Source organism: Rhinatrema bivittatum, chromosome 13 (assembly GCF_901001135.1).
Source record: "Rhinatrema bivittatum chromosome 13, aRhiBiv1.1, whole genome shotgun sequence".
NCBI lineage: Eukaryota > Metazoa > Chordata > Amphibia > Gymnophiona > Rhinatrematidae > Rhinatrema > Rhinatrema bivittatum.
The window spans coordinates 26,318,458-26,606,815 of NC_042627.1; the positions used below are offsets into that span (position 1 = coordinate 26,318,458).

General features: G+C 42.5%; 2 protein-coding genes across 14 annotated transcripts in view; both read left to right on the forward strand.

Annotated features, from left to right (window-relative positions):
* The first annotated feature begins 17,926 nt into the window (after positions 1 to 17,926).
* DAPK2 (death associated protein kinase 2) lies at positions 17,927 to 175,073 on the forward strand. 7 transcript variants are annotated; one of them, XM_029575121.1, is made up of 13 exons: positions 17,927 to 18,066; positions 48,919 to 49,013; positions 114,865 to 115,086; positions 125,068 to 125,206; positions 131,522 to 131,651; positions 133,882 to 133,930; positions 135,378 to 135,404; positions 144,805 to 144,957; positions 145,798 to 145,843; positions 162,871 to 162,960; positions 163,061 to 163,144; positions 167,807 to 167,817; positions 173,950 to 175,073. In XM_029575121.1, exons 2-13 carry the CDS (start codon positions 48,937 to 48,939, stop codon positions 174,053 to 174,055), a joined length of 1,134 nt encoding a protein of 377 aa, XP_029430981.1. In that variant the 5' UTR covers positions 17,927 to 18,066; positions 48,919 to 48,936; the 3' UTR covers positions 174,056 to 175,073. The 7 variants fall into 7 exon arrangements, with proteins under 7 accessions (XP_029430981.1, XP_029430982.1, XP_029430983.1 ...); XM_029575122.1 differs by having other exon boundaries at positions 167,810 to 167,817; XM_029575123.1 differs by lacking the exon at positions 167,807 to 167,817.
* A 51,291-nt stretch (positions 175,074 to 226,364) lies between these two features.
* The window catches only part of HERC1 (HECT and RLD domain containing E3 ubiquitin protein ligase family member 1), a 410,083-nt gene continuing 348,089 nt past the window's right edge, over positions 226,365 to 288,358 (forward strand). For all 7 annotated transcript variants that reach the window (XM_029575639.1, XM_029575640.1, XM_029575646.1 and 4 more), the window contains exons 1-8: positions 226,365 to 226,493; positions 250,977 to 251,929; positions 253,587 to 253,682; positions 261,215 to 261,409; positions 262,253 to 262,564; positions 270,112 to 270,208; positions 279,565 to 279,708; positions 281,303 to 281,430. In XM_029575639.1, the coding sequence (XP_029431499.1) occupies positions 251,003 to 251,929; positions 253,587 to 253,682; positions 261,215 to 261,409; positions 262,253 to 262,564; positions 270,112 to 270,208; positions 279,565 to 279,708; positions 281,303 to 281,430 (1,899 nt within the window). In that variant the 5' untranslated portion in view covers positions 226,365 to 226,493; positions 250,977 to 251,002. The remainder of the gene's footprint in view (positions 226,494 to 250,976; positions 251,930 to 253,586; positions 253,683 to 261,214; positions 261,410 to 262,252; positions 262,565 to 270,111; positions 270,209 to 279,564; positions 279,709 to 281,302; positions 281,431 to 288,358) is intronic.

Genomic DNA, 288,358 nt, shown 5'->3' on the forward strand with positions numbered 1-288,358 from the left:
GCCGCCACTCTTGTCAAAAAAGAGGCGCTAGGGACGCGCTAGTGTCCCTAGCGCCTCTTTTTACCGCGGGCCCTCATTTAAATACTGAAGCCTGCTCTCCTGCGACTTTTACTGAATCGGCCTGATAGGAAATTGCTGGGCAGACTGGATGGATGATTTGATTTTTTTCTGCCATCGTTACTATGTAGGTTTTTCTTATCCATGAAGTGTTTCATATACTTCATAATTGATTTTTTACTTCCACTGTGCAGTTTTCTACAGAAGCAGCTCTCTCTATAGCAGTTTACTATGTGCTCTGAACCTTTCACCCACAATACCAAAGCAGTGGTCACACACCATCCTTCATTCTTTTCACTTCAGCCCTTTCCCCCATTTCATTTTCTTAAGGAAACTGTCAAAGAACAGATAAAGAAGTCCTTGGTTTAAAAAATGATCAGCAACCTTTTGACGTAAGGCATCAGATTTCTTGGCACAAACCTGCTATTGTACGCGGTGGAATGCATTCAGACTGCTGCTTCCATGTTTGCCAGAAACTGAATAAACCGACTGCACTTTGCATAATCCCAGCTGGCAAACAGTCTCCTCTGTCTCTGCTTTGTCAAAGTAAGTGCAAAGCCCTGGGACTTTGCCAGTGTGCAAGACTGCGGAATTCTTTGGCTGTCAGTATTGCATTTCGTCTGCAAAATAAACACAAATGCGCTTTTCGGGCAGCAGGGTATTTATTAGCTTAGGCAACGCAACAGTGCACACGCTGTGAGAGGGCATGGCTTGAAGCTGCTCTGTACAGTAGTTTTCATGAGTAGCTGTGACACAGGAGACTTCTCAGCATACACGTCAGTGCTGCTTGCTGTAGGGTCAGACTGCCCCATCCTAGCTGGCTCTTCTCAGAAAGTGCACTGCTCTGTATGTGAGGGGTGAAACCAATAAGAGCACCTGGGAAGAAAACAAAAGATCCATGAATTATGCAGAAAGCCTAAAGTTTAGAGCTGCTCCTCATGAAGTAAACATTCAGTCTTATAGCAATGAGCCTAAAGGTCAATCTGTTTTCAAATCAGGACTTTCATTTGCTTTCAGGTAACGATGCATAGTAAAAGAACTTTTATGTACTTATTTATTTTAGATATTCAATTTCTGTATCACAATCCCAGCCCACATAGGGTTGCCCAACGTAGTTTACAATTATAACCATATATCATGGCAATAAAATAATGAACAATAAAATTAAAACAATTACTTAAAAGAAACAAAAAAAAAACAAAACCTGACGAGTTGGTCATATAACCCTGCCACCACAGAGCTCAGTTAACGCATCTGACCACATAAAACCTATTGGACCCAATATTCAATGTTGCCTGGATAAGCAACTTAGCCAGATATACCTTATATGGCTAAGTTACAAGTGATATTCCGCGGCACAGCTATGCCGGTGGGTATCTGCGTATATCTCACTGCTTAGCGGGATAAGTTTTAGCTGGCTAACGCCTGGATTTTCTTATGGCACAGAGCTCATTGAATCCCGCGGTAACGGGGGGTGGAGGGGCAAGCCTGCGAAAGCCGGCAGCGATCGCACCACCTCGGTGTTATCGCTGCCGGCTTTCGCCCTAGGACTTTGCTACTGGCGGCGATAACGGGTCTCACCTTATCGCCACCAGCGATGTTACTGCTGCTTCTGCCCCGACGCCGCCCCGACTCCTCCTCTTCCGGTCCCGACTCCACCCCTATCAAGCTATCGCACGCGAAAAGGGACTTTTCTCATGCAATACCGATAGAAAAGGACTCCCTAAGTTAGACCAGCTCTATGGCTGGTCTAACTTACCTGATTAGCTTAATTGGATAGGAGTGAATATCACTACTTTTCCAGTTATGTTGACCGCATAAATAGCACTGCCCTGATCCACCCACTGCCCTTCCACAAATTGACCGGCTAAAAGATAGCCACATAAGTGTCTTATCCAGCTATCTAGCAGCCTCTGAATATAACCAGTAATTCTGGGGCCCACTAGATAGCCGGATACATCCTACTTATCTGCCTATCAAGCATTGAATAAGAACCCAAGAATATAAGGCTTGCCTTACTGGGTCAGATCAAGGGTCCATCAAGCCCAGTATACTGTTTCTATCAGTGGCCAATTCAGGTCACAAGTACCTGGAAGGATCCCAAGGGGTAGATAGATTCCAAGCTGCTTATCCCTAAAATAAGCAGTGGATTTATCCAACTCTCCCTTAATAATTGTTAATGGATTTTTCCTCCAGGAACTTGTCTAAACCTTTTTTTAAACGCAGCTATACTAATAGCTTTCACCACATCCTCTGACAACGAATTCCCAAAGCTTAATTATGCGTTGAGTAAAAAAAACTATTTTCTCTTATTAGTTTTAAATGTATTACCAGTAACTTCATTGTGAGGTCCCCTGGTCTTTGTACTTTTCAAACGAGTAAACAATTGATTAACGTTTACTCATTCCATTCCACTCATTATTTTATAGACCTCTATCATATTCCCCCTCTGCCATCTCTTCTCCAAGCTGAAGAGTCCTAACCGCTGTAGCTTTTCTTCATAGGGGAATTGTTCCATCCCCTTTATCATCTTGGTCACCCTTCTCTGTACCTTTTCTAATTCTGCTATATCTTTTTGATTTGTGGTGACCAGAACTGAACACAAAATCTGCAAACAATTACTCCTACCAAACACAATTACCATGTAAAATCAAAACATATAAAACCAAATAAAAACAGATAAGGTCTAGTAAACAGATAAGGTATAGCAAGGTAAATGGATAGAGTATAGTAAGGAAGTTATGGTGTGCGCCTCCGGTGCTTTGAATATTGGGCCCTATCTATCTTGGCTACAGGATTAAATTCAAAACTTTTGGCTTCGTTTCCAAGTGCATGAACAAACTGGCCCCAGCATTTCTCTCACAACTCCTTCTCCCCTATGCCCCAAGAGAGAACGTGGATCCTCCCGACTGGCTCTCCCTTCCACCCCACCTCTGGCCTGTGCTAGACTGTCCTGCACCGCGCCTGCAGCTGCTGTACACCAGAGATCTGGAACACGCTTTCATTATCCCTACGCTCGGAGCCCAGCTACTTAACCTTCAGGAAAAAAATGAAAGCATGGCTTTTTAGCCAACAGAGACTTCTTGTCCAGCAACCTCGTTACCTCCGAAGTATTCCTAGCTATGAATCTTTCTTTAAATATATAGATATTCAACCAATATTGTCCATTGATCTAATACTATTGTAATCTATTTTAAATTTATTGTAATCTGGTTTGAGATCATTCACGGTAAAAAAAAAAAAAAAAGAATATCAAATGTCAGTAAATAAAATAATAAATAAATCCAGACATCAGCCCCTTACCAATATTAAAAACTCTTTGGCCCTTTCAAATGCAGCTGCTTCTAGATGCTTCCCAAGTTAATATCCATGTTTTACCCTTCTTCCTGAAAGCGAGCTAGTTCTGTTTCAGCCTAAGTGACAGTGGAAGCCTGTTCCACAAGGAAGGAGTCACCACTGAAAAAGCCCTAGTCCTAGAAAGATTTATTTTCATTGGGAATAAAATCCGCATCTGCAGTGCCGACCTTTTATTAATCTTTAAGGAACAGTGGTTGTGCGGGTTATTTATTCGTCCTTGTGCCTTTTTGTTCTTCACAGGCCTTTTTCTTTGCAGTCTCTGGTGCTGACTTTGGCAGCTTTGCTTTTGTTATCTCTGAATACTCTTTGTGTGGTCAACACCCTTTAAGAATAGAATTTATAAATTCCAAGAAATCAGGAGGAGCCGGGATCTAATTTAAAGGATCAAAAGTTGGCACTGTTGTAAAAATCCTGGCAATAAGAAGACGACAAACTGAAAATATGCAGGCTACTAAGCAGTGATGACTTTCCATTTTTTAACCCATTATCGAAAGCCCATAGACATCTGAGGTCATGCAGTTGGCTCCAAAGCTGGTATTTCTGACTGCAGTACCACTGTGAGAAATGCAAACAGAAGGGCTGAGTTACACAATATGCAGGACTGCAATGTTCATCAGAAACAGTTTGACCAGCTAACTAAACAGGACAGCTACGCTACTGGTCTAACTCAGCACAAATCAGACCTAAAATCACTTCTTAAAGGTGCAGTCTGTTATTTTGTTTATATATGTAGACCCACTTCTATGGAAGGGGTCATGTAAATCACTCCACCTCTCAGTTGCCGTGACTTAGAATAGGCATGTATAGCATGCCCACACAACTAAAGGTTCTCCCAGGAAGTGGGGAGGAGAGGCTGGAGCAGAAACTAAAAAAGAACCCTGAAATAAACACACTGGGGTATGTTTTCAAAGGGTTATGCGCGTAACCCCCGAAAACCTACCCCAAACCCCCCCTGCGCTCAAGCCCCGGGACGCGTGTAAGTCCCGGGGCTTTCCTGGAGGGGGGGGGTGTCGGGGGGGTGTCGCGGTGGCACGTCATCCAGTGGGGCTGTGGGCGTGGTTCCGGCCCGGGGGCGTTCCGGGGAGGGGGGGGGGTTGGCTGGGGCCTCCAGACTAGCCCCTGGATCGGAACATGGCGCGCCGGCAGCCGGCCTGCGCGTGCGGGTTACGCCTGCCTCGAGCAGGCGTAACTTCTGGAATAAAGATGGGGGGGTTTAGATAGGGCTCGGGGGGTGAGGAAGGGAGGGGAAGGTGGGGGGAGGCGGAAGGAAAGTTCTTTCCAAGGCCGCTTCGATTTCGGAGCAGCCTCAGAGGGAATGGAAGCCAGCTGCGCAGCTCGGCGCGCGCAGGCTGCCGATTTTGCTCAGCCTTGCGCGCGCCGATCCCGGATTTTAACAGATACGCGCGTATCTATTAAAATCCCGCATACTCTTGTTTGCGCCTGATGTGTGAACAAAAGTACGCATGTGCGTAATTTTGTAAAATCTACCCCACAATGTATTGCAATTGCATGTAATGCAAACAAAATCAGAGCATGCACATTTACATAACACATTTGGATTCATTATAGTAAAAGAAACATTGATTAGCATTGGAGAGAGTGAGCAAAGCTGCATGTTCTGGAATGGCTCCTTCATTCCATCTCTTCATTAACTAGAAAACGTACAAAAAAACCCCCCAGATCCTTTCACATCTGTTTAATGTCACATGGCATTTGTGTACAGTCCTGCCGGTGTCACTGCAGTGGGGGAAATGCAGAATGTCAGTGTTTCCAAGCCCTCTCCTGGAGACGCACCTAGCCAATCAGGTTTTCAGGATTTCCACAATGACTATGCATGTGTTAGATTTGCATACACTGGTGTCTCCAATGTATGCAAATCTATCTCATGCATATTCATTATGGATATCCTGAAAACCCAACCGGTTAGGTGCGCCTCAAGGGAGAGGGTTGGGAAACCCTGCAGTATATGCCCTTCACTGCAGTTGTTCAGCTGGTAACAGAGTATCGGCCTGTGAGCTAAAGCAGTGTTTCCCAAACCTCTCCTGGGGCATACCTAGTCAATCAGGTTTTCAGGATTGCCATAATGAATATGCATAAGATTGTAAAGGAAAATATATCAAGACCCCCTTAAAAGACCAGGTCCAGACATTTAGCCTGGTACACTGTAAGGCACAGCCCAGAAAGGAATCCTGGTCCCAGGGTGTTTCCCTGAGCAGGGGATTATGAAATCAGACTCAGGGGGTGGGGAATCCTGGTAGTTGGGGGCAGTAGATGAAGTATTCTATGTGTCTATGTGTTCTGAGGATACACAGGATGTTTGTATTTCTCTGTTTAGTATGGAAAACTTTTAACAAAAATGTAATTGAAGAAAAAAAAAAAAGAGCGTGTAGGCCCTGGGGTTGGAGGAAGACAGATAAGTGCATGTTTGATTTCAGCTGCTGAGGTAAGCAGGCTGTTTCTGTTATTGTTTGTTTCACTGTGAATAAAGCATTTTCTGTGGAGAAAGGCTGGAGTCCAGACTATTCTATCCTCCAGCCCCCTTATAAAGCCCAACACCACTCACATATCATTACATAGATTTGCATACCGTGGGTCTCCAATATATGTAAATCTATCTCATACATATTCATTATGGATATCCTGAAAACCCAACTAGTTAGGTGTGCCTCCAGGAGAGGGTTGGGAAACACTGAGTTAAAGGTTGACTGCTTTCACAGTTATGCCCCACATTCAGAAGCACAGAACAGCTAAATGTTTTTTCATGCCATGTTTGTTGTGGCGTTCATCTTGCAAATTCAGACTAGAATGGAGAATCAGCTGTAAAGTCTCAAAGATCAGCCTTATTTTGGGGATCTACTTTTAGCACTGTAACATGACCCTGTGGGGAGGTCTGGGGAGAGGAGGGAGAGATTCTGGCATTTGGGGATGCTCTGTATTCTTGCACAAGTTTTTGCAATATTTATCTTTCCCTGGATTACATGGAAAGCTCATCTGCAGTCCTTCACAAAGAAGGATTCCAAACAAGCAGATGTCATCCAGGTTTAACACTGGATTTGTTGGATTGTATTGCATCTGGTGCTCTCCGTTTCTTTTTGTCTTTTGAATAAATTCTTATTTGAAATTATAACCATGACCTCTAGATGATAACAATGCCATAAACAAACTTCATATTGGCAAACAAATCATGAGATTGTACTATAACCCCAAAATAAACTAAACTCCAGTTCTTCAACTACATTGTTAAATTATGGGGAGAATGAGAATACTGATTCTCACATGCAGTCATCGCTATCCCATCTCTTAACTTTTGTTTTTCCTCACAAGCATCTGTCTCCAAGCACCCAACCATACACACGCCACACGTTGTTGATATCTCAGTGTACAATGTTGATGGACACAGACAAACACCATTACAGAATAAACTTCTCAGGCTTAAATTAGATCGTTCTGAAATGCCTTAGCGCCCCTTGATGTTGCCAACCAAATCTTTCCTGCAAATCCAATAGTATTTCTTGCTGCTCCCCAGGTAAGTGTTTAATAAAAGGGCTCCAGTACTTCAAAAGTTTCTTGAAACTGTTCAGTGTTCCACAGGTTTATTTTTTTCTGTCCTTAACCCACTTTGTCCCAGTATCCTATTTAGAGCACAGCTTCCTAAAACATTTGGGACATAATGGGATAAAATATCAAACATTTGTTTAAACCAGATTACCTTGTGGGTGCAGCCTCTGCTATCCAGTGGAGTATAATCCATTTCCTTGCTACAAATAGCACTAAATTAAACATATATTGATTTGGGCCTAAATCATAGTCTCCAGTTTTCTTCAAACCAAACAGAGCTCTTGTACCATCCAGATGCACTGTGATTTGAAAAATTATATATAATGTATTAAAGATCTCTTTCCAAAAGTTCAAGATATGTTTACATGCATGCATCCCTTTCTGTTCCTTACATTTTGAGCAAATATCTGAATCAAGCACCTTCATTTTGTATAGTCCTACTTTTATCAATATCTGCTGTGTTCCAGATTTGTAATTGCATTTCCCGAAAATGAATATTAGAACCTTATTTATTTGTTCAAAATAATGTTCTACATCCTCTGTCTCCAGTGAAATGTGTACATTTTCCTGCCAGTACTTACTGTAGTGTTCATGTAATCACACCTTGCATATTCCTATCTGTAAAATTATACCACGTTCGTATCTTATTTAACTTAGAGCTCTACAGAATCCTAGTTCAAAACTTCTCTCTGTGGAGATATGGCTTTTCTTGCTGTGTTCAACATTATAAAGTATCTAGCCTGTAAATAAGCAAATAACTGTGAATTCTCAATATTAAATATGTCCTTAACTTGTTGAAAGGACATTATTTGATGTCTCATATCCAGCAGACTGGAAATTTCAGTGACACCTTTCTCTTTCCAACCAATGAACATTTTACTTTCCATACCAAGCTGAAACATCGGATTACCAAAGAAGGACTTTGAGGGTATGTATTTAGCTGTCAGTTTCCATAATCTATAGAAGAAGAACCATGCCATTCTAACCGGTTTGACTAAAATATGTTTGGTTATTCTTTCAGGTAAAGACTCCCTCTGTGCATGAACCACATTGATGGTAAGTATAATTTCATAATCCCATGTTCTAACTGAATATTTGTACATTTGTCTTTCTTCATCCAATCCGCCATTACCCTCAAATTACATGCTATACTGAAAATCCGGAATAGACATTCCTGCCATTCTCTTGGCCTACTGAACTTAGATAAAGAAATATGGGGCCTTTTTTCTCTCCATAAAAAACTGTTCAAACATTTATTGAACTTTTAAAATCAGATTCCTTAATCCAGCATGGTAACAGCTGTATAACATAAAGGGAATGGAACAGCTCCCCTATGAGGAAAGACTAAAGAGGTTAGGACCCTTCAGCTTGAAGAAGAGACGACTGAGGGAGGATATGATAGAGGTCTATAAAATCGTGAGTGGAGTGGAACAAGTAAATGTGAATCGATTATTTACTCTTTCAAAAAGTACAAAGACTGGGGGGCACACACAATGAAGTTACTAAATTGCACATTTAAAACTAATCAGAGAAAATATTTTTTTTTACTCCATGCATAATTAAGCTCTGGAATTTGTTGCCACTGGATGTGGTGAAAGCTGTTAGTGTAGCTGCTTTAAAAAAAAAAGGTTTGGAGAGTTTGTGGAGGAAAAGTCCATAAACTATTATTAAGGTGGAGTTGCAGAAATTCCCTGATTATCCCTGGGGTAAATAGCTTGGAATCTATCTGCCCCTTTGGGGATCCTGTCAGGTATTTGTGACCTGGACTGGCCACTCTTGGAAACAGAATACTGGGCTTGATGGACCTTTGGTCTGACCCAGTATGTTCTTATGATGTTAATATTTTTGGAAATAATATTTTAAAGAGATAGATGTTTTTTTTGATGTTTTAAATAGATGATTAGGAATTTGTAGCCCCAAATATTTTAAGCTATTTTGTACCCATCAGAATGGAATTGAATAACCCACCTACCTCAGGGTTTCTGCTCAAACAGGCTGATGCAATATAGTGCGCTTGGCCGAGCGCAGGGCTTTACATGTGTTTGGACGCACGTCCAAAACCTCTCATGCAATAAGGGGATTATTTAATTTAGGTGCTATAAATATAGCAGAATGGTGAGCCATGGCCAGAAAAGGGGTGGGGTGGGCGACAGTGTGCAGTTGGCCACATCATGGCGGTGCCGCACACTATCGCCCCAATAGCGCCACGGGAAAATGTGGCGGTATTTCCCGCAGTGCTGCCGGCGATAATGTGTAAAATTTTATCGCCTGCAGCGCTACCGGACCCTAACCCCGCCCAAACCCCGCCCACACTCCTCCCCTTCCCCTAATTAGCATTTTACCTCCCGCGATGCAGCCGGTATCACGTGAGGTGGGGAGTTATCGGCCTAACGCACGCGATAACGGCCCATCACACAATAAAGAATGACCCTGTAAGGTAGAAACCTTTCCAATCTATCCGCTAAGGTGCTAGCCATTTCATAGGCAGCTTTGTGCCAGCAGGTTCTGGTTAATACAGGTCTTCATTCTCCAGCTCCAATCTTCTGGGAAGTTTGAAGTCTGGCAGTGTGTGCTGCACAAACAAGAACATTTCTCCCTACCAAATCAATAGACTGTAGGTTCCTGCATATAGGCCCGGTGGATTCAGTATCGGGTTTACAAAGAAGCTGTTCCAACAGCAGTCTTAGCTGCCATGTCTGCTGCTGATGCACCTTGCTTTATAGCTGCTCCAGGAGACCGTCATATCCTAGAAGCCCAGCCATAGCAAATCCTTTCAGCTGCAGACTGCCTCAGGTTCTTCCAGGCCTCCTTCAGGAAGTCACTCTGTCCCAGACCCTAGCTTTACCCTTTTCATTGGGACCAGTCTAGTATTGTTTCACATTCCTCCCCCAGACCTCACCTAGCCTGATCCCTTGGGCAGGGGCAGTTGCAGTTAGCTTTCTTCTTGCCCGCAGCTTTATAGGACAAGTCCACGAGGAGTTGTGATGCTTTTCTTTTCACATGCTTTGCTAAGTTTTGGACAAAGTATGTCAATTTATTTCTGCAGTGTTCAATCAAAGCATCCAAGGTTTGAAATGTTTTCCTTTTCTGCTCAAAACAGGCCACGTTCCTCCCCACTCTGCTTCATTGCTGGCCCATCAAATATAAAAACTGAACTTTTTAGTGACCGCCTTGGCTTGCGATCTCATGGACCAGGAATATGCCTGCCAGTTGTAGGGGGTAAGCCCATATAATGTCTCTGCTATTGCTTTGCCTCAGCTTCATCACTTTCTAAAAACCTTAACACAGAGAAGAATTTAAAAACCCTGTCTGAATTGCTTGAGAGAACCCCCAAATCTCTAGAAACCATGCAAGTCATTTTTTAAGAGCGTTGCCATTAAGAAAGATTGTTTTCAGTCAATGCACAATTAAGGTGTGCAATTTGTTGCTGGGGATGTGGTCATGGTGAATAATGTGGCTGGGTTCAAAAAAGGTTTGAACAAGTTTCTGGAGGACAGGGCCATTAACAATTTATTATCCAGGCAGGGGGGGGGGGGGCGGTCACGTACATCTGGGAATGAGACCAGGGAAGGGGGGTCATCCCATTTACATCTGTTGGCTACTTCCAAGTGACCTGGATTGGCTACTGTCATAGACAGGATGTTGGACTCCATGGAGCACTGGTCTGGCCCAGCATAGCACTTCTTAAGTTTGATAATTGCCAATAAACACACTTCTCTGGCTTCCTAATGAGCCTTCTTGTATTTCAAATCCAGAAACTATGGAATGTCTTATTTTGAAATTATAAAAAAGATTATGCTAGAATTGCACGCTTGCCAACCTCCGAAAGCTCTTGGATGGCCCTTGGGTACAGTAAGGCAAAGACAGGGATATCTTATTGCACTGAGATGCATGGGAGTAAGGGAAATTTTAAGGAGGGGAAATGACATTTTTGACATTAAAAAAAGAGGGAAACTTCCTCCTAGACAGGGAGAGATGGCACCTTTGGAACCATAAAACTCTCCTTCCTCATAGTTGCCTCCAGAAAGCATTTCTGATTATAAAGAAAACCTTGTGTCGTGCAGCATATTTTACTACTGATTTGGTCTTTGAGCAATAATCATAACAGCTTATATTTAAATGTGGTTGTGATAGCAGATCAATAGTATCTGTGTTAAACAAAGGGCCTCTTACACTAACAAGAATGTTCTATGACATTCAGAAAGACTTAGGGACATAGTCTGAAAATCAAGAGTAGAAGGGCTGGAAAGTGTTAACAGTGTTTGGGTGTGTTTATGATCAGTCCTTCTGCAGGTGTTGTGGAGACAGTAGGAGTCATGAAGAAGTTGCTGAGGGTCTCTTCCACCTCCTGGCCTCATCACTACTCCTTTCAACCACCTGCAAAGTGTCCGGGTTTCCAGATCTTAAACTGTAATCCTAGCTAAGCATGTGTAGGTGGGGCAGGGATGGATGGTGGGAGAACTCTGAGTGGCAAGGCTTATTAAGAGAACAATTGAATGCTAATTGTAGCAGCAACTATACATTCCATGAAATTAGTAAATAGCACACTTAAAACAAATCATAGAAAATTATTTTTCACTCAACACACAATTAAGTTCTGCAATTCATTGCCAGAGGATGTGGTAAATGCAGCTAGTTTGGACTAGATATTGGAGAAGTCCATAAACTGTTATTAACCAGATAGACTTGAGAAAAGCTATTAATTATCAATGGGCATTAGCAGCACAGGATCTATACCCTTGATCTGACCCGGTATGGCAATTCTTATCTTCTTATGATAGGAGGGGGAGCCCTTGGGAGGAACAGGTTTATATATATATATATATATATATATAGATATATATAACTGTTCCTCCCAAGGATATATATATATATATAGAAGATAGCAGCAATGTTCCCTTACCACATTTGTAGCAGCCATAGGTGTCAGTGCGGAATAGCAAGAAGTGGCAAGTGCCACCCCAGTTTCACACATCGGATCAAGCAGGGATGCCCCAAACACCCTCCCGATGTGATGCTGAGGTGCACTGCTATCAAACCCATGGCCACCAATCCCCCTACTAACCTCCTCCCCCCTTCTCTCCACCCCCACATGAGCCGGCAGCAGGATCGGTGAAAAAAGTGAATATCATTCTGCTGCTGCTGTGGGGCCAGTCTCACAGACACCCTACTATGAGACCAGCCCTGCTGCAGTAGGAAATGATCTTCCCGTTCACGTGGTTCCTGCTGCTGCCCACACCCCAGCCTTGGACCCAGCGAGAGGCATAGCGAGCTCTCATGCTGCTATCCCTGCTGCTGTTCTTGGCTTGTGCCAGCCGGGCGAGCATGTTTAAACTTGACAGTTGGCACGTCCTTTTCGCATTGAATGAGATCAGCCTCGAGGATGTGCTATCGGCAAGTTCTGAAAGTGCTTGCCCAGTGGGGGGGGGCACAGACAGACAGGAGTGGCAGGGACAGCAGCACAGCTGGCAGAGGAATGCAGCAGTAAGATGGGATGGGGTGGGGGAGAAAGAGAAAATAGAAATCTATAGGGACTGATGGAGGGGGGGGGGCAGAGAGAAAAAATGGGTGGGGGACTGATGGAGGAAAGAGAAGCTGGTGGGGGAGGAGGGAGCGGGAGAAACTGTGGGGCTGGCTGCAGTCAGCCCCAGTACAGAGAGTGGGAGGGGGAAGAGCCTCAGGAAGGAGAGGGTGAGAAGGGGAAAGGGCCTGGGAGGGATGAGGTGAGAAGCTGGGGAAGAGCATTTAGATAGAAGAAGGAAGAAAGGAAGAAGAAGCCTCTAGAGGGATTAAAGGGGGATAAGGGGCGTGAAAAGGAGGGAAGAGCCTCGGTGGGGAAGGAGTGAGAACAGTGTGCAGAGCCTATGGAAGGAGGAGTGAGAAGGAGAGAAGAACCTCTGGAAGGGAGAAGGGAAGAAGTGAGTGTGTCTGAGGGGGGAGGAGAGAAGAACATCTGGAGTAAGTTATTGTGTGAGTGAGTGAAAAGGGGGAAGACTGTCTGGAGGGAAGATGTGTGAAGGGGTGGGAAAGAATATCTGGAGGCAGGGATGGAGAGGTGGTGCGAAGGATCTTGAGGGACAAGGAAGGGTTGAGAGACAGTGTAAAGAAACAGGACTGCAGAGAGGAGAGAGAGACAGAGGAAAGGGACAGTTCTGCAAAGGAGGTGAGAATATGTGGACATGGGATTGGGGGGAGGAGGTGAAAGAAGCTGGATAGGGTATAAGAGAAAGAAGAAAGGGCCTGGATACCAGGAGGGTATGACTGACAGTAAAGGAGATGGGGCTGGTGAGGAAATGAAGAGAAGAGCTGGAGAGGAGGTGAGTAAAGAAGGTGGAAATGGGAGACCAGAGGGGGAATAGGAGGCTGGGGAAGGAGGGAAGGGGTGAGAGTGGCAGATAGAAAGCTGATAGGTAGATGAGGGGTAGAAAGTTGGAGACTATGGACTGGGTGGGGGGGGGGGGGTAAGAGAAGGGGAGAACAGGGGTAAAATCTATGAAGGGATAAGAAGGCAGAGAAGAGAGAACTGGAAAAGATGAAAGGGAAAGATCATTGTCAGAGACAGATGTTTAGAAGGAAGGGAAGAAGATGGGAGGAGAGAAAAGAAAAGAAAAACGAATAGGAAATCCTGAAAAAGAAATGAGAAGACTGAGAACATGAAAGTGGAAAAGACTAGGACAACAAAGGTAGACAAAATAATTTTAATGTTAATTTTTAGAGATTGGAATATGTTAGCTTTGTGAAATGCAAATAACAATCTAAAAAAAAAAAAAAAGACCTCATTCAATAAACAAATTTACATAAGAAAATGCCATACTGACTCAGACCAAGAGTCCATCAAGCTCAGCATTCTGTTTCCAACAGTGGCCAATCCAGGCCATAAGAACCTGGCAAGTACCCCAAAAGTAAGTCTATTCCATGCTACTGATGCCAGTAGTAGCAGTGGTTATTCCCTAAGTCAACTTCATTAATAGCAGGTAATGGACTTCTCCTCCAAGAACTTATCCAATCCTTTTTTAAACACAGCTATACTAACTGCACTAACCACATCCTCTGGCAACAAATTCCAGAGCTTAATTGTGCATTGAGGAAAAAGAGCTTTTATTTATTTATTTATTTATGTATTTAAAGTTTTTTGTATACCGACATTCGTTAAGAAAACATTACATCGGTTTCCATGGAACAAGAAAGTAGCCAACAGGGCTTTACAATGAAACTGATTTTAGAACAGGGGGAGGGGGGGAGGAGGAGGGGCGAGGGGAGGGGGGTAACCAGGGTCTTTGCTGTTCAATCAGTAAACGCGAAACATAATTAAGTACAAAAATATAGAATATATACAATAATAATACAAGGGGGGGTGAGTTAAGTGGACGAGTTATGGGTCATAGGTGTGGAGGGCGATGGGGGGGGGGTTGTGAGCGGAAAAGGGGGGGAGTAAAGGAGGGGAGAGGGGGGAGAGGGGAGGAGGCGGGACGGGCGTGGGAGTATAGGCATGGCAAGGAGGGGGCGCTCATGCGTAGGCGTGTGTGAACAGCCAAGTCTTGAGATTCTCCAAATAGTTTTAAATGTGCCCCATGCTAACTTCATGGAGTGCCCCCTAGTCTTTCTAATACCTGAAAGAGTAAATAACCGATTCACATCTACCCGTTCTAGACCTCTCATGATTTTAAACACCTCTATCATATCCCCCCTCAGCCATCTCTTCTCCAAGCTGAAAAGTCCTAACCTCTTTAGTCTTTCCTCATAGGGGAGCTGTTCCATTCCCCTTATCATTTTGGTCGCCCTTCTCTGTACAATGCTCCTATGGTATAACCGCTTAATATTTCTATTCAAATATTAAATATTTCTACATGAAAATGGTAGTTTCATACTCAAGTCATTTTTGGTACTGTCCAGATTACCTCGACTATAATACTATAATCATTAATTACCACCAATCAACCATAATTTAATAGCAATGCCAAAAGAGCATGAATATTTGCTTTATTATTCGCTTATTTTAGGGAAATTATTTTTATTGCATATAAAATTAGTTAAAATGTGTCAAAGCATTTTTAAAGTCTGTAAAAAAAAAAAAAAAAGTTCAATCCTGCTGAACATCACTCCATTTTGCCTTTCGAAGCAATGAGTTTACAATAGTTCTCTTTTCTTAATAATCCCAAAAATGTTGAAACTTAAAAAAACAACTTTGTGTTGGTAAATGTACTGCACAAACAATCATCCTGACGTGGCTGCGTTTTGAAGTGAGTTGTTAAACTTGCTCATAATTCATAGTCATTGAGTATGAAACTACCATTTTCCATGTTGAAATATTTATGATTTGAATAGAAACTTTAAGTAGTTACACACAGTGATTTGAATGAGGTGATTTTTTGAGATTGTTATTTTGAGTGGAGGTTTTGGTTTTTAGCTTTGTGAAATTGTGTATATTTTCTATTTTTCAAAGTACAGGAGGAAATGCATTTCTCTTTCTCTTTCTCCAGCGTTGCACTGCTTACAGATTCTGGCTTCTTGTGGTTTCCATTTCAGGATTTTGTCTGTGTATTTCTGATTCTAATTTGTGGTCCTTAATTCTGTATTCGAAGAGGGTCTGTTCATGTTCTCTCTGTGTGTGACCAAGGTGAGGGATTCTGTTAGCAGGTCCTGAATAGAAGTCCGTAGCAATCTGGTTTGTTTTCCCAATAGGAGATGTTTTGGTATTGTAGGGCTCAGTGAAATATTTGCAGTGATACTGTTTTATAGGTTAAGTTATTGCCAATTGAGTTCTGGGAGTTAGGACTGTTACAGTATGATAAATTTGCTATATAAGATCTGAGAGCCTTTTTTTTTTCCAGAGTTTACTTCACAAAGTGTCTGGCTGTGAAATGTGTTTGTGTTGCTGTTACAGAGGTGACACTAGAATTTGAATAATTTTTTTTTGACTTGTGAGTTGTAAGGATCAACATCCTAGGCCTGTCATTGGGGGAATTTCTGTGGATGCAGAGTGTGTTCAGAACCAGAGGTCAGGATTTATATTGAGATTCTGTCCCTTCCTGTATAGAATCCAGAATGTACTCTCATAGCCATATGGAAGAATTGGTTAAATGAGGTTATCAAATAATTTTAATGGTAGTTTGCACAGGTCCTTGGTGAGGCCTCAGCTGGAGTACTGTGTTCAGTTTTGGAGACGGTATCTCAAAGGAGACAGAGACAGGCTGGAGGTGTTTCAGAGAAGGGCAACCAAAATGGTGGGTGGTCTCCATCGAATGACTTATGAGGAGAGGTTGAATATGTATACCCTGGAGGAGAGGAGGAGCAGGGGTGATATGATACAGACCATCAGATACCTGAAAGGTTTTAATGATCCATGGTCATCAACAAACCTTTTCCATTGGAAACAATTTAGTAGAACTAAGGGTCACAATTTGAAACTCCAGGGATGAAGACATAGAACCAATGTCAGGAAATATTTCTTCACTGAGAGGGGGTGGATGCCTGGAATACCTTCTGGAGGATGTGGTGAAGACTAAAACTGTGAAGGATTTCAAAGGGGCATGGGATAAACACTGTGGATCCCTAAAGGCTACAGGATGGGAATAAATAAAAAAGCTAAACCTGCACGGAGCGGCAGTTACTACCCTTAAGAGAAACATGGGGGTAACCTGCACGGAGCGGCAGTTTCTACCCTTAAGAGAAACATGGGGGTAACCTGCACGGAGCGGCAGTTTCTACCCTTAAGAGAAACATGGGCGCAACTTGCACGGAGCAGCAGTTACTACCTTGGGAAGCTTGCTGGGCAGACTGGATGGACCATTTTGGTCTTTTTCTGCCGTCATTACTATGTTACTATGTTTACTGGACGACTTTGGAACTTTTTCGTATTATGCCTTTTATAGCCAATTCAAAGGCAGGGGGGGGGGGGAGGGGGGAGAGCTGTGCTGTGGTGTGAATGTATTGTGTGGAAATGTCACTTTGGCTTGCCCCCTTCCATATTTGGCTTGCCTCCTGTGCCCCCCCCCCCCAAAAAAAATACTTCTGGCTAGAGGTGCCACTGCACAGTAAGCCATAACACAATGTTCATTCCCACCCAGAGATGTCTGAGGCAAAATCAGAGATGTTCCTGGACATTAGAGGCAAATAATACTTATGCCCTACAGGCTATTCCAGTATCCCTCGACCTACAGGGTACATTTGGATTCAGTCCTGCTTTAAACCACTGATATTCAGTCTGTGGCTATTCAGGGCCTTCTGTGTGGTCCTTTTAAACTACTAGCACCAAGTAAAATGGAAATAGTATTCAAACAATAAGGTTACACAAAATGAAAATAGTTTAATGTAGCTCTTTAGGCTTCACTCAGAAAAGGACTTTTCCCTCATTCTGTTCCAGTGGAACAAATCTTTATTGCAAAAACATCGTTGAGTCTAGACTTGTCTCTCTAAAGTTGTCATTTCAAGAGACAGATTAAGTAGGAGAAACAGCTGTAAGAGCTCGAAAATAAAAGCTGCACCCAGCTCCAGCTGTCCAGTTTCATAATTCCAAGTCACTAACCTCGTCCTTCTTCCTTATCGTATGAACCAGTATTCTGCTTCTATGGTTTTAAAATAAAGGTTAAACACTGGATTCAATCATTTTCTGTAAAGAAATATAGCGGGGTGAGGAGTGGTGGGGGGTGGGGGAGGGGTTCAGTTACTGAAAGCTAATATAGAAACATTCAAAGTTAAAAGTGCGGGGGGATTCCTGACAGTCCGATTAAGAACCACGCAGCCCACTTTTGGACAAAACAATATGCTTGAGCTAACACAGAGAAAGCGACCTAGAAATCAAAAATTAAAAAAAAAAAGAAAGAAAGGACTGTAGTAGAATTGCATTTGGGAGAGCCATCCTCGGCCAGTCTTCTGGTCAGACGCGGCTGTCCGCTCGGCTCCCCGGGCCCGGCAGGGGGCGCCCCGCTTCCCACCCCAGCTCCCTCGCCGCGCGCTCTCCCAGGGCAGGGGTGGCCACGCCCCGACCTGGGCGTCGGGTGCGCGCTCTGGCTCGGAAGTTGCCTGAAAGTTAAGTCCCCCCGGCAGAGAAGCGAGCGAAGCGCGAGCATGAAGGCGCGGTACGCAGCGCTCCCGGTGAGTCCTCGGCGGCCGCTGCTGACACCGTCTGCTTGGGATCGTGGGGGACGGTGACTTTCAAAGTCATTGGGAAGAAGGACAGGACAGGACACGGAGAGAGAGCGGCTGTGTGGGTGCTGGGGGGGAGATAACTTTCCTGGTCCAGTGCGTGTCCGGGATTTCTTCCCAAGCTGAAGAGCTCCTAATTGTATTATGCTTAAAACTGGACGTGATGGCTCTCTGTTATATACATTGTGTTGCATATTATTGCGGTGACTGACAACGTCAGTCCGTGCGTGGGTTTGTGTACACACATAACATACACCCTGGCTAAGGTGATAATAATAATAATAATATGGCTTCGATTTTAAGTTTCTGGGAAAGTTTGACTAGCTGCTTCGGCAGGTGGCCGGTGTAATGTATGTTTGTGCCTTTTCATGTGCCGCGTCTCTCCTTTGCAATTCCTTGTCCTCAGGGAGCTCGGAGCGGTGAAAGTAATATTTAGGAGGGGGAAATGTTCAAACTGCCAGCACAAGTGCACGGAAGTTCCGCCAGCTTTCCGAGCGCATTTCTGCGCATAAATCCGCTTTGCTCATTACGCTACCAATTTTAACGGCACCCAATTACATTTTTTTCTGTTTGAGCGCATAGTGGCATAAATAAATAAATGCAGACGTGTGCGTGTAAGTGCAAGCCCCTCCCTCAGGAATACTACAGATCAGTCCTGGCAAACTTACATGTTAACATGACACGTGTGTGCATATTGGGCCACAGGCCATTTCTTGGGCCAAATACCACTGACCAGTACCTTCCCTAAGTTTAGACCAGTGATAAGAATGGGGCTGTTTAAAATGCCTTTGGCTGTAGTTTCTTAGAAGGTTCTTTTACGGATTTTAAAGCAAATTTTAAAAGCCCCGCGCGCCAAAGCCGGGAGGTATGTGAGTATCTCGGGCCGGTGCGCGCTGAGCGGATTTTAAGAAGCCCCCGAGTACATGTGTATCTCCTGGTATGCACACAAATGAGAAGGGCAAAAAAAAGGGATGAGGGCGGGGACTGGGCTGGACTCGTTCGGTCAAGGTATGTAACATGAAATGTGTGCACAAGTATTTACGCCCACAAGCGTGTGCCGGGGTCCCCTCCCATGTAACTTTACTTCTGCTGTGGATGACATGTAAGTAATGAAACAAAAAAAAAAATCGAGGCTAGTTTGCAGGCTTTTCAGGGTTAGGACTAAAAGGGTAAAAGAGTGGCATATTAACTGGGGGGGTGGTTAAGAAGTCCTATCCTTTACCTGGGAATGGACTGGGGAAACTGGTAATTGTGTAGGCGAACATATCTAATAAAATGGGGGGATATGTGTGCATATAAAAGTGCATGCACATGTGCACTCTTACAGCCGATTTTAGAATCATATGCATGTATGTTATAAAATGGCCACATCTCTGGGCATGAGCAGGCATATGTGTGTACATGTACACCCATGCAGCTGTTTGAAAGTTACCGTCTGGTGCTAAGGCTTATATTTGAAATTCCCACTGATTTTCTATATTTTACTTGTGATGTCATTTAGTGTTTTTCTGTATTTGTTATGGTTTTAAATCTTGGATTCTTTGGTGGTTGTTTAGGTTGCATTTTTTTATGTTTCAAGCTGCTTTGTTTATTTTTCAGGATTGTGATTTCATTGTATTTTCTTGCTTGTTTTCTGATGGACATTTGCCTTGAACTTTTGGAAAGCTGTTGTATGTTTAATTCTGTTTATTAAGAATTTGAACAATGAAACAAACAGTAGCCAGGGTGTGTGTACTCTGTGACACCCCAGCAACAAATGTACAACAATTTGTTGTTTTAAAATGGAACTAAATAAACGGTATGGTTATTGTGCCTTCTATGAGTGAGTTCTGGCAATATTTGTTTTCCACCTATATGTTGATGAATTAAAAAGGTTTCATTATTGAAGATTTCAGAAGTTAATGTTGAGGGGAGTTATTCACAAACTGTGCACAGTGGGGTAGATTTTAAAAAGCATTTACTCGAGCAAAACTGGTTTTTGCTCGAGTAAATACACTTTACTCAAGTAAGTGGGCTTTTCAAAATTGCTACAATATATGCCATTGAATTGTCCATAGGATTTACTCAAGTAAGTGCACTTTACTCGAGTAAATAGCTTTTGAAAATTGCTACGATAATATGTCACATTTACATGCGTAACTCCTTTGAAAATGACCCCCAGTGAGAATGAGAGCAGGGGAATGTGTGTGTGTGTGTGTGTGTGGTGTAGAAACAGTAGATGGTTCTTTTTTGCACTGTACCTGAACCATAACTAAAGGTCAAAGTTGGGCTACTGGATTTTCCTTGCCATTAACAAGAACTGGTATAAATATGTCAGTACATAAGAATCAAAAACACTGTCCTGGGCTCTAATATATAATATATAAGAATCCTAAATAATAATTTTGGAATAGATAGCTTCTTGTTGGTCTGTTGAAATGTTCACACAGGCACTTTAGCGGAGACTGGCATGACAGCATAATTCAAGGGCCATAACTGGCCCTTGAACTGCATGACCACTTCATACACAAATTATGGCAGTATGATATTCATTCTTCTCATGGTATCTGCAAAATAAAGTCATTTGGAGAGACCTGCTCCGAGAGCAGCATTATTACTCAGTTACAGCTGTGTAACCTGAGGCCTGGCATCATGAAATGACATCCAGTTTCACATAGAAATTCACTGGCAGTGAATTATAGCACATGTTCCAGAAGTCCTTGTGACTTGTAAAGCCTTCTGTTCTGTAGCACACCTGTAGTTAAACAGAACTGGCTTAAGAGCAACAAGCCCCATTTTGCATTACATTCATTAAAGAAAAGCAACTTTGAAAATGTATAAATTTAGCAGTTTCAAAACAGGAAGCTTTCAATATTCACTAAAAGGCATATTCAAGTTAACGTATTTGCCATCTTGTGTTCAGTGCCGTGAGAAGAAAGTTGGGATGGGGATCCAGGCCCTCTGGCATGAGCTGAATGCTATTTGCATGTCTGTTCCTGTCCCTTTTAGGATTAAATTGGTGCTGCATCTGGCTTGTTTTATAAATGGGTAAAAATCTGTAGAAAAAAAAATTGTTTTTCTGCACTGTGTTTTCTAGAACAAATTTTCTTCCAAAGTAGCTTTTTGCAGAAGTAATTCTTATTTCATATTAGCTTGAAGGTTTCTGTGTTTTGGCTTTGAAAGAAACAAAGGCTTTATGGTCGAGAGGCTTCTTTTGGTGTCTGATATCTTGACAGCTGGGTATATCCCTTAAAACTAAGAGCTGAGAATTTAGGAGTAATTTTCGACCCTCAAAGCATTTGCCAGACTCCATCTGTTGTGTCAGTTGTGGGCATATTTACAGCTGTCCGATTTTAGAACTATAGTGCATGCTTCTTGATCAGACTACTGCGTGCTCTATTCTTGGGACATCCCATACGAAATATCCGTAGGCTCCCGTTAGCCCAGAACACTACTGTGGGGATGGGTTAAGGAACTAAATTTATTTTAAAATTCTTACACTAGCTTTCAGGGCCTTGTATGACCTCAGGCTCTTATTTGGAAGAGCATCTCTTCAGCTATACACCTATTGTGTGCAATTCTGGTCGCTGCATCTCAAACAAAGATATAGTTGCACTGGGAGATCAAAATGATAAAGGGCATGGAACGGCTCTACTATGAGAAAAGGCTAAAAGAGTTAGAGCATTCAGCTTGGAGAACAGACGGCTGAGGTGGGATATGATAGAGGTCTGTAAAATCATGAAAGGACTTGAACGGGTAAATGTGAAATAGTTAGTTATTTACTCTTTTGGATAATACAAGGACTAGAGGGCACTCCATGAAGTTCATTAGTAGCACATTTAAAACAAATCAGAGAAAATTCTTTTTCACTCAATGCACAATTAAGCGCTGGAATTTGTTGCCAGAGGATGTGGTTAAGGCAGTTAGTATAGCTGGGTTTAAAAAAAGGTTTGGATAAGTTCCTGGAGAAGTTCATAAACTGCTGTTAATCAATAGGGAATAACCTCTGCTTGTTGCCGGCATTAGTAGCATGGGATCTGTTTAATGTTTGGGCACTTGCCAGGTAATTGTGACTTGGTTTGGCCACGAAGACAGGATACTGGGCTTGATCTGACCCAGTAACTTATGTTCTTATGTGCCCTCTCCCAACTACCTGATGCTGCCTGAACATATGAGCAGAGGGGCAAGTAAGGGCGGCGGGAGCCATAGGGCTGTTCCAGGTCACGGTCTGAGAAGGGATCAGGCTTAGGGGCCACTGTGCAAATGAGGCTGCAAATATGAGACCAGCCTTGGGAGGAGTTGTGCTAGCAGCAGCAGCAGCAGCGGTCGGCAAGAACTGGATCCACGGGATTGCCTGTGTGAGCGCAACCAAAGTGGGTGGTAGGCTGGGAAAGCAAAATATCACAATGAAGGTGGAGAAGGGAGAGACGTTTTATGCGCCTTACATCTTCTCAGAGATGTTCCGTTCCTCCTTCAGCTCTTACAGTAGGATTCTGCCACCTGCAAACTCTGCCACTTGCTTTGGCAGTGACAGAGCAGAAGAAGGATGGGGGCGCAAGCAAAAGGCGTGGAATGAGCACGCGTGCACAGATTGTTACGTACAGACACAAAACTCTGCTCTGTTATGCAGAAAATATATCACCCATGTCAGCTCTGTGCTGATATATTACATAAACATATACACGTTTTCAGTCTTTGCGGACATGATAAAAGTTTTAAAAAAAAAGAAAACGTAGGGCCCCGATGGGGTCCCAGCTAAGGAAAGAGGCTGGGTCACGCCATGCAGAGTAGAAGAATGCACCACCTTTGCCCCAACGCCCCCACTAGATACTGCAGCCGGCAGTGGTTTATTCCTGCTTGCATGCATGCAAGTGACCTCCAGCGTCTGTGTGGGATTTTTGTATTTTGGATCTGAGAGCGCCGGAGCTGTTCCTTTCCAGTTCCCTTAAGTTTGTGTAGTACAGGCCCCAAAGCACTAGCCAAGGAGTCTTAGAAAGTTAAGGGGGTCATTTCCTGAACTGCATGAATGTGAGCAGTAAACAGCATTGGCACAGGAAAATGGAAATAATGTGCGGAGCTTGCAAGTTCGGCGTTGTTATTCCCAGCCACCAAAATCCAGCACAGCCTGGGTATGGAAATGGGGCTGCTTTGCACTCGATGGGGCAAGGTTGCGCTTGGGATTGGCTTGGCGCCATTTTGAAAACAGAGCCGGTGGGGAAAGAGACCCTAAGGAACCCTCCTGCCGCCACAATGACACCAGGGATTTAAAATAAGTTTTGGAGGGGTCTGGGGGGTGGGATGGGGGGTATTGAGGTGGGCGAGGAATGGGGCTGGGGGAATACATTTTCTTTTAACCCTTGCTACTGGAGCGTGTGTGTGGGGTGTGTGGGGTGGGGTGGGTCGGGAGAGGGGATCCCACTAGACACACAGATTATTTTTTTTTTTAACTTGGGGCTGGGGATGGGGCAGCCTTGGTTGTGGGGCCTCCACAGCATATTACCATGGCCGAGAACATTTTGGGAAAACTACCATGGGGTTTGCTAACCTGCAGATTTGGTACAGCACTTTAGTAAATCCCATGGTAGTTTTCCCTGCAGTAAATGTATTGCGCAGTAGTAAATCAGCCCCTAAGAGATTTATTTCAACGCGTCGGTGGCTGATAATTCATCCGTCTTTTTGAGATGCTTACTCATTGTGTGTTACTGTTAGGAGGAAGTTTTATCCACTCTTCCCTTGCCAGCAATTGGTATAGGAGTGGATACCCAGCAGTACCGTGACAGGAGAGAAGAGGAAAATGAGCCACCATACCTGGCGCTCCCTAAAAACAAACAGCTAAAGAGGTGCTCACAAGGTACGATAGAGAGGGGAGGAGACGATTTGAGATTTCAAGATCAAGGAGTGGATCCCAGGTATTTGAAGGGAAGGAAGGACCCTGTAAGCACTTTCCTAACTGCCCTGCTGACCCTGGGGCCAGTTGGGCTTTCAGGCTACCCACAATGAATATTCATGAAGTTAATTTGCATACACTGTGGAGATCCTGAAATCAGTCCCCGGTGCAGTTTTGGGAAGCCCAAACGTAGGATGTTTCCCAGAGGCCTAATGGGGTTTTCTGGATCAGGGTAATTGTTTAAAAGGACTTTTGAGTGCCTTGCTTCTCGCTCTGTCGGTCGTTTTAAACCTAAAATTAATCGCGTTTGTCCTAAATTACACCGGCTTTCGCATCAAAACCATTTGAAATGTATCCTTTCCCAGCACTGAAAAGGATGTTGCACTCCATTTTCCTGGCCGGCACCGTATGGCATTCTCCGGGCATGAAGTTTGCAGGCTTCTTAATGGGGCCGGCGCCAGGAATTCGGGACCCTGTTCCTCTCTGCAGGCATGGGCCTCCTCGACTTTCTGGTCTCTCCTAAAAGACAGCCTTTGCCTGAAAAAAAAACCAATAGATGTTCCTTGGACAGGAGACTTGCGGGTATTTTTTTTTTCCGGGTCCTGTTTCCTAGAAAACAAGAAATTTCAGCCCCCATCCTCCCCCCAGAACTGTTGTTGCTGCTGCTTCCAAGTGGTCCTTCCACGTGGGCAAATTTCTAAGTCGGAGTCTGAAAGTACAAGAACCCAACAGAGAGAACCAAGCAGCTTGTTTCATTGCAAACTTTTCTTCAGACGTGAGCTCATGTTTTCTGGCTTCTTATTCTCATTTTACCATCAGCTGCTTAGTCCTCCCTTTTTTTCCCTCTGTAAAGAGAGTGGATCCATTCTCCCGCAGGGCAAAAGGTTTGTAACAAATGGCAGATCTTTGGCCTGCAGGTGTCAGAGCGGAAGAAAGAACACACATTGCCAGTCGGTGAACCTTGTTTGCCGTGTAACCTTCTGTAGCTCCCTCAGACTTTCGAGTTTTCGTCAGTAGGCCTGGCACCCAGATCACGTCAACCGTCCTGACTGCCGAAATGCCGCTAAGGTGATGTATTTGTACTCCTTCAAAAGGGAATGGATGCGTAAATTATCCTCTTGCCATCAATCCTGCTCACAAAGGAGCACCGTAATGACATTTTGCTTTTTTACAAGCGTCTCTAGAATTTGCAGAAAAAGCTCTGACGCCTAATCAAATATTTGCATTTGTTCTCATCCCTCCGGTGCCCTTTGTGCCTGGCATGCACTCACAAAGTCTGGCTGCATTTGCCTAATTGCAGTGCTTTGTAACATTGAAACCCTGCTCCAGCAATGTGCCGGAAGGGGCTCTCCTGATAGCCCCTTGTTCACTTGCTTTTCCGAACACAAAGGGCAGCTGAGCGAGTAGAACAGAGCCGGTGAAAGTCCCTTGGTAAGAAACTGGAATCACTGGCCCAGTCATCCTGCCTCTCCGGATGGCTGAAGTGAAAGCTGGATTTCCAGGATAGCCCAAGTTATGATTTTTTTTTAAATTTTTGAACTGTAAGCGGACATTTCCTTGGGCGTTGGAGATCAGATGGAATGAATTGGCTTTGCTGCTAGCTAATCCCAGTGCAATGGAAGCGTGGCAATGCTTGCAAACTGAATTAGTGTGATCCCGGGATGCCACTTCCACAGCCTGGTTCTGTGCAAGAAAAATGAGCCTGCTCAGAAATGTGCGGGATGCCTGGGGCAAGCCACCAGGCCATGTAAGTCTTAGACACGAAAGAGGGGAGCCCATAGAATCCTAAACCTACGTGCGGTGATTTGTGATTGATTTCTGTGTAAAAAGCAAGTTTTATGTGCAGAAAATCTACTTTTATTTATTTAAACTTGATTTACCACTTTTTGCTGTAGACAACAAAGCAGTTTACAAAAAGTAATATTCATAATATAGATAAAATCATACAATAACCACAGTACATAAAGATGAACCCAGCATTACCTGAGGGTCCCTGGAGATTAGCAGATTCAGTAGTATAACAATTCCCTTTTTCAAGCCACCTTAAAAAAAAAAAAAAAGTTAATAGAATGGACCCCCAACTAATAGTCCCTAAAGATCAAAAAAGTAATAATTGCTAGGTACTTACTTCCCCAAATAACTGGCTAAAGAGCCAATATTTGAATTCTTCCCTAAACTGTATCTAGTTTAACTCATTCCAAATTTCTCTGTGCCCCCTGTAAATCCAGAAAAGCCCCAAGGTGTAGCTAGATAAGTTTTTATCTGGCTGAAAAGTTATCAGGCTAACTCAGGGGTGGGGCCAGTTATCCAGGGGTGGGGCCAGTTATCCAGCTAAGTTAACTGGATAAATGCCAATTTTTTGTGTCATCTAGCTAACATATAGGGTCATCTATCAAATTGCGCTATGGTGTTTTTGCATGTACTATGGCGTTTTCGCATTCATAAAATGCCTTAACGCGTGCAATAAGCACCATAATGCATGGTGCGATGCAAAATTTTAAAAGGGCAGGGTTTGGGGAGGAGTCAGGGGTGGGATTTCAGAAAAAGTGGGCTAGCTTTGCGAAGCCATAACGCACGATATTGCACTGTTTTAATGCTGAAAATAACTACACCTTTTTCAACTGTGTTAATCTGTGCAATATCATGTGTTATGCCCATCGTCTTGGGCATTTTTAGGCTGGGGAAGGGCCTGAGATGTGGGAGGACAGTGGGAGAAGGGCCTGAGATGGGGGGGAGTGAGAGAGAGTGCCTTTGGGGGAGGCACCATAGTAAGCAGCTATTTATGCTACTATAGGAGGACCACCTAGTAACTCGAGGTGAGGTTTAGGTAGTAGTGTAGGGGTTAGGGGCCACTTTTACTTGCAGTGTGAGACTTACGAACAGAACAGTACACTCTTGTGAAGATTTGATGTCCTTCGGAGTGAGGAAACTCACACAACAATGAAATTTGTATAGTGTTCTCTCAACCTAGCTTGATGTTACCCAGGTAGAGAATTCTTCAAGCTAGGTTGAAAGAACATTGTACAGATCTCATCGTTGTGTGCTGAATTTGATTCCTGTACCATTATCCACTAGATCTAGCTAGATTCTGAAATGCCGATTACTTTTCCTGTTCTCCCGGAATCATTGCTACACGCCGAGTTTATCCTTCTCACTGCTAATTTTGACTTTATTGGTCTCTGAACTACCATTTATTATTAGACTTGCCATTAACTAGGGAATATGGTCACCATTGGTTTATTGTATTTGTTTTTTATGTTGTTATTTTGATATATATCATGTCCACTTTATTTCATTTTGTCTGTAAAGCCTGTTGCTGAATTATTGTTTATTGTAAACCAAGGTGATGTTTTTAACGTGCCGCGATATATAAAAAATCACTAAATAAATAAATAAATCTAGCATGGAGAGTTCAAGAGTTGCAGAGAACGGAATTTGGATGAATCTTTGGACTTGTTTTTTCCCCCATCATGCCTGGGAGAGGATTTTTGGCTTTTCCTCTGCTAGGGCGGGCAAAATCTAAGAGGATTCTGGTTCCCACTCCATAACACAGGGCAGGAACTAGGTTCTAACCATCTGGGAGACTTTGCCTAGTGAGAGTTGAGGAGGGTTTTTTGTTTGGAGAGTTCTTTTCTGCTACCGCTCTTAACACAAAGATATGCACCAATAGCTGAGTTTTTCCTCCCTCAAAACAGTTTAAATACTGAATGTAACATAGGTAATAAAAGGGAGGAAGCTTGATCATTAATTTACTGCATTGGGTGTTAACTCAATTTTTATCGCAGGAGTAAAGAAAATATGAGCTCAAATTTAGCTTACTTTTTTTTTCTTTACTTGTGTTTTATTATATTGGGCTGTCAGAGAGAGGAACTTGAGTATTGGGCTGAGTTTCTGTAGAATTACTTTCAAATAGCCTAACTTTAAACCAGTGTTTCACAGTCTTTTCATGAACCAAGCACACATCCGCTTATGAAAAATGTGGCACACCAACCTCCGTGGAGCAGGCAGTGTGGACATGGATCGGACTCGTTTTACCAAAAGAAGAGTTTGGAAAGATCTGAAAGCCTCACCAATCTCTCTTCCAAATTTATAAAAAAAAAAAAAAAAGGAGAGGGGATGAAGACATACATAAACCCGCCATGATGGACAGCTCCTTCTACATACAAGTGCAGGAGGATGGAGAAGTCTGTGTGATTATGGGTTGCCAGCTCAGTTGGTTACCTTGGCTGTCACATGTGGCAAAGATCCTTCACCACTATTGCTCCAAATACTCGGTGAGTCACAGCCAGTACATGGTGTGGGCTGTCCCTGTCTCACTCAGCCTGGGGATAAGATGGAGATGATGATGAGGTGCTAAGTGAAATGGGTGTAGTGCACATGATGGGGCCCAGCTATGTGAGTCCGGTTTGCTGCCCGTTCATTATCACATCCTGCGGCTCATGCTGAAGCTAGGAAGACGAGGCATGGTTGCATATGTTCTCAGAAAGGAGTTGCTACAAGTTTAAGAGCCACAGCTTGGTGATTCGTGTTGCTGTGAGCAAGAGCACAGATGCTATCCTGGATGTGAGCATCAGGCAGTGATGACCTGATCAGGTCTGAAAGAAAAAAAGAGAAAGAGGAACGGAAGAGAGAGGGAGGAGGAATGAGGGAAGGAGAAGCATCAAGGAAAGAGAAGAAAGGCTGAAAGAAGAAAAAGCAGTAAAAAATGTCTCCTCAAGGGAAGAGACAGAAGGAAAGAGGACACCAAAGAGAGGGAAAAGAATAAAAGGAAGAGAGAGAAGAAGACCTGAGAATGAGCAAAAGACTCAATCCGCCAGAAAACCAAGCTGGAAACTTTGATTGCCTGATAGAGAATATTAATATAAAATATACGGGGACACAGATGAAAGGCTCTGACCTGGACGTGTCTCTCACATGGAATGTATACGTCATGAGGAGTCAAATTTTGTTGGTTAATTTTGACTTTCTGGAATGCAATTAATTCTCTTGTATGCAGGATGTACCCAACAGCGCGGAGACTGTTGTAATGGGCTCAGAAATATTTTGTGGTCTCTAAAACTTAAAGATTGTGCTTTTAGGTTTATTTCGAGAGTTGATTGCTACAATTTTCCATGGAGAGAGTTCATCAAACTTTCCCCCAACCAGCAAAATGAACGGCTCACTCTCACTGCTCGCATTATAGGGACCAAGTCCCACATCTACCCACCAGAGCTCTGATAACCTTAGCTTGTCTCCCTCCTTCCTACCTGAAGCAGGAGAGCAGCACCATCTTAACTGTGTGCACCAACTCTGCCAGCTTCAGTCTGAGGTGGGGCCCTGTAATCTCACAGGATTGGCTGGTTCCGCCCGTTCAGATGTCAGACTGAAGCCCGCAGAATGAGGCAAACACAGGTAAAAACTGCTGCTCTCCTTGTAAGGTGTGCCACAAAATTTAAAAAAAAAAAAAAAGGTTGAGGAGCACTGCTGTAGTGTGTGAATGAAAGCCTCTTGTTTTCTTCCACGAACACTATAGTTGCTATCTCCTGCCTCATGCTACTGGTAGGCTGCAGCTCCCTTCCTAGCAGTCTGAAAGTATTTATTTGTGCATCAGGAGCAGTGTTAAAATACAGAGAACAGTTTGGCGTTCAAACAATACAGTGAGAGTTATCAATCCCTGCTACAAGTTAATTGCATTACAAATCAAAACAAAACCAGTGCTGGTGACCTTACACTGTGTGCGTGCGTCTTTTTATATTGTAAGAACGCCTCATGCGCCGAAACCTGTGCTGCCAGCAGAAAGGGGGGAGGGGAGACGGAGGAAGCAGAGGAAATACTCATGCTCTTGCCATGTAAATGCTGAAATAATGAATTGGCTCTTCAAGTGAACTTGCTCCTTTTTTTTTTTTTTTTTATGGAGCAGTATGGCTGTGCATTTTGAACATTGCATGCTTGTGTACTAAGCTTTTCCCCCATAGGCACAGAATGGGAGACGTCTTTACTGAAGCCACATTTCAGCTTTTTGGAGCCCTAGTGGCATAGGGTGGCAGCTCATGTCTCGCAGTGCCCAGTTGGTGGTGGCCGTGAGTGGAATGTCATGCGGTCTCAGCTGGGAGTGGAGCTTCTTGAGTTCAGTGGATCTGGCTATGAAGCTGTAGTGCCCCCTGTTATGGTTGAAGTCCCCTTCGCTTTGAATGCCACTTTTAAATGAGTGGCTATTTTTCTAATTATTCTTTGTCTGACTTTTTTTTTTTGCTGCCACATATTTGTCACAGTAAGATATTTTTGGGTAAATCTGTATGAAATGTGTTTCCCCAGAGAAATATAATGGGAGATATCCCTTGGTACATCTGATCCTTTATTTCATGAGGCTAAAACTGTGTTTCTTTGTAAAAAAAGAAATAAAAACAATAATTGCAGTAAACAATACATTTAAAAGGGCTATGATGGAATTAACTGGGCATTGCTCTCAATGTTGCTCTTTCAGCTCAGGGGTTTCTGTGAGTACCATAGTTGTGTTCTGAGCATCTGTTGGTTATGCAATAAATCAGATCCATTGCCTCAGGTTAGTTTTTCTTCCTTTTCACACACAGATTGATTTGTGATCTCAGCGCTGCTTGCCCAGTTCCACTGTCAAGTAGCAGCAGGTGAAAGCAGATATTTTGCAGCAAGCTCTCTAGGCCCTGCATACCACAGTCTGGGTGGGTTAAAGACTACCTTGCAAATTCCTGCATGGGAGCAAAAAGGCATTCTTACCTATATTTAAAGAAAAGAATTAGAGTTGGGGTTTTTTTTTCCAGCTGTCATTGGAAGTCAATCTAAGTTGGCCGTACGCGTGTTTGCAAGGAATCTATGGACAACAAACACATTGCAGTGTGCATGTGTGTGTAATGGTCGTTAAAGCATTATTTATGTGTAATGTCTGTTAACTTCTGTTAACATCTGCTTGGTGGTTGCTGGGGGGTTTTTTTCACTTAAAAGTATGTTTAAAAAAAAAACAAAAAACCTTGGAGAGGGTGGAAATCATTGCCTTCTGAAACTTGTTTATTTTTCTTAACTTTTTTTTTTTTTTAATTATTAGTTTGACTTCTAAAGCCAGAAGCTTAGAAACAAACTGGAGACATTGAATTTTTGGAATCCTTAAAATTAAAGTTTAGTTAACCCTCAGATCAAATCTGTCAAAAATCAAAATGTAGTGAACACTGTGCCAGCGTTATGTGAAGTTAAAGACTGTATAAATGATATGGTCTCTTGTGATCACCGTATGAAAAGGCAAAGCAAGCCTAGAGAATCTGTTGCAAGTTTTCTGTGTCTGTGCAATCGCCAGCTGCTGTAAGTGGAATTTATGTTTTAATCCTGGTGGTTTCCTCTTGCTCCTTCTGGACTTCCAGCTCAGTCAGAACGGTCCACTGCTGACCAGGGTGCCATGAGCTTCATTTGCAATTACCCAGGTATTTCCCCAGGTTTAACCCTCTCCAGTTCTGCTCTTGCAGTGATAGACCTTATCTAGGAGCCACAGAGTGCCACTCCCTCCAGAACCTGCCTCGAGCTATTGGGTGTTGCTCTTGTGTAAGGACTGAGACTCCCTGTGCTACCTCCCATCCTACGGACCTTTAAACCTTGCCTCCATAGCATCACCACAATTGGCATTTTTGCAGCAATTTTTTTTACATCTGAACTTTTCATAGAAGTGAATGTGCTCAACTACTGGTGTTTCTCTACTCTTCACTAATACTGGTGAAGGAAATATAAACCGGTCAAGCAGTAGAATAAGAGCAATATGGGATGTGGCAGCTCAGGAATTCAGGCTCTTGGTTTATTCCTGGGAAATCCTAGCATGCAAGGCACCAAACAAAGCATATTTATTTGTTTTGACCTCATTTAGCCTGTAGTCGGAGGGAATACCCAATCTGTTATGCTTTTTCACCTATCAAGAGAAAGTAAAAAGTCACTAATCGACATTAGATAGAAAAAAAACCTTTTTTTGGTTTTTCTGTATTAAGGGCATGGATCTCTCTTTTGCCTCATCTAGTTTGTTAATAACGGTGAATGTTAAGCGTTGTCTTAGCTCATTGCTCTGAATGCCAAAGTTGCTTAACCTTTGTTTTATGTTTGGCACACATCGGCATGAGATATTTTCGCCACTTTCATTGGTCTGTCATGACCATTTCTAAGTGCAAGATATATAAATATAGTTTTAATGTTTCTCTTTGTGAGCATGCTGGAGGTTTTGTGAGTATATCCTTGCTGGGTTTTGTTAGATTTCTGGTTATTCAATTCAGACTTTCTTTTCTCAGCTCAGAATATCACCAGACTGTAGACCTGTAATTATCTGATAAAATAAACAGGTAAAGCAGCCTGAACGCCACAATGCATGGTTTCTTTGTGGAGTGATTTTAACTAGAGCACTGACCTGAAAGTCCGAGTGCACAGATAATAAAAGGAACCCGAGTCCGAGTGCACAGATAATAAAAGGAACCTGAGCATCTCGTTTTCAATAAAACCTTTTATTTATTTTTTAACAGCAGGTTTAGTCCTCCTGCTTAGCTATAGCCACAGCATAAGTGTGTCTCAAAAAGGATTGGGTGGTAGGCCATTAGCCGCCATATTATTCCGGTTCTTAGTCTCAACCAAAAGCACAAGAAGGAACATCCTCAGTTTGTGGCTCAAATTTAACATTTAGATTTCAACCAAAAAGACTTAACTATATTCTCTTCACCCTCAGAACTTGGAAATCCAAATATTTGACTGCCTTTCTGGTTCAGTTCCCTCAGATTTGAAATTTAGAAACCTTTCCATTAGAACGATACTTATCAGCTTTGATAAATAAAAATGTCTGAAATCTGTGTTTAATAAAGCACAATTCTGAGATCCTGCAGAGCCCGGAAATAGCAAACTTTTGAAAATTATCCCGTTAAAACTACGCACACAATTACAGCTGCTATTTGGTGCGCATGGTTTTGCCAAAAGAATTTATGTGCATACTTTTTAAAATCCAAAAGTACATGCATGTAAGACTCCACCCGCTCAGATTCTACCCCCTGGAATGCCTCTCCCCTGTGCGTGTAAAAATCTGTGTATAGAGTGTGAGTGGGTGTAATTGTATTTATGTATCTGTCATGCAATTTTCTAAAAGGCCATTTCTGTGGATGATGCACTACTTTACCCTCAGGAGTCCCTTTGAAAATTACTCTCAATATGCAGAATCTTCACTATCCCTTTCCGTATATGCAGTGTTGCTCTCTCGATATCCCCAGGCTCTGGAATTGGGTGGAGGAAGTGCTATCAACTCGAACTAAGGGGGGAAAAATAAAAGGCTTCTTCACCCTTCTGTTACCTAAATATGTTACAAAGCACTTAGGTGTCCCAACACCACAGGAAGTAATGGGGGAACAAAGCTTAAAAAAAACAGAAATCCTTAATTTATAGTGTAAAAACACTTGTATGTGTATTAATGAAATAGGGAATATCATACAAGAGTTAGGTAAGAATCTGGTGTTGAAAGTCATAAAAAAATATTCACGCATCCAAAAACACCAGTAGTCTATTTTCTTGCTTTAAAAATAAATATTTAAATCAATATTGTTTCATTTTTATGTGTTTTAATTGAATAACAAAGGCTGAACATACTGCACAATACAAGATTACTCTCCTGCTTTTTTAATTTTTAATTTTTTTTGTGTAAATATGTGAATAGAAAGGGGAAAACCCCTCGGAATGCACTCCTAAGTTCACGTCTGTGTGATTTCGAAATTTATATGGTGTTTAGCATCAGGAATATGTTCGCATGCATCCGTCATAGGACAAAAACCCTTTTAATGTATAACTCTAATTGCCTTTTCAAACCAATGTTGTATAATAAAGTACAAGTACAGTATCTTCTATATTATACATATTATATAAATATATTCGATATTTTGATATCTCAAAACCATTTAATCCAAGTCATTCCATGCATTACTTATCTTTTCCAGACTACAAGTTTTTTTTCGCTGCCTATAAGCACAAAACTCTTAAATTAGACCCTGTCCATGCTAAGTCAGACCAAAGGTCGATTGAGTCCAGCATCCTGTCTCTGACAATTGCCAGTCCTGGGCCCATGTACCTGGTAGATCCCTAAAAGAATTCATCCATTTCTTGCTCACTCCCAGGGGTAAGTGGGAGCTGCCTGACTAATAATGGTTTATGGACTTCTCTAGGATGTTGTCCAAGCTTCTTTTAAACTCAAATACCTTGACCACATCTTCTGGCAACAAATTCCACAGCTAAATTGTGTTAAATGAAAAAAATGCTTTCAACAATTTATTTTATATCTGCCTCCTGTTAGTTTCATAGAGTGTCCCCTAGTCTTAGTACAATTGAAAGGATAAATGACCATCCCCTATTTATCCGTTCCACTCTACTCATCATAGTTACGTCTTCTCTAAGATGTAGAGCCCTAACCTTTTTAACCTCTCTTTATAAGGGAACTGTTCTATCCCCTTTATCATTTTTGTTGCCCTTCCTTGTATCTTTACTAGTTCTGCTTTATATTTTTTGAGACGAGGCAACTATAAAGGCATGCAATACTCGAGATATGGTTGCACCATGGATTGATACAGAGGCATTACGATAGTCTCCATTTTATTCTCCATTCCTTTCTGAATAATTCCTAACATCCTTTTTAAGTTTTTTTGACTGCTGAAGCTTTCAAGGTATTGTCCGCAGTGACTCCTTGTCTGGGGCTGTGACTCCTAACACGGAACCTAGCAACGCGTATCTATAGTTAGAATTTTTTTTACCCTATGTTTATCAGTTTACACCTGTCCACATTCAATTTCATCTGCCAATTAGAAGCCCAGACTCTCCCAGTCTGCAAGGACCTTACAATCTGCTCATGTTTGAACTATGCTAAGTAATTTGTATTAGCGACAGCTACAGATCTGATCCACTCACTTGTTGCTCCGTTTTCCAAGTCATTTATGAATGTTAAACAGCACTGGTCCCAGTACAGATCCCTAAGGCATTGTCTCCATTGGGAAAAATAACCATATAGTACTGCTGTTTCCCATCTTTTAACCAGTTTTTCATTCACAATAGAAACATAGAAATATGATTGGCAGAAAAAAACCATCCCGCTGATCTAGTCTGCCCATCAGCTGCTCAGCTCTGTTAATCCTTACCACTTCTTCAGAGATCCTTTATGCTTCACCCTTTCTTGAATTCAGATACTGTCCTGGTCTCCTTCACCTCCACTAGGAGACTGTTGTATGCATCCACCACCCTTTCTGTTAAAGAAATGTTTCTTAGGGGATAGATTCTGAAATAATCTATCACCCTCATCCCATGACCCTATGTTTCAGAGCCTCCTTTCTGTTGAAAGAAGTCCACCTCCTGGGCATTGATACCTTGGAGGTATTTAAATGTCTCTATCATATCTTCCCTATCCCCACCTTTCCTTTAGGGTATATATATGTTTAGATCTTTAAGTCTGTCCCCATATGCTTTACAACAAAAACCACTCTGTAGTAGCCACTCTCTCTGGGCCGAAACCATCTGGTTTATTTCCTTTTGAAGGTGTGGCCTCCAGAATTGGAGAGGTCTCATCAGCAACTTATACAGGGGCAGTTTTGCTTCCTTTTTTTCTGCTAACCATTCCTCTCCCTATGCACCCTAGCATCTTTTTGGCTTTTGCCATTGCTTTATCCACCTTGAGATCATTGGATATGATTACCCCCGGATCCTGCTCTTGTTAGTGCATAGAAGGATTTCACCCTCTATACTGTACTGCTCTATTGTATTTTTGCAGCCCAAATGTATGAATCTGCATTTTTTAGCATTAAATCTTAGTTGCCATGCTCTAGACCATTCCTCAAGTTTCTCTAGATCCCTTTTTTATGTTTCCCATACCTCTTGGGTGTGTATCCTGTTGCAGATTTTGGTATTATCCGCAAAATGATAAACCTTTATCAATAGTCCTTCAAAAATGTTGAAAAGATGCTCTGGTAATACCTCCCCCCTTGGAGGGAACTCTATTTACCACTACTTTTTGTCATCTTCAATCTTTAAAATATGGTTGGTTAAGCTTAAAGTTATCCAGTTTAGTGGTGATGGGGATTTAAAAATAAAATTGTTGTGCCTGGACCTCTCAGCCCAATTCCCATCACCACCCCCCTGAATTATAAAAAAAAAAAAAAAAAAGTCCCCTGCAGCCGAGGATATTCAGTAGGATGTTTATCCCACTGAATATCTGGGACAGGTGATCCGGCTGACTTTAGCTGGATAACTTGTCCAATCACTGGTAAATGGATAACTTACCCAGCTAAAGTTAGCGGGATAAGTTGTTTGAAATATTCAGCAGTATAAACGTCCTACTGAATGTATTCAAATAAAGTTATCTGGCTAACTTTTTCAAATTTAACTGGCTATGGGGGTCATTTACAAAAGGTTTTCTCCCATTTTGTGTCTATTGGAAAAATGCATAGTAAATAAGGCCCTATGTTTGAATATAACTGGTGAGGTTTAAAGTACATGTAGCTGGATAACTATGTTTAAACAGAATGAAAAATATCAAAAGCCTGAATACCCACCTATCTCAACTGAAAACTGAAAAAAACCAACATGGAGTATTGGCAATATGAAGACGGATAATAGTGCTTAACACTTGGAACCAGACCAAGTTCTTTAATGTGAAAGTTCACCAAATTCTAGCCCATATAATGTGCACTTATATTTAAAAAATATTGTTCTCTCTCCTTTTTGCAAAATTGTTTTTGTTGTCAATTAATCAGTATTAGCAAACATTGTAAAATATGAGGTTCATTGTAAAACAAACACCACTTAAGTTGATCAAACGTGGAGAATATAAACATCTCAGATGCACCCTCCCAGAATACCTGAGAGTGGAATACATCTGAATGCTGTAAACAAATGAGGTATGGTTACAGCCCCCAAAGCAGGTGTTTTATGGTATTTGTTTCACATTGTTCAATGGGTGCTAATATTGATCGTAACTGGCAAGAAAAATAATTTTGCAAAGGAGACCAAAAATGTGTGTTATCCAAGTGCAGTTTATACGGGCTATGATTATAAGTATTTGGTATTATCGCCTTTGTATATAAATGGTCATATGCTCGCTATTTTTCTGATTTCTTTCATTTTGTCAATATTCAGGAAACTGTTTTTATCTTAAAACAGAGCCAGTTGTGCAGCAGCAAAGTGAAAGTAAAAAACACGGTTTGCAGGCCTGCAAGTCTGATCCCCCATCCCCAATTTAATGTGGGCATAGCATGTGAACACCCCCTCCCCCTCCCGACAAGACCTCCAAAAGATGTCCGATGTTGTGGGCCTATTGGCCTTCAGAGCTTCCCTACCCACCACACCCCCTGAATTTATCAGTGGCCTCTGGTCCCCATCTTTAAGCCCTCCCTCCCTCCCAATCCAGCTTCCCCCAAACCCACGCACCACTGGGAGAGTGTAAGTCACCAGCATCGCTGTCAGACGCTGGATGGTGCTAGGAGGTTTTGAGTGGTCCGAGGGGGCTGGAAGGGGGTGTGGGCTTTAGGGAGGGGGTCTGGAGACTACTAATAAATTCAGAATTTGGAGGAGGTGGGGGTGCGGAAGCTCCTTGAGTTGATAGGCCTGCAACATTTTATACCTTTTGGGGGTGTGGGGGTAGTGGGCGGCGTTTTGGTGCAATGTTTGAGGCAAGTTGGAGTTTCTGAGTGCGGTGGGGTGAGTGATTGGACTTTTTTTTTTTTTTTTGCACTTTGTTTGCTGGCATTTAACTGGCCATATTTTAATGCAGTTGGTTAAGACTAAAGTTATCCGGCTACACCATGATTAGGTTTTTACTCTGCTAAATTCAGCAAGAGAGCACTCATTCAGTGCTGCCCGATGAAGTTTAAGCCCCACTCCTAGAACGCTTCTTTTGTTGTCCAAATAAGTTTTAGCTAGATTATGACTTATCTGGCTAAAAATTATCCGGATAGTGGGGGAGGGGGCTCAGGGGGGCTATATTTAAAGTACACATTTGGGTGACTAAGTCGCTATCTTGACCTTACATTTTCCTCAGCAAACCAATACTCACAAGTCCTACTTACCCATCAGCAGATGCTGCTTCTGCTATCAGGACAAAATCTCCCTCAGAAAAACTCTAAATTATACACAGACAAATCAAATTATGCCACATTAATTGATTATGTTTTTTCATACAATACATTAAATAGAACACTATTTGAACATTCTTAGAAATATGTGCAGCTACTTAGCATATTATAGCAAGGTAATAATGCTTATGTCATTCCAATGAACAAACAATGTGTCTGGGACCAGATACCTCAGGCCCCTTAATCTCTCAGATCCCCCTTCTCTCCATAGGCTTTTGGGGCCCTTTTGCCCTCAGGCCTCCTCCCTCTATTGTCCAGGTCTTCTCTTGGACCCCTCCCATTTCCTTCTCATACATCAGATCTCCTTCTCCATCAAATCTAGGCAGTGGAGTAAGGAAGGAGCGTATACATGGGGCCAGGGGACTGTCAGAAGAGGTCTCTGGATGGACCATGCTGCACTTGGCGAAGAGATATCTCCCCTCTCCCATGTCTAGGCCTAGACTTGTCTGACTGAGGCATTGTGCTCACAGGGCAGGCTGCTGGCTTTACCATGGCTCTTCCTGGAGCCCTGTGACCCTGCAGTCCACACATAACAGAGAGCTCTGCCCTCTGCTTTCCCACTGAAGATACTGTTGAGGCAATCACTACTGCTGTCCGACCTGCTGTGAGCCTACTCATGGGTGGAAGCAGGAAAAGATGGAAAGCTGGCAGTGTGGCTTTCACCTAGGGTTCGCAAGGATGGTTTGTGGGGAATAGAGGCTAGCAGAGCAATTGCCTCAGGCCCCAGCACCACAAGGGCCGAGTGATGCCACTGAAGCACAGCTTTAGCACGTTTAACACTGGCTGGGCTCACGCCTTAGTTTCTGCCCTGGGGCCTAATGTGACTAATGCTGGCTCTGCTCCCATGTTTTCCCTATTCCAGGCCCTGCACCGACTGCTCTTATGCTGTTCTTCCACAGGGTCTCTTCTCAATACATTCTCCTCCCCCACCCCTCATCCCCAGCCTGACAATATGAGCTCTCTGTTGCAAAACTTTACGCAGCATCAGGCTGAAAACATGGTGTCTGATACCTGAACATTACCTGAGGGCTTTTGCTTGCCACTCAAAAGAAGAGTTCAGTGAGTACAATACAGGAGAATTATGCAGTTTGGAAAGATTGTGCACTCTGTGATGAGCTATGCACAAAATTACATGGGTGCAAAATTCCCCAAAGTATAGGAAGTGTGCACTCAATAATTGTCCTCGTGAATTGATGGGAACTGTTCTGATCCAACAGATGAATGGAAACTAGAATTAACAGCCAGGACAAGAAGAGCTATTCATTATCACCGATAAATGAATAAGGGGGGCCCAAAGAACACTTAAAATATTCAGTTCTTTCCTCTAATTATTATGGGCTTTAGAGGAAGATAGGGATTTGATTTGTGATTAATTCTATTGTTCTTTGTCTCTGCACGTTTCATTTCCCTACCTTTCATGTTATCCTCTGAATGAGTATAATGTAAAATCACAATAAAAATGTAAAAGGGTATTCAGCTCGCACTTCTTTTCCAATGCTACACACGTGCGCGTTGTCCATATCTACCCAGCAGAACTCCTTCCTACACCTGTACTCACCAGGAGATCAGCCTTATAAATAGGCATCCTGACAGGACCCAATACATTTGACCACAACATTCATCACCCTGTGTTCTGCGTGTGTTATAAAAGAAGGCTGCGACATACATAGAAACATGGAAATGACGGCAGAAAAAGACCAATCGGCCCATCTAGTCTGCCCAGCAAGCTTTCACACTTATTTTCCCATACTTATCTGTTTCATCAGCATATATTAGCCTGTCTAATTGAGGAATTATTGTAGTGCTAGTTAGTGCTATTAGTAGTAAGAAAATGAGTCCTGCTTGCCAGTGTAGCAGTATAGTATGCCTAGTATTGTCTGTTGTTTTTTTTTTTTAATATCCCAGTAGTCCTAGGATTGCACAATCTAATATATTTGCTGTGTATTTGAGTAGATGAGAGATATATAAATAATAACATTGTGTAGCCTGCAAGTTTATGAAGGAGAAAATCTGAGAATGCAAGTAAACCTGGGCCCAGAATTAGATAAGAGAGCTTGGCATTGCCAGTCTCTTGCGATGAAGAACATTTATCTTCCATGACTGCCCTATCTGTGCGTTCAAAGTTAGCTGACGAGGCCGATTGTGAATCAACAGACTCTGCTGCAAATTGGAGATGTGTTTCTGATCACAGTGGGTGGCTTTGGGTTGTTAATTTAAGCCCATAAGATGCTTTCTGCTGCTCTCACCTTTTACAGCTCCTATTGCCAAAATAGGGTTTCAAGGTGCCAAGATCTTTATAACGGACTCTTCCTCCATCTGGGACAGTTTTGAGCACTTCTTGATGTTGACATTGAAAATTTCCTTGAAGCACCTTTTGTGCCTTCATTGAACGTGAAAATAAGTTGTTTGAACTTAGACATCTGGATGATGTAACCGGCCCAGCAAAGCTGAGGTTGGATAATCATCAGCTTGATACTCGTGGGTTTACTTGTGAGGGGACTCTCTTGGTGAACCTGAGTTTGGAGGATCTTTCTGAGGCAACATTGATGGCACTTCTTCGACTTCTTGAAGTGTCTCCTGAATATTGTCGATATCTCAGCTCCTACCATAAGGTGGGAATCATGACTGTAAGATAAACCATGAGCTTTGTTTTGGATACAAGAGATATCGTATGCATAAAAAATAAGGTAACGTAAGCCGAAAGTCTCATATAAGTTCTAAAAGATGAGCATCACTGTCCCCAGGCTGTGATAACTGTTTATTTTTGTCTGGTTTTACCTAATTACCTGTTGGGGAATTTTTAATATTTGCCTTGCAAAGGTCAAAAAGATTTTGGATTACTTTGAGTCCTAGTCAATAAGTTAGTGAACCGGTAAATTATCCAGACAACTTTTTCTGGATGTTCGGCGGAATTTGCCTGAATAAGTTTTCTGCTGAATATCCTGATAAAATGATCTGGACCACTTTAGGTCTGCTCACACATGTAGCCAGATACTGCTCAGTATGGCAAAACCTGGCTCCATATGTTGGTCTGCCCTCGCCATGTCGCCAGCCTCGTCTCCTTTTTGTTCAAGTAATTTCATCCACACAGATGTTTGGGAGGACACTACTACCCAGACAAAGGGGGGGATCATTTTAAAGGGCCAGATTTATTTGCATATAAGGTGAGTTTTCTTGCATAAATCTTTTGAATATGGATCGCTTACTGAGTAAATGGCTTATTTGAAGCTTTAATGTCACCAAAACATTTAATTTCAATCCATTCAGTTTGTGAGGTGATAGGCATATTAAATGACCTATTTTATTTAAAGAAGGCTTGATATTAACGGTGTACTGTCCCATTTATTCACATAGGCTTATTTATTCACTCCGCTATACTACTACACTAATTGGCTGAAATGTAAATATTGCATTGTTCAATCTCTCCCCTCTTCCAGCTCCAAGTTAATTTTCCCTGTTTTATTGTTTTATTGTAACTTTCTCACCCTTCAATTGATTCTCTGTATTTAAAGTTCACAGTTCTATTGGGAATATTGTTATCACGTTACCTTATGCTTTTCACACATTGTTAATTGTAAACCGGGTTGATGTGATGCCAGTCATGAAACTCGGTATAACAAAAACAATAAATAAATAAATAAATAAATATTAGAGATAGCTTTGAGTTTTTGAAAAACATGTTGTGATAGAACACTTGGCTTATTACAACCCTTTCTGTTAGGTATTTTTAAAATGTTAATATTTTTCCTGCACATGTTTTGTCGGAGTTCCTCTGCACTGGGTGTTATAACTAATCCTATCTGCAGCCTTGGAGTGGATGCCACTTGGCTTGTTTAGAGGCTGTTTTATGTGTGTACCCTTATCAGACTTGCATTAGAGTGAAACATTAGAATTGGCAGAGTTAAGATCTTCCTTACAAATGCCAAGTTAAATGGTATTTAAACTGAGCAATTAACTCCTCATTAGTGCAGCTCTTTAATTAATTTTCTGCTGTGTGCTTGATTAAGATGCCTTGCATTTTTGCAGTGGGTGGTTGTAACGTTTATGGAGCAGTGGAAAGATGAGCAATTTACACCTGTCCCAAGGCTTAAAGATTACACAGATCCCCGGGCACCACAAGGGAACCAGGCGGTCTGATGTTCTTGTCTTTGCCCTTTGCCATAACGAATTTTCAGCTAAGGGGTTGAGCCAAGGGTTCATTGAGTTTTATTTGGAAGGATCCAGATAAGATCCATAATTAGGATGGCACTGAGAGTTCCCTGCATTTCAGCTCCATGAACCACCACAGGCTTTATCAAGCCTTAGTAATGTTTTATGATACGTTTTGTTAGCTGTAAGAGAGAATTCTGAATGTTGTTTTGATCTGGCAACTTTTTCATACTGAAAGCAGGTTTCTGAGGGATTAGAGAAGGCAGTAGCTCCCAAACTAGTTTTGTGATAGAGATTGGCAGATTTGGTATTTAATGTTTCTTTAGGTGTTGTCTTAAAAGGATTATATTGCAAAAAAGGAAAACGTTTATTTTGTGATCTATGTTTTTCTTGCTCGATGTGTACCTCTGTGCAATTTTTTCTAAAGTGCCCAGCTTTTACTTGCTATATTAATACTGAAATAATAAATCTATTATTAACCTGCAGTGAACATGGTAAAGAAGAATATTCTGTATTAGAGCCTATGATATTATTACTTCATTATTGGTGGCGAATGCACAGCCACAAGAAAGGACTGTGCCTATCTTTGTTGATGTATTGCATTTCTAAGTATTACTATCGTGGAGTCATTCGGCTTTTTCCCCCCATAGAAAAGCCTTAGTGAATGGGGTCCCTGAAAATGACACTGCTGAACATCGTTTTTTGTGGAGGGCTTGAGAAACACTGTAAATGCAACGTATCACAAAAAAAAGCAGTTACATTTCTTCTTTCTGGCTGTTACAGACATCTACATTAAATATTGATTGATACCTTTAAAGATCTGCTCCATGAGAAGGTAAATAAAGATCAGGCATTCTTTGCTGGCTTACGTGCTCTTACCAGTCCCCCTATGTAGCCCAAGATGAGGAGAAACATGTGTCGGCTCTGTTGGTTGGATTTGTTTTTTCATAACCTGTTCTTCTGATGCGAGCCACTGACAGCTATTGTACAAAACACACGTTTGATTATTGCTGTGTGAATGAATTGTTTTTGCCTGAGGCCTATGATGAGGATGTGCAAATAACTTTAATGATATAAGTAATGCACAACAGGCAATCCTTTATCTGGGACACATCATCCGTGACCATAATATGGCAATCTTAATCTTCATATTGCTGAATCCTAAGAAGTTTTAATCTTCTATTTTTGCATGTTTTAAACATTTTTGGCCAAGATGTTGCATGCAGATTCTTGACAGTTAACCCGTTTATCATCCCTCAGGGTCTCATTCTGTGCTCCTGAATTCCTGAAGGAAAGCTGGCATGCTGAAGCTTGTATATTTTGAAGGAGTATTTTCTTTCCAGATGTTTGTTCTATATTATTTTGTGTTTTCCATCAGAACAATACTTCTTTCACGGCTATTATTTTTATTTTAAAACAGTGACATGTTAGTAGCTCTATTCTGAATAGATGAGTTACTAGTCTGAAGCTACTGAGTAGGTGGGTGGGGAAAAAAGACCAGTAAATCAACCAATCAGTCTTTCCTCATGCTTTTGGAATGTACCAGCTGCTCCCTGATCCCTGCTCTGCCAGTCGGGTGATTGGTCAAGCTGTGATGATCAGTCAGAGGCAGCCCTAGGAACTGTTAAATAAGTAGGGGAAGCATGCAGAGGTATAGATTTGTAGAAGGGGTGGGGAGGTTTGTGGCAGGGGGGTATTTGGAGAAATAGAGGGTGTGGGTATAGGTGGGTAGGGGCTATTTATGTGAGTGGTGGTAGTGAGAGTTTGGAGATGTGGGGTATAGGGCTGTGTGTAGTTTTGGTGGTGTTGGGGTATTTGGGAGGATGGATGCTTGGAGTGTGTGTGTGTTGGGATGTATCTGGGAGGATGGATAAGTGGGATGTGTGTGGTACTGCGGGTAAGAAGGGGTCTGTGGAGGTTTTGCATGAGTATGGGGCTGTGGGGAATATTTTTGGGGGTATAGCTGTGCATTTGTAGGTAGCAGATGTGATTGTGAGGGAGTGTGTGTGGGGATATTTGTGGATGGGGGTTGTGTGTGTATGTGGAGCATTATGAGTAAGTTGGATGTGTGTTAGGGGCTGTGGTTGCAGGGTTGAAGGGGAGTAGTTGGGATAAGTGTGTCTGTGGGATGAGTAGGAGGATATAAGTTGTCATTAATTTTCTCTGTCTCTCGGTGGGGTGTGCTGGGAATAGGTATTGGTGGGGTAGGGTGTAGTGATGTGGGTTGTAGGGCTGGATGGGTTTGTGTATATGTGTGGTGAGTGTGTGTTGGTTGCAGAGTTCCTTAGATTTTGTGCTATGATTAATATGAGATATAAGGAACTCCACATGATTCAAAAAACCTGAGGCCTCTGGACTCATCAGGCAGTCAGCAGAGGCTACAAACAGTTAAGCACCCCACTACTCCTTTCCAGGGTAGAAGGAGAACCTGGGATCAAGGGAAGCGTTAGGGGTAAGCCCGTGGGATTGGAGAGGAAGACCCAGGAGTTAGAGAGAGGTTAGACAGAAGAGGACCTATATGGGATGTTGGGGTGAGAGGGAGGATGAACTGAGATTGGGAGTGGGCGCGGGGACTGAGGAAGACAAAGATTCTGGGCATAGTGTGGGGGGGAAAGACGCAGAGAGGATGGGGGGGGGGGGCGGAAAAAGAGAGGAGCAAGGAGGGCCTGAGGGAAGGAGAGGATCAAAGAAGATCCAAGGTAGCTGGAGGAACTGAAGAGGGACCTGGGGGTCAAATAGAGGGGGAAGAGAGAGGAGATCAATCTGGGTGAGGTGAGAAAGCTGGGAGGAATGGGGTGAAAGAGAGGTGGACATAAATAGCAAGAGGGTGAGAAAGGTGGGACAAAGACAGAGATGGGCATGGGGAGAGAAAAGTGAGAGGAATGAAGGGAGAGATGTAAGAAAAGAGAGAGAAGAAGGGACAGAGGTGGAAGAGCTGAGAGGGGGTGGAAGAGGAAGACAGGTGCGGATGGAGAGAGGAATAGGAAGGGTGATAGTTTGGGTTGGGCAAGGGGCAAAAAGCAGAAATATGTGGATGAAAGAGAAGAGGGAAGGAAACAGCAAGAGGTGTGAGGTATGGGGACAGTTTGGAAGGAAGTGGAGAAACTGGGCTGAGTTAAGGAGATGAGGAGATGGACTGGGGGTGGGGGGGAGTAAAAGGGGAAGAGGCAGATGGAGGAAAAGGAGGTGAGAGAGGGTCAGGGCTGGGAAGGGCAGAAAGAAAGCGATGAAGGCTGAGAGACAGACAGGAGGTGGGAGGGCTGAGATTGGGGGGGGGGGGTGAGACTCCTGATTGAGGGTACAGCCTGTTCAGAAAGGACAGAGATGACAGAAATGGGGGAGGAGCAACTGAAATGCAGGGGCCGTGGGGAACGGAGGAAGCGCTGTGCGCCGGCTTAAAAAGAAAGATGGCGCCCATTTGCACCGCTGTGCTCTGCAGGCCTCCGAATCACTCAGAACAACTGCATGGAGATCTGGCTGAAGACATCCAAAAGGTGGGAAGGACTGCAGACGGCGCTGCCATTGGCGCTGCCCATTTTTATTCTGCTGGTTGTGGACTGCAGTATTCCTGCTGCAGAATCCGCAACAAGTGGCGAGACTGTGGAGGCACAATGGCTGCTTGCAAAGTTAGCCAGATACGTTCATCCCGCTATCTTTGGTGGGATATTCGGTGGTGCAGCCACACAATTGAATATACCCGTCTATCTGAAAGTTAGGTGGAACTTTAGCACCGCTCTATGGCACAACCAGCGTTAGCCGGATAACTTATTCAGGTAACTTAACTCTGCCCAGGAACTCCCTATGTTATCTGGCCACATTTTAGCTGGATAATAAGTCTGCATTTAACTGGATTACTCACAAGTTATCCGGTTTAAATGCTGCTGAATATGAACCCCCTTTATTGTTATTTACCAGGCATACTTTATTCTAGTAAAATTTGCATTAAATTCTTTTGTGTGACGAGGCTGGTGGATCTCACCTTGCTTTTTAATTTTCAAAAAAAGCAAACAATGTTAGGAATTATTAGGAAAGGAATGAAAAATGAAATGGAGAATGTCATAATGTGCTCTGTGGTGAGACCACACCTAGAGTGATGTGTACAATTCTGGTTTCCTTGCCACATCTCAGGGAAGAGATAGTTGCACTGGAAAGGTGTTGGAGAAGGGTAACCAAAATGATAAAAGGGATGGAATGGCACCCCTATGAAGAAATGCTAAAGAGGTTAGGGCTGTTCAGCCGGGAGAACAGATGGCTGAAGGGGGATATGATTAGAGCTCTAGAAAATCATATGTGGTTATTTACTCTTTCAAAATGTACAGAGATTAGGGGACACTCCATGAAGTTAGTAAGTAGCACATTTAAAACAAATCAATGAAAATTCTTTTTCACACACAATGAAGCTCTGGAATTCATTGCAGGAGGATGTGATTAAGGCAGTTAGTGTGGCTGGGTTTAAAAAAGGTTTGAACAAGTTCCTGGAGGAATAGTCCATACGCTGTTAACCAAGAAAACTTGGGTAGTAGCCACTACTTATCACTGGGTGTTGCAGCATGGGATCTATTTACTGTTTGAGATCTTGCCAAGTGCTTGAAACCTGAATTTGTCAGTGCTGGAAACAGAATACTGGGCTTGATAGACCCTTGGTCTGAACCAGATTTGCTGTACTTTTGTTCTTATGTACATAAGAAAATAAGAAATTGCCATGATGGGTCAGACCAAGGGTCCATCAAGCCCAGCATCCTGTTTCCAACAGAGGCCAAAACCAGGCCACAAGAACCTGGCAATTACCCAAACACTAAGAAGAACCCATGCTACTGATGCAATTAATAGCAGTGGCTATTCCCTAAGTATAATTGATTAATAGCCATTAATGGACTTCTCCTCCAAGAACTTATCCAAACCTTTTTTGAACCCAGCTACACTAACTGCACTAACCACATCCTCTGGCAACAAATTCCAGAGCTTTATTGTGCACACAGGCAAACTGGAAAACAATTTGAGAAAACATTGATGTTGGTGATTCTTTTCAACTTTTAAAGTACAAAAAATATAACAAGTAAAGGTATGCATGTGATTTTGCTGGAGTAGCAGAAAAGACCTGTTACAAATGATGGGTGGACACAGCTCTTGCACGTGTACACAGAGGCCCCAAATCTTGCTGTCTCCCCTTATGTATGAATTTTTCTGGCCAGCAGCTATGCGGCCTAACTTCCCCGCACTGTCGGTGAACTATCCCGTGCCGCTGTCTGCCCGGGCCCGGGACGTTCACAATGCTGCTGTGTCTCTCTATACTGATGTCCGGCCAGGCCTGGACACTCCCCTATGCTGCTGTTGGCCAGGACTGGGCTGTTAGGCTGTTGCCTGTTTGTGATTGACCACATGTGCTGCCCCTGTCTCTGCATAGACTGTGATGTCTGTGTCCACACTGACATTACTGGGCGCATACAGGCATTTATTTATTTATTTATTTATTTTATTTTATTTAATAGTTTTTTATATACCGGGGCACGTTAAAAACATCACCCCGGTTCACAATGTAACGTAACGTAGCAACAGCCACTGAGTGCTCTGCAGAGGCAGAGCACTCAGTGGCGCTGAGGCAGACAAACATCACCGAACATTAACTGCCTTTTGTATGTAGGGGAGGATAGTTCTTTTTGGGGTTGGCGGGGGAGGGACTGAATAATTTTAAACTTAGAGGGAGGTTTTACCCATGCAAATGTCTGTTTATCCGAGTAGAAGCCCACCCTGTATGCAGGTCGAAGTGCACACGCAATTCCCTAAAGTTGCCTATTTTTACCCACATTGTAGTGGAGGCATTCCTGTGATGGGGTTGGGTCAGGGGACAAAGCAGAGTGCTACAGGTTTGAGCTTTCAAAACTAACGCTTGTGGTTTTGAGCAGAAAAAGTATCCACAGAAAGTGCAGGGGGCAAATCCCAGCAGATACTTTTTTTCTTTGGGCAAGTTGGAAAGGGAAGTCAGCTTGATTGGTGCAGAATCCGCAGGTGGACTTTTCGCCTGCCCCCACACTCATTTGAAAATTGTCCCGAAGGGTATCCCTGGATGCGGTGTTTCTGCACGGCACCGAGTAGCGTCAGTCGCTGTATACAGCCGGAAGATCGCTGAACTCGTGGACACCAATATTTTCCCCTCCCATCCCGCTGACCCCCCCCCCCCCCCCCATTGCACACACCCTAAAAAAAACGGATGAGATTTTACAGGCAGGCACCTTCCAGTAGTGCTGATCGGGATTGGGGGTGGATATTGGGGATTTGCATTTGTTTGAAACGAAATAGGAAATGTCAACAATGAGAGAGGAGCCTGGGGAGGCCCTGTTTCATTTCGTTTTTGTTTTTGAGGGTTTTTTTGAAATGTTTGTTTCGTTTTTGCAAAGGACAGTAACAAAATAAACATTAAATGACATGATATCCAAGGGGGGAGGGAGAAACCCCAAAAACAAACAAACAAAAGAAATATCTTTTTTTTTTTCCCCTGCACATCCTAGGTAGATATCCGGGTTTTTGATTTGATTAGATATGATTGCTACTGACTAACCAGGTGATGCCATAGTCCTTGCACAGGTTTGCTTTTTTTACCTGTGGGTTAATAGAAATGCTGATATAAAAAGTGAGAGCTAACTTTTCACTCTGTTGCTCCAGCAGCATTTGTGAAGATCATCAATGAGGAGCCCGAGCATGGCTGTGTTCAAGCAACAGAAGGTGGAAGATTTCTATGAGATTGGAGAAGAGCTGGGGAGGTGAGCCATGCGCCTTGTGTGAAAGGACGCAGTCTGACGTCCGCGGTTCTCTGCTGGGGCGTTGAAACAATTTTCATAGCGGCGGGGGTGGAAAACGGTTTAGGAGGCATATGCTGTGCAATGGAAGGTGCAGTGGCACCCTTGTTCCCAACACAGAGGGTTGTGCCGAAAAATGACCGCATGGCAAGTGAGGCAGCGGTTGCTTGGCGCTCCAAACGGTGACGTTGAGCACGTCAGCTAAGCCTTACAAATACAGTGGGTTGCTCATTACCTGTTCTTGTAGAAAGTGTTATCCGTGTGCACAGCTCTGTACATATTCAGTATGTGGGGAATAGAGACGGACAGGGTTAAACAAAACAAGATTTACAATTTGAAGCATGAGGAAGCACAAAAAGACCTAACCCCAAAGAACAGTCTGTTTTAGCTTTATCTTACTTTAAAGAAAGAGAGAGAGAGAAAGTAACTTAGCCGGATTAGACTTATCTGGCTAATTTACAAGGGATAGTCAGCAGCATGGCTATGCTGCTGACTATCCCAGTAGAAATCGCCACTTAACCTGATAAACCGTATACAGCTAAGTTTAGACCTACTATAGCGGAAGTCTAACTTATCCAGTTAATATAACTGGATAAGTATCGCCTACCCATTATGCCCACTTCCCGCCCAGTAGATATCCCAGTAACTACTTATCCAGCTAAGTGGTGACCGCTGATTGCAGCCGAATATTCAGTGGCTGCCATTTATCCAGATAAGTCAATGATTATCTGGCTAAGTAGCACTGAATATCAGTCTCAAAGTTAATAGGTGATACATACAAAGTTTTTTTTAATATTAATAGGTTAAACTTGAATGTATCCGGTTAGTTATCAGATGTGCTGAAAATACTGAGAGGGGTGCTACAATCTAGCTATGAAATTTGCAGTACTTATTCTTTTGTCTGTTATTGAAAAGGGTGTTGGACTGGTACAGGGACTTCACTTCACTTCCATAGTGCTACTCAGCATACACAGTGCTGCACAAAAACACAAAAGAGCATTCCCTGCTCAGTAGAGCTTTCATCTCATTTGTGGGATAATGAGTGAATGGGATTTAATGACAGGAGGCATGTTTACAGGGGAGAAAAGGAAACATGCAGAAATATGTCGGGAATAAGTGAGATGATGGGGCTAGAAAATAGCAGAAGGGAAGAGGAGTAGGGAGGAGATCAGCTTCCTTGAGGTCTACTTCCAAAGTACACAGTTAGATCGCTCTTTTTACCCCACAGGGGAAGGGTATGCAGGGCGTGGGAAGAAAGGTTGACTCGGAGATTTCTCTTACAGGTCTTCCGAATGTAATTCCTGGTGCCAAAGGTTTGTTCTGGGGTAATTTCAGCACTCATAGTTTTGGCAGGATTCAGCTGAGGAAATCTGCAAAACGTTGCTGATACCAAAATGATGATTTTGGAATAAACTAGTAGACTCCCAGATGAGTCTGTGCTTTTGTTCAAATTATACACAATACAACTTCGTGACGCCAGTAAAATGAAATGAACAAAAAAAAGCTACAAAAGATGAGCTTAGCAGGGAAAGTGCACCAATTCTTCAGGTGCCAGCTGTAAGGCAAGTGAAGGCGAGAGCAGACTGCGCAGTTTGTGGTCACATCTGCTTGGATTTTCAGGCTCTCTGGTTCCTTTGAGTATTGTTTGAACTGTGACCCGCAATTAAACAAAATAAACAGTTGAATTTCATTTTAAACGAAGCTATTTTCCACTGTTGATTGTACAATAGTAAAACCAGATCGTTAGTTTGAACTTGGCCGGACATTGCTTCTTTCATTATCATTCTGTAGGCGCTTCTCATGGCAGGCGCCACATTGTAGGAAGCTCTTCTCCCATCAGTGGATTTCCTTACTACAGTATCTACCAACCTCCTATTAAAGCACTAGCACGGGGGGAAAACTTGAACCAATTTGTCAATTCAAGGAAACATTAAATACCCCCCTTTGTCCTGATATTGGCGTCATTCCCGTGAAGTTAGTTCTGCTTATAGTTTGCCGTCAGCGGTGCCTGCCATTTTGAAGTTAAGTAAATTGGGGAACTTCTGTTTTGATCCTTATCAAAGCCCAAGAAGTAATCACAACTCTTGTTCACAAACCAAGGAGTCCATATTCAAAGGCATTTAGCTAGATAACATGTGAGTGATCCCTCTAAACGCCTACTTTTGAATATCTCGGGGACTTATTTGGCTAAAACTTTGCCCGATATCATAGGGCGGACCTAACTTAGCCAATTTTCAGCTGTATCCAGCTAAGTTAGCTGGATAACCTTAGGACTGCTTTGAGACACATGTCAGGGTAACGTAAAACCTAACCGTTATTCTGAAAAGTGTGGAAGTCTAAGTAATAAAGTAGCCTGGTTGCTTGAGTGGATTGCTGCAGTTAGAGACTTTCACCTTTAGGTTGCTGGTAAGGATAATGTTGATTACAGGGATGTGCATTCATTTAAAAAGAAAGTGCAAGATGTGACAAATGATCCCGTTTTTGTTTCATTTCAAACAAACTAAAAAAAAAAAAAAAAGTTTCACTTTCAAGAAGTAGAATATGTCCTATTAGCAAATAGGGTAAACTATTTCCAGAAAACAAAAAAATAATCCGAAAGATGAAAAATATTGGTGTACATTCCATAGTCGGTAATGTCCGATATTGTAATCTCTGCTCAATCTTCGATCCCTCTGCCGACTTGGAGACTGAATTAATCTCTTTCTCCCTTAAAAGGATTGTGGGGAAGCTTGCACTGTCACTGCCTGTATTATAGCTTTTCTGAGGGATTTAGTTTCCAGTGCTGCCAATCCCTACCACCTTTCATGAAAACAAAGTTCACAAGAATAATTTATTTGAGCAACAACAACAAAAAAAGAAAATATAGTGGCGATACAAAACAAAATGAGATTGCTTCCTCTGTTGATGTTATTTCATCAAGCTAGCCAAGGAGCAAGGAAGCTGCTATTCAGAGCGTTTCCCCCTGGCACTGCTGCTTTAAGAGAGAAGGAGCGTGGCTGGCTTTTGCTAACACTTTTAGATCTTGTGAAGAGCTCCATCAGCAGTATTCCCCTGAAAAGCTCCTGCTGCAGTCTGGGCTGGATTGTCCTTCTCTTTGAAAGGGTGATCTATATTTATAGCACTTTAAAAGGAATCTCAACAAGTAAATTGATGGCTTTATTGAGGTGACAGGATGTTAGACATGCTCAGGCAGTTGTAAAGAAAGATCTTCTTTAAATCCTAAATAGTATCAATAAGTGTGCTAGAACTTTCCTTCAGCTCCTGTATCTGCTGCTGGCATGTATTGCGATAGATTTACCTGTGTAAATGATCAGAAGGCATACGTGAACATAAAAAATTGCCATGCTGGGTCAGACCAAGGGTCGATCAAGCCCAGCATCCTGTTTCCAACAGAGGCCAAACCAGGCCACAAGAATCTGGCAATTACTCAAACAACAAGAAGATCCCATGCTATTGATGCAATTAATAGCAGTGGCTATTCCCTAAGTAAACTTGATTAATAGCAATTAATGGACTTCTCCTCTAAGAACGTATCCAAACTTTTTTTGAACCCAGCTTCACTAACTGCACTAACCACATCCTCTGGCAACAAGTTCCAGAGCTTAATTGTGCGTTGAATGAAAGAATTTTCTCAGATTAGTCTTTAATGTGCTACTTGCTAACTTCATGGAATGTCCTCAGTCCTTCTATTATCTGAAAGTGTAAATAACCTGATCCATGACTGCTTCACCTGGAAGAGGATTAAAAAAGTTTTAGTTTTGACTTAAAACAAAATTGCAAGAGGTATGGCTAAGACCGGTTGGTTTCACTGTTAGTTTCTCAGGGTGGGGTGGGATGAGGAGTAGGACTCTAATAGAGACTGACTGACTGACAAACCAGCAGCTGTTCTGACTACAAAGTTATTAATACACAGAAAAGAAAGCCTACTGATTTATTATTTTTTGTTTTAATGGAGAAGCACGCACAGGCCCAATATATATTGTAAATGTGAACATTTGAACTCATAAGGAGGTGACAGAAGATGTCATGATGCCTGGTTTTCTTCTGTGGTAGAGAAATTTACACCTGGTTACGATAACATTTATTCTGTGCATTTCTGTACAACAAATATATCATTAAGATGGCAACTTTTAAACCGGTGCATGGGTGCATATATGTGCTTGTTCGTCAGCCGGCACCCAGGGACGCTGCCGTTTTAGAACATGCACGCATGTTATAAAATTGCCTGACCAAGTAAGTGTCTTTTGATTGCCAGTAGTTTCCGTTTATCTTGAAGTGTTTTCAATTCCCTTGCTGTACTACTTAGCTCTTCATTTTTGGTTCTTTTTCTCCTCACCACAGCTTCAGTTAATTTCTGCCTCATAGCTACTTTACTCGTTTGGAGAAATGTCTCCTGTGCCATTAGTGTACATAACAAAGAAAAGGTCTCATGTATTATTAAGTTCCTGGTAAATGTCTGGGTATTTTACAAGCATTATGTTCATCCTCCATATATTTTTTATTTACTTTATATTCCGCCTTCTGTCACTTCAAAGAGGATTACATTCAGGTACTGTAGATATTTCCCTGCACGTGGAAGGCTCACAATCTACGTTGTACCTGAGGCAAAGGAGAGTAAAGCAATTTCCCACGCTCACAAAGAGCAGCAGTAGAATTTGAACCCTCGTTTCCAGCCCACTGTTACTTCACTCCATGTTTTATTAATTGCCTTATCTGAAATCATTGAAAGCTTTAAAGCTGCCTGCAGTACAGCCTGATTAGAGACAGAGATTGGGTGTATTGTGGGATACTGCTCTTATCTTTTTTTTTTTGTTTTAATCAGAATCAAGTCCAATCTAGAATATGTCCATGTCTGCCCTATAGAAAATATACTTTTTCTCATTAGGGTCTTATATCTCCATATACACAGTACCTTCCAGAATAATCTCCCTCATATGAGTTATGAATGCATTACTTTCCTTCAGGGTTGTTTGCTTCTGTTTATCTGACCTATCTGTACACTATAGGATACAGTAGAAAGCATAGTTCATAGTCCTACCTATTATATGAAGACCTACTACCACTCCTTCAAATTGTGTGATGTGAGTTTTGCAAAAATTCCTTCTGTTGAGGGAACATTTTTATGTCATTTGGAAGATTATAACCTTGAATAAATAAAATAGTCCCGTGTGAATTATGTGAATGTAATATCTCCACATCTGCAAGTTTTCTTATCATAAGAATATAAGATATGCCATACTGGATCAGACCAAGAGTCCATCAAGTCCAGTATCCTGTGTCTAACAGTGGCCAACCGAGTCACAAGTACCTGGCAAGTACCCAAACATTAAATGAATAAATCCCAAGCTACTAATCCTTATTGATTAATAGCAGATTGTGGACTTCTGCTCTAGGAACTTATCCAAACCTTTTTTAAACCCAGCTACACTAACTGCCTTAACCTCATCCTCTGGCAATGAAGTCCAGAGCTTAACTATGTGCTGAGTGAAAAAGAATTTTCTATGATTTGTTTTAAATGAGTTACTTGCTAACTTCATGGAGTGCCCCCTAGTTCTTGTATTATCCAAAAGAGTAAATAACCTATTCACATTTACTAGGGATGTGCAGAGGGACCGCATACATTACATTTGGTATTCGTATTCATGGGGGGGGGGGGGCAGATATGTTGCATTTGGAAAGGGGGGGCTCCAATCCATTCATGCGTTCCATTCTTATTTGTTTCCAGGCTAAAATTGAATTAACTACGAACCCCCCCCCCCAAAGACTTACCAAAACTCCCTGGTGGTCCAGCGGGGGTCCAGGAGCCATCTACTGCACTCACACCGTCAGCTGCCGGTATTCAAAATGGCGCCGATAGCCTTCGACCTTACTATGTCACAGGGGCTACTGGTGCCATTGGTCGGCCCCTGTCACATGGTAGGAGCAATGGACGGCTGGTGCCATCTTGTGCTCCTACCAAGAGGGTCCCCCAAGACTTGCCAAAAGTCCCTGGTGGTCCAGCAGGTGTCCAGGAGCGATCTCCTGCAGTCGGGCTGTCGGCTGCCAGTAATCAAAATGGTGCCGATAGCCTTTGCCCTTAATATGTCACAGGGGCTATCGGCGCCATTTTGAATACCAGCAGCCAACGGCATGAGTGCAGTAGATGGCTCCCAGACCCCCGCTGGACCACCAGGGAGTTTTGGCAAGTCTTGGGGGAGTCAGGAGGGTGGGGGTTTTGTTTAAATTCGCTCCTTTAGACGGCCAAATAATTCAGTGAAGATTCTTTGTATTCGAGGGAATCGCGATACATTTCGCTTCCCCATGAATACAACGAATATGGGCCTATATGTTGTGGATTGCCAATAGTTGCAAACAAATGCACACCCCTAACACTTACCCGTTCAAGGCCTTTCATGATTTTGTAGACCTCTATCATATCTCCCCTCAGCCATCTCTTCTCCAAGCTGAACAACCCTAACTCTTTTAGTCTTTCCTCATAGGAGAGCTGTTTCATGCCCCTTTATCATTTTGGTTGCCCTTCTCTGTACTTTTACCAGTGCAACTATATCTTTTTTGAGATGTGGTGACCAGAACTGCACACAGTATTCAAAGTGTGGTCTCACCATGGAGCGATACAGAGGCATTATGACATCCACCATTTTATTCGCCATTCCCTTCCTAATAATTTCCCATTCTTCCATATCTATCCTGTTCAACTATGTGTGTTACAAAAGGTTATTTTTTTCTTGTTAGTACAGCCTGCTTTTTTTTTTTTAACTATAAGTTGAGAAAACACTTGTATACCCCCTTCCATTCCTCCTTCCTGAACATGCATCAGAAATGGATGCTGTTGGGAGGAGCAGCTAACCTTTTCCTTTTGGAATTTGTTGGACGACCGGACGAGCTCTGAGTAGAGCAGAAAGGGAGAGGATATCCTGCTCCTGGACTCCCGCGGTTAGGCGCGCTGACGTCATCATAAGGGGACCGGCGTTCAATATAAAATCTGGACACCCTCGGCGCTTCGCTGGAGGAGCAGCTAACCTTTTCCTTTTGGAATTTGTTGGACGACCGGACGAGCTCTTGAGTAGAGCAGAAAGGGAGAGGATATCCTGCTCCTGGACTCCCGCGGTTAGGCGCGCTGACGTCATCATAAGGGGACCGGCGTTCAATATAAAATCTGGACACCCTCGGCGCTTCGCTGGAGGAGCAGCTAACCTTTTCCTTTTGGAATTTGTTGGACGACCGGACGAGCTCTGAGTAGAGCAGAAAGGGAGAGGATATCCCGCTCCTGGACTCCCGCGGTTAGGCGCGCTGACATCATCATAAGGGGACCGGCGTTCAATATAAAATCTGGACACCCTCGGCGCTTCGCTGGAGGAGCAGCTAACCTTTTCCTTTTGGAATTTGTTGGACGACCGGACGAGCTCTGAGTAGAGCAGAAAGGGAGAGGATATCCCGCTCCTGGACTCCCGCGGTTAGGCGCGCTGACGTCATCATAAGGGGACCGGCGTTCAATATAAAATCTGGACACCCTCGGCGCTTGTCGCCGTCCCGGCGCGTGTCGCAAAAGAAAAATTTTTAAATGGACGAATCCATATTTGAAAGTTTCTTCTAATTGTGAGTAAACAATTTATTTAAAGTTAGCTGCTCCCAACCCCTCCAGGATAGGAGTAAATAGAGTAGACAACTGTAGGGAGAATACTCGATATCAATTAAATATTTACCTAAGTTAATAATGCCGCATACTAAAAGAAAGGCGAAGGTAAGAGAGGCAATTACATCCTCTCCTTTACCCAAACCAATTCAAACACAGATACCGACGTTTTTCCCAACAGCTCCTAGTCATCAACCGGGAGCAGAGGCCATTGGAGATACAGATACAGAGCAAATATCTGTTCTCCCGGCCGAAATATCTCTTAGCCCCGGTGCCCCGTCTACCCCTTCTCCTCCAAAATATCCTATGGAACAGTCGTTTGTACTAACTCCAGAAAAAGAGGAAAGTGGAGATAATCTTGTTAATAAGGGGATAGTAGAAATGGACAAGGAAGTTAAAATATTGCCAACTAAACCAAATGAGATCACTATGGAATCATTATGGTCTGCAATAACATCTCTCGAAACCGCCATAGTTAATTTAATGAAACAAACATCGGAATCTAACCTGCAATCAAAAAGTTTAGAATCATCAATATTAAAGATTGAAAAAACAGAAGGAGAAATGGAGAAGAGAATAATTACGTTGGAAACATGTCATCAGAGGTTTACAAAAACTGAAATTTTGCATAACAAACGACTGGAAATGATAGAAAATCATCAAAAATATCTAAACTTAAGAATATTGAACTTTCCTAAGTTAAATTTAACATCACCATTAGATATGTTCAAGGAGTATCTTTCTGGTATATTAAAGTGGCCTGATAATGTTATGCCTACTATTGCAAAAATTTACTATGTAGATACTAAGGGTAAGGCACTAGAAAGTAACAAAGCAGCAGAACAAATATTAAATCTATCTGAAATATTAGAGACCACCTTGGAAACTAAGATAGAGGTTAGAACAACATTGCATGTCAGTTTTGTATTTATAAGTGACAGAGATGCAGTCTTTAAATTATTTATGAGGCACAGGTTAGAAGAATTTCATGGCGGTAGGATTTGGGTATATCCTGACCTTTCCAGAATGACTCAAATAAGAAGGAAAAAGTTCTTAGAGCTTAGAGCTGAAGTGGAAAGTAAGGGAGGGAAAATGACTATAAAATACCCATGTAGATGCGAAATTTGGAAAAGTGGGCAAAAGTATGTGTATTTTGAGGTTAACCAATTACGTACTTTCCTTGATTCTTATTCTCATTCCCCTTGAGTATTAGCAAGGACGAGGCAGAAAGTAATGTAATACTAGGAATATTGTCTCTCTTTTCAATTGTATAAGTTTATTTTACTGTTTTCCTAAATCTTTGCTCAAAGTACTTTATCCTTACCTGGAGTATCCTTATTTCTTTAGTTTTTTTTTTTTCATAATGGATAATGGACAGTATAAACTTTCAATATGTAATGAGTATTGTTAAATTAATTAATTGTATACTGTCTAAATTATTTCCTCTTTGTAAAATCAAAAAGCAGCATAAATAAAAAATTAAAAAAAAAAAAAGAAATAGATGCTGTTACGTGTAACTAAGTAGATGGGGCTTCCTCAGCTCTTTGGTTTACCTCTTCAATCTCATGGTAGTCAGGGCTTCTTCTTGGCCATACTACTACTAGTACTGATCCTTTCTATAAGTGTGCAGATACACATAGGGCCTGATTTTTAAAAGCATTTGCCCAAGTAAAACTGGGTTTTACTTGATAAATGCACTCTACTCAAGTAAGTGGGCTTTTTAAAATTGCTGCAATGTCTACCATTGAATTGTCTATAGGATTTTCTCGTGTAAATGCACCTTACTCGAATAAATGGCTTTTGAAAATTGCTACGATAGTATGTTACATTTACGTTCATAACTCCTTTGAAAATTGCCCCCATAGAGCTTACAATCTAGTCAAGGCAGACAGACCTGGAAAAGAACTTGTCTATTTGTTTCTCTTTTTCCATTCTACTCTCTCTGAGCCTGGGTATTTTCTGTGTGGACTCCCTGAACAGTATTATTTCCAAGTGTTTTGCAGTTTCAGAAGGATCTTGGTTTCTGGCATGTTTACAATTCTTTTTCTTCCATCTTCAAAAACTGCTATTTTTGCTGGTCACCAGAGAGCCAGGCATACTCCCCCTTTCTTCTATGCACGTCTGTACTTCATCAGTTCTTTTCTTTTCTGTGCTTAGATCTGGGAAAATCTTCCAGACTTTCCTTGCTGATTGTAGTACTTTTTCTTTTCCTTGTAATCTGAGGAAGGCCTTTTTTTTTTTTTTTTTCCTGTGGGTGGCCTTAAAAGGCAGGAGAGCCCTTTTTAATTGCGAGGGTCTGAAGAGCTCCACCTTTATTTAGCCATATTAGGCCATGACATCACCAAACGTCTGGCAGGGCAGCTGTAAAAATCCTCGGTGACGTTACAGTGTTCTCTGACCTCCTTGAGATTTCAGCTGAATTAAACGTAACTGACCTGTTTCCATAAAAGAAAAAAAAAAGAATTCTTAGGGGCAATTTTCAAAGGGGTTAGGCTCCTAAATTTGCCCTATTGAAAATTTACTAGGGCTGAGTACCTAAATTTTGGATCCTAAAAAATAGGCAGTTACGGGGGTGGAGGGAAACAAAATTAAGAGCTTAGCACTGATTTTCAGAACTAGGCACCTAAATTAGAAGCTTAAATCTAGGCAAATAAATAGCAGGCCAAAATGTAGGCACCTATATTGATGTGAATTTTCAGCTGAAAACTTAGGTCCTTAAATTCGGCTGAAAATAGGAGCCTAAATTTAGGAGTTCAGCTTTTTTTGAATATCAGTCGCTAAATGTCGGGGGTATTGAGGGCACAAATTTGAATAAAATTGGATGAATGGTTATTAAGTTATTAGGGGAAACAGACATGGTGATCTTCTAAGTCCAGGTTCCCTGTAGGAAATGAGGTTAAAAAGAGAAGGGTGATGATTTCTTCCTTTTCAACAAAGTCCAAATGGCCCTCAGCAGTCGAAGGTTGCAAATCTGATGTCCTGTGCCGCAGTACTCCTCCAGATGTAGACTGAGTTTGATGAACCCGTAGAGGACGAGTGTTGCGATTCCCCCCTGCTGCTGCGCTACAGGAGGTCTCTTACCTTCCTCCAGAGGCCGCTCTGAAGCCTGGGCCTCGCCTGTGTTCCATCCGGGACTTGCTCCAGGGCCTGAGAGGCCTAGCTGTGCCTGTGGATTGCTTGCCAGCGTTTGGACTTCCTGTTTGGCGACGCCCTTCTCCTAGGGAGAAGGGCGTCGCCAAACAGGGAGTTGCCTTCTACCTCCAGTATTTAAGGACTTTCTGTTCACTTGCAAAGGGCCTTCGGATCAGGTCCTACAGTCGTCTGTAACCGTGCTGATCCAGGTCTTCCGTGATCATCATATGCTTTGATGGATCCCTGTCCAGTGTCTCTGCCTAGATGTTTGTTCCTGTGCCGTAAGGACTTCGGATGTGAGTATCCCAGCATCGGAGTTCCTGTTCGCCTGGAGTTTCCCTGCACCCTCCTTCTCAGCGTGGTCCGCGACCAGCCTTCCTGGGCTGTGTAGGGCGTGTCTGGGACAGGGTGGTCCGCGACTCAGTCCCACGGGTGGGCTGAGTAGGGCGCCCTGATGGACAGTGCCATGTTTCCGTCCAGCCTTGTCTACAGTGTCTGCTTCAGCCCTTGCCCGGATGTCTTCCTGTCTCTGCCTTGACCTACGTCCTCGTCTGGTTCCTGAGCCTTCTGTCCTGTTGGGCCCTGGAGTGGCCAACAGGAGGGATTCGTCCCACGGGCTCTTGAGCTTCTGCCAGCCGAGGGGGCTTCGGATGTGAGTATCCCAGCATCGGAGTTCCTGCTCGCCTGGATCCTGCCTGTGTCTCGCTTCAGCCCTTGTCCTGATGTCTCCGTCTTGCTTCAGCCTGCTTCTGCCCCGTCTGATGTCTTCTGTTTAAGGACTGTCTGCCCTCGCCTCTGTCCGGCCTGCTGCCCATTGCCGTTCCCTGCGGCAGGTCCGAAAGGGCCGGGAACAGTCGGAGGACCGTTCATTAGTCAACTTCCCCGTGTTGGCTACCATGGGCATGCAGGTCCGGCTGAGGGTCGGACTCCCTGCTTCTGTTCCTGCCTGCCTGGCTCACCATGCCTGCTCAGCTCACCTCCCACGGTGTGGCTTGGGGCCCCTCCTTGAGTCCTGCCGTGGCCCAAGGGCTCACCACCACCCGCTTACGACGACCGCGCCCGCGCGCGCTCGTAACAACGAGAGCTACAGCCACAAGGAGCTGCATCCTCTTTGCAGTGTTTCAGGCCTCCATTCTCCATCTTCATATGGTATCTAAAGAAGGTTATGTTCAGGAAGGTGTCCTGGTAGTCTCCATATAGCTCACCACCTTCTAGGTGATCTACCACAATGGCAGACCTACAACTGCTCCATCTTCTTTCCTTTCTGCTTTGGGGCAGGGATCCTTGACATTAGTTAGTCATTTATTTATTTATGTATGTATGTATGTATTTAATTAATTAATTAAATGAATTTATTATTTTCATTATCCCACAGTACTGGGAGGCAAGGTACAAAGACAGATAAAACAAACAGTAATAATACAATGCTGATGTGTAGATATAATAAGGAAAAATGTCAGCTCATATCTTGAGGGTTAAAGCCAATTAAATTCCATCAAAGGCTTCTTTAAACAATAAAGTTTTCAGCTGAAAGGAACATTGTCTCTATCTTTCCGTAAGTTGTTAGGGAGAGAATTCCACATTTTTGATGTGCTGTTCAGATAAGTCTGAAACTGAATTTTTATTTTAAGTTAGCCATAATATAAAGTGCTTTTACTGACATTTATTTTTCTGCATTCTTTGTCTTTGCATGGTTTGAAATTTACTGTTTGTTAAAGGAATAAAGGTCTGGTATCTTCGAGTTGTTTTTCTCTCCATCCCTGCCCCACTTTCACCCTCCCCTAAGATGTTTCTTCTTACATAGTTTTTCAAACTACTTAGGTTAAATAATTAATATAAAGCTTAATAACCAATCTCACTACTTGTATGTTAATCACTATTAGCTGAATCTTTTATTCAATGTAACATCTGTGACACTTATGTCCTAAGGTCTACCATTTGGAGAATTAAGGGTTGTCCAATTTGCTTTCAGCTGTCTGCAATGAAAAAGGAGCTGACTCATTTGAAAATGGAATTGTCCAGGTTTCACAAAACCTTTCCCTCCTTGCAGTATGATGGCAGAAAAAAGCCAGATGGCCCATCCAGTCTGCCCAGCAAGCTTCTTATGGTAGAATCTGCTGCTCCATGCAGGATACCCCCGTGGTTCTCTCAAGGGTAGTAACTGCGGCTCCATGCAGTTAGCCCCAAGCCTTATGTTAAGACTAGTAATATTTATAATCAATCAAAATCAAGCAACTGTCAAACCCATAAATTGCTGCTAGCAACATTTTTACTGGGTGAGGAGCCTTCTTGATAAATCAGACAATGCTGCTTGACGTTCTTTGCTTTGGGACTTGGCCGTAGAAGCCTTCCTGTGCTTTTTCCCTTATGTCTTCTTGACTCTGCTGAAGGAAAGGATAGTGAACGATTTACAATTTGGTGGGTTGCAGGACCTGAGGCAGCAGGGATTCACCAGGGGAAGGTCCTGCCAGACAAATCTGATTGACGTTTTTGATTGACGTTTTTTGACTAGAGAACTGGATCAAGGAAAAGTGCCTGCGATTTACTTGGATTTCAGCAAAGTTTTCAATGCAGTCCCGCATAAGAGACTCATTAATAAAATGAGAAGCTAGTTTGTGGGTGCCAAGGTGGTTGAGTGGATTACTAACTGGTTCACTGACAAAAAACAATGGGTAATGGTAAATGGAACGCACTCTGATGACAGAACGGTGTTAAGTGGCATGCCTCAAGGATCGATTTTGGGACCCGTTCTGTTTGTTATCTTCGTGAGTGACATTGCGGAGGGGTTAGAAGGAAAAGTTTGTCTTTATGCGGATGACACTAGGATCTGCAATAGAATGGACACACCTGAAGAAGTAGAGAATGAAAAATGATTTAAGAAAACTTGAAGATTTGGCAGCTTTGCTTTCCACCTGAATTGATGGGCTGCTCATACTGTTTATGATACCAGGAGGTCAAACAAAGTCATTGATTTGACCTCTTTTTGTTTCTGTATGCTGTATGACAGTTGAGTTTGGGTCAATAGATAATCAGTTTATACAGCTGTGATTCAATGCCAAGAAGTGCAGAGTCCTACAGTTGGGTTGCAGTAATCCAAAAGAGCTGTATGTGATACGGGGTAAACGTCTATCATGCATGGACCAGGAGAGGGACTTTGGGGTGATTGTGTCTGGCGATCTGAAGGCAGCGAAGCAATGTGACAAGGCAGTAGTTAAAACCAGAAAGATGCTATGCTGCATAGAGAGAGGTATAACCAGCAGGAAAAGGGAAGTGATAATGCCCTTGTACAGATCCTTGGTGAGGCCTCACCTGAAGTATTGTATTCAGTTCTAGAAACTGTATCTCAAAAAGGATAGATACTGGATGGAAACGGTCCAGAGGAAGGCGACCAAAATAGTGTGGGCTCTGTTTCAGAAAACCTATGAGGAGAGGCTAAAGGATCTTAATATGTATACTTTGGAGGAGAGGAGATGTAGGGGTAATATGATACAGATCTTCAGCTACCTGACAGGTGTTAACAATGCACAAACTTCAAATGTTTTCTGTTGGAAAAGAAAAAGTAGAACTAGGGGTCACGATAAGATGATCCAGGGTGGATGACTCAGAACCAATATCAGGAAATGTTTCTTCATGGAGAGGGTGGTAGATACCTGGAATGCCCTCCCAGAAGTTGTGGTGCAGACGAGAATGAATTCAAAAGGGCATGAGATCAATACTGTGGATCCATAAAGACTGAAAGAAAGGGATGGTGTATCATTTTTGCATGGGGTAACCTACACGGGACATCAGTTTACTACCCTTAACAGAACGCATGGGAGTAACCTGCACAGAGCGGCAGTTACTACGCTTAACAGAACGCATGGGGGTAACCTGCACAGAGTGGCAGTTACTACGCTTAACAGAATGCATGGGAGTAACTTTCATGGAATGGTAGTTACTACCATAATCAAATTGCTGGGCAGACTTGATGGACCATTTGATATTTATCTGCCATCATTACTATGTTACTATGGTTCCTAGAAAGCTACTGGAGATAATACTGAAAATCAAATATTTGAAAAATCAATTATCAAAAGTTGATTTCACTAGGATAATCTTTGAATGAAAAACTTTTTAGTAATACATTTTTGTGTGACCTACTAGTGATGTCATATAAATCCATTACTCATTCTAAGGGAAACATGCAACTGGTCTAACTGTGCTTATGGACTTCAGATGGTTTAAAAAAACAAAACTGTGAAGGATTTCAAAGGGGCGTGGGATAAATACTGTGGATCCATAAAGTCTAGAGGATGTGAATGACGAGAAGAAGCATGGGGGTGGCTTGCGGGAATGACTGCTACTACCTGGAGATGAATATCGTTATTCAATAAACATACACACGGTTAATGCGACTCCAACATTGCTCTATGCTTCAATGGCAAGAGGAAATGTGGGAAAAAGGCTTTGCATCCACATAAAAGCAGGGGAGTAGCTTGCTTGTTACGGCGGTTACTACCCCAAAACTAAAAATTCCTGATACTTCACTTTCAAAGCATATCCAGCATAGCGCTCTGCTTCAACGGCAGGGGGAATGAAGAAAAGATGATTTATATTCAAACAACCAACATGGACTGAATTGCACAGGCTGGGTAAACAAGCGTGGGAGTAGCTTGCTTATTATGGCGGTTACTACCCCAAACCAATTAGCTGGATACTTCACTCAGATGCAGCTCCAGCACTGCTATCTACGATGGCGGGGGTGGAAGGGAAATAGAACCAAAAAAATTATTTAAAGGGACAAGAGTAACAGAAAAGTATGGGAAAAAAAAGTGTAAAACCTTGCTGGGCAGACTGGATGGACCGTTTGGACTTCTTCTGCCATCATTTCTATGTTTCTATGTAATTAAAGTTCAGTAGTGTGATTTTCTGTCATATTAAATGTCCAAAACTCCCTTCACAATAGAAAGAACGGTGTAAAACTCCCTTCACAGTAAAACAAGTGTGATGTGCCAAAAAGTCATAACAAATCACAAAAATCTATAAACATAATAATCAGACACTTATCTGTGGTAGTTCAAAAGTGCTACAAACAATGCTTTGTCCAGGAGAAATCCTGATGCTAGTGTTTCAGCAGCACCAGCTTTCAACAGGGAAATGACCAGGAGAGGATGAAACCAGTATCCATTGTGAAGAATGAAATAAAAATAGCCTAATAAATGAAGATGTGTGCCAATTGCTGAAATCACTAACAGTAGTCACAATGTTCAAACAGACAAACAAGTCTCCTCACCATTTCATAAACAGGAAGTGAGCTCACAACCCTGATGATGTCTTCCTTTTTGAAAAAGAATGTTCCTATCCACCTGCAGAATGGAGAAAAATCAGAGGATTTAAAAAAATATATATTTTTTTTAAAAATTGAACAGTCAAATCTCTCTGTTGAACCCCAAAGGAGCAAAGTTTTAAAGAATAAATCCATCATTGTTCTTGTTGTGGATTAAGATTCTGTCAAAATCACCACCTTGACAACTGTGAAATGGCTTTTATTTTATTTTATTTAAAAATGTTTATATACCGCTTTTACAATATAAAATTAATCAAAACGGTTTTTAAGTGCAGCAAACTTGAAATCTTAAAATGAATGAAAGTGTTCAACCAATGGTGCCTCCAGCCGTTGGCATGAAATTTAACTCTGATGCTTTTGTATATGGACTTGTAATGTACGTATAGTTTTGTCACATTTATCAGAGGGGCAAGTACACCACATCACATATCACTGCTGAAGAACATGTGGTAGCATCATGTAGTCAGAGTTGAGTGAAAGGAGAAATTAATAGTGTACCATCAAAAGAATAAGGACAAACACTGCACCAGCCATTGGGATGATGACCCCTATCTCCTGAATCCTGTGAAAGGTGTACAGTACAATCAAAGAAGGACCTCCAACAGTTCTTATTCCTGATATTGTATCCTCTCCTTAATTTATTTATTTATTTATTTATTTAAGTTTTTTATATACCAACATTCAAGACAATAGTCCCATCATGCTGGTTCACATGAAACAGGAGTGCAAAATAAACTTAAAACTTGAACAATAGTGCGGAAATAGCAGTTACATGTAACAAGGAAAATTGAACTTGGAATGAGAAGGAAAAAGGAAAAAGGAAAACCAGCTAATGCAAACAAAGGGAGTTCAGAAAAATGCAGATATAATCCCAAGATTACCCAATGGCATTGTTTACGCCATTGTGCCTTGTAAATCATTGAATTATAAGGCAACATCCATACCGATCTTGAATTGGGTGAAATCCTCTGCTGTTGTAATAGCAGATCACGGTTAGCCCACTTAGTACAGGTATAGGCACTTTTCACAAATCTATGTAGGTATATTCCCTTTCCAAAAATTGATGTTTCATATCCAAAGCACAATTCTCAAAAATCTCAGGTGTGGAACACAGCCTATAAATTCTCAAGAACTGTCCCACTGGTAAATTCTGTTTGTTTTTGTGGCTAATGACTGGTGTATGGCAAAAGTGTGTTACTGTCAGGTTTACAGTAAACTGAAAACCTCCATTCCGCAGAGAAATTAGAGTATCCAAAAAAAGCCACTGACTGCTCACTGTAGTGATTCGTGAACTGCAAATGTGAATCATGGTCATTGAGCTACTGAAACAATTCCCCCCGGGGTTGTCACACTGCCTGACCACAGTAAAAAGATGTTGTCTATGAAACGTAATGGCCTTACTTTTTCGTGCACTGGAGGGTGAATTCTTTACCAGGCCCATCTACTGAAAGACACTTGAACAGATAAAGAAAGTTGGAGAAATGTGCCAAGAAGTGGTTTGTATAGTGCCTTAACGTGATTTGGAATAATTGCTACAGTAAAGTTTTCTTTGGATACACAACTTGACTGTTCAGAGCATTTTGCTGGCCCTTGCATCCCTCCCACTGAAAGTAAGCTAAACCTTCTCAGGAGAGAGAGAAACTCACCCCACACATCTTGGGCCTTGTAGGAGTATTCCTCCTCCCCCTGCCCCTTGTCGGAAAGTACCCAATACCATGAGGCCATGAGACAGACAGAGAGAGAGGAGTTGGCACAGGACACGGTGTGACCTCTGCCTTCCAGGCCCAACCCCTGGAAGAGGGGTTACATGTGTTTGTCTTGCACAGTGCTGCATATACTATCACCATTATACAACAAAAAAGCTTTAGCTTTAGCTCCCCGCCCCCCCTTTCTTCCCCAAACCTCCCTGAAAGGTTTGTGAAATAATCTCCTTTCTTACTATAATTATTTTACTATAGTCAGTTATTGGATTATTACAGTGTATTTGCTCTCTGCTTTACTATTGGTTGTCTGGTTCTCTTATTTGCAGTGCTATAATGACTGTAATAAGTTAAACAAAAATCTCCAGGGTTCGTTTTCTTTCTTTACTGAAACTTGAAGAGACATGTTTGCAACAGCTCTTTTTAACCACACAAGACCTCAGAGGTTCTGGCCGATGTGCTGTGACGTAGCAGGAAACCTATGCTTTTCTGCATGGCCCTGTTTAACCATTTATCTAACACTCGACATGCTGTGGTTTGAGATGAAAACTGCAAGAATCGTGAAGAATCTTGTATGATGTTTTATTTTTTTTCAAAATAGCATTTCACGGTAATCATCCTAAGAATTGGCACTAGTGAACAACTGTAGTGCAAAATTCCAACAGCCATATCAGTCCTGATGAAAACTGGAATCTACGTATCCTGTGATACATTTAACCAGATCAATGTAAGAATAACCTAAAGATAATGATGTATGTGAACTTTTGAAATCACACACGTCCCCCTCAGATGTTATGGTAACGATAGAGGCCTATAACTTCATGAGTAGAATAGAACAGTTAAATATAAATCAATTATTTACTATTTCAAAAAATCAAAGACTAGAGGACACTCAATGAAATTAGTGATTAGCACATTCAAAACATATTGGAGAAAATTCTTTTTCACTCAATGTATTCTTTGCTGGAGGATGTGGTTAAGGTAGTTAGCATAGCTGGGTTTAAAAAAAGGTTTGGGGGAAGGAGGGAAAGAGATAAAAACTGAAGTATGGAGGGGAATGACTGATCAATGGATGGGGTAAGAAAAATGAAACAGGAGAAAGTATTTTCTGAAGGGCTACTGACTTTATTGGAGAGTAACATAAATTGAATATTTCTCAAATGCTGAAATTAGAAATGCCAGTAAAATGCATTTTACTGGCATTCATACTATATTTGTTGTTGTATTTGTTGTTGTATTGTATTGTAAAATGCATTTTACTGGCATTCATACTATATTTGTTGTTGTATTGGGAAATGTTCTTTACTTTGTTACTCTCTGCCTTTACTCACATTGTTAATTGTAAACCGGGTTGATGTGATTCCTATCATGAAACTCGGTATAATAAAAATAAAAAATAAATAAATAAATTAAAAATGCAAAGAGGAAAGAAACGATGGGGAAAATCAGATAAATAGATGAAACTATCCATTTGCACACAACAAAGGTTGGCAAGCTGTTTTGTTTTAGAATTGAAAGATTTCTGAATAATATGTTAAGGGGACAGAAGCTAATGTTCCCTGAGCAGGAGAGAGGGTGATCGTCTGATGATCCTGAGGTAGGAAAATAGAGGAATAATTTGATGGCCAGAGGCAAGGAATGCTGGGGTACCCAGGAAAGGTATAACCAGTCTCTGAGCAGACCTCGCAGAGAATATTGCACTCAGTTCAGGACATAAACGGTTTTGCAGGCAGCCCAGAGAAGGACTACCAGAATTGTGCAGCATTTGCACCACCAGCTATATAAATATGTGTATCCTAGAGGAGAGGACTTGGGAGGGTATGAGAGAGTCAAATACATCAAAGGTATAAATCAGACAGAGAAGAAAACCTTTTCCAGAGGCCCTAGCGTGAAGCTCCAGGGGAGTAGACTCAGGAGCTAGATTTCTTCACAGAAGAAAGAGGTGGTGGATGCATGGAATGGACTTCCAGAGGAGCGGGCAGAAACAAAGTGACTAACAGAGTTTAAAAAAAAAAAAAGTGGCATAAGCACTGTGAAAAGCCCTGGCAAAGAAGCGCTGGCGTAACCTGCACAGAGTGGCGGTTACAGCCCTAATCAGCAGTGGTTTGACTGCAAATGGCTTCTGAGGTGGCTGGAATAACCCGCTGGGAGGGACCAGGGTTAAAACACGGTGAATATGGGAAGACTGGATGGGATTTTTTTTTTTTTATAGACAATATCACTAATTTGTTGGCTATGGCGATAATTCTAAAACTTGGTAATAAGACATGAAGAAAGCCTGGTGTTTATAGAAACAAAGTTGAAGATGACAAGGCCTGATATAGTCGACCAGCAGAGGTGGTAAAAGCCAGCAGTTTTGGCCATGCCCGAGACAGATGTGGAGGGCAGCGGTGGGTAAAGGATGGAGAGATGGAGTAAAAGACAAGATTGTGGGGGGGGGGTGAGAATTGGTGTTGGATTAAATATGGGAAATCTATGTGCTCATCTACTTAACGTGGATGAATTGCACCTGGGCAGACTGGATGGGCCAATTTGGTCGTTATCCTCTTTCATCCACTATGTAGTTTGAACATGCCAAATGCCAGAAAACTATGGGGCAGATCTTAAAACATATGCGGGGGTGTACATTTGTGCGCGCAACCCGGCGCACACAAATGTGTACGCCCGAATTTATAACATGCGTGCGCAGCCGTGCGCATGTTATAAAATCAGGGGTTGGCGCGCACAAGGGGGTGCACACTAGTGCAAATTGCGCACGCCGAGCCCTCGAGGAGCCCCGCTGGCTTTCCCCATTCCCTCTCCCCCACCTTCCCCTCCCTGTCCTGCCCCCAGACCTAAAGAAACCCCCCCCCCCCTATACCTTTGTTGTGGAAGTTACGCCTGCCAGAGGCAGGCGTAACTTGTGTGCGCTGGCCGAGTGGCAGAGGGCCACTGTGCCGGAGTCCTCGGCCACGCCTCCCGCCCCCTGCCCGCCCATTCAGAAAAGTCCTGGGACATATGCGTGTCCCGGGGGTTTACGCGCACTGCCGGGGCTTTTGAAAATAGGCCCGGTGCGCGTAACAGCCTTACGCGCGTAAATCCTTTGAAAATCTGCCCTTATATGTAAATTTGTGCAAATGTGCCACAGCGTGTGCCACTGAGTCTTCTTACCCTGCGCGGTCTATATTTCAGCTTGTCCCAGAAGACTGGGCAGGAGGGAATGAGCAGACTGATGTAATATTGAATTATATAGTGCAACCTGCTCTAACAAATCATGGCCTAGATTTATCATTTTGCTGGGGGGGGGGGGGGGGGAAGATTTTATAAGCTATGTGTGGTGACGCAATTGGGCCTCCCCCAATTCCCTCCCAGTCCGCTCCAAATAAAGAGCGGACTGGGAGGGAACTTTCCTATCCTTAACCCTGCCTTTCCACTCTCTTCCCCTCTCCTCCCCGCCCTCTTAAACCTAACATAACTAACCCCAAATTTTTATTTCACTATTTACTGCTCCTCTGGAGCAGAAGTAATTTCCGCATGCCGGCCAGCTGCCGGCGTGCGCTTCCCCGGGACAGCATCAAATGGCGCTGTCCCTGCCCGCCCCTCTCCTCCCTACCCAGACCATGCCCACGGCCTGCTCCTTTCCTTCAGCCTGGCACTTCGGCGTGTAATGGGGGTTATGCGCGTGGCCAGGTCCTTTGTAAAAAGGGCGCAGCGAGCACAAGGCCCAGCCACACGCGTAACCCCCGTTTTTTATGCACGGCAGGTTTTTAAAGTTTACTTGAATGTTGTCAGGATCTTTTTCAAAGCAGAATTAGGTGTGGAAGGTCCACTTTGAAAATTGGTATAACTTAGATGCGGTGTTATAAAATTACCCTCAGACAGGCTGATTCTGTAAAGTGCGCTCAGGGTAAACAGTGGAGTGCCTCAGGGATCTGTACTTGGACCAGTGCTTTTCAAAATATTTATAAATGATCTGGAAAGGAATACGACGAGTGACGTTATCAAATTTGCGGATGATACAAAATTATTCAGAGTAGTTAAATCACAGGTGGATTGTGATACATTACAGGAGGACCTTGCAAGACTAGAATATTGGGCATCCAAATGGCAGATGAAATTTAATGTGGACAAGTACAAGGTGTTGCACATAGGGAAAAATAACCCTTGCTGTAGTTACACGGTTAGATTCCATATTAAGAACTCCCACCCAGGAAAAAGATCTAGGAGTCATAGTGGATAAAACTTTAAAATCGTCGGCTCAGTCTGCTGCAGCAGTCAAAAAAGCAAACAGAATGTTAAGAATTATTAGGAAGGGAATGGTTAATAAAACAGAAAATGTCATAATGCCTCTGTATCACTCCATGGTGAGACCGCACCTTGAATACTGTGTACAATTCTGGTCGCCACATCTGAAAAAAGATATAGTTGCAATGGAGAAGGTACAGAGAAGGGCAAGCAAAATGATAAAGGGGATGAAACAGCTCCCCTATGAGGAAAGGCTGAAGATGTTAGGGCTGTTCAGCTTGGAGAAGAGACGGCTGAGGGGGGATAAGTTAAAGGTCTTTAAGATCATGAGAGGTCTTGAACGAGTAGATGTGACTCGGTTATTTACATTTTCGAATAATAGAAGGACTAGGGGGCATTCCATGAAGTTAGCAAGTAGCACATTTAAGACTAATCAGAGAAAATTATTTTTTCACTCAACGCACAATAAAGCTCTGGAATTTGTTGCCAGAGGATGTAGTTAGTGTAGTTAGTGTAGCTGGGTTCAAAAAAGGTTTGGATAAGTTATTGGAGGAGAAGTCCATTAATGGCTATTAATCAAGTTTAATTAGGGAATAGCCACTGCTATTAATTGCATCAGAAGCATGGGATCTTCTTGGTGTTTGGGTAATTGCCAGGTTCTTGTGACCTGGTTTGGCCTCTGTTGGAAACAGGATGCTGGGCTTGATGGACCCTTGGTCTGACCGAGCATGGCAATTTCTTATGTTCTTATGTACATAAAATTGCTTCTGGGCAGACTCCTTTTATATGCCATCATTTTTCTGCCATAAAGAGTCTACAAAACAACCAATTCATTATCAATAAGCCAGCGATCAAAGGAGACTCTGTGGTAATTATGGACACACAAAAATACACAGTTGGACATCGACAGCTCTCAAACAATACATACTACATGAAACTGACTGAAATAGTTATACAGGGATACACTAAACAAATGAAAGTCTAATTAACATTTCCAAAACAAATGCAATCTCAACTGAAAAACCTGATACTAACCCATCCGTCTGTTGGCACCTTCTACATGTTGCCCAAGATCCACAAAGTTGGGAATCCTGGCAGGCCAGTCATATTCAGAGGAAAATCCGGATTTATAGAGGGGATTCTCAAACCCTTGGTACACAATACAAATAGCTTCCAACAAGACATCACAGATTTTCTGACACTCTCCTAATGATAGTGAATATAGAATCACTATACAGCAACATTCCCCATGCAGATGACAGATACATGTGACAAATCTCAAGACATCTAGACCACCAATGCTCACCAGAAATTATTACAAGTTCATTCTAACACAAAATTACCTCAGCTTTAATAATGACATACAATATATCTGCAAATCTTAGTCACTGACATGGGCACCAAGATGGCACCACAATATGCCAAACTTTTTATGGCAGAACTGGATTAAGCATCAGACCAGATCCTTCAAATAATACTGGAATATACTACTGATCCATTTTTCATGAATTGGACAAAGAGAGAAGAGACTCAGTTTTACAATTCATTTAAAGCATTCAATCCTTCAGTCAGATTCAAAAAATGGACTACTCCACAAAATTAGTTAATCTTTTGGATACCACGGTTTGCAGCTAAAATATATTTTCTTAAAATATTCTGTCCCCAGGTGTGGTGCAAGGTATTGCCACTTTTTCTAAAATTTGAGATTGCAGTCACTTTGGCCTGATCTCTTGAATGCGTGAGCTGAAGTACTGCTCCAGAAGCCATAATTCAGCCAGGCGCTTTTGATGTCCATTTCACGAGGACACAGTCGCTGGCTCCATCATAGTCAGAAATTATTAGACTTAGGCTGCTGGTAGAACTGTGCATCACATTGCACTGAAATTGCCTGTGAAAAGATGAAACATCTCTTAGCTCTGTGGTTTTATTTTAAATGTATCCCGCACAGTATTTTTGACCCTCTTGGACCTACTTTGATTCAGACTTGCCCGTCTGGATTGTCTCTGCTGTACACCCTAGCCCTAATATTACTTGTCCTTTGTGAGACTCGGGGTGGTGTGGTATGATGCCTTACATCCCCAGAGGATGCCCTCCTCCCATAGCTCTGCACACACTACATCCCAAAATGAAATGCCCATCAAGCCTGCCTTTTCCTCCTAGCAAAACATCAGTTGTCTCCTCTAAATCAGTCTGCTTCACTCTCCAATCAGTTTCTCTGTTCTCCATTCATCCTTTTGTTCAGTCTCTTTTGCATGAAGACAGGGTTTAAGCAGCTCCGTCATCTACCAGTTACTTTCACGTTCTTAATCTCCCAGCATGTGCGACTATGGGAGGATCAGCTTATAAGGTTTAAAGTGCGATGACTGAAAATGCAAATGCAGATATACAGTGCTTATTTCTTCTTCCTCTGGGTTATCACATAGAGTTAGTCATAAAACAATCAGAAGAAGGTTGGACTTGACTGGACTTTCAACATAACCAAAGATGCAGCTATATCAGGAGTAAGCTGTTAAGTGCATGGGCTGGATCTGTTTCTCGGGCCATGCGGTGGCGAGCCTGCTGTCTGCCAGGCATACGTGGAGGCGACATGCTCAGTCCCGGGGAGGGCGGCTGGCTGCTGCTACTGTAGTAGCTTCTTCCAGCCATAAAGAACAGCACTGAGAGAATAAATAAATAAAATGGGAGGCATCCCTCCAGCCAGCAGCGCCTGCGGGGGTTCCTAGTGCTGCCTGCAGTGCCACTGGGGAAAGTGCAGGGATTAAATGGGGAAGATATTAGGAAAAGAAGATGTTAGGAGATACTCATGCGAAGGTGTCCCTCTTGTACTGAGGGATGCTGCTATGCACATCTGGACCGCTTGCAGCTGGTGCATTCATGATCTCTGCAAATCCCTGTTGTAGCAACATACTGAAACTACTAAATATTTACTTGGTGGCATGATAAAGGAAATCAGAATTGACTGAGATTGCAGGGAGGGGAGGAATTCCTGGAACCATGATAAGGAAAAGCGTAGCTAAACATAGGCGGTCCATGTGTTGCTGGCAACAGACACGTATAGTGAAGGGAGACGTGCGGGAGCGTGTGGCATATACTGTATTGGATGTAAAACCTTCATAGTCTACGAGTTCATGTTCTTTTTAAACGATACAATAGTAAAAACTCACAATTTAATTTTTTAAAATTTTCTTTCGTTTTTAATGCACAGTTTGCCAAAATAAAAAAAGAAAAAAAACCTGAAAAAGCCCCCCCCCCCCCCCCCCCCAGCTCCTCAATGAAACAAAACATTTTTTGGCCTGATATATATATATATACAGTAAGCACACCCACATATAAAGTTAGTCCAATAAAAAGGTATCATCTTATATTAATTATTTTTAACTTGTATTTCCATATTACAGTCACTGCATTCTTTGCACCTAAATTCTGTTCGTGCTAGCATTAAATCCCTCTAGACAAGTGTTTTATTTTCATTCTGTTCATTTACAGCCGTTAGAATAAGCCTACGCAGTGTGTCTTGAACTAATAAAAGGCTACAGCGATACGTAGAGCAAGAGTTAACAGAGATGGTTAGAAGAAAGAAAAAGGGGAATCTGGTCTTTTAATTTTTCTTTTGCATGTAAGCAGGGAAGGAGCCTCTTGAATATCAGGTGGGATGTTGTTGTTCCAGTTTGAATAGTGCAGACTAGAGCAGCAGGGTGACGTGAGAAGGAAGAGCTGCGGCATTTTAGAGACACTGGAGAAGGGGCGGGAGAGGAGGAGAGCAGAATGGCTGCCGCAGGAAAACTCCAAGATGAGAGACAAAAAGCCTAGAAGAGAGGAGCCTTTGCACCATGGTCACTGCTGACCGTGCTTAGGCCTCTCTTTCGCCTGGCAGTTTTCTCCTGCTCATTTCAGCTTCCATGTTAATTGGAACTGGCCTCTCTGCTGGGCCACAACATTGTGAGCCTTCATTCATAACTGCCCTGGCAGTTTTCCCCTGTTCTTATGTCCTCCTGCCACCTCCGCCCATTCACGGCAGTGACGGCCCTCGACCAGGGGCCACAATCCATGGCTTCTGCTGAATATCCAGCTACTGCAGACACTCAGTCTGGACATCAGGTGTCGCTGTTGAGCAGTGGCTGAGACTCCCTCCCCTTAGGGGCTGCGACCACCACCTCCATAGTATTGTTAGCCTCAGTTGACCCATTGAGTAGAACCCTGGCTCGGGAATCAAACCCAGATCCTCTGTACGGTACTGCACAGCATGTGTCACTGGGTCAGCCAAGATCTCATTTTTTAACATTTTGAAATGGCAAATTTTCTTGGCAGATTAATGCAAGAAAAAAATCTTTTTCCTACCCTTATCCCTCTATAACTCGGGTGCTACAACAGTGTTAGATGGAGGGCCACAGACCATGGCTCTCCTCAGAACCCAGTGCATGCCCACCTTGAATCCCACCTGCCAATTTTGTTTTGTGCAATGACAGGGATTCCCTTAAAGAAAAGGATTTCTGATCTGAGTCAATTTTACATAAACACAGCTGTAACGTTTACATTAAGAAATGTTCCTTTTCTGCATTATGATTAGGGATCTCTGTTTGTGGTTGGCTTAGCAATCTCACTGGCAATGAGATGCATAGCTGCTGAGTGACTAACAGCAGCACGTGGAGGGCCCTGATCAACCATTTGCTGTCTGCTTGTGTTTCCCACATATCTCCCCTCTGTGTGGGATATATGTGCCGTCCTTAGGTGTCTGAATTACTCCATACGTGCTGTAGTTCAGTGGTGAACAATAAGGTGAGAGTTCTCCTTGGCTGGCTCTTCAATGCAGTGTTGGATCACAGTCCTGTCTGACTCATCCCCTTTAAAGGTACAGGAGCTCACAGACTGGTGGAAGGACAGCGGCATTCAGAGCACTGTGAAATAGAATCAGGGCCCCATGAACCCATGTCTAGCAACGCCTCTGGTGGTCATGTAAACAGTGTCATAGAAACATAAATAAGAAAATACATTTCACTTGAGTCTATGGAGAAGTCTTCTGCTCTGCTCCCATTGGGTTTTGTACAGTTATCATTGGCCCTGGGTAGTGCTGTGGGACACTCTGCAAGAGGGGGATTGCTTTTCCTGATAAAGGGCACTGTACCTCATGATCTAGAAATAGAATCAGATTTGTTGATGTTCCTAAATAAGAATCTCGGCGGAGAGGCAAGTAACCTTAAAAGTTTTTCCTTTTAGAGCAGCCCTTCTTGCCCTATGCAAGGAAACAGCTTTGTGGTCAAAATGGGTAGTTTTCTTGAAGCTGTAATTTTCAGTGCCTGCAAATGTGTTGTGTACGTGGACCCTTAGACCAAGGTGGGATTGACACAACCTGCAGGGAGGAGCCCTGAAGGTCTCCACCATTGGCAGGTGGACCCAGATGAAGCAGAGGCCAAGTTGGAGCTTCTCCTTTAGCAGCTTACGTTGAGCCTTTGGGTGCTGGGGCCAGCAGGTCTTATGTGGGGGCCTCTGCTGATGGCGAAGAGATCCGCCAGGGAAGCTGGGTCAAAGTGGACAAAGGTTGGGCGTATTCGATGGCATGCTGGAGTCAAAGGCAGGTGACGGTCAAGAGTATCCAGAGGCAGACAGTGATTAATGGCAGACAGCGGTCAAGCATATCCAGAGGTAGGCAGCAGTCAAGCATGTTCAGAAGTCAGGCCAAGGTCAGTACTGGGTGTCTGTCTGACAGGAATGGTAGGATGGATAGGCAGGGCATGAAGGCAAGGGGAAGAACAGACAGGCAACAAGGAAGATGGAGAGGAACTGAAGACAGGAATACTGGAACAGGAGATAGGATGCTGGGGCAAGACGAACTACTACAAGAGCAGGGAGACCTGTTGTTGAGGCAAAGGTGGGAAGGTCTGGGAGGGCCTTTTATAGTCCTAATTGCATGAGGTCATCGAGCTGCGCCACAGGGCTTTTTACGCTGCGAGCTCTTTAAATTCAGTAGCGTCAGCCGCATGCATGCGCCTAAAGAGAAGTGTGGCAGCAGGGAGTCGATGGTGTCTGGCTGCAAGGCAAGCCGGCGGCACATTGCTGCGAAGAGGAGTGGGGCCTACAGTGAGGGCAAGCGGCGTCCCACAGTGAGGGTGCATCTCTGCGACTGAGTCCCGGCCTGAGAGGTGAGGGCAGTGGTTTGTGGGGTTAGCCCATGGACCACCAAATGCAACAAAATGCCAGTAATCCTAAGGTTCTGATGGACAAATTTGATCTTTAACTTTCATATCAGAATGAGAAAATTCTTGGATTTGAGTGGAGAATGCAGTCCCTGAAAGAAAACTCTCAGGGCACTGCACCTCTCACAGTTTGCTTACTTATAAACAGTTCAGATTTGAGGAGGAGAAAGAAATAACATATAGAAGACAATTGACACTTAGGAATGTAAAGTGTTTTTATTTTCTGAAAGTTAAAGGCATTTCTCCTAGTGAGTTATTTAAATATTTGTTGCAAATTTTATTGATTCCTAGAGTAGAGTTTCCTGTATTCTAGTGAGTGTATTTTTTTTGCCATCAAGGTTGAGAGATGACAATAAAGATTAGTCTTTAATGGCTAAAATAGTTGTTCAGCTTATTGAGGATTCAGATGCACATTAGCTTCTCACCCACCAACTCAAACACCTCAGTCAGATTTATGCACTTTTTTGCATTGAAGCTTAACTGCCAAGCATTTGACCACTCCTCATCTTTTCTTAGATCATTTCTCATTTTGGCTGCTTTCTTAGGTGTGTCCATTTTGTTACAGATCTTAGTGTCATCCACAAAAACATATTTTCCTCTAACCCTTCCACAAGATTGTTCTCAAGAATATTACACAGAACCAGGCCCAGGACTGAACCCTGATGCACTCTACTAATTACCGATCTCTCCTCAAGAGTTTTGCTACCACTCTCTATTGTCCGTTACTCAATCAGTTCTGACCAGGTCCTCAACCTTGAGACCCACCAACAGGCTGCTCAGTTTAATCATCCTGTCTAAAGCTTTTGCTGAAATTCAAGTAAACCACATCCATCGGATGTCCTTGATCTAATTCTCTATGCACGCAATCAAAGAAATCAATTGGTTTCATTTGACACATTCTACCTCTGGTAAAGTCCTTGCTGCCTTGAATCCTGCAACCCACTGGATTAGAGATAATTCACTATCCTTATCTTCAGGGGAGTCTCCATTAATATTCTGACCAACAAAGTAAGACTAACTGGCCTCTGTTCCCACTTTTGTAAACGGGGACTACATCACGTCTTCTCCAGTACCATGTGAGCTCTCCCGTCTCCAAAGATCTATTGATGTAGTCTCTCAATGGACATGCCTGAACCTTTCTGAGCTCCCTTAATATCCTAAGATGTATCCCATCCAACCCCGTGACATTGGCCACTTTCAGTTTTGCTAGTTGCACACATACCCCCTCTTCTGTAAATGGTGTCATATCGACCCCACTCCCGTGTGTACTCTTTCCAATGACCAACTTCTTCAGTGAATATTAAACCGAAGTATTTGTTCAGTATTTCTACTTTGGTTTTATCTCTTGTCACACATTGCTCCTTGTCGCTTTCCTGTAATAAAAGCAACCATAAACATAATGCCTTAATCTGTTTCCTAAAAGCTTTTATATTAATATCAGTGCTCACTTCAGCTTCCATAACTCGGGCGCTACAAAGGAGAAGGCCTTCTTCCACATAGATTGTAATTTACATTGAATATCCAGTAAATTAGAACCAAATGTTTGTAATTTACATCCCTGGAATGTGCCTGTTTACAAGCTTTACCAAATGAGCAAGGATGATCAGCACTTAATAATTTAAAAATAATACTATTAATTTTAAACTGTGCGCTCTGTGTTTAATAGGAAGCCAATGAAGACTGGCATTATATGTTCATTGCATTTTTCTCCTGTCGATATTCGTTGCAACAACTGCAAAGCCCTAGTATAAGTATTAGGAAGGCCAGTAGTTCTTTGAGTGCAACTATCTTGATAACCTTGTTTATTGATTGCACATATGCATTTCTGATCAGCTCGTTTTGAGCTTGTTCTGCATGTCCTTAAATGAAAGCATATTTTTTTCATTATTTTATCATTTAATTGTGATTATTAGCTCTCCCCTCATAATTGTGACTGCATTCCAGTATGATCATTCTTGGAAGAAAATTATGATCATTCTTGGAAGAAAATTAACTTATTAAAATAAAATTTTCAAAAAGAAAAAAATTGTAGGCCAGAAAAAAATCCAGTTTAATCCGTGCTGATGTGTTGCAAACACTGTTGTAGAAGGAGTGGATCATTTTACATGATTCAAAACACAGTTGATGGTGTCTGTACAGTACAGTTTAGTTAGTCTTTTCCCTTTCAGCTTGACTTTAGAACTTTATTTGTTTTTCTTGGTTCAGAATAGCTATCAGCAGGTGATTATATTATTTTCCTGTTTTAGCATATGAACCAAAGCCTAGGAATCTCACATAGTTGGGGATTCTCATGGGCACAGTGGGCCAGCTGTGACCTCTAGCCCTGCTTAAAATAAACGAAAGCTGCCAGAAAAGAAGGTGATGCCAAAGTAGTTTCCTGTGAATTCTTTTGTACTCCAGACCTTTCTAATTGATGGCATTCTAAAAAAAATAAATAAATTGCAAGGTGAGATGCTATATACACTATTTACATCCATTATATATATCGTGTGTGTGTATGTGTAAATATGTAACTATATCATCTATCTATCTATCCATATATATATATATTTATATACACACACTTATTAGCAGTGGTATGAGTGGACGCATGGTATAGGGCATGCTGAGCATGCTCAGAGTGCCTAGTCAAAGTTTCTAAAGAGGGACCCAGCATCCAGCTGGGTCTCTCTTCAGTCTCTGCTTTTCCGCGGAGCTATGAGCCTCACAGTTGATTGAGCTCTTCAAAATGTGTGGCTTTTTATCCTAGTGGAAAACATCTTTTTCACGTTTTCATGATTTTTTCCTCTCTCTCTCTGTCGCTGGGTCCCTCTCGGTGCCTTCCCATAGTGTCCCCAATCAGGGTTTTTGATGTCTTCTGGTAAGTTTACTTTTGCGGTCAATTCCCCCGTGATGGCGGTGCCTCTGTGCCAGCTGGTCATTGACATCCGCCGCCACTGTTCCATCCTTCAGCCCTTTTGTTTTGCTCTGTCTTGGCCACGTCCGGTTTTCGCTGATGCCCCAAGTGCCTGCAGACCATATTGATCACCGATCCACATGATGTCTGCATCCGCTACCTGGAGGCATCGCATGACATCCGGGGTTGCCACTTGTGCGACCAGATGACCCTAAAGGAACTTCGACTTGATAAGATGGAGTACCTCTTTGGGTTGAAGAAGTCTGACCCATCACTGTTGGCATTGGTGGCATCGGCACCTAAGGACCTTGGAGCCTCACTGATGGACACCTCACCATCAACATCAGCAGGACTGTTGGCTTAGTAAAAGTCGCTGGTGGACAGGGGCGCTGGAGACAGACCACTGTCGATCTCCTCCAGATAGAGGATGCCAGATTCATTGTTTTCAACCTTGGCACTGGGGAAAGACCAGGCCAAGCATCGTGGGAAGACCAAGAAGCATCGGCACCAGTCTCAGACAATGCATGGTACCAGGCATGGGGATGCACTGGCTTTTGCTGCGATGCCCTCGAAGCAACCCCTTGGCAAGGAGCACCATTCCTCCATTGATGCCCGGGGTATGAGTGTTGCGTTCCCCAGCCGAGGCAGACCCGTAGCCGGGTTCACTCACCCATGACACTAGGCCTCCAGAGCTGGCCCAACCTTCTTGGCGGCAGTGGGCAGTCGCCTCCATGCCCATGCTCCTCCTGTGCTCCCGGGATCCTCCTGAGCCATGACAAGTTCCTCCGGGACCGACCAAGCATCCCCACATGCAGCACGAGGAGATGCTGCCACCTCCTCCTCTTCGGCCTGTTGGCCCTAGATGCGCACGTATGCATCTCTCTGGGATTTAAAGGGGCCGTGGCAGGAAAGTCTCCCATGGCCCCAGGTGATGACATCAAGCGGCTCCACTATATAAGGTATGCATGTACCTTTTGCTTTGAAAATCAGTGGTAAGTCTGCAAGTGAAAAGTACCCACGGGCTTTCTTGCCTTTGAAAACTACCTTTACAATGAATCAGAAAACGTTAAATTACACAGCAATTAACAATGACCAGACTTCTAGCTCATAGTCCAGGTTATCATGTTATTTGCTAGCTGTTAAGGTGACCCTTTTGAATAGTCTGCTAAGGTGTAAGATACACACACATATGAAAGATGTGCGTAGTTTGCACCTGCTGCTTGTGTGGATGGCCGGGCGGGGGCCAAAATGGTGAACATAAGAATTGCTATATGGTGTCAGACCAAGGATTCATCAAGTGCAGTATCCTGTTTCCAACAGAGGCCAACCCAGTCACAAGTACCTGGCAAGTACCCAAACATTAAATCTCAAGCTACTATTGCTTATTAATTAATAGCAGTTTATGGATTTTTTCCTCTAGGAACTTATCCAACCCTTTTTTAAACCCAGTTACACTATCGTAACCACATCCTCTGGCAATGAATTCCAGAGCTTAACTATTTATTTATTTATTTATTTATTTATTTATTTAATTCTTTTATATACCGACCTTCATGACAATTGTCATATCAAATCGGTTTACATGGAACTAGGGGATAACACTCTTAACAACCATTTAACAATAGAGTAAACAGAAGAGGCAAAGTTACATTTAACAAGGAGATCAAACTTGGGAATAGAAGAAAAAGAAAGGAAAGAGAGACAACCCTTAAGGCTATGCACTGAGTGAAAAAGAATTTTCTTTGATTTGTTTTAAATGAGCTACTTGCTAACTTCATGGAATGCTCCCAAGTCCTTTGTTATCTGAGAGAGTAAATAACCGATTTACATTAACTTTTTCAAGTCCTTTCATGATTTAGTAGACCTCTATCATATCCTCCCTCAATCGTCTCTTCTCCAAACTGAACAGCCCTAACTTCCTTAGCCTTACCTCATAGGGCAGCTGTTCCATCATTTTGGTCACTCTTCTCTGCACTTTCTCTAGTGCAACGATATCTTTTTTGAGATGCGGCGACCAGAATTACACACAGTATTCAAGATGCGGTCTCACCATGGAACGATAGAGGCATTATGACATCCATCGTTTTATTTGCCATTCCCTTCATAATAATTCCTAACATTCTATTTGCTTTTTTTGATCACCACAGCACACTAAGCCAACAATTTCAATGTATTATCCACTATGATGCCTAGATCTCTTTTCTGGGTGGTAACTCCTAAGATAGAACCTAACATTGTATAACTACAGCATGGATCATTTTTCCCTATATGCATAACTTTGTATTTGTCCACGTTAAATTTCATCTGCCATTTGGAAGCTCAATCTTCTGGTCTTGCAAGGTCCTCCTGTAATTTATCACAATTCGCTTGAGATTTAACTACTCTGCATAATTTTGTGTCATCCGCAAATCTGATCACCTAACTCGTCATACCCATTTCCAGAACATTTATAAATATATTAAAAAGCACTGGTCCAAGTACAGATCCCTGAGGCACTCCACTGTTTACCCTTTTCCACTGTGAAAACAGACCATTTAATCCTACTCTTTTTTAACCAGCTTGCAATCCACAAAAGGACATCGCCTCCTATCCGCTGACTTTTTAGTTTTCTTAGAAGCCTGTCATGAGGGACTTTGTCAAACGCCTTCTGAAAATCCAAATACACCACATCTACCGATTCACTTTTGTCAACGTGTTTATTCACCCCTTCAAAAAAAATGTAGATTTGTGAGGTAAGACTTCCCTTGGGTAAATCCATGCTGACTGTGTCCCATTAAACCATGCCTATCTAAATGTTCTGTGATTTTATTCTTTGTAACAGTTTTCATGATTTTTTCCCGGTCTGTAGGCACATTTTGAAAATTGAATGATTGCATGCTCTTTACGTCCCATGACACAATCTTAGGAGCATCTCTTTGTAACCCGGCTAATAGCCTGTTTGCTGTAGAAGCCCACACATACTTTTACCTGGGCAGAAGTGGAGGGCGACATTCAACAATGCTAATTCGCCTGAGTATACTGCTTTACCTGGGTAAACAGCTTTGAAAATTGCCTTCCACAGTGACATAGTTTGATTCTAGTAAAAAGTGAAAGTGAGGCAGAGCGCTTTCTCAGAGTTTCTCTGTGTTTGCCTGTCACTGTGCTCTGTTCCTTAGCTCATGCCTAGAGGACCATTAGATTTTGTTCAAACATGGAACTTTTTCCCATTGATAGCCCCCTCCTAGGCAGTTCGTATTTAAATATAAAGGTTCCCGGCCTTCCTCTGAACAAACACCTAACCGATCTGATTTTCAGGATATCAGTAAGGAATGGGCATGACAGCTTTGCTGACATTGGCGACTCGGTGTAAAGAGATCCGTCTCAGGCCTGTTCGGGCTGGATGTCCTGAAATCCAGACTGGTTAGGTGTGCCTCTAGGACAGGGCTGGGAGCCTGATCCAGACAGAGGCCCTGCAAGATTTGTTAGTTCTCTCTCTCTCGCTCACTCTCTCCTCATCCTATCTGAGAATTTACCACACGGGCGTGCTTAGACTGCAGTCTCACGAGTGCGCTGCTATTTCTGGAACAAACAGCGCCGATGCTGAATCGTTTTCACCCGCCGGCCTTCTTGCCTTGGTATATATTAGGGACAAACTAGCACAAAGCACTTGATGCTGTAGAAGTGGTAAAGTACTATAAGTGGTGAGGTAAGCACAGTGCAGTGATTTGAATAAAGGAAACTGAGAGCAAATGATGAAAATGTAGAGTAGTTCTAGAAATATTTCTTTTACTTTCCATCCTGGATTCTGCACTGTTTGTGGATGCAGAATGGCTTTGTTATCGATGCCAGGCCACCATCAAAAGCAAAGAACTACAAAAAAAAAAAAAATGCCCCTGAAAACGATCCAAGTTTTTGTCGACTTTTTTGTCTGCAGCTGTTGGAAATGGACATCCTGGTAGGACTGTAGAGCACGGTACAATGCTCTTTCTGCGTTATTGGATTTGGACTTAGATTTAATTACTCGCTTTTTCCAAGGGATGGAAAAAATATAGTTTGTAGAATTAATAGCAGGTAGAGCAGGTGGTGGTAGGGCCGCAAGCAGGAGTTTTCTATGTATAGCAGATTTTATTTAGGCTTCCCAGCTTGCAGCATTAGATCAAGGGAGCTCTTTAATCAGCATCTCTAGCCATCGAAGCTGCTGCAAGGAGCTGAACCTGTATCTGAAGGTCTGGTAGCCAGGAGGGGGTCAGGGCAGCATTTGGATGTAAAAGAAAGTCATGAATAATACAAAGATTTAAAGCAGCAGTGCCTCCCACTTGTAACAGAATTAAAATTTGCGGTACGTAGGAGACAGTTTATTGTAATGAAGAAACAGAATGGAACTACCCAGATATTTCTTCTGTTGAATGTTGCAGAATTTTTTGTAAGCCCTTGGCCTTGCTGTTCCTCCACCTCTCATTCTTCCCATGTGCTTGTGATGCCTCTTCAGTACCACCTAGTTGGTGGTTAAGAGCATGACGAGGACCATTCCAATGGCTCAGCTGGTGGTGTTGTGCTGTTTGATTCCCAGACCCAGCTTTAGCTCCCCAGGTCAGCTGGCATCGTTCGCAGACTCTGGAGGTGGGAGGAGTCCCAGCCATTCCTCACTGGTGATGTCTACTACTGGAACTAGGAATCATGTATACCGGGCTCCGGCCAAGGACTGTCCGTACTGAGCTGGCTATATTAATAAATAAGGAGAAATACCATGGGTATTTGCAAAGAAAAGCTTATGGCACCATTGTCCAATAGCCTCCAGTTTTGATTGCACTGGAAGCCCAAAGGAACAAGAGGAAGCTGCCCAGCCAAAAAAAAAAACCAAAAAACAAATGCAGTTTCAAATAAAGAGCAAGACCAGAAGCAGAGACAGAGGAAGTAGGAAATAAGAACCTGCCAGTCAGGTTTTCAGCTCCCACTTAATTCTGCTCCAACTTCATTTTTTTTCTAAAGTAATTACATTAATCAATGCAATTCTACTTCCTCCCCGCGATATGAGTTGTTCTCCTATCCACAACAAAGTTGCATTTTTCTATGTTTAGTTCACACCACATAAACAAATCACGCTGCTTCAGTTAAGACTTATAGCGTGTCCATTTTTTTTTTTTGAGGTACTGCAGTTGCCCAGGAATGCAGTGATCGTGTTTTATTCTGAGATATTTGTTGAATTTTGCCCTTATCACTTTTACAGTATGAAATGTATTATTTTTAATTTTCAGATGCTTTCTTGTGTTCTTTTGCCTACGAGTCTCCAAGTTCTGTATTTAAGTAGAGGCCTTCCTAGCAGAAATGCAGATGCTCATGTTGCCGAGTCTGACTGGGGGACTAGCGAGATACTTCCTGCTGGGGATGGCTCATGCATGGGCCGCTGGTGTTCTGCATGTGGCAACTTGAGAAATCATGTGCAGACATGCATGAGCCCACCTTATAGGGAGCAGGTGCTAATGTACCCAAGTCTACTTTGATGTAAGGTAACACATGTTTTTGCCAACTTCCTTATGCAGGCTCTTTTAAAATTACCCTCCTAAGGTTATAGAGGACAATTTTCAAAGTCATTTACGGGGGTCAAAGCAATTTATGTGACTGAATTTTTGCTTCTGATAATTGCCCTTCCTCATTGCCGCTAAAAGTATTCACGGTGCCCCCCAATGCTCATACTTTTAGCCGCGGTTATAGGGAGGCATTCCTGGGGTCAGGTTTAGGTCAGGGGAGGCAAATAATGCACCCAGCTGGCATTGTCAGCTCTTTGTGTGGTGTTCTCCATGAAAAACATCAGGAGCAGCCCATGAAACGTTTTGTGCTTTCGCTTTGAATCTTGGGTTAAAAAGTTACCCCGCTGGCTTTGTCCCGTTGCAGGCAGTTTGAAAATTGCCTCCTTAATATTGTGGGGCTCCCGATTCAGTAATGGAAAGAAGGCCTTGCCCTTCTGGGATGTCTGTCCTGGAGTCATGCCGCGCGCAGGGCGTGCCCTTCTGATTTGGGTTGTGCTCCGCATGCAGCCTCCCGAGATGCGGCCACACCCAGGATCCCCGTGTCAGACCCTTTCAGGTTAGAAATAACATTAAACGCAGTCATCCTTCTTCCATAAACAAAAGTTCTTTCATAGGCGTGGCATCTGAACTAATAATCTTGTGCAATTATAGAGGTAAAGCAACCACAATAAAAAGGAATAGCTGCTGATTATAGGAATTAGTGAAGGCATGGCTGTCCCACCATGCTCAGTTTCCTATGGAATTTAGCTCCTAGCACCAGCACAAGGCAACCTTTGCCGTGTGCTTGAAGACATGGAGCTTGGCTTATGACGGGGCCGTGCAAGGTTATATTAGGTGCCCTAGACGAACCTTCAGCCTTAGGTCCTCCCCTTCCGCACACCCCTCACTATTAACTTTCAGACCCATAGGCCACCGGCTTTGAGATTGTTCTAATTAGACTCTACAGTCGTGATCATCCCACCAGCACCCCTGCCAGAACAATCCTGCGATACAGGGGAGGACAGCTTTCAAAATCCATTTACATGGGTAAATACAGATTTACTTGGGGGAAAAGGGCTTTTAAAAAAAAATTCCCACTCTAAAAGTGCCTCAAAGTATGCCCGGTTCAAAGTGAAGACATGTTTATACCTTCCTTTTGAGAACTGGTGCAGAGACCACGACTTCGAATCAAAATTTCCCCATCTCTCCCCCCCCCCCCCCCCCCACTTTTAAATATTAAACTTTGTTTTAGAAATGATGTCACAGTGCCTGTGATTTTTGGGGGGTAAACTGCAAAATAAACCCATACAATTTATAAATGAAAAATCTCTGGCTGAACTGGAATGCTGAAAGTGGTCAGAGTTGGCTTCGATGGCTCGGCATCTTTGTAAACGTCAAGCTCTTGAGGAAGATTTGATTCGAAACGCGGACTATTTTGAGCTCTATAGCTGGCGGGTTTTTTTTGGACTGAGATGCCATGAATTAAAAGTTGTTTTTAACTGCATGTTTAAAAATGAATAAGTAGCAGAAAAGCCTGGGTTTCTTTAACTCGGTACCAGAGGATATGAGGGTATGAAACGACCAACTGTTTCTGTTTCCTCCCATGTATAATCATAGTCCTTTTCATTTTCATTAGGGTACTTTGTTTTCAGTTTAAACCAACTTTCGCCCAGAAATTCCTGGATTTTTTCCAAAAATGACAATCAATATCAACCGATTTTCACCCTAATTTTAGGCTGATTAAAGAGCAGCTCCTGAGTTAAGGATGTCTCAAAGCCTCTGATAACTGTTGGGAGCCATTGGGAACCAAAGCACGGGCAGTATTTTAAACCTCAGTGAAAGCGCTCTCCCTCCAGCTGTGTGCATTATTTACCTCCCCTTGTTTTCAAGTCCCGCCTCCCCTCCCCCTCCCCCTCCCCCTTCCCCTCAGCAGCCAAAGTGCCTGCTGCTTGGTGCAGCATTTGACATGGGCCATGCCCGCCAGAAGCACTTCCTGGCAAACTCCCTGGCCCCACAAAAATGTGCGGTGCTGCAGAGTCTGGAGGGAAGCCCGGAGCCACCACTTGTAAGGATAAATGCTGTTGCAGTGGGGAGGGAAAGAGGGAGACTTTCATTGGGGGTGTGGGGACAGAAAGGGACTTGCTAGGCAGGGAAAGGGAGTAGAGATAGTGGGTGAGCGGGAGAATCTACTTAATACTGTTTTATTTTCCTGGCTTCTGTCCATCAAAATAAATTCAGAAATTTACCCACAATAATGAGTCACATTTTTTCACAACCAGTGGAACCAATGTGATAAAGCGGCTGCACTATATCTACAAGGTAAACCAAAGATAACTCTGGCAGCCATATTCTGCATGACATGGAGTTGATAAGTGCTCTTCTTAGGAAGACCCAAAAACAAACTATTACGAGTAATCTAACAATGGCAGCACTTAAGCCTGGATGACACATTTAACAAGAATTCATGGTTATCTGCTGTCCCTCAATCTGTTCAATATTTACCTCATGTCCCTTATGGTTATTGTAAGAAAATTTTAACTTAAAGTTTACATTTATGTATTGCCTCTCGTTTTGCCTTTTGTTGGGGCCGTAATCTATGTGATATTTTGGTGGCCTCCGATCTCCCGTCAACTACAGCTAGCTTGTCTGGTATGGGTCATCACCCATGTGGTACTTGCCAAACTTGTTCACGGTCCAGTTTTAAACACCCGATCACGAATAAAGAGTATCGCTTTTCTTTTTCCTCAGATTGCAATACTGTACTTTCTTTAGAATAAACACACCTCTGTGTGATTCTTTGTCCATGCCCCTTCTTGTATGTTGACAAGACCATCTATGATGTTCGCACTCGTATTTCAGAGCACTGCAGTTGTTTGCACTGTCAACGTGAGGAGGTCCCACTTATGTCACACTGGGCACATGCATGTCATACCTTACATGAGTTACTTTTTTTTTTGTCATTGATAGGGTCATCCCCCATCATAGAAGAGGTGACTTTGCGAACACCTTTTTGCAAAAAGAGCAGTATTGGGTTTTCTACCTTCAGTCCCTTTATCCTGCTGGGTTGAACCAGGAAATTGAGTGGACTCTGTTCTATTAGTTTTTTTCATTATCCTTCTTTATCTGATTTTCTGCAATTTTCTTGATGTATGTGTGTATGTATTTCACTTACAATTTTCTGATTCTGTTTTCATTTTTGTATAATCTTTATGCTCAGTGTTTTTGATACATTATTGGTTTCTGTATTCACATACAATGCCGCTTGCTTACAGAGTTGTTGCTTTTTGCTTGGTCAGTTTTGAAAGTCTCCGATTGGTGGTTATGGATATGATTCTTTGGCACCTTATGTCAAAGATATGTATCCTACCCCTCTGTATGGCATCTCTCTTTACTCTGACACTGTATACAGACTAATGCACTTTCATTGTTTGCTGACAAAAGCAGGTATAATTTATTTGTTCTCTTTCCTGGTGGTTATGGAAGTTACATTAGGTATGTTGGTTTTACACAATTTTTTGTTCTTTTCTAGTGATCTGTCCCTCCCAATAAGCATGTCTGCAAAACACATATGTGTTAGGCAATAAACCATTTTCCATGCATTCTGAGAATATCAGTGTTTTAAGGATTGAATAAACCATTTTGGACATTGAAAAGGTTTTCTGCCTTGTTCAAGAATTTATTTCTGAATTTTGGACTATGAAACATTTGAATGTGATTGCCACACTATTACTTGCTTTACTTTACATATTGTCTTGCCAACATTAGGCACCTGGGAAAGAACAACAGTGCTCCTCAGTCAGCGCCTTGAGTTAGTATCAAACTGGATGATTAACAACTGACTTCAGATAGACAGGGATAAAATGGAGATCCTATGAAGGGCAATTCACCATGATCAGATAATGCTCCCCACATGTATCTTGAATGATGTGACTCTGCTCCCACAACATGAAGTTAAAAGCTAAGGAGTCATCCTTGACTCTGCTGTGACCAAGGGGAGCCAACAAAGAAAGCATTTCTGATGCCTTCAAATGGTGAAACAATTACACCATTTTCTGCTGCCAACTGATCTCAAGAAGTCATGCAGTCAGTACTCGTACACTTGGAATACTGTAATGCCATCTGTATGGGCTTCCTAAAAAGGCAATGCACAAACTACAGATACTCCAAAATGTTGCTGCCAGAACAATCGCAGGAAATGGGAACAGGCCCTCTCTTCCGTAATTGCTCTATAAGTAGCCTCCGGTTACTTTTCCTGTCAAATTTGAAATTCTGTCCCTCACGTTCAAGGCACTGAAGGGCATTGGCTCAACTTTTCTGACTGGAAGATAAGAAGGGCATGATCCCTTCCCAAAAAAATCTGTGATCAAGCCAAAATCAACAGGTGTCTGCTTCGGCCCTCAAAATACAATGTAACCCCTGGGCGGGACGGATCCTTGAGCTGACACCAGAGGCACATAGGAATAAAAGAGATGGTGACCCCTTTGTGCACACCGTCCTATTTCTCTCAGTCGCTCCACGGATAGCTTACGTTCTGAGTTCCTGGGCTCCCAGGTGGGAAAGAAGAATAATTCTAATACCCGTTTTGCAATCCAAGCTCTTCTCCGTCCTCTGTACACAGTACTGATAAGTATCACAGTCTTTCATCTAAACAACACACGGAGAAGCAGGGTGGTTTCCAGCTTCTTTTACTGATAGTTGATTAGATAACTGAAGAATATTTACAGTTTCAATTTGAGTTCACTTAAAGACAATAAATAATAAGACAGTAAGAAGGATACTAAACTTGTGACCTCACTTCTTTAATACCCACAGTACCTGAAATGCCGAAAAGTGGAATAAAAATAAATAAAATAACTTGGTAAAGTCTCTCTATTTCTTTGAGGCACTTTTTCAACACTTGATTTCTTTCTCTTCCCAGTTACTCCAACTACTCGGATTACTCAGATTTATCAGATTGCAGACAGTTCAGTCCTCTGTTCCAGTCCCAATTTTGTTTCCAGATTTCTTCCCACTGTAGGTGGTTGCAGTATAGTCCCAATACTTTCTCAGAACTTAGTCCTAGTTTAATACATTTCTTAAATCTTCTTAAATCCTTGAACTCCTTATGAATTACCTGGTGGGCACTTTTACTTTCACTTGTATCCTACTTAAGATAGCAGCAGCAAAGTTCTTCTTACCTTTAGTTCCTCCCCACTTTGTGTCCTCTAATTTCCTTCCCTTTATACCATTGGCAGGGATCCTTTCCTCCAGAACAATTCCTCTACACTTCCAGATTCTTTCAAGGTGAAAGACGCCACTCTCCCAAAGGTTTTGATTATTGAGTCCCGGGTACCAAGGGCCGTCGGCTCCCAATGGAACAAAAATAGTCTTTGAACCCAAAAAGGAGAAAAATCAAGCAAGAAACAGGCAGGTGGAATAAAACTTCTTTGCCTCAAAACAGAGGAGATAATCCAAAAAGACAGCTAATTTTAAAGTTGAAACTCCTCTGCATCAGGTTACTGTCAGGTCTGTCCTCTGAGGGAGAGATATCTCACTGCAGATCTTTCCTACCTCATTATCCAGCCTTGAATACAGGGATGCCCCAATCTACCGCAACAAGGGGGGCCAGGCTCTCACAGGGAATTCTCAAAAAATGGATTAAAAGAGTAAAAACACAGGCAGAAACAGGTCAGACGGGAGGCTGACCCCAAAAGGTCAGCCCGGCTGAGGATTTCAATCTATTGTTCACAATGACTCCAAGATCCTCTTCCTGGGTGGTGACTCCTAATACGGAACCCAGCATTCTGAACCTAGAGTTAGGATTTTGTTTTTTTTTTATCACTTTGCACTTGTCCAAATTGAATTTCATTTTCCATTGAAATAACCAGTCCCCCAGTCTCACAAGGTCCTTCTGCAGTGCCTCACAATCTGCTTGTGGCTCAACAGCTTTGAATAATTTTGTCTCATCTACAGATGTCATCACGTCATTTGTTGTTCCCCTTTCCAGATTATTTATGAATGTGTTAAACAGCATTGTTCCCGGTACAGATCCCTGAAGCTCTTCGCTATTTATCTTTCTCCACTGGGAGATAAATTAGATTCCAGAATACAGATATAATAATTATCTCAATGGGTGAGGTCTGTAGTCATTCTTCATTCAAACTGCATGGTGAGAGCTTGCTTAAAGTGGAAGTCTACAAGATTTCCTTTTGGTTTTGACGCTACAATTTTCTCCTGCTCCTTTGTACTTCTAGCTCGGTTGGAACCAGGTCTGGAATCTGGCACCATGAGCCTTCATTCACAACTTCCTGAGGATTCCCTCCCCCCCCCTTTTTTTTTATATCCTCTCCCCACCCAGTCATTGTAGTGACAGTTGTTGTCCATTCAATAGTGCTCCTCCTGTAACCCCCTACAGTCATGGGCACTAAATTCAACCACTAGGTGCCACCATTGTGCTACGTCTAAGTCATCCCCAGCCCTGACTGGCCTGGGAAGTGAACCCCGGTGGCCAGCCACGGTGCAGTGCACAGCCCTACCACTGAGTCGCCTGGCTGGCCCACATTTCCCTTGTCAAGAGATAATTAATGCTAGCCAGCATTAATTAATTAATTCTATTCCAGCAGAAACAAAGCCCTGTGTAGCCAGGGCTTTCTTTCTGCTGGAATGCACTGGCACTTTTGTCCCCTTGCATCAGCCCCTGGGAAATGACAGGAAGGGGAGGGGTTGAATTATGGAGCAGAGAAGTTGTTCTGTGCGCTGATTTGTCCCCTCTAGCCTCACCCTCTCCGCTCCTGCTTCCTGCATGCTGCTTGGGAAGCGTGGGATTGGGACAGGAAGTAGTGGGTTGTTCCCTGCGGAGTGAGATTCTGAGCACTGAGAATTAGGGCATGAGCCCTATGTTCCTATGCCACGGCTTTCTGCTCCTAATCCAGCTCCTTCCCCCTCAATGGTACCTTTTGCCTGACGAGGACACAGCAGCAGGCCTGCAGCTTTCTGTGCTCCTTGGACTCTGCTTCAGCTGCCAGTGGTAGCAGCACTGAATATCGGGTCCTGTATGAATATTGTGAATTCCAGTGCTTGGATCTCCAACCTGAACCTCACTAAAATCATTTTCTACTGGGTATTCCTGTCCTTTCTTTTAATCCTCCCTATGTGCTCCTTGATTGTTTTCTATTTCAATTTCCTTATTTTGTGCATCCTATGTGGGCACATAATTATGCAAATTACATTATTATGATAGCTGATGAAATCCCTAATGGTAAAAGCTTTATCTACATTGTTAAACCAATCCCTTTCATGTATCAAAAGAACAAGTTTTACAGTGGCCACTTTGATTAAAACCAGTTGATTTGAACGTGCAGTTTCTTTTTGCTCCTTCGGGCTTCTAGCATAAGTGGACCGATCTCCTTTCAGGCTACGGTGCTGTGAGCTCCATTTGGAATGACCTGAGGTTCCCCTCCCCTTCTCTCTTAGCCCGGTCATCACGTCCCCAATTCTTGGCCAGGGGCTATCTGCTGCAGCTCCCTCCAGACCCAGGGAATCGTGGGACTCTGTGGCTGTCTGCGAGGTGTCACTGCTAAGTAATGGCCGAAACTCTCCGTCTGCAGCATCCCCAGCCCCAGCCCGCTCAGGGAGCTGAGGACCTGCTCTGAGAATCACACCTAGCTCTGACCCATCGAGAGGTTTGGTTTTTTGGGATTTTTATTTTTAAACAGGTGCTGGGTAATTGCTAAACAATAACTGACATTTTTGTTCTCTTTTCTGTACATTATTAAAGGATTGTTTGGCAAAAACATTTTCAAATATTTATCACATTTCATTACTTTTTAATGACTGTTTAGGACAGATCTAATCTATGTTTCTCAATAAATGCTGCAATAAACCTTATGATCGAATGCTTTCTTGGTTTTAATAAGATGCTCTTATCGGGATTATATGCCCATTTTCTGACCTTATTCAACATAGTTACATAGTAGTTGATAGCAGAAAAAGGCCCATTGGCTCACCTAGTCTGGCCAGTTGTTTCTGTCCACACTGCCAAGGATTTATTCCAACTGCTTGCTGTAGAAGCTTGACTGCTTATAAAATATCACTCCTCATCCGGTCCATTTTTGTTTTCTTCTCCTTTGGTTCTATCTCCCCCACCATGCCACACCCCCTCTTCTCCCCGGCTAGATGAGCATATAGACTCTCATACTTAATCCAGCACCCACCTCTCCCCTCCCATTTCTTACATGCAAATGTTGTAATTTCGGCTGTCAGAAAAGATATGCGCCTGCCTGGGGCACCACACCACCGTCTCTGTTGTCACTACAGCAAGGGGCTGAAGCAAGCTCCTGTGCAGCCGCATCATCAATGGGGGACACCCCCACCAGGCGTGCTGGTTATCCTGGTGACTGCCCTGGTGGTAATGATCTAAACAACTACCAAAACTAGAGAGACTGTTGCCCATTTCTTCCTGCCTCCACTGCAGAGATATATAATAGCTGCCAATCATAGAATCATGACTATTTGTAGGCCATCATGCCTTACGTAATCAGTTTTTGTTTTCTTTCTTGAATATAAATTATAAATAAATTAATGAGAATACAAGATCCCATTCTTAATCCGACACCCAACCCCCATGTTTTACATCCAAGTGAAGAGCTACCAAAAACTAGAGAGGGTGTTTCCTAATTATCTAGCCATCTAGCCATCCATGACCAACCAATAGGTTTTTGGGGCATTGTAGCCTGTTGCCGCTATCCTTGTTACCCTATGGACTATTTGGTTGTGCTTCCTTTATTCACCTTTTCTTTAGTCTCTCCCCTCTGCTCCTGAGGGACTTAAGGATGGGTTGTTTGCAGTACTGTAAACTTTCAGCCTTTATCCTACCACTCATAGAATACGACCGCAAACAGGCCCATCCAGCCTGCCCCATCCCCCTCCCAGTGCAGTGTCCCAAAACTCTGCAGATCTCCAGTCTCCCTTCTACTTTCTTGCCACTAGGTTTCTTTTATGCTTATCCCATACATTCTTGAATTTCCTTACTGTTTGGTTTTTTTTGCATCCACCACCCATTCTGTGAAGACATTTTTCCTGATGTAGGTTCTGAGTCTAACCTCTCCCCCTTCCCCACCCACGGAGCTTCATACAGTAACCTCTTGTTTTAGAGCATTTTTTCCTTTGAAAAGATTCTAAGTCTGTAAGTCAAATTCAGGGGCCAAGTCCCTTTGTACTTGGGTGGAGCTGTGAGGAGCTTTCCTATTGTCCTGACTTCTCCATGAACTGTCTGAGATCGCTTTCTGTGCATTGGGTTGACTGTGGAGAGAGAGGTTAACAGATGGACAATAAAAGCTGAAGCCTTGGCAATAGCATTATAGCTCATACGTTTCAAACATGTACTGATTTGACTGCTTTTTTCGGTGCGATCTTGTGTCCAGTGAATGTAATCACACAAAAGGGCCAGCATTCTAATCCTTTCTTGAGTCTGTAATCGTATATCCAGCTGCCTCTGTTGAAATTACAATGAAGCTGGAGTATGCTGGAATGCCATTAAGCATTGTTAAAGCTGTGCTACCATTGATTATTTCTTCATGGGGTATCAGTTGATGTGTTAAATGGTTTTGGCACATAGTGACATTACACAGGCTGACAAATCATGGGGTTTTAGAACCTTTGTATAAAAATATCAGAAGTTCTTGCCAATTATATTATTTTATGAAACTCGTCTGCAATTCTCCCATATCAGAGAAGGTTTTCATGGGTGATGATTCAGATAGACTGAACCAAATCACAGTGAACCTAGAAGATGTGGTAGGCCTGATTGACAAACTGAAGAGTAGTAAATCACCTGGACCGGATGGTATACACCCCAGGGTTCTAAAGGAACTCAAAAATGAAATTTCAGGCCTATTAGTAAAAATTTGTAACCTATCATTAAAATCATCCATTGTACATGAAGACTGGAGGATAGCTAATGTAACCCCAATATTTAAAAAGGGCTCCAGGGGTGATCCGGGAAACTACAGACCGGTTAGCTTGACTTCAGTGCCAGGAAAAATAGTGGAAATTGTTCTAAGCATCAAAATCACAGAACATATAGAAAGACATGGTTTAATGGAACAAAGTCAGTATGGCTTTACCCAAGGCAGGTCTTGCCTCACAAATCTGCTTCACTTTTTTGAAGGAGTTAATAAACATGTAGATAAAGGCGAACCAGTAGATGTAGTATATTTGGATTTTCAGAAGGCGTTTGACAAAGTTCCTCGTGAGAGGCTTCTAGGAAAAGTAAAAAATCGTGGGATAGGTGGTGATGTCCTTTCGTGGATCACAAACTGGCTAAAAGACAGGAAACAAAGAGTAGGATTAAATGGACAATTCTCTCAGTGGAAGGGAGTGGGCAGTGGAGTGCCTCAGGGATCTGTATTGGGACCCGTACTTTTCAATATATTTATAAATGATCTGGAAAGAAATACGACAAGTGAGGTAATCAAACTTGCAGATGATACAAAATTGTTCAGAGTAGTTAAATCACAAGCAGATTGTGATATATTGCAGGAAGACCTTCTGAGACTGGAAAATTGGGCATCCAAATGGCAGATGAAATTTAATGTGGATAAGTGCAAGGTGATGCATATAGGGAAAAATAACCCATGCTATAGTTACACAATGTTAGGTTCCATATTAGGAGCTACCACCCAAGAAAGAGATCTAGGCATCATAGTGGATAACACATTGAAATCATTGGTTCAGTTTGCTGCGACAATCAAAAAAGCTAACAGAATGTTGGGAATTATAAGAAAGGGAATGGTGAATAAAACAGAAAATGTCATAATGCCTCTGTATCTCTCCATGGTGAGACCGCACCTTGAATACTGTGTACAATTCTGGTCGCCACATCTCAAAAAAGATATAGTTGCGATGGAGAAGGTACAGAGAAGGGCGACCAAAATGATAAAGGGAATGGAACAGTTCCCCTATGAGGAAAAGCTGAAGAGGTTAGGACTTTTCAGCTTGGAGAAGAGGCGGCTGAGGGGGAATATGATAGGTGTTTAAAATCATGAGAGGTCTAGAACGGGTTAATGTGAATCAGTTATTTACTCTTTCAGATACTAGAAAGACTAGGGGGCACTCCTTGAAGTTAGCAAGTGGCACATTTAAAACTAATCAGAGAAAGTTCTTTTTCACTCAGTGCACAATTAAACTCTGGAATTTGTTGGCAGAGGATGTGGTTAGTGCAGTTAGTGTAGCTGTGTTTAAAAAAGGATTGGATAAGTTCTTGGAGAAGTTTATTACCTGCTATTAATTAAGTTGACTTAGAAAATAGCCACTGCTATTACTAGCAACAGTAGCATGGAATAGACTTAGTTTTTAGGTACTTGCCAGGTTCTTATGGCCTGGCTTGGCCACTGTTGGAAACAGGATGCTGGGCTTGATGGACCCTTGGTCTGACCCAATATGGCATGTTCTTATGATATGTTAATGGTCGTATAGTAATGCACAAACAGAAATTATCTTGCAGTTTGTGGTGGATTTCTACTAGTATATTCATTTTATTTTCTATGCAGTATTTCACGGTGCATAATACACCTTTATTTTTTATAGTGTTAACTGTTTTATAGTGTTAACTGCTTCACTAGAAATATATTTTATAGGCAAAAGCCATATAATTGCGTCAGACTGGATTACTGTAAACAAATAAAACATTGTGTAAGTGGATTTTTAAGACCAATTTAGCATTGGCAGGCTGGGACAGATAAAGAATGCATGGTGCTTATATAGATGATTCCTTCCAAGCCATGCATGATACCAGAGGAGCTCAAACAAGATGAAGAGGCAGATAAAAGGTAAATGTTTTTGAAAACTGAGAAAACCCTTTAAAATATGAGAATTAAAAGATCAGTTTGCCAAAGTTCTTCTCCTTAACCATTAAAAAAAAAACATGTTAGACTGAATTCTACAGGTGATGGGAAACCTGGGAACTGACTACAAGGATGGGTTAACATGATGATTATCTAGAATTGTTATGGCATTCTAGGTGGAAGGTTCTATAATAGCTGAAGCCTGGATATCATGAGGTTGGATATTTATTCAATGCAAGTCAAACTTGTAGTCGAACATTCAAAAAGAAGCTCAAAACCTGGCTCTTCACAAAAGCCTTCACGTAGATGTCCATCCCGAGCCTTGTATCAGAGCCAATTTCACACGTCATGCTCCTATACGCTAGATATCTGATACCGCAACCATTTAATCGCATTATATAACTTATGATTTCTCCACTAGATGTACGTTTGCTGTTCTCATCCCTATTAAGTATGATGTTAATTAAGTTTACCGATGTTTATTTGTAATTCAAACAGTTTTGAAGCCTGTTCTCTGCCTGTTATCTACTATTTGTACGAAGTTAACCTTGTTATTTGTACCCTCTTGTTCGATGTAATTTCCTACTTTGGTTCTATGTAAACCGATGTGATATGTACTAGTACATGAACATCGGTATATAAAAAGCTTTAAATAAATAAAATAAAGAATGGAGCCAAGGATAAAACTCAACAGCATGTGACAAAGTGTCTGCTTGATATATAGATCCCAACAGACTTATTAAACAGTCTCAAACTTATCGCTTAGAAAAAAGATTTTAACAAACACCATCCTTCATAGGCACCCACCTGCAATGTGTGGAAAAATCATCACTAGTCATTGACTCAGAATATACACAATTTGAAAAAAAAAAAAAAGTTATCTCTCCCCTGAAAAATAATCCAAAATGCGTAACAACAAAACATCAACTTGATTGTGCCACCAACAAACATGAATTTCTTCCAAGGGGAACTCGAACTATAGTAGCAATAAAATCATGTACACAACATGACTCACCTGAGGAACAAACTAAATTAACAAAAATGTTGGGATCTTGATGATTTTGTTTGTAGTTGAGTAGATGGAACTTTCTAAAACTTGGGCAGAGCAATTTTCAAAAGATTTTACTTGGGTGATTAAACTGGCTGGGTGGTGTGGGAGGCTGAATGGATAGTTGGGAAAAAGGGTGCTAGCTGGATAGCTGAAGGGTGAGGAAGGTAGGCTGGGTGGGCAGCTTGGCTAACTGTGTGGAGGGACAGCTGGCTGGCTGGTTAACTAGGGAAAGAAGGGCTAGCTCTCTGGCTAACTGGAGAGTTTGTGAGGGGGAGGGGGCCTGGCTAGCTAGCTAGTTGGGGATGGGGGGATACATTTCATTGTATCTGAGTTCTATGGAGAGGCCTGCTCCTAGGGGACGATGATTCAGGGGTGGCTGCTTTCTCTGGGTGCCCCTTTGATGGAATGCTGCCTCTTGGTTGACTACGTGACTGAGCGTTGCCTCAGAGAGAGAGAGATGTCTGTCTGGATGGAGCAGTGCCCTTTGATTGCAGAGGGAAGAAAGAGTCAAGAGACCCTGCAGTTTTGGAGGGGTATTCTTGCCAACTCTGCCTTTAGACCCAGGCTTTGAATCTTTTGAATACCTATTAACATTTCTGTAGGTAAAAGTACAGGCGTTGTGAAAATACACACATGCTTTTAGCTACTATGCAAGGTGTCATTGTCACTCCGGGGAATAGAGTTACCTGTCAAGATCCCTTTGAAAATTGTTCTCCTTGAAGTCCATATTCAAAAGTTATTTGTCTAAATGGTGATTTTGGCATATTCAGCCACTTATCTGGCTAAATTCTGGATAAGTAGTTATCCATCTAGAATTGTAATTGGAAGGAGTTGAGTTAGCCAGATAAGGTATCCAGTTAACTCCAATATTCAGAGTTAGCCAGATAAACTTATCCGGCTAACTTTAAGATAGCCAAATATATTCAGCGGTGCAGCTGTGCTGCTGAAAATATGGCCTAAGTTAACCTGATAAGTTTATCAGGCTAACCAGCTGAGTTGCACAGCAGCTCAATATGTACCTCCCTGTGTCTTTGCTGGATTTTATTTTAATTCTTCCTGGGTTTTGGTGTGCACAGCAAGAGAAAGGCATTTTAAAGTTAAAATCGAAAATTGGCAGTAAGAAGGGTCAGACAATGAAGTCAAAGCTAAACAATCATAACAGAGCCCATTGGATCAAATTGTTCAAGATAGGTTTCAAGAGCAGAAGTTTGGTATCACAGTATATATAAGAAATGGTCACCGACAGAGAATGTGAATTTATTTGACAATATGAGAATGAGCCACAGTGAGTCAAAATAAGTTTGTTTAAAGTCATATTAAGCCTCAGTATATCTCTTGTTTGTGACCATGTGTCAGGTATTTTCTCTGTAGGTGCACATACCATGACAAGAAATCCTGTAAAATAATCAGCCGGATTTTAGTAGGCCTGCTCGCGTAAATCCCGGGGTTTAGGCGCATGGCCAGGTCTTACGTGCGCCGGGTGAATTTTCAAAGGGGCCTGGCCACACGCGTAAACCCTGGTACGTGCACAAATGCCGGGCTTTTTCAAAGGGCGGGGAGGGGCGGGATGTAGGCCGGCCGGGACAACGGCCATTAGCTGTTGTCCCGGGGAAGCGTGCGCCCGCAGCCGGCCGGCACGCGTAAATTACTTCTGCTCCCGAGGAGCAGCAAGTAATAAAACAAAAAAATTGAGCCAAGGTAGGTTAGGTTTAGGGGGAGGGGAGGGGGAGAGGAGAGGGGAAGGGGAAAGAAGGTTAGGCAGGGGATTAGGGAAGTTCCCTCCCAGTCCGCTCCATAATTGAAGCGGACTGGGAGGGAACTGGGGAAGGCCCGAATGAGTCGTTGCGCGGAGTTTGCATAAATTCACCCCCCCTTTGCACGTGCCACCCGCACATACATGCGCGGTTTAAAAACTCCAGCACACATGCACGCGGCCATCGAATTTTATAACGTGCATGCCAGCGCACACATGTTATAAAATCGGCACATCCATGTGTGTGCGCCAGGAACCGTGCGCACATGGACGCGCACACCTTATAAAATCTACTCTGCAGGCCTATGAAAATTTGATTAGCTCAGATTTGTTAGTTAAATTCTAACCATTAGATGAAACCATTATGGTTTGGTTTTGGGTTTTTTTTAACAGCTGACTACAGTTGTGTATCCTCAATTTAAAAATTCTTTCATTCTCCTGCTCCAAGACTGGTTTCCCTGAAAGCCTTGAGAGTCTGTGCGATTCTGCTGTGTCAGGGACAGATGGCTGACATAGTAAACATAGCTCCCTTACCAGAACTTCTATCTTTAGTGGCGTACGCATCTAATCAGGAACTAGATCGCTGGAGGAAGTAGGATGCAATCTTCCTGATGCAGAGTGAGAAAACAGACTGTTCTTTCTGCTCGGTTTCCCTTATAAGGTAGCTATGGGTTTGACCTCCTCTAGCCGGTGAACTTTAAACGTGTCTCTGCATCATTGAGGTTGGAGCTTTGACTGGCTTTCGCATGCCGGTACCACATTTTTCTCCTGTAAGCTGCTGCTGTTTGTCAGCTAAAGAGAAAATTCACACTCTCCTGAGAGATATGGAGGCATGCGGTGCTTGCTTTCCACTGCTATATATATTTCATTTGGATGTGCTTTAATGCTAATGAGGCATTTTAACCTAACACTCTTTCGGCAGGTGGAGCTGCAAATGATGTGGATGTCAAAGAAACTTTTAATGAAACAGGGATTTTTAGAATGCGTTTCTGGATCTGGCGCTTCTTCCTGTTCTCTCAGCTTGACTATGTCCTTCATAGGTTCAGATTATGGGAAGCACTTTCTGAACGCCAGAGAGAAGGGAGAAAATGTTTCAGGCATTGCTACCCCAAGAATTCTGAGTAAACCCTTTTTTTTTTTGTTAACTCCTTAGAGGTTGTAACATTATGTACTAGCGCATAAGTGCAATACACCTGCGGCTGGACATTTCATATTTGGTCAGCTGTCTTGACATGCTAGGGGGGTGCAGCCCCCAAATTTTCATTTTCGTTCATTTTTTTGTTCGCTTGGTTTGTTAAATCTTTTTCGGTTCGTTTGGTTTGTTAAATCTTTTTCAATTCATTTTTTTGCTAAACTGAAAAATACATTAAACAAACCCTCCTCCAAAACAAAAAAAATCAAATAGCTAAAAAAAAAAAAAAAAAAGAGGGCCTCCAGCAACCCTGGCTGGCCTACATAGGCCAAAAAATTGCCCCAAGTTGGGCCTTGCACCTAGGCCTAACTCCGAGCTGGAGCCTGGCCCAAATTGGGCCAGGTTCTTGACAAGTGCATGGACCAGGGAGCTCCCACCCTGGCCCCCTTATACCTGCTTCCTGATTCCAGCATTGGGGGCAAAGGCAATGCCCAGTCGCTCCCACCTGCGTCCTGGCATGTGAAAAATGGTGGCACCCACCTGGCGATGGTGCCTAATTGATGTCACCGGTGCCTTCCTCTGATGTGACTGGTGCCATTTTGTTGTACAGCTGTACAACATAATGGTCCTGACCACACCAAAGGAAGTTGCCAAAGTGATGTCACTACGGCCCCCATACCCCAGGTGGATGTCGTCATTTTTCATGAGCTGGGACTGGGTATCCCTCTTGCCCCCAACATTGGAGCCAGAAAGTGGGTAAAAGGTGGCCAGGATTGGAGCTCCCTGTCCCTTGCATTTGTCAGGGGCCCGGCTCTGGCCTTCTCCAGGCAAGTCCCAGGGCTAGACCTCAGTGCTGAGTCTGGCCTGGACCTAGGCTTTGGTGTTGGGGCTAGGCCCAGGCCTTGATTTATCAATAGGCACCCATTATGCCTATGCCTAGGGCAGCAAACATTTAGGGGCAGCAGGCTAGCTAAAATTTGCTGCCTTTCAGCTCTGCTGAATCTCTGAGCAGAGAACAGACCTCTGCTACCCTGTAACAGACTCTTATAGGAGGTGAGGAGGTGAAAGCATCAAAATTATCTAGGGGAGGCAGAACCCTAAAGCTGTCCCTGGTTAGGCCTGGGCTTGGTGCTGGGGTTAGGCTAGGACACAAAGGCTGGCCCAGGCCTAGACTGAGGCACTGGGCTGTCAGAGGCCCTATTTTTATTTTATATTTTTTTTTTTGCAACAAATATCTGAAACTTTTCAGGTATTTTTATATTTTGTGATTGGGGTAAGGTCAAGGAATTGGACCTCAGCCACGTGGCCTGGGTCTGATCCTCGGACCTTAACTCAGTCACATGGCTGGGGCGACGACAGGCTGACGCCATTTTGAACAATAGCACTGACCGGGCAGGGTACGAGGGTGTACCCAGCCCCAATGTGGGATACATTGCAAGGTTCAAGGGGCTACAGGCAGGGGTTAAGGGGATGGGGAGCTGCACCCTAATTTTTATTTTCTGGCCTCTGGGAGGGGAGGGGTGGGTATGGACAGGTGGTACCAGGACAGGATCGTTTCACTTGGGTGGGATGGGACTGGGGGGAGCGAGACAGGATCGTTGTCACTAAGAGGGTGTGCGGGGGCTGGGACCCTAAACCAATTTTTTATACATGGAAGTAGGGGGGGGGGGGCAGGGGTTGTCGCCACGCAGGGTTTTTTTCCTATTTTTTTTTTCATTGAAAATGTTATTAGGTTCTCAAATCAAAAACATAGCAGAAAATTTGTGAAAATCGACGGATTTTCTTTTAATTGACATCGCGGCCGCACAGGAGCACTTCAGAATAAAAATCGGGAAGTCTCGCTATTAGATGCCCACGATATCTGCGCGATCGGCCCACTCGACGGAGGAGCTACAGCTCAGACCTCCGATCACCACTGTGATGTCATTTCCTCCCTTTTTTAAAATTTCTTTTAAACTTTTTGGGTCTGTCAGGGTCACCTCACCTGGCAGCGCTGGATTGAGACGGGGGGGGGGGGGGGGGGGGGGGGGGGGGGGGGGGTCAGCACTCTGACACCAGCTCAAACTCCCCGTTTTCTGTGACTTTTATTTTTCAAGGAAGCGGCCCTTTAAGGCGGGGCCTTTGATGTTGGAGCTGCCATTGCATTAAAGGGCCACTCGCCAAGTTCTTTTGTGCTGTAGCGTTTGGCTGCGACACAAAAGAACGCGCCATACAGCCGTGAAGCTTTTCTGAGGGAGGGGGCTTAACTGTTACTGTGACAGCCCCCCGCGATAGTGGGACCCCCTCCCCACAAAAAAAAACATCATGGCTTAGTGCATGCCAGGGGGCAGTTTGCAATGACATTGTGAATATGCTTGTTGCCACATGGCACAAAAAGATAGTTTGCGCCTGTTGGAGAAACATGACTGATGCGGGGGGTGGGGAATTCTAGTGAATGGGGAAACTGGAAAGGGGTAAATGTTCCCTGCCTATCCCTGAAATGCTGGTTTGGGTGAAGCTTCAGGAAGCTTGGTTACAAGATAAGCCTTTTTTAAGCCCTATGGGAGTCACATATCTCTCTTGATCTGTGGTGCAGGATCCCTGGAAAACTAGACAAAGGTATATGAGATCTCACCATTTCATGTACCGCTATTTTTAGGCTCATGCTGGCTGATTTAACCATGCTTTTTGAATCATGGCCTCTCCATCTCCAACTACTGTAGGGCATAACGGCACTTGCCGCAGTCGGAATGTGACAGAGATTGTCTTCCGGGACCAGTATAAAAATCGACTTTAGAAAGGAGTAAACCCCACCACGGTATGACACACTTTAGCAGTTGTGCCCGTGCCGGAGCATTATTGTGAGATCACTGCCTGAATTGTCCTGAGCTGAAGGTGAGAGCTTCTAGCTAATGCCATTCTGAGCAGAAATGCCAAGTCCCAAAGCAAAGAACGTCAAGCAGCATTGTCTGAATTATCAAGGAGGCTCTTCACCCAGTAAAAATGTGTTATGGGTTTGACAGTTGCTTGGTTTTGATTGTAAATATTACTATCCTTATCATAAGGCATGGGGGTAATTGCACGGAGTGGCAGTTCCTGCCCTTGAGAGAAACATGGGGCTATCCTGCACAGTGCGGCAGTTACTACCGTAAGAAGCTTGCTGGGCAGACTGGATGGACCATCTGGTCCTTTTCTGCTGTCATTATGTTACTGTGTAGCTGCCAAAGGCACTCTCGCTATGAAATTTAAAAAAAAACAATCCTTAGTTTGACTCTGTAGGCTTCCTCAGTTGCTGGTTAATGGCCGCCGAACCTGGCCAGCACTACCATGCAGTTTGCAATAATAACAGTGCAGAGAAGTTTTGATTCAATGCTCACAGCTGATCATGAGCAGGCAGTTATAAGGGTCCTGCTGACCCCTTGTCCTGCATGTGTCTGCCCTGTTCCAGTGGTGATAAAGGGAGTCCGCCTGTAAGTGGCCGCTTTTCACTGGATTCTCCCGCATTACTTTTGTAGTTACCCAAATACAGCATTGCACAAAGGTCTGACAGTGCAGGTCTTGCAAAACTGAAATGTGCCTTTTGTTTTCTTTATGTATGAAATTATTTCCCTTAGATTATATTGAACGATTAGAGATTTTGGTCACAGCGTGTCAAAAGTGGACATTTTAACCCACACATTACTCATTGATTAGTTCTGTGGGGTGCTTGCATGCAACAGAGAATAGCAAAATAATCAAAAATCTTTAAAGAATGTTTCCTTATTTTGTTTTTAAGGATTTTTGCTTCCAGGGGGGATATTCCCATCTGCTTGGGGAAGTTATCACTCCCTCCTTCCCCTTCATGCCACCTCCAGCACAAATTAACATAGCTGAAAATGATTTGACTGTGCAAATGGATTACAATAATACAAATGGGGGAAATACGACCGAACTTAGCCTGCAAAAATTAATATTGTTCCTCTGTTTAATAATACTGTGGCTAGAAACCAGGAACTTAAGCTACTGCTTTGACCTAGAAAGAAGGAAATGGAATAAAATGATCTCAACCACAATGTAAATGTCATTCAGAAGTTAGCCCAGTTTCTTTGAGAGAAGACATGAGTTCCATTATGTTGGCCTATAGCTGCTTGTAGCGCATAGGAGCCTCTGTAAAGCCTGCAGTTTATTTTCAGGATGAGCGTCATATACTAAGGAGCAGAAAGCAGGCGACATCCCTTATTCCATCCTTCCTTAGTAAGTTTGTTATGGGTGAGTTGCACCTGCTGGAGTTCCTGAGATTTGAAGCTGGCCTTCCAGGACGTGGAGAAATTCCTGCGACACTCATCATAAATCCAGGGGGCTGGATTATTGAACCCTGAGCCTCAGGGTATACCTTGAATTTAGGAAGACATGACATCAAATGTATTCCTTCTAATTCCCAGAAGCTGGATGATACCTTGTAGTGATCCATAGGAAGACCCAAAAATTCTTTCTGATGCCAAAGAGCAAATCCCAGCTCCAGCTCTTGCTACGAATAAATCCTAAGGGCTCCAGCTTATCATTAACCAGCTTCACTTGAAAAATGTTTTTTGAAACAATGAGAGCGTCATCTCTGTGTACAATGGCACAAGAGACTCTGTACAAGCCAATCTGCCAGTGGTGCATGACATCATCAAAACTACCTAAATTGTTTACTGAAATGTCATCTAAATGTTGTAGAGGCTGTGGAAATGAAGGTCACTATTACTCATCTGTAGTGGTCCTGTACAAGAATACAGGAGACCAGTAAGAACAAGTAAGAAAAAAACAAAACGTGAATATGCCCCTTCACACGTTGGTTCTGCTAACAGCGCGGCCAACAGACGAAGTGCGTCCTCTGAAAAGCAAGCTAACCCGCACATCTTTTAATGGGAGCCACAAACCTGGGAGAAATGACAGGCACCTTTGCTCGAAAACCTCTGAGCAGCATTAGCCATGGAAAGGCTGATTCACGATAACCCAGATAAGAGGAAAACATTATCACATAATATGGCCAGCACATCTCAGCTTTGTTGAGTAGGAGGATGCATCAGCATGTAAACCACCAACTTCACAAGATTTCTGCCCCCGTGTGAAAAAAAAAAAAAAAGTATTAGCCTTCAAGACAGAAAACAGAATGACTCTAATGAGCTACAAAATTAGCTGTGCAGGACTAATGCTAGACACACAACACCTGAACTGGATGATATTTACTGAGCCACAAAGAGCCATTGTTCATGGCTGTCTTTTACCATTTTGTTCCCAAGTTCTCAGAGCTCGCTCCTCCAGGTGGGAGGCGTCCGTGTTTGTGTAAAGTCACAAGTCAGAATTCAATCCAGCTAGCTGTAATGCACTTCCCTGCGTGAGGCACAGAGTCTGCATTTTTTTGTAATCATTTACACAACAATGAAAAAGAAAATTATGAGAGAGAGAAAATGTTCACAGAGTGTTTATGATCGTCTCAGTAAATAGAGGGGAACTGTCAGGGGATGAGCAAATCAGTGTTTGAATATCTCCAAAGGCTAAATCCTTTGAAATGAGCACTTTCTGTTGAAAACGTAAAAGTGGTAAGGACCTGGTGTGTCATGTCACAAACAGGCCCAGATTTAGGCACAGGTAATGTACGCTGCCTCCTGTGCCAAATGTTCATAGGTGCCGAAGTGCCACTGCTGCTGTGCTGCTGCCTGGGTCTGCCTCTGCTGTGGTGCTGCTTCTCCTGCGAAGCAGCAGCAGCCGCAGCTCCCTGAAAAAAATTCAGCATGGGGCCTGGGAGCCCCCACACACCGACGGGCCCTGCAGTGGCCCCGCCCCTTGCACAGGTTTCCGTGATAACAGGAAGAGGAGGCAGGGCCTTTTGGTGAGTGAAGGCCCCGCACTAAATTTTTTTCTCTTTTACACCTCCTGAGATTATCTTTAATCGCTCCCAAGATAACAAACCTTTGTCCTTTGATAACCTGAATGCACCTTACTTTGAATCCTCATGCAAAGAATGCTGGACATGTCCCATCTAACCTGCAAAGTCGTGAACTTGATAGCGCTAGCAGTGCTCAGAAGCACAGAGTGCTCCTTACGTTACTTTTGGCCATGACACACTACCGGTAACTTATGTAGGCTGCTGAAGCAGCATTGAGTGTGAGACCCAGCTACCTTGACTTTGCGTGGCCTGTTCTGAATTTTACTGGAAACATCCCATCTTACAGGATCTTTCTATACTCATTGAGGCCTCTCTTCTTTTACCCTGTTAATGCTGAGATGATTCCAGTTGTGTACTGACATGCACTGGGGTTGCTAACTGGCTCCAGATTTTCAGGTCAGGCTGATCCAGTCTTGTTTTTGCCCCATGGCCTACTGGGAGTTGAATATAGTCTTGCTTTTCTTAGGAAAATCAGTATGGACACCAGAACTATAAGTTCATGTAGGCAGAAGGGTAAAACCAGGATTGGAGCATGTTGGCCTGAAAAAATGCGCCATTGGCAATCCTAACGTGTTCCCAGCTAACGAGCTGTTTCTTGGACTGAGCTTTTCTGCTCTCTTGTAAAGCAGCAGGATTCTAGCCCCCCAAAACTTCTCAGCCCATGGCCAGATTGGCCCGGAGCATGGTTTACTTTTTATTTCTTTTGGTTCAGCCCATGTGTGGCAATGGTGACAGCAGCCACTGCGCAACAAATTACTGCAGTGCTGGCAGGGTTCCCAACTCCCGCCAGCAGAAGATGAGGACTGGCGCAACAAAGGCTGAGGGGAGAAACAGAGAAGGCAATCATGGGTTTGGGTGACCACAGTACTATCAAGAGCCCACTCCAGCACGGAAAAAAGAGGCTAAAAAGAGAGAGCCAGTGGGAACACTCCCAATCTGCTCCTACTGCCGTGGCTGACTGGGGAGGGAGGGGGGATTCTGGAGAGCACAGACAGCTGTTTCTGCAGCTGCTGCTGCAAACCCAGAAATGAGACCACGTTGTGGCATTACTGAAAGTGGCTGCTGCAGAGGAGGCCGGACGGGAACAGAGGCAGCGGGCAGTGGTGGGGAGCATCTCGGCTCCTTCCTGCTGCTGGCGGCCAAGTAAAGGGGAACCTTATAATCTGGCAGCAGAGGAAAGTGGTGAAGCACCCACACTGGCCCAGGCAGAAATAAACGCCCATGGCCGAGAGAGGGTTTAAAGGGGGCATTTGTTCAGCACGAGTGGCGATTACAAGGAGGACCCACGCAGCAAAGGTTGCAGTGCCAGTAGTGTTCCTAACCCCTGCTGTCAGAAGAGGAAGATGCAGGAGGTTGGGGACATGAGTGAGAGGGAGGAGGATGGGAGTAAAGGGGGGATGAGAGGGAAAGGGAAGGAAAATAAAGAGCGGGAGGAAGGTATGAGCGGGAGGGAGTGTGCCACACACCCACCCTCCATCCTGTCATTCCCAGAAGGATGCTGGGAAAGGGAGAAGGCAGGGGTACCAGAGGAGTACCAGAGGTATCTGCCCTACCTCTGGGAACGCTGCCTTCCCCTCTCTCCCCCCCCCCCCCCCCCCCCCCCGCATTTCAGATCTCGAAAGGAGACCTCCCTCCCTCCCAACCACTCAGAAAAACTCCCAAAGGGGACCCTCTCCCCCTGCCCCAGACCTCAGATTTGAAATGCCCCACGTCGCTCTTCACTTGAAATATGTGGGGACCACCAGGTGTTGACATAGCATCTGTTGGGTTAGATTTTTTTGGGGGGGAGGCACATTTGGGGGTTCCCCCCCCCTTTTTCGACAGCCTTTCTGCTACTTTTATTGAATTCCTTCTTGGAAGGCGAAGTATCAAGGCACATTCAGCTTTATTTACAGAGGCGTCGTAGCTGTGAGAGCTGCTGGTCAGGAGGAGCCCTTTGAGATCATAAACATTTTGGATGAGATTTTATGTTTTGGGAAAAGTGTAAAACGCCCGCAAGTCCGTTTGTTGGCGCAGTTTTGAAGTTAGAGCATCTTTAGTGCGAAGGATTGAATGTACCTGCGGAAGTTGTGCAAAGAGCAGTGTGGAAACTTCTCCTCCCAAGTTCCACGTTGAAGAATCAGGGAAACGCCCCACAGTGCTTTCTGCAAGGGGTTTCACACTCATGATTTTTTTGTAGAACCTTTTCCATTACAGAGGCCACAGGGCGTGAACCCATCCTTCAGCAAAAGACGCGCTGTTTTAAAACTGTGTGAGCAGACTGATTTATGCACCTTGTGCCTTTGAGAGACCAGTTAACGACCCTTGGAAAAACAACAAGAGATCATTCTGACTACTGTCTGGGTTACTTAACAAGTGGTGTGTGTTGTGCTTTTGTCTGGTTGCACAAATCTGTGTGTTCCATTATTTATTGGATAAAGTAGTGTGGGCACCTTGCTGGTCCACTCGAATAATCTTTATTGATCTTTCTCTCTGCCCATTATTTATTGAAACCACTGCTGCCTTTCTTACTGGAAGAGGATGTTGGGCGATGTATCCAGTAATCTGTGATACGGGATTTCCAGAGTCAACAGCAGTCTCCTGCGAGAGCCAGACAGATCATTTGCAGGCAGTTCAGAAATGAAGCATGGACCAGCTTGTATCTCCTCCTCTTCTATATAGGACTTAACCAGTTCATTGCTAAATGTAGACAGTGCTTTAAAGAAGCTGCACGCCTTCCCCGTAAACATTGGTTCTTGGGGCCAGAATAAGAAGTATAAATGTGGTTTGTGTTCAGGCTGTAATAAAATGGGACCGAATGTTTAAGAAAGGTTACTGTTGCGGCTTGATGCTGCTGGAAAGGATAGTGGACCCTTGGGCCGACCTACCGAGGGTGACAGGGTAGGCCGGGAGGCGGAGACACAGCCTGGTAAGGCTTCACCCGGAGCCGGGGACCCCCCGGGAGGAGCCCGTAGGGACCCGGGCCCTTGGGACTTAGGCGCTGTTAAGGAATGTCCAGAAAGGCTGAGGCGGAGAGAAGGCCGGAGGCCTATCAGCAGCAGAGGAAGAGTGGGTCGAAGGACTGAACCAGCAGGGGCGCCGGAGCCAAGGCAGGCAGAGTGAGATAAGAGTTTGTGATACCCGGGTAGGGTTGGGAGCCGGCTGCGCTGAGCAGAAGGTCGGGTGAAGGCAGGGCAGGCCGGAGGCTGCAGCGGAGTCGGAAGCAAACCAGAATCTGAGGCAGGCAGCGGGCTGTAGCAGAGTCGGAAGCAGACCGGGGTCGGAGGCAGGCAGCAGGCTGTAGCGGAGTCAGAAGCAAACCGGAGTCAGAGGCAGGCAGCGGGCTGAAGCGGAGTCAGAAGCAAACTGGAGTCAGAGGCAGGCGGCGGGCTGTAGTGGAGTCAGAAGCAAACCGGAGTCAGAGGCAGGCAGGCTGGAGATCAACAGGAACGCAACTGGAAGCAACTCAAGAAGTTGGGAACCTCGTTGCAAGGCGTTTAGGGAACGTCTGAATGCCGGTTATAGCGGGAGCCGGGCGTGACGTCAGCCGCGAGGGCGGGGCCGGGCTTCCGGGAGCTGGGCGCACAAGAAGGACGTCCTCGCGCAAGACCGGAGAGGAGCAGGCCTGCAATGGCGACCGCCACGTGGGAAGAGAGAGACCACCGGGACCCGGACCGGGCGGAATCAGGCGACTACTGGAGCGGAGGTAGGCGGGCCTGAGCCCTATCAGGAGAGGGGCGGGACCGCAACAGTTACAGTACTGGAATGCAATGAGATGACATTACTGAAGGGGGTGTTACGGTGCTGGGATGCAACGAGATGACATTAAAGAGGTGGTGGGGAGGTCAGGGGATGCTGAGCCAACAGCATCTTATTCTGGAAACGGATCCATTTTAGATGAGTGTTTCCGAACTTCAGCAAGCCCAAGGCATACCCACATTAACAAAAATGTGTAGCACACCAGCCTCCACAGGACATGGAGAGGGCTGATATGGCCAAAAGAAGAGCTACAGAAACAATGAAAGCCCCACCAGTCTCTCTTCCAAATTTTAAACAAAAGGGAGAGAGGGGGCAGAGACACACATGAAATCAAAATGGACCAGCTCTCTCTACATTCAAGAGCAGGAGAAGGGAGAAGTCAGCTTGATGCGGGCAGCTAGTTAAGTTAATCACCTTGGCTGCCACATTTGGCTGACTGAGCTCCTTGTCTCCTGCTGCTGCCAACACTCAGTGGGCAGTGAATGCTGGGGGGGGAGGGGGGGAGTGAATTTTAAGAGTGGCTCATGTTAAAAGACCCATACACATGAATATCTGGGCCAAGGGTGAGCAACTCGTATTTTAAAATGGCCAATAATATGCACGAGCAACCCAATGCATGGAATAAGGGGCGGAGTTAGGGTGTGTCAGGTGCATTCCAGGGCGGGGCCAACATTTACATGTGTAAATCCGCATTTTAAATCCAGTGGCCACAGTGCAGGGCGGTCTGTTACCCGCACTTATTTACTTCTGCTCTTGATGAGGTGTACGTCTGCATGAATCTATTTTAGGCCTAAAACAACTGGATTAAGGGTCTGGGTAAATTGGGGGAATGCGGGCTGAAGGAACCAGAGGGGTTCTGAAGGAACTAAAAAATGAAATTTCAGATCTATTAGTTAAACTTTGAAACCTATCATTAAAATCATCCATTGTGCCTGAAGACTGGAGGGTGGCCAATGTAACCCCAATATTTAGAAAGGGCTCCAGGGGCGATCCGGGTAACTATAGACCAGTGAGCCTGCCTTCAGTGCCAGGAAAAATAGTGGAAACTATTCTAAACATCAAAATCACAGAACATATATAAAGACATGATTTAGTGGAACACAGTCAGCATGGGTTTACCCAAGGCAAGTCTTGCCTCACAAATCTTCATTTTTTTGAAGGGGTTAATAAACATGTGGATAAAGTTGAACCGGTAGATGTAGTGTATTTGGATTTTCAGAAGGCGTTTGACAAAGTCCTTCATGAGAGGCTTCTAATAAAAGTAAAAAGTCATGGGATAGGTGGCGATTTCCTTTCATGGATTGCAAACTGGCTAAAAGACAGGAAACAGAGAGTAGGATTAAATGGTCAATTTTCTCAGTGGAAGGGAGTGGACAGTGGAGTGCCTCAGGGATCTGTACTTGGACCCGTGCTTTTCAATATATATATATATATATATATATATATATATATATATATATATAAATGATCTGGAAAGGAATACGACGAGTGAGGTTATCAAATTTGCCGATGATATAAAATTATTCAGAGTAGTTAAATCTCAAGTGGATTGTGATACATTACAGGAGGACCTTGCAAGACTGGAAGACTGGGTATCCAAATGGCAGATGAAATTTAATGTGGACAAGTGCAAGGTGATGCATGTAGGGAAAAATAACCCTTGCTGTAGTTACACGATGTTAGGTTCTATATTAGGAGCTACCACCCAGGAAAAAGATCTAGGCATCATAGTGGATAATACTTTAAAATCGTTGGCTCAGTGTGCTGCAGCATTCAAAAAAGCAAACAATGTTAGGAATTATTAGGAAGGGAGTGGTGAATAAAACAGAAAATGTCATAATGCCTCTGTATCGCTCCATGGTGAGACCGCACCTTGAATACTGTGTACAATTCTGGTTGCCTCATCTCAAAAAAGATATAATTACGATGGAGAAGGGACAGAGAAGGGCGACCAAAATGATAAAGGGGTGAGCGCACATGTTAACTCTGGTTTGCGCGCATGTTTTCCAGTCAGCACGCTTTTTAAACTCCTGATGTATTAGCATATCGTTAGCTTACTGCCTGGGAAGTAAAAAAAAAAAAACAAAAAAACCAGTTAACCTGTGCATTGAAAAAGAGCTGTGTGTGCTGAATTTCAGCGCGCAGTTTTCAGCTGCACTTTATTGTTTGGGATGAGCCTCACAGACAGGGTGCTGGTACACGGAGCGTTCTCCCGGGGGAGCTTTGGTGGGGGCAGGGGGAAGAAAAGAAGCATGGGGCAAGCAGAGAGAATCCCTAGGCGCGAGGACATATGAGGGTCAAGATGGAGATCAAGGGGGATCAGCGAAATTACAGCAGCTCGGGGAAAATGGGCATCCTTAGATAAGCCTTGAAGATTTTGTCTGTCGTCATATTTTGTGTTTCTTTGTTTGTGTGCACCTAAAGAATTCTCGGAGGAAATATGGATTAGGTCAGATTTACTAAACATTGTACCTCATCGACGCTACAAGGGACCAGTTCCTTAGTGAATCAGGGCTTTTCACATTATAAGGAAGGTTCATCTTAAAATTAAAATAATATTTTACGCTCCTTTTTCTGCCTTGTTCTTTTTTATTTAATAAATCATGACTGTATTATCCATGGGAATACTACAATTTAAGTGGTTTGGTTTTTTTTAATGTATGAAATGTTAAATGAGTTTATTAGCATTAATCCAAGATTGAAGCCTTTCTTTCCTTGATGGAAAACTAGACAGGTTAATACTTCAGTGCTTAATAAGTGTTGTTTGGCACCACTTGCCTACAATTATAAAATAAAGCTGTTGATACATTAACATTTTTTGTGGGGCTGGCTCAGTAGCAGTGCTGCGGTTCAATACCGAGGTCAAGTCTTCTGTTGCCCGGGTTGGCCACTGCTAGGGATGCTGCAGAGGCAGCACTCACAAGTCCTGGGGGGTGGGGTGTAACGGGGAATGCAATGGGAATACTTAGTGGCCCAATTCAGGATCCATGGCTATCGGGTTCTGGAAGGAACCCTGGCACGTGGCCCTTCGGCCTAGGACCATCACTGTGTTGACCGGGTGAGGTGAGTTGGGAGGGTTTATAAGATAGGGGGCGAGAAACCCTCTGGGAGGGGTATATAAGATAGGGGGCTACGAATGAAGGCTCATGGTGCTGGATCTCAATCCTCTACCAGCCCCCTCCCCTCAAAAAAAAAAAATACTGTTCTGTGTATCTTGCAAATATGAGAAATGTGATGGAGTCTGTTTTCAAGGACTTTTTACCATAGGTAAAGGATGAGAATTGGGTCTGTTGTATATTTCTATAACCAGGTAAAACCTTTACCGCAATATAATCTCTTACTGACTGTGCGGTGCAAAAATGCATCAGAAATTCTTGAATCTACTGCCTGGGCTTAAGGTACATGTGTGCCAGGATGTGCAGGGAGCTGTGGGCTGAGCCCTACCCCCACCCACCGGCCAAAAAATTGCCTCTGCACAGGCTATAAAAACAGAGAAAAAAAAAAACCTTGGGCAGTTTCAAATGAAGCCTGGAGCCCAGTGGAGACCTGTTCCAGTTGAGCTGGAAGCACCCAGAGGAGCAGGAGGAAACTGCCAGGCCAAAACAATTCTGAGTATTAATTCACTGCTAAAACTTCAGTTTAACCAAGTGCTGCGGCGCGGGAAGTTTTATATTGAATATATCGTGTGCAGTACTGTGCATACCCTAGGAGCATGACGTCCAGTGCGTATAATTATTCTTACTGTCCATACACCACGACTGGACAATAATGCCACAGGCACCCAAATTAATTACAGACTGCTTATTTTGTCGTCTTTTTTTTTTTTTTTTTTTTTTTGTAGTGGTCAGTTCGCCATAGTGAAGAAATCCCGTGAGACCGGCACGGGGGTGGACTATGCGGCCAAGTTCATCAAGAAACGGCAGAGCCGGGCCAGCCGCCGGGGGGTAAGGCGGGAGGAGATCGAACGGGAGGTGAATATTCTGCAGCAGCTTCAGCACTCCAACATCATCACCTTGCACGACGTCTACGAGAACAGGACGGACGTGGTGCTGATTCTGGAGCTGTGAGTAGGAGAAGTTTCCCATCCTTTGTGCCAGCAGGAGGAGGAGGCGGAACAGGAAGGGCCAGAAAGGTGTCCCGGGCAGAAGGGTAGCTTCTGAAAGGAACTTGCTGACTGCCAAACTGTGGAAGTTATTAACAGGTATTGGCCCGAAGGCAGAATGAGATCACTGCTAAGCAGACACCAGTCCTCCCCCTGAGTAAAAACACCTTTCCGAAGTATGTCTGCCTGCCTGCGCCCAGCCACAGGTTTGCTGGCATGCCCAGCACAGGAGTCTGGGTTGTAATGGGGCATCTCGGCATACCTGGTGCTGTGGGGCTGACACCCCGCCAAGATTTTGAAAGAGGTGCTGCCACCAGGTTTTTTTTGTTTGTTTTTTTAAAGAATATTATTGTAAATGAACGCTTATCATCCCCGTGCAAGGGAAGCGCTGGTTTTGATAAACATCCGTCCTTCTTTCTGATGTTTGTTACATAGACCTTGGAGCCCCCAGCTGGGTGTGCTGTGGAAAGTAGAAATGTAGTATTTTCAGGGCATTAGTGAGACAAACTTGGTGAACTTTCAGAGACCTGTGAGTGGTAGAATCCTTGAAGCTGATGGCAGGGGAAGACCTCCGGCCCCGTGCCGCAGTGACACAGACGCTTTGTCTGTCAGTCTGGCAGCCTGCATCTTTGCTTCCTTCCCCATTTGGTTTACTTCCTCTGTCTTGCTGCCCATCCCCCCTACACACACCCATTCTTTCACTCTCTTTTCCTTTCTCCCTCAGCCATGCCAGTGAAACCTTATATACGAAGTTCTTTGGTAGTATTTTTAATTTTAGCTTTATATAATAAGGTAAGCCAAGCATAATTGCAATGAAATGATTACAGCACAGTGCCAGAGGTAAGGGAGACTGTGCTGACAGTCTTCCCTAATAAATGAGCATCGGGATTGCCCAATCAGTGGCCGTACCCCATGGGCACTGGTTAACAGCGAAAGCCTGCTAAAACGTAATGCTATATTTGGTGCAGTGGTTAACATTAAATCCCATGACCTAATAGCAGTAGTGCCATTGGCAGTGAGTGCTAGCAGGATTAGGCCTGGCCCTGTCGTTAGATGTCCTTCTGCCGTTGGTGCTGTCATTTAAGTAAGGACTGAGTGGCACCGTCGCCATCATTTCTGCAATTTGTAGACTTCAGAGCCATGCTAAAATGATGTGGAACCCCTTTTTAGCCGTCATTGGTGCTCCACTGTCTGATTGCTGGTACAGTGCCAGGCCTGGGGGTGTGCACAGGGACACTAGGCCTGTGCCTAGGGCAGCAGAATTTTAGGGATAGCAAAGACCTTGCAGGCCACCAATGCAGTATGATTTCTCTCCTCCCTGAAGCCCCCCACCCCCACCCCCCAGCAACCTCCAAGCTGATTAATTCCTAATCCACACCTAACTGCATACTTGGGAACATTTGGTTTCCACTCCTCGCAGACCAGGGTGAGGCGGGGTGTCGGCATGTGCACAAGCTTCCTCTCATTCTCTTTCACAGAAACAACGGCAGAAGAAGACCAAATGGCCCATCCAGTCTGCCCAGCAAGCTTTCACACTTTTTTTTTTTCTCTCTCTCTCTCATATTTATCTGTTACTCTTGGCATTTGGTAATCTTTTGGTTCTGTTTCCCATCCACCCCCGCCATTAATGTAACATTTTAGTTCTATTTCCCTTCCACCCTGCCCTTAATGTAGAGAGCAGTGCTGGAACTGCTTCTAAGTGAAGTATCTAGCTTAATTGGTTAGGGGTGGTAACCGCCGCAATAAGCAAGCTACTCCCACGCTTGTTTACCCAGCCTGTGCAATTTAGTCCTTGTTGGTTGTTATCTGAATATAAATCCACCTTTCTTCATTCCCCCCTGCTGTTGAAGCAGAGAGCTACTCTGGATATGTATTGAAAGTGAAATATCAGGCTTAATTGATCCGGGGTAGTAACTGCTGTAACAAGCAAGCTACACCCATGCTTATTTGTTTACCTAGACTGTGTAATTCAGTCCTTTCCAGAATTGACTGCTTTTGCATAGAGGTGTGAATCTTTATGCTAATGTGCCACATAGCGCTGCAAAAAATTTGAAAAATCTGCCCCAGAATTTGCTCTTGCCACTGAATCTTGAAAAATATGCTGCAGGAAACCAGGGGCTGCAAAGCCATTTCAAAATGGAGGAAGGCGTAGAATAGCTCTTCCGTTAATATACTGGTGAGCAGAGCTCAGTCTTTCATCTCAGGATAAGTAATGTGGTTGTCGTGAAATTGCACAGAATCAGCTAGGCATGGGGTTGTCTGTATATGCTGGGGTTTTTTAAAAAAAAAAAGTTGCAACTCCCTTTGAGAAATGCGTTTATTTTTCCCAGCAAAAATCTGCCCCCTTATTGAAATAAGTTGTTTTGCATGAATTTGAATGCACAAAATTAATTAATGCGTGCAAAGCATAGATAACATTAATTAATGTATACAAAGCATAGATAAAATTAATGAATGTGTGCAAAGCATAGATAATATAATCTAAATAAAATAATGCAGCTGGCCTCAAAAACAAGTCAGCCATGTTATATTAATGCATTTCAAGGAGTTGCAGTTATCCAATCCCAGGGATATCGATGTCCTGGATACTTCTTAAAGGGCCTTACAAACCCTCCTGCAATGAGCCTAAATTCCCCTGGGGGTCTTCCGAGACCCCCTGCGCAGCCTAAAGAAGTTACAATTACGGTATTAAAAGTATAAAAATTTCTCCAGCGGCGATGCCCTACCCCTTCCCAAATACCTCCCATCACAACAACCCCCCTATCAAAAACAACCCCCCCCCCTCAAGTATCAGGACCTCCTGGCCCCCACCCTAAACATACACCATAATCTCTGGATCCCTGCTGTCTGGTGGGGTCCCCATCTCCTCCCATCCATCCCCCCTTACATGGAATAATGTTTGGTTGTCTGGGGGAGGGGGGCCTAACTAAGACTCCCTGATAGTCTGGTGGTGGCCCGGAGTGTCCCTTAGCTCTGGAAAATGGCAGCCCTCTGGGCATAGGGAAATACCTCCTACATTATCTGAATGTGCCTGAAAAGCAGAATATAAATTAAATGCATAGTTACATACAAAATGTAAATGTTATTAAATAAATAGACACTCTCATGCCTGGATGACTCTACTAGGTAAAACCAGTGTAACTGCACTGTTTCGTCACTGACATGAAGGCAGAACAGCTTTTGAAAGCAAGTTACAGATGTATTGAGTTAGTCCAATACAAAGGTATCACCTACAATTTGTGTTGACCCTTATTTCAACAAATCTCAGACTAGCAAAGGCTGCTGAAATAGCACTCCCAGCCCCTGGGGATAGGAACGCTACTGTAGTGGCCACTCGTATGGAAATAACTGCTGCTCATTTGGATGTGGCTTGAGCAGAGAAGCGAATGGGACCCGAAGCCGCTTACTTAACCGATGCTGTTGCAGTACTTGGTCTGACCACGGGAGGGCACTGCAAGAGAAAACGGAGAGAAGTCAGGAGTCTGTGTAGGAGAGTTGGAAAGTCTTCTGCTTAAGCCTAAGAGGAATAAGAATACCTCTCTTTTCTGATAGTATTGAAAATGTTTCTCCTGCTTAATGCTTGAAGGCCAGACTTGCACCTTTTTTAGTGAAAGTATCTGTGTAAGATGGAAAAACTGTATGTGAAGCATTCAGCAATGTGTTCCACTGCGAAATCCACATTTCAAGGCACGCTAATACATTGTAATGGGAATTTCACTGTGGAACACATTGTTGGGTGCAGCATGCACTGTGGAGGACCTCCTTCATTTTTGCTTACTGCTTTGGTGCCTCAATAAATCATCTAAAAGGAAGATCTCTCTCTCTCTCCCCCTCTCTCTCTGTTTTTTTGTAACGTTTCTCCAGTTGGTTATGTATTGAAGCAATTGCCATTTCTGTATTTTTAATATTACACTTTTCAGCACTTCAAAGTTATAGATATTCAGGTACTGCACTGTATCAGAAGATAAAGCCCTCGTGGATTTCTGGAAGTGATTCATAAAAACCCCGGCCTGTTCCCTATAGGTTGTTGAAGGAGACCTCCGAGTGCATGCATGGGACAGAAACAACCTAAACACTGTTTCAGCATTTCCCCTGTAAATAAGGTGGAATTTAATTTTACATCTTAAAAGGGGCTTACACCACACAGCCAAGACCACGGCATGGGTGCAAGTCAATATAACTTTGTCTGACGCTGTTAGTGTACCCATAAAATTCCGATTTGGCACTCTTCAGTAAGATGATTGCTTATCAGCAAGCAATAGCTCATCACGTGACCCCCATGAAATCCCTGCCAGGCTGCAGCTGAAGCTTGGCAGCCCTGAATGACTGCGAGCAGCCTAAACGCAGTAAAGCAGTCGTGCTTTCTGTCTCCGTGCTGTTTCACTTACTCGGATGGGGGAGAGGCGTTTACTTTAAATATGTAAGCGCTGTCTGCCTGTTGTGACTAATGGAGGTTCAGAAGTCTCCCGAAAGTGAACACAGCCCCTCCCGCAGCAACTTCATGTTTGCCAAGCCGTCTATTAACTCTCTTTTGTTGCCCATTTTGATTTAATCAGTCCATGAGCGAAGTCTCTGAATGGTTTCATTCATCGCCTGCCTAGGATAAGTGCACGGTCTAGTGAAAGTTGGGTCCTTTTTTTTTGGTTTGTTTTTTTCAACCTAGAAATAAATGTCAGCACCCAAGTTGTAGGTGGTACCTTTTGATTGGACAAACGTGATACTTTTGTGAGCAGCTTTCGAGAGCCGGGCCTTTCTCTCTTCATCAGGTCAGTGCTGCGTGAGCTCAGGATGATGATGCCCGGCTTATACAAATAAACTGTAGGTTGAATTACAGCACCAAGTGTTTGTTTTCAATACTGTAAAGATTTGTGTAGGATTGGGAGTGGGCTGCTGTGCTTGTTGAGGGCTGAGAAACCAGGCAGACAAACAGCAGAATTTACAGCTACAAGAAATTCTTTTAAAAGAAAATACTGTGCCCCACACCACCACCACCAAGTACTGAGCAACAGTTCAGAAATCCATGTGACAAACACACAAAAGATAGCACATCTTACGCTCCTGGCAGCCTCCAGAAGGATGATGAAATTATCACCTTTCAAGCTTGAGAGCCATGACACTGGCGTCAAGGCAGAGAAAGAACTGCAGAGTAGCAAGATTGGGCCACAGGGGTAACCGAGCTCCCCCTTTCCTGCATGGTAGGGCCTGATTCATCAAGGTCTTTTTCCATAAACACAGAATGGGAGAAAACCCTTAATAAATCAGGCCCTTAGAATGGAGGAGCAGCAGCAGCCTGGGCCATCGCAAGGGGCAAAGCCTGGAGCACCAAGATGGGGCGATGCCAAGAGAGAAATGCAGCCTCCCTCTGCAGCCGGCACCTGTCCCTCTCCTTCCCGTGGCCCATGTGGTTCAGTTGTCAGCAGTTAGAACTGCACAGGAGGAAGAGCGGAGGCAAAAGGAGCAGCTGGATTTGAAGCGCTGAGGAGAGGGAAAGGTGAGAGAAAGAGGTGTGCGGGGGAAAGGGGGGGGTAGGGCAGAGACTCTGCCAAGGAAACTTCCAGCGCAGTTGTGACATTGGAGGCGGGACTGCACCTTCGACCGCACAGGGTGTAGCTCAGCACTGGCCCTGAATATCACCCTACCTAAACTCAAACTCTGTAGCATAGGACAAAAAGCAGCAGCTTGCAAACAGTTCTCATCTTCCCTGCTAGCTCCCTTCGGCACTATGCGTGACACTAGTGCACAGCGCGCCCTGGGATGAATGTAGTACAGCAGCTGCATAGGCCCACTTTTATCTCTTGATGCAGCAGCTTCCCCTGGCTCCTAGGGGCTTCCAGTTCAGTCGGCACTGGCACCTGCTGGGCTACACCACCATGAGCTTTCATTTGCAGCTGCCCAGAGGTTTTCCCTCTTCTTTTTGGAAATCCTGCTTCCCTCTGTTCTAGTTTGGTTCATTGCAGCAAGAGGCCAGAAGCCATGCGAATGGCATCAATGAGGTCCATATGCAGAAGCATTTAGCCGGCTAACTCAGAAGTTAGCCCATTAAATGAACATGTGGGCACTTATCTAGCTAAATTTTAGCTGGCTAGAATGTAACCAGCTAAGGGCCAGATTCCTTAAGGCTTTTCTACCATTTTGTGTCTGTGGGAAAAAGCCTTAGTGAAACAGGTACTGAGTTAGTGGCATTCCAGGGTCATAACTGGGAAGAGTTGTTAGCCAGCTTAGTTAGCCTGCTAACTCTGATATTCAGAGTTAGCATGTTGTACTAATCAGATATTCAGAGTTAGCCAAATTATCCACCCCCTTTGTTTTAATATTTGGAAGAAAGACTTGTGGGGTTTTCAGTGCTTCCTAATATCATCTTTTGCCATATAAGTCCTCTCCATGTCCACATTGCTTGCTTCATGGAGCTTTGTATGCCACACAGCATTTTTGTTAATATAGGTGTGCCTTGAGCTTGAAAAGGTTGACTCCAGTAGCTATTCTAAAAAGATTACAATTTATCACTGGGAAACAGAAATGGGACCATATTATTTCCATACTCCAAGGACCTGCATTGGTTACCAGTCCATTTAGGGTTGGAAATGTTAAATCCTGGTGCTGGTCTATAAGTACTTTTTATGGAATAGGACCCCTATATTTAATGGAAGCTTTAACATGGCACACTACCACCCCTGCTTTGAGGTCAGCCTTTCAATTCTTGTTTGCCACCCCCTTCTGTGGAACTGGCTCGGTAAAAATATTCCCACTAAATAAATATTTCCACAGGTTCATCATCCCCCACAACCCAGCACTGAAATCCAGCATGTTGCACTAATCAAACCACAGAATCCTTAGAATCAGCTTAAAATATCCCATTTAACTACTACAGTTTGGAAAAGTATCATGGAACAACCATGTCTTAACACTTCTTCGAAACTGAGAATCTTTTGATAGGCAAATATCATCTGGTAGGCTGTTCTAAAGTCATGTACAGCTATAGAGAAAGCTCACCTCCTTGTCAATTTTAAGAAAACCTCTCTCTTCCCTGTCTAACATAAAGCAAAAGTAAGTAATGCAGTGAGATAGAGAGAATAGATACAGTTAATAAGAACATAAGATTTACTGGGTCAGATCAAAGGTTCATCGAGCCTAATATCCTGTATCCCATAGTGGCCAGTCCAGGTCATAAGTACCTGACAGGCTCGTAAAAGGTCGATAGATTCCATGCCTCTTATCCTAGAGGTAAGCAGTGGATTTCCCCAAGTCCACCTTGATAATGGTTTATGGACTTTTCTTCCAGGAACTTGTCCAAATCTTTTTTAAACCCACTTACACTAACAGCTGCCACCACATCCTCCAGAAATGAATTCCAGAATTTAATTATGTGTTGGGTCAAAAAATATTTTCTCCTATTTGTCTTAAATGTATCACCTAGTAACTTAATTGAATGTCCCCTAGTCTTTGTAGTTTTTAAAAGAATAAACAACTGATTTGCATATACCGGTTCACTCCACTAATTATTTTATAGACCTCTACATATCTCCCCTCAGCCGTCTCTTCTCGAAGCTGAAGAGCCCTAACCTCTTTAACCTTTCCTTAAAGGGGAATCGTTCCACTCCCCTTATCATTTTGGTCACCTTTCTCTGTACCTTTTCTAATTCTTCTATATCTTTTTTGAGATGCAGTGACCAAAATGGCACACAATACTCAAAGGGGCTGATTTTAAAAGACCTACGCGCGCCGGGCCTATTTTAGAAAGGCCCGGTGACGCAGATAAAGCCCCGGGACACGTCTAAGTCCCAGGGCTTTACCAAAGGGGTGGAGCTTGGGTGGGGCGGGGTTGGAGGATTGTGTGCTTGCAGGCTGCCGGCAGGCGCAAAAGGTAAGACAAGGGTCGGGGGGGGGGGGGGTTAGAGTAAGGCTGGGGGGGGGAAGGTTAGAGGAAGGGGTGGGAAGGTCAGGCTAGGGGGAAGGGAATGGGGGAAGGCAGCACAATTGTGCAAGTTATAAAATCGGGCATACATGTGTGCGCGCCGGGTAACTCCTTTTAAAATCTACCCCAAAGTGTGGTCACATCATGGAATTGCATTGAGTCATTCATGACCAGCTGGGATAGGTAATTACCCGTAATTACAGTCCAGCAGCAGGAGCTTGACTGCAACTTGCAGTAAAGGAACCAGCTCCAACAGAAGTTCTCCCAGCTTCTGCTTCCTTTCTCTGTATCTCCTCCCAGATCCTCTGCAGTAGGTTCGTATAGCTGGACACAATCCCTCTTCTTAGCCTCTTTTTCTGCTTACTCAATCGCTGGAAATGTGAGTTAAAGCTGAAAACTTTCACACAGCAGCATGGTAGCAACGAGGCCTTAACCTCCCATAGCTTGCAGACGTGAAGCAAGATCTGGGATTCTCAGAAAGAAGCCAGCAACTGTGGCCTTAAATATGCAGGCTCCTATTTACTGCTGAGAGAAATCTTGGGTGCAGTAGTGTGGCGTGCCCTACTTCGTTGTAACGCAGGTTGCAGAATTATTATTTCTGTTAGCTCTGCTGTGCTAACGGCACGTGATGCTTCTGCCTACCCATATGCACTCAGTGACTGCTGGTCACGCAGCTCACATTTCATGCAGAATGGAGCCTTTCGTCTCTGTGCTCTTATTCTGAGCACTTATTGGGAAGGCAGCAGCCTGGCTGGGATGGCGGCATCAGCGATGGTTGGTGGCGTTCGGCGACAGCCGGACACCGCCACAACAGAAGGCCTCTGACAGAGTTGGGCAGTGGCAGGGGTGAGTGCAGTGGCTAGTGTGATTGCCCCATGAGCCGCCAAATGTAACATATTCATGTTTCAGACTAACAGCAAGTGGGCCCTATTCATGAATTTGTTGCTGCTTGTAAGGATTATTTTTTGTTGTCCTTTTCTCTGGATTTCTGCTGTGTTTTAAAGTTACCCTGTCTGTCCTCCCTGTAAGCATGACTTTTAATGTCCTTGTATATCATTGCAGAAGTGACATCTTCATCGGAAGTTGCCCTCCTGTTCTTGTCAGTCCCTCCGCAACCCCCCTGCCTCTCCCCCCCCCCAACCCTCTGCCACCACCAGACTCCTGCAGCATCATTGACTTAGATATAACAGTTATATATCAAGAGTCACAGATTCTCAAGTGACTGCTGGGTGAGAAGTGTGTAGTTGTCAATTCTCCTCCGCACTCCCAATCCCTCACCTCTGGACTCCTTTATGAAATCAGAGAGAACAGCTGAGCGATTGTCATTTTGCCGGTTCTTGAAGGATTCTTTCCTGTAAGCCCTAAATAGGACATATCCGTAAAGTGAATCAGCAATTTTCTGAACTATCCCGCCGCTAGTATTTGGGTGACATGGGGGATTTTTCTCTGCGTGTTTTTATCTTCTTTTGTCAGTACATCCTGCACACGCATTAACATTTGTGCTCTTTCAGAGGAGCAGTGCAGGTCGCCATCTCCTGCAGGACTCCTTGGATGCTGGTGGAGAACCGTGAAACGTGTCATTTCTCTGTTGTGTTTAGAAAGAAAAAGTAATGAGAGAGCCTCACAAGGCTCTTTTAAAGCTTCTCCTCTTTAATTTCTTTTTTGCAAACGTTTCTCTGCTTTTCCCCATTGGTGAAATTGTTTTATATTTGACTGGTGAGGGCCCAAGGAAGGAAATACGCCAGTCAGCGGGATACGGAGACACCCACGGGCATGAGTATAGAGGACTTTTTATAAATTATTATTTGCCTAAGTGAAGGGGATCATCATTTCCTTTGTCTCCAACAGAATAGAGACCTGTGGCGCTGGTTGTCCTTCTCCCCCTCCACCTATTATTTTATGCCTAAGATTTTTCTTGGTCATTATTAAAAAAAAAAAAAAAAATAATAATAATAATAATAATAATAAATTGTCTGTTTGGGTTTCCTGTTTTTCCATGATTAAAGACAGTTTGCTTGTATGTTTTACAGTGTATCTGGAGGTGAGCTATTTGACTTCCTAGCACAGAAAGAGTCTTTGAGTGAAGAGGAAGCAACCAGATTCATCAAGCAGATTTTAGATGGTGTTAATTATCTCCACTCCAAGAAGATTGCTCATTTTGACTTAAAGGTAGGAACTGCCGATCTGGTAGAAATCAGTGTAAGAGTTTCCACGTGCAGTGGCTCAGTTTATCGATTAAGACTAACATGCCATGCTAATCTGGGGCTGCGGTAAGGAGTTGCGTCCAGTCAGCAACTTGTATCTAACGTTAATCAAACCTGCTTATAACCTTGGGAAATTTGTAAAGATGCTTCTTTATTATCAGTACTGTGCTTTGCTGTGAAAGTGAAATTGTGCTGAAATTCAAATCTTCAAAGAATGACACTGGCTTTAGTAATCTGGCAAGCTTGCTGCTAGGGCTCTCGAAAGGAATTAAATTGAATTCATCTGGAACTCCAGAAATTCTTTCCGAACAGATAGAACGGAAAGGAAATGCTTGACTGTATGATCGCTGGAAATCCACCCAGCAAGAAAGTCTCAGGTCTACACCAGCAACAGAGGTCATAGAAATGTCCACTGTATCAGTAATTATTTCAGAAAGTATAAAAAATGGCAGGTTGAAATGCCAGCACCGATTTCATCCCTTACACCTGCAATATCAATGAAAAAGGCACCAGATGTTGTTCAACCGGCGGGTAGGCTCTTGACAGCGGAGCTTGTCTAAATCAGTTTGTTGAATGCTAACCAACAAAGGCCCCTATGTAATAAGATGTGAGTGAAAATATGAGCTGAACTTCAGTGCATAGTTTCTTTTATTCACATGTCAAAAATAGACTTCACTCCCCATGCAGTCAGCTCATAGTGTGCTAATGCATTGAAAAGTTTTAAGACATGCACACAAGCTGTGTTATATGCGCTTAAGCTTGATGTCTGCGCACAAAACATATCATGCACATAAAACCCGATTTGTGCACAAGGAATGTTTTCTTTGCATAAAATCCTGAGTAAAGGACTCCTGCATCACGAATTCCAGGTTGAGCCCCACAGTCTAACACTAACCCCAGAATCTTTACTCCACCTCTGTCCAGGAGTTACATTTAATTAAAGGGGAGTTAAGCCAGCACACCTCTCTGTACTGAGGAGTAATAGCTGCTATGATTAACATGGGGGTTTACATGGGGGAGCACTAATTTAAATTTGTGCACAGAGGTTTCCTTATGTTTGTGTGCTGAATGCCGCCTTAAACTGGGAGTAAAGTTGTTTGCACAAAAATGTTCGCATAGCCTGATGCTAAGATGTGCGTACAGCCATGCACACCTCATTACATTGAGGATAAAGTCCTCATGTGGAGAGAATATCCATATTAGGCCAACATACAAACTGCTGAGGATCATGCCTGTGGAAATGCTCAAGAAAGGAATTTCAGATGCTGAATTCTCTTTATTGTGAATGCAGTTTAAAAAGCACACTTCTTCTTCTTTTTTTTTTTAATGCATTTACTTAATGCTTTTGTTAAATACTGTACAGAACTTAACAAGTCTGCATACATTAAACTGAGGGGGAAAGTCTCTGCTTGGTCTGGTGAGGTTCTTTCTACAGGGGGCAGCTCTGGTCAGTGCTGGAGCTGAGCTGTGAAACCCAGGATCCGGCATCCCTCCTCTCGCCATATTGATCGCTTGGAAGCAGCAATGTCTGGGAGTATTTAGGGCATTGATATGATTAATACTGTGGTAGTGTGCTGTACAGGGCCTGTGCAAAGCCCAGTGGAACAAATCACTTCATTTCTGTTTCAGTTTTATTATTCATGGATTTACCGTGCATGTTCCCCAAATAAATAAATAAAATAACAAACCCTGAGATCCCTGACCTAAATCTTAAGCTAAATAGAGAGCTCAGTCTATGTGATTGGTTGGAGTACAGGGTATTATTCATTTCTCTAAAGCTGCTCTGATTTTATAGCCTGCATTTTTGTTATACATTTGCTTTACTGGATGGAAATGTCCTCTATGCATGCGTGGAGTGGGTAGAGCACAGCCAGTGGGAGTGCAGGTTTCCTGCCAGTGTGCGTCAGATTGCCACGAGCCCTGCACGTTGACATCCCTGGATGTGAAAGTCTCCCTGGTGCAATCCTCATCTCTTCCCTCTTGCCGACAAGAAGAAAGCAGGGCTTCATGCATGTGCCTGCCATCTCTTCTGCTGGAAGGGAGTGGGGGGAGGAGAGAAATGCACAATGTGTGGGGGAGAAAGGAAGGCATGCATGTTTGGTGGGGGTAGAGAATTGTACCAGGGTGGAGGGCCAGGAGAGAAATGCACTTATATGTGTTGGGGGAGAGGAAGGCATGATTGTGAGTGTGTGTGTGAGGAGAGGCTGAGGAGGCCGTGAGCAGGGAGGCGGCAGATGAAAAATCACGATTGCTTTTTGCGTTTTTTGTTTTTTTTAATTACATGAACTTCTTTGTAATTATTTAGCAATGTTAAAGGGATCCGCACAGGCACCTTTGCCTTGGGCCATGCACCTCCACTAGGGTCGGCCCTGTTTTGAGGGCAATTCAGACTCCATACAGGGTCAATCTTTGATCTGTCTTCTGAGATGCCGATGGTGGTTTTCGTGATGTGAGCACATGTTCTCTGGGAACTGGAGGGAGACCACCAACCCACTTCCTGTTGGCTACTCAACAGCATTTCAGATGATAACTTTTGGTTGCTACCAGTCTGCGATAGAAGTGAACTGGTGACCTTTTGGTGATAAGATCTACAAGCCTGTGCCCATCTGATAGAGCAGCGCAGGGCCCTCTCTCCCTTGACTCGGTGTTTTAAATTATTCAGCATTTTGCTTCTATTTTAAAAATTGCATACAAAGAAAACTCCCATCTTGGAATTAAGTTCTGCTTAGGACAAATTGTGTCCTGTCTTTGTTCAGCCCTTTCATCCACCTTACCCCTACAAAAACAATTACTAAAATAAAATTATAAAGGTGGAAATGATGATCAGCCTTTATTAGCCAAGATGGCAAATTGCTTTTCCTCATGGGCCATGAAAACAAATTATTGATCACCTCTCTTCCCACGTGTAAATCAGGACAGTGTGTGCATAAACCATTCTGAAACGGGCTGTGTCCGCCAGAGAGTGAGGCTCTTAAGAATCTTTCCACCATCCTGTCGCCGTCCCCAGACCAAAATAGAAGAGTGAAGTTCACACACCGCAGTCAAGTTCTGGCATGTCCAGAAACATGGAACGGTCTAAGCAGAGGACCGTGAGGCCAGATAAAACACTGAACACACAGGCAAATAAAACTATTTCTTCATTGTAATGTAGAGGCCTTGCCCTTTGCCAGTGCAGGGAGTTAAAGAGAAGGGGAATCCCAGCAAAAACTGTCTCGCCCTCGCCATCGCAGTAGGAGCTTGTCAAACCGCACAGAGCCCTGCCCTGTTCTTCAGAGGTTCGGTTCCTGGGTCAGGGTCCTTTCGGGTCAGGCTTGCTTGGTGTGTGAGTGCTACCATAGCCCCGCTCACTGCTTTTTGGGGAGCGTGTCAAATCTTCCGCTCCGTGCAGTGCTCAGTCACAAAGCCCAGTGCTGTGAATGCCCGTAGGACTGTTCTCTGTGTCATGGGCATTGGCCGTTCACTCACTGCAGGCTATTTAGTAAAATGGGAGCTTTTGATCTTGAATGTTGGACTCAACAGTAAGAATATGGGTCTGACAGCTTCTCCCAGTAGTCACCTCTACTTCCGGGTTTATTGTGCACAGCACCACCTAGTAGTGGTGCAAGCATCTACTTGCAAGTTAACGCTTAATCATGACGCTCTTAGAAACCTGGGATTTCCCCGGTAGTTGGCTCATGCACAACAGCATGAACGATGGATACAAAGTGTGTGTTGGGGGGGGCAGCGAAAGTGCAGGAAATTGTGAGTTGCTCATGGTTATAAAGTGAGCGCGTAAGACATGGGATTCAGAGCTGAGCAACCTCAGTTCCCTTCCTAGCACTCTCCACTTTCATCTCATATGGACAGAAAATGTGATTTCTGGAACACTCTGGTCAGAAGCTAGACACATCTACCACAAGGTAGTGTCTTGGTTTTACAGGGACAGTCCTCCTTTTCACCTCTGAATCGCTTGTCCCTTCTGCAGGGTCCATTCTGGCTGCGGGTGTGCAGTCAGGGAGCCTTATGAACGCGGCAGCAGTTCCTCTCGGTTTCCTGGTTGTACTGCTCTGGTCCAGCTCGGGTTTCCTTTGGCGCTCTTACCGGAGCCGTGCTTGCGAGGGCCACCTTCATGGATCTGCATTATTGCAAATCCGTGAAGAAGCTGAACCTCCCCTCCCCCTCTCTTCTGGCCTTAGCTGTGCTCACAGCACTGGCTGACAAAGAGTTCTGGGATTATGGGAACACTGTGCCACTGATTTTCATTCCAGAAAAAGGGATTTGGCACCAATATCAGGTTTATGTGAAAAAAGTCTAAAACTATTTCCTGCAGGAGGCCACCAGTGCAGCTGCTGACATAAGTGTAAGTACCAAATAATAGTATCACTTCTGCCAGCTTTTTGTGTGTTTTCGCCATAATCTTACTTAATAAAGTAAAATAGAGAGATAGATTAGCAGGCATAGCCTTCATGGCATAGCCACAATTTTTGAAGGTATCTCCACTTAAGGAAGACTTAAGATATTAAGCTGCTACAGTAGATGAATACAATACTTTTGGTTGCTGAACACTGTAGAGAAGTGTTCTCATAGAAACTGGCAGGATCTCTCAAGGGATAGGCGTGCACCTTCCTCACTCGTCTCTCCGCAGTCCATGCTTTCATGTGACTCCAAAATAAAACACAAGATCCTGCCACCTGAGCCCAACCGTCTCGTTTAATGCCTTGTACACATTTAATACGGCTCACAGAAATACAGGCTAGGATGTAGTTGTCCACAGCCCAATTAAATCCCATCTGCTATTGAACCTAAAAATGTTAATTCCGTCTGATGCAATTTTAGCATCCAGCATCAGGCCAATTGCTCATAATCTGAGATTTCACTAAACCATGAACTGATGCAGCCACATGGTCCTCACAAAAAGATGGTTTGCTCCGTGCCTTAGTAAGAGGAATTCAGTTCAGTTCATTGGCATAGTCCTCCATGGAGCTTACAAATGCTGTAAAGGGAACTGGGATCCTCTAAGGCTGCATGCTGGACAGAGACATTTTGCCTGTTCAAAAGCTCTCCAAACAGTGATTCATCTCAAGATGGTGCATGCTCAGATCAATCAAGGCAAAACATTAACAAGCCGACAAGGAGCCGTTTTAATTAGTAGCAATGGGTTACACAGGGCCGACCCGAGGGAGGTACTGGGCCTGGGTGATTCAGCCAGAGCAAGCATCCCACCAAAGGTCAAAGAGAAGAGGGGGGGGGGAGTCTACCCTCCCCGCTCCCACCCTGGTATTGAAGAGCAGGGGGTGGCACTATACCTCCTGCCTGCGTGATGTCACACCTCAGGGGCCAGGCCGCTGGGGCAGAATGGCATCATTGGAAGCACAAGCCCCAAGGCAGTTGCTCTGATTGGACCCCCTCTTCTCCCCCATGAACCAGCCCTGATGCTAAGTCATTAAGGTCAGTGAATATTGGCTTTGTCTCTGTTGTATCTGTGGATTTCTAGGCCTTTTTTTTTTTTTTTTTTTTTAAATCAAGTCCATAAATTCACCTTTGAACACCAGGACTGACTCAGGCTATCATGGATGACCTGGGAGCAGTAGTCCACGGCAACGGAAAATAGTTTCAATGGCTACGAACTGTTGGCTTGCAAGTAGTGGCACTAAATACTTAAAAATAAATAAATAAAGTTTTAAGAAAATCATATAGTAAAGCAATTTAAAGTGCCTGCACTGTGTACGTGTCTGGTCAGCCTGCCCCCTTTTCTTCCCATCCGGTGGCCAGGGTTAAATCATGGGATACCAGGATTGGCCAAGCTGCAGCACTTCCACTGGCTCCAGCCCAAGTCAGGAGAGACGAGAGCGAGATACAAAAATAGAAATTTTGTTCATTTTAGACTGTTATTCTTCTGGGAGTTAGCAAATCTGTTATGAAGGCAGTTTGTCATAGCAGAACTTGACGGATATGGCAAATGAGCAGTCCTAATAATAGTAATAATAAATAATGTGCAGATGAATTACCATGGGGGGGGGAGCAGGCTTCGGTAGTGCTTCTTTTAAAGATCACTGTGCTTAGCTCAAAGCATGTAGCAGCAGGGCACACCTACTGGGGTAGAATTCATCTTAGCTGAAAAACAAGTTTTGTCCATGGACTGCTGCTTTAATTGCTTTCCATTTGTCACAATAACGAGCTCTGTCTTCACAGGATGTTATGGAGCCGGGGTTCTCATGCTCCATGTCACGTTGGCAGGGGAAGTGGGTGGCTATTTTGGTATTTTTACTTAACCTCCCAAACTCTCTGTATTGCCCTTTAGCCAGAGAATATTATGCTGCTGGACAAGAATCTCCCAATACCACACATCAAGTTGATTGATTTTGGACTGGCCCATAAAATAGAAGAAGGAGTGGAATTTAAAAATATTTTTGGTACGCCAGAGTTTGTAGGTAAGTGCTTGCGTTCTCGTTAAGCAGACTGAATGAGCTGACTGGTACTGAAAGAAAGCACAGGACACGGGGTAGCCAGGATAGTACCAGAAGAATATAACTCCCCAGAAACCAACCGAGTGAGTGCCAGTAGGGCTGGTGGTAGCCAAGTGCTGTCCGGTAAGTCAAAGGGGGGGATCTAGGACTTACTGTACAGTACCAAAACCGGGAGATGCGCACGAGTAGGGCCAATGCACGCCGAACTGATTTTAAAAGCCGCCTGTGTACGCGCGTATCTCCTGCTACGTGCACAAGTGAAATGTTCCGAAAAAGGGGCAGGGCGTGAGCATGATCTGGGTGGGGCATGGGTGTTCCTGGATTTCATCTTTAAATTTGCCCGTAAATACTTACGCGCACAGGCGCGTGCCAGAGTCCCCTGCCATGTAACTTTACTTCTGCTATGGATGGCGTGTAAGTCATAAAACAAAAAAAGACTAAACACATCAATGGGGTTTTAACAGTTGGGGCTAATAGGGGAGAAGGGAGGCTATTAAACTAGGAGGGTTTGGAAGTCCTGTTCCTTACCTGGGTGAACTGGTAAAACTGGTAATGGCATCGGAGTGCATGTGTTTTAAATACCCCCCCCCCCCCCCCCCCCCACACACACTCACACACTTACGCGGTAGAAGCAGCATTTGCGTGCATAGGTGCACATGTTTAGGCTGTTTTATAGCATGCGCGCATATACGCCGACGAACGCGCGTACATGTGCGCCAGCGCACCTGTTTAAAAGTTACCATCATTGTGGACATGAGGCCAGCTTACGCCCGTAATGCATTTATTTTATATGTCTAAGACCCAGAAGAACTTGTGAAAATTGAGCCATAATATCTTACTTCGGATCCGTTCCATTGAAGTAGCAGCGTTTTAACTACTGTACGTGCCTGGTGCATGGCTTTCATCTCATTAGCATGACAAGTTAGAACAGGGCCGATTCAGTGAGCGAGCCGCGTCTGCCAGCACTGTCAGGATTTCCGGCAGTCTGTTCTTGTCACGGAGATTTGCCAGGGCAGCCTGCTAAAGCGCCATTGACTTTAATGACAGTAGAATCGGGCTGCCACAGTGGGTTTAGCATCTGAAAGATGAACGATGTTTCCTTCGGTCACTGAATAAGGGAAAACGCTTGATAAATCAGGTCCATTGTCTCACATTAGCAACATCCCTGCTAAACGAAAAAATGAGTCTCTACCGGTCTGCAGGGTTGGGTAATAAAATCTAATACAAGGTTGTGTAAATTAAAAACAACCTTCTGTGTAATTGATTGCTGGATTATTTTGTTATTACCTTGAAAAGATGCAGAACGTGGTCTTTTTTTTTTTTTTTGGACCTGGAAGTTTCCGTCTCCTCTTTTTTGAAATGGAGCCAAGGCTGGCTCCCTGAACCCTCTTTCTCCATTACATGCTGATTTTTCCCCTAGTTCATGCCTCCTCCCACTACCTTAGCCCAGGCATTGCACTGTCCGTCCTTGGCTGGGGGCCATGCAGCAGGGCTCTGTTCGGAACCCTGTACTCATGGGTCCTAAAGCCCCCCCTCTAGGTGTTGCCATTGCATGATGGCTGGGGTTTCTCCTCCCGGAGCTGTGAAGGCTGCCTCCGTGACATCCCCGGCCAAATAAAGGAGTAAGTCCTGAGCTGGGGGAATCATACCCAGATCCTCCACATGACGCCGAGTCATAACTTTTAACCCGAGTACAGCACTCAGGTTCCTTTTCCCTTCCTTCAAAATGTGCCTTTGCTAATTGCCTAATCCCTAATGCACCCTAACCCCCTAAGTGAACTTGGCATTTAAACTGTGCAGCATTTATTTCAGTAAAATTGCACAGTCCCCTCTCACCCCAATACATGTTACTTGTTCCACCACTAAACACCTCCCACAGAAAGGGTAAGGTCAGAGCACAGCAGTATATTGCTGCTGTCTATTTATCAGACGTGTCCATAAAATGACTCCTGGCAGGATATTCATGAGGTCAGGGTTGGAAGGCTTCCAAACAGGCCTCTGGACTATGAGGAGAAGAATAGCACAGCGGTTCTGTAAACTCATCTTGTAGGACAATAAGCACTGCACAGTGTGACACAGGTCATTTTGGGCTGCTTGTGCCAGGTTAAAGTCTCCAGCTATACAGAGGATTCAGATTGGTGCTAAAATCAGTTTTATATTGAGATGCTGCTGATTGAGTAATTCCTCTTTACAGCTCCAGAAATAGTAAACTATGAGCCCCTTGGCCTAGCTGCAGATATGTGGTAAGTCTCGTATGTTAACTTTTTTTCCCTTTTCCTATACTGACAGTTCCTTCCTTCAAGTTGTTAAGTGACAAAGATTTCCTATCTTTTAATGATTCCAAAAAAGTGCAGCAATAATCCGTTTTTGGTTTTCACTGTCGACTGGCTGTGTACATTAAGGGCAATTTAAAAGATTTTTTTAATTTTTTAATTAACTTTTATGTATAATAGCAGTAGATGTGCCATGAGCTCTGAAGAATTAATTGTAAGGACATCGGTTCCTAGAATGCCTTTAATATCTTGAGGTGCTGTAAGGTCCTGTAACCTGAGCTGGTGAGCAGCTTTTCTATTGCTAGCTCAGCTCCAGGAAGACCAAACCGATGAAACCTTATTTCTGATGTTACTCTCTATTTCGAGCGTGCATGGCAATTATTTGAACATGCTGATGTGTGTTGCAGATTACACAGTGCTATATTTAAAGCTCCAATTCATGTTTCCAGAAACCTGCAGTTGACTAAGAAAAAGTTCATTGCATCATGCGTATGGCCCCAATAAGGAAAACAAATGTATACCAGGCCTTATTTTTACTGTCTCCAACTCCTCCTTGTGCTGGTTCTAATGTATGAGCTAATCGGATCTAGATTAGCTGATATCCCCTCCTGCCCACCATCCCCCACCCAAATGCCTCACCTTTCTGCAGACTTGTTTTTTAATATTAAAAACGTTAGAGGTTGGCTCAGCACTTGTACTGTGCTCTGCTATGCGAGGTAACCTCAGCCTGTCACACCAGTGACCACCAGCACTTTGAATAGGATGAAAAGTACTATAAGAACTTCAGTAAACTAAAGTAAATGCGTCAGATGCATCTCCCGAGAAAAAGGAACAGAGAACCTTCCTCATTGTTCTGTTCTCGTGGTTCTTAAATCCTGACTTCAGGACAATTTAGCAGGTTTGCTTTTCCGCATATCCACAGTTAATATTCCTGAGTTACATTTATATATCCTTGGTCTTGGAAGAACCTGGTTCATTTGCCTGTTTGTTACTCTGAAAACCATCCCAAGTTGAGGGCCTCAAGGTTCTGGTTTGGGAGCTGCTGTTCTGCTCTGATGAAGGTAACTTATGGCTAAACGTTTTGAAGGCATCTGATTGGCTCATGCTTTCCTCGTGACTCCTTGTGTCCGTAAGCTGCATTTGATCCTACATTAAACACAAACTTGTCTGTAGATATTCAGTGGTATGCTCTATGCTGCTCTTGGTTGGGTGCTGTTATAGGAGAGGAATTATAAATACAAAATGCATCTGTGTTCTTTCTTAAAAAGTAATTTAACTGGTGATGTAAGTAGTAGAGGTACTCACCAGATCTATACAACCACAAAGATAGTGCTTTAATTGGTTAAAAGAAACGATAAGCAACTTATAGTATACGCTGACTGCTGTAACTCTACAAAATACTTTCTTTGCTTTTCAGGAGCATTGGTGTCATCACTTATATCCTGTAAGTACCAATTTGATGTAAATACATCTTGTTAGTTGATATGCAAATTTGTGTTATTGCATTAGAATTATTTTTGAGCAGAAACTAATACCTTTGCCATGAATAATAATTTGAAATTGTAGCATTCTACTATTGACTTCCATGACCTGCTCTTTAGAAAGCCTGCACAAAAGTCATTTTGTGAATAGGGAATACTTGGATTCCATATGGGATCTGCAGTTACTGTATGGCTGAGGTTATATGGTATGTACTCCTATAGGTTGAATTCCTTTCTAACCTCTCGAGTCATTGCTCAGTGCAAGGACTGTTGTGGTCCTGCTGTAGTCTTCTTTTTCATGGTGTCATCTTTCAGATGCAAGCCTATGGTCTTGTCCATGTCATCAGGAAGCCCCAGGCTTGCCATTGTTTTTGTTGAACTATGTCACTATTCTATTTAGTTGGCCAAAAGTCATGACATGATAGGATTTCAGGCACACAAACTGCAGAGAATAAGTAAGCTGAAAAAAAAAAAGAATTGTGCAGGTGTAGTTTTAGCCCATGGGAAAGCCAAACAATCACAGACTAATCATTGTTTCTTATATAATATCTCAAGATCAGCAGGTATCCAGTTGGGGACCAGAGTTCTGAAAAGTTAAATTTTGTACTGCTGAATCTCTCAGCAGGTTAAATCCCTATCATCTTGCAATTGAAATCCTTCAAACATTTTTAAAACATTCATTCAGAAACTTAATTAAAGGGACTCCATAAGAAGAGAGAGAATTCTATTACATTGGGATACAAAAGTGTTAATATACTCTTTCCTTCTCTAAATTGTCAGCTATGTTTTGGTGGTATTTTAGGAGCTGTATGATTAGTGTCTGCAGAATGCACTGGATTTTAGTAAAGATTTTCACACTGTTTCTCATAGGATAATGACAAGCAGATTAGCCAGTGTAGGAATAAGACAGATTGCTGTTATTTGCGCAAGGAACTGGTTGAGCAGTGGAACTCAGAGAATGATGGTCAATGGAGTCCATTCAGATGAAGGTAACGTGATCAGCGGAGTTCCTCAGGGCTCACTAGAGTCAATTCTAGTGACATTGCAGAGGGACTTGAGGGATAATGTGCTGGTTTTTAGTTGAATCAAAAACCTGTAACAGGGTTGACACATTAGGATGGGAGGAAAAGTTAAAGGGAACTTTAAAAAAAATGGAAAAATAATTTGGAAAGGTTTGGAAACTAAGCTTAAAAAGAAAATGGTAAAATCATTCATCTGGGTCACAAATGTCATTAGCGATTTATCAATTAAAAGGACACAAACTGGCAACTGTTAGACAGACCTAGGAATAATAATTTCAGATTACATAAAGGTTGTCAAATGGAGGACAATTTTCAAAGGCATTTATGTGTGTAAATTGGCTGTTCCGAAATTGTCCTCTTTCAGTAAGGCTAAAGGTCTGTGTGATGTCTGACAGTGCGTACACTTTTAACTGCATTTGGGAAGGTGTTCCTAAGGGTGTATTTTGGGCCATATTGGAAAGTAATGCACAAAGATTGGATCGGAAAGGCTATGCACCTTATTTTCCAGGTGTTATTATTTAGGAGAGTTGTGGGTGGATCCTTGGACCAGTGGCAGATGACCATGCCCCCGGGGAAAGATCCAGGGAGGGACCACCGGTCAGGCTCAGAGTTAGGAGACAGACACACACTAGTTCTTTTATTAGATAGTATACTGAACCACCAGAGGTGGCAGTAGTGAGCTGGAACGCCCGGCTGGGCTGTAGTCCCTCAGATACTGGAACAGCGATCCCTGGAGGCTGAGCTGTAGAGAAACTGAAATATAGTGAGTAGGCAGGGTATGCAGAGTTCATGTACCGAACCTGATGGTAACATTCACACAATGGTCTCATAGAAGCCCAGGAGCTGGAATGAAGAAGGCCCTCGAGGAGCGAGTACCTGGTTCCAGGGAAAGCTCTGAGAGAGGAATGGTAACTCACAGATGTAGTAGGCAGCGATGACTTCCAGGCAGAAGTGAATTCCGAAGAAGTCCGTTAACGAGGGCCCTCGAGGAGCGAGTACCAGTTCCAGACTGCAATCTACAAAGTAAGAGAGAACGAGGCCCCCGAGAAGCGGGTACCTCTGGTTAGTCCGAGGAGGCAGAGTAGCTTGGAAAGACGTAGGGAGTCCGTTGCCATTTCTTGCTAACTCGAGTTGTTAAATATCTGAAGCGGATGACGTCATCTCAGGGGGACGCCCCTGAGGTTCGCACCACTTCTGGTACTTGAGGCGGGGCCACGCCGCGCGCACGCCCCTAGGCATCAGGTCAACATGGCGGATTGCAGCGTCAGGCCAGTCCGGGGATGCTGGACGAGGACGGCCGAAGCTGCCGCGGCAGCCAGCCTTCCATCAACCCCGGAGGGAGTCGCCAATGTGGTAAGGTGGGCGGAGTGGAGACGTCGGGCAGCGACAGTCACAACACCAGGGAAAATTGACCTGCATGAGAAGCAGACGCAAATGTCTGCGGCATGTTGCAAAGTGAAAAGTCATGCACACTTTGCCTTGGAAACTTGGTGCAAAGTAACACAGGAACATAGTAACAAGGTAATGTAGTAGCACAGGAACATAGTAAATGATGGCAAATAAAGACCAATAGGCCCATTCAGTCTGCCTAGCGGTGATTTTATGTACATTTACCCAAAGATCAAATTTCCACATGGAATCCATCCCCCAATCTCATTTAGTAGAACAACTCTGAATAGTGAAGAGCTTCTAAGTAGACATCAAGATGATATCAGGGCCTAAACAAATGTGCTAAGGAGACCTTCCAGAGAGGAAAACTAAGCAGAACTGAAAATACCTATCTGACTGAAGCATATAGAAACTTGAGAAGGAGGATGTATATAAATATCTAGGAATAGAGAAAGGTACAACAAATAAGTACAAATCACTGCGAGAAAAGATCAGCAAACACTACTACAGGAGACTGTAATTGATATTGAAATTGCTTTTGCAGCACAGACTTAAGATACAAGCCATCAATTAGTTTGCAATCCCCATACTCTCATACAGCTTTGGAATCATAGACTGGCCCCTTAAAGATCTTGAAAAATTGGATGAATAAGGAAACTCCTTAATGCTCACCAGATAATCTAGAACCAGTGTTTGACAAAATTGTACGTCCCAAGAATTGAAGGCAGTATTGACCTTATAAAAATATATTACACACACCACAGATCTACCATTATAGACCTAAGAACATGCCATACTGGGTCAGACCAAGGGTCCATCAAGCCCAGCATCCTGTTTCCAACAGTGGCCAATCCAGGCCATAAGAACCTGGCAAGTACCCAAAAACTAAGTCTATCCCATGTTACCGTTGCTAGTAATAGCGGTGGTTATTATCTAAGTCAACTTAATTAATAGCAGGTAATGGACTTCTCCTCCAAGAACTTATCCAGTCCTTTTTTAAACCCAGCTATACTAACTGCACTAACCACATCTTCTGGCAACAAATTCCAGAGTTTAATTGTGCGTTGAGTGAAAAAGAACTTTCTCCGATTAGTTTTAAATGTGCCACATGCTAACTTCACGGAGTGTCCCCTAGTCTTTCTAATATCCGAAAGAGTAAATAACCGATTCACATCTACCCGTTCTAGACCTCTCATGATTTTAAACACCTCTATCATATCCCCCCCTCAACCGTCTCTTCTCCAAGCTGGGCATATTTAGCAGCATCAACAGGTCCAAGTATTCAAAAGTTCTGAAGTATGAAAGTGAAAGGTCACAACCTGTCTCTATTCTTAAACTTGGGCAAGCATTCTGACAAACAAGAAATGAGTGAGAATCCACCAGCACACTTGGAGGAAGAAGCAACAGAATTTGCAAAACAAGAGAATTTTTTTGGAAAGAGCCAGACCAGCAAGAAAGGAAAAACAATAGGCAACAGTGGAAAATGCAAAGAGTTACTTTAGCCGACACAAGTTGATCATAACCTGATGCAGTAATGGCTTAAGGAGAGCTGAATTAAAAGATGGGCTATTGATAGTGGATTTTGGACAAGATGGTTCACAGTTAGGATAGAAAAAAGTTAAAACAGATACATGCAGATTCTGTAAACAATACTGCAGTTATCCATTTTGTCGGTGAATGTAATGTGCTGATGTCAGAAGGCCTGTACTATAACATAGCTGTTATCAGAAAAACTCTGGAAATATGACCTGACAGATTCTGCATAAAATGAAGAAGTTGTAATCACCTGCTACATATTCATTCCAACCACTGAAAAGCTTGATGGAAGAAAACCAGATGGTGGTAAAGGAGAAAAATCACAAGAACCTCATTGCTAATAGAAGTGTCTGCACAATCTATGGAGAAAAAAAAAGATCCTCAAGTACCAAGAGATGAAATCAGAACAAAGAAAATGTGGCGGAAACGCACATAAATAGTCCCAGTTGTACTGGGCACCGCCACCGGCCTGATTAAAAAGAGCTGCAAGTGTACTTTGATATGTTGCCTGTACATATTACCAGGGATGTGCATTCGTTTAGAACGAATTAGGCAATTTCAACGAAATTTCAATGAAATTGCCTAATTCGTCAGGATTCGGGAGACCCAAATCCCGAAACAGATTTTTCACGAAATTCAGGAAAAATTTGTTTTCGGGTTAGCGCAGGGGGGAGGGGCACATTTATTTTAAAAAAACAAACCCAACCCATCCCTTCAAATTTACTTAATTACAATCCCCACCACCATCCTGATCCCCCCCCCCCCCCTCAAGACTTACTGAAAGCCCTGGTAGTCCAGCGGGGGTCCCGGGAGCGATCTTCCGCTCTCGGGCCGTCGGGCCTGCCAGGAGCAATGGACGGCCGGCGCGGGCCATCCATTGCTCATTCCAGGTGACAGGGGCCGACCAATGGCACCGGTAGCCCCTGTCACATGGTAAGGGCAAAGGGCCACCGGCGCCATTTTGATTAGTGGCAGCCGATGGCCTGAGAGGGAGAGATCGCTCCCTGGACCCCGCTGGACCACCAAGGCTTTTAGTAAGTCTTGGGTGGGGGATCGGGATTTTGGAGGGTTTGTAATTAAGTAAATTTGAAGGGTTGGGGGGGGGGGGGGTTCGGTCAGTTTCCGAAAACGAAACGAAAAAAGTTTCCGGGTTCGGGGAATGGACCGAAATGGTCCACCCCAAACCCAAAAATGAACTGAAAAAAAAAATTGTGCACATCCCTACATATTACATCCTACGAACTCCAGACGGAAGCTCTCTCAGGTACAGTGCAAGTACTAAGGCAAACATGAGCAGTAAATATAAGAGACTGAGATTGTATCCAACGTACCCTAGCTTACGAGTGAAGTGTATTCCTGTCACAGTGTGAGAGAGTACCTCTGAGAGGCTTAAAAATGTATTCAAAATGTACTTGGAGAAAAGAAGGGAGAGGGACAATATGATTAAAAAATCATTCAAGTATTTATTACGTACTGGAAGTTGCAATTTCCCATATTCAAAAACAGGATATCATGATGTAAAATTGGAGGGTAAGAGGTTCAGAGGAAATACTTTTTACTGAGAGAATTGAACAACTCACCTGCAGAGGTAGTGGAAACCAGTATCACAACAGAATTTAAACAGGGGTGGGACAAATGCAGAGGAGAGAAGTAAGAACAGAGTTGCAAGATTAGGAGATTGCCTGTGTGTTGGCTTGGGTATGGGAATTTGTATGCCCATGGTCCCAGAATGATAGAGGACCAATGGGGAAAGACAACAAAACTGACTTGAACAAGGAGCGATATCCTGCAGGTGGTCAAGCTTGTATGACTGACAGAACAGTGACCCCCGCTACAAACTTTGAATACAGTTAATGAGGAGGCAAATGCTTGGCGTTTGCTAAATAAATAACTGAGTGGGTCAATTGATCTTTGTCTGCTGTCATCTACTCTGTTAAGGTGACATAGGATACTAGGATTTTCTCAAATAAATTCTAATGCTGTACATTAGGGCACAAGTACTACTGTTCTCAGATGCATAAAGAAGTATTGTATTGTCAGGTAATTAAAATGAAGCCTTTTCTTTGTCTTTGTAATGAAATATAATCTGGCCTATATGTAATAGCAATGAGATGGGTGGATCACCAAATTATGGCAATATTTACTTTCTCACGCTGTTACAAAATATTTGAGCAGCTCTGTTACTTATGTGATACTGTCCACAGAAGTTTGCATACTGATGAGATAATTAATTATCATAGCAGACATTCTGAGCCAATGTTGAGGGCATCAAATGACTCAGCAAGGACAATTATCTGATAATGGCCATTATCTAGGGTACTATCATTCTAAAAAAAACAACAAAACTTTTTAAAATTACTTTTAATGTTTTTAAAGTGACAGGTTTTTTTAAACCAGAAAACTAGTACAAAGTTTTACTGGAGTCATCAGGTTTTCACTTTCCACTAATGCTCGTTGACGGGCCGATACAGTACAGTTTTGATTATTGCTCCCATATTGTACTTGAGGGAATGGAACTTTAGTAGCACCCAAACTCACGGCCGATTCAGTAAAGTCCGCGGGAGAGCTCTCCCGGCGCGCACACAGGCCACTCGCCTGTGCGCGCGATTCTGTATTTAAATGAGGCCTGGCGGTAGAAACAGGCAAAAGGAGGCGCTTGAGACACTAGCGCGTCCCTATCGCCTCCTTTTGGCCCGGAGCGGCGGCTGTCAGTGGGTTTGACAGCCAACGCTCAATTTTGCCGGCGTCTTTTCTCGAGCCCGCTGACGGCCACGGGCTCAGAAACCAGACACCGGCAAAATTGAGCGTCCGGTTTTTGACCCGACAGCCGCGGGCCGACTTCAAATTTTTTTTTTCTTTTTTACTTTTTTTTACCCTTCAGGACCTCCGACTTAATATCGCCATGATATTAAGTCGGAGGGTGCCCGAAGAAAGGTAGGCGCTAATTTCTGAAAGCAAAATGTGCGGCTTGGCTGCACATTTTGTTTTCTGAATTGCGCGGGAATACCTAATAGGGCCATCAACATGCATTAAGTCGGAGGTCCCGAAAGTTAAAAAAAAAAGTAAAGAAAAATAGAAAAAAAAATTTGAAATAGGCTTGCGGGTTGAAAACCGGACGCTCAATTTTGCCGGCGTCCGGTTTCCGAACCCGTGGCTGTCAGCGGCTCGAGAACCAACACTGGCAAAATTGAGCGTCTGCTGTCAAACCCGCCGACAGCCGCCGCTCCTGTCAAAAAGGAGGCGCTAGGGACACTAGCGTGTCCCTAGCGCCTCTTTTTACCGCCGGCCCTAATTAAAATAAATTAAAATACTGTATCGCGCGCAAAGGAGAGTGGCCTGTGCGCGCGCTGGGAGAGCAGGTGCTCACCCACTTTCCCGCATTTTTACTGTATCAGCCCGACAGTAAAGAGTAGGCATCTTTGGTTGTTTGTTATGAAATGTAGATTGCAAGCTCTCTTTTATGATTTTGTACAGTGCTGTGTACATCAAGCAGCGTTATAGAAGCGATTATTGTTAGTAGCAAATGTATGAGATCATGCCTAATGGTGAGCAAAGAAAGACCTTCAAAAGCAGCCAATACCATCTTGGAACGTTCACCTTGTGTTCCATTCAAACGTTTCCAACTCGCATCCAGAAAATAGATGCACTAGAAGAGGTTGCTTGTTGTTGTTTGTTTATTTTCACGTTTATGTGCCGCATTATCCACAAGCATGCATTCATGAGCTACGTGTGGGACATGAAGTTGACTTGGGAATTTTCTTTCATGCCAGGAAACAGTTGAAAACATTTCATGGAAATTTGCACAGATCTAGAAACACAAATCCCCTATAAGTTGTGAACATCACAAAGTGAAAGGAAAAACTTTTCTAATTAGGTCACAGTGCCATAAGCTGTGAGACTGATTTGTTATGGAGCATCCGTTTTTGAGAAAATAGTGCTCGTGACAGCGAGACTAATTGCACCGGCTAGAGACACTGTACCGGCATCCTTATTGGCGTCCCACTGCATCCTATGGAGCTCCTGGAATCAGCTGCTCCTTAGCATGGCCTTCCATTCTTTTTGTTGATCTGGTAGTTCCGCCTTTCTCCTTTTTCTTCCTGCTCCATCGGATCCAATGCCAGAATTCTGTCACCATGAGCCTTCATTAACAACTAATTTTAATAGGCACCGCCCCCCCCCCCCCACACACCCACACACAAATACTGTTCTGAGTCTAGTCATTGCAGCAACAGTCCTGAGGCCAGAAGCCATGCACCAAGATGCTTTCCAGAATTAGTTTCACGGGCTGTAAATCCAGCCACCAAATGTCACCCTTAACGAAGGCCACAACGCTTTCCCTTCCTTCAACCCTCTAGTGGCCGTTAATGCTACGTTCATAGTATCCCCAGCCCAGCTGACCCGGAGTGTGATCTGGAACTCTAACCAGGGATCTTTTGTTGGCAGCACACAGTACAGCCACTGAGCTGCCAGGCCGACCCAACTACCATTCTTATATCGACCTTGGCACCCGTGCCATATCAAATTTATTTCACTTGTTATCTAAGCCAGATACGGCCAGGCCACTAACAGCAAAATGCTTCAGGTATCCTCCTACATTTAATCCCAACAAAGTAGGTAAATGTTTAAATGAAAAGTATTTGTACATATTATTTAATGTATCCTTAAAATGATCCATCTTCAAATGCCCTCAGATCTAATTGCAGGAGTCGGGCACGTGATTGCTTGCAGTCTGAAAAATCAGAGTTGTTTCCAGGTACTGAAAGGGAACACATATCCAGTCACGTTTACTCTGATCTTGTGAAGGATATCTGCACCACTGTCCTATTACTTATCACAGCTGGGACTTTCTCTGAGTCCCTTTTCCTGTCCTCGTATGTGTGAACTTCATTTTTTTAGAGAAGCAGAAGATTGGAGTTGTTCTCCTAGATCTGGTTGGCCCTGTTAGCCAGGCTGACTTGACTTTGTGAACTGTCTGAGATTTTTTTTTAAATTTTAGCATAGTCCATGAAAATTCCCATTAGACGTCATTCAGTGTCTCCTGGTGCGGAGCCTAAGAAACTCTAGATGGTGTCCTCTGCAAGACAGAACAAAGGAAGCTGAGATGGCCCTCTGTTCAGAAATATTGCTCCATCAAACCCCTGCACATAGGACTATTATTGCAAGCACAGGTTGCTGCTGCTCAGTGCTACAGCGAGCAAGAGAAATTAACAATAAAAATGTTACGTAAAGAGATGTGGCTGTACCCTGACACCTACTGCAAATGTTAATTGCCTCTGTTGTCGCTGTGATTCTCGGGTGAAATTTTCACCACAAATGTCTGGGGAAAAATCTCATCACTGCTCCCAGGAAGTCGCGACAGCACATGCACGCCCTTCACGACGACCTTTCTGTGAAAGTTGTTTTCTTTGTGTTTTAGGCTGAGTGGGGCATCTCCTTTCCTCGGAGAAACCAAGCAGGAGACCCTTGCAAACATCACTGCCGTAAACTATGAGTTCGACGAAGAATTTTTTAGTAACACCAGTGAGCTGGCAAAAGACTTCATCAGGAAGGTACTGGTGAAGGATACCAGGTGAGATGATAATCCCTTGTTTTGTTTTTCTGAAATGCATTTACTTCATTTTCTTCTCCTTTCCTATGCAAAGTGTGCTGGAATGAATGCGCAGAGGGGGGACCTTGCTCTGCATGAAATGAAGACATTTTGGCTAATTTCCCTGCATTGTGAAGTGAATTTCATCAGTGCCTTCCACTGTCATTTCATTTCCTAGTGCAAACTGCACAAATGCAGTAGTGGCTTTGGGACAGCTTTGATAGCGGCACTTACTATGCGGAAGTGTTTGTAGTTCCTGAAACCATGCATTTCAAAGTACAGTTTCTTCTAAACTGGACACTGGAAAATGAACAGAATCCGAACACTAGTATCTAGGAGAAGGTATTGCTATGTCCAAAAAAAATGGGGATTTTGAGTTGTCCCCTGTAAGAGGCTTCTAGCAGGCTCAGAATCAGCTCTCTGTGTTGTAGGAGAGAGAGCTAGAGGCTTTGTCACCCTCTCTGTGTTAGAGAGGACAGACGTGTTACTGTGAATGAGTTTGATACTGAACACCTTATAACCCAAGGCATGGAAGATGAGGAGGGAGGAGGAAGAAAAGCATGAAAGAGTAACAGAAAATGATATGGAAAGATTCATGTTTAAATATTTGAAACTTCAAAGTTACAGACCACTTTATGTGGAACAAAGAGAGAGGTAGACACTCTCATTATCAAACACAGGTTTTGGTTCTCTGTTACGTGGTTCATGTTGCTGTCCCCTTGGTCAGGAGAATGAAATCTTGTTCCCCAGCACAGTAAGGAACTTTACAATGTGTCTTCTCTCTCCATGTTCTGATTATGGATTTAACCTTTGTTGTTGTAGAAAAAGACTTACCATTCAAGAAGCACTCTCTCACCCCTGGATAACGGTAAGGCCAAAAATGGTGGGTAACTATGAATAAGCATGTGTGCTGTGTTTTAATTCTGGCTCATGCTATTTTTCCTGCTTCTTACCAGTTGCCTGAGATAAATCTTCATTTATTTTATGGGCGGAGCACTATAAAACACAAAAATCTGTCCACTTCCTGAAATGGGCCCAGCTCGAATTGCACAATTGACATTTTTTGTCCTTGTGCTGGTCTTGAATTTTTTTTTCCCCCCCTAAGACCTTGTCTTTGGAAAATTTTTCATTTAGAGATGGCTTTTTCTAATCCTAGCATGAACAACTGATGGAGTTTCAATATTGAATTTTCTATTTTTCACAATACAAAATAAATTGCTGCATTCTCTGAATATAATTTTTCCCCAATGATCTGTAATTGCCAGCATTTATTAATGGTTCAACATTCGACATGGACACTGCATACAGAATGGCACATTTATGCGATGGGAATGCGTGCAAATAATTTTGATTGGAATCCACTTTAGTGCATGACTAGATTGCCTGGAAATGGAGTCAGAATCCTGTTGAAATTATAGTTAACGTCGTTTGCATCCCTTGGCTGCAATGTGGCTTTGTGTGATGTTTTTAAGTTTTTCAAGTAATAGCTAGTAATACTTAGTTCTTCTGTCTGAAGACTCATCAATCAAAAGAAGAGACAAAAGTCCAAGGAAACAAAAAGACTGAGCACACACAGCTCAAGACCAAACGTCTAAAGGAATACACCATCAAGTCCCATTCAAGCATGCCACCCAACAACACTTACGTCAACTTTGAAAGATTTGCTCAAGTGGTGGAAGATATAACCTTGATGGAAAGCAATTTCAGTGCACTTGCAGTGTCCCATGATTCCCTACATGAGGACATTGATGCTCTGATTTCAATATATAATGAAAAAGAGGCCTGGTACAAAGAAGAAAACGAAAATGTAAGACACGATCTCTCACAGCTTCGGTATGAGTATCGGAAAGTTGAATCCATGAAGAAACATCTCCAGGATGATATAAAGTCTGTAGCATCCAGTCTCAATAGTATTACTGGAAAATACACTGAGCTAAAGTCCCAGTACATGTCTCTGAGCCAAGAGCTTTCAGAAGAACTAAAGTGGATCCAGGAGCTAATGAATGGATTTCAACTGGAGAAGAGCGATGGGGGATACATGAATGAAAACGTTGCCTCTGTTTTCAACAAGGATGTTAATGAGTCACTCACAGAGTTGTTAAACAGGACCTGTAATGAAGAACTGCTGTCAGGCTTGAACCTCAATGTTGCAGATTCACGTCAGTAACTTGGACTGACATAACCTTTCAGTTCACTCTCATCTGGAGGATGGCTTCCTCGTTAGTAGCTAACCCTGTTCCCATATCATTTTCCTGTGATGACTATGATGGCATCATCCTCATAGATATCAGAATGGCCTCATTGATTAAAGTGACAACATCACTCTGCAGTGAATTAGCTGACTGAAAGGTCATGGTCTAACTGAATCGCAGAAGCAAAATCAATTCCTGAAACTGACAGTGCCATTGTTGACCAGAAGGGAAAATTTTGATGAGTAGTGTTAGCATAGTAGGGGACTTGATTCATCAGGGTCTTTTCCCATAGAAACAAAATGGGAGAAGAGCCTTAGTGAACCTATCTGTTGGATCTGGTCTAGTGAATAAAGAGACTGACTAGTTAAAAAAGTCAGTAAAGGAAATGTTCATTGTTTTTTCAGTTTTCATGTAAAGTTGGGAGAGAGATGAACTGTGGGTAACACAACTTGTCATGGCTTGCATAATATTAAAAGATGAAATGATCAAAATGTTCACTATAGGAATTGATGTCACAAATGAATATTCACTGACATAGTTTGGAAAGTTAATATTAATGGAGGGCCAGTATTTCATGATATATTCAATAGTGACATCAAACTTTAGGGGCAGTAACTGTAACCCTTTCATTTTGAATGTGTGTGCATGTGTGTTATGAATCATTTGATTTAACTTTTAATAAATATTTTATATATTTTTTTCTCTGCTATTGTTTCTTTCTTTTTGTGCATCAACGATAGCATCTCCAGGTGACAAATGTTCTCGCTGGGCTGGAGGGAAAGTGGTCTCTGAGATTTACCTGCAGTGCTATTCCTTAGTCTGGAAGGGTTCTGGCAGTAGTGGGAGCCGTTTTCTCTTTTCCCTGTCATTTAGTGCATTGCCTTCACCTAAGCCCAACTAAATCGCATTTTATTTTGTTTTTCTTTTTTTGTGCTTTTCTGATCTGGCAAAAATTTCAGCCCAATTCCATTGTACTTCCAGCTCAATTGGAACCACGGATGGAATCTGGGGCCTTGAACCTTTTTTCATAATTATAGAGGGATTTTTTTCCCTTTTCCACCTTGGCAGTGATAGTCCTGGGCAGGAGGCTGTGAACCGCCATGATTGGATACAGAATGACGGGATACAAATGATAATAAATACATAAATAAACTTCAAGAACCCTGTAACCGTAGACTCTGAAGCGAGCTACTAGGTTATGACCTTGACTCCCCTGAGTTCTGCCTCTGCAGCATTCCCAGCCCGGGCAACAGAAGAACCAACTCGGGGACTAAACAAAGGACCTTCCCTGTAGCAGTGCACAGCATCTGCTATCTGAGCTCCTGGGTTGACCCAGACCCCATTGTTTTCAGTAAACATTTTTACCTTTATATTTCAGGGATATTGTGCTCCTTTTTTTCTAAAATAGATCTTAGCTAAACAACACAGGGTCTGATTTTATCAAAGGTTTTCTATTATTCTCTGCAGGGGGGGAAAAAACGATCACTCAGACTGAAATTGTGTTGCAGTGATTCAGTCCAAAGTAGTCAGTTTATCCGTCAGTCACATATGGGTCAAGTAAGAAGATGATTTGTTCAGTTTATTGACAGAACCATTTAATATGATAACAGATAGGTCCATAAGACCCATCTCGTCTATCTAATTTGCTTTTTTCATAATGCCATAGGCCCCTAGTTGATTTATCTCTTTCCCGGATCCTCTGTGCCTATCTCATGCCATCTTGAATTCGGTTACTGGTTTTGCCGCCACCACCTCCTTAGAAGGCTATTCCATCCTGTCCATGAAAATATATTTCTAATCTACTTCCTTTGAACCTCAGTCTCTCAGAAGTCAAAGTGGCTGTTCCTGCTCCTTCTCAGCCAAGCCTCAAAACTTTGTCCGGGGCCGAGTCACCAAGTAGGAATATCTGATCCAATAAACCCCCCCCCCCCCTGCAGGCAGATTCTTGGACTATGAGTTGAGCCTGCAAATGCGGATCAGTTTGTCAGCCCATCTGTAGTATTTTGGTTTCTAATTTCATGGATTTCAAAGGAAAGAAGGCTCTAGAAAGAGAGATCATGTGAAAGAAAGTAGACTCTAGAATAATCTAAATAAATATTTCTTTACAGCGAGGCTAGTGGAACAGCCTCCCTGTAGAGGTGGTAGCGGTAAGGACAGTCTCTGAATTCTGAGGGAGTGATAGGGATTGTAAAGCTAAATAGTTGGTGTGGACAAGCAGACTAGATAGGTCATATGGTCTTTTTCTGTCGTCATATTTTTATATGTAAGTGTAAGAAAGATACCCCAAGTACCTCTAGCATGATCTTGTGAGGGAAAAAGGAGAAAGGAATGTAGAGGTTGGAGTGAGGAAACAAGAGACAGAAGGAAGGGCTGTAAGAATGAACCTGCACAGAAAGTGTAATAGGTTCAGGAATGAGTTATTTTCCTGGCAGTCTGCATCATGCAAAATAAACTAACTGGTACATTTTAAAAGGAACACGCATGCGCCCAAAGATACCCCTCATTTTATAAAGTACGCGCGTAGCATTTAAAATACTCATGGCGCCTGTATGCTGACAGCCTTTACATGGGTACCTTATGCACTCAGGGGAGAGAGAGAGTGAGTGCTTCTGTATAGGGTCAGTCTGATGCTCTTTATATAGGTAGCACTGTAGAGGGGCACTTTGAATCGGGGTGGGTTGGGGTTGGGGGTGGTGTTACAGACACATTCAGAGGGATTCATTGTAAAATTGACATCACTAAAGAATTTTTGTCTTTGTAAGCAATGATGGGCAGACTGGATGGACCGTTTGGTGGTCTTCTGCTGTCATTTCTATGTTTCTATGAGTTGATTTGTACTCTGCAGTCTCTCAAATCAACTCCTTTTCATCGCTTTTAAAGACTAAAGTTCTATAGTGATGTTAATTTTACAATGAATACCTCTGAATGTGTCTGTAGCCCCACCCTGATTCAAAATTTCAAAATGCCCCTTTACAGTGCTACTTATATATAGAATGTCAGATTGACCCTATAACAGTCAGTCTCTTCTCTCTCTCTCTCTCTCTCTCTCTCCTGCGCCTCATGAGGACCAGTAGCAAATTTATGGAGACAACATACGTTTGTTGCCTTTGCAAAATTTGTGGTTACATGCGTTAGTCTTGGAATGCCCATGCCCTGCCTCCTTATTCTGAACGCACGTATGCGCATTCTTCCTGGCTTCTTAAAGCTTGCACGTGGCCCACATATATATATGTGTGGCTGTTTTTGTGTGAGCAACATTTTTAAAATCTACCTCTAAGAGAACAACACTCACTATGTCTTATGTGAAACAATGAAAAGATATATTTTCTGTATAATATACGCAGAAAACAGGTGCATATTATGAGAACACCTGAGACAAATCAAAACAGAATATATATACAGTATATCAGCACAATAAGCAAGAGTAATTTTCCCAACTAATAGGGAGTAATTTATATATAGAAGCCTAGTGGAAGCTGTCACCTTCTTGGAAAAGTGTCTCCAGGCCCTCCCAAATAGAGTCTGGATCCCCTATCTCTAATGCTGCATTAGTACCCTTCAAAGATACCTCTCGCTGAGCAACTTTCCCCTTTGATATACTTTAAAAGCTGCTCTATCTCCTTTTTAAAGGTTAGCGCCAGCAGCCTGGTTCCATCCTTGTTAAGGTGGAGCCCATCCTTTCAAAAGAGACTCCCCCTTCCCCAAAAGGTTCCCTAGTTCCTTCCAAAACTGAATCTCTTTTCCTTGCACCTTTGTCTCATCCACGCATTGAGACTCCGGAGCTCTGCCTGCCTCTGGTGACCTGCGCGTGGAACAGGGAGCATTTCAGAGATTGCTACCCTGGAAGTTCTGGATTTCAGCTTTCTACCTAAGAGCCTAAATTTGGCTTCCAGAACCTCCCTCCCACATTCTCCTATGTCATTGGTGCCCACATGTACCTCGACAGCTGGCTCCTCCCCAGCACTGTCTAAAATCCTATCTAGGTGACTCATGAGGTACGCCACCTTCGCACCAGGTAGGCAAGTTACCAGGTGATCCTCATGCCCACCAGCCACCCAGCTATCTACATTCCTAATAAACCGAATCAACAACTATGATAGCCAACTTAACCCTTCCATCCAGGGGAGTAGCCCTGGGAGACTCATCCTCGATGTGAGAGGACAGTGCACCACCTGGAGAGCAGGTCCTTGTTACAGGATAATTTCCAGCTGCACCAACTTGATGTTCTCCGATCATGAGACCTTCTTCCTCCAAGGCAGCACCAGGGCTGCCAGACTGGAGTTGGGACTTGGTTACTGTGTCCCTGAAGGTCTCACCTGTATACTTCTCTGTCTGCCTCATCTTCTCCAGGTCTGCCACTCTAGCCTCCAGAGACAGGAGCTTTTTGCATCAGATGCACATGTACAATTTCTCACCGGTGGGTAAAAAGTCATACATGTGACACTCAATGCAGAAGACTCGGAGGCCCACCTCTTGCTGCTGGACTGCTACTTTCATCTTACATTTGTTCAGTTCCTAGTTAAGTTTTAGGTTGCTATTGAAGTAGGGATGTGCACAATTAGGGTCCTTGAAATGTATTAGTGTATTCTCTGGTAGTGACCTACAAGTGAATAAACTCTTGATAAAGTGAGGGGAATTTCTGAATTTAAATTAAAAGGCTGATTAATTTTATTTTTTGTGTGAAAGTGTCACTTGCCTATAAATTAAAGGATGAGCTAGAGGTGGGAGGGGAGGGAGGGGAGGGAAATCCAAACACACAAACTTCTGTCTTTTGCCTGTCTCTCTGACTACCTATTTAATACAAAACACACAAAACTCCTGGTTTTTACCTGCCCTCTGACTAGCTATTCAATACAGACACACAAATGCACTAAATAATATACCCCAATAGTTTACTTAAGTTTTTAAAAATTTCCCCAAGCAGTTCTTACCAATTCTTTTCAGCCCCCAACAAGATGATCCTCTCCTCTCAGTGCTTCCCCTGAACATAAATGAAATCAGTGGAAAAATGACTAGTCCACTGATTTTTCTCCTATGCGTGTAGGAGTAGCCTAGTGGTTAGAGCAGCGGGCTATGAACCAGGGAAACCAGGGTTCATATCCCATTGTCTCTTCTTGTGACCTTGAGCAAGTTACTTTACCCTCCGTTGCTTCAGGTACAAAATTAAATTGCAAGCCCACTGGGGATAGGGAAATTCCTATAGTATCTGAATGTAATCCACTTTGAAGTGCAGAAAAGCTGAATATAAAGTAAATATCAGTCATTTTTTCCACCAACATTGAAATTAGCAGGCAAAATGAAATAAAAACTGAAAACAAAGGTCTTTATGTATCTTACTTACCAAATATTGCCTCCTAGTTTGTGTGTGTGTGTGTGTGACCCTCCTAACTCATGACTGAGCTAATCTAGATACCTGGGGCAGTGCAGACTTCATTCCAGTGGATGAGCAGATATTGATGTGGCCATTGGGTTTGCCCTATAGTCTCATATAAATTAAAGATGAAACAGAAAGGTACAAGCAATTAAAAAAAAAAAAAAATCAGTCAAGCCAAGATTAGAAATACAGGAATAAAAATCAGCAATCTAATGGCACAGCAATCAATAATTAGAAAAAGTACCCCAAGAGTGGTATGGAGGCAGGCCACGTCTTGGGTGGCACCAACATTTCTGTTCTGGGTACGAGATCTCCCCCAGCCATAAGTCTACAGCAGCGTTTCCCAACCAGTGTGCCTTCCGGCCAGATTAGGTGTGCTATAGGCTCTGTTCTCAGCACTTTGCAGCAACACCAGCAGTGCTCGTAGGTAGGAGCTCCTTTCTGCCTCTTTTTCCTAGCTACAACATGAGCCCTGGAGTAGGAGAAGTAGCCATGACATGGATAGCAAGGCCTCATTTTGTGTGGCATATATGGTGCACCAAGTACTTCTGTTTTCTCCTTCCTGAGCCACTGTCTGAGTCCTTCCAACCTCTGTCCTATTCCAGGCTGAGTGAGATGGGTACCGCATGTTCTTATCACTGGATAATGACCCATTCTGAGTGTTGGGAACAGTAACAGTGGAGGAGCTATGGCAGTCACATGCAGCAGTCAAGGTAACTTGACTTCTCCCTTCTCCTGCACTTGTATATAGAGGGAGCTGGTTCATTGTGATACGTTCATGGTGTCTCTGCCACCACTGTTTTAAAATTTGGGAGAGATACTGGAGGGTTTTCAGTACTTCCCTAGCTCTTTTTTTGGCTGTATGAGCCCTCTCTATATTTGCACTGACTACTACTGCATGGAAGTTGGTGTACCACACAACATTTTTTTGTTAATGCAGCGATGCCTTGGGCTTGAAAAAGTTGAAAAACACTGTTCGACAGATACTTAATAACGATACCTTATGCCACAAACACCATTCCTTACCAAATCAAAAAAAGCAGGTGACTGGTCTAATTTAATGGCAAGAAAGATCTTCATACGTGACTACTGGCAACCTCAGTCAGGGAAATCAATGTCATAAATATAATCATTGATCCTTATTTAAGTCCAAATCTTTTTTTTAATTGCAATGAAATCTTTGTCGTCTTTGACTAAAATGTTGTGAAACATATGTGTCTCCTCTAATAAAAATCAATATATAAATCAGTACTTAGCTTGTACTAGAAAAGCTATCGTCTTGACCAATTGTAATCCAAAAGTGATATCCTAACACCAGAACCATGTTTTGAAAAGTCTGCCTCAGAGGACTGGACTTAAAAAATGGACGCATGTTTATATTTGTGACACTGACTTTCCTGAGGTCGCCAGTAATCATGCATAAAGGTCCTTCTTGACACTATATTAGATTGGTCACTTGCTTTTTTGATTTGGTAAGGGTCTTAATAAAGATATTCACATCCATAGATTTTTTACCTGACATACTCAGATAGCTTCCTTGGTGGGAAACTTGCATCAAAGAAAAGTAAAGCAAAAATATAACCCAATTACAAACTGATGATAATCCCCCTACGCAGCGAGTGTCTGATCTGGCCAACCACTTACACAGTGTTTCTCTACTCCGTCTGTTGGGTTCTGAGGAATCTCTCAATTCAACATTTTCCAGAAGAAAGAATCACATCTTGGTACATTTCTTCTCGATCGTCATACTTAACTATTTAAGCCTAAATTAAATAAATTAATTCATTTATTTAGTTCAGTGTGATTACCTGCTTTGCAGAAACTCTCTCAAAGCATATAAAATACAAATACAAAACAAAATTATAATACTAACATACTATAACTCCTTAAAGAAATCCAGCTTCTGGTGCTGTAAAGTTTGATGGCACTTTTCATTCTTACTGAAACCCATTCTCAGCATGACATTAAGTGCTGTGGTGCTTCCATTGACATCTCTCAGGCGAGATGCTAACTGAGACGCATCCTGTTGTGTTATTCTTATCCTCTTTCTAGCTGTTTCTGGATGTTGAAGGTTGGATAATCACAGTCTCATCATGGTGTCTGTGAGCTTTTCTTAGCAGAAGACAGAAGAGGTTCGCTATTGCATTATGTAGCCCTCAGCATGTGCTCCTCTCTGGAAGCTCCATCTGGGTCTGAGCTTGTAGTATCAAAGACCTAACAGGTTCAGGCTGTCTGAGGCTAGCCCAATTTACTTTGTTAATTAGGCTTATCTAAACTCACCATATGATAAATACAATGAGGCAGAAAAATGTCTTCACTACCATAGAGCCTACACAACATTGGCTACAAGACTGCATCTCAGTTGATGTATCTGGTAGAATAATAGTTAAGTTGTACATAGGACAAGTGATTTCACCTCTGCAGGAGCCGAAAATGGAATAATGATTGAACATACAAAACATATAACTGAATAAAATATATTATTAGTGTATTATAAGCAATTTTGCTGATGCACAGTGCACATATTTGAGAAACAGTAAAAAAAAAACCAACACAAAAAACCCCCCATATTTCATGTGGTAATATTTATTGAGGTTTCCGTTTCAGAATATTTTAGAAAGATGAAGTGAAATCGTAAAGTTTGTTTTATGTTCTTTTACTTCAAGTGAGGTGTACTGCACTGTTTGAAGGATTAAGTACATGTTTAGACACCAAGAGAGGCATTGCCAAGATATGCAAAGTGGTTGATTTATAATTGGTACTGGGCGTTCATGTTGTGGTAGGTTAAACCATTAACTAACCCAATTATTTAGGGCCAGATGTAGGAAGGAGTTTGCTCTGTTCCTGTATCTGTGGGGAAAATGCTTTGATATCTGGCCTTTAATGTAATTACTGCATTTCTTTAGATTTCCTGCATGAATGTTTTGAGCTGGGGGGAAAAAAACCTCCTTTGCATACAACTGTGTGCGTGGGAACATCAATATTTAATTCTTGAGTGACAAAGGCTTTCATTTTCTGTGATGTATGAGGCTCCTGTTTGTCAAAAGGGGTTCTCCAGTTCTGAGCCTGGGCTCTCACTCTTCTTGTGATGGTCATTATTTTATTACATACAAGTGATACAGGAAAAAAGGACTCTGCAGACAGCATGTGACTGTGGGCATCAGGTTAAAAAATAAAAAAATGGGAAGGTTACATTCCAGCAGAGATGAGAAATGAGAGCATGTAGGTTGTAAAGAGGAGGGCAGAAGCTAATGTTGTGATCGGCAAAAGGATGGGAAGTGCTAGAAGATGTACTATTTAACCCTGCAGGTTTGTTGGTGTTACAGCTGGATGGCATAGCTACATAATATTCATTCTTTAGGACAGGGATTTGTTTAATATTTGTTTGTAGGACCCACATGAGTATTATTTTCTTTGACATATTGGGCTATGTTTTCAAAAGCTTGCATAGAAGTTAGACATCTAAAATTTGTACCTAGATGGATGTTCGACATTAATAAAACATCTGACATTTTTAGACAGCCCCTCTATACTTTTGCCACCCTACCGGTAGGATGGACTCTGGTTCCCTCCTGCTGATGACATTGCAGGAGCCTGGAAGAGGGGCTGGTGAATGCTACTGTGAGGGGTGCCAGAGACCCCACTACTATCTCCATAAGGGTTTTATCTTAGGGTGATAGGGGCCTGGCCCAGAGATCAGATTTCAGTGGGATAGAGAACTGGAGGTCCACGCATGTTGTTTTGGAGGGGAGGGAAGTATAGTCAGGATAGAACATGAGGCCTTGGGGGGAGGAAGAGAGTACTCATGATGTGGGCCATCCAACCCATATTGGGTCTCCTATCGCCAGCAATCATTGACCAGTTCGCACGGAATGCAGGGGGCATTGCACAAAACAGCAGTGACAGAATGGCCATGTTTAGTTTAATGCGACCACTGTAATGCCACCATGTTTATATTTTATTTATTTAACAAATGCAATGTACTGCATTTCTATGCCAGTTAGTATATAGACCCCTTTTTCTTTTGTAGTAATCATATTTTCAATTCAGGTTTCAAGTTGTGTGTAGCATTTCTGGTTCCATGTCACTTATGTCAGATATTGGCTATGTAGGTGTAAGAATATATGGAAAATCCTTTTGCTCCAAGTTATAACCCTTTGTTTCAATAAGAAAATAATTGGTTTTAAGATCTGATGGCCATTTTGAAATTGCATTACTAATTTGTATGTGTTTATAATAACGTATCCTTCTGTTTTCGTGTGTCTATAATAACATCCATATTAAGCATGGCATTCAAAATCCCGGTACTCTTAAGACAATGGGAACTGACACTATGGTCCTTTCTTGTGACGTCAGATACACATTTATGCTTCCCATGGCATCTATAATTTATAATTATTTCTACTACACATAGTTTTTTTCTATATAATTCACATTTTTTTAAATATTTTCAAAAATATTAAGATTATTATGAACTAAGATATTGTGTTTAATAACTATGGTTTGCAATATTTTGTATGTGAATATGGATTGATGAGTCTTTAAATTTTTATTTTGAAATGTAAACTTTTGATTGGAATAAACCTCTTTCAGTTGAATTGCCCAAAGTTTCTATGAGGTACTTTAAAAACAGAAAGATGGACATGTTTTTGGAAAGATCTCTTTATAGATACATGAAATGTGCTAATCAAAGTGTAGCTGTATAAATTGATTCAGGTGGACTCAAGGAGGTACATTTTCAAAGGCTTTCTCGGAACCTGGTTGGGTAAAAATTGGCTTTACACAGTGCAGTTGAATCTTCCGAAGTGGATTTTTGGACATCTAAAAGTATGAGTGCATTTTTTTCAAACAACAAAAAAAAAAGGGGTTCCCAGGGATGTAAATTAGGGGAGAAAACTACATGTGCCATTTTAGATGATATAAGGGTGCGTGTATACTTTAAACTATATAACAAGTCAATAGTCAAACACAAAGTATGAGGGTTAAAGTGTGCAAGCTCTAAAATGGGTGCATACACGACCAGTGAGATGCTCTAGTAGCATTTTGATCCTAAATATATAGATATCTAATGCTTTATAAATGAACGTCTCTATTAGATAGCTAAAATGGGAGTATAGGAGAATTTTCAGCACCAGGTTTGGATGTCTAATTAGCTTTAAAAATTCACTTCATTTTTTATATGCCAAGGGCTTGATTCACTAAACTTTTTCCTTCTATCTGTGTTTATAGAGGGGGAAAAAAAGCTTAGAGCACAGCTATTCCCTAACATTAGATGCATAATTTTGAAAATTAGCTCATATTGAATTGCATGTTTTGGTGCTCTGTGGAGAAGTCAAAAAAATGGTGTTAATTTACAAAATACTCTTTATCCCAGCAGAGGCTTGGTATGCATTTTATCTTCTAAGAGTAATTTAGATCTAGTTCTTAGTGGAATGCAAGATCTGCTGCAAAGAGTAAAAATGATGGAGCTGTTTGGCAATAGTAATCACAAGGCAATCAAATTTGACATAATCACCAGAGGTAGAATATTATGCAAAACGTCTGCAGAGCATTTAACTTAAAAAGGGAAACTATGATCAACTGAGGAAATTAGGAAAAAATAGAAGGAGAAGTTGTGAGGATTAAAAGTTTGGAGATAGTATTTTTAAACAATTTTGGATGCCCAGATAAAATATATTCCATGCATCTAAAAAGGTTGAAAAAAAGACCAAATGACTGCCAACGTGGTTAAATGGTGAGGTGAAAGAGGCAGTTAAAGACAAAAAGGCATCTTTTAAAAAAATGGAAAGCAGATCCAAATGAGTATGAAAGAACATAAGCATTGCAAAGTTAGATGGAAAACATTAATAAGGCAGGCCAAGAGAGAATCTGAGAAGAAAGCTGCCATTGAGATTTAAACTATTGATAAAAACATTTTCAATTACATCAAAAGCAAGAAGCTTGCAAGAGTCAGTTGGAATACTAGTTGACCGGGGATAAAAGAGGTACTCAGAGAGGACAGGGTCATAGAATAAAAACAAAATGAGTTCTTTGCTTTGGTCTTTACTGAGAAGTAAAGACCAAATACACTCACATTGAAGGTGATGAAGGAGTAATTGTTTGATTCTTGTGTTTATTCGCTGCTTTGATGCTGAAAATGACTGTTTAATAACGAAAAGGGCTGAAGACTTTGACTGAAGTTTCTGCATGTTTTCAAATACAAAACAATGGACCAGCGATATGCCGAAAATTGACAAGAACTGATAAGAATCTGAACAGCAAGCAATATACTGAATTCAGCAGAAGAAAATGTAGACAGCTGACTGTAGCAAAAATACCACAGATGGACATTTGCTGCTAAGTACTACAAAATAGCATGACTGTATATGGCCAGCGTTATAGCCTAGCTAGTCATATGGGATGTGGTATCTGAAGTCCTTTTATGAGAAAGCATCTGAACATACATTCAATCGAACAGAGCTAAATGCGCTCAACTGCATTTCTTAAGGCATCTAAAAGTAATCCAAAGCACTGCTGAACTTGTATCATCGGAGACAAAGAGAAAATTTAAGGAAGAAGATATCACTGCATATTCAGTCTGTCTTCCCACTTACATTTCTGAAGTTTCCAATTTGGCTCATCAGAATGATTCAGTTGCAGGGATTTGAAAATGAAATCTCCATGCTTGCATTAGCCTCTCCTCCCAACAACACCTCTTTTTCTCACTGAGGGCCCGGTCTAATCTTGAAAGCCTTTTTTCCATGAGTAAACATCCATTTGTCCACAGAAATCTCTCTGAAAATTGTTCCCAAAGTGATGGGGTTAGGAAATGATCTTTTTGAGACCATATTCGTTCCTTTACCATATATGTCATCTGAAGGAAAGGATCTGTGTCCTCGAGTAAGAAGGATAACTATAACTAGTAACAACTGATATTTTTGTAGTGCCATAAGTATACATAGCACTGCACAAGACAGTTTACCTACTTATGGTACTCCCTTGCCCCAAAGAGCTTAACAGATTGTGTTTGAGCACAGGGAGGTGAAGTGACCTGCTCAGAGTCTCAGAACAAGCATGGACAGAGGAAATGAGCCAGTGTGTTCTCCGTGTTTACAACTCCGTGCTCTAACTCAGTGGTGTTCAACCTTTCATGACTCTTCGTCCCCTTTCCAGAGTGTGACATGTCGTGTATATTCCCAGCTGTGCAAAAGTTCAAAATTCACAGTACATGGAAATAAAGTTCAAAAGAGAAGTTATAGGGCGTTACCTGTTTATCACATAAATAACGTAATACGTCTCTAACAAGCCTATAGGAGCTTCAGAAGTTCACAGTAATACCTATATTAACATAACTCTTGTCACTTTGAAGTGCTGAGAAATTACCTGTACAAAGTAAGAATGTTGATGCTTTTTAATAAACAAAATAAAAATGTGCATCCAGCTAATATGAAAGGAAACTGCTATTATGCCATTCTCTGTTTCATTTAGGGGGTGCTAGCAAAGTTGTATTTGCAACATGTAGAAAGTTTCCTAATTTTTGGTACCTTGGGTGAGGTTTCTCTTAAAGATTCCAGTGAATGAATCAGCCAGTCCAATAGCTTCAGCACCTACCATCCTATTTTTTACTTGTTTTGCCTTTTTCCTCAAAATTGTTTAAATCCCACCACTGTTTTATTACTGAGAACTTGTTGCTTTTCTCTCTGATCTGTTTTCTTCTCTTATCACTGATTCTTTTCTCTCTGTAACGCAGGACTCTCATTCTAATGCTTTGGGCCTTCTAATTTTTTATCTCCTTTTAATATGGTTGTGAGCCACAAGAACATTTTAAGATATTCAACAAACCTTGCATCTGCTGGAGGTCATCCCCTCAATGGAAGAAGCCTGAAGAGCAGAGTAAGCACAGGACAGGCTGGAGGAAGTCCTTGGCCACGGTGCTGAAGTGCCCGCTGCAGGCTTCTTCCGGCCTGCTGTTTTGGCTGCTTTCCTCGGTGGGCTCTTTTCCTTTGCTGGTCTAGCGCAGGCAGCTGAGGGTCCTCAGTTTCCTTCAGCAGTGCACACTTCTTCTGGGCTGCTCTGCTGCTCATGAGACCGGCAAAGGAAGGAGCCTGCGGATCCCAAAGGCTGAAGGGAAGCTGAGACCCTGAGCAGCTCACACCTCTCTCTCAGGTGCATAACAAGAAGCAGGTTAGCACAGCTCAGGATGGGTCTCGTGTAGTGGCAACAACCTGCCTGAGTGCCCCTGAAAGTACGTGTACCCCCTGGTTGAAAAACATTGGGGCTACCTACCAGCATGAAGGACCTGTTACACCCTCTGTGATTGTACCCTTGCAACAGGAGCATTTTCTCAATTTAAGGCGAAAATAGTAGGGCGCATTGTTTGGCACTCATTAGATTGACTTATTGCTATTTATTCACTCCAGAATTGCTTGGACAAGTATTTTTTGGTTTGAATCATTAAATAACAATGATGAATAATAATACGATATACTTAATCCCTTTAGTACGGAAACTTCCAGGTAATTTACAGTGTTGTAATTTGAGAATGGCAAGTCTGATGTGTACCTCTAGTACCATTGTAGATGAAAGGAAGCCTTACCTAGAAATCTTCTCTTAAAAGGAAAGGAGGAGACCTGGCACCTTGCTAACCACAATCCACCACTCTTGAAAAATAAATTATTCCTCACTGTTTGATCCTTCAGAGAAGAGCAGCATGCTTGGAAGTCTGTCTGCAACTTGATACCTAGTTGATGAAGTCTTCCTTTTTTGTTGCTGATTTAATTAAATGCCTAACAGATTTAGGGCTCAGCTCACCAAGGCACTAAATAGGATAGAAAGCGCTTAGCAAATTAGACCTTTCCGCACTTTAGCTTTGGATCCATAAATGAGTGGGAAATAGGATAAGGTGGAAGCCATGGGGATCCTGCTTTCAGTCGCGGTTTGCTTATTTTTGTGACCATTATTCTGGGAAATTCACAAGCTGCATAAAATGGCTAGAAATCTTGGAGTTGTTTGGCCCACAGCAGAGAATTTTCTTGCTGGCTTGCTGGATATTCCCAGAGCTTTATTGCTGTGCTTAAGTCACCGGCCACCCTCGACTCAGCAGGGTCTTTAGCCCACCAGAAGCTGTATGGGTTCTTCTGCTAGGTACAAAAATGCAGCTTCACCAGCCTGTCTAAACTTAAACAGTCAGGTCCTACGCTCTCATTTCAGCTGCAATAAGCCTCTCTCTCTCCAAAACCTTATGTTCAGATCACCCAGACCATACCCAGTGCAAACTGTGCTCAGGGTGCTGGGAACATCCCAGTGAAAGTAACCAGCATTGCGTATAGCTTTCTGCACTCTGGATTTCTCAGAATAGGTGCCTTCATGTCTGCATCATAAGCGTTTTTCACTTCCTGCCAGTCCAGAGAAGAGTTCATCACGACTTGTACGTATTGTCCTGTAACATTTTAGTTCTAAACAGATACTGCCTTAATGCTGTGGAAATGCTGGAGCCTTTAGCTTGGAGGTGTGTGGGATTTCCTTTATCTGAAAAATCTCTTTCCATGCATGTTTCCCACTATATTCACATGTCTATGAATACTAAAGCCGCAACATTTCCACGATCATTTTTCTGTGGAATGAAACATGTTTTTGTTAAACCATGCCTTCAGGTCTTCTCTTCTAACTTTATTCCATCCATTGTTTGTCAGGGGGCTTTCAAAGACAGCATCCGGTAGTTTCTCACTTGTCTGTCACATCCGGTCCCACGGAGCACAGTGCTGCCCTGGGCATGAGAATTGAAAGTGCAGATGTCTTCCCCTCCTGGTCTTTGACTAGTCAGCAGGTCCTGCCATTAACCAGCAGTCCCTGCCACTCCCTTCCCCCACTCCTGGACCCAGCAGAGCTCTCAGCTCTGAGCCATCTGCAGAAAGGGAGCTGGGAAAGGAAGTGTAGCACACAAACAAAACTGGCAGTGTACGGACTCGATTCAGCTGACACCCAGCCACGGACTTCCCAGCTTGCGCAATGTATCTTTGCACAAATTATTATTTGCAACCTATTTGTACGCATACCTAGAGTTACCTGCATGGAATCCGCTTTGAAGTGGCTGACGGGACACGAAAAGTGGAGTATATAAAAGCGTTAAATAAATAAATGAATGGATGTATGCCTCAGGCTTGTCATGCTAAACCCTGTTATTGTAAGAGAAGTAACTCTGCAGGCATTTCACAGGCTACAATAGCGTGTGAGATAGGGGCCATTTTCTGTGACTGTTCTGCTTTGTATGCTAAGAGACGTGTCAATAACTGTGACTCTTGTGGTCTGAATTGTGCACAAGCACTAAACATGGTGTGGTTTGCTTTGCAGCCCATGGACAAGCAGCAGGCTATGGTGAGGAGACAATCTGTTGTCAACTTGGAAAACTTCAAAAAACAGTATGCCAGGAGGAGATGGAAGGTAAGCGGCAGGCGCAGTATGAAAATGGGGCAGTATCTGTGTTTGTTCGCACATCCCACTCTGTTTCGGCTCGGTAACTGAATCCTCATTTCTCTTGCAGCTCTCTTTCAGCATTGTCGCGCTGTGCAACCATTTAAGTCGTTCAGTGAAGAAAAAAGTATTGGTGCCGCAGGATGAAAGTTTGGTAAGTGAACAGGAAATGGTACTTTATGCAAAATGAAGATATTCAGCCACTCTCCGGCTCAGATAGTTAACCGGATAAGCAAATCGAGCTAACTTAGCAAAGGCATTCAGCGGCGCAACGGCACCACTGAATATACACGGCTATCTAAAGGTTAGCCGGAGACCTGCTCAAAAACAAGTCTAACTTTCTGGCTAGCTTAGCTGAATAAGGCTGAATATCTGCAGGGTTAACCTATTAGGTAGCCACGGCCCAGAATGTCACCGACCTGCCCACCACTTAGCCAAATAACTCTATAGCCGGGTAAATAGTTAATCTGGCCCAATGGCAGCCGCTGAACATGGACGAATATTCACATAGTACCATTTAGCTGTATAAGTCTGAAATTATCTGGCTAAGTGATGCTGAATATCACCCTCCATATTAACTCAGGTCCATATTAAGTAACACAGTAAATGACGGCAGAAAAAGACCCGATGGTCCATCCAGTCTGCCCAGCAAGCTTTTTTTTTTTTTTAATTTAAATTTTATTTTTAGGGTAGTAACTGCCATTCCGTGAAGGTTATCCACCATCCCCTGTGCCTTCTGTTATTGGTGGTTAATACCAAGTGGGAAATGTATCTGAGTAAAATTAGCCATATAAAAATAACCTGATCTTCAGTGGACCTTACCCTGATGAATGTTCTGGTGAATATATCTGCACAACTTTAGGACAGGCATTTGTCCGACCAGATCTGCCCGGCTAAATTTATTTAGTGCTGCCCAGGGAAAGTGAAACTACCTACAAAATGTAGCCGTGGAGCAGGGGAAAATATTCAGATTTGGGGTTTTGTCCAGCTAATGCCAAACTTAGCCAGACAAGCTGGCTGAAGATTGAGTGAGCTCTCTGGAGAAAACAATCGAGGGAGCAGAAGTGGAAATCTAGTGAACCTTAGCCTATCGGGGGATCGGGCATCCCCCGGTGGGCCGGTCGCTCTAGTCACGTGGTCCGCCGAGCGTGGCTGTGACGGAGCCGCGCTCGGCAGACCACGTGGTATCTCCTGGGGCGGCGAATCCCCGGGCCGGTCGCCACTGGGACTCCGCCCCCCCCCCTGCTTGTTTCCCTGATTCTGGAGGATTTTCATGGCTCTGGACTCAAGGACAGAAGAGAATATCTATTGCTACCCTGCTGGCCGGCGTGCAGCATCTCACCATCCGTTCTTCCCCGCAGGGCTGCCCTACGCCTCCATGTCTGTTTGGAGAGGCTGTGCCAGTCCTGGCCTCGCTTTCACTGCACACAGAGGCTTGTAGCTTTCTTGTCTTAAACAGAAATTACAAGTCCATGCATGCGGGGAGTGGAAAAACTTGGCCTAGCTCAGCCTGTCTCTGCGAATCTGGAGCTGTCTGGCCACTTATTCCCACCCTGCCCTTCGTTCTACCCCACAGCCTCTCCAGCATATCTGGGTGCTGCATATCGGGTCAGCTTTCCAGGATATACACAACTGAATATACGTAAGGTAAATGTGTATACGTTGGTCTCCAGTGTATGCAAATTTATCTCAGCCATATTCATTGTGGATATCCTAAAAACCCAATTGTCTGTAGGGGTCACCAGGACAGGATTGGGAAGCCCTGCTCTACCCTCAGCTAGGAAAGGAAGAAGGTGGACAAACGGAGCAAAACCTTGTTTTCTTCTGTTCCTTTTTTTTTTTTTTCATTTTTTTCAAATGGCATTTCATTTTCTGAAGCTCCAAGGCAAATATTTTTTTCACTGAAAGGGTTAAGAACATAAGAGCATGCCATTCTGGGTCAGACCAAGGGTCCATCAAGCCCAGCATCCTGTTTCCAACAGTGGCCAATCCAGGCCATAAGAACCTGGCAATTACCCAAACACTAAGTCTGTTCCATGTAGATGCTTGAATGCCCTCTCGGCAGAGGTATTGAAGACAAGAACAGTAACCGAATTGAAAAGGGCATGAGATAAACAGTAAGGGGCCGATACAATAAATGGGCTCCCGATCCAACATTAAAATGAGGGTCGTGCTGCAAAGGAGGCGCTAGGGACAAATGTGCGTCCCTAGCACCTCCTCGGCATCAAGTGCACAGGAGAGGTGGCTGTCAAGCTGGTTGGGAAAACAGACGCTCAATCTACGAGCGTCCATTTTCTCCTGCTACTGGCGTATACACGCACAAGATACACGGCCTGGACCATGGATCTTGTATGTGTATCGGACGTCCCAAATTATTTTTTTCAAAGAATTTTTTTTTTTAATAAATACTGCTTTATTTGGTTCCTCCTACATGGTATCACTACGTACTATTAGGTGGAATCTCAGAAAGCAGGATTTTTCTTTTTTTTTCAATGCACTCTGAGTCTAGCATACCCCACGGCTGGTGTAAAGTTTGTCACCTTGCAAGGGCGCATTGGCAGTGTGGACAATGTATTGGATCACGGGAGTTGGCTAATAGCCTCATCTACGTGGATTTCCATGGGATGAGTGCTATTAGCTACGCAGAGATTTGGATGCGCGTTTTGGACCCGCTAATCTCTGTATTGGATCGGGGGTTATGGACACGCATCCAAAACATGCGTCCAATCGTGCGTTAGGCTGTGCGCAGCGGCTAGTGCACGCTATTGAATCAGCCCCGAAGGATCTGAAACGGCAAGAGGATGGAAATGAAGAAACAGGGAAGCCTGTTCCTTGACTAATAAGCTCGTATTTATGAAAAGGTTTTCCCCTGTTGCTTGTAATTAAATAAAATTGGGGACTCGTGTATTGAACAATGACTCAATTTTTTTGAGCCACACATCCCTTTCCTTGGTAGTTATTGGAGTAATATTTCTGCAGGGGGTAACCTGCACGAGGCAGCATTATAATCCCAAACACCTTGCCGGGCAGACTGGATGGGCCATTATTGCCTTTTATCTGTCGTCATCTATGTGACTATTTTGTGCCGTGCTTTCTGGCGATGCTGCACCTTCAGGGACAATAGTCCAGTGTGAGCTGAAAGCATTGGCAGCTAACTTGGGATTCTGCTTTACAGCTGCGTTGCAGGTATTTACTGTCAAGATATTTGGTGAGACCATCACTTCCTGGCCTCTTATGGGCTAAGACCCCCAAGTGCAGGGTCTAAGCCATGAGCTGAGAAGCAGGTATTTTTCACACTGGATTACGTGCAGAATGTGTGCAAACACAACAGCTCCCGGGGAGGGAACACCGTGAGCAGTCACTCTTTCCCAACAGGAAGCAAAGAGAAGAGAACAGGACCTACCTCTAATATATAGGCCAAGTGACCGCATTATTTATTGATAACACCAATGACCTATTTTCAAATCGGTAGCACAGAAGCTAATGTAGTAGATATTACAAACACTAGGCAAAGTTTAAAGGGACAGATGTTAACAAGAAATGCCTTGTTCGCACTTCATTCTTGTTTTTGGGGGGGTTTTTTAGTTAAGCAGAATCCTCTTGCTATGCAGTGGCCATAACATCACTATGTCCCCAGTGAGGTCAGGTGGCAGGATATCAAACCTCCCTTCCCTCCAAACATACTGTAGAGATTCTCCACCTCAGCCAAAAGGCCAGAAAGGAATCACATTTATTTATTTATCACTTCTTTTAAACTGCTAAATCAGAACAAATCTGGCCAGAGCAACGTGCAATAATCATAAAAATGTCCAACAAAGTGGTGTACAATAATTATTAAAATGCATTAACATAAAAATAGATAAAATCATACCCTAAAATAACACAAATATAGCTGAAAGCACAGGAAACCATTAAAGAACTTTGCAAGACCTATGAACTGAGGGAATTCAGTTTCATGTTTCATTATTTTTTGAGACTGTATTTGAAGAATTGAAATGATACCGGTTTCTGTTCAAGAAATAGGTTATTTGCTACTTCACATTCCTGGCAGCTTTGCAGAGTGATGCTGAGGCTCCGCTGGCAGACTTGCACTTGTACAGATTCACATTGCACAATCAGGATGGAACCACGGGAAAACTGATGACATCTGAGCTAATTCTTAGGAATTATTGGTTTTCATGCATCTAAGCATACCGATGTCATCTCTGTAAACATTTTATTTTTTGGGAGTGAGGGAGGCAGGATCTGCCATAGGGAGGATACATTTTTATGAATACTTTCTAGATGGGAGTAAAGTTTCTCAGCTATCTGAGGAAGAAGGACAGTACAAGGGCAGCCCATGTCACTGGTCACGGGGCAAGTCTTCGTGTGATGCCAGTAATGCAATGTTTACATTCCTGGGAGTGGATTACTGTCCTGTTCTGTGTTACATTGGGTGTGGCAGTGCCTTGCTGCAACCCCAAACCCATTGCAACCGCCATCAGAATTGTAATTGCAGAATACTAAATTTATCCTTTAAGCCAACAAAGTAACCAAACACAACGGGATTGGCTTCTTATTTTGAACCAGCATCAGTTAAAGTTCAGGTTTAGTTATATCATGACTCCTATTGTATGCAAACCCTGTAGATACACACAGGAAAGAAATCTCCCCAGAAACAGCACTGACACGTTTTGATGGAAAATCAGTTTTATGCACGGAGGTGCACTTTGCAAACCGTTATCCGTGGTTCTCTGCTCTCACTCTGTATTTCCTCTTTCCTGCATACTCTGCTTGATGCTGTTTGCTGCTTTGCCTGATTCCTGCTTAAATCTAGAAGACCCACAGGTACATGCAGTTTGAAAATAAAACCTAGTGTTTCACATGGTGCTGTTTAAATGTTGTGTGGTTTTTCAGGCCTGCCCTTTACATGCATTGCTTTCTCCATCTTTCCTGATTGTTGAACCTTTGCATAGATAATGTCATTGCCTTTGTTTGTTTGTTTATTTACTTAAAAGATTTCTAGACTGCATTGTCCAAAGTCCAAAGCGGTTTCCAATAAAAACCTTCATAAAAATGAGAGAACATAAAGTAAAACAAATACTTTGCCAAACAAAAGCAGCAAGGCTTTAACAAACTAAACAATCAGTTAGCATCCATCATACATCCATCATTAGTTGCCAGGAGTAATCAGAATGGAAAATATGTCCGTTGGTATAGATACGTCTTCAATTGCTTTTTTTTTTTTTTTATTTATGCGTTATATAAATTTACAAGCATCCACTTGTGTGAGAATATCCTACAGTACAGACTTAGTAATAGTAAACAGAATACACAACATTTATATGCGTCATAATAAACTTCTGCATTGTAGTCAAATAGAAGAAAAACTGGAGAGCTTATAATAGAACGATAAACAGAGTGAAAAATCTATTACTAAGAAATATCTGGTGGCCTGAAACAGTTCATCCGCTATAACTCTAATTACACCTATACAACGTGCTTATATGGGACTAGGATGGAAATCCAGGAACACTCTCATCTGTATTGGATCGAAAAATACATATCGTTGTCACTGATCCATTAAACAACATTTACATGGAAATTGCAGTTTAAAAGTTATTCCTTTCTGCACAGCCTCTCCTCTTAACTCCAAAAAGGTTTTTCTTCTTAATTGAGTCTGTTTCACTAAATCTTGGTAACACCATACTTTTTGACCAAAAAATAAAGTCTGGCTATTTCTAAAATAATGCTTAAAGATATTATTTTTACCCATTAGAAATGTAGTATGGTGCGGAAGTCTTTCAGATCAAGAAATGGTTTTAATCGGTAAAGCACGCGGAGCTTCCAAAATGATTTTTACGTTGCAGTATCTTAGTATGTATTTTGAAAAAAAGGCCAGATTCTATAGTGATCCCTAAATTTCTTGCCTGCCAACGTAATATTGGAATGGTTTGTCCTTTAAAATTATTGGTTGAAGGAAATGATTTTTCTGGGTTTTTACTGAGAAATACAATTTCAGTTTTTGATAAATTTAAGGAAAGTCTGTTATAGTCATCCAACTTTTAATGATGTTAGGTAAATAGAGTGCAATCCTAAAATATAACTAGGATCGGATGATATAGGAAAAATAGGATATTGTCCATATATAAATAATAATTTAGTCACAATCTTGAAAGAAGTTTGCACGATGGTTTTAAATAAATGTTAAACAAGTGCGAAAGGTATGAATCCTGCGGGATACTTGCTGTCAGTGGAGACCAGGAGGAGGTTAAAGAACTACATTTTACTTGTTGAGATCTGTCAGAAAATATGACACAAACCAGTTCATGATGTTATTCTTAATTCTAATTTGGGACAGGCGGGTATGCAAGATCTTATGATCAAGGGTATCAAATGCAAAGAAAGGTCTAACAAGACCAGTATAAAGCTGGAACCATAATCAAACCCTTTTTTTTTTTTTTTTTTTTAAATGGTTTTTATTCAGCTCGACATAGAACATTGCAAGTGTAAGAACATTTCTCACAGTTAACATCTTAATAACATTACAAAACCAAACACAACTTATATTAAATAGTTAGCACGTCCTGGAAAATACTACAGAGAAAAGAACAAAAAAAGGAAGAGGAGCCATAGTCCCCATTCTCTGCACATTCCCAGGTCCTTGCAACTCCGTATCATATATATAGTGGTAATAATAATAATGATATTTCCCTCAATATCATTTACCACTCCCCAACCTTCACTCCACCCTTACCTCCCCATGCTACCCAGCACAACATACAGAACCTTCCTTACTATTCCCACCAGCACCCCCACATCTATCATCCATCCCTCACCAAATACCCTCGCTCCTCAACCACTCTCCCTGTCATACACCTTTCTACGACTGACCACACTGTCATTTACCATACAAGTGCATATCCTTGCGCCAAGGTTGATGTTCTCAGCTTATCTGGTAATGCCTATAGGAATTTGGACCATGCAGAACCAGGGGATGTGGTTAGTGCAGTTAGTGTAGCTGGGTTTAAAAAAGGATTGGATAAGTTCTTGGAGGAGAAGTCCATTACCTGCAATTAATCAAGTTGACTAAGAAAATAGCCACTGCTATTACTAGCAACAGTAGCATGGGATAGACTTAGTTTTTGGGTACTTGCCGGGTTCTTATGGCCTGGATTGGCCACTGTTGGAAACAGGATGGACCCTTGGTCTGACCCAGTATGGCATGTTCTGATGTTCTTATCTTCTTTACATTTGCTGTATTTATTTCGCATCTATCCATTCCAAAATCATATAATCCACTATTTTGTATTGCCACATGTATGTCTGGTGTTTTGTCTTCCGAACATTGAATCAATATGCTTTTACAGGCCACTGCCACCGCTAACGCTTGAAAACGCTCCCCTCCCCTTAATGGCGTGGATGTTACAAAAAGCACCCCCAGTAAACATTTCAAATGTTGTTCCCATGCATACGTAGCTCACCTGTTGAACCTGATCCCAGCACCCTTTCATTTTACCACTTGTTAGAAATCTGTGAGTCACAGTTCCATTTGCCTCACTGCAGTGTCAACAAACAGGGGCGGAAACCAATTTCATGTGATACCTTTGCAACTCCGCCTAATACACATTATTTAAGATCTTAAATCTCATTTCCTGCAAGTTTACATCAGTTTATAGCTTGGGAATGGAACCACAGATTTTCCCCATCATTTCAGTTATAATATTAATTTGCAGTTCTGTGCTCCAGAATCTACTTAACTTTGATAGTTCAACACTCTGACCTTACTATCTACACAAAACAGTCCATTGTGAAATAGTTTTTCATACCACCTGTACTTGATATCGATGTTACAAAGGCAAGCTCACCTCGTATCTCCTCAGTAATCCATCTGCATGTCTCCCAGTAATGACGAAGTTGCAGATATGCAAAAAACTGCGTTCGTGGGAAATCATATTGTACTTGCAAATTTTGAAAACTATTGCATACAAATGGTTCTTCATCAATGATATGTGCCAAAATAGTGCAGTTCACCTTTGCCCAACACTCAAATGTGGATCTATATTCCAACCCAGATTTAAAAGCTTTATTTCCTTGTATAGGCAATAACAAGGACATAGATTGGGCTCCCCCCACTTCTCCTTATCCATCGCCAGGCCATTATAATTTCCCATAATAAGATATTGCTGCCGCCCTACTTTTTCATGTTAATTTCTGGATCATGAATAGCAAACAAAGGAGACCATGGTTTCATCATTGATGCCAGCAGGCCCTTCTCACAAAACTGATATTTATCAGTGAGCCATTTTCCTATGAATCGGCGCTGACACGCTGCATTTTATATTTGAAAGTCAGGAAGGCCTAATCCTCCCCTCTTCTTTATCATTCACTAGCTTCTGGTAGCTTATTCTAGCTGGTTTGTCTCTTCATAAGAATTTCATAAAATTGATTTGAGCAACATCAATTCTAACTTCTGCAACCAGCAATATGTAATCTGTATAATAGCTTCAGGAGTATCATCATTTTCCGCAAAGCTCCCCACCCCAAGAGACCGGCAGATTCATCCACATCCTTAGCGGACTCTGTACTATATTCAAATGATATAAGGTAGCGAGATTCCACAGTATCCAAACCCCCAGATACTTATCGTATCTGACGCCCACTGGAAGGGAAATTCACCATGACCGGCAGAGCTGTTTTAGGGCTGCTGCTTCAATAATTTTAGCTCAAAAAGGCATCGAAGAGATAGGTCTATAATTTGCTAAGTCAGAGTTATCAGCTTGTGCTTTTTTTTTTTTTTTCTTGTAAAGAGACCAGATAGAAGCCTGTTTTAAAGTTGGGGGTAACATTCCAGATTATAATGAAAAGTTTAATGAATCAGTTAAAGGGGCAGCAATGTCCTTTATCAATGTTTTCGTAACAGCAATACTGCATGGATAAAGAGGGCAGACCATAAGAATATAAGATATGCCATAGGGAGTCAGACAAAAGGTCCATCAAGCTCAGTATCCTGTTTCCAACAGTGGCCCATCCAAGTCACAAGTACCTGGCAAGTACCCAAATATTAAATAGATCCCATGCTACTAATGTCGACAATAAACAGTTTATGGACCACCTCCAGGAATCTATCCAAACCTTTTTTAAACCCAGCTATACTAACTGTTTTAATCACATCCTCTGGCAACGAATTCCAGAGCTTAATTATTATTATTATTATTATTTATAACTTTTATATACCGGCATTTGTAAAAACATCACGTCGGTTTAATTGTATGTTGCATGAACAAGAATGTTCTCTGATTTGTTTTAAATGTTCTACTTGCTAATTTCAGGGTGTGCCCCCTAATTCTTGTATTATCCAAAAGAGTAAGTAACCAATTCACATTTACCCGTTCAAGACCTTTCAAGATTTTGTAGACCTCTATCATATCCCCCCTCAGCCGTCTCTTCTTCAAGCTGAACAGCCCTAACCTCTTTAGCCTTTCTTCATAGGGGAGCCATTCCATCCCCTTTATCATTTTGGTCGCCCTTCTCTGTACTTTCTCCAGTGTAACTATATATTTTTTGAGATGTGGTGACCAGAATTCACATAGTATTCTAGGTGCGGTCTAAACATGGAGCAATACAGAAGCATTGTGACATTTTCCATTTTATTTACCATTCCCTTCCTAATAACTCCTAACTTTCTGTTTGCTTTTTTGATCACCCCAGCACACTGAACTGATTTTAAAGTATTATCCACTATGATGCCCAGATCTTTTTCCTGGGTGGTAGCTCCTAATATGAAAGCTAACATCGTATAACTATAGCATGGGTTATTTTTCCCTATATGCAACACCTTGCACTTGTCCACATTATATTTCATCTGCCATATGGACGCCCAGTCTTCCAGTCTTGCAAGGTCCTCCTGCAATTTACCACAATCTGCTTTTGATTTAATTACTCTGAATAATTTAGTGACATATGAAAATTTGATCACCTCGCTGATACTTCTTTCCAGATCATTTATAAATATATTAAAAAGTACCGGTCCAAGTACAGATCCCTGAGGCACTCCATTGTATACCTTTTTCACTATAGGAATTGCATGATAGGAGAAAAGAAGAGAAGTATCAGCTGTTGCCACCTCAGGCTGCATAGAAGGTGCATGGCCTGAGGCTGTGATGCCAGGGTCAGGGCTAATGTAGCAGCACAAGGTCTCTGAAAGCACAGGGCCTGTGGCAATCATCCCAGTTCACTCCCAATTCCCCACTGTGGCGATGATTACTTTCTCCTTACCAGTTGTTTTTCCATTGAACCTTTGGTGGAATCCTATAAATGAGATGAGCAGAAAGCTCAGGGTCATAATGGACAGACTGAGTCAGTCCTGGTTTTACCCCACAGCATTTCCAGACTTGTAGTCCAGCTTTACTTAGAGAAATCAGAACTACATCTCCCTGCATGCAATGGGGTTAAACCAGACATGGCTTAGTCTGTCTCAAATGACACTGATCAGTTCAGCTATAATTAATTACTTTTGTTTTTTTGCTTTATACAAAGTATGCACAGTTTTAAGGGTTCTCGCTTTGTCTATCTGACTGGAACATTTATTTCAAGCATCGTTTTAATATTTCTAGCATGAAATGCTGTGCCAGAGACGTCTGCTGGAGAAGCTAGAAGCATGCTTTCTTTCTCTTCCATCTAGTCTGAGATGGCTACACCTCTACCCCTTGGTGACCATTTCATTTTGTTATTTAATTAGTTCTCATAAGAGAGAGTAATTTCTACAGATGTGAGAATCATGCCTTATTCTATTTTCAAACTAAAGCAGTGCAGGTGCGTTATGTGCCTGTAAGTAGTGGACCTTATATATCGAAAGTATCATGCCAGTCTGTGCCCAGGAGGGGGGAAAAAAAAGTCTTTCAGAAATCAGATCCCTTTTTGGCAGGGTTTGTTCAGCAACTCGTGAACTCCGCCAAACTCTCGTCTGCTGTATTTCAGAGAAACTGTGAAAGCGACACCGAGGAAGAAGCTGCAAAAAGGAAACTGGTTCGTCCGAGGAGGAGGAGCAGTACCTCCTAACTGCAACCCCGCACCATCTCCGTGACGTGGTGACCGGCGGCGGCAGCGGAAGCAGCAGAGTCCCATTCACCGGTGGGCACGTGCAGTGAACAAGCCACTCTGGCCCCAAACATCAGGAGCATCTGGGTAACAGGAGAAAGCAGCCGTACCAGAGAGCTGGGATTCGCCGGGTGTCACAGCCTGCGCCTCCTGAGCACTGGCGCATCAGGAATCCTCATTAATTTGCCTTAGAATGTTTTACTGTACAATTCCGAGTGTATATTTAAGACATTTTTTTTTTTTTTGCCAATGTCATTCCTGCAAATGTTGACCCGTTCCCCAGAGTAAGTATGCAGTAGTATTTTTAATTCATTTTTGGTTACAGAGTTAATATTTATTATTCTGTTTGCATACTTATTGTATATTTTTTAAAGAATTTTTAATTTTTTGTATATTTAGCTACTGGTGTTTCATGAAAACCGGGCATGGCCCAGATTGTATCGTAAGAAAGCTGCTTGGTCAGCCACCTGTAAGGCCATGCCTTCATTTTGTCGGAGTTGGGCTTGGAACTCATTGCTGATGCTGCACTGAAACTGCCAGGGACAGCAACAGTGCTGGGGGTGCCATTCTGCAGCTGAAATGTTCAACTCTGTTTGTATTTACTGTACGGATAGTGAAGCTCTTACGGAATGAATAAGAATGGTAAAGAACCATGATCACCACATTCCTCCATTCCCATGCACCGCCTCTGTTCTGATAGTATGTGCCACGCAATAGTCCCTTTTTATAGCAAGTCACTGTGGGTTATGAAAGATAGAAACCTTGACACCTTCTCCTTCCTCCCTTCTCCTTGTAGCTGTATTAAAACAGCAGTGATTTGCTTGGCCAACTGGAAGCACGTTTAGAAGAGTTTTAGGATTCTTCCGTCAGCATTGGCAGGTTGAGGAGAACCGAGAGCTTTAACCTGAGCTCCAGCAGAGTTTTATTCCTTGCAGTTCTGACTGTAATACCGTGGTTGCATACAGACAAATGCCAAAAGATAATAAATATAAGGTTTTATACCAGCTAGACATATTAATTTCCGTTGAGGATCAGCTTTTTTTTTTTTCCCCAGCTGTGCACTTTAAAGAATGCAGGGCAGTAAATTCCAAGATAGTTTCCAGCTGCTAAGGGTGATCTTTTCAGAGATGAAGAAAAGGAGGCGAGGTAAGTGCAGGTGGGGAGGGGAGAAGAATGGGAGGTGCTAGGTGGGTGTGAGAGAGGAGGAAATGGGCATTAGAATAAGAAGTGGGTAATAAGGGCGCAATTTACCCAAATTCAGGATGCAGAAAATATGGGTCAGTTTTGGCAGATATCAAGTGGCACATTCCATTCAATGTTAGAACGTGCCAAGGCCTGCCTACAGAATATTGCACGGACACTGTTCTGAGGAGAGGAAGTCCTTGGTACTCTTCCAACATGCGTCGCCTTGCCAGGCCCCATGGTGGTCGGAACACCAGTGTGCTGATGGTTGGGATACGCTCGGGCGTCTTAAAAGTTGAAATAGTTGGATAATGGGTGTCAATTTAGAAACGCTGTGACTCTGAATGGTTGTAACTTGGAATGCTTTACGTCAAGGACTTCCTGTCCTGTAAGTATAGCTAGAAGGATTTTCCATAGCTGGATTATTGAAGATGCCTATGTCCCTTAGACTTTCCAGTATTTATCAGCATCTCAGATACCTCTGTGATGTGGGTTTGCCAGCAGGTAGAAAGGCTGCAATGTACAAGTGTGAGGTGGGTATGAGAGAGGATGGTCTAGGACAAGCAGGTGTAGATCATGGTGAAATGATGAGCATCTTATGGATGAGATACTAGATAGCAGGGTAGGCCAGGAGTTTAGGAGGGTTTTTTTTTGTTTGTTTTTTTAAGATGAAGGCTGACATCCCCAGTGGAAAAAGCTGTTCTGACCCTTTTAAAGTGGATTTTCCAATAAAAACTACAGCCAATGTTTAAAAAAGGTGAGGTGGCAGCTAGTTTTCCTATTTTTCCCAAAATTGTTTTAAGAGCATCAAAATAGGTCCCATGTGAATGGGGGCTGCGCAGCTGAGACCGCACTCTTGCCTGGATTTACCCCAGTCCACATATTCTTGGGTCTGAGGGTTCCAAGAAATGCAAGAAATGAATAAAAGGCATAGATACAGATATATAGATAAATATATATTGGGTGATTAGCTGTTTGTGGGTAAGAGCATAAATGGAGTGTGTAGGGGGACTCTTCCCCCACACATTCCAAATATTTTTGTTTAGGCTGTGCCAAATATTTCCTTTGGGGTTTTTGTTGTTTTTCTTTTTGCCAATTTCTCATTATCTGCTTTTCTAAAAATTCTATTTTTCTTCTTTTTCCAATATTCGCCCTCCGGAGGCCAATAAACAATAAGGGAGAGTTGAGCCCTTTGAGAATAGAGAGCGAACAAGAGAAGTGTGGAAGGCTGCAGAAAAATAAGGAAAGTGGGGATAAGAGAGAAAAAGTACAAGTAAGGAAAAAAGAAGGAGAACATCTCAGTATCCCTGATAATAAATTAAATTGCAACTGTAAAAATACACTTTTTTTTTTTAAATAACGATATTACTGATTCTGATCCACAGCCTCAGTTTGTATCTTTCCTACTTAACAGGCCGATACAGTAAAGCGCGGCCGCGATTACCCCGTTTCTAACCCGCTTTGTACCTGCTATTTGGCCGCGTAAGTCCAACCTGCGATTCACTATCCCTTTTAACCCATCCTTACCGCTTCTTTAAATCAACGGGTAACCCTTTCCACCCGCGGCATGTATATGAGATGTCAACGCTCTGATTAGCTATTTCCTCCCATACAGTAACGTGCGCCCCGACTATCGCCTTTTTAACCTGCAGTTTAGCCTCGTCTTTAACCTGCTAAATTACCGCCTACCCTTACCCCTGCGTTAGAGGGTAGGCAGTAAAGTTGCCCGTGAAATTTCACGGGCAAACTTTCCCCCAGCCCCCGCTCACCTGCCCTGGCTGCGTCCATGGGTGCCGGTCTCCCGTACGGGCCCACGCTGACAGGGAAGGGACATTGACTCACAAATGTCCCTTCACTTTCTCTTTCAGCATTCCTTCTCCCACTTCAGCAGCCCGGGGCGGATCGGGCGCTCTCCGCGAGGTGGCTTCCAGCAGTCCCCGCCGGCGAAGATGCATGAACGCACGCCTGTACTTCCAATTTGGGTGCTCAAGGCACCAAATGGGTCGTATAGGCGGTGCGAGCTCATCATGCCAAAAAAATTGCACCGGCAGGCAACTGGAAGATTGCCAGAGCGGCGGAACCAGGGCCGGGGGGGGGGTGTGTGCGGGAGGGGGCAGGGTGGTGGCTCCCCTACCTTTCCTGCGTGTGGGGCAGCTCCAGCTCGCCTGCCTGCCTCTCTCCGTTCCGCCACTCATTGCCTCCCCAGCGCCATCTTGCAGCTTGTGACGTCACCCCTGACCCTTGAGCGCCCAAACGCCGGCGAAGGTGCATGAACGCACGTCCAATTTGGGCGCTCAAGCAGCGAAGGTGCATGAGCGCACACCGTGACCTGAGCGCCCGGATGGACCTCCGAGGTCATGGCGTTCGCTCATGCGCCTTCACTGCTTGAGCGCCCAAATTGGACGTGCGTTCATGCACCTTCGCCGGCGTTTGGGCGCTCAAGGGTCAGGGGTGACGTCACAAGCTGCAAGATGGCGCTGGGGAGGCTGTGAGCGGCGGAACGGAGAGAGGCAGGTAGGCGAGCCGGAGCTGCCCCGCATGCAGGAAAGGTAGGGGAGCCGCCGCCCCGCGCACACACACACACACCCCCGGCCCTGGCTCCGCCGCTCTGGCAATCTTCCAGTTGCCTGTCGGTGCAATTTTTTGGCATGATGAGCTCACACCACCTGTACGTCCCATTTGGGCGCTCAAGCCAGCAAAGGTGCCTTGAACGCCCAAATTGGACGTGCGTTCATGCACCTTCGCCGGCGGGGCTGCTGGAAGCCGCTTTTGTGGCCGGCTGCCCCCGGGAGGCAGGGGAGCCGCGGTGTGCGCCTCGGGAGGAGGGGAGAGAGGACTGGGGTTGCTGGAAGCATGCAGTAAGTTTACTTTAGTTACAATTTCTTTTTTTTTTTTTTTTTTTAATTCTTTATTTATCATCTTTTAAACAATATACAAATAAACATTTGTATTAGAAATCTCAGAGAAATTTAGGAAATAAAGGTGAAAATAATAACAATTTTCCAACATATAATAGAAATAACATAGTATCATATCAAATCTCTTAATACTTAGGAAATATTGGAGAGAAAGGAAATATACAAGGAGTACACACGACATCTATCACAAATTTATGCCCAACTCCACACCTAATTTTCTATTGTCCCAAGATTCTCATCCTCCTCGGGTGGTCTCCTGCCAGATAAGAAAGCTCTCAGTTGATCTGGTAAAAAGAAGATATATGTGTTCCTGGCCAGCTTGATAATGCACTTGCAGGGGTACCTCAATTTGAAGCTAGCCCCCAGTGCTATAGTCTCAGGTCTCATCAATAGGAAATCTTTTCTACGCTGCTGAGTAGATTTTGCCAAATCCGGGTATACACGGATGAGTCCACCGCAGAATAATGTGGAAATATTTTTAAAGTAATTTCTCATTATTTTTGAGACATCGCTTTCTTCAAAAAGGAAACAAAAAGAACTGCACGGTCTATTATTTCTATATTTGAATTCTCGAGGTAATCGGTCAGATTTTGAAAGCCTGACCCTTGTTGTGGGACCGTTAAGGGAGTGCTAGTTCTTTTCGGAAGAAAAAATATTTTTTTTACAGGTGGTATCTCTTGATGGGGAATCTTCAAAACTTCCGAAATATATTTCTTAAACGATAGCAGAGGGATTTCGCCCATTATGATCGGAAAATTCAAGAATCTCAAATTTAAATGTCTCACATGATTCTCAATAGACTCTAGCCTTCTCAATGTAGACATCCTTTCTGATATAATAGAGGCATTAGTATTCTGGAGGCTTTTTATATCTTCAGTTATTTGTTTAATGGAGCTACCTTGTTCAACAAATTTCTGCTGTGTATCTCGTTCTAGCAAACCGAATTTGGTTGAAATATTTTCAAGTTGCAGGGCTTGATTATCTAGTTTAACCAGCATCCCATTCATGAGATCCCAGATGTTATCGAGGGTTATTTTTGCCGGCTTTACAAATTGCTGGGTGAGAGATTTTCTTACCCCGGTTCCTGCTCCTTCGTCTGACTCCCCTGTTGTCCTAGAGGTAGACGCCGCCATCTCCCCCTCACTTCCTGGCGTCTCAGCCACGCGAGACTGCAGGACTCCTCCGGGGTCACCAGCCTTCAAGGCGCTCTCTGGGCCACCCCGCTGAAATATCTTCACCTCTTGGGTATGTATTTCAGCGCCTCCATCGCCTTCCAGGGGCAAAGCTCGAGCCGGCGTTTTGCTTTAATAACATGTCGAGTCGATTTTCCCCCTGCGCCTTGCTTCGGGAGGGGGGGAGAGAGGACTGGCAATCCCCGATGCCCGAGCGTAGGAGAACCATCCACTTCCTGGTACCTGTCATTTCAAATTTGAAATGACATTTGAAATGACAGGTACCAGCGCACCCAGGATACTGTATAGGCGCTGTATAGCGCTCTATACAGTAAAATGGGTTGCGCTTCATGGACGCTTCTTGGACGCGCTTTGGACGCGGCTTGCATTTGCATGCCATTTAAATACTGTATCGAGCGATATGTGATCCGAACTGTGCGCGCGGCAAACGAGGGTGCGCCCGGCACTACCGCACTCTTTCTACCGCGTCCTTACTGTATCGGCCTGTAAGGATGTCCGTAGCCAGCAAGTGAAGTATCGACTATACTTAGTAAAGTTTTAAAACAATTTAATGAAAATTAAAGCAGGGTCAGGGAGGAACCCTTAGGAGCCAGGTTATCGGAAGTAAAAAGTGTGCCCTGGGTTGAAGTAAACAAAGAGGGGCGGATTTTAAAAGGGTTACGCGCGTATGTCCCGGGGCTTGAAAAAAGGGGCGGGGAGTGGACTGAGGCCTCCGGCACAGCGGCCGTGCCAGGAGATTGCACACCGGCACTTGGACGGCAGGCGCAACTTATTTAACAAAGGTGAGGGGGGGGGGTAGATAGGGCTGAGGGGCGGGCTAGGGAGGGGGGGCGGAAGGAAAGTTCCCTCCGAGGCCGCTCCAATTTCGGAGCGGCCTCGGAGGGAACAGGGAAAGCCATCGGGGCTCCCCTAGGACTCGGCGTGCACAAGTGTGCGCCCCCTTGCGTGCGCCGACCCCGGATTTTATATGCGCGCATGTTATAAAATCGGGCGTACCTACTAAAATCCTGGCCCAGAGTGTTTTCCTTAGCTGATCCATGCAAGGGGCGGAAGATGTGCAGGAATGCAGGAGAGGATCAGAGCAGGAGCGGTGGGCATGGAAATAAAAATCTTTGTTTTGTTTCGGGCACTTAGCACATGCTGAATGGCCAGAATGAAATGAAACGAAACAAAAATTTCACAGTTTTTTGGTGTCATTTTAGATTTTAAAAAAACCCCCAACAACATGAAAGAAAAAAAGTCATAGTTGTTTGCCTGTCGTTTTTTTAAATGATAGCACATCCCTTCGCAGCATCACTGCAAGTCTGAAAAGATTTAAAAGATTTTTAAACATTCAGAATAAAAAGCTGCTGGCCTTGAACATGGATAACCCTGCCCTATCAAATTTGTCCTTGTTTGTTAACTGAACTAGTGTCTCTGCATTCTTTCTGCAAAACATTCAGGTTAACAAGTAAGGCTGCATAACGCTTAAGCGTAATTACCCGAATACATCAGGTATGAAATTATCATGGTTCTTCCCTTTTTAATTATTTTTCACTATATACCTGGGCTTTTAATTATGAAAAATGTATTTTAGCAGACCAGATGTTGTACATGGTGAAAACCATACTCTATAATATAACCACCCCACACGCACACTTTCGTTCCTGTGTGAAGCCTGTATGCATCCTGCAGCCCAACAGTTTATAAGCAGTAAAGTGATGTTTACGGTGATTTTCACATTGACTTTGTTAGCAATCAAATACTATATAAACTAAACTAAATAATATCTCTGATTTGTATGTAGCATAAACAAACAGAGTCTGCCCTCGACTGTAGTTTGTTACACACCCTCATAGGCCGACTGTACTGTAGGTGTATTTTGGCTAAACAGGGGTCACCTGCTAAACGAGCTGCACTGCCACTCCTGCATGTACATAAAAAAAAAAACCAGCTAATTTATGGTTGTGCCTTGTGAAAAGAAAATATGTGCCTACTGCATTATGTATTGTTTCTCTCCTCCCAGCTTTTGTCCAGAGCTATGCAAATATTATCTTCATATATACATGTGCAAACCTTCACCTCTGGGGCAGTGATTCTAATCCAGCTCAGGTTGGTAAGGACTAAGATTTATTACTGTGGGAAAGCCATTTGGTGGCCTCTGTGAAATGAGTTGTGGAGGGAGCTCAGTCCAGTTCCAGGTGGACAGATGTGCATATCATTTAAAGCACAATCCCAATCTGGGAGTCTCAGCAAAGAGGCTAAACAGTGCATGGGTATGGAGGCTGACTTGCCCTCCAGAAAAGGGTGAGGGCATGTTGGCAAGGTGGTGTGAGACATTTGTAGTATTCCCCTCTGTTACATGGATAAATGAGGGCTCGAGCTCTCAATCAGCTCCTTTCGCAAGCACAAATACTTCACTAGGAAAAAAAGAAAAGGTGCATATAGATAGATAATATGCACAAGATGCGGTGTGGACTCCTGGAACCTGGTGATTCCTGTACAGCGTTGGGCTGTGTGGCGAGATTCTTCACATGCAGCAAACATGAACAGTTTGAAACATTCCTAAGACTGTGCCACTCTCATGGGATAAATGCATAATCAAGATATTTGAAGATGTAGATTTCTGGTAATTGTGATCCTTCCCATGGTGCACTTGTGTTAGGGTATTTATTATGGCCAGACGTGAACCATTTCTCAGCAGGTACACTTTTCTATGTGACTGAATGTCAAACAGAAAGGGGCGGATTTTAAAAGCCCTGCATGCGTAAATCCTTCCGGATTTACGCGCGCAGGGCCCTCGCGCGCCTATTTTGAATAGGCCGCCGGCGCACGTAAAGCCCCGGGACGCGCGTAAGTCCCGGGGCTTTCGAAAAGGGGCGGGAGGGGGCGTGTCCGGGGGCGTTCCCGAAACGATGCAGCGTTTCGGGGGCGGGCCCGGGGGCGTGGCGCCGGCCCGGTGGCGTGGTCGAGGCCTCCAGACCAGCCCCTGGGACCGGAGGACGGAGCGGGGCTGCCGGCCGTCGCGTGCAAAGTTACGCCTGCTTTCAGCAGGCGTAACTTTGCCGACAAAGGTAGGGGGGGGGTTAGGTAGGGGAAGGGAGGGGAAGGTGGGGGGAGGGCGAAGGAAAGTTCCCTCCGAGGCCGCTCCGAAATCGGAACGGCCTCGGGGGGAGCAGGCAGCGCGCCTCTGAAACCCTTTATCATGGGTTATAAATCCAACCACCAGGTTTCGTCCATAACAATGAATCCAGCTGCCTCCACAGCATCCCCATCCTCCGTCAACCACGAGCAATGTGGCAAGCTTTCTGCAGGGCAGTGCGCAGCACCGTGGCTGAGCCCCCAGGCTGTGACTGCAGGATGGTTAAAGTAGCTGGGACCACAGGTTCAAGATTTTATTGTAAGTGGTGCATTTCTGGTATTAAACATACTGACAAAGTTTAAAGTGATAAGGTACAAAGAAGGATTGTGCCTGTTTCGTCATATCTTTCTGAAATACGAAACTGTTAGCAGTCTGAGACTGATTTATCAAGGGCTCTAGTAGACTGAAATGGGAGAATGCCTTTGATAGATCAGGCTTTCTTTGATTTCCTATATTCCTGTGGTGAGCCTTTGTACTACAATTTTAATAAACTGTCTTTATATGCAACAAACCCAGTGTAAATTGCCTGCCGTGGATTTCGACCAGTGCTGCTCTGCACAAGCAGTCCACTTTTATTAGTACTCTTGCTGTCTGCACAGACTGTGCATTCCATTTATTCTAAACCCCCCCAAACCTCTGCATGCAATAAAAGTAAAACAGAATACAAAATTAGACCTGGGCAAGGGAGGGGAGAGGAGGTGGCTGTATCCGCAGATTGGAGTCAGAGTGGGAAGGGAGGCGCAGGCAACAGCAGTAGATCAGGGCATTTTCTCCAATTTTGATTTGTTAAAATAAACACTGATAACAGCAAAAAATGAAATAACTGAAAACAGAGGTCCCTACAGGGACTGCAATGGAAGATCGGAGTCTCGGAAGGAGGAAGCAAAAGACTGGGGCCTGGGAGGGAGGTAGCAGCAGTAGGATCGAGGTCCAGGAGGGAGAGGGTAGGTAACAGCACCTGAGGTGGCAAATCAGGACCAGGAAGGGGTTTTCATGTATTGGTAAAAAAAATAAACTGAAACACTTTGAAAAATGCCCTTTTCTTTTTATGAAATTTATAGAGGAGAAATGCAAGAAAATCGGGTCCCTGTTTTCAAAACTGGACAGAGTATTCCAGATGAGCCCTTATGCCTGATTTGTAGAGGGATATTGCCACCTTCTTTTCTACTGTTAATGCATCTCCACATACACCATTACATCCCACTGGTTTCTCTGCTGTTTGTCCACCCTGAAGTGAATTTGGATTTTACATTTAATTACTCGCCTTTTTCAGAACCGAGCTCAAGACAAATTACAATTCAGGTACAATTAGTTATATTCAGATATGATCATCCAAGGTCCTTCTGTTGGGTGATCATCAGTACCTAACCTCCCATCATGCTCTGCTCCCTTTTGTGCTCCAGATGGAAGACTCTGCACTTTTGTGGTGTATCTTAGCTTCTATACTCAAGCTTTAATATATAAGCTGATGGTTGTTGGAGCCCCATTGACCTCAACAGTAACAATCACAAGGCCTCATTCACTAAGCCACTTTGGGCTATTTAATAAGCAGACTACTGGGGGGGGGGTGTTCCAACTCATGGTGGGGGTGGGACAGTCTCAAGGCTGAGTGGTCCATTTAATTGATGGCAGCCTCACAGTCCTGGGGCTGCCATCGCGCTGTTTTTGGGAAGGCTTTCCCTGCCATAAAATACCACAGGATTCACCAACTGGCAGCGCGAGTCGCCAAGCGACAGGGTCATACACCTCAGGGTGGTGAATTCTGCAGTATTTTTCCTTTGGGAAAAAATGCAGTGGTTTAGTGAATGGCCCCAACAGGTTGCTGTGGGCATAAAAAAGGCAAAGTGGAAGATGAAAATTTAAAGAGATGTTTCCATTAAGTAACGCTGGTTATTCACTGTAACTCATTTTTTTCTCCATTGAACATATTGTACAGAATTAGAATTATACAAAATATTTGTTGTACATTGGGAGGTTCAGTACCATAACAAACTTTCAAGCTTTTTCCATGGCTATAAACCTATCTGTACCTTGGCTGCTGAAAATAAGAATTCTGGATTCTTGATTGCAAAAATATAGTGCCCGGATACTAATGTCTCAGTGTCCTGTGGCACAGGTCATGGTCACAGTTGGCACAGCCAAAAAAAAACCTCACATTCTAACTAAATGGGTGAACTTGTAGTTTTAATTGACAAAATCTGATCAGGGTAGGCACCTGTCATTTCACATGAGCCGCCTCCCGCTGAATGGGAGGTTGGCTCCAATGTTACTAACAAAACCCAAACTGCCTGCGTATTTTCCAGCCCTTTTCTGCTTACATAAGGTTACTGTGTGCCAGAGGTTACCAAGAAAGAGTCTGTCATGTCATTAATTGATGCAGGCTTCAGTGAGTTAGAAAAAAATTGAACAGCAGTAACAAAGCAAAAACTCCTCAGTTTCGTGCAAAGGGAGTTTTTCCTAAAACAATAAAATGACATTAAATTGCTTTCGGAAGCAAAGTAAGCCTGATCATGTTAGAAGCATACAGAACTGCCTAACAACTGCTGACTCTGATACTACTACATCCTCCTGACCTGATATCACCTGAGGGTTAGTTCAAGCTAGCAAGTTCCATTCAGCTTTGACATTTAGGAGATAGAATGTAGGGGACGGCCCAAGCTGAGGCCAGACCAAAAAAAAAAAAAAGGAACAGGGCAATTCCATAGCTTGTATTACTTGTAGCATGTTTATCTCGCTGCTGGTAAGAGCGGTTGTCCTTTTTCTCTGACTTGCCACTATCAGTGGTCACATTAAAATATAGTTTGCAAGTTACATATTGTGGGGTCCATTTTCAGGCAGCAAAGTTAGCCAGATAAAAGTATGCAGCTGCACCATTGAATATACTCAACTATCCTAAAGTTAGCCGGATAACTTTATTCAGCTCACTTCAGGACCAGAGTTAGCCAGATAAGTTATCTAGCTAACTTAACTACTCCCCAGAACGCCCCTAGCTAGAACCACTCCCATGTTATCTGGATACATGAGTGAACTGGATAAGTGGAAGAAATGTTCAAAAGTCAGCATTTAGCCAGATAACTCACAGGTTATCAGGCTAAATGTGGTTGAATATGGACCCCCCTTTCTTTATTTCAAATTTTCACTGGAGATAAAACTATTCCACTCCTGAATTGAGACCGTCATTATCCCATGTTTTTGGCATGCTGCAAATTCTGACAAGTTACTTTGCATGCAGGAGGGAGAGTTTGACGAGGCCTGCATAGCCTCCCTTTCCATTGTCGTGAAGTGTGGCCTGATGTGATTACTATACAAAATATATTAAAAACATGAATCAGAATTGTCATCATGCACATGACCAGGTTACACTAGTATAGTGAAAATGCTCTTTTATCTGATACCTGCATGGTTTTTGTTATGTGAATTAGCGAACAAATACAAATCTGATTAGATGCAAGGCAATATACAACTTTTGATTTATAAATAAATAAGCTTTAAAAATTCATGTCTTGATTTACTTATGCCACAGTGTTAAATGGTCTATAAAGTACTCTGCAAAGCTGATGTGAAAATGGAATGCATTAGTTTAAAACTTTTTAAAGCTTTTACAGTATGTGACACGGAGAACATTTGACATTTGAAAAAAGTCTGGTTGGGTCTGTGCATCTTATTGTCAGAGACAATGGGGCATGGCAATTTGTACGTAAGAATCATCCCTTTGTTTTGGAAAAGATTGTTAAGGATGATGAAGGTAGGTTTGTTTTCTTGCTGGGAACGTTGTATGGAGTCAAATCTATGTTTGGAAATGTTTGTTCTCCTAATATTTATTCACAAGAAGTTTGAGCTTTCCTGATTATAAGCTGATTCTTGGAGATTTTAATGTGGTAGTAAATAGTGGGGAAGACTGCCAACCTCCCAGCACACCTAAGCCACCAGAGTGCAAGGGGTTAAATCTAATAATGCATGAGTTAGGGTTACTTGATATCTGAAGAATACTACCCCAAGGAGAAATGGGTTATATCTTTTTTTTTTTCCTAATCTTCATAAAGATTACTCTAGGATTGTTCATTCTTTGTTTTAGCTGATCTGTTTGCTGTAGTGCAATCAGCTATCCTGTTTCCCATCGTGCCTCAGTTTTCCTTTCCTTGGCATTGGGAGAGCATCTAGCCAACATATTAACTTGGATAATGAGCTCAAATCTTTTTCAAGATACAGAGTTCTGTACTTATCTTAGAGAGAGATGGCCAGAGTAAGTGGAGTTCAATAATGTGTCAGACATAGCTCCTGCCCTTTCGTGGGAAGTGGGAAAGGCTGTGATGAGGGGGGGAAGTGATGGCCTATATAGTGAAAATGAGGAAGCAGAGGGATACAGAGATTTTATGCTCATAGGAGAATACATATTCTTATTATGTCGAATGAACATATGTGGTGAATGGAAGAAATAAGGACTTCCCTAATCCACCTACTTCACCTTAAGGCCATATGCTTTTTGAATCATTTCAAGTTTCAGTTTTATAGATATGGAAATAAAGCAAGTAAAATATTCATACTTGTAGTAAAGGGTGTGAAACAGAAGTCCTTTATAATAGAGTTAAAAAAATAAGCAAGGCATGCTGATTAAGAATATTAAAGAGATTCTAGACTGTTATGGTTATGAGGTGTTGGAGTGGATTCTTGGGTACTGCGGTGATGGCCACTCCCACGGGGAGGAGCTGCGTGAGGAACCGCAGTACCAGGCTAGACTCTACACACGAGAACACAGAGAAATTGTATTTATTGTACAGCTCGGTGGTACTGCCCGGGTAGTGGGCAGCAGTGGAAGGTAACCCCAGCAGTTGTAGTCCAGGGGTCCTCAGCAGAGGGAACCCGTCTCACACTTGGATAGGTGATAGGCGGCGCAGAGTAGCAGGAACAGGTCCCGGATGTAGAGCGCTGAAGCTGTAGCTGAGATAGACTGAAGAGTTAGTGCTCACTGAAGCAGAAAGCTGTATCGTTGTAATTCCTGGCAGGCAGAAGTAGTTCAGTGGCAGGCACCAGATTAGGGAGAGCAGGCCCTCGAGACGCGAGAACCTGGTGTCCCAGGATAGGTACCTGAAATAGAGAAGAAGGGCCCCCAAGGAACGGGTACCCAGGTTGGTGAAGAATACTCCGAAGGGCAGAGAGCTTCCTGTGGCAGCTAGGAAGTGGCAGAGCAGCTTAGACCGGAGCTATTCCAATCCTTGCTAACTCAGTTTGTTAGCAAACGAAGGGCAGGCTAAATACCAGGATGTGATGACGTCACTCGGAGGTGATGCTCCCGAGGTTCCTGCCATGACGTGGATAAAGGCGTGGGTAGTGTGTGCGCGCGAACCCTAGGAAGCCCTCAGAGAAATCATGGCGAACACCGTCGCCATACCGGGGATGCCGGAAGGAGCGGCATGAAGATGCGGCAGCAGCCATATTCCCAAGGCTTGAGGAGAGAGAAGGAAAAAAGGTGAGGCACAGAGGTCGAAGCCGTCTGAGACCGACAGACGCAACATTTTAATTTTTGGGACCTGGATTGGCCACTATTGGATACAGGATCCTTGGCTTAATGAACCTTTGGTCTGACCCAGTATGGCAAACTTTGAGCTGTATGATAAGTGAGACACCAATACAGGGACGCATGATGCTTTCTTTGAGGGGATGCAACTGCCTAGGTTAAAGAAGGAACATTTGAGTAAGTTAAATGTACCCATTTCAGATACAGAGCAATTCCAACTGAGGAAGTCACTGGGTATAGAAGGGTCTAGACCTGAGTTTTATAAACTTTTAATTTTAATTGCTCACTCCATTAAAATGTATGTATAGTTGCGTGCTGCAACATGGCTTTTATACATCAGAACTAACTCAAGCGGTGGTTGTGGTATTTCTGAAAAAGGTAGAGACCATAGTGGCTTTTGGGGTGTGCGATCTGTGCAACCACACAGGACTATGTGGGGTGGCAAATTTTATACATCGGATCGGGCCCCCTGCCCAATCCATTGAAACCATTAACCAAGTGATCCCTGGCTTCCATCCACCAGCAACCACCCCCCAGCTGGCAGCAGGAGTTGCGTTTAAGCAAACGTCATCTCCCACTGCCACAGGGCTGATCTCGTGACAGCTGGATAGGAATAGTATAGTTCAAGGGTAGAAAAGAAAAAAAAAACTGCCTTTTTTTTTCTTTTCTCCAAATGAGGCTGAGTAACATTCCCTAATCCAGCCAGTTTTTAATCGCTCCTATTCCAAACTTGAAAGATGGGTCTCTTGAAGAAAGCTTCTTCTCTTCCTTCCTCTGTCATGCATTTTCCTCAGGGCCTTGATTATCTTTTTTAAATGGATTATTCAAACCTTTAATATTCCATGATGTACACAATTTCAGCTTTTTAAGTAGTTATAATCAGGGATTTGTTTTTTTTCTGTGGGTACGGGCCAGTACTGAACACCAGCACCTTTACCACTACCTGCTTGAATTGCCCTGTGGTCCCTCAGAAAAAAAACCTCAACATCCATCCTGGACCACCCCTGCTCCCCCTCCCTGTGTCCTCTCTTCAGACTTGGGGAAGAGAGACTGCTGCCTGGGCAGGAAGGTAGGGGACTGAAGAGGACCAACTCTGGACCCCTGGGGAAAAAGAGAGGGGATTAAGCCTGCCTGCTGGGAGGAGGAAGGGGAGAGGGAGAGGGCAAAGTAGTGCGAGGCGACGTACGTGTGTGTGTGTGTGTGTGTGTGTGTAAGAGGAGAGGTCTTATGTTGGCACCGGAGGGAAGATCTTATGTTGGAGCTGCTGTCATCATTGTGAGAGGGAATGTGTTATGTTAGGAAATGCATTTCTGTTTCTATTTCACCAGTGTTGTACTGCATGTACAGTCTGCTTTCTTGGGGTTGCCAGTTCAGCTATTGTCTGCATATTTTTATGTATAAATTTGTGGTTACTTATTCTGTATTTGATGCAAATCTATCCATGTTCTGTCTGTGTCATTAAGGTGAGGTATTTTGCTAGTGTATAGTTTTCTGTACAGTGATCTATTACAGACTGAGCTGTTCTGTTTTCTCAGTAATAGGTGTATTGGTGTTCTAGGGTCAGGAGTAATATTTGCAATGCCATCAATGTCTGTGCAGCCAGTTGAAGGGGGTGGGATCCTAGATGGTTTCCCCTTTCCATCCCACCCTCAAGGAGGGGCCCTGCATGTGAGTACTGGCACTTTTTATTCCAGAAAAGAAATCACTGGTTATAAACATCTGTGATGAGACTCCCACCAAGGAGCCTTTTCCATCCCTTAAGAAAACCCTGGAGGCATTCTGACTGGGGGAGATCATATGACTCCTATTGGAGTGCACTTTATCTAAAAGTGTGATATTCCCTAATGACCATTAGATGGCGGCTGTATACAGGGAACCTGAATTAAAGCATTTACACTAGTTATGGTGACAGGGATGGTAACTTTCAGACCTGATCATTGGTGCATGTGCATCGGCCTGTACCCAGGGATGCGGCGAGTTTATAACTTGTGCACACATGTACACCTAATTTTATACAGGTGTGTGTGTCTAGGCGCACAAATCCTGCTTCTGTCGCATAAGTCGGGGGATTTTAACAGGGATGTGGGTCCATTTCACCCGTTCGTCTACCAGTTCGCCCAGTTAAGAGCTAGATCCTCCATATCCCCCCCCGGTTGAATAGCTTACACTCCGCCCAGTTACCCCCAGATCCTTAAAACCCCTCAGGCATGGCTAGTTTTTTTATTTTTTTAAACTTGAACCTCGTTCCCAGCAGAAGTAAACTTCCACGGCACTGGACCCGGGCACGTATATAATACGCACACATCTCTTGGCCCTGCCAATGCCCCTTTATGAAGTGGAGTGAGATATGCGCTCATCTAGGTGACTTTTAAAATATGCTGGGCAAATGCCAGCCCGACTTGTGCATGTGTCTCCCGATTTTGGTGTGTGCCAGGCTTGTAAAATTCACCCTTAAGTATTTTAGGTTTAACGGTGCTGGGCCTTTAATAGGCCTTGGGCACCAAATCGTGAAGATGTTGTCACTCAGTACAAAGGAGGTGGTTTGGGATTTTGGTGCGAGCTGTTGGAGGGTCGATCAATGCATAATCAATATCCCAATACATAAGAGGGAACAGTAACACACAGTTCTTCATTTTCTGTCTATCATGTTATACCTGTTGATATTAAACATGTTCTGATGAATTTTAAAAGCGCCGCACGCACCCAAGCCAGGAGAGACGCGCGTATCTTGGGCTGGTGCGTGCCATGCGGATTTTAGGACATACGCGAGTAGGCGCGTACCTCCTGGTGCATGCATAAATCAAAAAGATTTTAAAAGGGGTGGGCGTGGTCTGGGCATGGGCATTCCAGGAAGTTATCTCGAAACGCAAGCTTAAGTATTTACACGCACAAGTGCGCACCAGGGTCCCCTACCGCATAACTTTATTTCTGCTGTGGGTGGCATGTAAGTATTACAATAAAAAAAACTCGGCGAGTTAGCTGGGTATTAAGAGCCGAGGGTAAAAGGGAGGCTAAATAACGGGGGGTAGGAAGTCCGATCCGTGACCTGGGAATGAACTGAGAAAAAAGGCTACTGCATCGGTGCGCGAGGTTTTTAAAATCCCCCCACTTACGCGATAGAGCTGGCATTTGCACGCGTCCATATAAAATTGTGCGTGCATATGTTATAAAATGGCCATGTCCATTTGGCGTGAGCAGGCATACGCTCGTACATGAATGCCCGCGCAGCAGTTGGAAAGTCACCATCTTATTGTAGTAATTATATCTAAATCTTATACAAATGTACAACATTTTTACAAAAATCATTTACAATTTTAAACCATACAAAACCTATTAAAAACATGAACATTTAAGCTTAGAAAACCTATACATTTTGCATCAAACACCCATCCAGCCAAATTTTATGGAAAACAGCAAACATTTACATTTTCTTAAGTCGATCACTAGCCCTGTGGGGCTCCGATTTCGATGTCCTTCCAGCAGCAAACCCCTCTCTCGGCGACCAAGTTATAACACACTTTCTCTCTCTTCTCTAATGCACCTCTAGTTTTTCAACAATCATCTTGGGTATATTGAAACTTCAGTTTGCTTCTTTCTTAAATCCACCCACTATGCTGCTCCATGCTACTGGCACAGAAAAATCAAAATCCCTGATGCGCCTAGTCTTGACTCATGGTTTCTTAACACTGGAAATGTAACGCCTGATCAGAGCTGGAGCGAAGGTACTCAGCGACAGCGTAAGGTTAAACGATGAGGCTGAATGCGAAGTTTGTAATGTGGGGGACCTACACTTGGAATTTATGTGCATAAAACAGTTTGTGCTCAAATCTAGTTTTCTGCATGTAAAGCATGCAGAAGACCCGGCAGAAAACACATTTTAGGTGCATAAATCATATTTTATGTGCACAAAGCATATCTGCGTACATTTTCAGGTTAGGACACTTTAAAAAAAAAACAAACAACTCTCAATGCATTAGCACAGTGGTCCCCAACCCTGTCCTGGGGGCCCACCAGCCAGTCAGGTTTTCAGGATATCCACAATGAATGTGCATGTTATGGAGGCAGTGCATGCAAATTTTCTCTCATGCATATTCATTGTGGATATCTTGAAAACCCGACTGGTTGGTGGGCCCCCAGGATAGGGTTGGGGACCACTGCATTAGCATATCATTGGCTTACCGCACCTGGAGGTACATTTTGTATGCATGAGTGTTAAAAAAAAAAAAAGTGTGCTGAATTTCAGCACATATTACTGCATTGACTCCTTTGTAAGGTTGGCAGTTTGTCTAAATAAATGTTACGGTAAAGCAACAGAAGAACTCCTAAGGCCCAATATTGAAAGCGCGTTTAGCGCTGGATAGACAGATATCCGGCTACCCTGTGGTCCACTGAAAATCAGTGGCCACTAGATAGCTGGATAAGTCACTTATCTGACTATCTTTCAGCCAGCCAATTTGTGGGTAGGCCCAGCATGACCGGGCGAGCACACTGAGCATTTGCACGGGGCGGCATACCTGGGAAGGCGGTGGCAGTGGGAGAGGCCACGAGGCTACCAGTGGAGCTCAACTCGCCAGTGGCAGCAGCAGGAGAGGCCGCAGGGCCGCCAGTAGAGCTCAACCTGCTGGTGGGCAAAAATGAAGAAAGGCCGCGGCAGTTTCCGCTTCTAGCTGTGCATGTGTGCACAGCTTTCTGGCTCCCGCCCCCCCCCCCCCCCCCCCCCCCCTTCACAGAAAGGCCGGCAGTGGGGCCAAAGAAAGAGTATTCCACAGGGCCGTGGTGGAGCTCTTGTCACCATGGCCTCAACTTAAGGAAGAAGGAGGCTGGCAGGGCCGTGGTGGAGCTCATCCTACCATGGCCTGCAGAAAGGAAGCTGCCACATGTGTGTGTGTTTGTAAGAACCTGTGTGCAGTTTGAGTGTGTATCTGTTCCAGAGCTTGTGTTCATGTGTATGTGTGTGTCTGTGAGAGAACTTGTGTGCTTGTCTATGTGAGAGCCTGTGTGGAAGTACCTGTGAGAGCCTATGTATCACATATAGGTTCTCATAGGCATGCTCACACACAAACATAATGTTTCTGTGTGGGAAAGAAAGCAAATGTGTATGAGAGCATAGGCACGTATATAAGAGATGGAGTGTGTGAGAGAGTGAATGTGTGCCTGTGTGTGTGTGTGTATGTGGAGATAAAGTTTGTATGGCCCTTCCTCTCTAATCCACGACAATCTCAAGGTGACTGGAAATCAAAAGATTTATTTTATTTATAAATTTATTTAAAAATCTCCTGCTCTCCCAGGTATGGAAAACAGGAGATTTTTTAATCCTTATTAGTTTTAATTATCGGGTGCAATTTGATGTTTCTACTGTTTTGAAATATTTTATTGGTTTTTTTGGGAAACATTAGGACATATTTTCATTACTTAATTTTGTATTCATCAGATGTTTTGAAATATTTTATTGGTGTTTGGGAAATTTTGGATATTCTATTTTTTAACTGGTTTGAAATATTTATTATTTTAATGATAATGATTTTACTATTATAATTGATGTTTTACATTTCTTGATTTTATTTTTTAATGTTTTATGAAGAATGGTAATATTTCTGTTTTCCCATTGTTGTTCAGCATATAGAGGCTGGCTTGAGGTGGGTTCCAGATCAGTTCTTCTTGGCATGTTTCTGTTTTTACTTTCTGGTCTCTTTATTCTGTATTTGGTCAGGGTCTGTCTGTGTTCTCCATGTGTGACCAAGGTGAGGTATTCTGCTACCATATAATTTATCTGTAGTGATCGATAGCAGGTCTGATTTGTTCTGTTTTCATAATAGGAAGTGTATTGGTGTTCTAGGGCCTGATATAATATGTGCAGTGTTACCTTTTCATAAATAAGGTTGTTACTGTTTGAGTGCTGGCACTTAGGTTTGTTTTGGTATGGGAGCTTACTACCACTTCGGTGGTGGGAAAAGTAATGGAGTCACTGTTGAAAGAGAGAATAGTTTACTATCTACAGTCGGGAGAATTGATGGACCAGAGGCAGCATGGATTCACCAGGGGAAGATCCTGTCAGACAAATCTGATTGACTTTTTTGACTGGGTAACCAAAGAATTGATCAAGGAAGAGCAATCTGTCATATACTTGGATTTCAGCAAAGCTTTTGATACAGTTCCACACAGGAGACTGGTGAATAAAATGAGAAGCTTAGGAGTGAGTGCCGAGGTGGTGGCCTGGATTGCAAACTGGTTGACGGACAGAAGACAATGTGTGATGGTAAATGGAACTCTCTCTGAAGAGAGAGCGGTTTTAAGCGGTGTACCGCAAGGATCGGTGTTGGGACCGGTCCTGTTCAATATCTTTGTGAGCGACATTGCGGACGGGATAGAAGGTAAGGTTTGTCTTTTTGCGGATGACACTAAGATCTGCAACAGAGTGGACACGCCGGAAAGAGTGGAGAGAATGAGATGGGATTTAAGGAAGCTGGAAGAGTGGTCGAAGATATGGCAGCTGAGATTCAATGCCAAGAAGTGCAGAGTCATGCATATGGGGAGTGGAAATCCGAATTAACTGTATTCGATGCGGGGAGAAGGGCTGATGTGCACGGAGCTGGAGAGAGATCTTGGGGTGATAGTGTCTAATGATCTGAAGTCGGCGAAACTGTGACAAGGCGATAGCTAAAGCCAGAAGAATGCTGGGCTGCATAGAGAGAAGAATATCGAGTAAGAAAAGGGAAGTGATTATCCCCTTGTACAGGTCCTTGGTGAGGCCTCACCTGGAGTACTGTGTTCAGTTCTGGAGACCGTATCTCCAAAGAGACAGAGACAAGATGGAGGCGGTCCAGAGAAGGGCGACCAAAAAGGTGGAAGGTCTTCATCGAATGACTTATGAGGAGAGATTGAAGAATCTAAATATGTACACTCTGGAGGAAAGGAGGAGCAGAGGTGATATGATACAGACTTTCAGATACTTGAAATGTTTTAATGATCCAAAGACAACGACAAACCTTTTCCGTCAGAAAAAAATCAGCAGAACCAGGGGTCACGATTTGAAGCTCCAGGGAGGAAGACTCAGAACCAATGTCAGGAAGTATTTCTTCACGGAGAGGGTGGTGGATGCCTGGAATGCCCTTCCGGAGGAAGTGGTGAAGACCAGAAGTGTGAAAGACTTCAAAGGGGCGTGGGATAAACACTGTGGATCCATAAAGTCTACAGGACATAAATGAATGTGGGGAAAAAAATCATTTGCATTCACAAAAAAGCAGGGATTAGCTTGCTTGTTATGGCAGTTACTACCCCAAACCACATAAGCCTGATACTTCACTTTCAATGCATTTCCAGCATAGCTCTCTGCTTCAACGGCAGGGGAGAAAGTCTGATACTTCAAGCATATCCAGCATAGCTCTCTGCTTCAACGGCAGGGGAGAAAATCTGACACTTCACGCATATCCAGCATAGCTCTCTGCTTCAAAGGCAGGGGAGAAAGTCTGACACTTCACGCATATCCAGCATAGCTCTCTGCTTCAAATGCAGGGGAGAAAGACTGATACTTCACGCATATCCAGCATAGCTCTCTGCTTCAATGGCAGGGGAGAAAGACTGATACTTCACTTTCAATGCATATCCAGCATAGCTCTCTGCTTCAACGGCAGGGGAGAAAGACTGATACTTCACTTTCAATGCATATCCAGCATAGCTCTCTGCTTCAACGGCAGGGGAGAAAGACTGATACTTCATTTTCAATGCATATCCAGCATAACTCTCTGCTTCAACGGCAGGGGGAATGAAGAAAAGTGGATCTATATACAGACAGCCAACAAGGACTGAATTACATAGTCTGGGTAAACAAATAAGCATGGGTGTAGCTTGCTTATTGCGGCGGTTACTACCCCTAACTAATTAAGCTAGATATTTCACTTAGATGCAGCTCCAACACTGCTCTCTACATTAATGGTGGGAGTGGAAGGGAAATAGAACCAAAAGGTTACTAAGAGCCAAGAGAAAAGATAAGTATGAAAAAATAAAAAAGTGAGAAACTTGCTGGGCAGACTGGATGGGCTGTTTGGTCTTCTTCTGCCATCATTTCTATGTTTCTATGTATGGTAATTCTGTTTATTCATGGCTTTCTGAGGGCCAAGCTCACACCCAGGACACATTACAAAAAATGTAATTCCATAGGAGTTCCAAGTATCCTTCTTGCAGGATTTTCTGGCTGGCACAATAGCAGTCCATGTAAATATAATATGCATGTTGTAAGTGATATTTTGCCTCAGAAGGCTGTACTTTTGAATGTTCTTTTTTCATGTATAAATGCATAATTGAATTTTGTGTGTGTGTGTGTGTGTGTAAGTAAGGCTGTAAGGTTTGCTTAGGGTACCTAATACCCTTCCCTTGATAATAGATTCTGTTTGAGGAGGGGGGAGTCAGTTTTTAAAAATGTAGATTGCTGGAGGGAGCTGGGCCTTTTTTTGATGGGCGTAGGACAGACAATGATGCAGGGGCTGGGGGGAGGGGGGCAGCACAGTAATTGTTCACATAGGGCAGCAAAAAAGCTAGCCCCAGCCCTCTTTGTGAGTGGATCTGTGCGGCGCTACTTATCCAGTTAACATAACCGGATAAGTAGCGATATTCATTCTTAGTCAGTTAGGTTAAATGGATAAGATAGAGCTGCTGAATATCTCTTGTAACTTAGCCAGATAAGTCATATCAAGCTAAATTATTTAGCCGGCCAGCACTGAATATCGGGCTCCTGAAGTCAGTTTTTGATCTGAAAGTTTTTCATTGCAACATTGCCGCTATGTATATAGGTCATGCATATGGTGAATCACCAATCTGTATAGAGTGCTACTTCTATACCATGTCTTTTGCATTTAAATGAACTACAGCACAGTTCTCACATAAGCTTCTGGAGGAAAAGTTTGACATACATAGATGCTCACTACTGTAGCACACTGCCTTGATGGATGTACATTTTATGCACCTTCACCACTAGGGGTCAGAATTTTCCACTTGTTAGATTAATCTGCAGACAGCAAAGTGCTTAAGTTAAATATTGCCAGCTTGCACCTTAACAGAAAGCCCTCAAGTACTGCAATAAAATGGCTACAAATCCTGCTATTTGGCAATAGTATGTGATTGTAATCTCAGGGCCTGGGAGCAATGTAGTTGCAAAGCCCAAAATGTAGTGTAGTTGCTATATTAGTTCCCTTGGATATTACCATTAAAATTTCTGCAGAAAAAATTGTCTCCTATCTTGGGGATTCTCTTTTAAAGATTTACGGTGGGCTGGCCAGACAGCTCAGTTGGTACATGCTGTGAGTGTGCACTGCTCTGCGGATGCTCCCTAGGTTCAATCCAAGATGGGTCTTCCATTCCCTAGGTGGCTACAGATGTTGTGGAGGCAGTGTCCACAGGGAGTTATGGTCATTCCTGAAGGGGTGACACCTAGGGGTCAGATTCAGAGCCCATGATTGCAAGGTTTAGGAGGGAAAACTGGGGCATGAGCCCTGCCCCCAGGCCCATCACTGAAATGATCAAACTTGGTATGTTGAGAGCTGGGGTGTAAAGTAGGAGAAAAGTCCACAGGTAGTGGTGAAGGAAGGTTTATGGTAACAGATTTCAGCCCTGGCTCCACTTAAGCTGGAGGCCCAAAGGAGCAGGAGGAACTGCTAGGTTAAAAAAAAAAAAAAAGGGATTTTCTGAGAGAGAAATCTTCTTTTGCTTCTCCTGTATTCCAAAGTAAACTGGCCATATCCCAGTCACGTGCTGAAACTGGCCATATCCCAGTCACGTGCTGAAACTGGCCATATCCCAGTCACGTGCTGAAACTGGCCATATACCTGTAACGTGCTGAAACTGGCCATATCCCAGTCACGTGCTGAAACTGGCCATATACCTGTAACGTGCTGAAACTGGCCATATCCCAGTCACGTGCTGAAACTGGCCATATACCTGTAACGTGTTGAAACTGGCCATATCCCAGTCATGTGCTGAAACTGGGTAGGTTGCCAGCTTACACGTTCATAAAATGTATTCCGTGCTGTAATTTTCTATTAGTTATGATCTGTACAAGTTCAAGGATTGGATTTTATCCATCATGTTTTTCTCTCTTTATTTTTTAATTTTACTTATGACTCATGTTATGATTATTATCCTTGGAATTATTCATTTTGTTATATTTGAATATTCTTCAATTTAAAAAAAGCACAATATACACAGCATAAGAAAGAACCTAGAAACCCTAACAGACCAGCAAAGATGTTTCGTTTTTAAACTAAAGCATATCTCTAATACCTTCTAAACTGAAAATGCTGGCTCCTGACATCGGTGTGCACTGTACAGTATTCCTGTTAAATGCACTGCATGTTTCCATGCGAAATGATTCTGTTAGTCACAGTGTGGTGAAAGTGCCTTTCAGCCACTTCAAATTGGATTTACATTCAGGTACCGTAGGTACTTCCTTGTCCTCAGAGGGCTCACAATCTACATTTATACCTGAGACAATAGAGAATGTTACATTTGCTGGCTCACAGGCTGCCACGCAAGCCAGCTCACTTACCCAAGCCAGGCCATCTGAACGCTGCCACTCCACGCAGCAAGAAAATGCCACCACTATCACTGCTGGGCCTGCTCCTAGGCATGCACGCACCAAGCTATGGAGGCCCCACGGCGGGAACAGACGTCAGGCAGGGGTAAGTGCTGATGTTATCAGATCAGTGCTTATCAGGCCTACCACTGTAACACTACAGGCTATTTAGTTAGTTTAGAACAGACAGATTCCTCAGTAGCAGTATTAATTCGGCAACATACTCATGCTCCCAGGCACAAAAGAACATAGCAAGCCATGGGGTAAAAATTTAAAAACCAAGCAGTTCATCCAGCAATTTTTCTCAGCACAGGCTATGTTGCTCCAAGATAAGAACCTTGTTCACTGGAAACTGAAACATTTGGAGAATTCCATCAGAATGCTTGAATTTAAGGACACTGAACTTTCCAGTTCTTCCTCTACTTTCCCCCATTGAGTTGTTTAAACTAGGCCCTGCCAGTGGAAGAAGCAGCAGCCTGTGCCCTGGTGCTGAAACCAGCCACTGGCAGGGAGGCTAGACCATGCGTCTGAAGAACGCCACTGAGAGGTGAGTATTACAGACCTTGCCATACTATAACACGCTCTGAACTCATCTGCTTTAAGAACATGAGATAAATAAACGATGATGATATCTCACTGGAAATCGCAGGACATGCCATTTTTCCTGTTAGAAGAGCTTCTTCCTGCCATCTTGGAGGAAAAGAGACAACTAATGGGGAAACTTACAAGGTTGATGTCCTTTGTTTTCCCTCAGGATAGAAATTCAGTTTTGCACCTGTTAACGGCAAGAACTATTTCATGGATATGTCACGATGCATGAAAGGCAACACGAGCATTGTGAGATGTGCCAGGAGGCCGTCTCGTTTAGGCACTAAAATGTTTAATAGATTCCCTTGGAAATGTGTGTTAGTTTTGGGTAATATATGCTATATTTTCTTTGAACCTTTACAATTGCATTTCCTGTTAGAGTCTAAGGGTCAGAAAGCAGTTGAGTCTGCTAATATCAGTGGATACAGTTTGATGTTTAATAGCTGGTGTGTTTTTGCTTGTACTGTATTATACAGGCTCGTTATCCTCTATGGTTGTTTAGTTTTCATTTTATTTTGTATTGTGCTCCTCACTATTCCTTATTGGATTTCTCCTCCTTGTGGGCAAATAGAGGGAGCATGGGGAGTGTTTATTCAATTCATACTGCATGTGTGATTGTACATTGGATAACACCTGTGTATCCCTTTTTCTTGCATCGTTTATCTTGATGTATGTATATTTTATAAATAAACAAGCCGTTAAGCCCGTTAAAACGGGCTACATCCCTCTGTCTCTCACCTCCCCCTCTTTCTCTCTCCCCTCACTCTTCACCACCCCTTCCCTCACCCACTCCTCCCCACCCTCCCTCTCCTATCACTCAGTCCCTCCCTCCCACTCAGTCTCACTCACTCCCTCCCCCCTCTCTCCCTCCCTCTCACTCACTCAGTCCCACTCACTCTCACTCAGTCCCCACTCCCTCCGTCCTCTCCCTCAGTCCCACTCCCTCCCTCCTCTCCCTCAGTCCCACTCCCTCCCTCCCTCTCTCTCCCTCAGTCCCACTCCCTCCCTCAGTCCCTCCCCCTCACTCAATCCCTCCCTCCCACTCAGTCACTCCCTCCCCCTCCCTCTCACTCACTCAGTCCCACTCACTCTCCCTCAGTCCCACTCCCTCCCTCTCTCTCCCAGTCCCACTCCCTCCCTCAGTCCCCCCTCTCCCTCTCACTCAGTCCCACTCCCTCCCTCTCACTCAGTCCCCTCCCCCTCACTCAATCCCTCCCTCTCACTCAGTCACTCCCTCCCACTCTCTCTCTCCGTCCCTCCCTCCCACTCAGTCCGTCCCTCCCTCTCTCTCTCTTCTCCCTCCCTCGCTACCGCCCGCTACCGCCGTCGCCGCTACCGCCGTCGCTACTGCCACCGCTCGCTACCGCCGTCGCCGCCCGCTGCCGGTACCGCCGCCGCCGCCCGCTGCTGCCACTGGACGCCGCCATTTTTTTTTTTCTTTCTGAAGCTGCCTCAGAGCGACGTGCTCGCCCGCACATGCGCGGTAGAGCTGGTCTCTACTGCGCATTTGCGGGCCGTCGGTCACAGGCCATTTATAAGGTAGATTTAAAAAAGACCAGTGAATGGATCAGCTGAAGGAGGTCTGACAATCTGAATAGTTTTGTGATTGAACAGCCTCCAACTTATCTCAAGATCTCAAAAAATAGTACAGAGTACCTTGTATCTGGGCCCCTGGCTTCTCAAACATTATCATAAGCATTTTTCCTTCTGTATTCCATAAGTTCTGTTATCCAACTCTCCATTCTTTTATTGGGTTCTGCACTTTCATCTCATTCAGAACCAGGGCTCGGCTCTGGTGACATGAGCCTTCATTCACAACTATCTGGGGATTTATCTCTTTATTTTATATCTTCTTCCAACTTATTTTAAAACAGTCATGGCACTTACAGTCTTCAGCTGGGGCTTCTTCCAAAATCTTGCAATTATGGGCCCTGAATCTGGTGACCACAACTTCCTTCCCTCTGGGGATTGTGCACGCTGCTCCAGGCAGCCCCTATTCTCCATTCTGTTTTTTTCTCAATTAGCTACCAACTCTGAATTTTTTTCTTTATGTTAATTTACAATATAGAGAACATCTGGCTCTTTGAACAGTAATGCTTAAATATTTTTTAATGAAAAGATTGGACAAGGATTGACAAACCCTCAAAAAGCATATGCATAAACTTTGATTTAAGATATTTTAATTAATATATTGTTGCTTATTAATTGCAGGCTATGAAGTAAGTGAGTGCCAGAAGATGACAGTTATTAGTCATAGAAAGAAAGGCAGTGATTTAGGAAAAGTTTAGTTTTGACTCACTTGGATCTTTGGCCCAAGTACAGGCCTTCTTCTAGATCTAAACATTATCAGACTAAACTATTGTCATAAAAAAAAAGATATATCTCAAATAGGATTAAACCAGCTGAAAGCAGGCCAAGACAAATATTAAAGCCATAGCTCAATTATTGAAGTAACCATTTCCATTACTTCCTGATCATTCTCAATGATCTGCAAATGCTTTTGCTATCTTCTTCTCGAAGAAAGCTCCATTTGCAATAATTTCCCTGATTCTATAAAAGTTACCTGTATGGAACTATCTTCATCTCCAGACCTCTTTTCATCCACTCATTTCTCATCCTTCAATATCATACCAGCCAAGATTGACTTATTACTTAAGCCTTTGCACTTTACTACATCTCGTCTAGATTCCTTTCCATCAACAATTTTGAAAAACTCCACTTTTGGCTTGTCGAAGCCTATTTCCACTATCATATATACCTCTCTGACTACTGTCACTTTTCCTACAACAAATCAAAACTGCAAGGGTTCGCCTCTTGCTAAAGGAGTCCCTAGACTCAAGTGTGCTTACAAACCATAGACCAATTTCAAATCCCACTGTAATTTCTAAAATCATTGAAAGAGTGGTAGTTGACTTCATCAATAAGGCCAACACTTTGTACTATCTTCAATCAGGGTTCCACGAAGGCCATAGCTTCGTGTTTGCCCCACTTGCCTTAACCAAGGGTATCAGGCTTTACACAGACTTGCTAAAGGGCACTCACTGTTTTCCTAGATATGACCGCAGCCGTTGGCACTGTTAACCATGCTCTGCCCCTTAAATGTCTTGAACAGGATGGTCTTGTTGGTGGAGTGCTGAGTTGCTTATCTAGTCACTCATTCCAGGTCGAATGGGATAATCAACTCTCTGATATCATGCCTATGCCTTTCAAGGTCCCACAAGGCTCTATTTTAGCCCCTTTGTTATTTAATATTTTCTTAACTCTACTAGCCACCAGGGTTGCCAACTGGCTCCAGATTTTCAGGACAGGTCAATTCAATTCTGGTTTTACTCCCCTGCATGCAGGTACTTATAATCTTGATTTTCTGAGGCAATACAATAGGTAAATCAGACTAAGTCCCAGCATGCAATGCGGTAAAACCAGGACTTGATCGACTTGTCCTGAAAATCTGCAGCTGGTTGGCAACCCTACTAGCCTTTCTAGTTTAGGGTTGCTGTTTTCAACCCCCCTTTAACATGGATGATATTGATCACAGTCTTCATAAGCAGTAAACCTACCTTACCAACTTAAATAATTGTTTAGACTCATAGTTAATTGGTTAGCCAATCATAAATTGAAAGTCAATTCATAAAAATCTGAGGCCTTATGATTCAGTCACAAAGGCGGAAGTCACTTTCATGTGTCACACGAAGGGTTAATGTAGTACCTTATGAAAGAGAAAAACAGTTAGGCTTTATTCATAATTAAAGCATGCAGCTTTGTTTTTAAGTTCACTGTGAAACTTGCAGCTCTCGCTTCACAGCCCAGAGCCCTCTCTTCCCCTCCTTTCCTCCTAACTTGAAGCCTAAATATGTCAATGTCACAAGCAGAGAGATACAAAGTACGAGATGGAGACAATATTTAATGAAGAGAAAAAGAATACCATTTACAGCCAACTGGTAGTTAAGGAGTTAACTAACTGTGCTCAGTCAAGTGCAGTCCAAATAGTTTTACTAGTGCTGAAGATTGGAAAACACCTGGCATATGCCAGAATAAGTTTATGGTACAACTTTTTTTTAATCAAATAATGGATTATAGATACAGTATAACCTGCAAATAAAAGTTTTATAGACCTTATGGATACAAGTTTTTTAGCTTTTGAGGCACATGCATTCTTATATTGGTTTCACAGTAGTGATTACTTGTTATCTGAATTAAGTTATTTGATTGCTTTTATTTTACATTGACACTGATGACACTTCTGATGATTTTTGGTTGTTATCCTGGGTGTTCAACAGAATGTGTTTTATTTAGAAGTGCAGACCAAGTGGTCTCACATGTGAGAGAGATGGTCTGTACAAAATGGTAATTAGAAGTAGTGATTAAACCACAAGATATCTGCCATTTCAGTTTTGTCTTGACAATGTAGTAGTTTTTCTTATCAGTTAGTTTGCAATATTTCAGGAGAGTGCATGTGCAACCCAAAGACTTAATACCCTATTAGCTAGTGAGCTGGGCAGATTCTCTGCCGAAAGCTGAACAGATCGTTTCAGCAAAACCCATCTCGACAACAGAAAAAGAATCTTTGGTACCATCTCAACCCTCCCCTGAGATAATGCTCGTGACCATTGACTGGAGGGAGAAGAGGGCACTAGATTTCTGTAAAAGATCAATTTATTGGCTACCCAATTTTGTTTTTCTGCCTATTTTTTTATTCGTCCTATTTTAATGGTTCACATTATTATGTTTGTTGTTATCATGTAAACCGTTTTGATCAACATGTCTTTGTAAAAGTGGTATACAAACATTTTTAAATAAATAAAATAAATAAACATTCAGGAAAGTGATAACTTTTTGCTAGGCCATTGTATATAAATTTCCCTATTAGTTGGGGAAAGATGTTTTTCCTTGCTTATTGTGCTGATATAAGCATCTGTTTTGTGCATATATTATATGGAAAATATAGCTTTTTATATTTTCACGTAAGCCATAGTCAGGTGTTATTTTTTTCTAGTGTGCTTATGTGATCCAGACTACAAGGCAAAACCCCCCATTCTTCTACCCACTACACACTCAAAATCCCTGTTTGTAGTCCTACTTGCTTGCTTACTTATGGCTTAGAAGAAAGTAGTATCTTATCTTATTCTTTCAGAATATAAAATATATTTATAAATCTATGCGGTGTGTAGTTTTGTAGACTCTTGTTGCTGAGGGTATAAAAATAAACCAGAGCAACTAGAAATTTTTACCACAGAGTTCAAATATGATGCTACCAAGCAAGCTGACCAGAAATTTACTTAATGACACAAAATAACTCACTTATTTATTCAAACCCTCTCCTTCCTGGTACAAAGCAGTATTTTCTCCAACCAGTGACTAGTAATTATCTTAATCTGTGATCTTAATCTGTTTATCTATGATCTCTAATAGACCAACTATTTTTTAGAATTTTGGTTACAGTTAATCTCCCACTTATTTTTCAAAGGTCACTAATAGATACAGTTAGATACAGTTTTCCAAAACCCTTTTTTAGGTTATAAAATGTGTTTTTGTATCGTGTATACTATGAAGAATCCTGTTGTCTTAGCTACTAAAGATCAGAACAACTAAAAATAATTACCTGAAGGATTTACTGTGGTATTAATAAAGTTCCCCCTGAACTTTGCTTAAGCGTTCTGATTTCACAAATGAAGAAATGTATTTAAATTACTTCCTTGTGTTTCTCTGCCAACCAGTATCAAGTTATTTTTTGTAGTCTAACCCCCTAATTAGCGGGTTCATCTATAAATTTAGAATGGAAGGTAGGGGTAAGTGGGATTTGGGGCTGGGAGAGAGAGTCCTTTCCCTTCTTTCTAAACCTATGTGGTAAAAATACCCAACAAATAAAAAAGAAATGCAAAATATCCCTTTTTCAAAAATAAAACAAAAGCAATGAAAAACGAAAATAATTCTCCCTTCAAAATAAGGTCTCTCAGCGGTTGAATTCAAGGCAGATAAATTACCTCTGTAGTTCAACTCCTCCAAAAATGGCAGATCTTTAGCTTGGCTAAACTAGGAACAGATTTCAGGCCCTGATATTCCCAAATCTTCAAACAAAACTTCCCTTTTGAATTACTAAATCCAAAGGCAGATTAAAAAAATGTAAAAAACTACAGCTAGGCCAGCCTTTTTCCTTTTCTCTTCTTTTTAGACCTATGAGGTAAAAATACCCAACAAACAAAAAAGTAATGTAAAATATGCCTTTTAAAAAAAAAACCAAAAAAACAAAAGCAGTGTAGAAAAAAATATATATATAATTTCTTCACGGAAATTTCTTCACGGAAAGGGAGGTGGATGCCTGGAATGCCCTTCTGGAGGAAGTGGTGAAGTCTAAAACTGTGAACCACTTCAAAGGGGCGTGGGATAAACACTGTGGATCCATCAAGTCTAGAGGGCGTGAATAAAGTGGAGGCAGCAAAACACTGCACGGAGCGGCAGTAGCCACAGCAGCATTCAAACACTGCACGGAGCAGCAGTAGCCACAGCAGCATTCAAACACTGCACGGAGCGGCAGTAGCCACAGCAGCATTCAAACACTGCACGGAGCGGCAGTAGCCACAGAGGCATTCACGGAGCGGGATGCCAGTGGCCAGTAGTTGGTGTTCCACCTTCACGGAGCGGAAGGATGGAGGGCTGCTATCTCCAAAAAAAAAAATAAAAACAGGGGTGGGTAAGAGTATGGGGCAAGGGGGTGGCCTGCTTGTTACAGCGGTTGCTACCCCTAATTGAGCTGGATGTCACTTGGATGCAGATACGGAGCTGCTCTCTAAATTGGTGGTAGGGTGGAGGGGAATTAGGGCTGGAGAGTACTGGAAGCCAATAGTAACAGGTGGGAGAGAGAAAAAGGGAAAAAAATGGATAAAGTGCGTAGCTTGCTGGGCAGACTTGATGGGCCGTTTGGTCTTCTTCTGCCGTCATTTCTATGTTTCTATGTTTCTATATATATATCCTTCTTCAAGATAAGGTGTCAGCAGTTGAATTCAAGTTACAAATATTACCTCTGTTTCTGGTTTAGCTCCTCCAAGAATAATAGTGGACGCATGGTGGAGCGTACATGTGCGTGCGCTACCCGGCGCGCGCACGTGTACGCCCGATTTTATAACATGCACTCACTTGTTATAAAATCGGGGGTCAGTGCGCGCAAGGGGGTGCACAATTATGCACCTTGTATGCACTGAGCCGCGCTGCCTTCCCCTGTTCCCTCCCAAAATTATTATCTTACGTTTTGCGCCTGCCCTCTTTTTCTGATTCATGCCTCTCATTGCTTTTGTTTATTTACTGCTATTCTAATATGCTACAAAAATTACTCTGGGTGAATTTCATATTCAAAAAAGTGGGTAATAAATCCAAATGTACAGTATAAAGTCTGGAAGGCTGGACAGCTCTTTTTTTTTTTTTTTTACAGTACTTCAATGTGAATGAAACACTCCAGGTTATTCTCAGCAGTTGGACAGCTCCTCCTGCTGTAAAATATTTTCCTTAGTAAATGATATATTGAAACTCTTAATCCAAAATTAATAAATCTTTATTCAATACATCTGCCAAATATCTGTACCATATGTTACTATTAACATTATTTTTTAAAACATATCAGCCATTCACATATAAACACAAAAACATCATACCACATTCGTACACACCAAGACTCCACACTCACCAAAGCAATCACACACAAAAACTTAAAACATAATCATTCTTAACATATTTCACTTGTTATAGCTTTCTCAGAGGAAAATATCATACAGCCTCAATGCAAATCTGTAAAGGCAATGTTAAAGATCATTCACTGCTTACAGTCAGGTGAATACTTTTTAAAATTTTACAAAAAACATATTAACTTCAAAAATATTCAAAACACTCCATTGAGCTGCAAGGAGGTGTCACATATTTCATTACACGCAAAAAGTCTCTTCAAAAGATGAAAAATAAAGCCGTTATCAAATTAGTCAACCTATCCACCCCGCTTTAAACACGTCTCTCCCGATGCAGCTGCGTTCGGCGAAACACGGGTCCGTGTCGGGGGCCCTGTTCTAAAAAAAACTGTGTCTCTTTAAGCAATGGAGTTGCTGCCAATAAAGTGTCAAAAGAATTTACAACGTTGAAGTTGTTTTGGGACTTATTGAAATTTGCTGCATTTCCTCTTTTGCTTATTACTGCATGTTAAATGCCATATTTAAAAGACTTAAAACCTGGCTATTTAGCCAAGCTTTCCCTTAATCTATTCAGTTTCAGAACTCCACATCTCAAGCCTACTGGACAACTTACTTAGCAATACCCTTTTATCACAATGGTTATCCCTCTGTCCTTCTCTTTCTTCTTTTCCCAAGTTCGATCTCCTTGTTATATGTAACTTTATTACCTCCTCTGATTATTTTACTGTTAAATGGTTGATAAGAATGTTTACCCCCTTGTTACATGTAAACCGATTTGATATGACACCTGTCATGAAGGTCGGTATATAAAAGAATTAAATAAATAAATAAATAAATATTGCAGCTTAGTAAATGAGATCCTAAGTTTGTACTTGAGGTAGTGGATGGTGAAGTGGCTTGCTCAAGGTCATAAACAGCATCAAAAAGGATATTAGTAAGACTGCAAAAATTACAAAATGTTGCTGTGAAAATGAACACTGAGTAATTGGTGGGAGAGAGCTTCACCATTGTTGAAAGAGTTGTATTTGTTTCCTATAGCTTCTCTAATTCAACTAACCTTTTTGTTACAAAAGTAAATAAAAGATAAGAGAAAAAAGAGGTCACTATAATTTTCTAAAGTAGTCGCTAAAAAGGTAAAAAAGATTAGTGAACATAAACCACAATAGATTGCAAAGAAAAGGACGATAAGTGACAACATCTGGAAAAGCGAAGAGATGCTGGAAAAGGAGCCAGAAGAGTGAAGATGCAAATAGAAGAACAAAAAGAGCTAATATGGTAAAATGGAGGGACGATTTATATTTTTAGATGCAGCATGCTACCGATAGGAGGAAGTGTAAAATTGTTATTGTGAGACTCAAAGGTGAAGGCTGTCAAGGAAAAAGCAGAATTGCTTAACAAATATTTCTGTACATTGTTCACTGAAGAAGAGCCAGGAATAGGACCAGGGTTCTGGATTTTTTTTCAGGGAGTACTTGCCGGCACCGAGAATTGGCACCTTTTCCTCCCCTTGCTTTATTTTCCCTGTGGTCCCTCAGAAGAAAAATGCATCCTGCATGTGATACTAGCAACTTTTTTTTCCAGAAAAAAAGCACTGAGTAGGACCATAAAAAATGGACACAAATAGGATTGAAAGTGAGGTAAACCTCAAATGATTTTCAGAAGACTATTGGCATGAGGAGTTAGCTAAATTAAAGTAGAGAAGTGATGGGGTCAGACAGGATATATCCGAGGGTTTTAAGGGAACAGAGGAGTTCTGGCAGCGCTACTGGCTGACCTTTTCAATGCTTCTTTGGAGTCAGGAGTAGTTCTGGAGAGAGACAGAAGAATGTGAATCCTCTATGCAAAAGTGGAAGTAAGGAGACTGAACACTACTGGCCTGTTCGTATGATCTCTGTGGTGAGTATAATAATGGATTTTGCTAAAAACAGATAGTGCAGTCTCTGGCTCTCGAGATCCAAGGCAGCATGGTTTTACCAGAGGTAGGTCCTGTCAGACAAATCAGATCAATTTCTTTGATTGGGTGACCAGAGAATTGGATCAGGGGAGAGAACTGGACTCCAGTAAGGCCTTTGACATGGTTCCACAGAGGTGACTTATAAACAAACTGAGCATCCTTGGTATGGGCCCTAAAGTAACTGACCATTTTAAAAAGTAAGTGAGACGTGACAAATGGAGTTCACTCTAAGCAAAGGGACATTACTAGCGGCGTACTGCCGCGATCGGGCCTTGTTCTTTTCAATATCGCGAAAGGACTGTCAGGAATGGTTTGCCTCTTTGTGGCTAATACCAAAATCTGTTGTAGGGTGGACACCCTGTAAGATGTGGAAAATATGAGGAGGGGGAACTAGTGAAGCTTGAGGAATGGTCTAGAGCAGAGGTAGGCAAAGGTGGTTCTTGAGTGCTGCAAGTCATTGAGGTTTTTGGGTTATCCATAATAAATGTGCATGGGATATATTTGTGTGTAGCTCATGCATATTCAGTGTGGATATCCTGAAAATTCAACCAGTATGCAACATTCAAGGACCAGAATCGCTTACCCATGTCTAGAGTCTGGCAGCTAAAACTTAATGGTAAAATAAAATGCAGGGTCAGGCATAGTTTGCAAAAACTCAAGGGAGCGGTACTGTACGCAGAACAAGAGTGGGATCTGTGTCGTATCTGACTAACTTAAGGTGGCCAGACTGTATAGGGCAAAGCAAAAGTTAGAAGGATGATTAGTTATAAAGGAAGAGGAATAGCCAACAAAAAAAAGGAGGCGATATTGGCTCTGTAGAGATTTCCTTTCAAATACTGTGTACAATTGTGGAGACCACATATTCAAAAGGATGTAAACCAGACTGAGTTGTCCAGAAGGCAGTAACTGTCTTTATCAAAAAGCATATGGGGCCATGTTTTAAGATCTTTACATGTATACCCTGAATGAAAGGATGGAAAGGGGAGATAAGAGATATAATAGAGACATTTAAAGACCCCAAGGAATAAATGCACAGGAATCTTTTTTCAACAGAAAGATGGCTCTAAAATGTGAGGTTTGAACTCCAGAATAATCCAAAGGAAATATTTCTTTACAGAGAGGATGGCGGAGACAAGGACTGCATCAAGAAAACATAGCACAGGTACAAATGATCTCAAAGGGAAAGGAAGGGACTATAAAGCTGAGCAGAAGATGTGCATGGGCAGACTGGAAAGAGCATATGGTCTCTGTTTCTGTGTGAAGGGCTTGCGGTATCTGGTGAAAATATCTGGAGAAAGTGTTTTGCTCCATCCTATCAATTGAAGCCACTGTGGTTAAAAATTCCTAAAGACAATATAAATGAGCTCAGTTGGACAAGGGTCACCATAGCACTTGAGGACCAATGTCAGATTTATGTTTATATAGAACCCTAATGGCCTCTAAGGTCAAGCAGTACCTGTTCCTCTGGCAGACCCAGTAGGGTAGTCCTGTGCTGGAAGATGCATGCTGTATCTGACTCCTTGTATTCTTTTACTGTTCCTGGCTTCTTGGGCCTCCTTTGTCTGTCCCTGTCCCCCTTAGCTTGTGAGTTTCACTATTCCTGCTCTATCAGCCATATCTCCTTCATCTTGAACCCAAAATGCATGCTAGCAGTGGCTCTTTAAATAGATTGCACACTACAAAGTTAACACCTGGTCCAAGGCAGGTGTTACATTTTAGATCTTAGCAAGAGTGTGTGGAAAATAGTATATGAGTATCCCATTCTATTTATCTGGCACCTGCCAAAGCCTGCTTTGCATCTGACAAGCTTTATTTCCACACACACTAATTTTAGAGTTTATATGCCAGTGTTTTCCAAGATCAATTTAGCATGCACAGGAGATGCATAACATGCTATTGTGTGTGTGCAAAGTCTTTGAAAATGTATCCCTCAAAAGGGACATTTTCAGATACAGACCTAGCAATATCATATAACTGTGTGACCTGGGTAATATATCCTGATTACACATATTCTACTGTCCAACAAGTACTGCAAATATATTATTGTTCCTGCTTTCATCTGAGCAAAAAACACTTGTTATGGCAGCATTGCTGTCTTACGTATTCTGAGACTTAGCAAAATGTATAAGTGCTTGCCATAAAGAAAAGCAGCTTGTAGAAAGTAATTTTTATAACATGACTTGTTACCTAGATTTGAAAATGCAAGCAGGCTGACTGCAATCTTGTTTCATTTTTATAGCTGCTGCCTTTGAGTTTCATTTTCTTCTCCCCAGAGGAAATCTGCTATGATGGTTTAATTGCAAAAATTAAATATGAGGCTCTCTTATTGCCATGACAACGTGCAGCTTCCTCTTGAGTAAAGACTGCTGGGCAAACAATGCCTTGTAACTGGCAGTGCTATGCAGAAGATATTTAGTACTGACAAGGGAAGGATGCTAGCATCTTGTACTTACCAGCTGTAGCACTGCAAAGGTGGGATGGTTATGCATATCTTTTATACTCTTGTAAGAGCCACTTTAATTTACATAACTGAAAAAAAATGTGTGGCACTAAAATATAGTGCTATGAATCCATAAAAGATACCGACAACTTTAAATGAAATGTATAGTACTTGCTTCGTTGCTTTGGGAATTTACTTTTGGATGTATGCATATGGCTGTCCTCTGACCTTCTGTGGAGCTTATTTGGGATCTGCTATAGCACTGGGATCTCTGGCATGCTCCACAGGGCAATGTGCTATATCTCAGTCCAGAATAAATATGCAATTTGAAAGATCTTTTTTTCTACCCAGCAGCCTCTGCTCCTCCTCTCTCTCTAGGGCCCCTTGCCAGTGCACCCTCAGCAATGCTCACTGGCAAGCAGGGTCTTCCTGTCTTCTCTGGGCCTGCGTGCAAACTTTTCTCCATTTAAGGGTGTAGAATGTCATTTTAGCTGTATGCACCGTTAATAAACATTTCAACTGACTTGAATCATCTAGGTTGATTTGCCTCTTTATACCTTATTTCTTGTATTGCCTGTTACTGTATCCCAGCTTGTTTTAAACTAGCCCCAACATATATTCGTAAGCTACGCAGAGCACGGAGCACATTGTAATTGCAAGGTATAAAATCAAATTCATTAGCTTGGATTAGAGTTTATAGCTTTGTGGATGTTGCCCTTTAAAAGGAGACATCTCTTGTCCCTAAACCTCATCTTCATTATCATGCAAATCATTTCCAAAACATCCAGGGAGTAGCCCTGTTAGTAGCCTGTTATGTTTAGCATCAGAAATGCAGAGTCTGATGGCAACAGGCAGGAGCAGAGTTGCTCTGCTTTTCCCTTTTAACCATAAAGAAACTGTGGCCTCTTGCTAAATACAGTGGAGCCTGCCTATTCATACCTTCAGGCACACACACTCACTTCAGCTCACCCATTAGTTTATTTTATTTTATTGTATTTTTGGTCAGCCTTTTTTTTTTTTGTTGTTACAAGTTAATTATTTAATAATCAGATTTTAAATGCTCACGAAAATGCAATTTTCTTCCCTCTAAATCTCACACTTTTGTTTTGTAACTTATTCTTCCATTATTTAGCTGAACATGATAAACTTGATTATCCAAATCAGTTGTCTCTGTAGCAGACAGTAAGAAGTTGATATTCAAAAGAACTGCCCAGCTAAAACTGGGTTTTTAGTCTGGTAAATCTACCCACTTGATTTTTGGTCCTCTTTAACTGACTAAATGTATGCGGTTAAAAATCATAAGCTGCACAAATTTATCCAGGTTGGAGACATTCCTGGGATGGGCTTTATAAATTTAGCTGGTTAGTGCCATATTCAGTGCTAAATGATTAACTTCAGACAGATAATCCCAGCTTTTACAAATGGTAGACTATACAATCTGCCCACTCAAATTTTGAGCAAGTAGATGTAACCAGATATCCAACTGCATGACCTGCTGGTTAGAGATGTGAATCGGAACTGAAATCCGAACTGATTCTGGTTCCGATTCACATCTATAGAGATGTGAATCGAAACTGAAATCCGAACCGATTCTGGTTCCGATTCACATCTATACTGCTGGTTAAGAATGGCTGAATATCTGTGTAAAGATTTATTTTTTTATTTTATTTTTATAAGATTACCAAGGCCTCTAGGTTCTGCTATGTCCTCATGTGCAACTGTGGCAAAGCTTTGGTTTGATGATCCTGATGGTCTGCAAAGCATTGTGAGTTGTTTCTGAAATCTGCTTACAAGCTTTAATTTCTCTTGATGTCTAAATAAAGTTTTGAATAATGTGAGAAATCAAGTTTATGTAATAGTTACAAAAACTTGTCATTGGAAAAGTAGACAGGTCTGGCTTATGCTGATAAATGCATGTTCTTCCTGTGTGCCATTGTAAAGATAACACTAATAAGAGCTGTACAGGACAACTATTTCATGTGTTGATTTGTTACATCAAGTTTTCAACTGTTATACACACGAAAACAGTTTGTGCACTTTACCAACTGCTCTTTGCATTTCTGACATTTACAGTTGTTACCCAGAGACTGTAGCACAGGATGATGCAATGACAGGAAAGACTTAGCTTGCAGTTCGCATCCCTAGAGCTACAGTATATTCACTGTGCAATGAATGACAAAATAGAAACTGGATATTAACCAATAAAGAAACCTGGCCTTGAAATTATAAACAACAATATTCTCAAAGGAAGCTCTAGGGTTCAGGCCCAGCACCATCGGGTGTGCAAACCGTGCAATTGCACAGGGTGGCACACCCTGTGGGGTGGTGTCGGGAGCAGGGAGAGGCCCATGCTGCTGCTGGCGGACCCGATCCCACCGGCAGCGGAAGGAGGTCTGAGGTGCCGCCGGTGAAACCAATACCATCGGCGGAGGAAGAAGAGAGTCCGTGGTGCTGCCAGTGGACCCGATCCCATCGGTGGTGGAAGAAAGAGGTCCGTGCTACCAAGAAAAAGCAGTGCGGCCCGGGCAAAATCAACAGCATGGTCAGCACTGCCTTAGTAAGTGGAGAAGCAGCGCTGACCATGCTGTCAATTTTGGCAGGGCCGCGCTGCTGAGGAGGAAGAGGCGCGCATCCTGCAGGAAGTAATCCAATGCCCTGTGGCCGGAAGTTGTTTCTTTGGCCACAGGGTCTGAAGAAGGAGACTCTGTTGCTGCTGCCTGCTAAGTCAATGAAAGTGAGTGAGAAGAGAGCATGTGTGCTTGTATGTTGGAGAGTGAGAGAAAGCATGTGTGTATGTATGTGGGGGAGTAAGAGAAAGCTTGTGTGTGTATGAGAGGGAGCACGTGTGTGCACAACTACCCCAGTTATTCTCTGCCTGATAATCCATGACAATTTCAGCGCATCTGGAAATCTGGTAGTCTGGCTTCTTGTGGTTTCCAGTTCAGTCTTTATCTGTGCATTTATATTTCTACTTTATGGTTGCTCTATTCTGTATTTGGTGAGGGTCTGTTTATGTTCTGCATGTGTGACTGAGGTGAGGTATTTTTCTAATAGGAAGTGTATTAGTGTATTCAGGCTTTCAGAAGGTCAAGCCCACACCCATAACACATCACAATAGGCCTAATACCATATGCGTTCCAAGTGTCTATTTTGCAGGAATTTCTAGTTGGCATCACAGTAGTGCATGTAAATATAATGCAAGTGATATTTTTAAGTCAGAATACTGTACTTTGGACCAAGATGGCTGCTGCATAAGAGCACACAAGCACCTCGGCTCCGCGGGAAATCACTAGACTTAAGTCTTTCTTAGTTTTTTCTTCTTTGGGAAACCTCATTCTATTAATATGCCTCACACAAAAGAAAGGTGAAAGTCCGAGAAAATATTACGACTCCAATTTCCAATGTTAGACACCGCAGATTGAAGAAGTGTTTGTGAGGCCCACGAAGCCGAAAGAAGGTGCCGCTGGAGTTAGACGAGGAGCAGATGCCGACTGCCTTGGCAGATGAGACATCCCTCAGTCCCGGCACGCCTAGAACTCCCAGTCCGCTGTTTGGAGCTCCTAAAAGATCGGAGGAAGGACCAACAAATATCGCTAGAGAGATGAACTGCCCTAATGACCTCTGTCGCCATGAGAAATGTCAGCGGAATCCTGTTCACTTCGGAGAGTCCAATTCAGGGCTCCACGGGCCTGAGGGAGGAGGCAAAGCGCGAAGAAAACGCAGATGGGAGAGACCTCCTGGAGGTAGGAGTAAAAGTTTTGGATACACACGAAGAGGTAGATCTTTAAAAAGTACGCCGGATTTTATAAGATGCGTATCTTATTAGTAACTTACGTGCGCCGCCTCGCATCCCCCGGCACAGCAGTCCCGGCTCGCCCCCGAACTGTCGCCACGCCCCTGGACACGCCTGGGACAGGCCCCAACCCCTTTTACGAAGCCCCGGGACTTACGCGTGTCCCGGGGCTTTGCACGCGCCGGCGGCCTATGCAAAATAGGCCGCCGGCGCACGCATGCAGGGCTTTTAAAATCTAGCCCGAAATGTATAAGGGTGCATTGACCACTCCTGTAAAAATCACATTAGAAGAAAGTTGAAAAGTCTTATTATCTATGATTAAATCTATCAACACATTGACTATATGTTAAAAGAAAATGTCAGCAAGATACAGAGTCTTGATAATAAAATTCTATATATGGAAACTACTATGAAGGAATTGGACTCTGAAATAAAAAGTGTTAAAGAAGTGCAGACTAATCTAATAAAATCAGATTATTTACATACAAACAAAATGGAGTCTATTGAAAATGAGATGAGAAGGCCTAATCTGAGGTTTTTGAATTTCCCGAAGACAAGATTAATATCTTCTAAGGAGCTCTTTAAAAGTTATTTAATTAATATCTTGAAATATCTTGAGTTAGCATTACCGGCAATATCTAAAATATATTATTTACCAATGTTTAAGGATCAAAAGAATGAGAAAAATGAAATACAAGGACAAGATTCTGTTCCATCAGTGAATTTAACAGCTATGCTGGAAACGTCATTTGAAATGCCTCTAGAGACCAGGGCAACTCTCTAGGTGACATTTGCTTTTATTTCCGAAAGAGACTCAGTACTACGGTTGTTTTTTCGAAATTCGATGCAGCAGTTTCATGGCCAGACAGTACGAGTTTTCCCGGATATTGTAAAATCAACCCAGGAGAGGAGGGAAACATTCTTAGGAATGCAGAGTGAGATAGTGTCAAGGGGAGCCAAATTTAATCTACGATTCCCATGTAAATGCATTATTGTTTTTCAAAACGCTAAATATATCTTTGTAGACCCAGTACAATTACATGTGTATCTAAATTCTCACGCCTAAGGTAACAGCAGGGGGGGATAGGCTTTAAAGGGAAATTAAGTGGGAATATTATGCATATCTGATATTAATACTTGATTATTTGCTTCTTTAACTCTTGGTCTCCATCCATCATATGATATTCAGATGTAATTTCCTGTGATAGATGGATTCTATGTATATTTTATTTTATGTATTTTTCGGAGAACATTGTTCTGATGTTTTATGTTGTAAATTCAATAAAAACAAAATAAAAAAAGAATACTGTACTTTCATATTTTTTATTTATAATATAAATGCATAACTCTGTGTGTGTGTATGGAATGGAGTGAGGGGCATTGTGCAAGGTTATAAGGTTTGCCTAGGGCTCCTATTACCCTTGCACCAGCCATGAGTTTGGGGAGGATGTCAGTTTTTAAAGTTTGTATTACTGAAGGCAGCTGGGTGGTTTTTTTGGTGGGCTTGGGACAGAGAATGAATGAACGGGGGGAGGGCAGCACAGAAATTGTTTGCACAGGGCAGCAAAAAAGCTAGCACCGGCCTTAGCTTCATTTTCTCAAGATGGGATGAAAGCAATGCTGGATCAACCTATTGCTTGTTTTCCTTAAGTAGAGGAGTAGCCTAGTGGTTAGAACAATGGGTTGAGAATCAGGGAAGGCGGGCTCCTTGTGCAAACTGAGGGCCTAACTTACTAAGCATTGTTGGCATAGAATGGAAGAAATCTTTAGTAAATAAGCCCCTTAGATTGTAAGCCCTCTGGGGACTGGGAAAATGCATTCAGGTACAGTAGGTAGCAATGACTTGAGCTACCAATGAAAAGGCATGAGCTAAACAGAAATGTAAATACTACAAGGAAATGTGGGAAGCTGGGATAAAGCATTGGTTTTTTTTTTAATATTACCCTTAAAGTTTCAAAGAAAAGGGAAACTCTAGATCTTCGTAAGTTACATTATGTCAGGGTCAGAGGTTTTACTTTTGAAAATGTTCAATGCTTTTCATTCAAGAATTTAGGTATTTTTCATGAAGTTCCTTCTCTCTGTTCCATTTCATCCTTATGCCTAAAATATTATGCATATTGTTAAAATGCAGATAGAGAGGGGTGTTATCCATGAAACAAAAAACTTGCCCCCTACAAAAAAAAGTGGGCCATAGGCAGCTTTATTTATTTATTTATTTTTACTAAAGTCCATAAGGGGGTCATTTTCTATAGCTTTCGCACGCGATAGCTAGATCGGGGTGGAGTTGGCACCAGAAGGGGAGGAGTCGGGGTGGCACCGAGGCGGACACGGCGAAGACATCGCTGACGGCGAAAAGGTAAGGCCCCTTATCGCCACCAGTAACGCGCCCAATAGCACCACCTTTCATGGTGGCACTATTGGTTTGCGAAAGCCAGCAGCAATAGCACCGCGGTGGTGCAATCGCTGCCGACTTCTACAGGCCCCGCCGGATTCTCTAAGGTCTGCAACCTTAGAAAATCCAGGCCTAAGTTTGCAACCAGAAAGAGAAATCATAGACTGCCCCCATAAGATAGGTAAGAAGGGAGAAGTGGTGATCGTGGGTGACTTTAATATGCCAGATGTAGACTGGAAAATCCCATCTGCAGAAACTAAAAATAGTAGAGCGATAGTGGATGCCATGCAAGTATCTTTGTTCAAACAAATGGTGTTGGAACCCACGAGAGAAGGAGCTATACTCGACTTAGTGCTCACCAATGCAGATAATGTCTCAGATGTCCAGGTGGGTGCCCACCTCAGCAGCAGTGATCATCAAACGGTATGGTTTAATATCACTAAAAGAATAGGGAAAAGAACCACAAAGACCCGAGTTTTACAGTTCAAAAACACAGACTTTGAGGAAATGGGGAACTACCTGGAGGAAGAACTTAAAGGATGGGAGAACGAGAGAGATGTGGATCAGCAGTGGACCAATCTAAAAGGAGCAATCACCAAGGCAACTGCTCTATATGTTAGAAATGTAAAGAAAAGCAAAAGAAAACTGAAACCTTTCTGGTTCTCAAAGGAGGTGGCTGACAAAATTAAAGCTAAAAGAACAGCATTCAAGAAATATAAAGGATCCCAAAGGGAGGAGCACAAAGAAGAATATTTGTATCAACTGAGGGAGACAAAGAAATTAATCAAGTTGGCAAAGAGTCAAGCAGAAGAGAGGATTGCCAAGGAGATAAAAAATGGTGACAAAACATTTTTCAAATACATCAGCGAAAAGAGAAAGGTCCAAAGTGGTATAGTGAAATTGAAAGGTGGTAATGATCAATGTGTGGAGAGAGACGAAGAAATGGCAGAAATATTAAACGAATACTTCAGCTCTGTGTTCACTAAAGAAGACCCTGGAGAAGGACCATCTCTAAACAACAAGAAACTGGAGGGAAGGGGAATAGATGAAAATCCTTTTACAGTAGAAAATGTGTGGGAAGAACTAAAGAACCTGAAAGTGGACAAAGCCATGGGGCCTGATGGGATTCATCCAAGGATATTGAGGGAGCTCAGAGATGTTCTGGCGGGTCCGCTGTGTGACCTGTTCAATAGATCCCTAGAAACGGGAGTGGTGCCGAGTGATTGGAGAAGAGCGGTGGTGGTCCCGCTTCACAAGAGTGGGAACAGGGAAGAGGCAGGCAACTACAGACCGGTTAGCCTCACTTCGGTGGTGGGAAAAGTAATTTTAATGATCCAAAAACAACGACAAACCTCTTCCATAGGAAAATAATCAGCAGAACCAGGGGTCACGATTGGAGGCTCCAGGGAGGAAGATTCAGAACCAATGTCAGGAAGTATTTCTTCACGGAGAGGGTGGTGGATGCCTGGAATGCCCTTCCGGAGGAAGTGGTGAAGACCAGAACTGTGAAAGACTTCAAAGGGGCGTGGGATAAACACTGCGGATCCATAAAGTCAAGAGGCCGCCAATGAAGAGTGGGTGACTCGCCAGAATGATGGCTATTGACACAATACCCTTATTAAATAAACATACACATGCTTACTGTGACTCCTACATCGCTCTAAGCTTCAACAGCAAGAGGTAATGGAAAAAAGGATTTGCACTCACAAAGAGGGGAGTAGCTGGTTTGTTACGGCGGTTACTACCCCAAACCAAATATGCCTGATACTTCACTTTCAATGCATATACAGCATAGCTCTCTGCTTCAATGACAGGGGAGAAGAATAACTGATACTTCACACATCCAGCAGAGCTCTCTGCTACAACGGCAAGGGAGAAGAAAAAGGGTTCGCACTCAAAAAGCGAGGAGTAGCTGGCTTGTTACGGCGGTTACTACCCCAAACCAAATGTGCCTGATACTTCACTTTCCATGCATATCCAGCATGGTTCTCTGCTTCATCGGCATGGGAGAAAGACTGATACATCACGCATTTCCAGCATAGCTCTCTGCTTCAACGGCAGGGGAAAAAAAAAACAAAAACAAAAAACTGATGCTTCACGCATATCCTGCATAGCTTCAACGACAGGGGTGAAGAAAAAAAGGATTTGCAATCACAAAGTGAGGAGTAGCTGGCTTGTTACAGCGGTTACTACCCCAAACCAAATGTGCCTGATACTTCACTTTCAATGCATATCCAGCATAGCTCTCTGCTTCAACGGCAGGGGAGAAGAAAAAAAAAAAAAAAAACCAACAAGGGCTGTACAACATAGTCTAGGTAAAACAAATAAGCATGGGTGTAGCTTGCTTATCGCGGCGGTTACTGCCCCTACTACCCCTAACTAATCAAGCTAGATATTTCACTTGGATGCAGCTCCATCACTGCTCTCTACATTAATGGTGGGGGTGGAAGGGGAATAGAACAAGGAGCTAAGAGAAACAGATAAGAATGAGAGAAAAAATGTGTGAGGCTTGCTGGGCAGACTGGATGGGCCATTCGGTCTTCTTCTGCCGTCATTTCTATGTTTCTATGTTAGATCAGTGTTCTTGATCATGTAAGTCAGGGATAGGCAACTCTGGTCCTGAAGTGCCACAAACAAGTCTGGTTTTCAGGATATCCACAATAAATATGCATGAGAGAGATTTGCATACAATGGAGGCAATGCATACAAATATACCTCATACATATTGTGGGTATCCTGAAATCCAGACCTGTTTGTGGCACACTAGGACTTGTTATGGTTTACTGGTATTTGGATGGATTCCTGGGTACTGTGGCAGATGACCATGCCCATGGGGAGGAGCCCTGTGGGGAGCCACGGTACCAGGCTAGACTCGGGACGCACAAACACAGAATTAGATCTTTTATTATACAGCTTGTAGTATACCGCCAGAGGTGGCAGTAGTGAGGTGATCCAGAGGTAGCAGTCCAGGGACCCTCGGCAGAGGGAACCCATCTCACAAGTTGGTAAAAGGAGATTCCGGTGTAGGTTTCCCAGCACGGCAAAGCTGTGGGTGAGATAGAATGAGATTACTCACTAGATGGTAGCTGTAAGGTTGGCGATTCCACCAGGCTGAAGTAGATGGTAACAGGCACCAATGCAGGGAGAGCAGGCCCTCGAGGAGCAAGTACCTGATCCCAGTAAGGCACCTGAAAGGAAAGCAGAGGGCCCCCGAGGAGCGGGTACCCAGGTTAGAGAATACCCCGAAGGGTAAGGTAGAGCTTCCAGCGGCAGCAGGAAGCGGCAGAGTAGCGTAGACCAGAAGAATCCAATCCTTGCTAACTCAACGAGCTAGCAAACAAGCGAACACTAAATACCTGGATGTTGTGACATCACTCGAGGGGGACGCCCCCGATGTTCGCGCCATAGCTGGAATAAAGACGTGGGTAGCCCGTGTACCCTAAGAGGCCCTTGGGAGGAACATGGCGGGAGGCAACGCCATAGCCGTTCCTGGGACGCCGGAGAGAGCGACTTGCAGGCGCGGCAGTAGCCATCTTCCCAAGGCTAGCGGGGAGAGCAGAGAAAAAGGTGAGGCACAAGGGTCAAAGCCGTCTGAGACCGACGGACGCAACAGGTCTGGAGTTGCCTACCCTGATGTAAGTAGATGACATGCCGTCGAAACCTGCAAGTGCCAGAATATTGATGGCAATATAAAGTATGAGACTTGATCTTCACTTTTTAGTCGAAGCTAGTGGTTTCCAAATCCTGAATCCTCAAGGACCCCCACCACATTGAATTTTCATGAGATAAATTTGCATGCACTGCCTCCATAGCATGCAAATTTTCTCTCATGCATATTCATTGTAGATATCCTGAAAACTTGACTGGATGGGGGTCCTCCAAGACAGGTTTGGGAGCCTCTGGTCTAATCTATATGAAAATCAATAACCTATACAAGGTACATTTCTGATTAGAAAAGGAATCTTAACAGGTGAATATTTTAAACCTAAATATTATGGGCAGATGAGTGCTGGGTTTCTGTATGACCCTGCTCAATGAGTTTCAGCTCAGATCTGCTTACAATAACTTCAGTTACTTATTTACTGCTCAGTGAATATGGTTTGTTTCACACAGGCTGTGAATGACTATGGCTAGAGACAGGCAAATGTCTTTAAAAGTGATTTATGAACCAATTCTGTGAACCTATGAGTTTGTTGAATGGTTTGTGAACCTTTTTTGGCATACTAGTTCCTCCTTTTTGTTTCTTCCAGTTCAGTTGGAATCAGTGCTGGGATTCTGGCACCAGACACCTTCGGGTTTTCCTCTTATTTTAATAGACCCACTCTCCCACTGTTCTTAGTCTGGTCATTGCAGCAATGGTGCTGAGGTAAGAAGTCATGCACCAGGGCTTCTTCTGGAACCCTGTACCTTCACCTTTGTCCAGCCACTAGATGTTGCCCTTAACGATGAGGGACTCCCAACCCCTCCCCACTAGGGACTGTGAACGATACCACTGCAGTATCCCCAGCTAACCCAGAGTGTGAAAGGCCCACATTGGGGTTCAAATGTGGGGCTGCCACTGAGCCACTGGGCCAACCCTTAATCCGTTGGCAAAACTTGTAGATCCATAGAAGTCTGATGGATTCATTCAAAATCCACTTTGGATCCAAGGATAGCTACTGAGCAGCAGAAATTCACTTTGGATTTCCTTGATTTTATTTATTTATTACATTTATAATCTGCTTTATTTATACCATTATACCCTAAGCAACTTACACCAGATATTTTAAAATATGTCTACAATCATTAAAACTAAGATAAAAACATCATACAACTTTTAAAAATAAGGAATAAACAAGCAGTTCTGGTCACCCCCATCTCAAGAAAAACATAGCTTCACCATTCCCTGCAGATAGAGCCCTTGGGTTTGGGGGCCGTTAGGACTAAGGCGAGAGTTGTAAAGAGCAGAAGGCGTCGTCGGGAGGCAGGCTACTATCAGGGCAGGTGGCAGACAGCGGCAGCGAGTCCAGGCATAGGTCAGGGCTTGTGGTGCTTGATGGTTTGAGGCCTCCCATGAGCCACCATAATGACCTCCTGGCCTGGCCAGGACGGGCCCTGACACTCCCCGAAGCTGGCTCATCTCCTCTCCTTGTCATGTGGCAGGCCGCCGCATGCAGTCTGCTTCCAAGGCCGCTGCTCGCTGGGCTTCCTTCTTAGGGTGTGCACGCGCCAACTGCACGCGATTTAAAGGATCAGCGGCGGGAATCCACCAGAGGCGCCTCCTAGTGACTTCACAGCCTCCTCCCTATATAAAGCCTTCTTGGACATCCATCCAGAGCCTCGGCAATAGGTCCACACCCTCCTGCTAGAGAGAGTTGCCTCAGTGGTGTACCTGGTTCCTGCGTTCCCATCTGTGCTCCTGAGTCTTGTCTTCATTATCTTTGTGGTCAGTCTTCAGCATCTCTTCTCCCAGCCTTCTGTGTCTTCTGTTCCTGCCTATGTCTTCCTGCCTTCTCTCCACTCTCCATTCCCCTTGGATGGATCTCTGTGTTAACCTCGGCTTGGACTCTGACTCTGCTTCTTCTCCGCCTGCCTCCATCTACTGGCTGGACACCAACCTAGATTGTTTTCTGCCTGCCTCTGACCTCTGCTGGGACTCTGAAAAAACTCTGCTTGCCCTGACCACAAGCCTGAATCTGGCCTGTCCTCTTGCTGCTTCTTCATCGTGCTGGCCTGCAACACTTTTCTTCTTCATGGATTTCCACCACCTCAGAGGCCTGCACCTAAGACCAGCCAGCCCCAGCACCCCTTAGGTTGAGCCCTCGGGAACGTGGGCTGGTATTGGCGAAGCTCCAGTTGGGCCTCTGCTCCCACCAGCTCCACCTGCTGATGGTGGGGACCTGTGGAGCTCCTCCCCACAGGTAGCACCTACTGCCCCTCGGTCCAAGAGTCCACATCTGCAACAGGGCTGGTGCAGAACAAGCAGTGGCAAAGTCCAGGTAATGGTCAGGGCAGAGACCTGGGTACTTACCAGGTACTTGTAACCTGGATTGGCTACTGTTGGAAACAGGATACTGGGCTTCATGGACCTTTGGTCTGACCCAGTATGGCAGCTCCTTATGTTCTTAAGCAGCATCTAGGTTCAGGCAAGTGGAGATCAGCAGTTTCTAGGTCTGGGCAAGAGTGAAAGCACAAGAGATCAATCCAAGGACAGGGGCAATGCAAGGAAGAACAAGGAGGAACAGGGCATAGTGGAGGCAAGTTGGAACAAGGTGAGAGAGGGCAAAGCAAGGCAGACTGGAGCGAGGGCAAGGTGATGAGCAGGAGCAGAGGCAGGGTAGAAGAGCAAGACGAGGCAACACATTCTGCAGGCTGGGAAGTTTGACAGGAGGATCTGTTGCAAAGGCACTGGCTGAGGATGAGGAGGGGATTTAAATACCCCACTGCACTGACATCATCAGAAGGCGCTACTCTGTAGTTTCCCATTGTGGGGCCTTCTTAGAGCGGCGAGCGGTGAACAGTTCACCTTGGAGCAGGGTGAGTGCAGCCGGTCATGGGAGCGTCCTGTTACACAAATATGATAAAGGGGATGGAACATCTCTCCTATGAAGAGAGGCTTCACAGCGCAGGGTTCTTCAGCTTGGAAAAGAGACGGTTGAGAGGGGACAGAAGTTTATAAAATCATGAGTGGGGTGGAACGTAAATAAAGGACAGCTATTTACCCTTTCAAATAATACTAAAACTAGGAACTAACATGAAACTAACAACCAGCAGATTCAAAACAGATTGTAGAAAGTACTTTTACACTCAGCGCACTATCAAGCTGTGGAATCTGTTGCTAGATGATGTGATCAAGGTGACTCGCATAGTGCGGTTTAAAAAAGGTTTGGACAAGTTCCTGGAGAAAAAAATCTATAACATATTATTAGCCAGTTAGACTAAAGAGAGCTGTTGCTATCCCTGGTAGTGAGTAAAAGGAATTAGATTTACTTTATGGGATCTGCCACGTACTTATGACCTGGATTGGCTACTACTGGAGACAGGTTGCTGGGCTCAATGGACCTTGGTCTGACCCAGCATGGCAATTCTTATGTTCACTTTCTCATGAAATCCCAAATAGTTCTTAATTTCTCTAATATGCTGTGGCAACTTATTCCACAAATATGGACCAATGCAACAAAAAGCACGATCATGAGTGCATTTTAAAAGACCTTCATGTAATGTCGAAATCACTAAGAGACTAGTTTGGGATGAGTGAAGAACTCTTCCTGGGGAATAAAAAGGAAGATGGGTATAAAAAATTTTGATTTGAGTTTTCCTGCAGATTTTGGGGAAGTGGGTGGTTTTTATCAAAATTAAAACAGGTTGAAATTTGCTTGTTTCGAGTTAGTTCACATCATAGGTGCCAGTTCTGTGGCTGCTTGAGCACCGTGGATCAGAAGCTGAGAGCTCTGTGCTGCGGAGGAGGGCAGGGGAGTGTTTGTCTCCCTGCTCCCCTGCAGCCTATTGGCTGGTTGTGGAATGTCTGACCAATGGGCTGTAGGGAGACCAGAGAGCAGATAGATGCAATGAACTGAGAATTTTCCTACCTTTGGTCTGGCCTGAAGTGTAGTGGAGATAGGGAGGGCTGCAGACATGTACTAGGAAAGAGAAAGAGGAGCTATGAGGGGGTGAGAAAGGGGCTGAGACAGGAAGTGCAGAATGCACTGTTCCTCGCTGGGTGGAATGAGGAAAAGTGAACAAAAAGTACAATTACAGGTAAATCCTTCTCATGGCACATAAAATAAGTCACTGATACTAAGGTTTTATGACTCTGGCACCAGCCTCTGGTGGACTGAATGTAGCCCAGTATCAAACGCTGTATTCTTTTATGCTGGGCAGGGAAAGTAAAAAAACTCTTCCTTTCCCTCTCTGTGACCATTTGACTGCATCCCTATAGCAAAATCTTCAATCTTCAAACCCTTCAGTGTCAGACTCACACCTTGAAACCCATAGCCTGGACTTTGAGTAAATTAACGGCTCAGGCACTGGACTATGTTGCAAAATTATAAACTTTTATTCTTCTGGGGTCACCAGCGGTCAAGTCACAATATTAAACATCAATAAAAAGATGAATCACAGCAAAGTAAACAGCACAGCAAAATATAAATACTTCAAGCTTCCTCTTCCTTTATCATAGTATTCAGATTTTAATCTGGTTCTCAAACATCCTAAGAGCCAAAGTCACTCTTCAAAGATAAACTTATGGGTAGTCATATCCCTTCAGAGTTCTTCTTAACAGTATCTCTCAGCAAAGTCCTTAGAAGTTCCCACTAGGTAGCTACTTAGTGGCATGGCATGGCAATGCTGGGCTGGGTAAACCAACAGATCCACTAAGAATCCCTGCTGAATATCAGATGCAATCTTTTATGTCTTACTGCAGAGGAAAACCCATTCCCATTCCGAGCACAAGCTTATATGACCAAGGCACACTCCCCCCTACTCTCATACCTTTAGATAAAGGGGTAGCTAAGAACAAGGTTATATATACTGTTACTGTAATATAACAAATCACACATAACAAAAGCAGAGGTTAAGTGACAAAATTTGAATTTAGGTAAAAAAGGAGACGTTATTAGTAACATAAGACCAGATCTAGAGCTTGGGCCATACTTTATGCCATCTTTTGCTCATAATTTTACAGACATTAATATATTTATTACATTTCTAATCCGCTTGTTTGTAATTACATTTTAATCACAAAAAAACAGGTTACAAATATACTGGAAATGCATTGAGATAAGAAGAGAAAATAAGAAACGGTAATAATAGAGACAAAAGGAGCACTGAAAACAACGCGCCATCATCCTGCGATTCTCATACAGTCTTCCGGCTCCGCCCATTCCTCGCGCTAGGCCCCGCCCACTCTACTGACCCTCTGGCACAGCCCGGTTGGTTTCCAGGCAGCGAAACGACTGCTGGGGCTCGGAGCTCGCGAGACTTCGCACTGCTCGCGAGACTTGCCTGTGACGTCACTGCACATTATTTCCACCCCGTTCTGTCTTGACAAGCTGCCGCTGCAGCAAAATAAAAGCGGCGCCGTAACTACCGCCAGTCGTCCTGTGACCCGGCAACGGTAAATGGTAGCGTCAGCAACCGGGGGCTCGGGAGAAGGGGGAACGCTGATTGGTTGGTTGGCGAGCACAGGCTTTTCTTATTTCCTTGGACGGGTCAGTGTGGCGGCTGAGCTCGGTCCGCTCTCTGCTTAAGTGAAAGGGACGTGTGAGGCCTCTGTCCCCCCTCAGCTCTGCGCTTGGATTTAGCTTTTTTTGCTCCCCCTCCCTGCCGGTACGGCGGACGCCTTTTTTTTTTTTAACTAGTACCAAAGCTGGCTGCAGTCATCGTGCAGTACTGAAAGGATGACTGTGCCTCGCAGTATATCGGCAGCCTTAGATAGTGTGGTCCGATGCTTTTAATTCATAGTGATAAAGAGCTGGAAGAGCTCCTTTATGGAAAAAGGCCCAACAGAGTAGGACTCTTTAGCTTGGAAAAGAGACGACTGAGAAGGGATATTATTGAAATTTATAAAATTATGAGTGGGGTGGAATGGGTAAATAGGGAATGATTAGTTACCCTTTCAAACATCATTAGGACTAGGGGACACTACAGGAAACTAGCAACTGGCAGATTTAAAAGAAATCATAGGAGGTATTTTTTTCACTTAGCCAGCGCACAACCAAGCTATGGGATCTGTTGCCAGATGACCTGGTCAAGGTAGCTAACATAGGCTCAAACGAGGGTTGGACAAGTTCCTGAGAGAAAAGTCCATAAACACTTATTACCTAGGTACCTATACTTGGAAAAGCCATTACTTATCCGTGGGAGTGAAATAGATCAATTATGTGGGATCTGATGGGTACTTGTGACCCAGACTGGCCACTGTCTGAGATAGAAAGCTGAGCCCGATGGGCATTGATCTGACCCAGCATGGCATATTCTTATGATGGACAATCAGAGTCTAGTTACAAGCAGTGTATTTTTCTGTTCTGTTGCTTCTATGTGTATTTCAGTTTTGGTGTACTTGAAGAAATTGTGTGGGGGGAGAGGAGTCATGTTAAATTGGGTACCCCTAGATGAGCCTACCACCATTAGCTTTTGAAACAAAAATAGATTAGTTTCACACCCTGTTGTATGATATGGTTATAAAGTTCATATGACTTTAGAAAGATGCTTGCCAAGGTTTTTGAAATGTCAGCACATTTTAACAGTTTATCTCTATGAAACTGCCAAGCTTGCTCCATTCTGGTTTAGACATAGGGTAATCCTTTGATATTGGGTTTGATTTAGGGCTGTCAAAAAGGGTAATTTTAGTGGTGAGATATAAAATCAACAGAATATACTGGGGCAGAATTTTACTATGTGACAATTTCTTGCTTCTTATTTTTTGTACCTCTGTGAAGGTCCAAACTTTTTTTTTTTTTTAAATTTAATGATATGGTTAGGAAAAAACTGAAAGAAGCTGCAAAAGTTATGAGTTTAGCTTAGGCATGGATGTTGTTTAAAAATACCATGTAGGAAGCCCAGATGTATTCCATGCAATAAAAAAGGTGGAAGGAAGGCTAAATGACTCCCGGCAGCATTAAAAGGTAAGGTGAGAGGATATAATATCTAAAAGAACATCTTTCAAGAAATGGAAAAGGGATCCAAATGAAGAAAACAGGAAACCGCATAAACATTGGCAAGTCAGATACAAAGCTTTGATAAGGAAGGCAAAGAGAGAATTTGAAAAGAAGCTTGCTGTGGCAGCAAAAACTCATAATAAAAACATTTTCAGCATATTCGAGGTAAAAAGCCTGTGAGGGAGTCAGTTGGACCATTAGAGGGGGTAGAAGGGATATTTAGGGATGACAGAGCCATAGCAGAGATTTAAATGAATTCTTTGCTTTGGTATTCACTGAGGAGGATGTAAGAGATATACCCATAAATATGAATCACAAAATAATGTGTGGCACTACAATATAAACTGTTCAATACATATATTAATTGCTTTATTTGTTTGAAGCCAACAGGAAAGAACACATTTAAACAATATACTCTTATTCTGAAAAGATAGAAACACCCAGACACGGCCCTGTTTCGCACCAAAGCTGCGTCAGGGGGACAGCGAGCATTCACATCTACAAATAAGAACAAAGTTAGAAGTATTGAACAGGCAGCAGGCACAGACAATAATATAATATTTCAAAACCAATTCAAGCAGTGATAGAAGACATACCAAGTCAAGATAAAGAGTGTTTCCCTGGCCATTACAGTACCTCAACAATGTGCAAGTTATATATGATATCTACAGTACAAGAAAGAGAAATTAGAACTGGCGGGGGGAGGAAGGGAAAGAGGGGGGAGGGAGAAGAAGTGGATGGGTGAAGAAAGAAGGAGGCTGAAGGGGGGAGGGAAAAGGTGTGAGGGGGAAAGTGAAAGCAGGGAGGGGAAGGAGAAGGAAAATAGTTAAACAACCAAGCAGGTGGCAACTTTATAGAAAAAAAAGGGAGGAGATTTTGTGGACAAAGGAGCAAAAACACACCTTGGTTGGAGGCAGCGTTATGAAGGAAGCTGCCAGCAAAAAGGGGACCACGAGGAGTCAGATTAATATCCTGAAAAGATAATAAAAATAGTGAATAATTAAAAATGAAGGGAAATCTTATAAAGGTGAGCCAAACAGTAAAACTTGCATTTCAGTACAGTGTTTCAAAAGTGGCTTAAAGCCAGCATAGGAATATGCGAAAACTTGAGGACGAGGAAGCTTGTCAGGATACAGTGCCAGAAATGATATACAAAGGTGATGATTCAGAGGATCTGAAACAAATTTCAGTGACCCTGGAAGATGTACTAGGGCAAATTGACTAAAGAGTAATAACAATACAATAAATAAATAGCAAATCACCTGCACCAGATGGTACATATCCTAGAGTGCTGAAAGAAATGAGAAATGAAATTGTGGACTTGCTATTGGAAATTTGTAAACTATCAGTAACTGGAGGGTTGCCAATGTAAAACCAATTTTTAAAAAGGTATCAAGGGGTGATCCAAGAAACTACAGACCAGGGAGTCTGATGTCCGTGCCAGGCAAAATGGTAGAAACTATCATAACAAAATTACTGAACATATAGATAGGCATTGTTTAACGGGACAAAGCCAACATGGATTTAGCCAAGGGAAGACTTGTCTCGCAAATTTGCTACCTTTTTTTGAGGATGTAAATAAACATGTGGATAAAGTTGAGCCAGTTGATATAGTGTATCTGTATTTCCAGAAAGCATTTGACAAAGGCCCTTATGAGAAACTTCTTAGGAAATTAAAAGGTCATGTGATAGGGGGCAGTGTCCTATTGTCCATTGCCACCTGGTTAAAAGATAGAAAACAGAGTAAGGCTAAATGGTAAATTAGAAAGGTGAATAGTGGAGTGCCCCAGGGATCTGTATTAGGACCACTGCTTTTTAATATATTTATTAATGATCTGGAAATGGGAACAAGTGATGTCATCGCTGATGACACAATTATTCAAAGTTGTTAAATCAAAAGGCGATTGTGAGAAATTGCAAGAGACATTGCAAAACTGGGAGACTGGGCATACAAATGATATTTAATGTGAACAAGTGCAAAGTGATGCACTTGGGGAGAGTAACCCAAATTATGGCTACTCAGGAGAAGAGTCACCACTTAGGAGAAGGATCTAGGTGTCATTTTTGAAAATACACTTCTGCTCAGTGTGCTTACGTGATAACTTCGTTTTCCTTGGTGTAGACAGATGGACTCAGGACCAGTGGGTATAGTGTATTCCTGATAGCAGTTGGAGACGGATCAGATTTCAATCTGACGTCAGCCCTAATACATATACCCCTGCAGGAAGTGCAGCTCTTCAGTATTCTCCTCGAAAAGCATTGTGGATATATGTGTGACTGAATAATTTGAATAACTTGATTAACTTTATAACTTGGTTAACTTTATTAATTTGAACTGGTTGAATTGGCTATAGCTGGAGACCGCCAGTGCCCTCAACCGAGAAACGTCGACACCCGGTAGGATGGGTGTCCTAGATGAAGGAAAGCATGGCTTACCCTTGAATCACTCGCTCCCGGGGATGTCCCCCGAGAATTCCATGAGTAACGGCAGCCGTGGGTGGGATGCTGAGTCCATCTGTCTACACTAAGGAAAATGAAATTATCAGGTAAGTAATTTCTCCATTTCCTAGCGTGTAGCAGATGGACTCAGGACCAATGGGTTGTATAAAAGCTACTCCCGAACCAGGTGGGAGGCTGCCCGTGACCCACTTAGTACTGCCCTTGCAAATGCTGTGTCCTCCCTAGCCTGAAAATCCAGGTGCTAAAACCTGAAGAAGATGTGGATGGAGGACCATGTTGCTGCCCGTTGCGACGTTGTCTTTCCCGGCAATGTGGACGGCCGAGATCTCTTGAAGATTCACTTCCGCCCATGACATTAGGGGGTCTATTTCCAGAGGCACCTGCTGGCTTCTGGTTCCTCCCTGACGGCTGATGCAGACCACTGCTGTGATGTTGTCTGACATTACTCTGACCGCTTTGCCTCAGAGTCTGTGTCCGAACCTTAGGCAGGCTAGTCTGACTGCCCGGGCTTCTAGGCGATTGGTATTTCATCCCGACTCGCTTTTGTTCCATTGCCCTTGGGCGGTTAGCTCCTGGCAGTGTGCTCCCCATCCTCGTAGGCTGGCATCCGTGGTGAGTAGGATCCAGGTTGGGGAGGATAGCCTCGTTCCCTGGCTCAGATGGGCTTCTTGTAGCCACCATCGTAGTTGGGCCCGAACACTGTCCGGGAGCGGAAGCCGTACGGTGTAGTTCTGGGACAGTGAATTCCATCTTGATAGTAGTGAGTGTTGTAGGGGTCTCATGTGAGCCTGTGCCCATGGGACTACTTCCAGTGTGGATGCCATGAGGCTGAGGACTTGTAGGTAATCCCATGCTGTGGGGCGAAGTTCGCTCAACAGGGTTCGTAACTGGGTCATCAGTTTTGATCTCCTTGTCGGTGTCAGGATGACCTTGTCTTGTTTGGTATTGAACTGGACTCCCAAGTATTCTAGAGATTGGGAAGGCTGCAGGCAGCTCTTGTTTGTGTTGACCACCCACCCGAGGCTCTCCAGTAGAATTTTGACTCTGTTGGTAGCCTGGTGGCTTTCCTCTGGGGATTTCGCTCTGATCAGCCAATCATCTAGATAAGGGTGCACACGGATTCCTTCCTTCCTCAGTGTTGCTGCCACCACCACTATGATCATGGTGAATGTCCGGGGTGCAGTGGCTAACCCGAAAGGTAGTGCCCGGAACTGGTAGTGACGGTCCAGGATCGAAAAGCATAGAAAACGCTGATGCTCTTGATGGATAGGAATGTGTAGGTAGGCTTCTGACAGATCCAGGAAGGTAATGAACTCTCCCGGTTGTATCGCCCTTATTACTGAGCGTAGGGTTTCCATGTGGAAGCGAGGAATCTTCAGGTGACTGTTGACCGCTTTGAGGTCCAGGATAGGGAACGAGGTCCAGGATAGGGAACGATAAAATAGATGGAATAATGGCCAGTATTTATTTGTTGTGGAGGCACCGGTGTTATAGCCTCTAGTAATCTGGTCAGTGTAGCTTCCACTGCCATTCTCTTGGAAGGGTCATGGCAGGGAGATTCCACAAACTTGTCTAGAGGGAGGTGGTGGAAATCCAGGTAATATCCCTCTCGAATGATGGATAGGACCCACTTGTCTAAAGTTATCTCGACCCATCTTTGGTAGAATAGGGCCAGTCTGCCCCCTATGGCTTCTTCCTTTGGATGGGTCGGCTGATCTTCATTGTGGGGTGCGGCTGGGGCCTGGGCCCGAGCTAGCTACCCTTTTATTGTGCTTGTTCCGAAAGGACTGGCTCTGGCCTGCGGGGCGGGCCGCTTGATATGAGCTTCTATATGGGTTGAAGCGCTGTGATCCTATGCCCCTGGAGGTCCGGGGGAAGGATCGCTGGTTTCTCTTATTCCTGTCCTCTGGTAGCCGCGGCAGTGGGGACTCGCTCCACTTGTTGGCTAGTTTCTCTAGTTCGCTTCCGAACAGGAGTGTTCCCTTGAAAGGCATCCTTGTGAGTCTCTTTTTGGAGGATGCGTTGGCTGACCAATTTCGGAGCCAGATTTGTCTTCTGGCTGCCACAGCGGATGAGACTCCTCTAGCTGCTGTGCGTACCAGATCTGAAGCGGCGTCTGCGAGGAATGATACGGCTGGTTCCAGGGGTTCCCCAGGAGTGTTGTTTCTGGTCTGTGCTACGCAGGCACGTGTCAACATAGCACAGCAAGTCGCGATCTGTAAAGACATAGCAGAGACGTCAAAAGACTGTTTGAGGATAGATTCCAGACATCTGTCTTGAGCATCCTTGAGTGCTGCTCCTCCCTCCACCGGGATGATAGTGCGCTTCGAGACCGCGCAGACCATGGCATCCACTTTCGGATATGCCAGGAGATCTTTGGCGGCAAGGTCCAGAGGGTACATGGCTGCCAGAGCCCGGCCCCCTTTGAACATGATTTCTGGGGTTTCCCATTCCAGGTCAATTAATTGCTGGATGGCTTGTAATAGTGGGAAATGGCGGGAGGTCTGATGAAGTCCCTCCAAAAGTGGGTTCAGTTTAGGCTCCCCCGAGACACTTTTGCCCGGGATGGCAAGCTCTTTTAAGCTTTGTGCGACCAGGTCCGGAATTTTGTCCTTGGTGAAGAAGTGTCTCATGGTTCGATGGGGTTCTGTCCCCGGAGGGAGTTCACCCTCATGCCACATTAGATGGCGAACAGTGCCAAAATGGTGACGGCGACCACGCGGACAATATGGCGACCACCTCGGAGGGTCTCCACGTGGGAGGACCCTCGGATCTGACCAGGGTCTAGCCCTGCTAAGGCAGATCAACCCGGTGGCATTGGTCCCAGCTGGCGACCTATGCATCTCCTTGAGCTTCGGAGACCGGAGACTTTTAAATAGATTTCTACCTTACCTTGTCTCGACGCTTCGTGGTTTCCTTCCGGGTGGTCTCTGGCTGCGGGGGGAGAGGGAAAATACCTTCACCACCGCGCTCGAGGTTGCACCTGCTGCCTCTCAGCCTCACCCGATGTCGGGGGCTAGGTCCCTGCCGAGGGTCGGCCGCCGGACTGAGGCTTACCTCCGAGGGATCGCGGAAATCATTTTGGGAATCTTGGCTGGGGGAGGGACCCAACTGGTGTCACGGCAGGAGAGCGGGGCTCGTCTGTAGAGGTAAGATTTCTTCTTAATTTGGATTTCTTTGGTAAAATTTACTCTAATGCTGTGCTAGCGTGCATAGAGTCCCTAACTGCTATAGAGACGGAAAATACTGACGAGCTGCACTTCCTGCAGGGGTATATGTACTAGGGCTGACGTCAGATTGAAATCTGATCTGTCTCCAACTGCTATCAGGCGTACACTGTACCCATTGGCCCTGAGTCCATCTGCTACACGCTAGGAAATATTAGGAAAGGAATAGAGAATAAAACAGAGAATATCATAATGCCTCTGTATCGCTCCATGGTGCAACCTCATTTTGAGTATTGGTGCAGTTCTGGTCACCAAATCTCAAAAAAGATATAGCAGCATTAGAAAAGGTACAGAGAAGGGTGACCAGAATGATAAAGGGGATGGAACAATTCCCCTATGAAGAAAGGCTAAAGAGGTTAGGACTCTTCAGCTTGGAGAAGAGACGGCTGAGGGGAGATATGATAGAGGTCTATAAAATGAGTGGAATGGAACTTGTAAATGTTAATCAGTTGTCTACTCTTTCAAAAATTACAAAGACCAGGAGATACACAATGAAGTTACTAGGTAATACATTTAAAACTAATAAGAGAAAATTATTTTTTTTAGTCCTCGCATAATTAAGCTCTGGAATTCATTGCCAGAGGATGTGGTGAAAGATATTAGTGCAGCTGTGTTTAAAAAAAGGTTTGGAGAGATTCTTGGAGAAGTCCATTAACCATTATTAAGGTAGAGTTTCAGCAATCCACTGCTTATTCTTGGGATAAGCAGCTTGGAATCCATCTCCCTTTGGGATCCTTCCAGGTACTTGTGAGCTGGATTGGCCACTATTGGAAACAGGACACTGAGCCTGATGGACCTTTTGGTCTGACCCAGTATGGTTCTAGTTTTCCCTTTTTTGATGGAGGGAAAAAAACTTGGGGAAATTAATTATAACAAATTTTGTGTTAGGTGATGCCATATAATTGGAATGGAATATAGATAAGAGTTCAAGACAGGAAACAGAGGGTAGGAACTAAATAGTTTTCAAAATGGAGAAATGTTGTTGGTGGAGTATCACAGGGATTGGTACTGGGACCTGTGCTGTATAGCATATTCATAAATTATTTGAAAAAGGGAACAAATGAAGTGATCAGATTCGCAGATGATATGCAATCATTCAAAGTTGTTAAAATGGCAGTGGATTTCAAGGTATTGCAGAGGGAGCTTTTAAGACTTGGAGGAAAGGGATTTCTTTGAAATATGCAAAGGTGCAGGAATACTTGTGAACTTGCTAGGGATTGAGGTTGACAAGTATTTTGAGGTGTCTGCTTGAATGATATGGGCCACTATTTTGGGAAACAACCTATCGTATGAAGCAAGATAGTTGAGAATTTAAAGGTTGAACACTTACTGATTGTAACCATGGAATTTTCTAGATCTGCTGCTTAAGGGAAACATGCCTCCATTTGCTGTAGAATTTCAATTTTTGCAGGTTGGAAGTTAAATGTGACATTTATTAACCTAGAATATTCTTAAAACTCTCTATCGTAGGCATAGAATTTTTGTTTTGTCTTTTGGTTCTGTTGGTTTCATTATTAAATGGAGATATAAGCAGGGTAACTAGTATTAATCCACAAACGGGGTTCACATCGGTCAACAGAAGATTTGCAGAAAAGTTTTGGTATTAGCTAGCAACCAGAGCCACAAATATGTACATGATCTCATGCAACTGTTGCACAGTAAAATTTTGCACCCAATGTCTTTTGTTGATTTCATGTTATGCTTTGCTGTACATTCACAATACACGTTTCACTCATTATAACATATATGGACAACTAATTTTAAATCTATAATCAAGGTTGGCTGTTTTATATGGGGGTATATAATAGTCAATTTACGGGGGCAGAGAGCACCTAAAATCTTAGTGCCTATGGGCCTGAGAGAGTCTTAATTTGCCACTGATTATCCCACCCCTACTGTAGCTTCCTATCTCCTCTCAATCGGAGCCAAAGACATCAAAATTCTCAAACAAATATGATCCTATCGTTTTCCAGGCTTAGGGTGCCTTTTGGAAAATAGAACCTAAATAATGAGATTAGGAGTGGTTAACTTTTTTTTTTTTTTTTTTTTTAACAACTATTCATAATAAAGATAAGTGACAACAAATGCAAACAGGGCATGAGGGAAGGCATTTGAAAAGGGTCATGGTGGAGGTGGGGAAAAGCACTTATGAAGGGAGGGCAGGAGGGAGAGTGCAGTTTGTCAGAAATCATTCCTTATTTATTAAGTTTTATGCACTAAAAATGATTCTGTAGTGCATATTATTTATTACATTAATCAGTTTTCCATGCGGTATTTAACTGCATGTAAAAATTAGAAGCAGGTGGGGATCTGCAACAATTCGGAGGTTTAAAGGGGTCCACACTTCCCAAAAGGTTGGGAGCCCCTGTTGTAGCTTATTTTGCATTTTGACTTTTTTGCTTTATATGGATTGAGAAGCTAGATTCTTTTAACAGAATGTGGCTCGTGGGGGGCTGTGCTAAAATCCCACCTTGTTCTTTGCACCATCTGGTGATTGGATTATGCTGTATATCTACACAGTATATTTCAGTTCTACAATACTGAAATTAAAAATAATAGAAACTAATTTTGCTTTATTTCTCAAAACATTCTCTTGTAACCTCCTTTTTGTCATGGTGCTTTCATCAGTTTCAGTTGAGATGTTTCAGATAGTTGTATTCTGTCTTCATACATGGCCAGAGCTGCCTTATTGTTAGTGCTATATTTAATTCTTTAAAAATTGTGTGCTGAAAAAGGTACCTGAGGATCTTAAGCTGGTCAAAGAAGGGTTAATGATTTGTTTCAAACCAAACCTGTAGTCGGTGATACTCTTACAATAACAGGTTCCTCTCCCAATGTATTCTAATGCATCATTGACTTTCATATTAATATGAAATTCTGTATGTCTGCTAATCAGAACTTGTATTGGGCAAACGTTTCCCTCTTTTTGTGCATTGGCGTGGCTTTCATATTTTATGTAACACTGAAATTAGGCAACTAGTGAATGTGAGCTAGTTGAGCAATTCAGTGGATTGCTTGCCCCCTAGTGCTTTATAAATCAAGAATGCCCACTTGAGCAGTGGAAAAAGCAAGAATTCTTGGCCCTGCTGGAATATTTTCGCACAGGACATACCCACTTGCTAGGGCAGTTTTATTAAGTATTTATAATAGCAACAAAATATATAGAATGGTAAAATAGAAAATTACTATGAGTTTCCATGGAAACTGCTGTTAGCCATTAATGACCTTCTAGCATTAGCCTTCTATCCTCCTGATGTATAATTTTATGCAGTGGTGGTGCTGCACAGAACTGTACAAGGTTAGATACTACGTACAGCAGTGCTTGGTTAATGTGTAATTTATCCAGATACTTCTGTAATACCTAACTCGCAGCCAGTCTTCTAATAGATTATAGTGTAATATCTAGTTTATCAAAGTGATTATTAGTTTAGATATAAAAGTTAATAAACTGTTATCAATTAGCAAGAACTGATTATAAATCTCATGCAGGGGTACAGTAAATGATTAACACAATTCAGACAGTTTAAAATATGAGAGAACATTCCTTATCCTCTACCGTCAAGAGTTTATAGTCAGACTAGGTAGGAAAAATGCAACAGGAGATCCCAAATCATGGGTTAACATATATACAAATGTATTTCTTGCTTAGGCTGACATGAGTGTGTCAGCAATTTTTCTCAGTCATTTTTTACTATTTATATTTCATGTGTATGATAGGCATCAGGTAAAGAAACAATTAACTTAAAATACAGGAGAACAGAAGAGAAGAACTTCCGTATTACCTGGGTGAATCAAAATGAGTATTGCTATAATGCTGTAATCTTAGTCTTGTTTTGAATGGAAGCTGTCTCAGAGTTAAACTTCTACACTAATCAGGGTTCAGAAAAGAAGGTAGCTTAATGATTTTGTTTTAACTACCAACTAATTGTTTAAATTTTACTTTTCTTGCATTATTGCATTAAATGTGTCTTTGGCTAGTACCCTGAATTTCTTTTGAGAATTCTTAATTACTAATTGCCTAGTTTAAGTCACCAAATTTTATCTTAGCGGTAATAATGCTTGTAGTCCCTATGTGAACATTATTTCCAAGTTAGGTTTTTAATGACTGATGTAAAGTGATCAGAAAGTCCATGAGCTCCTATAGTATAGTAATTAAATTACTATGTAGTAAGGACTATCATAATGAAAACAAACAGTTTATTTTAATTATAAAAATGGGTAAGTTAAGAAGGTCATTGTATGTGCCACAAACCACATAAGCCATTTCCACCATAATGGGACTGCTTCCTATGGTATGTGGGGAATTTTCGATCACCCAGGTAGTGAAAGAGTAGAATTTGGTCCTATACGCTAGTGCTAGAGTTGAACCTAGTACTTCAAAATAGATCACTGGAATTGATTATGGAGAAACATGAGACTATTAGAATTGCAAGATCCTTGAGATGAGTTCTAAGTGTAATCAATGCTTTTTTTTTTTGTAGATTTTATTCTTTTAGTGTGGTACATAGGCCATTATGCACATATGCCCGAATTTTTGAAGGCCCACACACATAAAATACGGGGTTCTCTCCGGGGGGGTGAGGGCGGGCTGGGACAGCGCCATTGTACGCTGTCCCGGGGAAGTGCACACTGGCAGCTGGCCGGTGTGCGTAACTTGCTTCTTCTGTGGAGGAGCAGTAAGAAAAAAATTGGGGTATCTAGGTAGGTGTTAGGGGTCGGGGTGGAGAGGGGAAGGTTAGGCAGGGCATTAGGGAAGTTCCCTCCCCACTCCTTAATTGGAGCGGACTGAGAGGGAACTGGGGGAGGCTGGATTGCATCGCTTTGTGTATCAATGGAAAATTCGGCCCCCCCAGTGTGCGCCACCAGTACATGCGTGCGCAGATTTTAGAATCCAGTATACATGTATGTGCGGTCATCCGATTTTATAAAATCGGCATGTCCATGTGTGCACACTGGGAACCGCGAACACATGGACGCATTCACGCTCTTTGAAAATTGACCCTTTATTCTTTAAAATAGTAAATTCCATTTCATTCTGCCACATGAGTCCAGTCTTGATAAGTGGGTTCTGTCTCTGTATCAGCAGATGGAGGCTGAGCACAGTTTCCCTTTATTCCATCATTACCACTATGTAAGGGTGGGGCAGCGCAGGGAAAAAAACACTATTTTCCTTTGATAAGCACAGCTGAATTAGCCATAATCTGTGGGTGATATCATCTGGCGGCTCTGATCGAATGTGTCTCTCCCAGCTCATAGAGCTTTGAGCTCTACTGAGCATGTGTGGGAGTTCCTGCACGGGCAGACATTTGTCTCCCCACACAAAATTTCTTCTCCTTGCATTTTTCTTGTGTATGCGACACACAAAGCACTTTCAGTGCTAACTAATAATGATCTCCAAGAAAACCAGCCGCTTTGAGTACTGCTCCTGCGGACAAATTAGGTCCATAACTGATGGTCATAACTTCTGTTAGCTCTGTTTGGGCCCAGACCATGACCAATTAATTGTCCAAAGTGAGGTAGTGTCATGGGGTGTGAGCCTTTGTCTGTGGTGAGATTGGCGCTACCCTGCTGATGACCCAGCGGGGCTCTTGCCAACAGGAGGCAAACTTGCTCAGTTAGGGAATAGATCAAGCTTCACCTATACCAGCCACTTCTCCTGCAGGTTGAACCCTTGGGTTCAGAGGCCGGCAGGACTTAGGTGAAGGGTCTTGTAGAGAGTGAACAGGTGAAGTCAGGCTAAAGTAAGAGCTTAAATCCCCAGCCAGCTCTGATGTCATCAAGAGCTGATACTGCAACTTTCCTTCTGCGGGGCCTTCATACCACAGCAGGGTGCTCGTGCCTAAGGCAGCCCGCTGAGATGGGAGCAATGATGGTGTTGGAAGGCAGGTGTCCCTGGGTGAGTATAGGCTGGCCGTGGGCATGGAGACCATGGTCTTCCAAGCCCCCCCATCCAAGCTCCACATGCCTTTAGGTTTCAGCTTATAGGGAAAGAGTTGATGAAACTCCTTGGTGATTTGGGAAGCTTGGATGTTGGATGCAGGTTTGCAAGTGTTTTCTTCTGGACCAAGTCCTTTCCAAGATATAAGGTAAACATAGGTTGCCTCTGATTATCTTAGAGTTCAGGATGTCTCACACCTCATGCTTGGTGATCTCTTCAGAAGCCCCCTCAATAGGTTTAGGGATGGACTGTGATGACCATGATTAAGAGTAAGGATTTAAGCAATGCTACGAGAAAGATGTTGTGGATTTTGAGTGTGGAAGGTAGTTTAGTTTAGTTTGGTAACAGACTGATCCCATCTGGTGAATAATGGGGAACAACCCGGTAAATCATGGTGCAAATTTCATGGAGGGCATCTTCAGGTGAAGATTATGAGTGTCGAAGTGCTGGTTGGCATCTCTTGACTGCCTATTTTTGGTATTTTTCTGCAGCTGAGATAAGGAGTTGACAAGTCCTTTGCCATAATTCTCCAAGGTTTTGACTCTTAGCATTGGCTCTAGAGCATGGCACTGCCAGAGATACAGGAAGAGGAATATGGGGGTGTCTGCCATACGCGATTTTGAAGGGCAAGGAGCCTGCAGATTCTCCACTGTGATTATTATGGCGCAGTTCTGCCCAAGGTAGCAGGGAAGTCCAATCGTCCTGCCATATATTCCCATAAACCCATAGGAAAATCTTGAATTTGATTGGTCTGTTCTGTTTGGCAATTGGTCTATGGATGGTAAGCCGATGAGACATTCAACGAAACCCTGAATTTCTGGCAAAGGTTTATCAAGAATTGTGGTGTGAACTGGACCCCATGATCTGAGAGTATATGGTCAGGTATGCCATGGAGTCGAAAGATGTGTTGAAAGAAAAGACAGGCTAAAACTGTTGCAGAGGGAAGCCGTGAGAGGGCACGAGGTGGGCCATTTTTAAGAAATGGTCCATCATGATCCAGATGACAGTGCAGTTGGAGCATGGAAGATCCATAATAAAATCTATCGCTATGTGGGACCAAGGTTCCTTGGGGACTGGCAAAGACTGAAATAGTCCCCACAGGTGTGCATGTGGTAGTTTATTGGCAGCACAGTTGGGACAAAACACCACTTATTGCCAGACATCTTGTTTGATTTGGGGCCATCAATAGAGGCAAGAGAGCAGTTCTAGGGTTTTTATGTGTGCCCAATGAAGAATTTTCTCTCAAAGATATTTAGGGACAACAGTCTACCCAGGAGGCATGGTAATAGTTACTGCTGCAAAATATTTTGCAGGATCGATAATTTGCTGAGGTTGATTCTGCATATCGCCTACTTCAAAGAAGTGTGAGAGGGCATCCGCATGTGGATTCTACTTTTGAATAAGAATTATGTGGTGCTAAATAACAATCTTTCCTTGAGATGCAACACTCTCCACATGTCTAGTAACTGTAGCTCTTTTAACAAAAAACACACCCCCTTGCCCATAATGCCCCCTCTTTCTTTCCTGGGAGGTTTAACATCCAGCATTGGATCATTAACCAAATCAAAATCTCCTTCCAGTATAACTGTATGGACGGCATATTGATCAACAATGGAGATCAGCTTTGAAAAGAGAGAATGAGAATAAACATTAGGGACATAGATGTTTCCTAGCAACTGTTTCTTATGGAACAAGGTCCCAGAAACAAAAACATATTTCCCGTCCATATCTGATGTAGTCTTAGCAATAGAAAAGAGCATATTTTTATAAAATAAAAACTTCCCGCTGCCTTAGAATAAGAGGAGTAAACACATTTACCCACCCAATTCCTTTTAAATTTATGTTCAGCAGCAGATGAAATGGGTTTCCTGTTTAAAAAAAACTTTGAGTGATCCTTCTTAAATTGAAAAATCTTGTTTTTCTTAAGAGGAGAATGAGCTCTATCTACATCCTTTTCTGTTGGAAAGGAAACTGTAGAAGTAGGGGTCATGACACAAAACTCCAGGGGGCCCCTTTTGGAACCATCATCAGGAAATATTTCTTCATGGAGAGGTTGGTAGATGCTGAAATACCTTCCAGACAAGGTGGTGAGAATGAAAACAGTAAACAAATTCAAAGGGGCATAGGATAAATGCTGTGGCTCCCTAAAGGCTAGAGGCTGGAAATGAAAGGGTACATGGGCCCATCAGACTGAATGCCCCATATTCAGGTGCTATTTGTTTGTAGAATCCACAGAAAACAATGCATTAAAGAAAAAAAATGGCCATACAAAAGAAAAATGTCCATTCAAATTACCCAGCCTCTCATAAATTGTAGAATATTGATGAAAATTGTACTAAAGTGGAGCTTCGTTCAAATTATACAGTCCAGCAATGTAGGGCTTTATTACAGCAAAATTCCAGTCTGAAAAGAAAAGACCTTTTTATATGGAGTCTGGATAACTTTGCTCTTGCTCATTGTATTGTTGAATGGTTTTCTCTTCAGTAAAAACTTAAGATTTTTGCAAAATTCAGTATGCATACTATTACCACTTTGGGTCTAGTGTCACTTTTTCGAGGGCCAAGCTGATGAACATCTCCACAACTATAGGCTCCGAAACCTAGGAGAGGCCCAACAATTCGGGTAGGCTTACCTAAACATATTGCAACAGCTCATGTTCTGTCGCTCATTCTTGTAAACCCACTATCCTGATATTATTTCTATGGGCTTTATTTTCTTGATCTTCAAGTTGGTCTTGTAATGCAATGTTTTCTTTTTTTTTAATCTTCTATTTAAATGACAACTTGATTAGAAAATAATTCCTGTGCCATTATCATGTGATCCAAATCAGAAATTTTTTCCATCTGTGTTTCCATTTTATCTAATTTTGTCCAAAAATTGTAATTTTCTCAGTCAGTCTTAAACAGCAGAGACATTTCTGGAGATTTCTTGTACTTAGTCTTCTTTAAGAGTTGTAAGAGATTGATTGCGTGATGCAGCCAGCTTGCCTTCCTGAAGTTTGGGTTTTTTTCTCTGGGAGTACAGGTAATTTTTGTTGACATAGCCAAGTTTGCATTCATTGGGTTGGGGTATGTCAACATGCAGAAAAGCATGTTGAAATAACTTGAGAGAGTAATTGTAAAGAAATATTGCAGGCCTTAGAGCTCTCACTGGCCCAACTTCTCAGCTCTGCATCTCAACCAAAAGTCTCTCTCCTCTTCTTATTGGTCCCTTGACAAAAAGCAGTCTGAGACTCACTCTTCCTGTGGGGTTTTCAGTTAGAAAAAGGCTACAAGGTCCTAGAAGCAATGTTCTTTCACCTCTATTTCCAATCTGCTACTATTCTCTACTTTTCACTAGTAGCCACAAGAACTTCTTCAGTTGCTGTAATCTTTGATTACTGGGCTTCCAGAAACTATTAACAGCTGAACCAGGCCACTGTCTGTATAGCTGTTCTTTTATTTAACTTTTTATTTATGAATTTCAAATTTAACACAAAGCACTGAACTTAGCGTACCGCAACAAATTGGGATAATACAAGTAAATACAATAGAAATTTAAAACAAAAAAATTAACCAAAACACCTATAATCATCATCAAAAGAAACACTAGGGAGGAAGGAAAAAAATGGGAGTATATAAGATACATAAAAACAAGAAGCATGTGACAAGCCTCCTTTATTTATAGATATAGAATTTTCTTGTGAATATATATGGGTGCTAGAGATGCTATAACTCTACAAGTGTCCAAAAAAGATTTTGTTTTCTCAGGAGCAAAGAAAATGTAGCAAATTATTTAAGTTTTACAATGAACTTTACAAATCACATGCTCTGGCTGACTTTCAGGTCACAGACTCTGTCAAGGCTCATCAAGTAAGAGCCATCTCAGTTGAAGACATTTGCAAAGTTGCATGTTGGTCATCAATTCACACCTTCACATCCCACTACTGTCTGGACACTCTCTCCAGAAGCGACAGTAACTTTGGACAAGCAGTTTTGTGCAGCCTGTTCACCCATTAGTACATTCTCTATGGGGAATCCAGGTTGATTTTTCTTTCAGTGCTTCACCAAGCAAACCTCAGCTTGGGACTTCCTACTTCATTACTAATTTAGCCCTGCTTGTTGATGGAGAAAGCAAGTTTGCTTGCTGTAAATGGGGTTCTCTGTAGACAGCAGGATCAATTAGCCAAGCTTAAAACCCACCTCATTGGAGAGCTAACTACCTAGCTAAAGCAAAGCTCTCCGGTTGACTTAGGGGCTTATGAGGCAGCATATGCTTTGGGAACTCCTGCACATGCTTGGTAGTGAAACGTCACTGAGCTAGAGAGATGGGTCTGTTTGGTACCATTGGATGATGTCATCTACATGTCATGATTAATTCATCCTACAGTCTATGGAGAACTGTGTTTTATGGTAAACAGATTTGCTGTTGGATTACTTGTCATAAAATTTATTTTAATTATGTAAAATGCTTTTAATTAAGGGATTGTCTCATTTTCAACGGTGTGCTGTGAGGAAACTGCAATTAGCTGCAGTCGTACAAAAATTATACAGATCAGGTAAAATCACAAGTATAGCGTTATCTACAAGCAACTGTGCAGGTTTTGGTCAAATTATAAACTGAGACTAACAGGAAAGACAAAGTGACTGCAAAATGTTTTGGGTTTTTTTGTTGCTTAATTTTATGTAATTTGTAATGTGTAATCTGAGAGAGGCCTAGCAAAGCCATTGTGTTGCATGTTATCCCATGGAAATTGCTGTGCACTTTATTTATAGTTACATCAAGGCTTCTGTTTTGAATGCTGCATGCAGACTGTTTCTTTGAGATTTAGCTTTCACAAGCTTCTTGTCCTCTGCTGTCATGGTGACTATTTTTGTTTCTCTATAGAAAAATACATTATGCTGTTCTATTTTCATTTCTTGTTTTGAAATTTTAAAACTCTTTAACATTTAAAATTAGGCTGATCTGGTGGTTCACTTAGTGGCACTGTGCACTGCCATGTTGAAGGATCTGATTGCCATGGCTAGGGATGCTGCAGAGGCAGTGTTCACAGCCCTTGGGGGGAGGGAATGTCAGCATTTGTTCAGTGGCGACACCTAGAGGTCAGGCTTAGGATCTGTGTCTTCTGAAAAGATTGCAGTTCATAGGCCCTGACTAATAACAGCAATAGTTATGAGGGAGTTGTAAAAACAGAGAAACCCCTTGGGTAGTTTAAATGAAGGCCTGTGCCTCTGTGGCTCAGAGGAAGCTTGAAGTCCAAAGGGGCAGGAAGAAACAGTGGGGCAAAGCTTTCCAAACCCTCCCAATGTTTAGAGTCTTGTTCCTGTGCCTTGTGCTATTGTGCACTATCCTGTATATGAAGAAAGTTGAAAGTAAACAAGTTTAAACAGGGAGCATGGTAAAATGGATGCATGAACTTGTTTCTGAGAAAACAACTAAATCCAGCCTGAACTTTTTATTTTTGGCTAGAAGACTAAGTTAATACTTCAGTTAATGTGTATTATTATGTCACATAGTACTTTGTTTGACCTAAGAAGTGGGTTACTTTAGCATTATGTGCATGCATTACCTAGTAGCCACAGCATATAATTACTTCACAGTTTGAAATTGGAAAGGCGTGACCATCGGGGTTGTCTGCCATGTCATGGTTTCAACCCCATGAGCAAGAATAGATGTACAGTGCATTCAGAATTTATTCAGATCCCTTCACTTTTTCCATATTTTGTTACGTTACAGCCTTATTCTAAAATGGATAATATGCATTTTTTTCCCTACTTAATCTACACACAATACCCCATAATGACAAAGTGACGAATGGAACTTTTAGGTCTCAATGCTAACTGATTTTTGGCGTAAAACAAACACAGCACATCACCCTGCTAACTCCATCCCCTACAGTAAAGCAGGGAAGTGGCAGTATTATATTATGGGGATGCTTTGCAGTAATGGGGGCAGGGCGGCTTATGAAGATTGTGGGTTAAAATTGATGATGCAAAGTACAGAGAGATTCTGGAGGAAAACTTGTTCCAATCTGCCATAGATCTAGGACTGGGGAGAAGATTCACCTTCAGCAGGACGATGATCCTAAAAAGTAAAAGCAATAATGGCATGACTCAGCATAAAGAATGTGAATGTCAAATAACCTAGTCAAAGCTCACACCTGAATTAAATAGAAAATCTGTGGCAACCCACAGATGATCCCCAGCCATCTTGAAAGAATTTGAGCTCTTTGGCCAAGAAGATTGGGCAAAAACTGCACCATCTTGCTGTGCAAAGTCAGTAGGCACATCCTAAACAACCCATGGCTATTAATTCTGCAAAAGGGGCTTCCATCAATTATTTGAGTCAAAAGGTGTGAAGACTTAAGCAATCAAGGCTACTTTTGTTAATTACCGTACTTTTGAAATGTTTCAATAATTGTTCTTTCACGATGAAAGTTGTTGTGCAGATCAGTGAAATGAACTCCTACTTTAATGTATTTTTATTTATTTACTTTTAGCAGAATGTGAAAAATGTAAAAAGGTGTAAATATTTTTACAAGACACAGTACTTTGCATTTGCTTTTTAGGTGTAAAGTATACACAAGGATTTTAAAATGTAAATGCATTTTCCTGTTCCTACTCTAACTCTTCCCTTTTTCGGCAAGGGCAAAAGCATGTGTACTTTTATATTGAAGGGACAATGTTTCAAAGAGTCCCATCCAACCACACTGTTGTGTTAAGGACCAGTCAGCATGTTCAGTAGATATCTACCTGAGATCTTTGCCTTGTTTTGCAGTACATGTAATTTATCTGACTGTAGTATCTTTTTTTACTGTGAATTGTATTGGTCTACAGTTTGTTTTTTATATTAGAGATTATATTATGAGATTTAAAAACTAAGTTTGATGACTGGACTTTTGAAGAAGAACAGTACATTTTGACTTTCCTGTACCATAGACTTTAACTTGATTTTTTATTCATTCCAGCCTTGCCTTATGTGAAAGTGTGCAGAAAACATCATAGAGCTTAGTGTAAACCCTTTGGGCTACTTTCTGCTTTTTAGTCTTCAGGGAGAGGTGATTACATGGAGATCTTGTTTGGGTATTGGCAATGACATCTCATAAGAACATAAAAAATTGCCATACTGGGTGAGACCAAAGGTCCATCAAGCCCCCGCATCCTGTTTCCAACAGTGGCTAATGCAGACTGGCAAGTACCTAAACACTAAGTAGATCCCATACTACTGATGCCAGTAAGTCACTTGATTTAATAGAAGTTAATGGACTTCTCCAAGAACTTATCCAAACCTTTTTTAACCCAGCTACACTAGCTGCACTAACCACATCCTCTGGCAACAAATTCCAGAGCTTAATTGTGCATTGAGTGAAAAAGAATTTTCTCTGATTCTTCCATTTGCTTGTTTTAATAATGACTTTCTTGTTAGACTGCATCAGAAGATTTGGTATGTAGTAATTTAAAGTCTGAAGAAAGCATAAAACAGGTTGTGGCCAGCTGTGGTCCTCAAGAACTTTTAAGGATGTCCACAATGAATATGTATGAGAGAGATTTACATTCACTGCTTCCATTATATGCAAATATGTCTCATGCATATACATTGTGAGTATCTGAGAAATGGGCCTGTTTGTGGCTCTTGAGGACCGAAGTTAGCCAACCCTGGCACAAGACATAATCTAATGCTTTATTGCTCTAAATCTTATTAAAACATGTACTTGTTTATAATATCTTTTTTTTTTTTCTCTCCAAAATTACATGTTCCAAAATAATTTAACATAGTATTGTCGGCAGAAAAAGTCCATTCAGTCTGCCCAGCAAGTTTCTTGTGGTAGTAACTGTTGCTCCGTGCAGGTTACCCCCATGCTTTGTGTTAAGAATAGTAATACTTACAATCAAAACCAAGCAATTGTCAAGTCTATAACAAAATTACTGCTAGCAACATGGTGAGCAACCTTCCTGATAATTGACAATGCTACTTGAACGTGTTTTGCTTTTAGAAGTTGGCTATAGAAGCATTCCTGTACTTTATCTCTAGTGTTAGTGTATCAGTACCCCAGACTGTAAAAGATGGGGCCCAGCGTTGGCTGTCTTCAGAATCCTGTATCCCTTCCCCCTCCCCTGTCAGAGGAGAGCAGTGTGTGTATGTGTGTGGGAGGGGAGATATTCTACAGGTATCTGTAATATAACAGGCTCATTTTTGTATTGCCATAAAAATCATATTCTTGCTATGTATTTTTTTAAATTCTGTTTCAGAACACTTAAATTTGATTAAATATTTTTGGAGTGAATTTGCTGCAAATTGTCAAAATTCACCTCTCAAAATCAATTTCTTTGAAACTGTACTGGTTTGGGATTATACTATTATTCATTAAATCTCAAATAAAAGAGAAGAACATCATACCCAGTTGCAGGATCCAAGTCAGCAAGGATTTACCAGAGCGAGATCCTGTCAAAAAAATCTGATTACTTTCTTTGGATAACTAGGGGATTAGATCAGGAGTGTGCGCTGAAAATGGTATACTTGGATTTAAGCAACGCTTCTGACACAGTCCTGTGTAGGAGGTTCATAAATAGACTGAGTAGGCTAGGGGTAGGCTAGGTTAACAGTTTCAGAAACGGAAAATATCATAATGCCTCTGTATCGCTCCATGGTGAGACCGCACCTTGAATACTGTGTACAATTCTGGTCGCCGCATCTCAAAAAAGATATAATTGCGATGGAGAAGGTACAGAGAAGGGCTACCAAAATGATAAGGGGAATGGAACAGCTCCCCTATGAGGAAAGACAAGAGGTTAGGACTTTAAGCATGGAGAAGACGGCTGAGGGGGGATATGATAGAGATGTTTAAAATCATGAGAGGTCTAGAACGGGTAGATGTGAATCGGTTATTTACTCTTTCGGATAGTAGAAAGACTAGGGGGCACTCCATGAAGTTAGCATGGAGCACATTTAAAACTAATCAGGATGCTGGGCTTGATGGACCCTTGGTCTGACCCAGTATGGCATTTTCTTATGTTCTTATGCTCTGAGGAAAGAAGAATGGCAATGAACTCCCTCTAGGATTAGACCTGGGGCTGGTTCTGGTCAATATTTTTGTGAGTGACATTGCAGAAGGGTTAGCAGGAAAAATGAGTCATTTGTAGATTATTCTAAGTTCTGCAATAAATTGGATACCCATAAGTAGTAAAAAAGAATGAGTATTCTAAAAGAGCTTGAGAAATGATCTATTGTTTGGCAGCTAAATTTCAGTGCAGAATTGTGTATTTGGGATGCAGAATTCCTAGGGAGAATATGGGGTGAGGGATGAGATACTGATATGTGGTATAAGAAGAGAGGCCTTAGAGTGGTAACATCTCATGGATCTCAAGATAGTAAAACAGAGTAACACAGTGGTGGTTAGAGCCAGTATAATGTTGATGTGCATAGGAAGTACAGTAAACAAGGTGATACAGGTCGTTAGTAAAATCCTATCTGGGATTATAATGGCCGGGGAATGATTAAGGCCACTAGTTGGCGTTATATCTCTTTGTAATTCCTAAGCACACACAAATGGAAATATCTATACATTGTACTTTGCTGATTTTCACATTTATTGTCAGTGTAAATTGAATATATATAGTCTGACTATTAAAAAATTGCAGTGCACATAAGAATAATATATAATGTAAATAAGGAAAAATACAAATGTAATAGAAGATACAAGAAAGTATATGCATAGAATAAGTAAACCAAAAACCAGAGGGGGGGGGAAAATATATATATTTTTATTTATTTACAATACAATTCTAAATCTGCTTATGTCCCTGAGATCGTCCCATGAATCTTGGCAGTGAAGCAGTCTGTCACCCTAGGACACAGCGTTGGAGCATGACATGTCATTGAACATCGTGCATTACTGCCAGTACTGAGGTATTGGTCTTGCAGTGCGACTTATATAGAATATCTTGTTCTTTGTCTGACTTTCCCTGCCAATAGTCTGCCACTAATCACACTGTGCACTTTTTTCTTTCTCTTGCATTCCAATCCTAAGACAAAAGGGTCCTGCCAGATATTGGCTCAAAAAGGTCTGCGGAATGTGACCTATAGGTAACTTAGTAATGCAGGTTTCCTGAGGGCTTCACAGATTCACCACTAGCACAAAAATTCTCTTTGATTCATTTTCCAGCTCTGTTTGGTACAAAGTGTCTTGAATATATTTTTTTCATTTGAAATTAGTATGAGAATTTCTGTTTGCTGAATATGGAATTACCTTTTATGTGTGCATAATTTTGAGACTGGGATGATGAGTAGTTTTTATTATGGGGTCAACAGCAGTGCAGTTTGTAGTAGATTTCCTCCATTCCTGCCCCCAATACAGCAACTAAAATCTCATCTCCAGGTGGTTGTCCCTCAGATCCTCCAAGTGACCTGTCTGCTGTGTTGTAGGTCCTATGAGTCCTAGGTGTCATTCATTGCATGGGCTCTAATGATGTCTGTTGTCATTAGTTTGTAGCTTTAATTATACCCTTGTAAAGAGAAGCTGCTAGTAAAAATCCAGTAGTCTTCTTTTACATTACATTTTGAATTATTATGATTAGCAATTACATACATGTAATTCATGAATAACTTGTAATGTTTAGACATTCCTAGGTAGCTCTGCTCTTTATGTATGCATGATATGTATAGATGGAAGGAAGTACCTGGAAAGGTGTTTCTGTTGAGAGGTTTTGAGAGGAAGAATTAAAATGTAAGATGAGCATATGAAAGACCTCAAGTCTCTGAATAACAGAGAGGTCCTACAGTACACTGAGAAGGGAGCCAAGAATGCTGAGATGCCTGGCATCACGGTAATGACACAGATCAAATATTCCTGGAAACTAGTGAGGACAAAAATAGTAATCAGTGGGGGTATGGAAATACAGGTATATGGCAACAGAGGGAATTTGGATCTGTACCAGACCCGGCATAGGTTCTGGTGTTGTTTTTTTGTACTTCATGCAATTTAATTGTGTACTTCCTTTCAAATTATTATTATGTTCTGCCCCATTTTGTTCCTGTGGGTTTAATTGATGATTTGTTTTCTTTATGTATTGTTTTGTTGTTTTCTATCTTTATGTATGTTTTTTATTATCCACTAAGATTTGTGGATCAGCAAAATACAAATTGCTTAAATAAAATAACATTTTAACAGGTTAACACTAAATAGATTTTTCTTGAAGCTAATCAGTGGATTTGGGAAGTTGGGAAAATATATTCACTAGTGTAATTATGCATGTGTATATTTTTACTACTTTGCACTCATTGACATACAGCAAGAATGCATAGGGTACTCTTATCTATACCATTTTCTTCTGTTTTAGGACTAATGGCAATAGGTTGAACAGACATGGCTACTATGGTCCCTCCAGTGAAGCTAAAATGGCTTGAGCACCTAAACAGCTCATGGATCACAGAAGACAGCGAATCCATTGCAACGAGAGAGGGCGTCTCTGTTTTGTATTCTAAGTTGGTCAGCAATAAGGAAGTAGTGCCCTTGCCGCAACAGGTTCTGTGCCTCAAAGGTCCACAGTTACCAGATTTTGAGCGAGAATCCCTGTCAAGTGATGAGCAGGACCACTACTTGGATGCCCTGCTTAGCAGCCAGCTGGCACTGGCCAAGATGGTATGCTCAGACTCCCCATTTGCGGGAGCACTTCGAAAGAGATTGCTAGTATTACAACGTGTCTTTTATGCACTTTCTAATAAATATCATGACAAGGGCAAAGTAAAGCAGCAGCAGCATTCTCCTGAAAGCAGTTCTGGATCAACAGATGTGCATTCCATCAGCGAACGACCTAGATCAAGTACCGATGCCCTTATAGAAATGGGAGTTCGGACTGGACTAAGCTTGTTATTTGCACTACTGAGACAAAGTTGGATGATGCCTGCTTCAGGACCTGGACTCAGTCTTTGTAATGATGTTATCCACACAGCAATAGAAGTTGTGAGCTCCTTGCCACCTTTATCTCTAGCAAATGAAAGCAAGATCCCACCAATGGGACTGGACTGCTTATCACAAGTGACTACATTTCTTAAAGGCGTGACCGTTCCAAATTCTGGGGCTGACACTTTAGGCCGTCGATTAGCTTCAGAGCTACTTCTGGGATTAGCAGCTCAGCGTGGATCTCTGAGGTATCTTCTGGAATGGATCGAGATGGCTCTAGCTGCATCAGCAGTCAATACAATGGAGAAAAACAAATTGCTTCCGAGTCCAGATGGGATGATAAGCTTCGAATGCTTTATGAACATCTTAATCCAAATGAGAAGATCATTGGTATGTAGCCACAATAAGTATGTTTTGAAATAATGAAACTGAAATTGAAAGGAATATATTCATGATGAAAATGTTTTTAAGCATGTTTGAGCTAGACAGAATTAAATTTACATTAATTGTAACAATAATACTTACCTGATGATGCCTTTGTTAGTCTCACACCCAACTAAACCAGATGAGTATAATGCTACTTGCTGGGATGAGACCACCAATCTTTTGGGTAATGAAGCTCCTCCTGCCTTTCTTCCTTTTCTGATGACACCATATCTTCCCTATCAGTAGGCTACTACCTTGCATAGTGGTGGAGAAATGTTATTAATAACTTAATGGCATCATCTCATCACCCATAACTGCAATCAAAATCACAGGGTGGGTAGGTTCACTTTGGTCTACCAACAGTTGCTGGTAAGTAATACTGTTCTCTGTGTCACTCCAGACTACTAGATGAAATCTGCTATAACAGTCGTCGTCCTGTAGGTAGAGTTGAGCATAATCTGGAGAACTCTGTGGCTAGGGACTGTATTAGCAGATGCCAATTTTTTTTAGTGCTACTAATGTTTAGAGAAGGTATGCAGTGATTTTCAGGTAGCTGCCCTTGTGGATGACTAGAGCTCTACTCCAGGGCTTCCCAAATCTGTCCTATTGACCCTACAGCTAGTTGGAAATTCAGGATACTTATGAAGAATATGCATGTTGTGGGTCTCCAATGTATGCAAATTTATCTCTTGGATATTCTGAAAACCCACCTGGCTGTGGAATACTAGGACAGGTTTGGGAACTACTGCTGTACTGTCTACCTGAGCGGTAACCATAGAATGAGCCTTTATGGATTCTGGTATCTGATAATGAACTAACTTGTAGGTCTTAAAGATATCATTTTTACCCATTTGTCGAGGGTAAACTTTCAAGAAGGTTTGGTTTTATTTAGCACATAGAGCATTATTGCTGTTCAACCTCTATGTAACATAGAGGTTCTGTGTAAATACAAATTTATAATCTCTTTATATTGTAAGACTCTTAAGTTCACTTAGTGTGTGTGTAGTATGTTTGTGTGTGTGGGTATATATATAAAAATAACATAATTATACAAAACATTTTTTTCACTTGAATGTGTGTGTGCTGGGTTTTTTTTGTGATATATACATACAAACTTAATAGGAGTGCTGACAATAGTTAAATAGTGCCTTTTTTTGAAAACAGATCATCTTTATTCTGATACATTTTTAGTTAAATATTTATGATACTGGAACTATGGTAGCCTGTAATTACTAAGAAATTAAAAACACAAATGTTGAAAATCATTAAATTTTTGTTGCATATGATAGATTTGCTTTAACCTGTTACAGAACGTACAGAAATGTTATCAGGAGCTCATGGTCACCTTACAGTGTGAATGCAGGAAATGGATATAATTTTTTAAAAACTGAAATGCTTCCAACCATATGTTTCTTAATGTGCATGCATTTCAAACTTCTGCATTTTTACTGTTCTGTAATTGTAAGAAGTCTATTGTCAATGGTCATTGTACTGAATATGTAGCATTGGGTTTAGCAGCATTTGTTTTACCTATGACTATTTCAATACAGAGATCTTTCAAAGACTTTCATGTATGCATATTTGAACTTAAGTATTGGTGCTTTTAATGTTGCTTTTGTAGGGTTCATCTGCTGATCGGAGTCAGTGGCGAGAACCAACTAGAACTTCTGAAGGTTTTTGTTCTTTGTACGAGGCTGCACTATGTTTATTTGAGGAGGTATGTCATCATGTTGACCTTGATAACATGTTCATTGCATTGTATTTTATTTAACTGTGAATTTGAGATTCACATAACCTTTATACTCTTCAGGTCTCTTATGTGTATAATGTGGGGAGTGTGGATAAATTTTTAAGCATAGTTTGTACTAATATGTTTAATGAATTGTGTGGGTTGTGGGTTTTTTTTTTTTTTTGCTGGTACTGATGAACTCCGTGACTGAAAATCCTGTTTTGCTACTAAAATACCCACACAGTTGTGTTGTCAGTGGCAACTGTAACAATTTAGTTTTAATACCAAGCATCTGAGATACGCCTGACACCAGTCAAGTGTTCATATACTTCAGGAACAACCATAGATCATCCCCTCCCATCCCTAACCCTTCTATAACCCAGTTATGTTTTCCTAAACGTATCTGTCTCTGAAATGCACCCTTTGACTCTAAATGTTTACCTAGTTCATTGTCTGTATGTATGTCTACCTCTGCTTTCATTATTTGAGTGTCAAACCTGTACACCATTATGAACTAGTGATTTTCACATGGAATGACAGTATATAAAACACATAAATAAAATAGATACTTATTTGAACTTATATTTGTTTTAATGGTTAGTCTTTTGACTGTCAAACTTTAAAAGAGATTTCTGCTTATGATTCATTTTTTCTTGCTGGTGCTTTGGATCCAGATTTTAAATATTCTCTGAGGACAAGCAGGATGTCAGTCCTCACTCATGGGTGATGATATCAGATAGAGCCCAGCATGGAAATCTTATGTCAAAGTTTCTAGAACTTTGACTGAACCTCATTGACCATGCGGGGTCCTCTCAGTCTCTTCTTTTCCACGGAGCCTCGCGACTCACTGTTGGGTGAGCCTCGCTTTTTGCATGAGTTTTAAGTAATTTTTTCAAGTGCTGTTTTGTGCTTCCCTTTTGAGTTTCCTTGCATGGTCAGCGGGTCTCGCCTGTCCTCCTTTTAGCATCCTAGATAGATTTCTTGGCATTTTAGGATAAGTTTATATTTGTTGTAAATCATCTGGGTGGCAGTGCACTCTGTGCCCGCTGGCCACTGACGGCTGCCGCCATCAATTTCAATCTTGCGGTCCTTTTGCTTTGCAATGACATGTCCCCTTCTGGTTTTAAGTGATGTCCCAAGTGTATGAGGACCATATCTGTCATGGACCCTCATGATAGATGTATCATCTGCCTTTTGGCATCACATGATATCCAGGGTTGCAGCAAGTACAACAAGGTGGCCCCGAAGGGGTCCATCAACATTGAGGGACCTTGGAACAGTGCTGATGGACACTGAGCCATCGACATTGGTGGGGCCACCGGTTCCGTTGATGGCATCTGCTTATAGTGATGCCAGAGACTGGCCATCATCATTTCTTCCAGGTCAAAGATGTCTGGTTCGTCATCCTTGACCTTGGCACTGGAGAAAGTCCGATCTGAGCATTGAGGGAAACCAAAGCATTGGCATTGGTCCCCATCCATGCACAGGGATGCACCAGTTTCTGCTGTGATGCTCCCAAAGCGACCCCTGTGGCGAGCAGAGCCAGTTCTCTATCTATGCCAGGGCTATGCCATGGTTTCCACCTGTCCCGATGCCTGTCACTGATCCTCTTCTCAGTTACGAAGAGAATCTGGTTACACCTCCTGGGTCCCAGTCTGTCCTGACATCAGTGATTTTCAAAGAGGAATTTGAGAGTCACATGCAGCTGTCTGTGGAGAGGGTGATGTGTGGCCTCAGTGTTAGAGCACCGACGACACTGGCACTGTTGTTTCTGGAGCTGTTGCATGAATCCCTGCGTGCGCTTATCGGAATGTTACCGACCCACAGTGTCTGTGCCCGGAGTGGCATTGACATCCTGCTGGGCACTGGCGCCTCAATCAGCCGATCCAGTTGTCAACCCTGGCTCCTCGGAGGAGAAAAACACCCTTAACCCCCCCCCCCCCCCCCATACCAGAGGCAGCACCAGAGCCCAGGCCAAAACAGTTAGTCAAACCAGTACCTACATTGCTGGCTGGGGGTTGAACGCCTAGGGCCCAGTCACTAGTTGATGACAGCGGAGACAAGGGCACCTATGACCCCTGGGGGATAACTCCTTTGTGGCTTCTGAAGATGCTTTGGATGGACTCCCCTCAAAATTATTTCCTCCAGACAATCGAAGGAAGTCTCTGCTGGAGACTTCTCCTTTGCTGGTTTTATTCAGGTGATGGCAGAGGCCATCCCATTTGCTATCACTGAAGAGAACACCAGATATCCTCCAGTACATGCAGCCTCCCAAGGAGCTCGTGGAAGCCCCAGTGCATGAGATCCTTGTGGAGTTACTGATGAGGATGTGGGAACACCCCCCTCACAGTGCCTCCTGTTAACAGGAAGGGGAACACAATTTATTTCATCCAAAAGACTCTTGGATTCGACAAGCGTTAGCTGCCCCACCAGTCGGTAATTGTCGAATCACTCTCAAGAAGGCCAAGCGTCCTTGGACTCATTCCTTGGCGCCCCTTGGGAAGGATCAGAGAGCAATGGGTGCTATTAGCAGGAAGGTGTTCCAGGGTGCTTGCTTATTGCTTGCATTGTGGCCTACCAGCTCTACGTGACCCAGTACATGTGCGACATCCTGAAGCAGGAGGTTGCCGAGCAAGTGCCCCAGCAGCAGCAAGATACCCTCAGATTGTTGGTGCATAAGTCTGTAGTGTGGAAATCATGGGATCTGTTCGATCTAGGATGTTTTTTGAAATGGCATCAAGGGTCTCTGCAGTGGGAATCGGTGCCCGCAGGCTTGTATGCCTGAAGGCCTCGTATCTCTTGAATCTTAAGAGCTATAGACCTCGCCACCGTCCGAGCCACCATCGAAGAAACCCCGTCCAGGAACGGCACCGACTATTCCTGCAACCAGGGCATCGAGGCCACCTTCACCCGATTGGGGTTTGGGAGTCGCGATTCCGCCTGTAAAGGTGGTCCCTCCGACTGTGCCTCCGCCTCCCTCTTCTGTCACTGAGCCGGGGCTGCTTGCTCCATGTCTCCGGCGATTCCTTCGATTTTCTCTGAGCCTCGGCCGGGGCATTCGGGTATCCAACCCCCTTCTCATCCTACAGGTCAGTCTGCTGATCCTTATGACACCTGGGGTGATGATACTTCTTCAGTCACCGATGACTTACCTTCACCTCCCTCTCCTACTGAAAGTAGAAAGCGTTCTCCTCCAGAGGACCTTTGTTTCATGAATTTTGTGAAGGAAATATCTGAGTTGGTCCCTTTTCAGCTTCAGATGGAGCAGGATGATAGGCACCAGATGATGGAGTTGCTCCAGTTCCTGGATGCCCCTAAAGTGATCACTTCTATTCCCATTCATCAAGTTCTTCTTGACCTCCTCAAAAAGAACTGGGAAAACCCTGGATCCAATGCCCCAGTCCATAGAAAAGCTGACACTACCTATTTAGTGCAGTCAGACCCCGGCTTTCAAAAATCTCAGCTCGACCACCACTCAGTTATGATAGAATCTGCTCAAAAGAAAACATAAAGGACGAAGCCTCACTCATCTACCCCTCCTGTTAAGGAACACAAGTTCCTAGACAATATTGGTCATCGAGTGTTCCAAGGGGCCATGCTCATCTCCAGAATTGCTGCTTACCAGCTGTATATGACCTAATACAATAGGGTCATCTTCAAACAGATACGAGACTTCTCTGAAATCCTGCCTGAACAATTCCAACACCAGCTTCAAATCCTTGTCACAAGGGATTTGAGGCAGGAAAGCATGAGATAAGAACAACTTACGATATCTTCGACACCTCTACTAGAGTGTCTGCAGATGCCATTTCGGCAAGACGATGGGCCTGGCTCAAATCTTCTGACCTTCGCCCAGAAGTACAAGACAGGCTATCTGACCTACCATGTGTAGGAGACAATCTGTTCGGTGAGCAGATCCAGCAAATGGTGGCTGAATTAAAGGACAATCATGAGACCCTTAAACAGCTCTCATCGATACCTTCCGACTTCCCCTTAAGACAGCCCTTCAGGAAGGACTCTAAGAAGTCATTCTTCCATCCAAGGAAGTACTATCCTTCACCAGCAAGGTCCCGAACTACGAGGCCTTATCAAAAGCCTCAGCCTCGCCAGGCGCAAAAGCCACAAGCAGCTCGCCAGCCGGGGCCTGCTTCAGATTTTTGACTTTCACTTGGAGAGCAGCAGCCTGATTCCTCTGCCAAGCATACCAGTGGGAGGTTGATTGTGCCACTTTCATGGCATGTGGCAATCAATAACAACTGACCAATGGGTGCTAGCAATCATTGCTCAGGGTTACCACCTAAACTTTCTTGCTCTTCCACCGGACTCACCACCTCTGCAGGTGTGGAGAGTATCCGACCACTCTGTCCTTCTGGAGCAGGAGGTTTCTCTTCTTCTCCAGTTAAGAACAATAGAACCTGTCCCACTCTTGCAGCAAGGCCTAGGGTTCTATTCCCGGTACTTTTTGATCCCCAAAAAATCCGGGGGACTTCGTCCAATTCTGGACCTACGTGCTCTCAACAAGTACCTCCAGCGGGAAAAGTTCAAGATGGTAACCTTGGGCTCGCTTCTACCTCTTCTACAAAGAGGAGACTGGCTCTGCTCTCTGGACCTTCAGGACGCATACACACACATTGCGATCACTCCAACTCATCGCAAGTACCTCAGGTTTTTAGTAGGCCCAAAGCACTATCCATATCCAGTGCTTCCCTTCGGCCTAGCGTCTGCACAACGAGTCTTCACCAAATGCCTCGTAGTTGTAGCAGCTTTCCTCAGGAAAGAAGGTGTGCACGTCTATCCCTATCTAGACGACTGGTTAATCAGGGCTCCAACCCAGCAAGCCGCTCGGTCGTCCCTCGATTTCACCCTATACATTCTAATTTCTTCAAAAAAGTGAAGCAGATTTGTGAGGCAAGACTTGCCTTGGGTAAAGCCATGCTGACTTGGTTCCATTAAACCATGTTTTTCTATATGTTCTGTGATTTTGATATTTAGAACACTTTCCACTATTTTTCCTGGCACTGAAGTCAGGCTAACTGGTCTGTAGTTTCCCGGATCACCCCTGGAGCCCTTTTTAAATATTGGTTTTCCATGTGGTGTGAGCAGAAGGCCCTAGATCTTTTCTCTTGCTCCTTACAAAAACTGCTTGACTACTTCCTACACCTATTGGAAGCTGGTTTTAAGACCAACTCCGTTAGAATTCATCTGAGTGCAACTGGCGCATATCACCGTGGTGTAGATGGTACATCCCTCTCTATACAGCCTATAGTTATACGTTTTTTGTGGGTCCATCTTCAGTTGAAGCCCCTACTGAGGCCTCCTGCTGTGTCTTGGGAACTCAGTGTGGTGTGTTAGCTCAGCTGATGAAAGCTCTTTTTGAGGCGCTGTGCTCCTGTGACTTGAAGTACCCGACCTTGAAGGTCATATTTTTTGATGGCAGTCACTTTAGTACGCAAGGTCAGCAAGCTCTAGCCCTTTATGATTTATCCACCTTACACTAAGATTTTTCATGACAAGATGATCTTATGTATGTCTTAAGTTCCTGCCTAAGTCATGTTGGACTTCTATCATAACCAGTCCATCGACCTGCCAATATTTTTTCCCAGGCCCCATTTGCATCAAGGTGAACAAGCCCTGCATGGTTTTGACTGCAAAAGAGCCTTTGCCTTCTATCTGGAGTGGACAGAAGCCCATAGACAGTTCACCTAACTTTGTGTTTTCTTTTGATAGGAATAAGTTGGAGATTGCTGTTGCCAAGCAGTCATCTTCTAATTAGCTAGCAGACTGCATTTCCTTCTGTTATGCCCAGGTGGGACTGCAGCTTGGGGGCCATGTCAAGGCTCACTCAAAGCCATGGCAGTGTCAGTGGCTCACTTGTGAGTAATTCCCATGGAGGAGATCTGCAGAGCTGCGAAATGGAGTTCTCTCCACACATTCATATCGTATTATAATTATAATTATTATTATATTATATAAGGGGCACCCTGCGGCGCTTCTCACCCCACAGTCATGGGAAGGGAAGTGAAGGAAACAGCTTGATCTTCACCTGGAACTGGAAAGAAGCAGCGATGTAAGTGCTGCGTTCGTTAGACCCGCCCCCCCATGACGTCACTAACATCGGACAGTTAAGACAGCCTTAACACCAGGCGTCGCGCGCCAAAGGCGCTCTCCCCTTTATGCACCCCTTCGTGCAAACCTTTGTGTATATGTAAACATTTATTTTTATGTTTCCTTTGTTAAGTAAGCTGTTTCATTGTATTCGACTAAGGAATTTTTTCCTGCTTTTTCTGTTTCACTGTAAACCGGCATGATTTGCATTCAATGCAAGAATGTCGGTATATAAAAGTTAAAAATAAATAAATAAATAATTGTTTGGATAGGGATGGCCGACGCAACAGCAAGTTTGGGCAATCTGTCCTTTGGAACTTTGTTTGAGGTGTAGAACCTAACTCTGTTCTTTCCTAGGGCCCATTGTTTTTGTTCAGGCTGCCCCCCCCCCCCCCCCCCCCCCGTTACCAACAAAAATCGGTTATTATTGTGCCCGTTAGCACTTGTGTGTGTGTGTGTGTGTAGTTGGTTCCCTTTTATGTTGGGGGGGGCACCCTGTAGCAAAGGATTCAGCCATGTGTGAGGCCTGCTATCCTGCTTGTCCTCAGAGAAAGCAGAGTTCCTTACCTGGAACAGGTGTTCTCAGAGGACGACAGGATATCAGCTCTCACAAAATCTGCCCACCACCCCATGGAGCTGGGTTTCCAACATGTAGATTTTTTCATTTTTATTTGAATATTCTTCTGAATTCTATGATATAAGACTGAGAGGGCCTAGCATGGTTGCATGGTATATTGCATGTTCAGTGAGGCTTAGTCAGTTATAGACTTTGACATAAGTTTTCCATGCCGGGCTCCATCCAATGATGTCACCCATGTGTGAGGACTGACATCCTACTGTCCTTGGAGAATAGCTGTTACAAGTAAGCAACTCTGCTTTTTAAATCCTTAAAATATAAATGACAAATTATTGATAATGCTCAACTGGCTTGTAAATTTGTTTGTTTGTTTATTTATTTAAAGATTTTTTTTATATACCGCAGCACATGTGGCACATCACCTCTGTTTACAAGCAACATTAATTCAGCAAAGCGCTTTACAATAAAACATATTAACTAGAGACAATAAACAAGTAGTAAGTTTAACCAATAACTAGTGTCTAGGGGAGAGATAAAGACAGATGATAAATATATTTTGTTTGTAACAGCTGCCATTTGGTCTACAAATGCATTATTATGTCTTCTCCATACATAGCTGTGTCTTTGCTCCAGACAGAGTACAGTGTATTGTGGGAGGAACAGTTGGACAAATGATGCAAACATTTGTTTGTTTTTATTTTTTGCTAAAGATTACTGGAGTAATGATTCCACTGATTTGGTAAGCAATGGGAGAGGATCAGTGTACAAGGATAACTCAATTTCAGGCATGCATACCTGCTAGTTTATTGTAATATTTTTGTGACCTTTCTTTTGATAGGTTTGTCGAATGGCTTCAGATTATTCAAGAACATGTGCAAGTCCTGATAGTATACAGACTGGAGATACCCCTATTGTTTCAGAGACGTGTGAGGTGTATGTTTGGGGCAGCAATAGCAGTCATCAACTAGTAGAGGGTACACAAGAAAAAATACTTCAGCCTAAGCTTGCACCAAGTTTTTCTGATGCACAGACAGTGAGTGATTTTATGTATTATCCAGTGAAACGCCACTGCTTACTGTTTCATGTTCCAGGATGGGAAATTAGATCACTGTTTTCCTGTTATTTGGAAACATTTGAGAATGCAGAGCTCGAACAGTTGTGCTGGTCCTGGAGAAAGTGGAATTCTTTGTTGGTTGTGATGCCTTCTGTTGGAACAATATAAGACTTCTTAGAAGATGGTGTTCTATTGCGCTTTAGACAATACATACGAAATTCAAGTACAGCCACATCTCTGGATAATTTTTATGTTGATTTCAGTAAAAGGTATCACGACCTGCAAAAACAAAATGAGGACAAATCTTAAGTTTAAAATACTTTAAATATTAAACAGGGTTTTAAAACCTTTTGTACCTTCTTGAACTTTAATTTGTAGTCGACATCTGTTAGCTGCAAGGCCTGATATCCTGATGTGATTAGATTTTTAAAAGCAACAGGGCATTGTCAAATAATGTTTCAGTGCTTTTTATACTTGTGAGAGAGCTGTGTGTGTGTGTGTATGTATGTATATATGTTTGTGTATATATATATATATGTATATACTTTCAAAAATAAGTAGACATTGTAAAGATGTCTTTATAAGTAATAGTTGCTTCTGTAACTTATAAGTTTTATACTCAAATTCTTCTAATGCTTACAGCTAGATAGATTTGTTCTCTGTGTTAAAATAGTGGCATAGAAACCAAAAGATATAAAGATAGTTCAATTTATTTGTAATTTATACAATTCTGACCAATACCTCAAATGCACATTTCATAGTGAAAGTTTGATTTAAATTTCCTCGTTTTGTGTTACATTGATATATTTCTTTTTATTGTAGATTGAAGCTGGACAGTATTGTACTTTTGTCATTTCAACAGATGGATCTGTTAGAGCCTGTGGTAAAGGCAGCTATGGGAGACTAGGACTTGGTGATTCCAATAATCAGTCCACTTTGAAAAAATTGACCTTTGAGCCCCACAGAGCCATCAAAAAGGTTTCCTCGTCAAAGGGATCCGATGGACACACACTAGCATTTACAACAGAAGGAGAAGTCTTTAGCTGGGGTGATGGGGACTATGGAAAACTGGGACATGGAAATAGTTCAACACAGAAATATCCTAAACTTATTCAGGGTCCTCTCCAAGGAAAGGTATGTTGAGATTCCAGTCCAACCATAGCATTTCTGGTTTTAAATAATATTTAAGAGAACTGTAACTTAAAGGATATTTGAAATAATAAAGCCCTTGAATTTCAAGTAAATGTATAAAAGCAGATTTTTCTTAGGTGATATGTAGCGCATGATTATAGAATGGCCTTGGGACCAAAGCAACCCCTGTTTTATCTTTGTTAAAAGAAATAAAACCTTTAATACTTTATTGCTTGTTTGCTTAAGTGACCCAGTTGATATGTTCTTGCAGCTGGAGTATAGTAGGACATGAAATAATTTGAAAACATCGTAGTAGCTACTTTGCCATTTGTTTGTATCTCGTGGGGTGCAGCTGACAGTGAAGCATGCTACCCGCTGGGGAGACTGGATGGACCATTTGGTTCTTCATCTGCTGTCATTTACTATGTTTATGGACAGATGTCTGACAAGTCGCAATGCTTGAAGCAGTTTATAAATTTAAATATTAACAAATTCACTTTTTATTTCCTGTGGTATTCATAACAATGTTTATTTTCATATTTTAAAAGTAGACAAAATTGTGGGGAAAAACTAAATAGCATCTCATTTTGGGAAGAATATAATGCATGTGGTTCCCTTGGCAGAACTGCAAATATTAGCAGAAAAAAAAATTAGTTTTGAGGCCTGCTTCTTGAAGAAAATTGGATATTGCAGACTACAGATTAGATATTTTGTTTTCTTCTATATTTGTTAAAGCTAAATTTCAGTCTTGCATGACAAAAGCTGTCCATCATTGCAAGAATTTATTTTTAATGGTGGTCTCACACATAAGGCCAGAAGAGGTTAGGAATATAAAATATGAAACTGGTTAAATGGTAAGAAGAGTCTTAGTGGTTAGTCCATTTGACTATTTTTAATATTGGCTGCTTGGACAAGAGGAAGTGACTTATACAGACATAGATCATGGTGGCAGATAAAGACCATACAGTTCATCCAGTTGGTCTATCCATATTTCCTGCTTATCTTTATATCCTTCCTCCTCTTTAGAGGTCCTCTGTGCTTGTTCCATGTCTTTGGGAATTCTGATATCATCTTTGTCTTCACCATTAACATGGGGAGGCTGTTCTATGCGTCCACCACCCCCTTTCACCCTCATCCCATGACCCTGCTTTCTAGAGTTTCCTTTCTGTTCAATGAGGCCCGCCTTCTGTGCATTTATTTCTTGGAGAAGTTTAAATACATCCATCGTATCTTCCCTTTCCTTGCTTTCCAGGGTATAGATTTTTAAGTCTGGCCTCGTATGCTTTATGATAAATACTGTTGACTATTTAGTAGCTGTGCTCTGGACTGATTCCAGCTGCTGAGCCTAGTAAAGGCAAAGTCTCCATAATTGTACACAAAACTCCAAATGATGTCTTGTTAGAGACTTGTACAGAGGCAATATTGCCTCCTTTTTTTCTACTGACTATTCAATTTCCTATGCACCCAAGCATCCTTGGCTTTTGCCATTACCATATCTGTTCGGCCACCTTGAGATAATCAGATATAATCACACCCAGATCCTGTTCTTTTGTACACCGAAGAATTTCGCTGTCTACCATACTGCTCCCTTGAGTTTTCATACAAAATGCATGAGACTTATTTTTGGTTTTTTTTTAAGCATTACATTTTTTGCTACAAACCACTAGACCATTTCTTAAGCTTCACTCATGTTTTCCAAACCTTCCAGGTTGTCTACCCTGTTTTAGTATTACCTACAATAAGTCAAACCTTTCCCAATAGCCCTTCCACAATATTGCCTACAAAAACGTTGAAGAAAACTGGACCAAAACCTGATTCCCTGCAGCACACCACTGGTAATCCCCTTTTCCTTGGAGTGAACTCCATTTACCAGTACCTTTTGTCTCTTTCCACTTAACCAGTTTCTAATCCATTCAGTCACTTTAGGGCCCATACCAAGGGTGCTCCAGACTAAATGAATTCTTTGCCTCCGTGTTTACTAATGAGGATGTTGGGGAGATACCAGTTCCGGAGATGGTTTTCAGGGGTGATGAGTCAAATGAACTGAACGAAATCACTGTGAACCTGGAAGATGCAGTAGGCCAGATTGACAAACTAAAGAGTAGCAAATCACCTGGACCGGATGGTATGCATCCTAGGGTTCTGAAGGAACTAAAAAATGAAATTTCTGATCTATTAGTTAAAATTTGTAACCTATCATTAAAATCATCCATTGTACCTGAAGACTGGAGGGTGGCCAATGTAACCCCAATATTTAAAAAAGGCTTCAGGGGAGATCCGGGTAACTATAGACCAGTGAGCCTGACTTCAGTCCCGGGAAAAGTAGTGGAAACTATTCTCAAGATCAAAATCGTAGAGCATATAGAAAGACATGATTTAATGGAACATAGTCAACATGGATTTACCCAAGGGAAGTCTTGCCTAACAAATCTGCTTCATTTTTTTGAAGGGGTTAATAAACATGTGGATAAAGGTGAACCGGTAGATGTAGTGTATTTGGATTTTCAGAAGGCGTTTGACAAAGTCCCTCATGAGAGGCTTCTACGAAAACTAAAAAGTCATGGGATAGGAGGAGATGTCCTTTTGTGGATTACAAGCTGGTTAAAAGACAGGAAACAGAGAGTAGGATTAAATGGTCAATTTTCTCAGTGGAAAAGGGTAAACGGTGGAGTGCCTCAGGGATCTGTACTTGGACTGGTGCTTTTCAATATATATATATATAAATGATCTGGAAAGGAATACGAGTGAGATTATCAAATTTGCGGATGATACAAAATTATTCAGAGTAGTTAAATCACAAGCAGACTGTGAATCATTACAGGAGGACCTTGCAAGACTTGAAGATTGGGCATCCAAATGGCAGATGAAATTTAATGTGGACAAGTGCAAGGTGTTGCATATAGGGAAATATAACCATTGCTGTAGTTACACGATGTTAGGTTCCATATTAGGAGCTACCACCCAGGAAAAAGATCTAGGCATCGTAGTGGATAATACTTTAAAATCGTCAGCTCAGTGTGCTGCAGCAGTCAAAAAAGCAAATAGAATGTTAGGAATTAAGAAGGGAATGGTTAATAGAATGGAAAATGTCATAATGCCTCTATATCGCTCCATGGTGAGACCACACCTTGAATACTGTGTACAATTCTGGTCGCCACATCTGAAAAAAGATATAGTTGCGATGGAGAAGGTATAGAGAAGGGCAACCGAAATGATAAAGGGGATGGAACAGCTTCCCTATGAGGAAAGGCTGAAGAGGTTAGGGTTGTTCAGCTTGGAGAAGAGACGGCTGAGGGGGGGGGGGGGGGGGGGGGGGGGGGGGGGGGGGGATATGATGGAGGTCTTTAAGATCATGAGAGGTCTTGAATGAATAGATGTGACTCTGTTATTTTCACTTTCGAATAATAGAAGGACTAGGGGGCGTTCCATGAAGTTAGCAAGTAGCACATTTAAGACTAATCGGAGAAAATTCTTTTTCACTCAATGCACAATAAAGCTCTGGAATTTGTTGCCAGAGGATGTGGTTAGTGCAGTTAGTGTAGCTGGGTTCAAAAAAGTTTGGATAAGTTCTTGGAGGAGAAGTCCATTAATGGCTATTAATCAATTCTACTTAGGGAATAGCCACTGCTATTAATTGCATCAGTGGCATGGGATCTTCTTAGTGTTTGGGTAATTGCCAGGTTCTTGTGGCCTGATTTGACCTCTGTTGGAAACAGGATGCTGGGCTTGATGGACCCTTGGTCTGACCCAGCATGGCAATTTCTTATGTTCTTAACCTATGCAAGCCAGTGTTAAAGGCCTTTCTGAAATCCAAGAATGCTACATCTAGTGTTCTCCCCTGATTTAAAACTGTTTGGTCACCCAGGCCAAAGAAATTAGCGAAGACTTACTTCGGGTAAAACCATGTTGCATCTGATCCTGTAATCCACTGGACTCCAGAAACTGCATTGTCCTCGCTTTTGTACGTGATTCCTTTAATTTAATCACCTTGGAGGTCAGACTAATCAGCCTGTAGTTCTGTGACTCCTCCTTACTTCAACTTTTGTGAAGAAAAGTTCAAACAGTAGAGCTGCCAGAACTTGCTTAAATTCCCTTAAGGGCTGTGACTGAGGGAATGAGTCTCACTACTTCTTACCGTGGCTCCTGTATTTGCCCCCATGTTGGGGCAGACTGGGCCTGGGGAGTGCATAGGCATATTGCACATCCGGGTGGAAGGCTGCCTGCACCTTTAGGGGGGGGGGGGGGTTATTTGAAAAACTGCCTACATTGTGTCAAGTCTGGGATACTTTTTACCCGCAGACTTTGTGCTAATTTTCAAAGGGAAAGTAAGTGTGTGCTTTCCCTTTTGAAAATAATCTCAGAAAAACTACCTGCACACATGTACACTTGAAAATTTGTGTGGGTAGACTTTTTTTTATAAAGAAAAAATGAAGGGCATGCTTTTGAAAATTCAGAAGTGTGTGTATGTGTAAATGCAAACTCTTTTCCGGCTTAGGCCTTGAACAGCTTCTCTACTGTAAAGTAAAGCAGTGGTTCTCAACCATTTTTCTATCAGGACACACCTGAGAGATGATGCTCATACCATCATGGGACTATAAGCATATGCTCTGCATCCACAGGAGTCCCCCCGCTTCCTAACAATGGGTGGAGAGCGCAACTAAGACATTTGTATGGTGTACAGGGGTACAACTCGCCATACAAAAAAAAAGATCTTCTGGTGTCATCTTAATAACAGCATCACAAACTCTCTCTACTACCAGGTGCATTGTAAAATAATATAAACAACTCCACTCTGTACATGTCTCTCAAACCGGCCATACTGCAGCAGCACTAACTTCAAGAAATGAGACAGCCATAGCCCTACCCATCAAAAGGCAGCAGTTCACCCCCAGTGCAGTATAATATTGAGAAAATACAACGAAGGCTGATACAAACCTCTAGTAAAGTACCTCCATCAGTCATATACACACAGAACACAGACAGCCCTGCTTTCACCAAATATAGAATAAAAGACCTCAAATTACAAATGTGCAAACAAAACCTGGAATGGAAACCCCAAGACCACCTTCTGCATGCAGTGCAAAACTGGAGACTAGAAACTAAAATATATTTCATCCTACCTAAGCAAAGTTTAAAGAGAGAAGAAATGCATATTCTCAAAACTGACATAGGATGGCTCTTGTACCCAGTCACTCCCCATCATCCCCCTCACTTCTCCCAGCTACTCAATCAGCCCTTCACATGCTCATATTCCTGTCCAACGTTCCTGACACCCTCCACCCCACATCCTCTTCCCTGTGCTCCCTCTCTCCCCTGCTCAACTCTTTCTGTCCTTCCCTTTCCCCTTCCCTACCCAGAATACCTCTGACTACCTCTTTCCTACCCCTTCCTGCTCAGCAATCCCAATCTCCTTTCCCCCACCCCTGCCTATTCAGCAGACTCCTGACTCCCTATCTTCCTTGGCCTTCTTGCCCAGTACATTTCCTCCTCCTCCTGGTTCCCAGCCAGCAGAAAAGACTTCAGTCCAATCCAGAGTCTCCCTCCCTCGTTATCAGCAGCAGATGAGGGCAAAAAGCATCGAGGAGAGGAAGATAAAGCAGCAGCAGCGGATCTGTAGAGCATGCACATTTCTCCCTTATGCTTCTGCTTTCACATCCAGGCCCCAAGGGATGAAGAGAGCATCAACAGCCTCACTGCCAAGTCAGGCAGAGGAAGATAAAGTTGGTGTCCTGCCAGGCACATATGAATAAGAATTGGTGATATTGTGCTCTGATCTGGGTGAAGGAAGAGGGGATAACCTCCCACTGGTCAGGAAGAGGAAAAGGAAGCAAGAGCAGCTTCCTGTCATACTCAATAAAAGAGAAGTCAGCCAACTCCTTGTCCAGACTGATGAGGAAAGATCAGTCTTCTGCTGGCTCTGCAACACTTCCCGGGACTTTGCGACACACCTGCTGATAACCACTAAAGTAAAGTGCACTCATAAGTACTATTCATGCACTTTTGCTCTCGTATTGGGCAGGCAATTTTGCTAAAGCCCATTTCTGCAGGTTTTATCCACTGAATGGCTTTGAAAATTACCCTCCCTGTACAACTCACCATACGAAAAAGATATTCTGGTCATATTCTGGCTTTGAAAATTACCCTCCCTACGTTTAATCTTCTTAAATTTCAGTAGTTTAACGGGAAATATTTACCTCCTTAGTGGGAGCCCTATCTAGAAGTGATTTAGTGAGAGCAAGCAACTTGACAGGGCAACTTTTGTAATCGAGCAGAAATTTCCTGACATATGCTAAACTGTAAGATTACCTAAAGCTGTTTTCTCAGTAATATTTAATCTTTTAGCTAGTTTCCTCTTTGAAAACCTACACAGTACTAATAATGCTATGCATCGATGGGGAAGCTTTTGAGACTGACTTGACCTTGCGTGAGCTTGGGTTGGTTCAGATACTGTCCGTGTTGTCTGGTAAGACATAGCAGAATAGTCTGTAGAGTAATGCAGTGTTTATTAAATAATTTGACATGAAAATCTAGAATGTAAATTATTTTATAAAACTATATAATACTGTATGCAACATTTTAAAAAGAAACCAACTTATTAGGGTTGTTGAAAGTACAGGCAGAATGGAAATATGAAATGTGTAGTTTTCAACATGTTCTTTTTGCTTTATTCCCCTGCAATTGTCTTTTTAAAAAAAAAAATTTCTGCAGTTTTTTTATCTCTGGTAACTTCTGTGTTGTGTACTGGATTGGGTTTCATTACCAAGCTTTTTTTTACCCTGAAGCTGAATCCCAGCTGAAAGGAGGAGATAGTGTCAGAATGAAGCAGATTGATTCCAGTCCTAAAACACACAGTTCAGAGTAATTCTGCTGGAAATGGCCTAAATGGATCCCTGCAATTTTAAAGAAACTTTCCACAATTGGAGTGGCCCTAGATATTACAGAATACAGTACTTCTAGGGGGCTGCACTAATCATTATGGCCTTTGACTTAAAGAGAGTACTTATAAACTGTAACATAGTGCCACTCATTATTAATATTTAATACAGTAGAACATCTTTAATACCATTATCTGAAAACAATTAATACCTGGAAAATATCTTGGTCCCTGGGCTGTGTTCCCTTATCCAGAAAAAACTTCTGTTAACTAGAACTTGGCATCACATAGCCATCATAACTCAGCACCTCAACTTCTTCCTGCCATGCTCAGAAGCCGTTCATGTGCAGATGCAGCTAAGGCAGATCCATCAGCATTGCACCTCTCCTGTTCCAGCAATTCTGTCAGTGTGGGTGGTGATGAGCCTGGCAGACAAGGGGCTAAGAGACCCTTAAACACCCAGTTTGATGCAAATGTGCAAAAACTCTTGTTGGCCTCTGTTCTAACAATTCTGGGTAAAGGATTCTTTACTGTAGCTACTATGTTAATGATAGCAAGGTTACAAAACTGGGAGCCCTAATTCTAATTCATTTAAACATGTTTGTCATTTGCTTACAAAATATTTGTTCAGTATTTGGCAATTATATATTTAACAAAATGTTTGTGCATAAAACAGGTTGTCGTCTGTGTGTCTGCTGGATACAGACATAGTGCTACTGTCACAGAAGATGGTGAATTATACACATGGGGTGAAGGAGACTTTGGAAGATTAGGTAATTAAATTTCCCCCATTTAAGTATCAATTGTTGAATGCTGACATTGTCACAGCCACAGTATTACAATATTTCTGGCATTAAATAGCTTCATGGCATAATTTTCCAAATCACTGGAAAGGAAGAGGGGCTGCTATGCAAGAGTAAAGACATAAAATGCAATTGCTGTATCAAATGCTGATTCAGTTCTCTAACATAAATTATAAGTTGGTAACATATGTGGGGATAGACATACTTGTTCTCTTGATGTTATGAACACTGAGATCAAGGTGGTGCTCTGGCCTTTCCAGGATTGTTTTGAATGTCTCTTTAAACTTTCCTCCTCTTCACCCTTACCTGCTGTGAAGTAAGCCTTCTTTTTTTTTTTTTTTTTTTCCATTTTCTATTTATGTGATGAAGTCTTGAATTTTATACGTAATTGCTTAGTTACAGAAGCCAATCCCTTTGACTGGTGCGTGTACTAAACAAATACATTTTTGTCTGCAACAAAGGCATAACTGCTAATTCCTAACTTTTTTTGTGTTCCAGCTAATTTAACTTGAAATTTGTAAATAGTGGAAATTAGAAAATGTAAATATTGCACATTTCATTTTGTATATTGGATGTCCACATTCTTATATCTTTGTTTTGAAATCAGAAGTATTGTAAAAAATAGTTCAGTTTATGGGAACTTGGTATGCACCATCTAAGAGTTTTCAGATCCTCTGTTTTTTTTTTTTTGTTTTTTTTATTTATTGAATTTTCAAAAAATAGTTACAAGAAAAATCATTTGTAATTACAGAACTTAAATATCATTTCTATAATTAAATATCTACTGTAAACGATCCATTTTAAGTAATATGATAACTCTTATACAAGTTCTGTTCCAAAAACAAGGATAAATTTAAGTGAAATCTCGTATTTAGAGCGTTCAAGTTTTTATAGTAAACAAAATTCTATAAGAAATAGTGCAATGCTACCCCTATTGTCTACTAAATAGCCGGTATTTGATCTGCGAGAAGACTCTTAAGATGGTCTGGATCTGTGAACAAATAATTTTTCCCTTCATATTTAACAACACATCTGCAAGGGTATTTAAGTAAAAAAGACCCACCCATATCTACTACTTCTTTCCTTAAGACTAGGAATTTTTTCCTTCCGAGTTGAGTATTCACCAGGTCTGGGAATATCCATATTCTCTGCCCATAAAACATTTTCAATCTATTACGAAAGAAAAATTTCATAACATTATCTTTATCTGAAATAAAGGCAAATTGAATCAACAATGTCCCTCTGTTCTTTACTTCGTATTCCTCTTGAGATTTCTGTAGGAGATCAGAGATATTAATTGAAGTTTCAAAAGATTTTTGTTCTGTTCTTTTTCGTTCCTTTTCTTCCTGTAGTATTTGAATTTGTTCTTGTTCTTTTCTCCTTGTTCCAACATAGAATGCTCTTACAATTACCGGTAAACACTGTTCTGGAATATGAAGCACTTGTGTTGTATAGCTTTTAAATAATTCCAAAGGACTCAACTGCTTTATTATTGAGAAGTTAGTAACACTTAAATTCAATACTCATATTGAATTTTCTAAATTTTCAAACTGTCTGTGAAATTCCCCTATTTTTACCTGATGGTTCTGAATCTTTTCAACTTGTACAATACGATTATCCATCTCAGAAAATGTATTTTGTTGATTTTCTATCTTTTCAGTATTTTTCTTTAGATAATTATTAGTTTTCATTACAGCATCAGTTAAGTTTGTAATTGATACCTAATTTTGCAATATAGTTCCAGAGTGTTTCCAATGTGATGTTAACTGGTTTCAACGTCACAGATTTGGTAGCCTTAGATTTTGGGGCTATTCCAATATCCTGCTGCTTTTTAGTCATAGGTTTATCTATCTTTGGAGTACTTTCTTAGGGATCAAGATAGAAATTCCCAATTCTCCCAGTTCAGATGTTTCACTAGAATCTTGATTCTCCAATTCTGTTACTATTTTTCCTTTAATTTCTCCTTGATCTTCTCCTAATATCTCCATGCCACTTAAGGCTTCTCGCATTTTCCCTGGCCCTTCTAATAGGGATACCCCTTCTTTGCCAGGTGGAGGAGGTGTTACTGGTACCCCTGGGCTCAATGATGTCTCTTCGACCATAAGGGGGGGATTTTGCTCCAAACCCTCCCCTACTGCAGTCTGCTCTACAGGGGATTCCTGAGGGGTACCCAGCCATTCCGACACACTTCTCTGCCCTGATTCAAGACTTGCAATTCCAGAGGGAGGCTTCAACTTTGCCTTCCTTTTGGTATGCGGCATTTTTTTATTTTTAATAGGCAATTTACAACAGGAAATAAACCACAGGGTAAGTGAGATAGCATGGGAAGGCAATCATTATACTTAAACAAAGAGGTTTCATTTATGGAGATTTCGGGTTGGAGGATTTCCAGAAAAAATTTATAGCATACCTGAGGCGGGTATCTTCAGTATCCTTTTCCGAATATTAATGGGATGAAGGAGGTCTAAGCAAAATCCAGACAAAGCCTGGCATAGCTGCGCGCCCCTTAGGCGGCGCGTCGGCTGCACGCTGCAGGTAGGCAGATTTTTTTATGGGCCTATTTCTGGGTCCCGCCCCTTGGCGTCTGCATCTCTGCAGCTGATCTCCGGGGCTAGAAGCCGGTCTCACCCCCGGTCTGTGTCAGCTGCGGTCAAAGTAAAGTTCTCCTCCTCCTTCCACTTCCTGATCCTCTATGTTCTAACGAATATTAAGAGTTGTAAAATAGCCTTGCAATGCCCAGGAAGGACCTATTAATTCAACATCTTTATCATGCTGGTTTTTTTTTTTTTTGGTTTTTTTTTAACATGTTTTTATTAAAGGAGAGAACAAGCAAACACAGTAGTACAAACATAAAATATACAAACGAGTACAAGATGCAAGGAACAGCAAATAAGTACTGAAGCAATTACATGGTGGAATATAGCTGTAGAGGCCTGTCCTCTCATTTTTCATGAATTATTTACAACGCACTTAGCCAAACCCATTCACACTACACAATCTAAGAACAAAAAAACAACCAAAAAGCATTAATAGTCATGGTTCTAAAAACAATCAGTGAGTTAACAGTGTGCATTTACAATATAATATAACATTTATAATATAACAACATTTATAATATAAGCAGGCCCAGTCCTTTGGAACAGACTACCGACTGACCTAAGACTGGAACCCTGTCTTCTTACCTTTCGAAGAAAACTTAAGACGTGGCTTTTCCTCCAAGCCTTCCCCTATCTCAAAAATGTCACGTCAGACTCAGCCCAAGGAATGGGATATTTATTAATCTCTGAACCCGTCATATATTATTTATATTTAGTTAATTCCTCTCTGTCTACTTCCTGGCTGCCTTAGCCCCCAAGTTCAATCCCCCTGTTATATGTAACTTTGCTTGTTTCGGCCTTCTTGTTTGGTTACACTTGTTAATCCCCCAAGTTCCATGTAAACCGGCCTGATATGAATCCCATTCATGAAGTCCGGTATAGAAATATATTAAATAAATAAATATACACAGAGCTTTGGACCATAAAAGAGAATAGATTTTTTTTGTTTTAACAAAACTGCAGGATGTTCACTAAAATTATGTTGGTACAACATAGAAGCATGGTTTCTCATTTCTCTCCAGGTTTCTATATTGGGCAAACATATCATTATGCCAGGTCAATAAAATAACTTTCTTAGCCAAGGTCAGTGCTATACTCAACAATTTATGTCCCCCTGCCGGTAATTTCACAGCATCATCAACAGAATAAAAGTACAACAATGGGTCTGTCCATGAAATGGTAGTAAGTAATATCAGATTCAAGTAAACCTGCACTCCTCTCCAAAAAAACATATCTAGGACAGCCAGTAACCATATGACACAGGTTTCCTGGAGCAATTTTAAGCAAATATCAGATGCCCAGAGTTTCATTTTAGCTCCCATGGTTCTGCTTAGATAAACCTGGTGGAGAATTTTGAATTGTACCTCCCGTAAATTAGCCGCCTTTAAATGGTGATACAAAATGGAAAAAGCCGATCTAAGGTCTGTAACTGAGTGGTGCTCCTAGGTCTGCGCTCCGCTGTGTTGCCAATTTAGACAGCCCATGTAAAAGAGACAAATCATTTATGTTCATCGGCCAAGAGAGCAGTTTGTTGAATTTAGGGATTGTTTAAAAAAAAAAACAAAAAACAACCCCACTCTTCTTGGTCCGTAAAACGAAGGCAGCTAAATTCGCTTTCCCCACTGAAAAGCAATAATGTAGAGATTGGAGGTAAGCAAAAAAAATCTGTTTTGGGAATATCCCAATGAGACATTAATTGTGCAAAAGAATAGATAACTGCCCTTTACAAAACAAACCCTTAGCTTTCCATTGTTTTGAACACTCTGTAGTCATGCCCACTAAGAATATCTGGGTTGCCCATCAAACTCCTGAAAGGAAGATATAAACAGTGACAGTTTGTTCAAAAGTCTCCAACACGGCATTGTTTTATGAAGAGCCTGAAACCAGAAACCTCATTGGTAAGGTAGTAATTTTTCAGGTAAGGAACAATGTAACAGATTGGCTCCCATGGTGCAGCTAACTGTCAGGAGCTGATCAGGATCAAATTTACAGTTTAAGGAAACACAATCCTGGATATACTGAAGTAATGCTGCAATGTTATAACATCTAAGATCTGGCAAGGCTTGACTACCCAGCTCGTTTACTGCAACATAAAGTACTATAAGCAATGCGAGCAGGCTTACTCCTCCGAATAAAAGTAATTACAGCAGATTTGAAATTATTGATCTTCTTCGTTTTGACTCACAAAGGGAGCATTTGTAGAACATAACATTTTTGAAAAAAATCATTTTAACTACTGCACATCTACCCAAGAATGATGGATAGTCCACCCATTTAAGTAGAAGCTGTTTATAGTCATGTAGTGCTCAAAATATATTTTGCTGATACATCTCCTTCTCCGTACGAGCTAAATAAATACCCAGGTATTTCAGATCCCCTAGATTCCATTTAAAGGGAAGGATGTTCTCCAGTTATCTTTTAACAGGGGAAATAGTGGGAATGCTTCAGATTTTCCATAATTGATTTTCAAACTGGAAAAAGAACCAAAACTTTGGAGGGCTGTAATGATTAACAGTACACTGTGATCAAGATTACCCATGAATAACAGCATATCATCTGCAAACAAACTTGAGTTTCAGTTCCTGTCTACCAACCATAATGCTTCTAAATCCTTGTAGTCCTTGTAAATAAATATCCAGTGGTTCTAGGCTCAGCACATACAGCAAGGGGGAAAGAGGGCATCCCTACCTCGTGCAAAACTGAAAAGGGACGGGATAGGGAGCCATTAGCAAATATTTGGGCCTTAGGGTCCTCATAGAGCAGCTTCACCCAATTAACAAAGCAATTCTGGAAGTTAAACTCCAGCAAAACATGCCATAGATAAGGCCAACCTATCTGATCAAAGGCTTTTTCTGAGTCTAAACTCAGCAAAAGTCCAGTTGGATTAATTTTGGGGACACCATGTATGGCAGTTAAGGCCTTCAAAATATTTGCTGTAGAGTTACAGTTTTTGAAAGATCTGCGTTCACCAAGGATTGGATCACTCTATTCAGTCAGCCAGCCAAAACAGCAGCTAATATTTTAATATCCTGGTTAAGGAAGGAAATGGGTCAGTACAATTCTGGTAGTAACAGGTCTTTGCCTGGTTTGGGGAGAAGAATAATAGTTATTAAATTATATCCTACTGTAAAAACCCCTTGATTGTGTGCAGCCAAAAACATTTCACAGAGAGGAGCCACGATAGTTGTGCCCAGTAATTTATAAATTTCAGGTCCATAGCTATCAGGCCCTGGGGTTTGCCCATCTGCAAAGATTGAATGACTTTCAAAATCTCTAAAAAAAAAAATTATATAGAGGATTCTAAAAAATTTGATTTTTCAAACATTTTTGTCTGACAATAATATCTGCAAGCTCCCCTATATAAAGAGCTTGGAAAAAGGCAGTTAAGGTCGTCAAAATACCCCTGTGGCTGTAACTGTGCGCCCCGTGGAGACATTCCTCAATCGTGTGATCAACCGTTAGAGTGGGGGGGGCTTCAGGAGATTTGCTAGTAGCTTCCCAGATTTATTACCCCGTTGAAAAAGTAAAAATTTGAAATAAAACAAACTAGTTCTGGTTTTGTAATCTAATATTTCATTCAATTCCTTTTTTACCGTTGCTAGGTTAACTTTATTTTCTGCTGTTAAGTTTTATACATGGATTCTCTTAAGCTCCGCCAGTTGTATGTTTAAGGATATCTTGGCATTACGGAGTTTATGCTGCCCAGCACAATATGAAATAATGTGTCCTCTAAGGACTGGCTTGCTGCATTCCAAAAAATCAGCGGGTCCACATCAGATGTAACATTGGTGTCTGCATACATTGCCCATTTATCCAGAAGAAACTTTTTAAATTGACTGTCCTGATATAAACGAATTGGAAATGTCCAACTTTTCCTCCCAGTTGTTGAGATTAAAGTGAGATTAAAGCATGATCTGAATAGGGAATTTCACATATCTCACAATTGCGGATCTTATCAAACCAGCAATCTAAGACCAAAAAGTAATCTAGACTTGAATAGACATGGTGTACATGTGAGTAAAAGGTAAAGTCAGATTCATCACTATGTAACAATCACCATGTATCAACTAGCCCCAATTCTTTGGAAAGGAACCCAATACCTAAGTCCCCTTAATTTTTCTTTTTTTTGGCTGTTTGGGTGGATTATAATCTACAAGAGGATTGTTTGTTATATTAAAGTCACCTCCCATAACACATAAATAATATCCCATTGAAACAGTTTAGCAGCTAGGGTAGAAAAAAACCCATGGGAATAGATATTGGGGGCTATATATTGACAAGCATAACTTTTTTTACCAAGCAGAGTACCCTGTGAAAGAGGAAAAAAAAAAACAATTGCCTATCCAATCTCTACACAATTTCTTACGCTCAGAGTCTACGAGATGTGTTTCTTGAAGGAAAACTGTCGGTACCCTTTTTCTTCAGATCAGTTAATATTTTTGTGCGTTTGACTGGCAAATTTAAATCATCCACATTTAATGACCTAAAACGAATTTGTACCATTGGGATAATAGTAAAAGTTAAACTCACCAGTCATAAATAGAATTTTGAAATGGTAGGCCCCCCCCCCCCCCAAGCTAGACCCACCTCCCAGGTTATGGCTCCCAGACTGCCTTTGCTCACTTTCAATGTCAAAAAATGCAGAACCAAAACACCATCACTATCAAATAAAACCTAAGAACACATACCCACTTACTCACATTCTCATTCACACATAATATCCCCAATCTCTATAACTCCTAGTTCCCATATGGGATTTCCATCTCCCTGGTCTTTAGGGTATAAGAGTCTTGAAGCGCCAAAGTTTTTTTCTTTTTCAGTGTTCTCCATTCTCCTCCACAACCTCTCCTGGAGACCTCTTGGATTCCACGAAGAAAACACTCCGGGGTAGTATGAAAGGCAAGTAGGTTAAGCCAGACCCTTTCAGGTAAAAAGAAATAAAAAAGGATCTTGAGCGTGTGTGTCCGGAAGCCTCAAGTAATCATAACTGCAGAGCAGTACCCTAGAGCAGTGGTTCCCAACCCTGTCCTGTGGACCCCCCAGCCAGTCGGGTTTTCAGGATATCCACAATGAATATGCATGAGAGAAAATGTGCATGTTATGGAGGCAGTGCATGCTCATTTTCTCTCATGCATATTCATTGTGGATATCCTGAAAATCCTGACTGGCTGGGGGGGGGGGGGGGTTCCCCAGACCAGGGATGGGAACCCCTGCCCTAGAGTTACCAAGAAATCTGCTGCGTAATCCACGAGATAGTGGTGCAGTTCAATTGCAGTACCATTTAAAAAATTAATAAACTGCTCTGTCATAAAATAAGAAACAGTAGATCTCAACACGCAAATACCACCGACAAATAAGGAAAAGACTGCTGACCGTGAGATCAGCGTATCCAAACTTCTGACTTAGGTATTTTCCATTAGAATCGGAACCATCACAGTCAATTGGCCAGCTGCGACAAAAAAAAAGTTGGGCATCTTTGGCAGAGGTCATTATCTTAAATTCTCCATTGTGTGAAAACCCGTATTCTCACTGGAAACTGAAGAGCGAATTTGATGTCACACTTGTATAGCTACATGCAAATGGTATTATTTCTTTCCGAGCCGACATGACTTCTGCTGAAAAATTCGGGAAGATCAGGATTTTCTTATTTTCATAAAGCAGCTCTCTGCGCATGCGAAAAGCAGCCAGAATTCGTTCCTTGTCGGTGAAATTCAAGTATTTAATAATTTGACATGGCTTGTCTCCCGGTGAACCCATGGAGCCCACTCTGTGCGCATGTTCTGCTAAAATCTGTCGCTCCTGCCTGTTCACATCAAGAGCTTTTGGTAGCCAGACCGCAGAATTTCAGCAGTTTTTCCATTTCTAATTGACTCCCACAATGTGCAGGTTATTCCTTTGGCTTCTATTTTACAAGTCATCTAATTTGTCAGTAATGACTTTGTTTTGGGTCTTTAGATCCTCTGTTAGAGCGATAGAATCAAGCTTCGATTCATGCTTATCCACGCTTTCAACAATTTCCATAGTGGACACTATGTAGTTCTCAAATTGTTCCCGTAAATTGTCCACTGAGGACTGAAGTTTTGTCAGATGATCCACAATTGCTGCAGATACCACCTTATGTCCCAAATTGCGGCCTCTGTCAGCCCCTCTGGTAATTGCAATGACTCAGTCGCCATATTTTTTTCCTCAGCTGAAGGCCCTGATTTTTCCGCCCCAACTCTTTGGCTGTGTCAACATTTCGACCATCACACAATAAACAAAATTGCCCATATATATTTCCAGGTACCTGTGTGCACTTTTCAGTGGTTATGCGTGAGTTTAGCTTGATAAATTTTAGAATTCTTTGTGGAATCCAAGGGAGCATGTGGCATCTACTTCCTATCCCACCTACGTCATCACCGGAAGTCCCAACATGTTTTTAATAGTATGCACCTTAATTATTCGGAATTAGATGAAGGGGACAAAAAAAAACTGTATTGCAGAGGTGAGTCCATGGATAGTACATACAAAAGAAATCAAGATTTATCTTCAGTACTGGCAAAGGAAAGAATGATGGCAAGATGTATCATCTGTAATACTGTAGTAGAACTGTATTGGCAAAGAGAAGTTTAGCAACTGGAAAATAAGTTGGTGTAACTGATTTTATCGTGACTTCTACAAGTAGAAGTTAAATTGCCACAAAGAAGTATGAGTATAAAATAAAGTCTCATTTTTCTTTTCTTTCTTAAGGTCATGGTGACAGCAACAGTCGTAACATTCCAACTCTGGTAAAAGACATTAGCAACGTGGGGGAGGTTTCCTGTGGTAGCTCACACACTATAGCTTTATCCAAAGATGGACGAACAGTGTGGTCCTTTGGAGGAGGAGACAATGGTATGTATGTAGCCACACAGCAGGTTGAAAATGAGATTTTCTATATGCAGTGTTAGTGTGTTACCCCCCTGCTCTTTAGTCAATTAACTATTCAGAAATCAAAGTAACTAACACATTAACACTTTTTAGTTACTGTGGCCTGCCTGGGGAAAAGAGGACTAACAGCTTAATATGGTTTATTTTGAATGTGAGTTTAAACAAGGAAAAAGTGCATTTTGCATAACAGCTATGTATGTATTTATTAAAATATTTATCACCTTCCTATATTGTTATGTGCTAGATGAATTACAAACATAAAATACAATTATACATTTTCAGCATTAGAACAAAACACAATAAATCATAACTTTCTTCTGGCATAAAAACAATAGCACTAGATCTTACCAGCATCTGAAAGTCTCTTTACAGAGAGGCCTTTTTCTGTTTCCGAAAAACAATATCCTCAATGAATCTGGAAGAGCCAAAAAAAAATTGTCATCTGGTCTCAAAGAGTAGCTTTAACAGAGGGGATCACTAACCATAAGCAGTCACTAGATCGTAAAATTTGAGAGGAAAAGTAAAAGGAAAGTCATTCAAATTTAGCAACTAATTGGTGTGTAAAACAATTCATTAAGCAATAAAAATTATTTTTGCTTTATAACATCCTTTCAGATCATGGGAAATTTTGTGTGATTACACAGAAAGGAGGTAATTTTAAAAATAATTTATGCACATAAAACTGGGCATTAGGTGTGTAAATGCACTTTTGAAAATTGCTACTTTTACGCCCGTAACTCCTTTGAAAATTCACTCCATAGGGCAGAATTGTCAATAGGTTTTACGTGTGCAAATAGGCTTTTAAAAATTATGATGTATGCTTTTACTCATACATAACTCGTTTGAAAATTACTCCACAGTAATTAAAAACTGTTCTTTTTAACACAATATTTAGGGGCAATTTGCAAACTGTCCGCCTAGGTGCAAAATCCATGGGTGCTGTGTGCCTGTGAATCTTGTACTTAAATTTTCAAAGAGAAAGTATGCAAGTAATTGCATCCTTTGAAAATTGTCTGTGGGTACAAAGAATCTGTGGACTTTGCAACTGCTTTATGTATGGGCGTAACTTCAATGAAAAGTCCCATGTGTAGAATTGAAAATGCGGTGCACATGTTTGTGTTCCTCTCCCGGATCTAAGCAAGCCTCTGAGGATGCTTCCTAGCAGTCTGGCTAAAAGGGCAAGTGCTTGTGGCAGGCCATGCATGCTTGTAGCTGGACTGAGCGAGGGTGATTTACCTGGGTAGCTGCACTGGAACATTGGACCTTTCTTCAGTCCGTCAGACAGAAGAGTAATCCAAATGTCCTAACTATAATGCTGTGAAGAAAGAACTTGCAGGTGACCACCACAATGCATGCGTCTTCTCTCTTTTCCAGTAATGTTATATCCATTGAGCTTGGAAATAACATTTCTTGGAAGATGCCCCTCTGTCCAAGTTGTGCTAGTTAGATCAGCTTTGTGTGACTGTAGAACTTAATTTCGAATCTTTTATATTTGTTTTAGTCGTAGTTTTGAACTAAATTTTCCTCCCTCCTTCCCCCTCCCTCACCTTTCTTGTAGGCAAACTTGGCCATGGTGATACTAACAGAGTATACAAACCAAAAGTAATAGAAGCTTTACAGGGAATGTTTATTCGCAAAGTATGTGCAGGGAGCCAGTCGTCACTTGCCTTGACGTCAACAGGGCAGGTAAGTACAGTTCCTTTTAAGGAAGTTTTCATATGTATAACAAGCTTGAAATTGAGAGGAAGCGGCTGGAGCATTTTAAGTGTCCTCTTGAGAGCCAGAAAAACTGTGTGGTTAATGGAATATTTTGTGTGCACTGGCTTGGTCTTCAGAATAATAAACCTGAACTTGAACCGTTGTATAAATACTTGTATGTACAAAATCAACGTATATTCATGTCAATTTCTTCTTCTTGAAATTCTCCTTGTAATAGTAGTGAGTTTGGCACCAGGTTAGAATACTAGATGGTAAGACTGTTCACATTAACCTGCAGCAAAGGAATTAGGGCAGCATGATACTGTTGTAAAAATAGCTCTCTTAATATCATTTTGTGAAAGAAGGCCCAAAATAGAGCTTTGAAGAGCCTGTTTAGGCACAACAGCTATGCGTGTTCATGTTGCACTGAAAAGTATATCCTGATGATATAATGAATTTACCCTTTAGGTACTCTGCAAGTTAGATACCTAATCTGAGGGCTTTACAGTGGCAGTGTAATGGAAGAGGCTGCAGAAAGTAGGACGACTGCCCCCCCCCCCCCCCCCCGACTTGTCCTTTGGTTGATGTATGGTACAGATCTGTCTTTTTGCATAATCATGCTGTGGGTGGATGCAGTAAACGATGATACAACAGCAGTTTTGCTTACTGGGACAGAAACCTAAGTAACCTGAGGCTTGTCATCTGACATACATAGGGGTAGATTTTAAAAGCCCTGCGCACCGGCGCACCTATTTTGCATAGGCCGCCGGGGCTTCGTAAAAGGGGTGGGAGGGGGCGTGGAAAGGGAGAGGTTCGGGGGTGGGCGGAAAGGGAAAGGTTCGATGGTGATGGTTCGGGGGCGGGCTGGGAGGGCAGGCTGGGATGGCGAGGCAGTGCACGCAAGTTACGCCTGCTTTGAGCAGGCACAACTTCCACAACAAAGGTGGGGGGGGATTTAGTTAGGGCTGGGGGGTGGGTTAGATAGGGGAAGGGAGAGGAAGGTGGGGGGACGCAGGAGGGAATGGAGGCAGGCTGCACAGCTCGACCCCGGATTTTGGGCAGCCTTGCGCGCGCCGACCACGGATTTTATTTGCGCCGGTTGCGCAAACAAAAGTACGCATGCGCGTACTTTTTTAAGATCTGCCTCACTGTCTCTCGCTTTATTGTTGCTGTTTTTCTTTTTTTCTCCTTTGACTTCTCTGTCCTAATCTCATCAATTTTTCTTCCTCCCCTTGCTTCTTTATTTATCCAGCTTTCTCCCCAGTTATCAGTAAATCAGGAAATGCAATTCTTTATTTAATACCAATATATTATATGTACCAGTCCTTTTTTAAATATGCAATTCTTACAAAATGGACATATACCTGTATAATTTATCATTCATTTATGTAGGTAAGTCCACGAATGCAAACTACTTGGCACTTGCTAACTCTTGTTTTTGTGTTTGGTTTGTTTTTTTTAATTATTTTCCTTTTGCCTTTTTTACTTCAGTTTTGGATTTGTGAGATGCACATGTTGAATTTAATAGAGAGTTGGATGCAGATAAGATGTGTTTGCTGCAACTTATCATGCAAGCACAATATTTTCCCCTTTTATATAGAACCTTTAGCAATTGACAAATTACAAAGGATAATTGGAAACACTGAACTATGATTTGGAAGTAGTGGTAGAGATTTTACATTTTAAAAAAAATAGTTTTGGGGAGAGAGCACTGGTAGGTGACTGATGTGTTTGTGTTTTTATTTCTTCAGTGTACTCTGTATCCTCAAACAGAGAGATTGTACAGAATCCTATCAGATTGCGATCCAATTTAGAAGTAATTTATCAAATTCCATATTCAAGTATATTGTTAAATTAGTGGGTATTTTATCTTCAGACTTTGCACTGATTTTTCAAAGAGAAAGTACATACATGCTTTCATGTAGAAACTTAGCCCATAGTTCCACTTGCTAATTTGTCCAAGTAGTTTTCCTTGAGAGAGATTGTATGCATATTTTTGTAAATTCAGAAGTCTGCGTGTTAGTGCAAACCCCCTCCTCTTACTGTGGGTAAAAATACGTGCATTGAGGTCCTACACACAACAGGAGGGCAATTTTCTAAAAACCCATTTCTGCAAGCTAAGACTTTTTTTACCCTTGGAAATGGCTTTTAAAATTTACTTTCAAAATATTTTTATTTGCTAAATTTCTTACTCGTCTTTCCTTTTAAGCTCAAGATGAGATACAAATAAAAATATAAAATACAGCTTAATTATACAACTGGGTATACTAATATATACAGATAATCTGCAACATAAAATAGCATAGTCATAGATAGGTAACTATATCTCATAAGTCTTTAAATGCCATGCATAAAACATAAAAATCAACATCTAAAGATATTCAATAATATAAAAACAAAGAAAACATAAAAACTCAATATTAATATCCAAAAATCTACAATAAACCACAACCTACTCTTAAAGTATACATCACATCTCTGCAACCCTAAAGTTTCAGCAACTTTAGATCCAGTGATAACCCATTATGTTCCAGTGTCCTATTTAGAGGATAGTTTCTTAAATTTAGGACATAATAGGTTAAGAGTATTTCTCTCTCTATTTTTATATGCATTTTTAATTATTGAATCTAATTGTTTGTCAGCTGATCTGAAATATTTATTCTTTTTATTGATATAGTTTTATATTTCTTGATTGTATCTGATGTTTAATGAGGAATGGTAATGTTTCTGTTTTTTCCATTGTTTCACTGTATAGAGTCTAGCTTGCTGCGGCTTCCATTTCAGTTTTTGTCTGCACATTTTGTATTTATATTTGATGGCTTCTTTAGTCTATATTTGGCGAGTGTGTGTATGTGTAACAGAGGTGTGGTATTCTGCTAGCATGTACTTTCTGTGTAGGGATCTATAGCAGCCTGACTTGTTTTGTTTTCCAAATAGGAGGTGGTATTGGTGTATTAGGTCCTGGTGTAATATTTGCAGTAAACTGTGATATTGTCCTGGCCAGTTCTGCGTTGGAGGCTTTTGAGTTGACAGCACATTGATTGAAAAACTGTACTTTCTCTGTATATTTATTTATTTATTTAAAAGTATTTCTATACCGTCTTTACAAACAGTGTTTAGTCAAAACGGTTTACATATATCAAAAAATAAAATTGAAAATAAAAGCAATTAAAATTAAAATAGGAACAATGATGATTGAAAGTAGATTGACGTATAAAATATAAAAATTACAAAAATTTTTCATTAATATAAAATAACAAATTGTTTAAAATAAAGTAGGTAGCATAAAGAAATCAGTAAACAGAACAAGAGAACGTTGGGTGTCTAACTGAATATAAGTGTTCTGGAAGTGTGGAATGACTATTTAGTGGGTGGAATCTGAAATGCAGTTCGGAATAGGTGAGTTTTTAAAGATTTTTTGAAATGCTTAGGATTAGATATGGATCTGATGGGGTCTGGTAAAGCATTCCATAGAATGGGACCTATGACTGAGAGAGCTCTTTTTCTAGTAATATCAAGACGGGCTTGTCGAGGTGAAGGAATGTCAAGAAGGTTTTTTTCCAAAGACCTTAAGTGTCTAGTCTGTTTGTAAATTCGAAGAATGGAGCATAAAGTGACCGAGTTAGGAGTATAGATAAGAGAATGTATGATGGACAAATTTTAAATTGTATTCTATATTTAACTGGTAACCAATGTAAAGACTGAAGTATTGGGGTAATGTGGGTTTTTTTTGAGGAGTTTGTTAGGATACGTGCTGCTGCATTTTGGATTAGTTGGAGTGAGTGAAGTGTGTTTTCTGGAAGACCTATATATAGAGAATTACAATAATCCAATCCAGAGAAAATGAGTGATTGAAGAATAGTCCGAAAGTCGTGAAAAAAAAGTAAAGGACGTAGCCGTTTTAAGAGTTGAAGTTTGTAGAAGGAGTTCCTAGTTAACATGGATATGTGTTGTTTTAATGAAAGGTCTGGATTGATAGTTATGCCTAGATTTTTTGCAGATTTTGAAATGGGGATGGTTGTTCCATTGAATATAAGTTGAGAAGGGGGGCCTATAGATGAGTCAGTGATTGATGAGAGGTGAACTATTTCTGTTTTTTTTTTATTTAGTTTCAGGCGATTATGGGATAACCATGTATCGATGGTTGTAAGGTATAGTGATACTAATGATAGTGTGTGGGTCCAGGAGATGTTATATGGTACCATGAACTGTATATCGTCAGCATAGATTTTGAATTTTATATTTAAAGAGGCTAATATGCGGCAAAGAGGTAGCAGATAGATATTGAAAAGAATAGGAGATAAAGAAGAACCTTGTGGAACACCTGATGCAATGGAATATGGGTCGGAGGAATAGTTGTTTATATTGACTTGTTGGATGCGGTCTGATAGAAATGAAATAAATCATTGTAGTACAGTACCTGTAATGCCTATAGATTTAAGAATGGAAATGAGTATTTGGTGATCAATGGTATCGAATGCTGCTGATACATCCAAGAAAACAATGATGTGATCCGTGTAAGAGTCAAAAGCCCGAAATATAGAATCAAAGGAAGTTAGGAGAAGGGTTTCAGTGGAGTGACCTTTGCGAAATCCGTGTTGATTTGTATGTAATATGTCATTTTCTGATAAATAGTCTGATAGTTGAGATAATACTGCTGACTCAATTAACTTGGCTAAGGATGTTAATGTGGCAATAGGTCTAAAGTTACTGAGATCGAATTCTTCTTTGGATTTGTTTTTTATGATAGGTAAAATAGAGGTTTTTTTGAGAGAAGTTGGGAAGGAGCCAGTTTCTAAGGATTGGTTTACTAACTGTGCTAAGAAATTACTAGCGTGTGGGCCTAATGCTTTGAAAAAAGCGCCTGAGCACGGGTTATCAGGTGAGTTGGAAGGATTTTGTTTTCTAATGATAGTTTGTATAATATTTTCTGTGACTAAGGTAAATTCTGACCATGTAAAGATAGGTTCGACATCTTTATATGCAGGTAGTGGGAATTTGGAGAGTTGATTTGATATATACAGATATATCAAATCAACTTTTGTTTTAAAATAATTAGCCATTTTATTGCAATAGGCAGTGTCAAATTTGGTGGGGTGTTCTTTCTGAGTGGTTGTTAATGTTTTTACTATGTTGAATAATATATTGGGATTTCCGTTTGCTTTGGATATTTGGTTTGCATAGTAAGATTTTTTTGCTAGGTTTATTTTTTTATTATACTGACGTAAGGTGGAATAATAAGCATTTTTTGTTTCGGGGGTTTTTTTCTTTCTCCATTTGCGCTCAAGTTTTCTAAGTGAGGATTTTAGTGAGTGTAATGCTTTAGTGTACCAAGGGGCATTGGGTTTGGTTTTGTTTAAGTATATATTTATTGTTTTTTTTGGAGCAATTATATCTAGTGACGTGGAAATAGCTGAATTCCATTTGTCAATGGTTTCTTGGGTGCTGGAGGCTATTGTATTTGGTAGGTTAGGTACTACTGTATCAAGGAATGAATCTGTAGTAATGAATTTGCGTTTTGTTATAGATTGTGATGCAGTTTTATTAATATTTTTTGGAAAGGATATGTTAAGGGAAAAATTAATAAGATGGTGATCTGACCATGGTATTGGGATAACCTTAGTTTTTTTCTGAAATATTACTGATGATGTTAGTGTTAATAAAAGCTAAGTCTAGAATCTGACCTTTAACATGTGTTAAAGGTCACGTTGTGGCATGAGACCTTTTCTTATAACACGGAAGAAAACCCCCAATAAACTATCTGTCCGCTTGTCTAAAAATTGTTCCATAGTGGCAGTGGCATTCTAAAGCGTTTATAGTGTTATGACTACAGGCTTCCTCAACTACTCCATTCATGGACTAAGGTGACTGTATTAGGGAGGCTACATTAACTTCAGCAGAAGGGCCAATATTCCCAACAGCCCCTTCCCTCTCCAGATCTGGCCCTGGTCTCATCACACGTACTAAAACAGAAGATTCGCTGAGCCTTCCAACAGACCCCCATCATCTGTGATCAGTATTGCCTCTGCAGTTGAGGAAGTGGGTAAAATATTCCTTTAAACCCCCACATTGATCAATGTCTCTCATATTATCACTGATGGACCACCTAAATCATTTCTTGTAAGACCCACTGCTGGAGGTTACACAGTCCATCCTGGAAACTGTTCTTACTTGCCCCAGCAGCAAAAACCACTAGTGTTTCCTACTTTACTACCATGGAGTAAGAATTCCACTGAAGCTTGAGTTGAAGGTGAGGGTTCTAAGGGATAAACCCTCACCTTTTCTCCTCCTTTTGACTATTAGGCAAAGAAGAAAATAATAACAAGCATTCAGCAAACAATGGGGAGAGCCAAGATATATAGCTGTTGGTATCATGGTGCCATTTTGGGTCATGGTAGTTTTAATGGGGTAAATGTGTGCGGTTTTTCCTCTATTGTGTCCTGTCACAGTAAGTCTTGGGTGTTTCTCTTACTGCATTAATACAGATCTGATTCAGGGCACACTGCAGATAAGGCAGTAACCAACCTCTCCAACACTAGTATAATGTAAGCTTACCTGTCTCCCTTTCCAGTAAATCAAAAAAATTGTTTTAATAAGTTGACCATAAATATCTTGTTTTCTACTGGCTCCCTACAACACAACTTAGCATGACTTCAGATTGTGGTAGTTAAGAAATATTTTGCCTCGTGTGTGTGTGTGTGTGTGTATATTTATATATGTATACACTCATAAGTGCTTGCTTTTATGATTGGAGCTAGGTTTTCTTTTTAACATTTATGTATGGCACAAAGCTTCACTGGAAGTTTGGTTGGGCTGGAAAGAAATACAGTTTTAGGCTGCAAGCATATACCTAAATAGCATTGTTTTCAAAGCTAGGTTATGCCTAAACTAGGACTAACTGCTGTAAAGGTTATTG

Coding starts and splice junctions, on each gene's coding strand:
- DAPK2 (XM_029575118.1), top strand. CDS start 48,937: ATGAGGAGCCCGAGCATGGCTGTGTTCAAGCAACAGAAGGTGGAAGAT. Junction 125,207..131,521: donor TTGCTCATTTTGACTTAAAG/GTAGGAACTGCC, acceptor ATTGCCCTTTAG/CCAGAGAATATTATGCTGCT. Junction 144,958..145,797: donor GTACTGGTGAAGGATACCAG/GTGAGATGATAA, acceptor TTGTTGTTGTAG/AAAAAGACTTACCATTCAAG.